The 260,014-nt window shown below is 48.6% G+C and overlaps 17 protein-coding genes and 1 long non-coding RNA gene across 42 annotated transcripts; 10 read left to right on the forward strand and 8 right to left on the reverse strand.

Moving 5' to 3' along the window:
* Positions 1-5,918: 5,918 nt before the first annotated feature.
* Positions 5,919-11,949, reverse strand: SUCNR1 (succinate receptor 1). Of its 2 annotated transcripts, XM_085233346.1 has the most exons (3): positions 9,539-11,949; positions 8,476-9,387; positions 5,919-7,146 (listed from the first exon to the last, which is right to left on the reverse strand). In XM_085233346.1, exons 2-3 carry the CDS (start codon positions 8,476-8,478, stop codon positions 6,196-6,198), a joined length of 954 nt encoding a protein of 317 aa, XP_085089472.1. In that variant the 5' UTR covers positions 8,479-9,387; positions 9,539-11,949; the 3' UTR covers positions 5,919-6,195. The 2 variants fall into 2 exon arrangements, with proteins under 2 accessions (XP_085089472.1, XP_085089474.1); XM_085233348.1 differs by lacking the exon at positions 9,539-11,949 and having other exon boundaries at positions 8,476-9,516.
* A 141-nt stretch (positions 11,950-12,090) lies between these two features.
* Positions 12,091-18,584, reverse strand: LOC100548100 (arylacetamide deacetylase). The gene is made up of 6 exons (XM_003209279.5): positions 18,390-18,584; positions 18,097-18,295; positions 16,271-16,493; positions 15,039-15,108; positions 14,405-14,576; positions 12,091-13,876 (listed from the first exon to the last, which is right to left on the reverse strand). Exons 2-6 carry the CDS (start codon positions 18,232-18,234, stop codon positions 13,268-13,270), a joined length of 1,212 nt encoding a protein of 403 aa, XP_003209327.2. The 5' UTR covers positions 18,235-18,295; positions 18,390-18,584; the 3' UTR covers positions 12,091-13,267.
* A 23,880-nt stretch (positions 18,585-42,464) lies between these two features.
* LOC146543657 (uncharacterized) lies at positions 42,465-47,199 on the reverse strand. Its single transcript, XR_014885656.1, has 2 exons — positions 47,061-47,199; positions 42,465-45,905 (listed from the first exon to the last, which is right to left on the reverse strand). It is a non-coding gene; the product is annotated as an uncharacterized LOC146543657 (long non-coding RNA).
* A 165-nt stretch (positions 47,200-47,364) lies between these two features.
* Positions 47,365-61,703, forward strand: IGSF10 (immunoglobulin superfamily member 10). The gene is given in 7 exon segments (XM_085233323.1): positions 47,365-47,555; positions 49,051-49,180; positions 50,047-50,437; positions 50,944-52,806; positions 52,809-55,115; positions 55,742-56,633; positions 57,325-61,703. Coding segments are annotated over 7 exon segments (7,683 nt in total). The 3' UTR covers positions 59,234-61,703.
* Positions 61,389-166,078, reverse strand: MED12L (mediator complex subunit 12L). Of its 15 annotated transcripts, none has more exons than XM_085233325.1 (46): positions 165,938-166,078; positions 162,577-162,681; positions 161,042-161,233; positions 159,542-159,701; positions 156,241-156,410; positions 155,429-155,539; positions 154,765-155,034; positions 152,870-153,019; positions 152,220-152,319; positions 151,516-151,652; positions 145,392-145,523; positions 144,269-144,395; positions 141,623-141,837; positions 140,494-140,598; positions 139,607-139,783; positions 98,388-98,498; positions 92,326-92,473; positions 91,788-91,906; positions 90,519-90,662; positions 89,825-89,988; positions 89,226-89,357; positions 87,468-87,692; positions 85,381-85,522; positions 84,459-84,579; positions 83,609-83,710; positions 82,163-82,276; positions 80,366-80,565; positions 79,657-79,845; positions 78,644-78,718; positions 78,331-78,521; positions 77,857-78,018; positions 76,276-76,387; positions 74,989-75,078; positions 74,039-74,148; positions 73,443-73,578; positions 72,812-72,979; positions 71,167-71,529; positions 70,094-70,250; positions 68,695-68,903; positions 67,112-67,162; positions 66,304-66,393; positions 65,771-65,982; positions 65,133-65,289; positions 64,665-64,727; positions 62,375-62,459; positions 61,389-62,099 (listed from the first exon to the last, which is right to left on the reverse strand). In XM_085233325.1, exons 1-46 carry the CDS (start codon positions 166,034-166,036, stop codon positions 62,050-62,052), a joined length of 6,642 nt encoding a protein of 2,213 aa, XP_085089451.1. In that variant the 5' UTR covers positions 166,037-166,078; the 3' UTR covers positions 61,389-62,049. The 15 variants fall into 15 exon arrangements, 14 of the variants coding, with proteins under 14 accessions (XP_085089451.1, XP_085089452.1, XP_085089453.1 ...); XM_085233326.1 differs by having other exon boundaries at positions 72,818-72,979; positions 87,468-87,695; XM_085233327.1 differs by having other exon boundaries at positions 64,665-64,721; positions 87,468-87,695.
* Positions 93,166-99,822, forward strand: LOC104912737 (P2Y purinoceptor 12). Its single transcript, XM_010717061.3, has 2 exons — positions 93,166-93,496; positions 94,772-99,822. Exon 2 carries the CDS (start codon positions 94,793-94,795, stop codon positions 95,816-95,818), a length of 1,026 nt encoding a protein of 341 aa, XP_010715363.3. The 5' UTR covers positions 93,166-93,496; positions 94,772-94,792; the 3' UTR covers positions 95,819-99,822.
* On the forward strand, positions 104,503-117,772 carry LOC104912735 (G-protein coupled receptor 87). Its single transcript, XM_010717059.4, has 3 exons — positions 104,503-104,969; positions 113,626-113,750; positions 114,284-117,772. The coding sequence occupies exons 2-3, from the start codon at positions 113,717-113,719 to the stop codon at positions 115,318-115,320; spliced, it is 1,071 nt and encodes a 356-aa protein (XP_010715361.2). The 5' UTR covers positions 104,503-104,969; positions 113,626-113,716; the 3' UTR covers positions 115,321-117,772.
* On the forward strand, positions 125,037-131,312 carry P2RY14 (purinergic receptor P2Y14). The gene is made up of 2 exons (XM_010717055.4): positions 125,037-125,391; positions 129,716-131,312. Exon 2 carries the CDS (start codon positions 129,734-129,736, stop codon positions 130,745-130,747), a length of 1,014 nt encoding a protein of 337 aa, XP_010715357.1. The 5' UTR covers positions 125,037-125,391; positions 129,716-129,733; the 3' UTR covers positions 130,748-131,312.
* GPR171 (G protein-coupled receptor 171) lies at positions 134,945-138,485 on the forward strand. Its single transcript, XM_010717054.4, has 2 exons — positions 134,945-135,630; positions 136,871-138,485. The coding sequence occupies exon 2, from the start codon at positions 136,919-136,921 to the stop codon at positions 137,894-137,896; it is 978 nt and encodes a 325-aa protein (XP_010715356.2). The 5' UTR covers positions 134,945-135,630; positions 136,871-136,918; the 3' UTR covers positions 137,897-138,485.
* CLRN1 (clarin 1) lies at positions 165,743-173,385 on the forward strand. 5 transcript variants are annotated; one of them, XM_085233351.1, is made up of 4 exons: positions 165,743-165,861; positions 168,171-169,186; positions 171,152-171,331; positions 171,607-173,385. In XM_085233351.1, the coding sequence occupies exons 2-4, from the start codon at positions 168,934-168,936 to the stop codon at positions 171,870-171,872; spliced, it is 699 nt and encodes a 232-aa protein (XP_085089477.1). In that variant the 5' UTR covers positions 165,743-165,861; positions 168,171-168,933; the 3' UTR covers positions 171,873-173,385. The 5 variants fall into 5 exon arrangements, with proteins under 5 accessions (XP_085089477.1, XP_085089480.1, XP_085089478.1 ...); XM_085233354.1 differs by having other exon boundaries at positions 165,759-165,861; positions 168,803-169,186; XM_085233352.1 differs by having other exon boundaries at positions 165,764-165,861; positions 168,363-169,186.
* Positions 173,386-174,697: 1,312 nt separating this feature from the next.
* Positions 174,698-182,957, forward strand: MINDY4B (MINDY family member 4B). Its single transcript, XM_085233345.1, has 11 exons — positions 174,698-174,716; positions 175,447-175,560; positions 176,330-176,449; positions 176,960-177,051; positions 177,449-177,614; positions 178,046-178,111; positions 178,442-178,512; positions 181,444-181,516; positions 181,687-181,791; positions 182,349-182,529; positions 182,774-182,957. Exons 2-11 carry the CDS (start codon positions 175,546-175,548, stop codon positions 182,914-182,916), a joined length of 1,032 nt encoding a protein of 343 aa, XP_085089471.1. The 5' UTR covers positions 174,698-174,716; positions 175,447-175,545; the 3' UTR covers positions 182,917-182,957.
* Positions 182,958-186,979: 4,022 nt separating this feature from the next.
* Positions 186,980-206,202, reverse strand: LOC104912738 (glucose-dependent insulinotropic receptor-like). The gene is made up of 2 exons (XM_085233349.1): positions 193,878-206,202; positions 186,980-191,326 (listed from the first exon to the last, which is right to left on the reverse strand). Exon 1 carries the CDS (start codon positions 202,008-202,010, stop codon positions 201,057-201,059), a length of 954 nt encoding a protein of 317 aa, XP_085089475.1. The 5' UTR covers positions 202,011-206,202; the 3' UTR covers positions 186,980-191,326; positions 193,878-201,056.
* Positions 187,713-192,509, forward strand: SIAH2 (siah E3 ubiquitin protein ligase 2). The gene is made up of 2 exons (XM_085233342.1): positions 187,713-188,114; positions 191,048-192,509. Exons 1-2 carry the CDS (start codon positions 187,713-187,715, stop codon positions 191,603-191,605), a joined length of 960 nt encoding a protein of 319 aa, XP_085089468.1. The 3' UTR covers positions 191,606-192,509.
* ERICH6 (glutamate rich 6) lies at positions 194,281-200,265 on the forward strand. Its single transcript, XM_085233343.1, has 12 exons — positions 194,281-194,423; positions 194,497-194,617; positions 195,478-195,524; positions 195,617-195,733; positions 195,920-196,009; positions 196,092-196,249; positions 197,138-197,205; positions 197,732-197,893; positions 198,030-198,111; positions 198,960-199,112; positions 199,633-199,864; positions 199,996-200,265. The coding sequence occupies exons 2-12, from the start codon at positions 194,506-194,508 to the stop codon at positions 200,257-200,259; spliced, it is 1,485 nt and encodes a 494-aa protein (XP_085089469.1). The 5' UTR covers positions 194,281-194,423; positions 194,497-194,505; the 3' UTR covers positions 200,260-200,265.
* A 207-nt stretch (positions 206,203-206,409) lies between the features above and the next one.
* Positions 206,410-211,876, reverse strand: SELENOT (selenoprotein T). Its single transcript, XM_085233355.1, has 6 exons — positions 211,652-211,876; positions 211,375-211,485; positions 210,383-210,509; positions 208,897-208,984; positions 207,712-207,863; positions 206,410-207,139 (listed from the first exon to the last, which is right to left on the reverse strand). The coding sequence occupies exons 1-5, from the start codon at positions 211,798-211,800 to the stop codon at positions 207,739-207,741; spliced, it is 600 nt and encodes a 199-aa protein (XP_085089481.1). The 5' UTR covers positions 211,801-211,876; the 3' UTR covers positions 206,410-207,139; positions 207,712-207,738.
* Positions 211,877-212,151: 275 nt separating this feature from the next.
* On the reverse strand, positions 212,152-224,693 carry EIF2A (eukaryotic translation initiation factor 2A). The gene is made up of 14 exons (XM_085233341.1): positions 224,535-224,693; positions 223,937-224,006; positions 223,416-223,490; positions 222,515-222,633; positions 221,541-221,640; positions 221,116-221,198; positions 219,423-219,496; positions 219,139-219,283; positions 218,183-218,299; positions 216,119-216,690; positions 215,640-215,756; positions 214,693-214,821; positions 213,581-213,646; positions 212,152-212,506 (listed from the first exon to the last, which is right to left on the reverse strand). Exons 1-14 carry the CDS (start codon positions 224,560-224,562, stop codon positions 212,441-212,443), a joined length of 1,761 nt encoding a protein of 586 aa, XP_085089467.1. The 5' UTR covers positions 224,563-224,693; the 3' UTR covers positions 212,152-212,440.
* Positions 224,694-224,772: 79 nt separating this feature from the next.
* SERP1 (stress associated endoplasmic reticulum protein 1) lies at positions 224,773-225,285 on the forward strand. Its single transcript, XM_085233357.1, has 3 exons — positions 224,773-224,915; positions 224,984-225,059; positions 225,124-225,285. Exons 1-3 carry the CDS (start codon positions 224,832-224,834, stop codon positions 225,162-225,164), a joined length of 201 nt encoding a protein of 66 aa, XP_085089483.1. The 5' UTR covers positions 224,773-224,831; the 3' UTR covers positions 225,165-225,285.
* Positions 225,286-228,666: 3,381 nt separating this feature from the next.
* TSC22D2 (TSC22 domain family member 2) lies at positions 228,667-253,427 on the reverse strand. 6 transcript variants are annotated; one of them, XM_085233340.1, is made up of 5 exons: positions 250,869-253,426; positions 236,716-236,787; positions 233,181-233,360; positions 231,180-231,231; positions 228,667-230,132 (listed from the first exon to the last, which is right to left on the reverse strand). In XM_085233340.1, exons 1-5 carry the CDS (start codon positions 252,812-252,814, stop codon positions 229,872-229,874), a joined length of 2,511 nt encoding a protein of 836 aa, XP_085089466.1. In that variant the 5' UTR covers positions 252,815-253,426; the 3' UTR covers positions 228,667-229,871. The 6 variants fall into 6 exon arrangements, with proteins under 6 accessions (XP_085089466.1, XP_003209309.2, XP_010715371.2 ...); XM_003209261.5 differs by lacking the exon at positions 233,181-233,360 and having other exon boundaries at positions 250,869-253,425; XM_010717070.3 differs by lacking the exon at positions 233,181-233,360 and having other exon boundaries at positions 230,061-230,132; positions 236,679-236,787.
* Positions 253,428-260,014: the final 6,587 nt, after the last annotated feature.

Consider the following 260,014-nt stretch of genomic DNA (forward strand, 5'->3'; position numbering starts at 1 on the left):
TTTATGGCTTTCTGCTCTGGCCTGACTGGAACGGGAGCATTTTGGTGATGGTGATGGATCTCTGTTGGACCATCTTTGGAATAGCTGCAGGCAGAGCAGCCGGGGCTGCACACAGCACCTGCACAAACAGCAGCACATGCACACAAATTGTGTGCACACACAGCACCTGCACAAACAGCAGCACATGCACACAAATTGTGTGCACACACAGCACCTGCACAAACAGCAGCATGTGCACACACAGTGCGTGCATGCACAGAGCAGAGCTCCTCATGCACACCACGGGCTCCCAGGGCCCTTCAAAGGCTCTGACTGCCACTGGAGCTGCATTTAGTGAACCTGGAAACAAACAGCCACCCTGGCTGCCTCTGCCTGCACTCATCAGAGCTGTGGGAGGGAGGGAGACAGGAGCACAGCTGCATGGAGCCAGCCAGGGACATGGTGTGGTTGAGCGTAGCCTCATGCAGGGCACTGTGCTCCTTTTCTGTCTGCACTTGTTTAAAAAGCAAATTGCAATCCATGCTATACAAAATGCTATGGTTTGGGGAGCTCTGGTGTCAGAGCATAGCCATAAACATGCCAACAGAAGTGGATGTTAGTTGGTGCTCTGGGTTCGGTGCTTTTCAGGGGAAACACATGAGGGAAGAACAGTGCAGTGTAAGGTCCATAAAAGGTATTTGTCTTATATGTGCATTTGACCAGTGACATAATTTATTACAAGGAAAGGAAAAATGTGGCCAGTTTCCACTTCTGCACATTCCCTCTCAGGGGTTGAGGGGCAGCCCAGCACCTCCAGAAACATGCCTGAGTTCCATCGGTCCCGTATCCCTGTACTGGTGCTGCTGAGGGGTTGCTGCCAAAAACACCCCTGTGCAGGCTGCAGCAGGCAGCACAGAATCACAGAATCATTGAGGATGGAAATGATCTTCAAGATCATCCAGTCCAACCATCCACCTATCACCAACAGTATTCACTAAACCATGTCCCTCAACACAAAATCCAAATCCACGTTCCCACCCTGCGTATAAGGAGCAGAACTCACCCAGCAAAGCTCACACTCACAAGCTTGGGACATAATGAGGCGTAGGGCGATAACTCCACAGCCCCGGGTTAATGATTATCTGACTCCTTAAATTTTATCTAGAACTTCCAATTCCATATTTAAAGTCATGCTCCTTATAGCAGTGCTACAAGAAGTAGTAGCTTCTGTAAGTGCTTAGCACTGAAGAGCGTTATAGGAACCTGACTTTGGGTAAAGTATAACTTGTTATTTTGTGGGGTTTTTGTTTGTTTTATTTTCTTAGGAAAGGGAGCACTCTGCACTGGGGCACAGTGCTGGGGAGGCAGCGGGGAAAGAAGAAGAGAGAAAGGAGAAGCAAAAAAAAGGAAGGTCAAGATCAACCGCTTTCACTGTAACTGAAAGCAGCATGTGGGGAAGGACACGTCTGGGCTCAGTGAGAAGGGTGCTGAGGAGCAGGAGAGAGGTGCACAGCAGAGGTGATGGCAGTGGGAGGGCTGCGGGATGACAGAACGGTGCTGTGCTGCACAACAACACGTTTCCTTCACTGTTCCATACTGTTTGCTTTTGTCCAAGCTACCTCTGCTCCCTGTAGGTCAGAAGCGCCTGCAGAACGCGTTGCAGGAGGCACCAGAGCACACGTACACTTCTGTCTCAGGAGAGAAAAGGATCCAGTGACAGAAAGACAAGGCGCACACCCAGACAGCAGGGCCGTCAAAGCAGATGCAGAGATAGCTGCTGAAACCAAAAACCTGCCTTAAAACACGAGTGAGAGGTGAGCCCAGCACAAGGAATCAAGCGCAGTTATTGCATGCTATGAAGTACTGCTCAGAAAATGATTATTTTCCCTTATAACAGCATATGGTGTGACACGTCGACTCATTGCAATGAGATGCAGCAGCACTCAACCAAAGAAAGCTTTCTCTGAGCATTCCTGAAGGAAGCACACACCGGGCTGCACAGACAGAGCCTGAGGGCACTGCGGTGAGCCAGTGACACAGAATTCCTCAGGACCCCACGTTTCACAGGGAGCAGAGAAACTGCTGTAAGAGCAGAGTAATTACAAATGCAAATGCATTCTCCTCTGTTTATTTCAGCACCAAAGGCAGCTCTGGTGCTCTCTTCCCTCAGCGTGCTGTGACAGTGTGCCCAGGGCTATCACCCTCCATCCAGAGGAACACAGAGGAGATGCTGGCCATGACAGTCCTGCAGAGTTCATTTCTGGCTTCTGAGGAACCCACAGGCCCACACTGGGAAATGATGAAGCAAAATAGAGGCACACAGAGCACCCGCACACACTGGGACCACTGGGGAGCCCGGACACACACACAGCATTCATTCCCTCTGCACGGCTCAGCACAGCCCAGAGGTTTCCACCAAAGCCTTTCATGCACCACAGAGAGGTGCCACACACCCGCGCAGCTCCGCACTAAGAGGCCCTGGGCACACACTAACCCCATACTGTTATTCAGTGTTGGGTTTAAGTTTCACCATTCCCAAACTTAGCTCATCAGGGGTCATGAAAAAAGTTCCCACTTCTGACCTCAGTGTCAGCCAAGCCATCTGACACAGGTCATGGGGTGGGACTGCAAGCACAGCAAGCTGACCAAAGGAGTGTGCAGACCGCACGTCCCCATGGACACCCGCTGACACTGCAAGGCAGCACTGCTGGCAGCCAGCAGAGCGGTGGCTCAGGGGCTCCGTCCCGTTGGGCCTCTGCCCACGGAGCTGAGCAGTGCAGGGCCGGGCTGAGAATCGCCCATACCGAGTGCTCCGGGTGCCCTCGTGCTCCATAGGACAGATTCTTTTTTAAAGAGATTACTCAGAATGAAAGAAAACCCGTGGAAACTGAGGCCCCATCCCCCTCTGCCTCCATTCGTCACAGCATCCTCCCACGGAGCCGTGACACCACGGCCGTCAGAGCTCCAGGGCAGTTCCCCACCATTTCCCAACACCTTTCCATGAGCCCATGCCCACTCAACACAATGTGACTTTCAGCCTCACCGCCTGCAAAGGAGCTCCTCGTGGCTGCACCATCCCCATGTGATAACATCACAACGTGAGTACTGAGACGTACGCCCTGCCATGTGCTGCAGTAAGCAAAACCAGCGTCCTATGGACAAATCAAAGTGGCACCACTGAAAAAGGAAAAACAGTCAATAAACAACAGTGTTCCCATCCAACTCCAGACAAACCATGAGAGGCACTGCGCTGATGGCTCGGTGCTTAGTACTGATTTGTGTGTTTCGATCCCATGTTTGCATTTACAGCCGAAATCCTTCTGAGCTCAGATTTCCTCACTCCCGGATGCATTCCCTTGCACTGACCACACATCGGTACGGCACTGCCGGCCCTCCCAGCACCTCCCACCACTGCCCGTGTTGTCCCAGCAGGTTCAGGGCAGTGGGTGCCGGTGGGGCTGCAGTGGTCGGAGTGCTGGTTCCATCAGGGGGGCAGGGACAGCCCTTCTGACACCTTTCACAAGGAAGAAGCCTCTAAAATCATACCTTTGTTAAACACTACGTTAAACGTCAGAGGAAGAAGCAGCAGCATTCAGCACCGTGTTCTGCATAGGGAAAAAAGCTCCAGCTCTTCAAGTAGTATTCAAGCGATGCATTCTTTCCTTCCCTAAAGGATACACTGAGGGCGACTTGAAACAAAAGCAGAGATAGAAATCCAGCTCTGCTCCCATGGGCAGAACCAGGACCAGCACGGAGAGGTGACGGAGCGGAGCCGGGCAGTGCTGTGCTCACAGCCCACAGCTGCCCCTGGGAAGCACTCGTGGGTGGGCACAGCCCTGAACAGACGCATTCAGTGTGTAAGCCCGTGTGTGCTTTACAGCACACTTCACATGCTGTCTCTGGGCCTTGGGGTACCATGGAGGTGATAAAACACGAAGAGCGCTGGGCTGGCGGTGTACAGGCTTGCAAGGAGCAGAGCTCCTCCTGGACCACAGGAACAGTGCTGAGATGAACCGCTGTTAGAAAGCTGGAACCAAACAGACAGCAGCACCGGTCAGGTGAGGGAATATCCCCACCTCCAACATTAAAGGCTGAGCAGCAGAAAGCTGCCAGCAGTACAGCCCTGTTCCATTCTGTGTGTTATGGGATGTGAGGCAACAGCCCACAGATGTCCTTTCCAAAGCCTGTGCCCAGGTACACACACAGGGAATGCATTTGGCTGCCACAACAAAACTGACTTTTTGTTTTGTTTTGTTTTTTTCCAGATTGTACCAGTAAGGACAGGTGAGATGTCCCTACAGGAGCACATCTCCATGCAGCTGCAATGTCCCCATACTGCTCAGCCACCACCGGCACATCTCCTCCCAGCACAGGAGCAGCCGGGGAGCCGAGCTCTGTTTGTGAATGATCAGTGCGCACCTGCACAGTTCTCAGGAGCAGCCCTGGTGGCGCCTCAGGAGCTGTGCACAAAGCTGGGGTCCCTCACTCAGACCCAACACTTCCCACACTCACCGCCCCGACTCCGCTGTGCCTGACAGATGGGCACAGAGCAGAGTGCTGCTCCCGTCCCAGCGCCGAGCACTGCGCTGCACAGGGCTCCTTGTTGGCACCCACGCTGCTCTCTGCAAGGAACATTTATTTTTAGGCTGCTGACCGCCATTGAGACGTGCTTGGACTGCTTTCAGCCTGACTCACCGCGGAGCCGCTGTGCTCCTGTGGCCAAGTTCTGTCCCCACCCAAAGTGGAGGAAAAAAGGAACAAAATAAAACGCAAAGACCTGGGCTGGGCCCAAGGCCTCGAGAGTGCCCCTGCCCCGCCGCGTCCTGCTCTGCTGTGCGGGGCACTGGGACCTGGCAGCACGGCTCTCACTGCTGGGACGGCAGCTTAGGGCAGGCAACAGCTGCAAGTGGGCACAGCTCTGAGTTATCTGGAAAGAGAGCAATAGTGGAACAGAATTTAAATACTCAAACACTTGGAAGCTAAAGCGGCCTCTTGGCCTCAGTCCCATCAGAGCAGCAGGGCCAAGCCGCTGCCAAGGGACCGCCGGGCTCTGGGCTGGTGCAGGGAGTCAGGATTTGGTGCTTTGCTTTCCCTGAGCTGCTCCCCTCACCGAGAGGCACAGGGCTGTCCGTCCTGCAGCACAGCAGCAGCACAGCACCCAGCTCCTCTCCATGGTCTTTAGCTCTGAGCCTACCGTGGCGTCCACGCTCCTGGCCAGCTCCTCGCCCCGTTCCTGTGGCTCTGTGGGAGCTGCAGAGCGGAGCTGCTGCCTGATGCCTCCCCTCTGTGGTGGTTTGCAGGGGGTCATCAGGCAGAACCAGCTCCCTGTTGCTCTTCTTCTCTTCCAGTGCTGTGAGCACAAGGGCCAGGAGGCCCATAACTGCACGTTCTGCTCTCAGAAATAATCGCCTGAAGTTAAGCAAACCTCTACTTGCATCTTAAAGCTAGATTTGGCAAGGAGCAGCAGGAATAAGGAGATGCATCATTTTTGTTTTTACTTGAAAATTTCCTCAGTGCATCACCGGTGTTCTGCAGCCAGGTCTGAAGGCACAAAGAAAGCTGCCTGCACACAGTGCAGCTCATGCAAGCCCTGCCTGGCCCACTGCCCAGCCCTGCTCCCTCCTCCTGGCCTCGGTCACAGGGGGAAGCAGCCACCCTCCCAGCCTTTCTGCCAGCTGAGTCTGTCCACCTCTTTGCATACCTCCTTTGGTGCACATCCTTGGTGCCAGCCCAAACAGGCAGGAGATGTAAATGGGCGCAGCTATTGATGCCAAAATGTAAACCCCCAGGAGCTGTAGTTCAGGCAAGGAAGTCACATATGCAAAGGCGGCTCTGCATGGAGCCCGCAGCACCCAGCTCCAGTGTGTTTCCCTTGGGCTTGGGTCTGGTCTGGCACCAACTGGCAGATCACTGATCACAAAAGACGTTTGACAACAACATTTCCTACTGAGAAATGTCACAGTGATATTTTATTTGCAATCTCAACAGAGTACAGCATACCCTATGCTGGGTGTGGTGTCGGGCTGCCCACTGCCAGCTGACCCTACCTCTGTCCTGCTGGAAACAAATCGGCAACAGGCACTTTCAGTGACACACTCAGCTCCTGTGTGTTCTGTTGCCTGCACAAAGCTACCTAAAGAATAAAGCAGTGCATGCTGCTGATGCTCTCCCACACAGCTTTCCCCCAGTTCCAGTGCCAGAGCTCTCCCCGGCAGTTCATTTGTCCGTGCTTTTCAGCCTGCCCAAAACCTGCACTACTTTTGCCATCAGCATCTCTCGGAAGTTGTCCCCCATGAGGAAGTAGAACACGGGGTTGATGGCACTGTTGAGGAAGGCGATGGGCCGGGTGACGATGTAGGCAGTGTTGATGGCGCTCTGGGTGCACATGGACACGTTGAGGGCTGGGATGCGGGAGGCGAGGCGGACGTTGCGCATCACATGGTATGGGGTGAAGAGCAGCGAGAAGGTGGTGACAGCCAGCACCACCAGGGTGAGCGGCCTCTCAAGAGCCAGGACAGAGCTGCTCCTCTCCTTCCAGGTCTTCAGGAAAAGCAGCATCTTCACATAGAAGAAGCACATTACGGCAAGGGGGATGAGGAACCCAAAAAGCGTCAGGAGCAGACTGTAGATGAGGCTTTTCCCTGGGTCCCCAGAACTCGCGTAGTCGAGGCATGTGAAGTTATTGGCTGGCGACACTGTCTCCAGGAAGAAGGTCAGCGGCAACAGCTCCAGGATCACCAGGACCCAGACAGCAATGCACACAATGAAGGCTGTCTTCCTCTTCTGCAGCGCATGATCTCTGAAAGGGTATCTCATGAGCATGTACCGGTCGATGCTGATGACGGTAAGGAAGAGGATGCTGGTGTACAGGTTGACGTGCAGCAGGAACCTGTTGCTGTGGCACAGGATGCTCGAACTTATCCATCGGCCTTGGGAGTAGCTGCTCACTAGGACCGGTAAAGTGCACAGGAACAGCAAATCTGACAGTGACAAGTTGAACAGGTAAATATTGCCACTTTTCCACTCCTTCAGGCAGAAGATATAACCAAGCACAACAACGCTGTTCCCAATGGCACCCAAAGCGAACTCCAGGCTATACATGGTGGAGAGGTAACCCTTCTGCAGGGCTCTTCCCACCTCCTGGCAGACGTCTGTGCCATTCACAGCCTGCAAAGGCAGAGTGAAAAAGCAAGTCAGCACAATCCGTCATATTGCTGTTGTAGTATTGTTGCTGTAATAGATCAACATGGCATGCTGCTTCCTTCCAGCCCAGGTAGCAAGTAGGAGCATGAAGATCACACCTTGTTTGCACAAGGTTTCTGCTCTCAGCTGCTGGCAGGGTCAGCGAGGAGCAAACACCCAGGAGAGCACGCAGCCAGGAGCGCCCTGCAGCGCGGCCGGCTGCTGACAGCCCGCAGGCAGCCCTCAGCTCCCTTACACAACTTCCACCCACGCTGCCCTCTCAGCACAGCATCGGTCCCTTCCCCGAAGGATGAGCTCAGCAACACGGCTGCACTGACGGCATTTCTCAGAACTCTTTAAGAACTTATCAGATTGCGCTTACTGAATGGACGGAGCCATTCATGGCGTGTTCAAGTTTCTGCCGGCACCCCAGCAGCAGGGTGGCACAGAAGTGGTGCAGGTGGAGCACATCCCCCCGCTCCTGCACATTCTGAGGTAGGAGTGCTGAGCAGCGTGGTGGGGAGGAGCGAGCACTTTGGGGAGCTGCACCTCACAGGAGGTTGCCTGGGGATAAACCTTGCTTTTGTCCTGGGGGTTCGGATAAGTAAATGCTTTTGTTTCAAAGCAATCAAGCAGAGGCACAGGTGCTCAGCCCTCTTCCTCAGGGAAACATCCACCTGCTGCTGAGCATCCCCAGGGGCACTAAGCGCCAGTGAGAGCAAAGTGGTCAGAGTGCAGGGGAAGATTGAGTGTTAGGGAAGTAGAACGTGGGTTACAACTGATATCAAGTTAAGGTTCAGCTCTGAGAGGACATCAATGTGACTGCCACAAAGTCTGCAACAGAATGGATAAGGACACAATTTCTCAGAGCTGCTCTGGTGCCCGAAGCACGTTACTCTGACAGTGGGGATCTCGGAGCAAAGTGACACCCTATGCTCTGCAGGCAGCTCATGAGACAGAACAGGCACACATAGCTCCCCACAGCCATACACAGCCGTACCCACTCTTCCCTGTGTGCCCCAGAGCTCCTCAGAGCCCTCAGGACCTGGAGCTGTTGGGGTCAGAGCAGCACCAGGCACACCTGGGTCCTGGCTGCTGGGGTCCTGCAGAGCAGCAGTGACACCAACACTTCAAGTACAAATAACAACTAGCAAGCTTCTGCATTGGCAGACACGTTGATACAAGCAGCAGAAGCAGAGGGGCTGCTGGCTCGCAGTGGATGAGGCCATGCAGGAGCTCCCCGCGGAGCAGGAAGGGGCACAACACGCAGCTCTGCACGCAGCTCCCCATGCAGGGGCACAGAGTGCAGCTTACCATGCTGGGGCTGCTCCCTCGACGAGTTCACTCCAACCATCACTCAGTGGAACTCCTCCAATTGCCAGAACTCAGCACACTGCTGATGCTTTATCCTCGTTTGCATGTGATGCAGACGTTGATGAGTCATGCGGAGGCGCGATCTGTGTGGCTGCACAGCACCAGGAAGGTGCCCCAAGTTTGTACAGGACCAGCAAGAGGCAGAGAAGTTCCCCCCTCTGCTGTGGGCTGCCCTGGGTACAGCACAGTGACCCAGCCAGAATAGCTCCAGCACAAGCAGCACCTGCCAAATTCACAGTGCTGCTGTGCAGCCAGCACCACCAACAAGTGATAGGATGGGATGGATGGAGCCAGTTACAAAGTTCATAGGGGTTCCATTTCGCTCAGAATTCCTCTTCCAGGCCTGCTTATCTGCTACACCAGCTAGTGGGGCAGCTCAGGGGCTCTGCCGCAGGCAGCAGTAACAGCCCTGAGCTGTGCAGCAGTGCCACATGCCCGCTCACACAGCCAGCAGCAATGCTCCACATCCACTCCATACCCAGAGTGCCGGCTCCAGCTGTTGGAAGACAGCTGCCAACACCGGAGAAACATCTTTCTCTTTGCATCACTATCATGATATGGGCCATAAAAAATTCAAAACAGAATGGAAGGGGCAGCAAAGAAACCTATCACATGATGGGTCAACCCATCAGTGACGACTCACCAGTCATCACTCATGGCCAATGGAGGCAGCCTGCAGCAGATGAGGTGCTGTGGGATGAACGGAGGTTTACCACAGAAGCTGACCGTAAGGGAGCAGCCAACGTGAGACCCCTGCAGTGGTAATCCAGCAGGCAGATGTGCCCACCCAGCCGCTCGCTGGAGCAGACCTCATAGATTTTGATGACAGGAGAAGACCATTGCTTTTTCAGCCTATAGCAAATAGGAATATGTATAGAATATTGACAGCTCAGAGGAAAGAGGGAAGTGGGGAGCAACACACTTGATAGAGCCTTTCCTTTAGAATCATAGAATTGCTCAGGTTGGAAAAGGCCTTATAGATCAAGTCCAACTACAGCCTTACCTACTACCTTCTGGATCTGTCTCCAACTCCGCTGATATATTGGCCACAAGAGGTTTAGAGCTCTTCAGAACATCGAGGACAACTTCTGTTAAAAAAAAAAAAAAAAAGCATCAGAAAAAATGAACACATTTGGAATGCATAGAATGCCTTCACCTGCAGTGCCACTGCAGCCCCTGAAGGCACTGCTGAATGCCTCCCCCTGTGCTGGGCCACCACCTGAAGAGAGCTGCAGTCTCTAAACACATTGGGAAATGATAGGCCAAAAGTGCTCTTTTTTCCTCAAAGTACTACACACATCCACCTTCTGTGTGAGGTCACAGAACGATTTGTACTGAAAGGGATCTTAGATCTCATCCAGTTCAGGGACACCTTCCAGCAGAGCAGGTTGCTCACAGCCCTCTCCAGCCTGAATGCCTCCAGGGAGGGGGTACCCACAGTGACTAAATCTTGGATGGTTCATTTATTTAGAAACTGATGCCACAAGTCTCTGTTGCTCTTTTCCATCATAGTAGGCCTTATGAAACACAGCCACAGACCTCTTCATTCTGTGCTTTGCTGTAAGTTGTGAGATATTCGTATTTTGTTAAGAAAAAATTGCATGAAACAACCAAGAAGGCATCCAAGGAAAACATCACCAGCATCTCTAGCACCTGGAAACAGCACCAGAGGGGCGGAGTGCCAGGTGTGTAGGGACATGCTTCCATTGCACTCAAACAGACCCACGTTTCTCTGACAGAGCTTCCAACATGGGCAATGAGGAAATTCAGTGACACAACACTGCCACAAGGCTCGTAATCGTGGGGTATCTGGGTAACTGGTAAGCTTTACCTTTCCTCTGCTGAAAGGCAGGAGATTTATTTTCCAAAAACCCTGTGCTTGGGAAAGATGCATTGAAATGAGCAGGCTGATACATGGCAGAGGTCAGACTTTTTTTTTTTAAGGCCAGTTGGTCACCCAGTCGGCTGCCTCAATACAAACCTTGTCATAGAGAAGCCACCACCAGCAATTCAAAGAGCAACCTGCCCCGCTGAGCGCAGCACTGCGCTGTGCGGATGGATGTGTGCGGATGCATGCAGGGTGTGCTGTCCTGCAGGCAAGCTCCTGGAGCGTTGCTTCCAAAAGCTTCACCGTACTGCTCCCCATAATTCAAAGCAAGTCTTCAAAGCCTGACGTGCCTCTGGCTGGAGCAGGCTCAGCCATCAGTCAGGGCTGTGCTTTTAAACTCCTGCGGTTCTTTAGCATCCTGCAGGCTTTGAGGAAGACAGTCAGGCACATTTGTCATCATTAAGGACCCTTTAGTTGGTGTATATTATACTGAGGCCTATCAAATGAGTCATACATAGTGGAGGGCTCATTGTGGATGTGTTTGCATTTGGCTCAGTCACTGGGGTTGGCTGCGAGCAGAGCCCCCAAAGCAGGGGGGTTGGCCCCCACCCAGATGCTCCGTGGGAGCGTGGAGCAGGGCAGAGGCCCCCAGGAAACAAATACCAGGAGAATGATCAGTGGGCACGGGGCTCATAAGAGAGAGCAGCTGGGCACAGCAGCGCACCCACAGAGCACCTGTTGCTGTAAGGCACAGCAGCCCCACCTGCTCCTACCTTTGCTGCAAAAAATGGATTGAACAACACACGTTTACCTTTCCCTTTTCAGCACCAGGTTTACCTGTGTCCCAGGATAAATGTGACTCATTCCTTCTCTGCCCTAATCCCCGGGCCGAGCCGAACAGAAGTGCAGATAAAACCCAAATCCCTCCACTCCCATGTTTCCCTATGTGCAATTCTGCTTTTATGAGAGGAGCACATGAACAAGCCTGAAGTGTTATGACTGCATGTGGAATGCTGTTTGCATAACGGGTTTTGATAATGCACGTCCTGTACAACAGCCCCCCAAGTACTTTGCCATCTGTAATTTGGAATTGCATCAATTATGTCCAGGATGCGAAAAAAAGGGAAGTCGTGAAATTGTTTCAACCATTCAATTTGACTTTGTTCTCTGCAGGAATAGGTCTTAACAATGCACGCTTCAAAAACTCCGTCACAGCCATCCTCCATGCCCCGAGCCGCACAAACCTTTTCCCACTTGCCTATCCAGGAAGGCTGGATCTATGTGCAAAAGCTATTTCCCTGGAGAGACGAGCACTCCTCCCACTGAGCAGCACCCAGCTGCAGGAGCGGGGTGAGAGCCGCTGCCCTCTGCCAGCAGCAGGGCTGGGGATGGATGGATGCTCACTGCCGGCTCCCAGCACTGATGGCTCGGTAGGCACGAAGCACCTCAAGAACTGCCTTTCATTTTGCCTGGCTTCATTCCTCAGTTCAGTGAGCGTGGAGGAAGTGCAGGAAGGCATAAACATCTCAAAGAAAAAGACATTTTAAAATTGTTAAGCAGTTAACATATTCACAATATAAGCTTAATGTTTTCAAACGCTTATCTCAGGTTAACGGGCCAGGAGTACTGCACAGACTCATCCCTTCTCAGCACATTTCTCATGACCCTAAATTTAGTCCTGGTCCTCTGTGGCAGTTACGTGTGTTATGAAGTTCACTTGTCCTCTGTCACCCACATATTCCGTTTATTGAAAAAGAATAACATTGCATTAGAATCAGAAAAGTTTTTCATATTCAATGTAAGACAAAAATACAGCAACCCTGACATAATTCCATCGAAACGCCTGCATACACACATGGAAAAAACAGCATTTGTGCAGTAGCTTTTGTGCAAAAGAAACAGGATGCTGCAAGTTCGTTGGTGGTGTTTTGCAACCCCCTTCAGAGCAACAGCCCACCAACGTACGAGCTCACCACTCAAGTTTAGGGACTCACGTTTAATATAGAGAGCACTTCTAGATAGAACATTCATTCAAAACAGTGCTGAACTCTTTCCTCTTCAAATCTATAATGTTGCCTAGTTTTATTCTTAAAAACTGCGCAGCAGTGATAGGGATAACAAGAACATGACACTTAGTAAGCAGAACATAACTGCAGAGCAGTGCTGTTCTAAGAGCAGGACCTTTGCACCCTTCCCTTATCTGATGGGCACCCAGTGCTGTTCAGTTACACTACTTCCTTCTATTACAGAGCCTAATGGAGGCAATTACTGAGTAAGATGGGTGCACGTTTTTAGTATTTGCACCATCTCGCAGCCATCCCCTTCAGTCTCGTGGTGCTCACCTGGAGTGTGCTCCAGGGCTGGCAGCAGGGATGCAGTGGGCAGATCCCACTGCTGCCACTCACGCTGGGTCTGCCCACTGCTCCTCCGCTGCTTGCGGTGCACCTGATACAAGGGGTAGGAAGTGAGCAGACACAAGCAGCAGCTGTGTGAAACGGTGATGGCACATGCTGACACAAGCCCATTGCTGTGACACAGCAGTGGGATGGGATGAAAAGCTGCCCAGCTGAGCCCTACGCTTTGCCAGGCAGGCTGCAATGGGAGCACTGCCCACCAAGCCCAGGCAGCTGCACAGTGGGGACCAGGCACAGCCTGAGGGGGGTCGGCCAAGAAAGAGGCCCTCAGGCAGTGCCTGGATCCTAAGCTCAGAAGGCAGCACCAAAAAAGCACACGTTGGATCAAGGTGGTTTTCCTGGTGGAGATGACAAGAAACGCTGCTATGCAGACACCTCAAGGCAGCACAGAATACAGCAATCACACCCAAAGCACGCAGACCCCATTCTCCCGCACACAGCTCAGCTGCACCCAGCTACGAGCCAGATGTGTTGCAGCACCCCTCTCTGGCTACAGATGCTCCTCCAGCCACTGCAAGTAGCCGCCCATCAGCCTGTGCCCCACGGCCATGTCAGCCGGGCTGGTGACAAATGTCAGCGCCCCGTGGAAGCCGTCCTCAGCGTGCTCGTGTGTGACGGGAACGCCCGCCGCCCTGAGGCGCGAGGCGTACATGAACCCATCGTCCCGCAGCACGTCGTGCTGGCAGGTGAGGATGTAGGTGGGGGGCAGCCCCCGCAGCCGTGCCTCTGCTGCCAGCAGTGGGGCTGCCCGCGGGTCCAGGAACCCCGGGTACTTCTCTGCCAGCGCGGGGCTCCCAAACGCCGGGCCGGTGTAAACGTGGCCCTTCTTCAGCCTGTCGGGCAGCAAGGTGCTCCAGTTCACAAACTGAAACAAGTGGCCCCATTGGGCCGGGACGTGGCGGTTGGAGGTCATCGCTTCCCTGAGAGATGGATCGGAAGTAAAATATTCGCTCCAGAACCTGATCATGAGCGACTTGGACAGAATGGGCATGTCTGCATTTTGTTGATAAGATGGCAGATTCAGATCAAGAATTTGAAGAGCAGGATAAACCAAAGCTTGGGCCTTCAGCTTGTTTGTGACTTCAGAGTCCTCCAGCAGCTGTAGATAAAGGAAATAAGTGCAAAGTCAGTGAAAAAGTGTTGGTTCTCTCATACCAACAGGAAATCTTAAAAGTAAAGAATTAACTACTTCTTTTCATACTTCTTCCTCACACTCCTCAGTGCCCGTGGCGGATCCATGACCTTCCCAACCAAGCACAGCTTCCTACTGACTTAATTGAATAACCCGCAGTAAGCACAAGAGGCACTTCAAGATTGATCAAAGGGCGCTAACAATTAGTCTTGTTGCTTTTATTTTGCTGTCACTGAGAATGATGGGAGTCAAACTGATGAAATTCCCTTTTCAAACACCTTCCCTACAACAGAAAAAAATTGCTTCAGGATGTTTCGATCCCTTTCAGTTAAAAGGCTGAAGCAAACTTGCTTAATCAGAACATGAAGGACCTCCTGCACGACAGCCTGCTCGCACCAACCACGCAGACATAGGTGTGCTGTTCTCCGTGCAGCCTCTTCTAAACCTCCCTGAAATCACAGGCAGTAGCACTGTGTTGGAAAGCCATCCGTGTACCTTCTGTGCCACAGCCGCTGCCAGGTTGCCGCCGGCGCTGTCCCCTGCGACGCAGACCCGCGTTGGGTCAACACGGTACTGGGAGAGCACCCTGCTCTGCAGGAAGAACTTGGATGCTGAATACACATCCTCAAACTGAACTGGAAAGTGGTATTTGGGTGCCAGCCTGTAACTGTCGGAGAGGAGCAGAGGGACGTTATTCAGTACTGCAGAGCTGAGGAGCGCCTTTCATCCCATCCTCGCTCTTTTCCATGAAAATACACGCATGGATATGCGGCGTTGTGTTTTCTCTGTCTAGAACATCCAAGATGTTCTTATCCCACAGTTGACTCCTTAAAATACCGTATCTGATAAAAACAACAGCAATCTGCCTTTTTGCTTCTACAGATTCTCTGTGCCTGCAGCGGTGGCGGGACTGTCCATCCAGGAGGCTCAGACATGGTGTTACCCACCCAGTGCCACAAAGCAGAGCCTGAAATAACCACCACTCAGCACCCACTGCTGCACCTTGACAGCTTTTTATTATGAATACTTCAAACTAGAAAAAAAGTATAATATAAATACATTGTAAAATTGAACTGAAATCCACTCATTTATTTCAAATGCTCATTAATCTAGAAGGAACATTTCTTACTTGACTGATACCACGACAGCATTTAATTGGCTTGAAGTCCTTCTTGCCAGAAAGTCATAGGCTTTCATGCCTGAAATGAAAGGAGTCACTGAAAATCCATTTCAATACACATTGGAGAACAAATTCATCTACAGCTGCATGTTCCTCATGGCAGAAGCTTTCAGGTGATTGCAGCAGCACCATCAGGCTGTGTGCCCATGGGGTTATCTCAGAGCATAATCTGGGCAAGAGATCCAGCTGTCACTTGAATGCTATCAAATAGAATTAAATACGAAAAAAATTACAGTACTTTCCAAGCACTACAAAATGCAACATCCAGGAGGCTCAGCTCTCATGGCAGAGAGAAATGGAAACAAGAAGCGCAGCAAGGTCAGCTCAAGCTCTCGGCATCACACATGCATTCACACTGAAACGAAAGAGTTTGCCTGAGAAAAAGAGCTTGGCTCACCCTCCCCAGAAACAAGCAGCCAACCAGTGAGCTGAGCTATGGATTGGTTGGGGAGAACTTCAGCCACATCTACAGGACTTTGATGCCAGTCTGGGTGATGGCCAATGATGATCGTTTGCGTCCTTTTATGTAAAGCACTGAAACTGAGCAAAGCGAAGCAAAGGACTTGCTGTAGGGGAGAGCGTGACTGGGCTTGAGAGGAAAATATGAATAGTTCACACAGAATAATAATAGCAAAAGCATAGCAGCAATTAAACCATTTTAGAAAACCCTGCTGAAATCAACAAGGAAGAATACCAAGCGTGAGATGAGCACTGACAGCACAGTAGTAACCAAAATCAAAGAAACACGCTTACCTTCCTAGAAACACATCCATGAGAATGAAGGATGTGGTAATAAATGACTTCTGATATTGCAAAACTCCATAAAATCAACTCCAGGGATTAACAACTATCCCACGCTCTCCCTGGAGCAAGAGGTACGAGGAGCTTCCACAAACCTTCACTCGCCGCATCCCCATTCGGTTTCTGTTTCTTTCTGTCCCCGTGTGGAATTTTTTCCCCCCTTACTGAGCCACTCCTCAGTTTTGCTTCCTTCTGTAAGACCCCCTAACCGTGCCCACAGCTGCAGATAACACACCGTAACAAAGGCTGGCCATTGGAGCAGCCCTTCATGCCACTCCTCACCAAGTCCTGCTGAAATGCAGTCCCTGATCCTCTGCTGTGACTCCCCGTGGGACATTGAGACCTGCAGTGCAAACTCTGGCACTGACAGGAGAGCTCACCTGCATCTCCAACGCAAAATCCTCCGCCATGGAAGTAGAGCACTGCCCTCCGCAGCCCCTCTGTTGGCTTTTTGGGCAGGAAGAGGCGGACGGCAACACCGCTGAACTCCGTGTCCGTCACAGTCACGTTCTCATCTGAGGTCGGTGCCATGTACTCAGTGGCCGAGAGGAGCATCAGGACATCCATGTAGTTCGCCAGCCCCAGCCACTCAGCAGCCTCACCCTAGAGCCCAGGAGCAGCAGAAGTGACATTTTACACACAGCTGCAGTGGCTCCCTGAGCTCACATTCCACAAAGCCGCCCGATGCCACACATGGCTCCAAAGCTGCTGCTGAACACACTGCTGGCTCAGGGGGGTTCCCATCACCAGCACATTTCATTACCAACAGAACTGATGTGCTAAATGCATTAGGCATGGATTTTTCCCTGTTTCTTCTGCTTCTGACAAAAAAACCCAAACCAAACCAAAACAAAAAAAACGCAGATTGTCCCTATATGAGCAGCCTTACAGCAACCAATAGCTTCATATTTGAAAATGATATTGAAAGGGTACAAAATCATACACAAGAAATAGTAGCTTTCATTCTATATACAAATACCTGCTTAAGCCAGCCCACACCCTGGGGAGTAATGAAGAATTCCTGCAATACTAGCAGGAAACGGGGTAAATGCAGAAACTTGGAAGAGGCAGCAGCAGAACAGGACAGAATTTTCTGGCCCAGCTTTGGGCTCACCACCACACTGCCAAGCCCAGCCCAGTGCCCGTGCCAGTAGCATGCAGGCTGCTCGCAAACACTGGCCAAGCAAGACTGGAAGCCTGTCCCACAGCTCCTCAAAGACTCCCTCCTATTTATTTCTACGGCAGCTACAGCCAAGCAGAAAGATGCCCTCAACACACAGATCCCCTCCTCCCCAGGCCTTTCATCTCTGACCTTGTTTTCAAACTGAGCCCATCTGTCTGCAGCCCTGCTGGGTGCCGAGCACAGCCAGGCTCAGACCAGCACCACCTGGTACATGCATTACAGGTGGGAAGTGCAGCACCTCTGTCCGTGTGCTGCATGGGCTCAAGAGTTACTCAGATGAAATAGCTGCATTACATGACTGAAACAAGGCAGAAGCTGAGAACATAGCATGTTAAAACTAGCATGGAACAACACGCTGACTGACAGCACAGTCCTTCTTGCTGTGTAACCATGGACAGGCTGCGATGCCACCTCCTCCCCAGACTGCAGCTCACAGCTCTGTGCTGCTCGGCCTGGTAGCACTTTTCGGTAGGCAAGATTGCAGGTAGTTCAGTATGAAAATATGGTTTGAGTTCATGCCATACCACTGTCATCCCTACAGCCAGCACGGTTTGTTTTAGGCCTATGCTGTCAGCAGACTTCCACAAAACCAGAGAGGTAACAGCACTTCAGCAGTGCAGTTTTCCTCTCGCTGGCATACCCTGGAATGCTGCTCAGTACAGGGGCTCTGTGAGCCAGGAAAAGTTTAAGGAGCAGAGCTTCAGCTGCAAAGGATCAAAGAGCAAAACAAACCTGTTTGTGCTTATGCAAGTTCACACTACATATCAGACTTCACATTAATCTACGTTTTTCCATGAGAGCACAATTAAACCTTTTCTACCAGTTTCTTTATTGTTATGGTTGCACTAAGCTCAGCACTCAATTCCAGATACTACTGCCCTTCACTAAGTGCATTGCCATATATTACCTGCAAGCATCACACACAAATATTGCCATATATCTATCGCCACAGAGCACCACTACCACCCCCTCCCCACAACACTACACCCACCCAGGCCCACAGCATCACAGCACCAAACTCACCATGTGCCCAAGTGTCCTGAGCACTGCCGACGTCAGCATTAGCTTCCAGGGCTGCTCGATGTTCTCGGGGATGGGGCTGTAGATGTAATACGCCATGAGGGTGAAGGCGATGCAGAGGCAGAACAGTTTTGCTCCCATGTTTGCCACCAGTGTTTTGCTCAGGACCGATCACATAAGTGCTCTCACCGACTTTCAGCAGCTAGCAAAACAGATAGGGCAAAGTTAATCCCATGTTGTGTTTGGATCCCGCCCAGGGGGTGAGCTCTCCTCTAATCACTCTGCTCAGAGGTTACCCTGCCACGTCCCTGCTCTGAGCGTTCAGGCACTTGGAGCATGCAGAGTCAGCACTTCAGCTCCCGACTGCACATCGCACACTGCAGTTGCCCACTTCTTGGCATCTGCAATGAGAACCAGCAGGAGGGCTCACGGGGAGAGAGGCAGTTGAAATACAAGGAATGGGATGTGGCCTGGGAACATTTGCAGTGGCTGCTGCAAAGTGACAAACAAAAAAGCAGAGGAGCTCTGAACATTCAGGAACTATCAGCTTCCCCACTGTATGTGTTTGAACAGATCCCAGCTTGCAGCAGAACCAAACATCAGATAAAATTTGCACATGTGCATTGTTGTTTTCAAACTCCACTCCCTGCACCGACAGAAGCACACCCACTATCGTGTACTAACACACCAAATCCATTGTGCAACAGCAGCTGTGCCAGCAAGCAGTTTGACTTCTGGTTAATATTTGAAAGCCTGGATTTTAATTGCTGCTCTAGAAGATTTCTATCCATCTCCAGAGACAGCCACTTCTGCACGGAATGAACCAAGAAATAAAACAGGTCATAATTCAGGCAATTGAGGATTCTGTGGGGCAGAAAGCAAGGGGAGAAAGCCCTGTCCTCATCACATGCCTCACCAGGAGCAGTATGAGCCCTCAGGACAGGAGGCTCAGTGCCCCAAAATTACCAAATAACATGGAGAAAGATGTGGCCAGACTTGGAACCACCACAGAACTGCTCTTAGTGTTCTGTCACATTTCAGGAACACGTCTCCCTTGCAGCTTCCCACAGCTCAGGCAGGATGTATGCTCAGGGCACAAAGGCAGCATGTGCTGCCCTTACCCCAAGTTCACCCCTGCTTACACCAGCGCTCACAGCACTGAGCCTTTAGATGCCCTCATCTCCTACAAGCAGCTCTCCAGCAAATTGTAGCAGCTATCAGCCCCACCTTACAGCACTGAAAGGAACAGCATTGTATTCACTGTTTACCTAAGGCAATCTTGAAGCATCAGTGTCAGCACTGAGTCACCTACATCGCACCCATGTCAGCAGAGCCCTTGTAATGGGACAGAGCAGCTGAGGCAGCACGGGGCCCTCCATGTGGGGACACAGGGCAGGAGGAACACGTGTGAATGCTGGGGGTGCAGCATCCCTGCTGCCAAAGCCTGTGAGAAGTCACCCAGGTGGGGATTTCTGGTCCAAAGCAGCCTGTTTTAGGAATAAACAATGCACAACAGAATTCTCCAAAGCAGAACAGTATTCGCAAGGCAGTGTAACATCAGAGGGAAATAACTAGACGTGACTTGAGCCTAAGCAGTAATGTAGCAGTACACTGCTAAACAAGCGATCAAAGCTGCGGCGTAATCCTCCCATGCACACGCTGCTGTCGGCACAGTCTGTATCAATAGAAGAGGAAGAAAAAAAAGTAAGTTCGGCGAAGCTATTAACCTATAAAGGCATCCTTTTATTGCCTCGTTCGCTCCCGCAGACCCGCGGCGGTGCGCAGCCCGGGCCCGGCAGGGCGGCCCGCTGCAGGATGCGGCCACAGCGCGCGGCGACGCGCCGCTCGGCCCCGAGGCAGCGTTGTGAGACACAGAAAGGCCGCCGGGAGGCAGCGCGGCACCGCGAGAAGATTCTTCCCGCTGCGGCCCGAGCGCTCGAGAGCTCCGAAGCGTGGCGAGAAACACCCGTGCGAGCCCCGAGCATCCTCCCGAGATGCAGAGAATGAACGGCCTCGTACGGGTTGCCCGTGCCGCCTTGGGCGGGACGAGTCACAGAACCGTTGTAAAAATGCAAAGCTTTCCTCTGCTGTCTTTCCCTAATCTGTCTGAGCTCCACTCAGCAGTGAACGTCATGAGAGCAGACTGAACACGAAGGCACCCTTTGAAGGGCAGCAGCTCTGCTCTGAGCGAGCCCTCGTCCAACACACAGACAGGTGGGAGCAGCTACTTACGAACCCGCTCCAGGATGCAAATGTGAAAGCAACCCAGACAACCCCACGCCACAGGCAGACGAGCACTGCTAGCAGCAGCAGCTCAAGCAGGAGATGTCCAGGTTTGTCCAGCCACCCCACCTGGCTGCCGAGATTTTAGTCCTCGAAAAGCCCTGCCGCACTCCGGGCCTTTGGGCAGCTGGAAGCACGTGGCTGCTCCTCCCCCCGAGCACAAGAGCTGCCCGGTACCACGGTATTTCTCACAGCACAAATCGCCTTCTCATCTTCTCTCGGTAAATAAAGCAGCCGAGGCTGTTGTCCTCCGCTGCAGGGGATTAAGACTTCCTAGCAGCAGAAGTCAAATAGGATTTCACTGCCCAAAGGTGAGAACAAATCCCCTGTGTGCCAGAGCTCAGCACGTGTTTGTGGCAAAGCGGTGAGCAGGGGCAGCAGCACGGGCTGCAAATCGGTGCTTCAGGACAAGCAACCCTGCAGGAGAAAGAAAAAATAGAAAAAAAAAAAAAAACAGTAAAAAGAAGCAAGAACAAACTGGCTCACTCATTCCTAATGCATTTTTCCTGCCCAAACAAGGCCCACGTGTGCCTCCACGCACCTCTTACAGAACAGCCTTGAAAAGGGCAGCAGCACTTTTATCTTGTCTTCATTCTCATCATCTCTACTTTTTAGTGCTGCCTATAGAAAGGATTTGGGCCTGTTTTGATAAAAGGAGATGGCACTCACATGATGTTTAATACCAGGCGATTTGGACATTGTTCTTTTGGATATTGTTCTCCCATCTGTTGTTTATTACTGAATTGTAAGTTGTATAAATGGAAACAAATGTTAGTATTGAGCACACATTCACACTCCAAACTAAAAAAAAAAAAAAAACCAACACAAAACCAAACTCACAGAAAGTAAAGCCAACATGCAGTACTCCGGAATGCACAACAAAGCAGCAACTCCAGAAACAGGGTAGGGTCCTGACACTGTTAAAGTGTTGGGATCATTTTCCAAAGCATTCCAAAGAGCTCATTATCATCAGAATTTGAAAGCAGGATTTCAAACAAATCAGTATTTTGTTCTGATATTTTCAAAATGAAAGATTGGACTTAAACATCACTTTTTACTTCTTATGAGTGTGAGGATACACATGCATGGACACATTCTGAAGGGCAATTTCTGACACAAATAAGCCACGGGTGCTGGCGAGCCTACGGGCACACTGGGATGATGAATGGGAGAGACACGGCTCAGAGCGGAGGTCTGTACGTGTTCCTGTTGAGCTGCTGTGGAACATCAGGGGGATTAAAGCAACTGAAGTCGGAGCCATTCCGAACAGTAATTCCAATAGCAGATGAGGCAGAGGCATAATGAAAACCAGAATTTCCTTACTTTTGCTGTTTGTCTTTCAGTTGAACACTTGGAGATGTTTTTAAGCAAGCAGCGCTGAGTTCCTGCAGCCACAATATAAGGGGAAATCTGATGTTCTGTGCAGCACACCAGCAGCTCTTCATCACACCATGTCACCAAAGGCATGTGGGGGGTGGGCTCAGAACAGAGGCACATCGTTAGCCAGCTGCTGTCAGAACCACACAGCACCTGGTGCTGCTCTGCAGCTAGTTTGTTCCAAGGGTACTAGATCCGACACAAGTATGCGATGAGCAGTAAGTGCACTGACAAGAAAACAAGCAATGCCATGAAGCCTGGTGCACTTTGCTTGTACCTGCACAGCCCCATCAATTGATGGCCCTCAAGGATATCCTGAGCAGAAACCATTCCACTTGCTTCTCCCGTGGATTTTCCGCATGCTCAGCCCTCCCAGGAACTGGTCAGCCCTAACAAGGCAGGTTGTCAGACTGCAAGAGATGGACGGCCTCAGATAAACTAACTGCCAAAATATGTTCAAAAAACATAGATGCAAATCTGCTGTTTTGACTCTGCAAATTGAAAGTGGAGCAGCCATGGCTGCAGAAGCAGCAGTCACAGCTTTAACTCACAGCTCCTCAAACATCGTACAGTCAAGCAGAGCTGAGAATATCCTCCACCTGCAGGACAGCACATCAGCACTGCGGGGGCCCTGCGTTGCGTCTCCTTCAGACCAGGGAGATGAGTAGAAACCAAATTCTACACTGACATTCCTGCTAACATAGTGCTGTCTGAAGTCAGCACTGCTCTTTATGATCTGTTCTGAAGGAATCCATACTCAAGTAGAGAAAACTTTTTTCTACTACTTTAAATTCCTGAAAGCTCTGCTTTGGGTAACAGCACTCAGAAGGAAAGCAGGGAAGGAGGACAGGTTGATGTCATCTGAGAGTATCCATGTGTATATACCACTGCAGTTCGTCATCCTAAATTCCCCACAGCACTACCTGAGCAAATTATTGTCCTTATGTTTTCAATATTCTTCCTGCTATGTAAATGCAGCCTCACTACCTGGTGCCAGGACATCCCTCTGCACAGCTGTGCTCAAATCTGACAGCTAAGATTAATCGAGGGAGCTGAACCACACTTGGAGTGGGTGGAAAAAATAGGGCATCCAAACACGAGTACTTTCCAAAGCAAATAGCCTTGCTGTGATAGAGCTAAGACTGTCAACACAGATTAAACTAAGGTATTATTACCCTCCTGGAACTTGTGAAAATAAGGACAGCGTACAGCCATGGAGCCAAAGGAACAAAGACTTCAACTCCTAGACTTGTCTCTCTGTGTGGCAGGAAGCATCTGAAGAAATACAGATATTTTAAAATGCAGTACAACTTCTCTAAGGTAACAATCCAGCCTTTCATAATTGGCAGTATTTTGTTTATTATGCACGAACCCAGAGTGAACATCTCTGGGCAGCTCGTGCATTCCACCACAGCTGTAGGACGCTCCACATCCTTTGGTCCCACTTACAAATCCCACCTCAGGAAGCTGTAGCGTGGCAGAGGCAGACAGCCTAGATTTCATTTTTCCCAAAGTAATACCTCATTCTGGTTTCCCATTTTATCCTTTCAGGAGTGTTTGCAGGCAGCACGTTCTGCCTCAAGCCTCACCTCAGCCTTTGTAGGCTCCATCAGAGCTCTGCCCGTGCCCTGATTGTACCCAGCTGCTTTTGGAATCACTACCACAAATCCATGAACTTAAATTGAAAATGACAACGAGTGAACCGCTTTTAGGATACCTTCCAAAAGATGCTTTGCCAGACAGGATTTTTCAGTCTAAAATACACTGTATTACTCACACTGAATGAGTGCAGAGCCTTCGCAACAATGCTGACCTCACAGGGAATAATTACTCTCCGTGTTTACACCGAGCTAATCAGCTTATTCTGCACACTGGCTTTGGGTTTTTATCTCCTCTCAATCTCGAGTTCCCTAACACCCCACTATCTGACCTGTTGGCTACCAGGCCATTCACCACTCACAGTGCTTCCGTTGTCCTGGCTGCAGATCAATGATACCACACAGACTACTGGAGCTGTTTGAACTCAGCATTGCTTTAACAATGCAGCCAACGGTCTGCTGACACAAAATCTACTCTAACACTTCAGCATCCCACCAGCACAGCACCTGAGAGGGCAAAGTGCAGAGCAGGGTCTGCTGACAGCAGCTCCATTACTGCAACCATCCAAGCAGTGCGAGAAGCAGAACGAGGTAACAGTGCAGGAAGCACCAAGAGGCCTCGGAAACACACCTGTTTTCAATGGGAAACATGTCAGATATTTCTGGTAATAATTAGGGGCATGAATTTACAATATCTGTGTTCGTTACTTGAAAGTTCATTGAACAGAAATGTATGTCTCTAAGCACCTCCACATCCAGCTGGTGCCAGTGCTGCAGCAGAACTCCTGGGAGGTCTTCTGTAAGAGCCTCCAGGTTCTCCAGCCCAGACTGGAGTGACCTCAGTGTGTTTGCAATTGCAGTAATGGCACTGAGTCTGTCAGCCCCATCACCTCTGTGGCTTCGGTTTCTCAGCAGCAGCAAAGCCAGCTCCAATACTTCTCACTGAACATTAGGAAGTGGAAATTCTCTATAACCATAACTCACTGAGACTTTTATAAAAGCACTTCTGACTAATAACAATGCAAGCTAAGCAAATAATTCTCCAACCGCTTCTGTAAATGCTAAGTAGGTTCCAGGAGTCTGCACTTTGCCATGGGAAAATAAGAGCAGAGCAGAGATTTGCCTCCCTGCTCAGCCCAAACACCGCCAGGCAGCTCACATCCCACTGCTCCAGGCTGCTTTCAGCTCAGTCCATTGTAAGAACTTTGCAGAGAGTGCATCCTACATTTTTTTCCTATGTAAAATGAACCAGCTGCAAGAGAACCCGCAGCCAACGCCAGAACTAAATACAGTTGTTCAGACACTCTGATGCACCTAAATTTAAAAGATCTGCCCACAGCTTTGATAACTCTAGTAAAACCTTATTTTACCAGAAAACAGTATTATTCAAATTGTAAAATGAGTTACAGTTTGCTTCTACAAAACAAGAGAAGAGAAGTCAGCCTCAGAAAAGGTCGCCTAGCAAATCTCAAAGAGGTACATATAAAATTATCACAGTCTGCATAAGTGGAAACTCTGAGTTCCTGTGAAACTTCATCCCTCCTATAACCCTACCATAAGCAGGATCTTTTAGTATCATCCCTGCTGTAATCCTGCCTTAACCAGAAACTTTTACTGTTTTTCCATAGACTGCATTCTTTCTGGCTAGAAACATCAATTCTGGCTTCAGCTTCCCAAGCGGATTTATTCTGGAGGCAATCACAGAGCCAACTGTAGAGCAGAGAGCACTGCAGAGTACTTCGCTGGCAGCCACTTCCAGAAACAGCCCAGCCATTACTTCCAGCTGCCTGCAACATGCCACAGCTCTACTTCTCACACTGCACCTGGAAGGTGGCAAAAGCCCTATGCAGGGCTGAGCTGGATTGCAGGACAAAGGCTGTCCCCTTCCTCATTTCTGATGGCTGCTCTGCAACTGCAGCATCACCTCAACCAGACAGATCCCAAGGGGGAGCAGGTAGGATAAGACATTGTCCACTTCTTCTGCTGCTCAACAGACAGGTCCTCAGCATCTCACTCTGACCCACATGTGGCACGGCTCCATCCCGCCCAGACTGCTGGCTGCAGCTCCATGGAGGATCCTGAACCGGTCCTGTCAAGATCTGCTGCACAGCACTGTGCAGAACCAATAACCTTAGGGGAAATTTACTATCCCTAACATTTTTTCTGTGCTGGTTTCCTGTAGATTAGGCATTTTCTACATGTATTTCCTTCCCTACTTCAACACCAAGTAGGAAGGCCTGCCAGTCAGCAGCATTACCAGGTTGGGATGTGCCCAGAGTGCTTCCCCAGCCCCGTGTCCTCCAGCCGGCCTCCTGGCAGTGCTCCCCACTCAGCTGCCCACTGCGGTGCTTCAGCAAGAGCAGCACTTCCCTTGGTCAGGTTTTCAGAAGAAATCACAATGAGAACTAGATCCCAGTCAATCATTGAGGCCAAGAAAGCTACTATCTCTGGGAATGAGCTAACTTGTGAGAAATGTCATTCGGCCTCCTTGGCTTGTCTTGGTCTTGAAATAATTAGAAAAGCTATGTCTGAAAATGTAACACAGCCTCCTGCTGATTCCTCACCAGGCCAGGCTCCTACTGACAATTCAAATGCAGTTCGGTTGTGCGAGTGGAAAGCACTCTCTCCTTTTAGCACTTTTCCACAAAAGAGGAAAACCTCCATAGGAAGTTGTGGCAGCAGTGTCTGCCTGTGAAGGAAGAGGAGGAAGGCATGTGGGGAAGAACCTGTGGGAGCCCCGGCTGGAGAACCCACTGCGCTGCTGCTGTCCCAGCTCAGTGCATGGCTGGTGCTCTCTTGGACACATCAGTGCTGAGTTACCCATGATTTTATAGTCACAGATGAGGGACTTCATATTTTACCTCCACATCATATCCTCTGTCATTTCAGATTTACTTTAAAAGTTTTGAAATCATCCAAAAAGTCAACATTTAAACACAGCGGGACCTTTCTACCCCTCATGGGTCAGAGATCGTTTGATTCCACAAGTGCTATTTGAAGCCAAGAGGAACTCCAGGATCGTGTTCCAGGTAAAGTGCTCCCAGCTCCGAGCTCTGCTACTCCAGCGGCTCAACCACCTCAGTTCCTTCGTATTAACAGAGAAGTTCCCCTGGGCCATACTTTCTCTCTAAAGGCACAATATCTAGGTACCTTCTCGGTATAAACTGGCAACAAAAAACTTTTCAGTCCAGAAAACTTGCTGAAACTCACATTGTTTGAAGCATCTAATAAGGAATAGAGAGAAGCTGTTTTCCAGTATAAGCCATTCATCAGCCCCCAATCTTACCAACGATTCAAGCTCTGCACAGAGCAGATGACTTGGAGTATCCTTGGCAGCAGCACAGAGCAGACTCCATCAGCCTCGCTCAGCATACAGGAGCAAGGCAGCCAGGAGAGGAGGGCACAGCCAGAACGAACATTGTCTTTGGTACTCAGAGCTGTCCTGGTTTCAAAGCTCTGCTGTGAATAGTTCCAGTCTGTTCTACTGGATGTTCTGCAGGAATGTTTTCCTTGAGAAAGTAGAACATTGCTGGCATAGTGCCTTGGATTACAGATCGTGTCTTTTCTTCCATTAGAGACAAACATCTATTCCCTTAAGAATCACCAGCTATGTTTGCTATAGGGACAGTTTCGCTCAAATAGCGTACATTCACAGCCAGAGTGCACAAACACCAAAGCTTTTGTAGTTTCAGCACTGTAGAAATTCTGATGGACCCAGAAATGCTCTGCTGGAAAGTGAACTGAACTGCTGTGACTGAGAGGCAGTCAGGATGAGCCCAGCCAGCAGGGATCTGTGGATCTAAAGCATCTGAGGTCAAGACAGCACACTGGGAAGAGCACGAAGAGGATAGTTCGGTGGTAGTGCTCTTATCTGACACCTCCATGGACTAATGAAAACACAAAGCATCGCACAGGGTGTCAGCTGCAGCCGTGCAGATCTCACTGGCTCAGCCCGGCTGACCGAGATGTGCGGCTGGGAGCCGGGCTGCTGCCTGGAGCCGGCAGCTGCACCCCAGCACTGCTGTGCCTGCTGAGGGCTGCGGGCGCCTGGCTGCCCCTTCCAGCCCTTAGGAACCTTTTGTCCTTCGTGCGATATTTGCAGCTCCGCCAAGGGGTCTGTGCTAAGAACAGAAAGCCACGGGCCTGGCAAGATCCCAATGTCTGTTTTCTTATTAACTTAAGAAGAGAAAATGCCAGCCAAGTCTACAGCCAAAGCAAACATTTTTCTGCATTACTGCTACATTTAGCATCCGAAAGACTGAGACATGAAAGAATGTACAGTGGTGGATAAAGGAGGAGAAAACAAGAGATAGTACATAAAGCACATTCTCAATTAACTTCTTTGAAGTTTCACAGAGCTCTGTGACATTTGCAGCTTAAAAGGGGTTATTTCTTCCACTTCCCCTCTCCCCACATTAAAAAAAAAGAAGAAAATAATAATCCAATCCAAACAAAAACTCACAGAAGCAAGCAGAAGTACTGCTCCCAAGGAGGAGGGAAAGAACCTCACAGCCAAACCACACAACCCCACAACTGCTTATTTCCAGAAAAGACACCTTCCTATGAAGACCAAAAGCATCCCACCTGCTGAAGCTGAGCCCACGTGCCAGGAGCCTTCAGTCCCATTCAGGAGGTTAGTGCACACGAGGGCTCAGCAAGGTTGAACAATGTGCATTCAGCAGAAGAAACACCATTTCAATAGGCAAGGGTTTCCTTGAGCTTAGATATTGATATCAAAAAGCATGACGAGAAATAGAGCCGGTACTTATTAAAGACATATGCAGCATATTTCATGGTATAAAGTGTTATAAAATCAGTAGGACATTAACAGCCAAGCATTCCAGAAATAGGAAATGTGCACAGTAGCTTCTAAGGTGTATACTGCTGTAACGATTCCAGGGCAGAAATGTGAAAGCTGTCAGATTTCATAGCACTGTTCTGTGTTTCCTCACACAGAGCTGTCAGAGGTCGTGCTGACTGATAGCACAAAGGAAGAAGCAGCAAGGAAGGAATTTATCCACATGACCAAATCCACTAAAGCAACGAGGAAAAGAGGCTGGTCCAAGCCATCAGAGCTATGAAAGAGGGTAGAACACTGTTTAGCTGTTCTGCTCTCCTAGCACTCAGTCTGGCACAAAGTGCTGCTTCTGTCAGCAACAACCGGGACATTCACCCGTTGTTATGAGCATCATTAGCCCTGGGTGCACACTTAGTGCACTTTTCCTGCATTCATCCAGAGAGCTGCTTTACACAAGACACCAAGAGTCATTCAGAAAGCACCTGGGAGGGGGTTGGTCCTCAGCAACCCAATAAACATTCACCAACACAGTGAAAAATGTGAGGTACAGAAAAGTACTGTGCATACTCAATCAAATACCCAGAGTGTCACAGAGCTGATGATGAAATCAGGATCTGGTACACAAAGAAAAGTGTTGTTTCTTAGGTACAACTGCTGTTTTATCCAACATCAAGGCTCAGCTGCCACGTGAGCTTTGATTAAAACAGCTGAATCCTGAGGCACAGCGACCTGAACAGCTGCAGGAATTCTGATACATGCTGGTCATTCTCATTGCACTGCTCCTCCCCTCGGACCACCAGAGCTACTTTCAGAGATCAACACATTCAGGAGTCCAGAACCCAGCACGTGGCTGTGACAGGGACGTTTTGAGCTGTGTGCAGTCAGTGCAAGTTTCAACACAAAATCGGATGATGTGATTCACACAGCAGCTCCTGCACGTGAAGTGTGAGCACTGACTGCCACGTGTGTGAGAGAAAGCACGGGAATGGTGGTGAAGGCACGGGAATTGGGACTGGGGAAGATGGCACAGCAGAGCACTGCATGTGGGGGAAGCAGAGGAGGATAGCCAAACGAGAAGAGCCAGCCCTGTTAGAGCTACAGCCTGGGCTTTGCAAGTGTAAAAGGGTGGGAAGTTCAGCATTCTGAATCCCTGCTGGCTGTTGCTTCTGTGTAGTGTTTCAGCCTCAGTACAAAATTGCAGCCCATAAAATGGCTGAATACAAAAGTAACACAGAACAGCAGATACATCCAGAAAGATGGAAATTTCCACCTTCGGTTATCAAGTCAGCTCAGAACAGAAACGAAGGCGAAACATTCGCTCTGCACTGACGTCCCACAGGAGAGTTCAGGGCTGTGGAGCACACACCGTGTGAGGAACTGAGCTGCACACACCCTGTGCAGAGCCCGCTCTGCTTGTGGCTCTGACCTGGGATACCAGGAGGGAGTGCGCCTGAAATGCAGCATTTACACATTCACGCAGCTCCTCCCCAGCCCTCAGCTGTGTGTGAGCTGTGCTTTCCTGCCTGAGCAGCACTAAGTGTGGGATAACACACTTTTGGAAGTAGCATCTGATTCTACTTTATAAACCGCATTTTTGAGTAAACTGTCACATACCCCACAGTCCCAGAGTGCTGGCTGGAGGTCACAAATCTAATGGCAAGAAGGCCAAGATTAATTGGGATAGAAGCCAATGACATTTTGCATTACCAAGTTGGATCTATCCTGCAGTCCAGGAATTCTTACACACGAAAAAAATAAAAATTAAAAAAAAAATAAAAAATCAAAAGTCATTCCTCTTAGGAATGCAAGGAGATTTCCCACTGCCCTTCTGAGAGAGAGTAAAATTGTAGAAAGTGTTGCAACAAAGAATCCTGCCCACCACCCGCCCCACAGGACCCTCAGGGCAGTGCTGCATCCCTGCAACTTCACACTGCCTGTTACAGACACTTCCCACCAAGATTAGGTGCTTTTCCTCCTGCTACAAAAATCATTTGCTCATATTAAATAACACCGGCAGAACATTTCTACTCACCATGAACTTAAGTGCCATGAAAAAGAAATCTAGATGCTGTTCTGGATTCACCCGTGACACCACTTGCACCAAGTTCAACGGCACTGAGCCCTTCCCCGGAGATGGAAAAGATATGGAGACCTCAGCATGAAAGAAGGCGGCTTTGGGAACTGGCACAGCCTGCCTGCATCTGGATGGGGAGCAGAGCTGGCCATGCCGAGGCCAGGAGGCATTGCAAGGCTCCTCCAGCTGACTGGCTGATGGCAGCTCCCAGATACAGTTACATTTGGGTATGCCTCACGTACGTCCAGATATTTTCACTCTCTTAACACAGAGAGCACTTACATAAACATCTTATCTTGGAGGACGAATTTGAGTGCTGGCAGACAGAGCCAGATGTGCATGTGAGAGATGCTGGGATGTGCAGAATTACAGCCCTGGAGGCCAATTCAGAATGCTTGGAAACTGGTGGGAGTTCACCTACTGTCATCACCAGATCAGAATTCAGTGCCTTGCCCTGATGATAGAAATGCAATCCAGCCCACAAAAAACCAACAGGCATTTTCAGTACACACTGCCAAGGGGAAACCCTACAAGTGGAGGAGGCAGTGAGGCATTCTTACTCTGTTTTAGAAAACTTGAACAAAAATTATGGGGGCAAAGGGAAAAGCCAGCAATAGCAAAGCCCATCCATAAAGAACGGATCACAGACCTGGGGCTGAAGGGAAACACAACACAATTCAATAACACAGAAAACTAAGCTCTGTATTTTTACATTACTTTCCGAAGCATCTGAATTTAAAAGATCTGATCTGTCTGGCCTCTCTGCCAGATGTTTCTCGTTCTTTCTGTAGCAGAAGTGGGTGACAACAAGCAGAGCCCATCTCTTAGGTCAGAGCAGCCCACGTAGGGATGATGGTATTCCCCTGCCTGCCTCCAAGGCAGACTGAGCTTCGTAGAGCTCGATGCAGAACAGAGCCAAAGCACTGACTGGTGCAGTTTTGCACAGCTTTCAATCTGTAAGTAAAAAGGTTTTGTGTTACACTGAGCAACTAATTGTGCTCAGCTCCCAATATTTGTTTTAAACAAAGCAAATTTCTAACCATTGTTCGGCGAAGAGTTCAGGAAAAGACTGCTCCAATTTTAGAAACGTTTGCCACAAAATCCAGGTAATCCACAGAATGAAAGTTTTGATAACAAACCGTGCCATGCTGGGCAGTGGAATCCTCACGCCTAAGACGAGCAGGAATCCTGTCTGCCATGCAAGATCACGCTACAAGGAAAGCCAGGTAGAGCTACAGCAGGGAGCCTTGTGGTGGAATGGAACCCTTCATCAGTCACTGAGATTCGAAACCACCAGGCGAGGTAATCCTGTGAGCTCTGAGACTATCAGAGCAAGCAAAACTCAGCCATGAGCTCCAGAAATAGTTTGTGGCTGCACGTAGTTGTGCGTCCCTGCAATCGTGGAGACAAAGAGCGCTCCGTCCTGCACTGAACTCTGCCCAAACCCTTTCCTCCCGCTGCTCCCCAGCCACTCAGCTCCCTGTGAGGTATTTCCATACATTTAACTGATTACCAGCTTCTCTGAGCATTCATTCTCCTCAGCTTTCCATCAGAAACTACCGCCACCGCCCCAGCTCCATCACAATTAACAGTTACACGTAACTCAGTGCTGCAGACAACCACTCAGCCCTGGGGACAGCTGCTGCTGTTGTTGCTCAACTTGCGTTTCCCAAGAGGCATTTTCCTCCTTAAAAAGCAGCGCCAAAATTGCAATATTTCCCTAGCATCTGGCTGGATACCGAAACTTCAGGCTGCCACAAATGAGCGCAGCCACACGAGAACAGGAGGAGGTTTAGAAGGGAATGGCTGCTGCCTCGGGACTGCTGCTCCGAGGGGAAGCTCACCTGTGTTCCTGGGGCGATTTGTATCTGCAGGATGAACCCTCACAAGAGCAAGATGCCCAGCTGCCCACGGCACACAACAGCTGTGCTTTCCATGCCGGCACCCAAACCACAGCCTTCAGTGCTGCTGTTCTGCGTGAAGACAGAGGTTTGTCACCGCTCTGGAGCCAACACAGGAGCCAAATTAGAGCAACGTTCTTTTTTTGACTATTCTTAATGCTCACACTGGATGAGCACGGTACAGAAGTCTCCGGTTCAGTCTAACACGCACAATTCTGCTCACAGAGCTGTCTAATGTTGTTTCCATTAAGTCACTTTGGATTTCACATCACAAACAAAAACAGAGCAAAGCCAGAGGTTATCTGCTAAATACACAGCAGATAAAACATGCTAAAAGCCAAAAACACGTGAATTTACATCTAAGTGCTTCCAGACCATGACTCTGGTCTTGCCTAATCTCCATGTCAGAAAGCGGTTCATTTTCTAGCAAGTTCTATTTTGCAGGATTCAGAAGCACGCTGGGTCTTTTTAAAAGCTGCCCAAAGTTATCGACTTTTTCTTTTGGTGAAAAAAAGACTGAAAAAGTGTTCTTGAGAAAAGGAAGGAGATGTGCCCTTGCCACAAGAAGGCTGATGTTGTCTCAGGCTGCGCTAAGAGCGCTGCCAGCAGCTCAAGGTGATCCTGTCCCTCCGCTCAGCACTTTTGAAGCCGCCCCTGGGGTGCTGGGCCCCAGCGTACAAGGGACGTGGGCACTCTGGGGAGAGCCCAGCAAGGGGCCACGAGGAGCTGCAGGGCCCGGAGCATCGCTGCGGTGAGGAGGGGCTGAGAGCAGGGGCTGCTCGGCCGGGGGGAGCTTAACATCCATAGGCACCCAGTGGGGCACTGCTGGGCCGCAGGGACACGGAGATGCCTCCCGTCCCAGCCAGCCTGGGCTTTTGTGGCGGTGGAAGATCACTTCAGTTCAAATGCAGGACAGCTGATGGTTCTGGCAGGGTGCAGTCTGGTTATCCCACCCGTTCTCAGCTTTCAGCCTTAAATGAGTAACTGATGCTTTCCACAGCAGCACTAAGGGATGTGGCCTCTGCCTGAGGAAGAAAAGGTAAGGACTATCCCAAGGTGCTGTAAGAACACTGTCCTGGGTCACACGGGAGGCAGAGTGCAGAAAAAGAACAAAGGCTACATACTTGCTGTTTTTAATGAGTACCAGGACCTCTGCTCAGTTGAAGTAACAAAAACTGTATAAAGCACTCTCGCATTAAGATGAAAGTCTTCTGTGACTAAATGTAATATTTACTAGAAGTAAAGATGGAATATGCAGATTTTTTTTCCAAGTGCTTTGAACAGAAACAAGACTTTATAAATATACTGGGAAGTGTTTAAACTTCAGCCAGGGATAAACGCCTCATTTCATAAATTAACATTGGGTTGACAGGGGAATAGTTCAGCATGACAAAGGAGCATCATATGGGCCTTTGGATGAAGACCAGTTTACTGCAGTGAGCTTCCAGTTGATAATCTCTGTACAACACCATGTCGTATGTATCATGTCACAGAGAGCTAAGCTTGCTTTGGAAGTAATTTGTTCAATTACATTATCCAAGTAACATCAGCGGTAGGACGGCACTGGGGAGAGGGGAAAAAAAGACATTTTCCCTTTGTATGAAAAATGTTGGAAAGCATGAAAATTAGAGGCAAATGTTGTTGTAGAAATAAGAGAAGTGGTGCTCAGATTTCCAAGCAGAGCTGTCGAGTATGTGGGGTAGGAACTGCTGAAAGAATTAAGGGCACATTCCTTTCCACTTGAGTCAACGATTCTCTTCATACAAAAAATCACAGCTTACTGTTGTGGAAAATGAACATATTTATCAGCTTTTAATGGAGAATTACTAGCTTTTAAGAGAACTGTCAGCCAGCACTCACTGCCCAGTGAAGTTCTCCTAAAAAAATACATTTAAATCATTATTGGCCCAACTATTTACAGTTACTTGTTCCAATTATCCAGAAGAGCTATTGCTGACCTAAGTAAAAGGTTAATCCTGAGTGCCAATGTATTTTACCATGTCTGAAAAGGAAGCTTGTGCCTCTGTAACACTTGCCCCATGTTGGCCCAGCAGTACCAGAAGACGGCCCTGTAGGCTGCTCACACTTCACAACAGCCCTCAGCTCAGCAGCCCACGGCAGACCAAGGTTCCCACCAAGCTGTGCGGTGAGGAACAGAGCCTCCAGCAGAGGGAATGCTGCCAAAGCAGACCACCGCTACACGTCCACGTTAACAAACATCCCAGCCTGCAGGAGGGCCTCGGAACGCACCAGGCTTGGGCAGAGCAGCGCTGAGCACAGCGTGGGGAGCTGAGCTCAGGAACATCCACTTCAGCATTCCTGGGAAAGTGGAATCAGCAGCTGAGCAAGCTGCTATTGCACTTCATTAATTGTTCTTCTTCCAACTCCCATTCCTGAAGAGACAAGTTTGTCTGCTTCTTCCTTTACCCTGTCATCTTCAGAGCTTTTTAATCCAAAATTCAGCAATTCCTCCCCACGTCAGAAAAGCTTCTACGCCCCACTGAAAGACGCAGGTAGGAAGGAGGCTCCCCACCAGTTCCCAGCCCTGCTGGTTCCCAAGGCTGTGCCCACCCCCTGCCCCCCTCACCCTGCCAGCAAGCCAGGCACAGAGCTGCAATGTTCTTAGGTGCATGACAGAAAAAAAATCTGAAAGCGTATCCGCTGGTTTTCAGGCTATATGGTGAGTGAAGACATGCTATATTACTTATCTGAAGTTCCAGCTTAGTAAATAAAATTTAGCTACGCTCTGAATGACAGATGTGTTAATTTTTTTCAGCAAAAAACATTTATGCTGTTCAGACTCACGTGCAATGTGAAGTATAGCCAGCTTTCTAGTTATTATTTCTTTTTAGTGTGATAATGAAGTTTTTCTTTTGTTTTTGAAATATATTTACTTAAGGACTCAATAAGACAAAGCTTTAGATCTTCACGCATCGCCATTTGATTTCTGAATGCCAGCCAAGGAACAAATAGAAAAGCACTTAAGTGGCTGCCAAGCTGCCTCCAAATGCTCTCTGTTCCACATCTCCAGTGGAGAACTAATAAATAACAGCAGATTGTGCTGGACCGAGCACAGGGGGTGCTGAGACACAGAGCCCAGCTGCTGCCTGCAGATCTCTGCCTGCCCCGGCCGGGCTGCAGCACAGCACTGCCCACAGCTGTGCAGCCACTGCCCTGCACACCCAGCACGGGCTGTCGCTGCTCCTTCCTCTTCCCCTTCCCGACAGGACGGGGCAGCGGGGGGTGGAAGAGGCAGCGGGCAAACGAGCCACCTTGTGCTCTGATCTGTACATTCACAGGCCTGAATTTTAGCACGGCTGTGATGTGCTGTAAGCAGCTTCTAATGGAAGAAAACTGCTTTGGAATAATTTGCAGTGTTCATCCTTGGAGATCATTTTGCATTCAGTAATTGAAAGGTCAGCTGAACTGACTTATGGTTCTGACACACACCAACAGAAACATACAGCTCAGTCAGAAATACGCGGCGTGTTTCCAAAACAAACGAAACATAATTGCAGTCACTTGGAAACAGTAAGAAAACTCCATCTTTCACCGGCCTGCTTTTGCCCTTCATACACACAAATACAGAAATCTTTTGTTCTAACTCGCACTGCTCTCGGGCTCCCCAGTTCATTTCTGCAGTAAGCAAAGGGTCAGCAAGACAACCAGGACAGCCTGAGTCCCAGCAGCATGTCCTCCTCTGCTTCCCTCATAAACACCACAGACGTTTGCACTGGAGCCAGTTGTGCATAGGAAGCGCCTCCAGCCAGCAGAACACACTGCTGGAACAAAGCCCAGCTCCAAATGTGTTTTAGAGAAAGCACTGTTTAAAACTACACCAAAAAAAAAAAAAAAAAAGGTTTTCCACAGGTAAATATACACTATTACAAATTAAAGTCCACAAACATTTTTGGATATACCAGATCAGACTTTCAATTCAAGAACTTGAACAAATGTTATTCGGCTAAAAGCAATTTGTGATGGATTTCTGTGCCCCAGAAACCTACAGCTATGGACTTCCCTATAAATTCACAGCTCAGAGCTGAAATAAAGATGAAGTGAAATGCCCTTAGTCATATAATCACCTTTAAAATCCATCTTCCCACTTAGGAAATAAAGCAAAGGTGTAACATGCAGTAAAGGCATTTGTCTGCTACTTGTACTGAGCAGACTGGGAATTACAGCAGTGACTCCATAGCAGCTGTCCTCAAAGTCTCATATCACAGCCCACTGTTGCACCGGCCTCATTTCTTGGGCACACCTCAGACATCTGTGCCAATACAGCTTAGAGAGTCGTTTTCAATTACAGAGTTGCATCTGGGTTATGTAACAGTCTGTACATTTCTCTGCACTGGCTTAGGCACAAGACAAGCAACTCTTGTAAGACAAAAGGCTGCACAATATGACTCAATGCTACAACCCAAGTACGAAACGCAGCCTTGAGAAGCCTCCTGCTCAGATGTTTGCATAGCAATCTTTGGAAGGAGCCTTGGTTTTTCTCCCTGGGGTGATCATTTTAAAACAGAACACAAACTTCTAAAACCTAATAATAAAAGTTGTGGTTGTTTATTATTGTATGTTGGTCTGCAACATTCAAAGCAAAGTTCACAACGGGGCATCGAGGACAGCTATTGCAAGGAGCTCAGGAGCACAGAGCTCACACAGCCTCCTGCCCAGGACAGCGATATGGAGATGGAGTCATGGAATGGAAGCTGCACACGGGACAAGCAGAGATCACTGCTTAGCTACAGCTTCATAAACCTGATACGAAAATTGAAACTGAATAAAAAAAATGTTATTATGTGGGGTCTGAACTGAGATAAGTGTGAAAGTGACAACTTCATTTTCCACTTCTTTAATCCATATTAATTTCACTGCCATCACTTTCCTTTCCCAAATGAAATTCAGATGCCATTCATTCACACAAGTTGATTACTTCAGGCTGAAAGCTTCAAGAACTCACACCAAATGTGTGTACATTTCAATTGGCTCAATGAGGTGAGCTCTCCATAAACATCAACATTTGTTTAACACACTTGGCCCCAGAGTCAGTGCTCACCAGCCATTTGCTGGTGCAGCTGTAGCAGAAAAGCTTTATAATGCATGTTTAAAAGTGTACTTTCATGTGTTGGTCTATTTGATGCAATCCACTACACAAATTCAGTGAGCAAAATAATGAGTGCCAATTAACGACATTCTTACTTTCTGTGTTGTAAACAAAAATATTCCAGTGGTGTTATCTCAGGTTTCCTCCTGCAGAACAGCCCTCTTCCCTCCTTCCCAGATTTCAACACAGAACCCCCCTGACTGCCTGGTGGTGGCCTTGTCTTACAGAGATCTGAGTAAGAGCTCCATTTACCAGACCCCCTACGCTCTGCTACAGCTCATCGTCACTCCTAAGTCCCAAAACGATACGATAGAATGGAGCACAGAACAACGAGGGGCCCTGACCAAGCAAAGGGTCTCAGCCTGTGCTTATCTGAAAGCGGCCCTGGGAGGTTTCTGTGCTCAGGAAGTCTGAGTCATCTGATTCTTCCTTCTAACATCTGAAAATAATGAAGTTCTCTGGCTAATTGGAAATGCTGGCAAATAGCAGAATCTACCAGCTCTGCAGAAGAGAGGTCACAGTTGAGGACAGAAAACACAGCATACATGACCTCAAATTATCCCACTTGTGAAGTTTTAATTTACTTTTAACCATGAAATAATGCAGTTCAGAAATCCTCATCTGCGTGCAACTGTGAAAGAAGCAGGTCTCATTTCTTTTAGCTGAGAGGCACCCAATGCCTGGAGAGGGGGAGGGAGTGGGTTCTTTATCTTAGAGCCATTTAAAAGACAGGATGAGGACAGCCAGCAGGGCCATCTTCACAAGGAGATTACCAATTCCTACCACGTAACAAGCAAAGATAACCCATGGCTTGCATCAGCACTCTGGGATTTTGGCTTGCATGCACATGTAAGAGCCTCATTAATCAACTGCCAGATCATCCCATTAACCATCACTTATGGCAGTAGGTTATGTAGGCCTACAGATTTGTAAGCAATAACACACTGCTCTTTGGACTCGCTCTGTTTTTACTTCAGACAGCAGCTAACCATACCTAGCAACTGGCACGTTGTTAAAGACAGTGTCAGCTATTAAGCAGCTTTGCCATTCCAATTCCCACCAATACTTAACACTTTAATGATAACCTATTTAATCGGGTGTGTGGATGTATTAGCGATGCTTTTGCATTTCAGGAACTGTGATCACATTTCATAAGTCAATCTGTAGAGCCACTCTTACACCACGATCAGGTACAGCCTTACCCAAAACATTATGGCAAATAAAGAAATACTAAAAACATTAAAGGAAGCCGATTAATTACTTTGCTATCTCCAGGAACGAGCATCTACTGCCCAGTAGGTGCTGAATGCCTCCTGGTGGTGAAGCACTCTCAGTTCAGGGCCACATTTACAGGTGATGCTTCCAGTCCACCACACGTGGCAGAGGAAGTCGGGCACTTTCAGCTCCGACCCGCAGTGCGCCTTCAGGTCCGCAGAAGGCAGCAGACACAGCGAACTGTCTCGGCAGGACTTCAGGGTAGGAATCTATTCAGGCAAAGAACTGGAGTGAGGAGGCTCATCTCTGAAAAGGCAGGACTGAATTTGTGTCACGCCCGGCATGCTGTGCTCCCATGGAGCCGCAGAGCCCAGCACTTCGCAGACACATCTGATGCGTTTTTTCTGCAAATGCTTCGGCCTCGGTGAGCCAAAAGACACGGGAGATGTGTGCTGGGAGAACAGAGCTTTGGCAACAGAAAGTCACTGTGCTCCAGGAGCCTGCAGGGACTGCAGAGGGCTGGGGAGGGTCCTGTAAGCTCACCACAGAGCTCCTCAGTCTGCACACACACATCATGAACACGTAGCTCACATTCAGCAACAAAGAAAACCGAGACAAAGCTGTGCACGAGTTGGCATGCTTAGGGGAAAGCAGGTGAACTTCTCCAAATTCAAAGCTCAGTCACACTTCCTGCAAACTACAAAATACTTCTTTGCACCCTATAGGCTAATCGAACAATTGGTAAGCGCAGCAAAGCTGCTGGCAAAGCACAGTAAGAAATACAAAGCTAACCGTAAAACACAGATGGCAAATACCAGAACAAGGGGACTGAAATCCCTTACTTAAAGGCACCTACTTATGGTTTTGCGGCACAAAAGCTCCTGCCTACTCTTAGCATCACTGTTGTGTTTTTTTCTCCTCAATTGCACAGATGGGAGAGTATCAGCACATCTGATTTCATACTCAGCCTGGTGAGCTGTTGATGCCAAAATCCTCCTTCCCAGAGCAAGTGGCCAAAATATCACAAGTGCATTATTAAGTTAAAAATTAAATATTTCTATCACTCCAATGCCTTTAATAAAAATTAAGAAATAAATTGGAAAGAAATCCTGTCTAACCACATGCATGTAAATGGATTAGGTGTCCTCATAGCAGAGAATTACACATACAGGTACTTCAGAAACTGGTTTCAATATTGTTTTTTAAATTAAAATAGTTAAAAACCACTCCTGACCGATATTTGAGATTAGCACCCAGTCTGCACCTGCAGTATTACTTCAGCAGGAGTATCTGCATTTCAGTTCATCTTCTGTTTGAATGCATTTGCAGGTTAACATCTCTGCTCTCAAGGTGGTCTAAAAGGAGATTGAAGATCTCATCACAGCTCACATTTAATTACACAGTTTGAGGATATATTCCAGTAATGAGGATACCAGATTTTCTTAAGGCTTGGGGAGTTCTAAAGAAGCCTTTCCTGCTCAAAAGAAAAGTGATAGATGGTCCCTTTTTTGTGTCCATCTCAAATAACCATGCATGGGAAAGGTGCTACAGCTTCTCACGAGGCAAGACAGACCTTCCTCAGCACGGTCACACAATTCCGTGTGCCTGTACCAGCGGCACCAAGCAGCAGCTTTTGATGCGCCTCCAGCACCGTGGCTGATTGATGGGACTCTGAGTCAGCTGAGATGGTGGGAGTTCAAAAGCTGCAGTCAGTGGGTGCCCCTGGCTGCCCAGACCCAGCACAGATGTCAGTAACAGCCTGCCCTGACCAGAAAAGATTTGTCACCTCTTGACTTCACATGCCATGCTTAACAGGCAGAGGGGTACACGACAAGAAGGAAGAAAGCCCCTGTTTGTGCCAAGCAGATCAGAGGCACAAAGTGATGCTCTGCTGCCTTCCTGGGCCAAAGTCACTTGGAAGCTCGGGGTTGAGGCACAGAGCTGGGAGCTCCAGGCAGCTCCCCGCACCACCATAGCGGGAGATCATCAGGTAATTCATTAAGTCACACCTGAATCAACTGAAGTATTTTTTGAAGGTTTAAGGATTATTCACCACTACTGAAATTCATTTACAACTCTTTTACATTGAAAAAAACAAACTTAACCCCAAATAGGGTCACCCTTCTTTACATAACAAAGAAAACAATAACAATAATCCAAAAAATAACAAATAGCACCTTGCCCTGAGAGGAACAACAACCTTCAACAGAAGCCCTAAAGATTTCAAAACTCACCCATTGGGAGCTGCAGAACCCTTCCTCCCTGGGAGATGCTTTGATCTCCAGAGCCTTTCCTCTCCAGGTCCAGCTCACTGTGCTGCTCATCTCCCCCTGCTTCCCTCTCCTCACACGGGGCAGTGCTGGGCAAACAGGACGGTGAGATTCAGCCACACCTCCAGCTCTCTGTGCACTCAGCCCCGCACGCCTCTCTGGGAACCTGTTTGCTCTGCCTGCTCCATCACCTGTACTGACCAACTGCCTTGAGTTCTGACCAGTTCAAGGTCAGAATGAAGTACTCTGAGGACTGTTAAGCCCTGATTGGCAGTTTCATCTTAATTCTCAAAAGCACACCATGTGCACTCATAAGTTTTCACTCTCTGGTTTTATCATTAAAATACATATATATGTACTTACGCAACAAACAAAACCGAACCACATGATACTTACACTGCTTCTCACACTGTAAATTCCACGGACGTTGCTCAGCTGCTGTCACACAGAGCTCCAGCAGCCCCATCCAGGACTAGAGAGGGCTAAGCCTGCCTGGCTGCAGCCTGTTGGTTTGCTGGTTAGTTGGTTTGTCAGCACCCAGCTGCAGCCTGTTAGCACCCTGGGGCAGGGCAGCAAGCATGGAGTGGCCCTTCTGCTGCAGTTGCATGGAGAAAGAAATGCAAATATAATATTTTATGTTGATTAAGTTTTAATTTTATGGTCATTTTACAGCCAGCACTGTTGGAACAGAAATGGGAATTAAAACAGCTAGATCTGATAGCATCCCCTGAGCCACTGAGATGTCGGTGTTATGCCACAGAGAAGAAGCAGGAGCGGAAAGGGGACCAGTCAACCCGAGGTGCACTGTGAAGTTAACAAGGCTATTAACTTCAACAGGAGTAAAAGTGAACTGTGACAGGATTATTGTCACAGGATTTTGCTCCTGGGAAATGGGAGCGGGATCTGTTTTCCCATGACCAGCTGCTTGCTCTCTCCATATTAATGGAAATATTTATTTAAGCTTTAGCAGCATTCAGCATTCAGACAGCATACCTGAATGCGTTCACTCACATGAATGAGAAAAACCCAGTCCTTGATACATAAATTCCCCAGACACATTGCCTGGTTTCTTGCAGCCCGTATGTAGCTCAGCACTGCACAAAGCAGACGTAACTTACAGCTCCCGTATTATTTGCACAAATACACCAGCAGTTTGAAAACACTGACTGCGTTTGCAGAACCGATGGATGCTTTGCTGGGAGCTTGTCCAGTTCATCACAATAAAACTGAAGTGCCTGAGCATGGCCCCGAGCCACAGAAGAATTGTACCTCTGTGTGTAATTTTGCAGACTCCCACCATGGCACTTTCGGAGCCACGCGATTCATTTCAAGGCTGTCCAACAACCCACTGAGCCAGTCCTTACCAAAGCCTTGTGATGCTTCTGTTAGCTGCTCTGCTTGTAACCTCTGTTTCAGTCTAGAGAAAAAGCTTTAAAGCTTGCTTAAATAAACTGACTTAGGGCACAAGCTTCCATCGGATGCCAGAGTTCTCTGTGGTTCTGACCCTGGAGGTATTGTGGTCAGGTCTCAAATCTGCAGCATTTGCTTTGGAAAATATGGTAGGGCTACCTGAAGTCTTGTGGAGAGCGTGTGCCCCGTGAGCCTCGCTGAACTTTCCCTTCGTGTCTAAGAACTTGAATTCACCAAACATTCCATCCAAAGTTTCTTCACGACCTTTCAAGCACAGCTTACTCTGCTCCTCCCTTACTCAAGGAAGCAGAGTGCTGAAGAAGGAGATCTTCTTTTCCTTCAGGAGCGGAGATCTGCACTTACCTGCACAGCACAGTGCTCCACTGTGCAGAAGAGATGCTGATACCGGAGATCTGATCCAGGTTAGGCTGAGGTAAGCTGAGAAACACCTTACAGAAAGCGCTGCATAATTCTGTGCTTACAGCCCTGTCCTGCGATGCTGACCCAGCTGGTTTCCTTACAAATGGAGGGCTGTGTGTGCACAGCAGCTGCTCCACAGAGCGCGTTGGGCAGGGACTCGCTCAGGCACAGCAGTGCGTATTGCGGCTGTTCTCTTCTCACGGTGTTGTTGTTTCAGCCTTCAAAATCTCTGGCAGATGTGACTGCATCTTCAGGCCTTTCCACACATAAGTTACAGTAGAAGCCATAACCTTTTCAGGGGAAAATCATTCCTGGTACAAGCAGAGGGCTCTGGAGCGGCAGCTCAGCCCATTGCTGGCCGTGTGACAGCTGATGCTCTGGGCAGGTTCCATTCCTCCTGCCTGACTGCCGCAGAAGAATGAGACAGCGGGCAGCCTTGTGCCCTGGGGAGACATTGCTCTGCAACGGACTCAATTCTTGGGTAGATTTGGACTTCATACCTTTCTGTAGGCTTTCCTTTTCCAACATGAGTTTAAAACAATGTATTCCTAAAGCACTGACATGCTGCTTTACCATTTCTTTTGTTTTGCTTGGGATTACTCCCATATTTAAGTAAGACAGTCCAATTCTGGGCAACAAGACACATGATCCGGAACCACACAGTGAACTGGCACTGGAAGAATTTGGCCAGCAACAAGCTGTGAAAAAAACAGAATGTGAAAACATTTTGCAAACAGCCTTCAAGGAGACCTGCACAACGTGGAGAGATGGGACAGCAAAAGGCAGAGAGGAGTGAGGCAGCGTGGGAATGTTGTGGGATGGGAACACGTGGAACAGTGGTCTTCAGAACAGCCCATCAGTGAAGGGAAGATTCATTCATTCCATGCATCATCTCCTTTTTGTGACATCGTTCCCCAAAACCTCAGTCATACTGGATTGGCTCATTCATTCTAACAAAGATGATAATGAGAGTAAAAAAGTCAGAAGAAAAATTGAGAAGCAAAATAAAAGCATCAGGAGATGCACACTGCTGGAGGGTGGGTTCATGTGTGTGTTTGAGAAGTCTGTGCATGTTTGACTCCATAGAACTGGCTTTCCCAAGGACACAGAGCTGTCAGTAACGCTGACACATGTAATAAACTAGCAGTGTTTGGTTCCAGGGCCTTCTGCTTGGCTTGAATGGTATCTTTCCTTGAAGAAGGTCTCAGAACCAGAATTCAGAGCAGAGATTTGACACTGATGCATTGAACTACTGTTCAGGAGAGCTGGCTCATGCCCCACTCTACTGCAGATGTCCACATACCCTGCAGTGCTCGCCCAGCCCCGCACCCTGCAGGCTCAGCTGTGCCTCCCGCCGCCCCCTGCATCAGTCTGCATCCCCAGCACTGCAAAGCACAGCTCCTCGTGGGCATGGCAGGGAGCACAGGGCACGAGGACAGAGCAGACATCACACCGATGGACCTGGCCTGACTGCTGCGTGTTACCCGTGCTTCAAGGAGGAGAAAACCCGTACAAACTGGAGTTATAGAATACTGCCTTTCCTCCTTCCTCGTGCAAATTAAGTCATGACACGTATGGTAGGATATGAACTGGGAAAAAAAACAAAAATACAAAAAAACAACCGAAACTCTATTCTACGTTTGATTTGTGTAATCTGCTTTGAAAGCCCATCTCCAAAGCATTTTCTTCGTTCCTCTCCCCAGTGCTACTGTGTTTACACTCAACCACAATTTCTTGCCAAAATAGAGTTTCAGTTAACAAAAAGCTCCCTTGATTCTCCCCAGTAATGAATTCCATCTAAAGAAACAAATTTGCCAGCAAAACAGAAAGAGCAGCATGGGTTTGTAGAACCATTGTACTTTCTGCAAGGCAGCCCCGTTAAATCACAGCCACATTATAATGGAAACTATTCCACATGTACTTCAGCAGCCTTATGGAAGGAGAACTTTGTGGGTTGTTGTAATCTAATACTGTGCTTCTCAGAAGCAGAGTAAGAGTTGGGCTCTAATTACAAAGCACATAGTGTGTCCATAAATGAATACCCTTTTCTTAAAGCTTTTTAAAGTACATCGTGTATTTTACATATGTGCATTCAATTTTAATGCAGCTTTCAAGTATGTGTTTTTGGATAACGCTCTCAGAAGAAACCTCAGTCCCTCTTCTGCCACAAAACGATGGAGACATACCTATCATTTGTACATGTCTTCACACCATGTTTACACAAAGCATCACAATGCGTTGCTCTGGAAGTCCTCAGTAATCCAGAAGAACAAAACAGCTGATGAAAGGAATTCAGCATTGCCCTGCAGAGTGGAATTCAGTTGTAGTGGGATGTTGATTGTAACCCTGCAACACTTTCCTTATCAGTCAGAGAAGCAGCATTCGGTGGCTGGTGGCTGCCATGAAGGTAGCACCTACCAACATCAGCAGAGAACATAACAGCGGTGCTCAGCGGAGCTGTGCTGCCGCTCTGGAGGTGCCGGGCAGCACACGTAGCTCAGTGCACACTGACCGGTGTTCCCATGCTGAATCACATGAGACCGCCCCTGTGCGCCATGAGGGCCATGACTGCCATGATAACACGGGCTGCCATCACAGCACGGGGACTCTAAAGAGGTTCGTGCCGACTTCGTGAATCGGCTTTATTCACAGAGTGTTGATGCATTTGGCAAAATTAGTATTTACCTGACACAAATACTAATTCCATGGAAAGAGCGGAAAGCTCTGTGGCAAACGTTCTGGCTGAAAATGCTTATTGCATTCTGGTCACCAGGGACAGTCTGTTGGAGGGCCATTTGGAAGCCAGGTGCCCACCCTCGGTTGCTCCTCACAGCCCGGCTGGCAGTGAGCAGCACCCAGCATCGCTCCGCCAATCACCTGGAGGCACTGCTTCCTTCTGCAGTCTCTCCGTGCCTCGAGAGCAGCCCTCGTCTGACCTGCTAAACTGACTGCAGAAAATCCACACAGCAGTGGTGAGGCATGACTTGGAGTCGCTTAGGCAGATCTATTCATGAACTTACACAGAGAATTGAATATTGACCTGCAAGAAAGCAGCAGCTGCCTGTAGTCAGTAGGAACCTACTAGAGCGTTGTGACTTCTGCTGCAGGTAGCACAGATGTTCCTTGGACAAATATTTTGGTAGAAGTTTAGCAACTGTATCAAACACAATCACCAGTAATCCTTTTTCAGGCAGATAACAGCAATACTTCTGCAGGAGGTCTATGTGACGTCGTTAAGGCACTCGTTTTCTGATTCTTCACTGATTTGGACAGAGCAGCAAACGTGTGATGCAGTGTCTGAGAGGTGGCTGAACCATCCACGTCTCACCCGGAGCACCAAAACTCAGCAGCTGTTTGCTCTGCAAAGACAGAAATGATGTCGTGGCGGAGCAGATGAGACACCAGCTGCACTGACAGCCAGCAGCATGCTGCACGTCCCACCCACTGACCTCAGTGTAAAGGGACTCTAAAGCTGAACAGAGCCAAGGCGCCAAGGGGCTTTAGGCTGTAATAGGGCAAACTGAGGGCTGGGAGAGAACCTCTGACCTGGTGGGTCTTGCTGGTAGAAGGGATGGCGTTGGCAGATACCAACATTGAGTAAGACACTGAGAAAGGAGAAAAAGGCCATGGGCCCTGCAGTGCCACTCTGAGATGGGTTTCCTCAAAGGTCCCCGCTCATAACTCTGTGCCAGAAACTTCCTTTGGATCAGAGGGCTCACATTTAACTTCACGTAACACTGACTGCATGAAGACATAATCGTCTACCAATAATTAAGGCACCTTTTAAAATGCAATTGTAAGGTCTCACGGCTCTCGATCCATGCAGCGATGCCCTAACCTCCCCTCACAGCCTTTGCACAGGAGCATGCCGCCGATTAAGTTTACCGCTGTTACAAACATCATTCAGGAAAACACGAGGAGCTGAAGCATCGGTGGAGGAACATCGCTCCTCGAGGCAGCTGGGAATTTGTAGTGTCACCGGCGGCTGCCGGGGGGGAAGTACGGGAGAGCGTTCGCTTCCTGATGCCAAATCTCGGCGGTGCCGTTCCTTCCTCGCGTAGGCGGCTGCCTCGGGGGAACGCTCCAGCCGAGCCGCGGGGGTCCGCGGGTCCCGGAGCGCCCAGCGCTGCGCAGAACCGAGCCCGGAGCCACGACCCCCGCCTGCCAGCAGGAGGAGGAGGCAGCGGGCCGGGTCGGGCTGGGCTGTGCTGACCGCTCCCGGCCCGGCCCCGGGGCAGCGCCCGCCGGGGCTCTGCTGGCGCAGGAAGGGGCGCAGGCCAGGTGCCGGCTCCGCTCCCCAGCGCGGCCGGGCGGGGGGAGGCGGGGAGTGGAGGGAAGGTGCGGCGGTGTCGCGAGGGGCTTTGAAATTAGTGACAGTCGTGTGGAGTAATTACTGGCACGAAAGGAGCTGACGTGTTCCCTCCCGAGGACAAATTGCTAGCAGATTTATAAACGGCCGGACCGCCGTGGGGTATCGGCTCCGACTTTTTCTCCGTCGCGACGTTACACGTTACCTGCAAGCGACGGCGCGGGGTGCGCGTCTGCCTCAAACAAAGGGCGTGCGGGCGCTTCTTCAGAACAACGCGATTTATTTCAGCGATCCGAAACCCGAGCGCAGAACCGAGAGCTTCGGCTCGGCCCGGCGGGCCGGCGTTCCTTTGAAGCCGCGAAGCTTCGTCGCCGGGAGCGGCGCGGCGCGGCACGGCACGGCACGGCACGGCACGGCCAGCGCTCCGAACGCGCGGCTTTGCTTCCCGTGCAGGAGGGTCCCGTCCGCTCCCCGCGCCGTGACGGCCGCCCCGCAGCGGCTCCCGCACGATGGGCGCCCCGCGCCGCTGTTGGCTGCGGCCGCTGATCGCCGCCTGCCTGGCTGCCCGCCTGGCCGCCCTGGCCGCCGCCTGCCCCCGCCTCTGCGCCTGCTACGGCCCCGCCGAGGTGCACTGCACCTTCCGCTACTTCACCGCCGTCCCTCCGCGCATCGCTCCGGACGTGGAGCGCATCAACCTGGGGTACGTTCGGGTCGGCGCCGCACCTCCGAACGCGTATCTTTCAGCGCTTTGCTCCTCCAAGTAATGACTGAGAGTTCCCAGCTGTAGGGCTAGAAACTAACGCGGGCGGGGAAATGAAACTTCGGTGAATGGTTTGCGTTATTCAGAGGTGGCCGCAATGAGACAGTGGGAGCTAGCGAAGTGTAAGACCTCCAACACTGTGCGGAAGTTTGGCGGATGCGAGAACCTTAAAAAGTTTTGGATTTAAATGAGTTCTTTTATGTTATCTGAATATCTTGCATCTGTAACATTGAACTCTGAAGGGGTCTGAAACAGAGATAATTCATTCTGGGAAAAGACAGCTCAGAGATCCAAAGGGGCCAGAAACACAACATGAGTGTTCAAATCTTCAGAGACTTCTGATATGACTTCAGAATGTCATGTAATACTGTTTTCTACACTGTTATTTATCCAGCTTATGGGAAATAGCATTTACCTGAATATTTCAGCCGCCAAAATGATCCAGTTTAGGTGATCAGAAGGAGCAGGGAATAGATTACACACAGGACAGGTCTGTCAAAGGGCTTTCCTGCAAGCATCCTCTGCCATGCAGCCCAATGGCCACGCAGCAGCCATGTCTGGCTGGCCCCAGAAGCACTTTGGATACACGTGGCATTAAATTGTCCAAAGGTGTACGTAAAAAAGCCAAAAGGAGGTTTCCATGGGAGCTTTCCCCTGCCCTGCTGCCAGGCAGCTCCCCTGGTCACAGCTCCCTTTTCCTTCTTTGGTTTGGCAGCATTTCCCAGGAGCACAGTGTATGAAGGCCTGCAGCTCAGCACCAGCACTTCTGGAGGGCTGTGGTTGCCCAAGGACGTGTTTGCAGCACTCATTGCTATGACAGACAGGCCAGCTATCTAACTGGGGAATTAATCTCTGCTCGTTACCACGGGCACGGGAGTTGTGATGGCTGTGTGAGAAGGAGGTCAAGCCGTGTCAGCAAGGTAGGATGTAGAGGAAATGAAGGTCCAGAAGCACACTTGGAAAGAGCAGAGGGTGGCAGGAAGGGCAGCAGAGGACAGTGAGACCCTGCAGGGCTGCAGCTCCACGGTCAGGGGCAGCACTCGGTGTGGGTTGTTCTCACACTGCAAAGGAAGCCTTTCCAGGTCTTCTCCATGACAGTACGATGTAGAAAGGCAATGGTATTGCAGCCCTCTGCCATTACACGCACCCCTTGCCGCGGTACCCTGCAGCCCCAAACTGGCATTCTTGTCTGCATGTTTTTGCAATTATTTCCCATATCCAGTTTGAATACAGCCTTCAGGAAGCTGCCCTGGACAAGTTAACAAATCTGTGCTAAGATGAACGTATGACATACATAAAACTTCATCTTAGCTATCAGAAGTGCTGTCTCCCTTTACACATTTCAGAGAGTTTTCTTTCGTTTTTGGTTAGTTTGCTTTAAAACAAGACGGGTGGCTGTCTGACACAGGCAGGTCTGGAATGCTGTTTGTTCCAGGTACAACAGCTTGCTCACACTGACTGACACGGACTTTGCCGGCCTGGAGAAACTGGAGTTACTGATGCTGCACAGCAATGAGATAAATGCAATCCCTGAGAAGGTGTTCAGAGATTTACGTTCACTACAGGTAAGGACGAAGTGTCAGCGATAACTCAGCCTTAGCTTCCATTATGACCTTTAAGGAATCAGGCAGCAATACCAGTCTGGGGGAGCAGCCCAGCCGCCTTCAGCCTTTTGGTTTCCTGTTCCTAATCGTATCCTTGTGAAAGGTAAGGACATCCAACAGCCACTGCCCTCATGGGAAATGCCTTTCCTTCCCAGGTGGGCATTCAGGTGTAGCAGCAAGAGAGTGAGGAACATACTGGCAGATATCCGACATAGTATCTTAACTGGCAGCTGCAACTGAGACTTTCTTCTAGGTGAGGAAGGCTGCAGAGCTCCAAGTATTGCATCTGCAGTCTTCAATTAATTTGTCACAGCTAGTATAGCATCCATCTACCTAGTATCTGCGTTTGCCATCTGGATAGTCATACACACAGAAGTAATTGAATGATTATTTATGACCAACCATTCCCAACCAATTCCATATCAAGTTAACAGTTACTCTCCAGTTAAATTTCAATCCAGAGCTGTTGTTAATAATTACAGAAAAGTAAAACCATTGTAGCTGTGACCATTTGTGACCATGAAAGGCCTGAGGTGCTCAGAATACGCAGCGATGACTTGATTGCTTTGGAGTACGAGAGTGAGGAGGGAGAGACTGAAAGCAGCTAACGGGTGAGTGTGCACATCTCCAGGTTCCATGAACCCTCGTGAAAGCCACTCTTGTGCCCGAGAGCTCAGCTGTTACCTCCCACAACCACAAATAATTCCTCCTATGCTTCTTTCCCATCCATTTGCCCTGCTGGTCTGTTGCAGTACTTCACAGAGTAACCACCAATCAGAATGGCCTGGGAGCCTAACAGCAATATAATATCGCTTCTTTGCCAACAGGTCTTAAAAATGAGCTACAACAAGGTCAGTGTTCTTCAGCAAGATGCTTTCTATGGTCTGAAGAGCTTGGTCCGGTTGCACATGGACCACAATGAAATTGAATTTGTAAATCCCAACGTTTTCTACGGCCTCACATCACTGAGGTTGGTCCACTTGGAAGGAAATCTCCTGAAGCAGCTCCATCCGGACACTTTTGTCACCTTGAGCTACCTCCAAACATTTAAAGTATCCTCCATAAAGCACATACACCTGTCTGACAATGCGCTGACCTCGCTACCACGAGAAATGTTTTCCTACATGTCTGAGCTGGAGAGCATTTACCTTCATGGGAACCCATGGTCCTGCGACTGCCATCTACAGTGGTTTGCAGAATGGGCAAAACAGAGGCCGGGTGAGCTGAAGGCTTTGCTTTTTCTTTTTAATCACCTTACAGCATCTTCCTGATAGCACTGTCCTTTATTTATTGAAATACACTCCTAGGGAAGACTGGAAATGCAATGGCATCTGATGTATCTCTAATTGTTCAAATGTGATGATCGACCTGCTCACACCACCTACATATCAGTCTTTCAGAGGTGTACTGGATGTGTTATTATTTGTGCCACACCCCTAGAATATCACAGCAAATTAATTGATGTAAAGCAGAAGCAGCTACATGGAACTCGTCACTCTTCTACAGCTGCCAGTGACCCATTTGTGAACAGCAGGCCATTACAGCATGCCTGCGTCAATCTGACATTTCCTTTTGCACTTCTATTATTTCTTATTTTTATCCCCTCTACTTAAAACGTTACTCCCCAGCATCTGTTTTGGATTTGTTTGTTTGTTTAACTCCTAAGAGTCTTGGTCCTAATACTAAAAATTGTACCACAAATGCTGTGTTTTTCTTTCCTTCAGATGTCATAAAGTGCAAAAAAGACCGAAGTTCTGGTGCTCAGCAATGCCCAGTCTGTGCCAGCCCCAGGAACTGCAAAGGGAAGAACTTTGTGGGTATTCCTCCTGCAGCTCTAACCTGCACTAAGCCAGTCATACATCATAGCCTGAAACTCAAAAACCTCACAGTGCCAGAGGATGGGGATTTCAGCTCTGTATCTCCCAAGGACTTCCTAGCTCCCATAGGATCCATGGTTTTGAACATGACTGACCAAGGAGGAAATCGAGGTAACTTGGTTTGCAATGTCCAGAAACCAAAAGAAATGTCTCCCATCTCATTTGACAAAGAGGACAACGTCACAGTCCTCAGAACATCATTCTCATCATTTCTCGTGTGCGACATCGCCTACGGAGACATTCAGCAGCTGTGGAGCATACTGGCCCTGTACAGTAATTCTCCCCTCAAACTCGAAAGAAGTGCCCTCGCAACTGGAACACCTTTCATCACTTACCAATATAAGCAAATCTACTTTGAAAAAGATGAACTTTTCACCAAAGTGGAGGCTGAACTCAGAGCTGAACCATCATGGTTAATGCAAAACAAAGTGGCACTGCAGCTTGACAGGACAGCAACCACGCTTAGCACGCTGCACATCCAGTACTTCACTGATGCTGAGATAGTTTTGCCCACTGTTGACCAAAAGAAAGTGGGAAATAACTGGACAGTGATCTCCAGGGACAACAAAACACAAACAGAGCACACTGTTCCAGTCGGGGGGACTGTACAACTGGACTGCCAAGCAGTCGGGGAGCCAGCTCCTGCAATAGAGTGGATACTGGCTGATGGGAGCAAAGTCAGAGCCCCTTATGTCAGTGAGGATGGCAGAATTGTAGTAGTAAAGTCCGGGACATTCACGTTACGAACAGCTGATACATTTGACACTGGGCTCTATCACTGCATAGGCACAAATCGTAACGATGCAGATGTCCTCACGTTTAGAATCACTGTGGTTGATCCTCATGTGGAACACAGCAGTGTAAATGGGGCCCAATTTTCCACAGCGGTTGGCAGCATTCTGGACCTCCCCTGTACCTCTGCCGCTGTTCCAGATGCTGCCATTAGTTGGGTGTTACCTGAACGAGTGGTTCTTCACCACTCTGTAAGAAACAAACATATTTTTGACAACGGTACCTTAAGAATACAGGGGGTAACAGAGCGAGACAGCGGCTACTTTAGATGCGTTGCAGCCAACCAGTATGGTGTTGATCTTTTGATTTTCCGAGTGCTGGTTAGAGAGGACAAAAGCACCCCACAGAAAGCACCCATGGCTGCAGGAGAGAGGGAAGAGAGCGATGGCTCTGGCGATGCAGTGCTGCCCTCAGTTAGAGGAAGGCAGAACTCCTCAGCTGCCCTGCTGGGCTGGATGGGTCAGGAGCCCAGTGCCCCAGCACGCAGCCAGCAGGGCACACACAGCGCCCATAATGGCAGCGGCCGCAGGAGGATGACGTCCCGTCAGCACAGGAACAAAGCCGGCAGGAGGCTCAGGGGGCACCGACGGCGCTTTGGCTCCTCGGCCAAGAGAGCCAACCCCCAGCGCTGGGCGGCCTTTCTGGAAAAAGCAAAGAGGAACTCACCTGGGACAGAAAAACAAGAAGTGGAGACAAACCCGCCTGTTCAGGTCCGTGAGTTCTCAACGGTGCCTGCGGATGAGGAGGAAACGTCCGGCGCTGCCATCTCTCCAGAACAGGAGTTCATGATAGTGGTAACAGAGAGGGCCGCCATGTCTTCCCTGGGAAGCAGAGATGGAAGCACAACCCCCGCGGGGCCGGGACCCCCCCACCCGCTCCCTTCCCACAGCCCAGCCCATACGTCGGCCCCACACCAGCAGATGTAAACCCTACGACCACAACCTCAGACTCATGGGAAAGACCCAATTTAAGCCAAACATCAGCAAACGGCGGGAAGCAACCGACGGCAACAGAGGGAGCGAGCAGAACATCCGCACTCATCAGTGCTCAGCAAAGATCAGCATCTCCTGGAGAACGTAGCAGTGGGCATTTAAAGGCTGTACCTGCGACCACCACGGGGAATGTTACAGACAGCAGCACACCTGCAACTTCCCAAAATGCAGTAGGTGAGATACATGGTTTTACAGAGTTTACTGATAAGATTTCCACCAAAACAGGTGGTCAGGCATCTGCAGCAATGATCAGCAAGCCAAACTCTGAGTTTGGTCACATTCACTTCCACAGTGCTCAGAAACCTGTAACTCCTGCACTTCCACTGGGCCCAAACGTCGTTACTCATCAGCACACTCAAATCATTCAGGATGTGACAATTCACACACCTCGGGCCCAGCAGCAATATGGGAGAAGGAGGAAAATTTCTGGTAGGAGAAAAATGGTCAGGCCAGGACGTCTGAGTACAAGAGAGCACAGCCGCAATTCAGGGAAGCAAGGCTCTGCCAGGGGGAGAACAGCTACTGCTCCAGCTGTCCTGCTGAGTTCAACACACAGCCCTGACGTGCCTGCCTTGAACAACTCACACAGCAGCATCAACCCGCTCAGCCCAGAAGCGCCTCTGTCCTCCCCCTCTACTACAGATATGTCCTCAGAGCACTCAGCAGGCACAGCTCAGAGCACAGCATTCCTCATGGAAGAGAACAGTGCACCCACTGCAAGGCAAGGAGCCGCTTCCACAGCACTGCCTGTCATTACTCAAAGCACCGGAGATGCTGCCGAGAAGGAAGCAGAGAGCAGAGCTCCATGCCACAGCAGCACTTACAGAGCACGGCCTGTTAGCAGCAGGCTGCCAACATCTGCAACCCGCGCAGCTCACACTGCAGAAATCACACACATGATGAGCACGAGGACTGCTTCTGCTCCCCCATTGGTCTTCTCCAGATCCTCATCCAAAAACTCCCAGGGAGGAAAAATTACAAGAGCACTTCTCTTTGGAAATGACACACAAAAGGAAGTACTGAGGACAGGTGCATTTCCACCAACAGAGATATCAGTCTTGCTTCCTGAAACTACAGCAGTGACATCAAGACCCCACGTCTCTCCTTTGCCCTTCACACCCATCTCAGCGGGCCTCGGTACCATCCCATCTTTAGGCAAACCCACTGACAGCAGCAGTGCGTCAGAGAAGCCCCCTGACTGCAGCCCTGCAACGAGCACAGCTGGAGGAACGGGCAGAGAGAGTCCCAAGCCAGCAACTGCAGCTTCTACAGCTCCTCAAAAAGTGTTCAGAACAGGAAGAAGGAGAGGCCAGAGGAGGAGGCAGCCCCCTAAAACAGCTCCTTCTCAAAGCCCAACCACGGGTGCCCTCACTACAGCAGACACAGCCTCAGCCGCCACAGCCGCAGTCAGCCCGCCGGCTGTGCCCACAAGGCACGCACCTGCAGCAGCGGGGTCCGACAGCCCCCCCGCAGGCTGGGTCACAGCTCTACGGGCTCTCACCTCACCGGGAACAGCACAGCACGGGCCCACCACAGCCCCGCAGACGGCAGCGGCCCCCAGCATGGGGGTGAGCACCCCTCCTGCGTCACTGCTGCCCCGCAGCCCTCGGCCACAAACCCCCACTGCAACGACCCCAACCCCACCGCTGCCCTCAGCGCCTCTCGGTGCCAAGCGAGTGCATCCTGCTGCAGTCAGTGCCGCAGCGCGCTCAGAATCTGCTCAGCACCTCAAAGCTTTCACCCCTGCGCCCGAGCGGCCACACCTGTGGGCAGACAGGGAGGCCACTCGAGGCAGCCCCGTGGCACGGCCCATGGACCCGGGCAGCTCCGAGCTGAGCAGCAGAGCTCTGGGCACCACAGCTCTCCGAGCGCAGCATCCCACCCCAGCACTGCCCGTGGGGGGAATCGGTGCTGGGCTGCCATCTGCAGAATGGGGAGGCAAAACCTTAACAGTTAACACGCCGACCGTGCCAATGCCATGGCAGGTGGCTGCTCCACGTGCGCACCTGTGGGGCAGCTCTGCCGACGGCTGGTCTGACCAGAGACAGCATCACAAAACCACCACCAGCATCCCTCTGTCCTTGTCCTCTTTAAGCAGAAACTATTTCACAAAGCCCAGAATAATTGGAGGAAAATTAGCTGCCTTCACGGTGCTGGCCAACTCAGATGCTTTCATTCCGTGTGAAGCTACAGGCAACCCCCAGCCAACAATAGAGTGGACCAAGATCTCCCCAGGTAAGCTCGGCAGCAGCTCCGGGTGCGCAGTCTGGCAGGTGTTGGCATGCTGCAGTCAGTAGTGCTTGCCTAGAAGTACTGCGAAGGACCAGTTATGGCACAAACTAAGAAATAGTGAGAAAAACGACATCCCAGCACGTTTGCTGGAGTGCCTTAATACTGACTATGAAACAGTTGCTAAGGGAAATGTTAAATATGTGCATATGTAAACAGAAGCTCTGTGCTTACTGTGAGAAGATTAAAGCTCTTCTCGCACGTTACCTGCTGCTTCAGAACAGTCAGACAAATGAACATCTGTCATAATGAACCATGACATCAAGTTATTGCAAGGGCAAAACATTTATGAATTTGCAACACCTGCACACAACTGAACCAAAGTACTTCTGGCTACACAAAACCTTACCTGCTGTAGCCAAGCCTCGTCTCTACCGAGGAACTTAGTTTTGGTTTTCTTTTGAAGCTTTTCCACTGCATATGCAGGATTTATTGTTTCTCCCTTTCTTACCACCACTGTCTTGGGTATTTGGGCGACGTAGACCAGGATAAGGAAAGCGTATATGGGTACAGAGCCAAACAAGGTGGGATGGAGAGGTCTGATGCCGTGCTGTTGTCCCTCCCTCCCGCAGAGACCGATGCCCCCGCGAGCGGCAGCAGGTGGATGGTGCTGCCCAACGGCACGCTCGCCATCGCGCGGGCAGCCCTGCAGGACGGCGGGCAGTACTGCTGCACCGCCACCAATGCTCTGGGCACGGCACGGCTCCTGGCCACGCTGGCCGTGGTGGCCTACCCACCCCGCATCGCCGGCGGCACGCGGCTCCTCACTGCCCATGCCGGGACGCCCGTGGCCATGAGGTGTCCGGCCGAGGGCAGACCTCCTCCCTCCATCTCGTGGGTTCTGGGCAATGAAACGCACATTTCCAGCTCTTCCCAGGGAAATCAGAAAGTTCTCGTGTGGCCGGATGGCACCTTAATGATCAAGAACGTCACGGTTTACGACAGGGGCCTCTACACATGCACGGCCACAAACCCAGCAGGCACCGACACGCTGAATGTGAAGCTGCAGGTCATCGCAGCCCCTCCCGTCATCCTGGAGGAAAAGAGACAGCAGATCACAGCTACGGCGGGGCAAGACCTGAACCTTCCTTGCACCGCAGAAGGGAATCCTCAGCCCCGCGTCCACTGGGTCCTCCCCGAAGGGATGGTGGTGAAGCCCCTGCAGTTTGTGAACACCAGGGTGCTGCTGCTTCCCAACGGCACCCTGCGGCTCGGCGGCCTCGTGCCCACCGACAGCGGAAACTACGAGTGCATCGCCACGAGCTCGACGGGCTCGGAGCGCCGGGTGGTGACCCTCACTGTGCGGCACCGGGACACACTGCCAAGGATCACTGCCGCCTCCCAGGGCATGACCCAGCTCAGTTTTGGGGATAAACTGCTGCTGAACTGCACGGCCACAGGGGAGCCCCAGCCTAGGATAATCTGGAGGCTGCCATCCAAGGCGATCGTAGACCGGTGGCACAGGTAGGAGCCTGTTTTCTTCCCCAGCTCTTGGAAAATTCACACGCTAACATCTCCAGTGCTGGTGTGAGAGAACGATCCATTAAGAGCTAAATGCACCTCTGAACACAGCTCTGTAGTACCAACAGCGGCATTCTCCTGGCTGAAATCACAGCAGAGTGAACGGCAGCACGTTCCAGCACCAGTGATATTCTCAGCCCCTCAAGCTGAATGCAGGCACAGGAGGAAAAGAGGTGCTTGAAGCAGAGGTGCATTGGCAAGGATGTAAAGAAATACCGTGCAAATCAGCTTTGGCTCACTGTAGGCATTTAGCAACACCTGAAGGACCCAGCTCCATTATCTGTTTCTTTCATCCACTGCAGGCACCCAGATTTGATTTACCACCATTTACATCCCAACGTTGTAGGAAAAGAGCCTTGGTATTCTCAGTAAAGGAAAGAAATCTAGGAAAACGGAAGGGCTGAAACATGAGCGTAGTGCCTTTAAAAATGTGCTTAAATTAGTGAGGTATCTGATACAGAATATATAACGTGAGGAATTTTTAATTTATGAAATATAACTTTAAATTAGGAAGTCACGGAGAAAAGCTCACTCCATACTTAATGAGTTAATAGTGTAAGCCACTTCCAGCACTCAGTATCCACCTTCAGAACTTTGTTCCATAATTCTTTTCCTCTTTCTCCCCCCACAACAGAATGGGAAGTCGAATCCACGTGTACCCCAATGGATCCCTGGTTATCGAGGCAGTTACTGAAAAGGATGCGGGGGACTATTTGTGTGTCGCAAGAAACAAAATTGGAGATGATCTGATACTGATGAAAGTCAGCATCGCAATGAAACCAGCCAAGATTGACCAGAAACAGTATTTCAAGAAACTGGTGCCCTATGGAAAAGATTTCCAGGTGGACTGCAAGGCCTCCGGGTCACCTGCACCAGAAATATCCTGGAGTTTGCCGGACGGGACAGTGATCAACAACGAGATGCTGGCAGATGACAGCGGACACAGGTCTGGCAGATACGTCCTCTTTGACAACGGAACGCTGTATCTCAACAGAGCTGGGGTAACAGAGGAGGGAGATTACACCTGCTACGCTCAGAACACTCTGGGGAGAGATGAAATGAAAATACGCATCACAGTCGTCACGGCAGCCCCTCAGATAAAGCACAGTTACAAGACCTACATTAAAGTGACAGCTGGGGATACGGCGCTGTTGGACTGTGAAGCTGCTGGGGAACCTAAGCCAAAAATATTCTGGTTGCTGCCCTCCAGTGACATGATCTCCTCTTCCACAGACAGGCACCTCCTGCACACTAATGGCTCCCTGTCAGTCCGCCGAGCCAAACTGCTGGATGCCGGGGAGTACATGTGTGTTGCTCGTAATGCTGGAGGGGATGATACAAAATTGTATAAACTGGATGTTGTCGCGAAACCACCTATCATAAATGGTTTATACACGAACAAAACTATCATTAAAGTGACTGCAGTGAGGCACTCGAAGAAACAAATTGACTGCAGCGCAGAAGGGACGCCTCCCCCCCAGATCATGTGGATCATGCCCGATAACATTTTCCTGACAGCTCCGTACTACGGCAGCAGGGTTGTCGTACACAAAAATGGAACACTCGAAATCCGGAACCTAAGGCCTTCCGACACTGCAGATTTCATCTGCGTGGCACGGAACGACTGGGGAGAGAGCATGCTGGTGGTGCGGCTGGAGGTACTGGAAATGCTAAGGCGACCTATGTTTAAAAATCCATTCAATGAAAAAATAATAGCAAAACCTGGAAAAACAACCACACTGAACTGCTCTGTGGATGGAAACCCTCCACCTGAAGTAAGCTGGATGCTGCCCAATGGCACGTGGTTCTCCCAGGGGACCAGGATGTCCGAGTTCCTCCCAGGAAGCCATGGAACCCTTACCATCCGCAACCCCAGCAGGGACAAAGCCGGGAAGTATCGCTGTGCAGCTAAGAACCAAGTCGGCTACATCGAAAAGCTGATCGTCCTGGAAGTTGCTCAGAAGCCCACCATCCTCATTTACCCCCAGGGGCCGGTGAGGGGCATCGGCGGGGAATCGTTATCGCTTCACTGCCTGTCTGACGGCAGCCCCAAACCCAGCACGGCGTGGACTCTCCCAGGCGGCCACGTGCTGGACCGCCCTCAGATCAACAGCAGACACATTCTGCTGGAAAACGGCACGCTGGTGATACGAGCAGCTACCATTCACGACAGAGGGAATTACGTGTGCAAGGCCCATAACCCCGCCGGAGATTCGTCTGTAACCGTTCCTGTCACCATTGTAGCCTATCCTCCAAGGATTACAAACAGACCCCCGCAGACCATAAGAGCAATGCCCGGTGCGGCAGTTCAGCTCAGCTGCACGGCGCTGGGAATACCAAAGCCAGAAATTACATGGGAATTACCTGACCACTCCATACTTTCTACAGGCAACCCTGGCCGAGCATCTGGCAGTGAACTGCTGCATCCCCAGGGGACACTGATCATCCAGAACCCCCGGCCATCAGACTCTGGAATGTACAAGTGCACAGCAAAGAACCATCTTGGCAGTGATTTCACAGTAACATACGTTCATGTCATTTGAAATAAGAAATACAGAATGAATGATTGGTAGCAAGTATACAGCTGGACTGAGTTTATTCTTGGAATAAGTTTCATCAAAGGCAGCCAAAGGCACATAAGTGCCTAAATACATTTACAGGATTCAGTCTGCAATGATCACACCAAAAAGAAAAAGGAAATTAGATCTAGCATTACCATCCAGCATTGATTCAGTGATTGAAGGGACTGAACTTGAGGCACTTTTGCCCTGCCAGCAAACTTGGAATATTAAATGATATTTCTTTCTAGAAATGTACCTAGAGAACTTCTGTACAGGATTGATGTTTTCAAACTAGATTAATAATGTTCACCTTGCGTAGCTATCAGAAGCATGGATCAGAAAGCAAGAATGTCCAAGGACCAAAGAGCAGTATTGTGATGCAGATTACCTTCTTAACACGTTAGATTATTTGGTACATTTTTTAAAAATAAACATTCCCTGGTGAAACAAGCAGTGAAGACTGATTCGCAGTCTTTTGTGCAGAAGGTTGGGAGGATGCATTCAGAAGAATTTGGGCTTTAGTCCAGGTTGGCATCATTTTCCAATTGTCACAAAATTTCTTTTAAAGATTTCTCACTTAGAAAACAATTACATCAGTCTGCATGTCAACTGAGAATTTTGCTTTCTCAATGCACTGGGTAGGTCTAAGAAGAGACCTTTTGCCTTCAGAACAGAGGGAAATGGCTGCACATGCATTCTGCACAACTGAACGGTGAACTGGACTGGTCAAATAACTATCAATCAGTAACTACAGCTCTGAGTGTCTCTCTCACGTTCTTCCTAAGAGCGTTAACAAAAGGACAGAAGGGCCAGAAGAGTCCTTCCCCCTAAACTCACCAACTGGGGACACACACGTGCCATGGGGGGGACCACACTGCCCTGCAGCAGCTGTAGAGCAGAGCAGGGACTGCTGTTGGTGAAAGCACTCCCTTATCATTACAGGAAGCCTGACAGGCATCTGGAGAGCTCAGGGTCACCACCCCCCGCTCACCAAGTCTAGCTCTTCACATTCTTTAAAATAACAACAGAGAAGTTCAAGAACTGTAACGTACCTCTTCTGGGATAAAACACCCATCGCTCATAGAACAGTCTGCAATGAAACTCCTCAGTGCTACGCAGCATCCGAACCTCCCGCAGCAACATCCCCCAGCAGTGGCTGATTAACACACAAAGTTCTCATCAGTGACAAAGTACTCAAGTGCCAAGAGCTACATGCAGATTCTGTCATCTCATTTAACCACGTTACGATCGAGCTGGAGATGTATCTTACTTATTTGTTCTTCTAAGAGTTCGTACTCAGCTGGGACAGCCTTTGTGCTGGCATGACCATTTCTGAACATCAGCTGCACGTGGTTTGCTGTGTGCTTCCTTCCACAGAGGAGTGGCCACACAGGCTGGGTTACACCAATCTCACCTGTCAGCATCTGTGACAACTTTATCTACTATGAAGAACAGTACACTTCCACTGGGGATAAGAAAATCCATGTTAAAAAGAAAAAAAAGAAAAAGCACCCTGAAATAATTTTTATTTAGTTAGACTTATCTGATCACTTTAAAAGACAATCAGAATCCACAGAACGTTACCTGTTTTATATGATTAATTCTTATAAATGAGATAACATAAGGCAAATATAACAGCTTACAGCTTGAACAACTCCTGCTATTGCAGACAATACAGAAGTTATGATGAGCACAAAGTTCTTAACTTCCTGGCCAACCCAGAAACATAAAGGAGAGCATCGTGGTATTACTTATAGAGCTTCTGCGCAGAGCTCATTTCTGCAGTTAATCTTGATTCACACAGAACCAACATTACACCACTGAAGCTCGGCCAGAAATGAAGCATCCAACCCAGAGTTTTGAAGTTAACAGTAAAAAGGACACACAGATAAGAGGAACAGCCCGTGCAGGACAGCGCAGTGTGCGGGCAGCAGCTCCAGAAGTGGCAGGAAGGACTTTGTCACCCCCTCTTTGTGAAACCCAGTGTGGGATTTCCTCGCTGAACCACCCAGAGCCAGACAGACCCACCTTCCTGCCGGCCCCACAGCCCTGCCCAGCCCTCCTCAGCGCCCGCTGCACTCCTGCAACAGATCACCAATGGGGGGATGTCACAAAGACCACATGTAAGAAATGCTGCTACTTTCAGTCTCTTTATTAACATTACATTGTGGCTTTTAATATAAATTTAAGAAGTTCTAATACAAGCAATAAACCCACTTCAGCACCTTCTTACCACAATGAGAGCAAGAGAGAATTGGTACTTTAAACAAAGAACTTTATAAAGTGCATATGAAAATTACAGTCAAAGAAACACAATTCAAATCAACGCTTGTTCTACCATCAAACAAAGAGGTGAACATCTTAATGAACAAATCAACTGTTATGCCAAGGTCAGGAGTGCCTTTCAATTCAGCAGTTTGGTCCAGTGCAGTTCTTAAAAAAAAAAAATAAATAACAAAAGAATGTTTCCCACGAATAAACAAACAAACCCAACATTCTTTGTCCTCTTTAAAAGGAACGGGACCTAAAAAAGCACCAAATTCATAAAATCTGCAATAACATTCTTCAGATAGGTCCACAAGTCCTTACATTTAAATCTCATTAAAAGCAAAGAAACTCAAAGCCCCCGAGAACCACCTCGTTACATACTCACATCAACTGCAGCACGAAAAATAATGACCAAAATAATAAGAGAAGGAAATGAAGGTTTCCTTTCTAGCAATAAGTAGTGCATTGGATTTCGAATGTTCTGTTCTTCAGTGCAAACGGAACGGTCCGCCTCCTTCCCGCCTTTGGATTCAGAAGTGTGAAGGATGCCCATACTGGTTCACTCCCTGCGGTTGGTTACCTGGTGCCAAAGCAAAGGGAAGTGCTGGGCAGAAGGCAGCACACCGCCTTAAGGCAGCAAAGCGCCGCCAGTCGCTCCCACAAGCAGCGAGCTGAGCGGTGGGCAGCAGTGCGGGGCAGCCGGCCCTCCTGCCGCGGCCCTCCGTGACACACAGAGCCCGGCGGCTGGGTGCAGGGCCTGCTGCCAGCCACTAACTGCTCCCACGTAGTGGGACACTGCCTGCACATCCCCCCACGGACAGACAGACAGACAGACACACACACAGCTGCACTCACTGGAGAGCTGCTTCTGCAGCTGCCGGACCAGCGCCGCCGTCTGCTGCTGCTGCTGCGTCTGCTGCAGGCCCTGCCTCGGGAACTGCTGCGGAACGGACAGGTGGCAGAAATCACAGCGTGAGTGCACGCCGGGTAACGCAGAAAGCAACGCTCCCATCCCAGCTGAGCCCACCATTGGCTGCTGCGGCACAGATCTCCCAGAGACGGCGCCAGGCCCTGAGCCCAGCAGAAAGCGTGACCGGAGAGCGGCCGGCAGAGCAGGGAAGGATGGCGAGAGGCAGAGCTGCCCAGCAGCAGGTCCTGAGCACGTGTTAACAGCGGCGTGAGGACACACGAAACATGCTCAGAACTCCCAGGACATGTTTTCTTCATGCCCTGACATTTCACGTGTCTCCAATGCTACTACAGGTGTCACAGTGTGTGCTGTTGGTCTCCCCATCCTTTCCACCCCTGCAGAGCCCGGTGTTATCCTGCACTTTCAGCAACTTTGCTCTCTGTCTTGCTCAAAGCCACGGATAACCAGAACTGCTCATCAAAACTAACGTCCTTTTGGCAATTGTAAACACTCTTGTATAACTGAAGAAACTTCTAGAACGATGTTTCTCTCAGGACAATGGCACTTCAAATGACATGAAGGATAAGCACAAAGAAGAGCTGTTCACGTGCTGCGGGGTCGTGGCTGCTGGTTCCACTACAGTGGAACCAGAGAGTGCTCAGCACGTGCCATTAGCAAACCTCGCTCTGATCTGAGTGCAGTCCATGGGAGCAAGGCAACCCTCCCAGAGCACACTGTTATGTGTGACAAAATCAAATACTGAGGGCTTCCAAAGAAATGTGCTGCTAGTGAACTAAATCGTGCCTTCAATCATTTTGAAAGCACCCTTTGGTGTAAATTCATGGACTTCCACAAATTTGCACGCTATCTATACTGCATCAAAGCAGAATTCAGTCTCTAATTGGTACACTTGACAGTATGTGTTATTCTCTAGCTGCCCACGCAATGTATTTCTCTGTGATACCAGGCAGGAGAACAAGCACTGTTCTGTTTTCAGTGCTTCTACTCATCAGCCAGAAGAAAATCACTATTCATAACTTAATAGATCAGCTACCTGGAGGTCAGACTCACAGAATCATTAAGGTTCAAAGACCTCCGAGATCACCAAATCCAACCACCAACCCATCACTGAAGTACACATCTGTCCAGTCAAGCTGCTAAATCACAATAGATAAATTTGGATGGTCAGACCATCTGAAGCAATGGCGCCATTAGGATGGGTCCCTCTGGACTTAGAAGTGGTGCACAGCAGAGGTGTTTCCTCCCTATGGAAGCACAGATATCCCCTGCATGAAGTGAAACCTGTGTGCCAGCTGCTCGGGGCTGCCGAGCACAACAGCTGACGGCACAGCTCTGACACCTCCCTGCTCCCGAGGGACTGCGATGCATGAGGGACTGCTGTGCCGGCTGCTGAAGTCAAAACGCCACCACTTACTGAACTACCTATTTACTGCAGGGCCTCTCAGCTCTCTTGGTCTGTTTTCAAAACTCCATTGCTTTCCTTCTCGTTAGATCTGATGAAAGGACACGTGCTTCTATTTACGTGCTTTTTTTTCTTTTAAATACAGCATCCATAGACTCTGCTTAACAACACACCCACCCAGGCCGACAGCCTGAAGTGCAGCACAGTGACACTCGGTGGCAGCACACACTGCGCAGAGTCCGCTGTGCTTGTTTCACTGAAACCTCGGCTAACCAGAGGGACTTTCAGGGCTTCAGTAAGACTTCAGCTTTTTTTTCTCTTTCTGAAAACCAATCCTTTACTTAAAATATATTGTGTAATCCTCTGACTAGCAGTCTCTAGTAACTGCTGAGGTTAGTGAAACGTATTAACCACACACCAGGGCTTCATGGGGATGTGAAACCCACATGGAGTACTCTGCTGCAGGCTCAGAGGCAGCCTGCTCAAGACAAGAATACTGAGAAAAGCTTAGAAATGGATATAAATGATCTTTCAGTAGTGATCAGATAAAGACCCCTCGTTTATCACTCCTCCCACACCTGCACGCTGCCTTTTGGTTTCTCTGTCGAACTGCATTAATCCCTTTGGACTTGGCAGCTGGCAAATTCAGTGTCCATTTTTCCAGACCAACCTTTTTCTAATTATCCTCAACCAACTTAAATACATCTGGAAAAAATGGCCATGTCTAGGAAACACAGACAACAGCACTGCAAATTCAATGTCAGCTTCACCCATTCTGCCCCTGCCCCGTGCTCACCATCCATCCCACTTACCAGGGGCTGCTGCGGCTGCACGGGCTGGAGATCAAGAGTCTGCTGCTGCTGCCCCTGCTGCACCTGAAAGAAGATAGGCCCTGAGACAGCAGACAGCTGCACACAGACCGCCTCGGGGAGCGTCCCTAAGACAGCACCACAGCTGCTCATGGCCAATGTATGGGCTGGGACCTGGGCTTGCACACAGGAGGTCCCAGGAGGTGTGAGCCTGCTGGTGCTCCAGCTCTGCATCGTCAGCTGCACTGAGCTGAGGATGTTTGTAATAACCAAAATACATTCCAAAGCTGGTATGTTTAATTTATTACTTCAAAACGTCCAGATGAAATGCACCACCATTTGTCAGGAATGGGCACAGATATCCACTGCATTACAATGAAAACATGGTAATAATTCCAAAGGGCCAAGGAAAGATGCATGCATCCCCCACAGAAAAGCACCTCCTGCCTTCAGGGCAGTTGGGTTCCTCACCTGGAAGAGTCTCTGCTGTCGGATCTGCTGCTGCCTCTGTCGCATTTGCTCCTGGGGCAGCTGTGCTGAGCTCAGGCTCGGATGGGTACGTGTGGTTGAAGTGCTGTCCAGGCCTGCTCCTATCAATGGGTTTGGCTGCAAAGGTTGATGGGTCAACCTGGTTGAAAAATAATACAATAAGTAAAAGGTACTCTACTTCACTTAAAGACAGAGCACAGATAGTCTGGGAGCACTACTAAAAGCTGTAACATCAGACTTCAACAGATTTGAAAGACTGCAAGTTTTACAGGATGACTATTGTTCCAAATAGGAATGCTTCAAGAAGTACCCAAACCAGAAGCTGCACCATCCTGCCACCCTGCAGGTGATGCAGGCAGGACACCATTTCACTCTTACTCTGTTAGAAGGAGCAATGAGCCTCTACATTCCAAGCAAGCACTCTACATAAGCATTAAAATGTACTCTGAGAAAAACATCCATAGTTAATTACATTTCCAGAGATTCAAAACCGATTACAAAGACTTCTTACTTCCTGAAATAATGGAAAAAATTACCAAGCGTGAAACACTTTGGACCTCTAGATCAAAGTCATGGTTTAACCTTGCAAGGTTACAGCTCCGAGAAGGGCAGAAGCTCACCGCTGAGCGCCCGCCAGGGGCTGCATGTAGGCAGCTGCCTGCTGCTGAGCCACGCCACCCGGCTGCCCCGGCCGCAGCCGCTCCATCAGCACGGGGCTGGAGTGGGCTGTGTATGCCCGTGGGGTGTAGCCAGGAGAGAGCACCACGCTGCCGGGCTGCTGCTGCTGCAAAGGCATCGGGGTGCTGTACATCGTGTACCCGTGGGGCATGCCCTGCATGGAAAGCAGACAGAGAGGAGCTTCACACTGGAGTTACATAAATCAGCGTCATTGTAAAAGAGGTCACATTACAGACTTGGCACTGACGTATGCTGGTCTTCTACCAGAACGTCACTGGGGAAAACCGGGAAGGTTAAAAGCCATTTACAGCTGTAGCATGCAGAGAGCAGCGAGCTCCCATGGCCGAGCATCACACCACCCCAGGGCTGGAGGCAGGCACGATCCCAGGCAGCCTCCAGCACGGCCGGCAGCCTGGAGGGAAGGGGCTCAGTTTCACTTGTTGCTGTGCACTCGCTCTGCGGAGCAGTGCAGTACCTGTGCTTGCTGAAGCCCTGGGTACTGCGGCAGCTGTGGCGTGGGTCGGACTTGCGGGGTGAAAAGAGCAGCGGGGTCCATCGGCTGACCCTGCAAAACACACGTGGTCAGGCTGGCCCTGCTCCTGACATGACTCACCGCTGTGCACAGCAGGAACAGGGAGAGGATCTCCAGTTCTTCCAGAAGTGCCCGGCCCTGAGCTGCCTGTGGAGCAGGCACTTCTCCACCACTGCAGCACTGCAGCTATCTGCCAACAAGGCTGCTGCTGTTTAAAGGGCAGGTGCCCCTTAAAACTGAGTTTTGCAAAGAATTTCTCCTGCCTTAGGAGGATGAAAGTTCAAGTCACAGAGACTGACATCACCTCTTTTCCCCAGGAATGACTGCGTTTTGTGAAACATTAGCACTGATCTCTAAGCAGCAGAGGGCCCAAGGCAGGGCTGCTCCCATTGCATGCCCTGCCCAGCACAGGGCTGCAATGCCAGGCAAAACAGGAGAGCACAAGCCATGCTTGGATGGATGTGGTGTCAGGCGGTACTGAGACTACTGTGACCTCCCATAGTGAGAAACACAACACCCTCTGAAGAGGAAAAACGCAGTGATGATGCAGTTACTAGGAATGTTTGTAACAAAAATATTTTGTGTGTGCAAGTATATTCACAGCCTTCTCCATGCAGCCACTGCACTGCTGAGCCATGAGGAGTGCCCAAAGCATATCATTCCCACTGAAAGCAGAGTGCAGCCTGCGTGTTGGAAGGAATGACTGTCTGTGCAAAAGAGAAAAGAAAGTTCACAATCCCCGAGCAGTTACCATTATGTTGTCAAAGCCATCCTGAAGGGATACGGCAGAGCTACTGACATCCTGAAGGAAAAGGACAGGCAAGAAAATAGCAAACAATACAGAGAATACACACATTCCTAGGCTCAGAGTGCTGGTGGAGCAGCACAGCACCCTCACAGTGCCCACCTGCCTGCACCCACCGTGTGCTGGAAATGATGGCAGAGACCTTCTGGGTGTTCCACGGCACTAATAAGCCTCAGTATTTTTATAACATTTATGAAACACAAAACATGGAAAGGACTCCCTGCCATCCACAAGAGCCTATTAGTGCTACACATAATATGCAACATTTTTTGGACAAAGCATGCTCTTTGCAAAACCTGCACACAGCCCTTCCTGTAAAAGAGCTCAGCACTGCAGATTGGGTTGGTACAAACTGGTGTCACAGAACCCCCCTCTCCATGGGCTCAGGCTGAGCAGGGAGTTCATTCTCCAGCTGTAGAGATACGAAATACAAAGAAACCTTCCCTACTGAAGCTGGGCCAAACATCCTTCGTCACATAGTAGCAATGCTCACAAGTTGTCTTGTTCCTCTATTTCCAAACACTCCCTACAGGCATGCACTCCTGCGTCGCATTCCCTGCCCTGCCACCTTGCAGTGCACCCCAGGACCCGGCTGTGCATGGTGCAGGGCAGCGAGGCTGGGGTTGGCCCTGGTGCACCTCCAGGTTGGATCTGGGCTTCGTGTGCATCACAAGAGAGAAAGTGAAGAAGGGACAATAATGATGATGAAGGAGCTCTAATGGAACAAAGAGCATGAGAGGAATCACAGGGTACCTGCTGAAAACTGCCTGCCTTGAGCAACCTATGCACATCACAGAGTTTGAAGGCAAGAACTTAGCATAAGGAGAGTGCAATATAGATGACCGCAGAGATGGCAGGAATGGGTACAGAAGGGCTTTAAAAGTGAGCAGTTACTAGTTGTACCACCAACTACTGTACACACACTGTTGTTTGTCTGGGATAGGAAAACCAATTTTCCTCTCCTAACACCATCAATTCAGCAGCAGCCTGGCTGTAACCATGTTCTAAAAACTAGCTCAGGCTCCAAAGGGAGCTGCACAGCAGGCATGTGTGGTTTGGTACATGGCAACATTACTCTGCAAAGCATTAGGAGAAAATATCAGCTGCTTCTAGAAAACATGCACGCCCGTGTGCATGTGCATGGAAACAGCATCTGATGGAATTCTGGAATTCCAGGAATTTTCCCTGGAACTTTTGTATGTAAGGAGTACTTGCTGCTGACTGGTAGTGTGGTGGCACACAGCACCGTGCAATTCCAGGAGAGCCACTGGTGAAACAACAGGAAACTGCTATAACATCAAATACCAGTAGGAAGATCTGATTTTAGGAAACAGAGTGAAAATAGAAGGGGCTATGAGACCCAAGGGCAGGAAGTATGACAACGATGGGCCCACCTAAGCAATACTTAAGAAGTTACTATGACTGAAATGTCATCTGGCTCCCCACTCGGTAAGCCTACGCAGGGCAAGCAGCCTCAGCAGAAGGTAAAAGCACTGTGCAGCTCATCAGCCCTGGGGCTTTGGACAAACCTGCTGGAGAGACCGTGCCTGTGCTTGGTGCCTGAGGAGCCGCTGCTGCTGCTCTTGCTGCAGGAGTTTCATCTGGAGCAACTGCTGCTGAGGTGTGACGGCGTGGAGGGAGGGGGGCTGCAGCACGGAGCGCCGCTGCAGCATGTTGGACAGGGCCTGCTTGGTGTTGGCTGGGACGAAGGAGCTCGTCAGATCCAGCCTGGAGCCACCTGAAAGCCACCCAGAGCACAAACGTTTGGCTGCATTCTGTGCAAAAGCTGTCAGTACAGATCTCTGCTAATTCACTGGCTTCCACCCGGTTGGCTCTATCATAGTGATGGTAAGCTCACCTCCGTAAAGGAAGGCGAGGAACTGGACTAACCCAGGTTTCTGGATGGAAAAATTAAAAGGGCAAAAGAGCTTTGAAAGCTACCACTTGCAAATGAGAATGGAAGGTAAAAAGGCTATGGGCTGCATCCTCTACATCACACAGAATGTTTGACTGCTACCGAAAAGCAAAATTTGCGTGCCAGATCAAAAGCACGATAGGAAAGCTCATCAAGTCAAGCCACATTACCGTGAGATGGCAATAATTAATGCATTCTGTGCTACTTGGTAGAAAAATATGGACCAGTAGGTCAACAGATTTACAGAGGTACATCTTATCCACTTTTTTCTTTCTGCTTTTTTAATGATCTTTTCTTAATTTCCTAGACACTGTCTGGCATTTTCTGAAGACTTTTATGCATCTTAAATACAGATTTAGTTATATTTGGAGCTTTAGCAAAACTATTCAACATTTATAACTGGAAGCAAACGTCTACGCTTCTGTGCGTAATACCCGACGAGAGCAGAACATCTCTTTTTCAAAACATCTGCTACACACACCTCTAAAATACATCGCTTAAATTGCCTACACCCTGCCTGGAAGAAACAAAACAAATGTACAAAAAAAAAATCAGCTCAACACAAATGCTGGAAAAATAAAAAAAAAGCCAGCCCGCTGGTTAGATGGAATATCCATCTAGTAGATGTTCAATCAGCCACCAGGGTTCTTGGTCTGGATCAAATTAGAAATGAAATAGCCCCAAGGTCATTTGTTCCTTCTGATCGTCTCTCCCTTATTTGACTCTTCACTGAACTTCCACAGCTTTCGTAGAAGAAAAATCCGCCAGTGTCACAGAAAATGCACCACAAACCCATCAGCAGGTCATTCTTGCTTCTCTACCAAATGAGTTCAATAGCTTAGCATAGACAGACCTACTAATGGAGAGCTTCTGAAAAATGGCTAGCTGCAGGAATAAAACAAATGGCGTTGCTATCACAGCCTGCCTCAGAGTCAGGAACAAAACCCGGCTGCGCTACGTCAAATTTACCACCCAGCAACAAGAACAGAGGTGAACTCAAAGCTCAGACAAACCTGGAGGGAGGGGCTGGTTCTGCGCGAAGAAGCCAGGCTGCTGCGGCTGCCCCATGATGGTGTAGCCCCACAAGGCAGAGTGAGGATGCTGCATCATTTGAGAGGGAATGGGCGAGTAATTGGGAGGCACTCTGTATAAGCTGTTCGGTGGATATTCCTTAAAATATACAGTAAAAGCGAATGTTACTGACATTCATACCTTACTAACTCATAAATAATGCCGATTTTCCTACTAAATTATTAAAGGATAGAGACAGTTCCCATTGTCGTTTGCAATGATGTAAAAAACAGATTAAGTCTCAGGCTGCCCACAGGTAATTAACACTAACAACTTCACAGAGACACCATCCATTTCTATCTTATTAGCAAGCACCTTCGGCAGGCCACCATTAGGCACAGCACGAGCACGGCGTATCTGTACTGTACTGTATCTGAAAGGAAATAAAGGAGGATCTGAACTATCAACTCAATATAACTGAAATATCAAAAAGGCCAGAAAACTATGGCCAAGTCACATTTATTTAAGATGCCACACAATGACACAGTACACTGTTATGCAGGTGGTGCTGGGCACATCTTCCAAACCCTTGCTCTATTGTGATTTTCACCCACACCTCAAAAAACATGAAAGCCAGCAGGGCCAACAGGGGAAGCGGCTCAGAACAAGCTATACAGTAAAAAGGTGTAGCTGTGTGGAAGAGCTGCTTTCAAATTATTCTCTGTTTGAACGGGACCCGGTTTAAGCCAACATGTTTGCTCTCAGAACATAATTTGAGCAGGAGGAAATTTAGAAAGTGAGAAAGAATGTATTTGCTATAATTTCACGCCAAATGAGAAAGCATGCATAGCACCTGAGCAATATTCACTGAGCTAAGATCCAGCCTAGCGCCGTTTACACAGCATGGAAGGTCCCATGCACGGTACGCTCCTCTACATTGATTGTATTTGATAGAAACCCAGCCTCCTGCTGACCATCTCCATTCACTCCCTCTAATGGAAGCCCTCCAGGTAGGGCACAACTTATGAATGCAGCAAAGACAGCAAGGCGACGGGATGTTCCCAGCTCTGCTTACATCGGCCTTAGAGCTTGACTTTGACTTCCTCTTCCTGCCCTTTGTCTTCTTCTCGTCATCCGTGGCGTGTTTTCCCTGATCAGAGAGCTCTCCTGACTTCCTTTCTGGTTCCTGAGACACAGGGGTGGTGGGCTCTTCCTCCTCCTCCTCTGGAGGCAGAGGCAAGGGCTCGAGGTAGTAGCTCCGCGGCTTGGGTTTGGGGTGCGCGTGATACAGGAGCAGATGCTGCTGCTCCTCGTATTTGATCACCTTCCTGTCCACACGAACTGTACCAAACCATGCCCAGGAGAGAGGAGCGGGATTTTTATGACCTTCGAATAAGTCCCAAGGGGACACCTTTTGTTTTGTTGAGACCTGAAGACCCTGTATTAAAATAAAAGTGAAGTCAGCACTGTAGGGAAGCTGAACACCAGAACAAGCTACGTGCTTTCGTACATCACGATTTGAGTCACAAAATCCAGTGAGGGTCCTTTCCCCCCACGGAACATACCAAGTGCACGCTGATGGGACTTCGGCCTCCACCCAAAGCTGCTGCTGGATAAAAGCTGTTATATTTTTATAGTAGCATTTGCTTGTAGCCATGCTAAAAATCTCAAGTTCCACCAATCACGTTTAGGAGGAAAAGAGATACTGCAGAATTACAAGTTCTAGCTTTCCTCCTTCCATAAATTCACCATAAAAAAAATGCTGGCAAAAACCCCTAACCCTAACCCTAACCCCTATCAGCACACTTTGTATTTTCCCTTTCTTTCCTCCGTGTTTTGTAAGCAGGAGCACCCCCTGCATCGTCCTCCCAGCATGTAACAGGACAAAAGGTTTCCAGGTCAATCAAGCTCTCACATGTAGGATTCTGCTGAAAAAGCAAATACCGTTGTAAGAGCTTCTGCTCTTCAGTTACAAGAAGACATAATTTTCCTTTTCGGTCAGTCAAGATGCTGAATTGCAAAATCAAGCAAGCTTCTGTCAACACTCATTACATGAGGAGTCACAAATCGGCCGTGTCCTGCGGATCATCCGGCTCTTGTTTGTACGGGCTTTGGTGACAGACTTATGGACAAATCAGAAAGTGATTTCTGTCTCAGAAACCCCTGAGCTTCTATGGGTGGCATAAGGCTGTATCCATTCCAGAGGCACACAGACGAAGAGCTCTGACCTATCTATCTGCCAGCTCGGGCGAGTTGTCAGGAGAGCACAGCAGCACTGTCAGTGCTGATGCGGGATGGTGGTACTGCCACACATCGCACCACGATGCTGGAATCTGAAAGCTCCTCTCCAAACCCACTCCTGGCTTCACACACTGCCCAAGAACCTTCATATGGATCATGCAAACAAACACCCCGCATGTGTACTGAAAACAGAATTACGTTTGGTACCAAAAGCCAGTCAGTCATTTACAACTGAAGAGCGGGGTCCTGCAGATCTGGCACTGCACACTTCTGCATCATTGCTCAGTTAGCAGGGATTGCACTGCTGAGGCTGAACTTTAGTAATGACTGAATGCATTAGCAAGCTGTACTACAGCAGAAGCACAATACTTTTTGGAAACTGGACATAAATGTGTGTATTATACAAGCTGCACACGTTTGCTTGAATTTCCCATGCATCAAAACATTACGAAAAAACAGAGATGAAGGTATACATTTACTCTTGCCTGTTTCTTATCAATGGAGTCAAACCCTGCAATTTTGTTGCCCTTGGTGTCGATCAAGGATCCCATTGGCTCACAAGTAATAATATCACATGTCTGCTTTGGCAAAGGGAGCAGCTGGCGAACCTTGTCAATGCTGTCCGACCGCTTGTCTCCCAGCTCCTTCTAAGGGACAAACAAAGCGCTCAGTCAAACAGGAAGGTGGAAAAAAAGGAAGAGAAACATTGCACTGCTTTCACTATTAGAAAATGTCCAGTTTGGGGATGAATCATTTCCCTGTGCTTTTACTAAATTTAAACAAGTGTCTTTGCAGGCCTGTTCAGCTTGGTTTTAAGAAAACGAGTTACCTTGTTGGAGTGATCATACAGCATATATAACACAAAGGAAATGCGAGTTTAGTGCCTCAAACATGAACAAATAGAAGCAATTAAGTCTCTTTCAGGGTTCTGAATGTAATGTAATCGTAAGTATCTCGGTAGTTTGTCTCCCTGCCCTCACATTCCTAATGTTTTATTTCCTCCTTTTCTTCCTTATTACTAATGCCACTTCATTCCCCCTTCTCTTTCCAAGGCACCAAAAATTACGAGATCCAAAAGAAATGCTGTAAATGATGGGACACAACACTTACTTTTAACTTTTTCACCAAATTCATGTAAGCCCTTTTGTTTTCCTCGGGTCCTCCTTGGGAAGCACTGGACAAGTCGGAGGCGAGCGTCCCGTTGATGAGGACGCCCAGCATATCCAGCACGGTTGTGAACAATTCGCTGAGAGTGAAATGACAAATGTCACTTTGAGGAACTGCTGCCTGGCGAGAGACCCAGGGACAGACATTCACAGCAAAGGCCACGCACGCAGCTCTTCACAGAAGCTTTCTGCAGGCGCACATCTCAGCATGCACACATAGCCCCCTGTGTACGTGCTGCTGGCTCGTCCCAGTGTGCACATAAATCTTACAGTGCACCACAGCACAGAGCTGCTGTCAGATGGCCACCAGGAGCCACAGCTCTGCTACGGGAAAGCGCCCAGGTAAGTGCTCACTAAGAAGCAATGGAAACAGTTGTTCCAGTGCTTTCCAGAATAGAAGTGCTCCCTAGCTGAGCCCAGCCCTGAGCACGTAAGGTGCACCCAAGCAGTAACAGAATAATAAGAAGAAAAATACAGCGATAGCATACATGCAATCTGGACTGAACACCACATTAATTAGCTTGCTTAAACAGCACATACTTGTTGGTCTGCATATCAACTGTTCCCGAAGTGATGATCTGGAGGAGCAGAAGTGCCCAGTCCGTGGTCCACTGGGTACTCCTCTGCACAGTATCAAACATGCCACCTACCTGCAAAATAACCAGCAGATAGCAAAGCTCTGCATTTATCTCACACTTCCATTATCGAGTGCATTACTTATGAATAAAATTGTCAACCAGCCCCACGGCTTCCTGTGTGCTGACTGCCATCCTGACGCCTGACCTTAAGTAACTTTTCTCCCCACCCCACGCTCTCAGCAAAGTTTCACTTAAGAAGGAACTGTGGAAAAGCACTGCAGTGCTCTGTCAAACAGCTTCACATCTTCTCCTGCATGGTTGATGCAACAAATTTTGAAGTGTGTGAACAGATTCTCAAAACTGAAAAGGTACTGAAGTAAAACTTTATAGTTATTGTCTTCCCTCTATATGCAAAAACAAAAAACAAACCAGTGCACAGAAAAGGAACAAGACAGCACTGAATGAAAACTGCTAAATGATATGCTTTACCCCATGAACAATTTTCCCTAGTTTCTACCAGTATTGTATGTTAATGCAAAATACGCCTTTCCATCAGAACTGGTCTGAAACAAGAGAGGTGGGAAGGGCACAGACCTCCTTGCTTTGCTGTGTCAGGACATGGGGGCACTGAGGTCCCTGCTGCCACAGCCAGCTCCGCTTGGGGCCACCACGCCTGTCCCCAAGTCCCCAGCCAAGGGCCTCGGCCCACCCTGCAGGGCTGTGTCTGAGCATCCCTCCCCCTCCGGCTCTGACCCTGACCCCCCTCCCATGCGCTGACATCCATCTCCATCCTGAGGGAGGTGACAGACGCCCCTCAGATCCCGATGCTCAGGGAGCGCCAGCCCCCGCACTGCCACACGCAGCACTTCAGAGCAGCTGCTACAACTTCATACCAACAGAAGATTTTCTTACCAAATTTAGACGAAGCTGTAAGGCTTCATGCATCATTTGTCTAGCTTTAACATCGCCCTGGTACCGTTCTTCCCTCCAGTTACTAAGGATCTAAGAGAAACCATTTGATTAAGGCTGTTTTCCACTTGCACAGGAATTTTCTCCCTATAAAATTTATGGTTTTGTGACTATTATCTTTAAGGAAACAGGAAGGAGTATTAACCTTCATATACTCATACCTGTTCCAAGCTTAGAGCAGATTAAACGAACTAAAGAAGTGTAAATATTTATAAGAGCCGATGTTCTGCTATCAATTATATGACTAGATCTTCCTGATGCAACAAAAGGAAAATGAGCAGCTTGGTTATGTGTTTAGAAACACAGTCTCAAACATTCCATTAAACCGGGTATGTAAATGGATGTCTTGTACGGGATGCAGCTTCCCAGCAGAAAATGTTGGGTGCACAGGACAAGAAATGAGCAGAATCTCAGGGAAACTGCACCTGCTGTGTTACAGGGGGAACCACATAGCAGAAGAAGAGTCCCCATGGCAGTACTACCAGGAAAAAAAAACATCAAAAGAAATACCAAGGGAAAGAAAAGGTCAAAGGAATGAATTTAACCAGGATGTGGAAGTCAGAGCCTGGAGCTGCACTGAGAGGCAATATGAGCAAATAATGGCCCTACAAGTATTATTTTCATTGTCATAGTAAGTTAGAGAATCTAGAGACAAAAAAAAAAAGAGACATAATTGCACCACACCATGTATTGCATATGTTCACTTAAAGGACAGTCTGGAGGAGTTAATGAAGTTCATGCAGGCACAGCAGGAACCAGGTGGGAACAGGGAGGCACAGCAGAATCAGCAGGGGGTAATGAGCATTGGGGATTCAAACAAAGAGCAGTAGGGGTGGTTTCTGCAGGCAATTTGCCAGTTAGACACTAGCAGTATTTAAAAACATACACATATATGTATGTTTTATAGCTTCAAGTTTCAAACCTATAAAAACTTCTTAAGACCAAACGAGAGACTGAGAAGCTTCCTCTCAGGACAAGAACTGAGCCAGGAAAGAACTGAACCAGACTCACGTTCATTAAAGTTTGCTGTAACCATTTTAGAAAAAAAAAAAAAAAAAAGATGTATTCTCTCTAATAAATGGAGAAAACTTTTCCCCATTCTTTCTCCCCCTCACTGCTCCTTCCAGCAGACCACGTGTTACGACTCCCCTGGTTTGAGCCCCCCTGTACACGTCAAACCGGTGGCACAAACGTCCACTGAAGGTGCTCATGACTACGTGCTCGTTTTACCTGATTGACTTGATTCTGCAGTGATGTTAGGAGCCCTTCCCGCTGCTCATCCTGTCCCTTAAGGCAAGTAAGTACCAAAGAAAGGAAAGGCTGCTGACTCAAGAGAGACATGCTTTGGGAGAGACAAACACAGAAGTCAATTAGTAATGTTATTTTGATAGTTCCCATCTCCACTCCCATCTTTGTTTTGTCTATTTTTTTTCTTTTCTGGAAGTAGCATTGCCTACATGTATGTCTGTTTCTGTTTTTGTAAATGAAAGCCTCACAAGACAAATTAAAAGAACGTGCACCGAGAAGTAGGAAGAGCAGCAGCCAGTTGCTATACGTGTCAGTGCTGAGAACCCACCTAGCTCAGGGCACTGCATGGCCGAGAATCACATGGACACTTGCAGGTCTGACTCAGAACATGTTATTTTAAGACTGCTTTCATTAACTAGGGATATAATTGTGGTGGAGACCAGACAGCTAAAGCTTCTAATCCATTTAGTGGCCCAAAGTGAATCCCAAGTTTCCCCTCTGAGCACTGATTAAAATGAAAGCCAACTGAATCCCACTAAAATTTTACCATGGGTTTAGCATATGTAAATCCAGAGGCAGCTTTTGCTGGTTGCAGGAAACATGCCATAACAGTGTAAGGGCATTCAGAATCCATATATATATTCTTTAGAGTACTGTGTATCCGTTGTGAACATAAAATTCAGGCAAATTGAGAGAAACATGCAGAGACAAATCTGGGAGTACAATAAGTGAAGTAAAAGAGACACTAAAAACGTGAGCAAAGGGATCTGAGTAACAGTTCATGCAATGATTTTTACAGTTTTAGCTATGTAAACTCCTAGGAAATGACACACATCCTGAACAGAACAAAACATACACCCATGCATACACATTTATTTCGTACAGGCATTCATTTCAACAGCTGTTTTCATTTGGCATTTAACTTGACTTCAGCAATTTCAGTGACAACCAGACTAAAGGGACAGCAAAATCTCTAGGCCCTGTAGGACAAACCAATTAGAAAGCCAACAGTTTCAAAAATCATGTTAAAATGGGGAGTTTTCAGAGCTAAGGAACAACATGGTAGGAGTACCTGTTAGCTTTTGCATTAATTGCCATAAGAAAAAGACGACAACCTGCAAGACAACCACTATTGCAACTGCAATCCCTGCTACACAAAGTGGTATAAATGCTTTTAATTCCGTGCATAGAAGTCAAGACAGAGGAAGGGCTTAACAGCTTCTACAGCCATTTTATTTTGGAAGCGGCTTGTTTTAGGTTTTCTACACAAGAGCTTTCCCATGGGAAAAGAAACAGAAGGCAAAGAGGGGTTCTATACTTCTCTCTACTGATGGAGGCAGGACAGCCTCTGGATGATGCGTTACAGGACTTTCACACTTTGTCTTCTGAGACCAATGGTATTTTTCAGACTAAATTAAACCTGAGCCCTGGCTGGGTTGATAACTTACATGCTGCACAGAAGTGAACCAATGAGGTCTTGTGACGCAACAGCCCAGTGCCCAGTACAGCCCTCCTTCAAAAATACCTGTCAGCTCTGTTTACAGAGATCTCCCAAGGTCATACCTCTTTTGCTTCTGTCTATCTCTTTCCTTCTTAGAAGATGACCCCAAATGCTGACCTTTCTCCAGCTCCTCTCCCGCAGCTTTCAAGACCCTACCTTGAACTGAGGTAGGTAGTTTTGCAATCAAGGGAGCCACGAGCCACACTCCTCGCCACTCAGAGGAACTAGAAATAGAACAAGCTTGCTTCAGCCAAAGTATCCGTGCAGTTTTGCAACCAGTGCTAGCTGCTACAATACCAAACTGCTTTAATAAGGACACAACACACTGCAGTAACTAGCGTGGACAGAGCAATCATAATTTCTGGTTTCCGAAAATTCAAGAATAATTATCAGAAATAATTTATTGTTAAACTAAGGCACACAGCAGTAATCTTCAGGTAAGTCATTCCTGTTTCGAGAGCAAAAAGTCTAGGCAATCTATGCATAATTAAGCATCACGTTGGCTAAAATAATTAAAAAGGTGCTACAGAAAATACCTTAGGAATGTCTTTTTACCATTCTGTCTTGTATTACTTGTGTCAGCATTTCCAACAGAGTTTGGATTGAAGAGGCCTATACCAGAGTTAGAAGAGTTATTGTTTAGATCAGCGGATTGCTGAAACACCTCTATTGTCGCCTTTGCAATATTATCCAACAAGCTGTTCATTTCAGCCACAGACCCAGAACCCTACAGTAAAACATAAGTAAACTAGCACATTCATGGTATGCTTGCTCATGGACTACGTTAAAATTTAACATACTTTTTTGCATTAAATATTTAGATAAGAAAGGCTGAAGACAAATACTCACAGGCTCCTTTGTGCACTGCTTGATCATTAGCTGCAGCTCCAACCAAGACTGCCGGAGAGTCCACTGGTCTAAGTTCTGGGTAGGAATCAGCATTACAGACACACGTGTCAACTCTTCAAAGGTTTGAGGGGGAAAAGGTCTCATACTACACGCAAAAACCTGATCTTATAAGCAGACCATCACCAGCAGCACTCTTTGAAAATCTGATGGCACCTTGAGATACCAGACCTCCCTGAGAATGTATGCCAACTGTCCACTCTCATTACTCAGTGCCCTTAACGTGCAACTTTTCTGAATAGAAACCATGCTCTCTGCAAAATCTGAGTCTAGTAAAATACAAGTACAGAAAATATAATGTGCCCTTTCATTAGCAATTACATTTAACCACGGTATTGCCATGCAAATAGATGCGGTGTATTTGGTACGAGGTCATCCAGACACCACTAAATTAAATCCAGCAGCTGAAGTGACTGTTTTGCAGCACACCAATTCCTTTTACTCTTGTTCTGGACGTCACTGACTTGAACCTTCAAAGTTCTACTCAAAGAAACACAGTTCTGTATTCTGAGAAATGAAATGCTCCTGAGCTAGCTGAATTTGAGCAGATGATCAGTTGAGGACCATGCAGACAGCATCTGAGCCTTTTCCATGGAGCACAAATGTCTTTTAGCCCACTGCCATCACAGAGATCTCCTGCAGAATGCATCCCACCTCAGCACCCCCAGAGCTGCTCCCTTCCAGCAGTGCCCAGTGACTGACACACAGCAGTAACGGTGCACACGCTGCACACTTGTTTCCTCCACAGCAATGGAATCAGAAGCAATGAAACACCAGAAGTCACACTGCAAAATGGCTAGAGCAAAGACTGGGGATCCTGAGCAAGTAGAACTTCTAAAGAATTATGGCCTACTGTTAGACTGCACCAGGAACTGCAAAGCAGTGCTGCTGAGTGACAGCCTAAGAGTTACTACATCAGTGGTAATTCTTCCCCTTCCTTTTGTCCACTGCTTTACCTGAAGAATGCGTTTGATGTGCTGCCTCTGAGGGTTGTCCCCCTCGGAGCATTCTTTCACACCATGAGGATAACAGATAAGCTGAAGAAGTTTCTGCGCTTGCTTGTTTGAAAGAACAGGATCCAAAATTAGATCTTTATCTGTGCACAGTCTCTCAGGTTCCTTTAAGCAGTGCTCTCCAATCCATTCCTGTAAGTAATCAGACAACAGCTTCACAAAATAGCTTCAGTGTAATACTAACGTCTGGTAAACTAAAAAACAGAAAAGGGATTTTCAGCATGCAAAACTTAAAAGGGAAATATTGTTCACGTGAGACTATAAATGTCTTCCATCATTCATACCTGAAAGAGTAAGACCTAACTTTTGGTTCCAAAAGTTTCTTTTATGCTTTGAAAGCAACTTTGCAATAGAACAAATATTACTGCAAAAGCACTTTGAACAGACAGCTGATGGAATGTTCTGCTCAAGAGCCAGGTAGGAAAAATGAATCTGAGCGCACAGGTGGATGCTAGAAACTAACTTATGCTTCTGTGTATTTCTCTTTAGCCTTGATAACATCCGTCTCAGTGTATTAAACCAGTACAGGAAAACCAGTGAGAACTCATATACTGAAATACATCAGCATCCATTCTGCACCAAAATACACATTATCCTTTTCAAACGAAACACCACTCTTTCTCTATGTGAAGAGTGCAGTTTTACACATTACCTGCTGGCAAATGCTTCTTAGCACATATCTAGCATACTCGCTTAAACTGGCAGTTTCTATGGAAACAGCTTTTCCACGTGATTTCAGAGCGTGAGAGGAAGCCCACATTTCATCCTCAGGGATCTCATCCAGCAAGCCTCTCACGGGCAGCTCCTCGTTCTTCACAGGGGTCACACTGCTGCTGCCGATCTCAGCATCACCTGCAGAGCAGGAGCAGAGGGTGAGCACTACCCAAAGCCCAGTGCCTCCAGGCAGGGGCATCTCCCGAGGCATGGGAGCAAGGAAGGAGTGAGGCAGTGGCTTCCAAAAACAAGGCAGCGCTGGGAGTCTGTCAGAAAACCACTACGCCCAACGTATTGTCCACTTCCTTCCTTTTGTGTAACATCTTTCTGATGGATATTTCAGAAGTAGGAAAAGTTTTACAGGAACTCAACACAACTTAAAGCATGGTGTGCTCCACAGGAAAGGGCCCACTAGTGCATGGAATTGCTTTGGCAGATAAGGAGGAGTTGGGTTACTTCTTCTCAGATGACTCTTGTTTTTCCAAGTCTTCTCTCTATTCTGATTTAGAAACACTCCACACATCAAGAGACAAGTTTGGGCTGATGGTTCCCTCAGCCTGTTTCAGCATGGACTCCTTCACCAGAGAGATGGACCTTTGTGGGAATGGAGAAGGGCAGCACATGCTGAGGGAGCTCTGGCAGAGCCCAGGAGCCCCTCCTCTCTGCAAGGCATCAGCTCAGCATGGCCACACCATCTGGCTGAAACAAGCAGGGCTGAGCAGATAGGACAGGATGCAAAAAATCAAACCTGTAAAAGTTTTAACATAACTGATGTAAGGCTTGGACAAGGAAGAAGATGCAGCTCCAGGGTGGAAGAGTGGAGAAATGAGCCCAAACTGCCGCACACAGTAACACCCTGTGAGACCATACAGAAGCGTGCATGACGACAGCCTGCACGTGAAGCAGGCTAACACAGCCAAACATCTCAAGTCAGCAGAAATTTCTGTGGATCATACCTGGTTCACCATTATGACAGTCATCCTCTAGAAAACCCCTCATTTGCTATTAGCATCAACAACCAACATGGCATGACAAGTCTCATCATTAAGGACCACAGGGTTTTGAGACAGTTCTGAGACAGCGGCCAATAGAGAGCAAAACACCAGTACTCTAGCTGGAGGTACATCTCTGTGGGCATGTGCACCTCTGGAACACCTTGCTTCTTTAACTGGATATTTACTTAGCTCCAAAAATACACATCGTCATAGCTCGCATCGTAGCTCACATCACATCATCAAAAGCTCTAACTGAACAGAAGCCAAACCAAAAATCTGAGGCAGTTATCTGTTTGGATAAATAATACCTCCTTGTTCGTGGAGCATAGCAGTGGTTCTTCTTCAAGTTCTTCAAGGACTGGCATACACAAATTGGGATGAAGAAAAGAAAAAGATGGGAAAAGAGATCTGAGACCTTATTTCCTCTATGTACTTGATTGACTCACCAGGGTTAGAAATGCACTGGAATTTGGTATGGGGAGGTCAAAGCACAAAAAGTCAGATCTGCTTGGAGCCATCAGCTGGCACTGACTCACCAGAGAAACTCTGCCTCCTGACCCGAGAGGGAAATGCCACTCGCATGCTTCAGGAGCACAGATGGCATCTACAATTTAATTCTGTCACCAGGGCTTTCCTTTCCCAGAACCATTCCCAGGGATATGAACTAGCACTCTAGCACTACCAGGTTTTGACCCGAGCTCTAGAACAGAAGTGTTACATGTTACTCTGCATAGTCTTACCAAGCATCAGAATAGCTTTTAAGACTGCAAACACAGCTCCCACTTCTATACTGTTGTGAGCAGCAGCCAAGAGGTGACGATCACAAGAAGAACGAATTCCAGGAGGTAGCTTTCCTACGGAGAGAAGGATAAATCTTGTAGAAAATGGTTATGCTTTACATCTACACTAGCTACAGAAGTACAGCAACTGAATGAAGAACTGAACATCCTAATTGAAGCTGAAGACCAATGGGTAAGTCGTGGATACATGGTGCTTTGGTTCTGAATGGCAGCCGAGCAGCGCCCACACAGCCACGGTGATTTTGTCTGCCACTGCCACACCACGAGGATGCTGACGATGCACAGCCAGGGCAGCCAACCCCAGCTGACCAAAGGGATTCTCCATACCATGTGGCACTGTGCTCAGCAACACAGGCTGGCAGGAAAGAAAGGGGAAGCAGGGGATGTTCAGAGTGATGCCATTTGTCTTTCCAAGAAACCATTGTGAGTAGTGCACACTCACTTATTTTGCTTGAGTATGTAAGAGCAGCTCATTCATTTCAGTTCAAAAAAGAAACTACTAATTTTAGACAGAAGAACTTGACATCATTTAATAGTTTAAAATAATAACTGCTTTCAGTTTATTCCTCCCTTAGAAACAGCCTTGTCATCAAGTTTGCTGAAACATTTAGAAGTCAAAACACAGGTGATTTCAATGGTTATTTGCTTTTAACTGCCACCTACTTGTGCCTTGCCCCTTTCCTTCCTCTTTTGTCTGTGGCAAAACACACAGGTTAGACCACAGAGCATTCCAATTAAGAAGGACAGACACGTTAATATAGTCTGAGGTCCAATTTCCTCACATTTCTGCCGTTGGACTATAGGTGTTGCCCTATTTTGCCCTATTTTAAAAGCACATTTAATTTCTAATTACACGCAAAGCTATCACACTGCATTACGTTTATCCCTATCCACTTCTATCTCCCTGCAGAAGGACCCCACTGAGAGCCACCACTGCCCCAGCAAACTCAGCACAACAGAGAGCGTGGCCGTGGTACTGCCAGCACACGGGGACATGGCTGCTGCGATGAAATTCACAAACAGAATGAGAGCTATCAGGACAGAACTTCTAAAGCTCTTTCTCTGCTGAAGTGTACGTGGGTGCTGCTTTAAAACATAATTCTTTTTCTTAAGATATGGAATCAATATGGCGGATCTTGCCAACAGAGTAAATGCCTGAATGGCCAGCTCTTGCCAATGAACAAGTTTCAGTAAACATACAGAGTTTCATAAGCACACAGAGCTTTATTTTACAAATACAGAAGAATACTACATAATAACTTTTCGCTTGTGAGGAATTTTTTTCTTTAAGCAGGCTGTCATTTCTAGTTGTACCACGGATATTTTCACACACCATATCTGAAGCCACTGCTCTGAAACAAAAGGACCACTCAGCAGGCAGCTTACCTGCTCCCTGGGGAAAGAGGCAGACCTGCGGTGTCCTGAAGAGGTGCAGGAGAAGCCGACAAGTCATCCTGGCCCCAGGCTCAGCATCTGGGTCCCCACAGGCTATGGAAGATGGGACACGGACGTAGGGCATCTACCCAGGACCTCACAAGACACGCTGTCAGGCCTAGAAAGGTTCTACTTCACAGCCCCATTTTAAATGCAAGTACAATAATTTCATCAACAAGAATTAGCATTTCTGGCCTTGAGCCATTCAAAACCAGGAAAGAACAGCGTGATTTTTGTTAAGTCAGAGACCTAACTAATGGCAGAAATGAATACATGATTAAACTGGCTTTTGAAAGTCAAAATAGAAATAAGAAACACAAATCTAGGCAGAAAGTGAAAAGAAACATGCAATGTGGCCAACAAAGAGGAACACAGGTTCCAGGCTGGATGCAACATCGGGCACTGACAGCAGAAGGAAATGAGAGACAAATGCTTGCTGTGGGCTGCAGAAGATAAAGGTGAGTTTCCAAGATGTGTCTAAGCACAACTTAAGTAGATCTGGTAGACATTCAAGCATGTAGTGTAGTGCACAAAAGTCCTGAGCAGAAAATGATGCTGCATAACACCAGAAGGCAGGCACTGCCAGCAGCTCTGCTACCACTTGTCAGCCATGGAGCTCTGCCATAGCCCAGCACCCTCCTTTTAGGAACTACATACAATAGTTATAGGGACATACATGCTGTGCGTACAACAGGTGGCTTTTCCTACAGGAGAGCACTTCTCACTTCTTACTCAATCAAAGGAAACTCCCTAAAACGTCTTAAGCTTTTCACTGTAAGTTTTTCTCTCGATGTGTTCTTACCAGCTGCAAGAAGAGAAGGCAGTGCTACGTGCTGAACGACATCTTCCAGAGAAAAGCACTGCCGGGCAATCAGTATGGCAATGAAAGTGGCCAGGGAATCGTGGAATGACAGATCACTCACCTGGGAGGGAAAACATGGCAATGCTTCACATGACAGCACGCACACTGCTGCTATGATTATTAAGGAACTATGAGAATAAACAGTCAAATGTGTACACGTAAGCAACCAGCTATACATCTTAGTGTGCCCGCAAACTTTTTGTGACAATACTGATAGCTCTTAAATCTAAATTACATCTATTTCAGATATCACAAATTAATTCCAAAGTAACAACCGCCAGTCTTATACAAATCTGGGAAAATATAACACCAATAAAAACTGGTAACACCAACAATCATTCATTCCTTCGCTTCAGGACAAGAATATATCCCCAACATTCACAGCTTCAATCAGTTCCTAAACTGAGGATCAGTACATTGGATCAGATATTGAGTACAGTTACTCATTATAATCTTGTTGACTTTGACAAGACTATGGCAACTTGTATCGGGGAGAAAAGAACAGAAAACACCTCTACAATCTAAAAGCCAGAGTCATTAAAATAGAGATGGTTATTTACATATCCACCAGCATTTTAGAGAAAGTACATCTGCTCCTTTCCAAAAGCACCTCCAAATCTTACATACCGTTCCATAACAAAGAGAAAACTCTAAGCACTGCCCTCATTTAACTTCAAACTGAAGATGTAGGAAAGAATAAAAATCAGAAATCTCAGTCCAAAGTCCAACGAAAAGCCTTGAAAACTTCAGCAGACAAATGACTAAACTGTGCCCAGCATTACATACTGAATGGAGACCTTACTGCAGCTCTATGTGTTTCCCAGGTAAATAGGTTCAAGAGCACTTCAGAAGGTGAACTTACATCCACACTGCAGAGCAGATCATTGAAACCCCACACGTGATTGGAAGAGCAGCAAAGAGCTTTGACAACCCCCAGCCACTCTGAGCTCAGCACGGTGCAGCACGCCGTCAGCTCTGCACAAAGGTTTGCTATGTCATTAATCCTAGGAGAGAAGAACAAAACAAATACATATTCAGGTCAAAGCAAATTCCTGCTTGGCAAAAGAAAGGGCGTTTCCCTACTCAAGGTGGAGGTAATGGCCAAATATGATTATGCTGCACATAATCTTATGCTATCCAGCTGTGGACAACTGCAGCACCCAGAAGAAACAATACGTGACTCGCAGCCCATGGCATGCATAGATCTACCATGGGCCCTTTATTCTGTGCAAACCCTGCTGTATACCCCCAACAATCTGGCTTTCCTGCCCACTGGGCACACTGCCTTTCCTCAGCACTGCCCTGCAAACAGCAGCAATGATGTCTTTCATGCAAACATGCCACAAGAAAGCAGTGCGTGCAGTGCTCCTCACCCCACCCCCTGCTCAGCTCGCCCTGTGCCAGGCAGCACTACTGCTTGGGAGCAGGGAGACAGAAAATTAAACGGCATGAATGAGTTCTTCTGAGAGCCTGATGGAGCTGTGGATGTGCCAGTTCATTGCAGGGGAGGAACCACACAGCCCTTAAAGGCCTCTTCCAACTCAGGTGATTCTTGAATTTCTGATTCTATGAATTTCATTCCATGCAGTTTCAGAGCTGCATATTCTGCAATGTGTGATTCAGTGTATGACTCAGTTAAATGACATTTTTAAAAACAGAGCAGAACTGACTCAGCACAAGTTATTTCTCCCCCGTTCCACAGTAAAACTTTTTTGGACACATTTCCTCTTTGCTGTGTACAGAATTGCTTCATCTCAGCTGCTCCTCTCTGCCAAGGATGCCCCAAGTTCCCCAGATGCCTTCAGACCATGAAAGGGGAGAAAGACACATAGCACACACCCTGGGCAGGAGCCAATCCGAAGGAAAAATGTTCCCCATTCCCTCAGGTTTTGTGGTTTGCCAGCAGCCTTTACAATGACGGCTGGCCACTGCTGCAGCGAGGCCTAACTATCAAGACTATCTTCATACATATTGGAGCAGTACTGGAACACCAAAGTCTGGTAATTTTCATTGTTTAATAGGAATGAAGGTGCTGGGGACAGGGATAAAGACTGGATCCCAAACCAGCACCCCTTGCGTCCTATACCAGGGACTGCACGACTGGAAAACAGCAAGGCAGCTTTAGTGCCACAGTGCTGCTTTTGCACAAGAAGACAGAGGTGATGCACAGAGGGAGGAGCAACGTAAAACTCTACACCAGTGTTAGTAATTTTACTGCAGGGGTTCTTCACTACCTTGAGATCACCTAGAAAGCTCTAAGAGCTGTAAGGTCCAGCAGTGACACACAGGATCAGACCAAACTCCGCTGTACTGCGACAAGAGCTGGACCCTGCTGGTGCTACAGGCAGACAGAGCTGGGCAGCCTGCTGGGTGCTGATGCCACCCTAACTGCGATGGCTGGAGCCCTGCTGGAGCCACGCTCTGAGAAGTCTAAGCTACTCTTAACATCCAACTGACAGCTGTTATAAATCTAGTTGCTTCTATCCAATAAAAGTTTTAAATACTTCTTACAAAATAGTTTTTGAAAAGTTACATATTACCTACAAAGACGAATTTCATAAAAAATAAATTAACTTGCACACTTAATGAATTAAGCATAGATTGCATAATAAGGAAATGATCTAATGCAGAATCTTCCCTCGTTTGCAGGCACCTAATGGGCTGCACTGCACTGAGCTGTCCTACCCGGAACAGCACATCTGCTGACGTTGCAGCTTCCAGCTTACCCTACAGTGAGCAGCTCCTACTAGCTACTCCTTCCTGTTAAATTACGCAGGTTGATTTAATTAATGTCACTTAAAGGAAACTTACTAAATACATTTTCAGCAATCAGAAAGAGTAATGAATGAAAACTACTGCAACAGAGACACAAACCAAACAGGTGAAAGGAAATCTCACGTGTGCCATGTAAAAATGCATACGGTTCCAACTCCAGAGGGTTTCCCTTACCTTCCTGCATCTTGGTGCCCCATACACACATTCATTAGAGCGTTGCAGACGAAGCTGTAGCGGTTGGCTGCGTTGTCGCTCAGGATCTTGCCCAGCATTGAGTAGTTAATGCTGTGAGCAGAAGGGTTCTCAATAAAATCTAGCATGAACTCCGGATCCCACAGCAGATTGGAATTTGAAGGCTGAACATTGCTGTATATTGTTTGCTTCACCTTAGAACAGGCACTACTGAGGACCAAAACAGAGAGATTGCCAAAAGTAGAGGTACTCTGCACAATGTTATTGGACACGGTGGGATCATCAAGTCCTAGCTTGATTACCACTGTGCACAGCATCAAAGCCCAGTTTGGTAAGAAGCCTCTATGCCGTCCACTGACACTGTGAGTGGCCAGGTAAAGGAGCACACACGTACTCCTTTTGGCAGTGGCTGACCAAACACCACAGCCTTTCCTTGTAAGTTGTCAAAAAGTGAATAAACTGTTTATTAAGGAAAATTTAGTGAATGTGATTAAACACACTAACAATACCAAACTAAAACATGCAGATCACCAAGTAAAACCCAGCTGAGAAATACTGCAGAGGGAATCGTAAGTCATTGCCAAAGCGCTGCAATGTCAAGAAGGTAAGTCTCAAAATTTGTACATTTATGAACCGTATTTTATTGTCCCTTCAAACTGACGTAGAGAGAGAGAAACAGCAGGACTCACAGCATGCTAAGAAGCTGCTGAAGCAGTTACTGGTGCAGGTTAGAGGGTTTGGTTTTGTTTTAATAGCAGTATGGAAACCAAGAAGAAAAGCAGTGATGCAACACCATCCGATATACAGCTGCTGAAGAAATGTATGCATCAATTTTACTGCATTAAAATAAATTTTAATTCAGTTTTCACAGAATTTCCAGCTTCGCTTATCTGAAAAGGGACCTTTAAACTACATTACTGTAGTTCGTTAGTTTCATTTTCCTACTGTTTCTCAAACTAAATACTACTATTCCCACATGCTCATAAACTCATTGAAAAGTTACTACTGAGAACTCTTTTCTTGCTCACCATGAAACAAAAACCACAAATCTGAAACACACAGCCCAAATCCAGGTGTATAACTTAGGAGGGGAAACAGTGACCGGGATGGTTTGTAACTCTCACGAGACCTATACTTGCATATGAAAGGTTTTCCATCCCCCTTTAAAAAGTAAGAGCCATAAATACAGCATACGGCTATCTGAAATATTATTTTAATTAAAAAATCAAGGAACTGGACAATGGAGCACAAAACTTCCCAAACTCAAACATGTTTGTTTGTGTCTCTCCCCACATCAAAGAAACATTTAATAGAATGGCAGAGCTGTGCCAACTGAGATTTTGTTATTTTCTATCCAGCACTGTAAGTACTACAGCCTATCACTAAAGCACTGCAGATTAGCATTACGCTACAGCAGATCAGCTCCACGGAACCCGGAGAAGTGGAGGCGTGGGAAGACCCAAAGCTGTGCAGCACCGCTGCCTCCACCTTGCCCCACGCCCTCACTGTGCTGCCGAGCAGAGCATGAGCAGATCCCTGCCACTGCTCCTCCAGGGCAGCTACAGCACCTACCCAGCACTGCTCGGGTCCCTGCCCCGCACTGCTGCACTGAGCTCGGGCAGGAGGACTGCGCCCATAACGGTAAAGCTGCAAAGATGGCGGTGCATTTTCCATGGAAAGCAAACTGAACTGAAAGCCAGGAGTCTGCGGCAGGCGAGGAACGATCCCAGGAGAACTCACCTGAAGAGGTCTCCAAACTTGCTTCGCAGGTGGCTGCAGGACACATACAGGTCATAGAGGTAGGCCAAAATACATCTTTCTGGGGAGGAACACTCCGAGGGATTAACAACATGCTTCACCACTCCACACAACCTGCGAAGACAAAACCATTCTGAGTTCATTCCAACACATCTCGTATCGTTACACGTCACAAAACCCTTTATGGCAGGGTGATGGCAAACCTTGCACGCACAGACTGATGGGGCCCACGTGAAGTTTGGTGTCACCTGTGAGCTCACATGGGTGCCAGAGGAGGGGACACAGAAGTACCGGGGAGCCCAGGGCACAACCGAGCAAGAGGGCAGCAAACCAAGACACAGCTCCCACCATCTGCAGCGCTCCCACTATCTGACGAGCTCCCGCTGGCCGGAGCGGGCCGCGGAGGTGAGCCACTACACCAGGCTGAGGATGGCTCTGAGCTGGCTTGCAGCCTGCCAGCAAGGGCTGCTGCTGCAGCTCGCGGCGCCATGCACTGCTCAGTCTCGCCACCTGAACCTGAACACATATTTTATTTAACAATAACAACAGAAATACTTTCAGGAAGACGAGCTGCCACAAACCCTTCAAAGACTTGTGCAGTTTGCTCCGAGTTGAGAATGAGGCAGGCGTGGTAGCGCCGCAGGACAGCAACGATGCACACACACAGCCCCGTGGTGTAGCTCCCTGCCAGGCTGGACGACTTCAGCAGCAGCTCTGCCTCCACCACGCTCAGCTCGTTCAGCAGCTGAGAACATACACCAGAACAAGCAACTGAGAACAACTTCCGACATGTAAAATAGGGGCTAAAAAACAACAATTAAGGAAAAACTAAACGGCACACCAACGTGGAATTCCTTGCTTGACAAAGAATGAGGGAAAGAGGCAGCCAAGTAAACTGTAACGTACAGACGTGCTCCTCAGAACTGTTTTTCAGAAGCAAACAGCATTTCCGCCACCCAAATGCTTTGCTGTGTAACAAGATGCTTGAGCCTAAAACTGTGAAGCCCATATGAAAATATTTTATGCTAAAATAATCCAGATTTTTATTAATTACCAAAAAAAAATACAGCTAGCCTTTATCTGTAACAGTCAAAGACAGGCAGGAGGGGAAGTATCTGGCATGTTGTTTCAGAGGTTAGGAAACTGAAATAGAGAAAAGCACACAGCAGCAAATCAGGAGAATGTGCTGCACAGCACTTTTTTCCTTCTGGTTTCACACTATGTGTATCACAGCTGTGTCCCAGTGTATCCATTCATAAAACAAACTCTTTTTACCTGTATTGCAAAGTCTATCAGTCCGTTGATATTCAGTGCTGGTTCCATGAGATCAAAGATCAGCTGTATGTGGTGAGCCAAGGGGAGGTGATAGGATGTTCCTGAGGCAAAGCTAGTTATCTGTTCGAGAACATTGCTGGAGATCTGTGAAAATAAATGTTGAAAGGCTGTATGACATCCCAGGGCTTCTCAAACATACCAGTGCTCCAAAAATCCTGCTTTGTAACTGCTAATAGCAGGTGACAGCACTTTGTAGATAACAGCATTAACAAATCATGTACAAGCACAGTCTATATGTTACTCTACCATCCTGCAATATAGCAATGCTGCTATATTTTCTACAGTGATCACGCAGAAAATGCTGGTCTGCTGCTTTGCAGCTGAGGGTCAAACTCTTCTTGACAAATACCTACTTTTAAAATGCAATTTTTGTTTCAAAGAGAGCCCAAATCTTTTTTTTCAACCTACGGAATTGTGATTTTTGGACAGTGATAACAACTCACACTTCACCCTGCAAACATAACGTGCAATAAATTCATTCAGAAGAAAAGCACTGAAGATGTGTTATAAATTAAATATCAGTCATTCACTGTTAGTCTTTTCCTAGGCTGCCCTCAGGGTATCAGAAACACTTTGATACAGAAACAACTGGAAGTGAGACATTGGCACGTGAGTCCTGACAGACGCCAGGAGCACCAAGCTTGTCATCCCAAGGAAGTTATTTCTGATCCCCATTCAGCTGCAAAGACAGCTTGTTAACAGCAAAGGCTGAGTACCAGTTTTAACAGCAAGGGACGAACAAACTGTATTATCCAGCTGTTTTCCACATTGTACTCAACACGTTGCACCAACACGCAGATGAGCTCACCATCCTTCACACAAATGCAGGAACAGACCTTACACACATGCAAGAGATTGGCTGATAAGACCTAATTTACCAGTGAGCCCTAAACAAAGCTGAACTGAAACGTAAAATTGAGTTCCAAATTTTCAATTAAAAAAATCAAATCTATAATAACCCCGAAAGCTTCTTGCAAACAAACAGACAAACACAGAAAAAGCAAACAAAAGCATCTTGCAAACAAAACAAAGAAATACCCACAGAAGCAGTATTTTAAAATACCAACACAGCACTTTTTTTCTCTTACCTTAAAAGAACAGTGATATTCCTAGCATATATAAAACACTTCTTAAAAACCCACATTTGTCCCCTAATTGATAACTCAACAGCAGGACACAAGAGGCTACAGTTTCATACAAGGGAAGTACCTGAGACGTCACCTGATGTTGGTCAAAATATGACAGCTGCTGTAGTTTTGTGAACACAGTCTCAAGAGTTGGAAATGCTTCTTGTTTGTTCTTCCTGGCTTTTTGCCCTTCATCCCCAACTTAACAGATAAAAGATTATTTTGGTCATTTTATATTTCATGGAGCCCTAGTAGCTACGCATTATTATCGCTTTTTAAGACATTTAACAGAAAAAACATCACTTATGATTACATAAAATCCTTCTTCCCTCAGTCTTCTACATAACAATGTGAAAGATACTTTAAGGGCATCAGTGCAAAAAAGATGATATTCAATAACAACTGAAAAATGGTCACACTGCTTTGCTAGGAAGGCAACCAAAGCGTATTACTGCCTGGCCAGAGCACCAAACTCCAGGCTTTATCCCCACACTGGTGCAGACAGCCTGGCTGCCATAATGCTGAGCAGGGCAGGGCAGCAGGCTGCACCTCATGCTGGGGCTGCACAGCTCCCAGCATCTCTGCTATGGGCTACCAGGCAGCAGTATGAAAGCATTTACCACCCGTTTCAGTAGTACTCTTCTTATTCAGAATCTTCAGGATGTCTTTGGTAATCTTCCTCAACTGATGTCGTGCCTCATCACGCTCCTTCCCAACGCCATAGAGGAGAATCATGCGCTGGTTACACTCATGACTTGAAGATTCATCCTGAAAAGAGCAGGAGGAGTGAAATCTCTCATCACTGTTCTGACATCGCTTGCAGAAGCCCAGCAGCCCAAACTGCAACAAGCAATAGTGAACATTTCATTGCAAAAAGCATCTCCTGTGATTATCACTGTGGAGGAAACAGCACCAAGCGAAATCGCTGAACAGCCAGGTTCAGAACGCAGAGGGAATACATGTCATCAGGTACTACACGCCCCATAGGGACCTACAAAGACAGGGCCAGGAGATGCACACCGTGCCCATCCCCAGCCCCACGGCAGGCAGCACTGAGCGCGCAGAGCACATGTCCAGCGGCTGCTCCTCACCTCTCTCTATGTACAACTCACTAAGAAGAAGATGCCGTCCAACTCTCAAGACTGTGTTTTGTAAATCCAAAAGAAGCTGACGTGTGTATAGTTTACTGAAACTCTAACTAGTTACATTTAGTCTTCTACTACCATGGATCACAAGAATTTGATGCCAAATTCATAACTTTAGAACTGGAAGAACTGCTCAGCAAATTATAAAAGGTTTAACTATTTTTAAATTATAAAATAAAATCACCTTCTCCAATCACTACTTCTCTTTACCAACGAGACCACTCAGTTTTCAAACGAGGGCTGCGTACAAAAGTGATAACAAACAGCTCCGTGCAAATCACAAGACACAGAGATGGGAGCACAGCTCCACGCTCAGCAAAGTTGTGCCGGCTTACGAAATACATGATACGATCTCCTTTAAAAATAGCAGCTCTATTCGTAGGTCAAAAGCAGGAAGTAAACCTCTAATTATATAGAAAGTTCTATTTCTCCCTCTGTTCTGGAAGAAATAAAAGCAGAAGCACCGATGGTGTCACCCGGGATCAGCAGCTGTCCTCCCGGCTAAGGAGCCAGACCCTGCACGCCAGCAGCCCCAGCACAGCAGCGGCCCCAGGACCGCAGCAGCTGAGGCCCCCCGGCTCCAGGCGCTCTCAGAGCGCTGCTGCTGCACCAGGAACCGCAGCACCCCAGCGCGGCAGCACGCTAGGTAACCCCCTCTCTGATTTCTGCTTGTTTTCTCATCTTGCATGCCTGGGGAATCCTTGCTTTGTTAGGACTGGACGTGGCAGCCGGATCTGCCACGCGCTTCAGGGCAAAAGCAGATTCTAATACTCCTCTCAAACCCTTATCGACAGAAAAGAAACTTGGCAGCTCAGTGAGGGCCGTTCGGGATGCTCAGGTGCTGGCTGACCTTGCTTTCAATGACAGAGCTCACCCCAGCCAACCGCACTCACTCCAGTGGCATCGCTGTGCACCCCAAGGCGGCCCCTTTGAGGGCACGCAGCGCCCAGCGCCTCTCCCCGCAGCACAGCACGGCCTGCCAGCTCCACGTGCTGGTGGCTGCAGCGCCTCAGTGCCACACAGCTCCGCGCCGCGGGCCGTCAGTGCTTTTCGCAGTACCACGTTGCATAGAACAGCTGATGTAGAAAAGTGACAGGAAAAACTAGTTGTGATGCTGTAAATTAATTCCTATACGAGTAAAGCTACAAAAGCCTTCACAGGCCACGCTGGCAAACGTGCGCCCGCCGCAGCAACACCCCGATGTCTGAGTGCTGACATCTCAGCTGCAGGCTGCCCACGGCCCCCTCCCCAGGCAGCCTGCAATGCCCGGCTGCCACAGCTGTCTCCTGCCCCCAAGCCCCCCCAAACCCACACCGGGAACCTGCAGGGCGAGCGGCCATCCCTGCATCTGGGGGATGCGTGGGGGGAATGGTAGAGAGGGCCTTGAAGGCATCCGACAGTGGGGCTGGGCCAAGAGGAACAAGAAGGGAATTACATTTACATCGGTCTCTCCCTACCAAACGCGCACCCAAAAGGAGTTCCTCTGCCGCCTCTTTTCCACATTAAGAAGGACGTGGAAGATGACGTTTGCCCTTTCTCCTGGGGATCAGAGGACACCATTCAGGTAGTCGCTGAGCCCCACAAGGCAGAGCAGGCGCACCCAGATGGAGCTGGCAGCCCCACAGCCCATGACAGCAGCGGGCCTCTGCCCATCCTATCGCACACCTCCTCGCAGCCCCTGCCAGGCAGGGACCCCGCAGACCAGGACAGCAGCTCCCCACCCCCCGGCACGGCCATGCCCAGCACTGCCTGCTCCAACCTGCCAGCCTCAGAGCAAAGCAGTGCAGGTGGCAAAGTCCAAAAGAAATACTCCCTGTATAAAAATGAAAAATAGAATAAGAAGACTGAAATCATAAAAGGCATAATCTCCAGCTTCACTATTTTTTACTTTTCTTCTTCTTTTGTTGTTTTTGTTTTTTAGAAGAAGGGTGGAAAAGACGAAATGCAAACAGAAGCCACAAGCAACTTCAGCTACTCTATCAATGGCAGCAACTGCACCAGTGATAACAGAATCAGACAGGTCATCTTCCCTTTGCTTTACACTCTTCTCTTCCTGGTGGGTCTCACTATGAATGGCCTGGCAACGTGGATCTTCTTCAAAATATCAAGTAAATCAAATTTCATCATCTTCCTCAAGAATACTGTCATTTCTGACATCCTCATGATTCTGACTTTTCCATTTAAAATCCTCAGCGACGCACAGTTGGTACCGTGGGTGCTGAGAGGATTTGTGTGCCAGGTCAGCCAGGTCGTATTTTACTTCACCATGTACATCAGCATCTTGTTTCTCGGGTTGATAACCATTGATCGCTATCAGAAAGCCACCTCGCCATTCAGAACGTCAACCACAAGGAGCCTTCTAGGCGCCAAGATCCTCTCCATGGCTATTTGGATATTGATGTTTACTCTTTCATTACCCAACATGATTCTAACAAACAAGAAAAAAACCCCTAAGAATGTAAAAAAGTGTGCTCTCTTGAAATCTGAGTTTGGCTTAGTCTGGCATGAAACCGTAAACTACATCTGCCAACTTATCTTCTGGGTTAATTTAATGGTCATAGTTGTATGCTACATACTTATAAGCAAAGAACTATATAAGTCCTATCAGAGGACAAGATGCACGGGAAGACCATCCAAAAAATCTGTAAATCTGAAGGTTTTTATCATAATCGCAGTGTTCTTTATTTGTTTTGTGCCATTCCACTTCACCAGAATTCCCTACACTTTGAGCCAAACAAGAAATGTTTTTGACTGTTCCGCAATGAACACCTTGTTTTACTTAAAGGAGAGCACGCTGTGGCTGACATCGCTGAACGCTTGCCTAGATCCATTCATTTACTTCTTCCTTTGCAAGTCGTTTCGAAAGTCCTTGCTAGGCATGCTGCGCAAGGACACCGCGTCGCCAGGACTCGGAGCACAGATAGCGGGGCAGAATGAAAGGGACGACACTGAGGACACCCCACTTTAGCACAAAGGACCACCCAACCCTGCCTGGCCATGTACGTTTCCCTGGGGGCGGGGGGAGCAGAAGAATCCTGCTAAGGCTAACTACAATTTCACCTGCACCTTCACAAACTGCGCTACAGATGAAACACAGATCCGTGGAACCAACAGCAGCAGTTGCAGAAAGGACAAAAATTAGAACAACTGAATACAACAAGTGCACCGTCCACTCATAGGCTCCAGTTTGACAGAATTGCTGGGAAAAAGTTTGAATTTACAGTTGGAGCTGTAAGAAAAAATTAAACCAGAGTCAGACAATGCTACTGAACAGACGAGCTGCAGAGATTCTGCAGAAACAGCTTAATTTGGGCAGAGGAAAGTCCATGACAACACTGGAACGGATGTAAATAAACCCCATAACAAACGTAGCTTTTCAGTATGGGAAGTTGCCACTTAGCACGCAATCATCAGACAAACAGAAATGCAGCACATCTGTAGGTAAGCTATTTGCCTGTGCAGATGTTTGAAACAGCATAACGTTTTGCTTATCTCAGTATATGCTTGCAATTCTTAACCCACTGACCAAAAATCAGTAGTTGTACATCAGAGAAAATTACTCCATAGTCAGGCTTATCTTAATGCCACTTCAATCTTCAAATATTTCACCTTCGTAGATAAAAAATAACTTTTACAGAGAAAGACACATTACATTTAAAAATGCACAAAGGCTTGATTTACAGAATATTTAGATCTTAGGGAAAGAAAGACTCGTGGTAAAATCTTTACTAATCATTAAGGACTGCTTTCTTGCACTAAACAATGATTTTAACCACTTCTCTTCTTTTGAAAAAGCGAGAACAAGCAGGCTGGAACTTTCAGGAACAATCATCACACAAACCCTAAGCTGATGTGATGGATTAGGGCTCATTTATCATCACTGCAAAACAGCTCCCATTCAGAAACGTGTGCCACCACCACCTAAGTGTGCAGACCGGCCACCCAACGCCCTGCCCACCCTTCTCTGACAGCTTCTGCCCCTTGGCAGGGCACAGGGAGTCTTCAGGACTGATATCCAACTTCCCAAAACATTAAAACAGAGTTCACACATGTCAGCGCTCAGCCTTGGAGCTACAACCTGTCAGCACAAATCAAGGACTTCACAAAGCCTCCTGTGCACAGATTACACTGTTGTACATTCCAGCATCAAAAACAGGGTGCCGTTATTTCCCTGGAACCAGCACGCAGCCACGTCACTGCATGCTTTCTGCACCCGTTTGGGGGTCAGGAGGGACGTGCAAGATTCCCAACACATTGCCCACATTTCTTGCACCCACACGTGGAGAGAAAGTAGCAATTATCTGGCAGATGCCTCTCCGGATCAGCTGGAGTGTTCAAACAATAGGTACTGCAGCTCTCAGTGCACCACACGGATGTCACTGACGCTGTACACAGGCACACAGTACCTGCCTCTTCAGTTGGGAGCAGCATCAAGATACAGGAGAAAACATGATGACGCTGCCTTGGAAATCAGCACCATGCAATGAACCACCTCAGCTTTACGTAGTCCTGGTGCACGACCAGAAGTCAGGGCAGGCACCTAGGGACACATCAGGATGATGACAGTGAGAAAGGCCACCTTCACCTCCGCCATTCCGGGGGCTCTGCTCAACATTAATGTTGACATCTGCACGCACAACTACAGCACAGTGTTGCCACTCCACACAAACAAAAATCCAGAAGTCATGCCTGTCTTCACAGATGTGGTCATTTTTCCTTCGTCAATAGAGAAAGTAGTTCTTCCTCACAGAGAACAAAAGGAAGACAGAAAGGCAACAAAAAACATGATTAAGTAACTCGAGTGATACATGAAAATCAGGAAGGAAACGACACCACCGCTGCCAGCAGAAAAAGTCTCCTCTTTCTACACATTTCCTCGCTGTTATAACTTAGCTCCAGGCTCTCATCTGCAGAGGAACCCTCTGATAATCAGTGACCCTCCTTGAACAGCAGCTGCCAGCTGTGCTCAGGTATTTGCACTCCCGCAGCGTCCCCGTGGTGTGGTGGAGCACTCGGGTGCCTCGTCTGCAGATGTGAGGCTGACAGCCAGCAGTGTGCATCTTATTCTCAAAAATGTTAAAACCTGTGCTGATAAAGGAAGAATGTTGCGTGCTGGGTAAGAAATACCAGAATTTGCTTTCCCAGAGGCACCTGGGGGGCTTCTTAACCACAACCACAAAATCTCTACTCCATATTAGAATACATTTCCATGTAAAGACAAATGGTTCTCTGGGCATTCTACTGTTATAACCTTTCAACTCTTCACTACTCTGCAAACAACTTAACCCTTGACAAAGTTTTACATTTAATGTCGGTCAGTTTAATGCACATTTGAGAGATTTTTGTGCATTTGTATAAACCTGCTAATAACAATAATGAGGAATCTGTCATCCTGAATACAAACTGTCATACTTTACATTGTCTCTCCCCTTTTTATCCAAGTCTATTTTGAAAAATGGGAGACTTTGCAAAGCAGCAGTGACTCCAGCAGAGCGCCCTGCTCTTCACCGTGCCGCCGCGACACCGCAGTCACCCACCTGCTCTTCCCTGTGCTCTACATGCTCGTCTTCCTGCTGGGACTCACACTGAACAGCCTGGCTATTTGGGCTTTCTTCCATATTCCAAGTACATCGACTTTCATTGTCTCCCTGAAAAATAACTTAGTATCTGATTTTATAATGACTCTGATGCTTCCCCTGAAAATTCACTGACTCTGGCCTGTGACCATGGCAACTGAAGGCCTTTGTCTGCTGCTTTTCAGCCATAATATTTTATGACACCATGTATATTAGCATAGTGCTCCTCAGTCTCTTTGCTTCTGATAGGTTCTCAAGATCACGAGACCTTTCGGGAAGTTCTGGGTGCAACAAGTGAGTTCAGCAAAGATCCTCATGGGTCTGGTCTGGCTCTTCTTCCTGGATCTCTCTGTGCCAAACATGATCCTATCGAACAAGAAAACAACACCGCAGTCGGTGAAGAAGCGTGCTTCACTGAAGAGCTACCTTGGACTCAAGCTGTCGATTACATCTGCCAGTTTGTCTTCTGTCCTCATTCTTATGCTTCTATTTTATGTAATTATTGCCAAAAAGGTGTACAAGTCTTACTTGAAAACATGGGAGAAAGCAAAAAGAAACAAAGGGTCAAGGGGAAAGTATTCATCATTTTCACCGTGTTCTTCTTCTGCTTTGCCCCCTTCCATTCCCTACACCCTGAGTCAAACGACAAACCCAGATGGACTGCTGCCTGCAGAACCAGCTTTTTGTTGCTAAGGAGAGCACACTTCGGCTGGCTGCCACAAACACTTGCATGGACCCCTTGATATACATGTCCTTGTGCAAACCATTCCTAGCAAAAATGCTATGCGGGAAAGTAAACACACTTCAGAGAACAGTTCATACGAACCCAAGAACTGAACTAAATGCAGGAACCTTGGCCATTGAATCTTGATTCTGTAGCTTTGCACTCTGGAGTCTTTGCATATCCACAGAGAAATTAAGAAATTTGTTATACTGCTGCTGTAGAAAACTGAAGGATGGTGGTGCTGTAATACTTAATAAAAAGGGCAGGCTGGATTTCCATAGTTATGCTCACTCCTTACCCACGGCAGGTGGAAAGCTACCCCTCAAACTGCCAACTGATCTGACACGGGTCTTTCCCCACGCTGCTGCCTTTCTCATTGACACCACATCAGTAACCAAAGCTGGGGAAGCCCAACAGTGCCTGAGATGTGCCTGCCTGGCCACAGTGCCGCTGCACTCATACCGCAGAGATGTGTATCGCTTCAGATCACTAATGACTTCACAGCTGTAACCACATCATTCTGAACTGCCTGCATCAATGATGCGTAACACTGATCAGCTTGTAGCCCTGCACTGCTGCGCTGGTGCTGCGCAGGTAACAAGAGCAGAGGCTTGTCTGATTTGGTCAATAAGTCACATCCACTCCACGTAATACAAATGGTTGTCTATCAACTAGCGTACCTTCATATCACTTAAGAACAAGCTATGGAATAATTTTATCTGCTTTACACAAAACAAACAAAAAAACAACATTTTTATTAACACTTCACAGCTCAGTGGTTACAGCTGCTTCTAACAATTAAGATTATTTGGAGCAAAACCCAGAAGATCTCACCCCGGCGCCAGGCTGGCTGGCAGGGCACGGGGCGGGGAGGAGAAACCGCACTTGGCAGAGGGAAGGAGGCCAGGCTCCCTGTCCCTACCCACCTCTGACACAACTACCTTCCTGCCGCCTACCCGTTTCCTCACTCTTCCTCTCCACCCCCAAAGAGAAGTTAGCAGAGGGCACTGTGGCTGTGCAGCACCTCAGTCCCTGAGCAGCCGCCAAGGCTGGGCAAGCAGAGTCCCCAAGACTGCAAAGGGCAACTGCTCCCTTCCATCGGCCTTGCTGCTCACTGTAACCCCACTGCCACCCCTACTGTTCAGTGTGCCCCTACCGCCCCGCTACTGCTCCCTGTGCCCCCCACCCCTCCTGCCCCACCACATCACAGAGCGCGCTCAGTGCAGCACTCCCACGTGGTTACAGCACAGGGAGCCCAGCACCGTGTCCAGATGCCCCAGAGAGCCCAGTTCACTGCTGAGATACACCAGGCCCTATTGCAAACTACCCTTCTCAGGCTCTCTTACCAGTCTGGTGCTCACCTCGTATGCCAGATGCTATGATTACCACTCAATTGCTGGTTTTAGACTGTCTATTTACAGCAGCATAATGCACTCGCACAGGTTGCTCCACAGAGCTTGATTTTTTCAAAGTTGTCTTTAGATTATTACATATAATTACGTGTGCCTGTAGGACTCCCTGTCTCTACCACACAGCTGGATGCATCGCTCAGCAATTTCAGCTCATTGCATCTCCTCTGCCAGGCACAGTTGTGCTTTCTTTGATGCAACACTCATTTACAACTGGAAACTGAACTAATCCCCAGCCAGCTTCCAATTGGTTCTGCACTGCTCTACAGATCAGTGTTTTCTCGAATAGTGCCTTCTATTCAGGAATTAATTTCTCTCTCCCTCCCCCCCACACACAGTGTTTAAGAGAATTAATTTGGCTACTTTAGTTAAAGTGAATATACCAAATCATTAGCTGTTAAAACACTCCCCACTTTAGCAGCTGCCTAAAGAAACGCATGTTTTTCTGCTCGGAACACAGCACTCCCATTAACGCTGTGTGCACACTGGCAGCACCCAGGCACACACCAGCAGCCCGTGCCTATGGGTGGGCATAGCCACAAAATGGGCAGGGGTGCTCCTAAGCAAGGGCTGTTCTGGGGGTTCCCGAGGAGCCTGAGTCATCTGTTCTGCTGCAGCCCCTCAGGATGGCAGCGAGCAGCCGGGTCCCAAGGTCTGCCATGGGGAAACGGTCGCTGACCGGGAGGACAGGACATCTTGTTGATCTCATTGGTCCACTTTCAGGAGAAGCCCCCTAAATTCTAATAGTCTGACAGTTTTTAGATCCCTGCCTCCAGACAGAAGTAAAAATACCTCAGCATTTCAGTCTCTCCATTTTTGAGGCTCAAAAAAACGGCGCACTGCTACTTTATCTCTCGCTCAAGCAGAGATGAGGCCTGAGCTCAGACCTGCCCCACAGCGAGCAGCACAGCACCGGGGCTGCTGGCGGGGCTCCGCAGGGCTCCTCAGTGCCATCTGGGAACCTGTCTCATTCCCATAACACTTATGGCATGCTCAGAACGACGGCTGCCATTTTTTCAAATCTGAATTTCCCCCAGCTTAACTCAGAAAGGTGCTGACACCCGTGCCCCAGTGCTACCGAGGTATGACAGCAGTCACACAGCACAGAGCAAAGCTGCACCATCCTGACCTGGCACACACAGCCCACCATCGTTGTGATGCAGCACTGAGGCTTTTTCTTTTCCACTTTCCACAGCCAAGTTCGCATTTGCTTGGCTCGTCTACAGTCCAGATGAGAAGCCCCCACAGCCCAGAAGAGGGAAGGCTGGCAGCAGGCCTTGGACTTGTTTGGACAAATGAGCCTACAGCAGGCTCCCAGGCTCTGGTTTCCCATGAAAACTACTAACACTCGATCTAAACATTTCACAGGTTGATGGGTTCCAAAAGGGGAACCACGGGGCACCAGGAAGACAAGTTTTGTAGGAAATGCATCGTATTTGTGTGCACAAAGGCTAGCGTATAGTTCTTTTTATTTATTATTCTACTTGCTTCTATGAAGAAGAGAAAGCCATTGCCAAAGAAACCTACAATTTAGCCCTCCAGATTTTGAATCAGAGGGACAGTAAGCTCATTCCTGAACATCTCACGACAAATTTTGCAGTTCACACGTCCTGACTGCCCGGCACCAATACAAACCCCTCCACCAACACTTCTGTGACCCAGTTTTGAGAAAGCTCTCGTGATACACAGCATACTTCAGTTCACTTGGAATGCAGAAAGAAAATTTGCATTGTGAATAAGAGCTGGGAAGCCAAGCCCAGCAGCCTGGATACTCCCCGTATGACTGTTCATGAGCAAGCAGGGCCAGCAGGTTGCATGTGAAGACTGCAGGCTCTCAAACTGACTTCTGGCCCCAGAAGGGATCATCAGCCAGAGTGTGCAGCTGGAGGGACCTACAACACAGCACAAGGATAAGAAAGAAACAAGCTTTCTGAAAGTGAGTTCTTAGCTCATTTCTTAGCTCCCTGCCTTTCAGTGGCAGCCACCAAGCAGACCTCCATAGGAAAGGAGGTGCTGGAGGCTCCCAAGGCATTTCCAGGACTCAGCACCTCGTGCACACGGAAGCACGGCATGCCAGGTGTCACACCAGTGCTGCAAGCTCTCAGAATTCCACAATTTTTGCTTTTTCAAAAAAGAAAAAGTGATTCCTATTATCTGGGTGGCTAATCTGCTTAAAAAGTAAGCCCACACCTTGTACTGCCAAGGTGATAGTAAGGAGTTTTAGAGTAAAGCAACACAATAATTACTGTAATAAAGTTGTTCAGACTCTTATGTCATCTGAGAATTGCTCAGTAACCATCAGTACACAAGAAGGGACATCCAGCCTTTGAGCTACGACAGAGTTACAGGTCAGCCCTCGGCATCTCAGTACACCACAGCCCCACATCTCCTTAGCGCTGCCTTTACGTGAGCTCCATCCACAGCATCTCCCTTCTGTGTGCAGACCTGCCTAGACCTGCTCCCACCTGAGAAGCACCACGCAGCTTCTCCAATTCAACAGCCTTCTTGGGATGCTGCAGCAGAGCTTATTAACTCATTTGGCTTTACTAATATATCAAAACACAGAGATTTTAAAGAAATGTTGATGTGCAATCACACCACATTCAAAAAACAAAAATACAGGACACCACGTACTGAACACTTGGATCTCTGTAAGAAATTGCTTTTCTTTTCTCTTTTTTTCTCCTCCCTGTTCCCCACAGTACGTCCCACAGCGCTGTTTAAGATCCCAAAGACATTCCCAGTATGGGAGATGCTGAGGTCCCAAAGCAGAGGCGGCAGCACGTGGCTGCCCACTGCTGTGGGCACAGGCGCAGCAATGCTGGGAGCACAACCAACACATCTGGTCAGTGCCTGAGCTCAGCGGTCCGCAGAGCAGCACAGACTCCAGATACTGGAATTCAGGGTTGTTCAAACATCCCGGAGAGTGAGTATCCGTTGTGAAAAAAACTGAACGGAAGAGGTAGATTTCTCCTGCCATATCCAAGCTGCGTGCAAGCAACAAGGATCACCAGTTAATGTCAGAATGCCCAGCTCCTGAGATCAGATCACATACTGCAGAAGTATAACTTGTGTTCCCGCCGGCTTCTTTTGCACTATCTGTTTTGCCTTGCAAAAGCTGGTCTTCAAAGATGAACCTTGTCAAAAGTCTCCTGTGATCAGGGGCTGTATCTGATTAAGGTCCTGAGGCAAATGAGAACCTTACAGATTGCCCAGGAGTCAGCATAGAACAGAAATGCGAAAATGATCACAGGATTCCCCTGCACACGCAGCCAGAGGAAGCAGTGCACCACGGGTATGGCAGCTGGTGGGCCTGGCCCCGGCTCAACAAGGCTCCAGGCAGCTGCCAAAGGAACTTGTGCAGAAGGCTCTGATGTCAGAAAAGTAGGGCTGGGGGTTCCATCACCCACAGCTTGGGGGAAAAGAGAAGTCCAGGCGGAAAAGACACAAAAATCAAGGAAACGTGACGTGGCAGCCGCTGCTCTGGAAGTGCAGTTTGGAAGATGAATTTTTCTCCTGAAGATTTAATGGAGGGAGGGTGCTGTCTGTATTCGTTTTCTATTTAAGAAGGCTGCAAAAATGGGAAATCAATCATTTCATCCTCTACTGACACACAGCAAAATTTTCCCTTCTGTAACTGCATCAGTTATTTCAGTGCTCCCTGGGCACCACGTTCCCCTGCTCGGGACGCACACCAGGACGGGCAGCACCGCAGGAGCCAGCGGGCCCAGGGTCAGCCTCAGAGAGCACAGTGACAGCAGGAAGCAGGGAGCCAACAGGCAGCCCAGCCGTTTTAGCTGAAATACTTAGTTACAGGCTTCACATTTCACTTTCATCCTACTTTTGGATGAGAGAATCTGTTCAAAGCACAACATTAAAGACGTCTAAACGCAGTCAAATTAATAACTGACATGATAATCTTGATTAGCAGGTATTTGCATCTACCCAGCACCAGAGTTTTCAGCCTCGCGTTCAGTCTGCGCTCACCGCACAGACAAGCAGTCCTAGCTGGGAGGCACCGGCACGGCGGCACAGGTGGCAGCGCACAGCGCGCACTGCCCGGGGCAGACAGCAGCCCACCCCTGGGTGAATCACAGCTGCGTCCCAGGCCTGGGCTGCTCCGGAGCCAGGCGCGAGCGGCTGCCTACCCGGCATGTGAGTCATTCCTGGGAATGAGAGAGCCAGTTGCTCCGGTTGCTCCTGGCCAGGTGAATCCTGCCTCTCTGATCAGGTACCACAAAAAAAGGCGATTGGAAGCACAGAAGCTTACTTCCAGATATGGTTTATTTAACCACCTTAGCGCAAGAAATACTCTCGTGACTGTTTTTAGTCTCAAGATGCATTTTGGAGGAGTCTGAGGCACGTCCGCGATGCAGCTCAGAGACAAATGGAGGGCGACAGCGGGGACAGGTAAGTGACTTCTGAACATCGGAAAAGCAGTTGATAGCTTGCTCTGTACGTTTTGCCTTTCTTAAACACCCTTAACTGAAAAGAAAGTGGGGATTAAGACAAAGTTGCTGAAAAATCAGACAGAGAAGCATAAAGTGAGGATCAGATCAACTGAAAGCGGGAGAAAGTCTCAGGTAGTGAAAACTTCCAATCTTTTATTAATTCAGTGGTAAACGTTACTTGTTATTTTTCTCCCAAGAGAAAAATACAGATCTATTTCTACTAATTATTCCTTCTGAGATACTATTAATAGTGCAAGAGGGTTTGTGGTTTTAATGCCTTGCTTCCTGACACAGGTTAGGTCATACCGAGTAAGATCCAGTAACCGTAACATCTGAACCTCTGTCCGAGGTTTGCATTCGATCCTTTTGTCCTTGTTCAGTACAGGAAAGCGTACTTGAATTCTTTTAATTACTCTGTACAGAATAAAGGTTCTCTTCCTTCATGCTTCACTCCGATCATGTTAAAACTTGTCAGGTTCACTGGAAAAACCACATAGCTCTGAGCAGGCAACTCACACTGCGTCGGATCTGTCTCAGCGTTCAGGACAGGCACTTTCACAGATCTCTCTCATTTAACGAGTATTTCAGATTGAAGTGGTGATGCTCAGCGACAAACAGCAACGCAACTGAAGGTTTTATATTCTACAGAAATGGCTTGCCATAGGTGCGCTATAGGGACACAGAAATCTGTCTTCTCATTGGGCACACTCGGTGTTACTCTCATAGAGTTTCACATATCGTCCCATCACTCTAGAGAAGATTTTGCAATCTTCCTTCACAAACAGGGACGCCAGGAGCATTGGCACCGGAGCCAGCAGCCGCTCGGCACAGCCCGGCCCTTCTGAGGGCCCGCTCTGCAGCGAGCAGTGGAGGCAGAGCAGCCGAAGGGTGCGGAGAGGTTTCAGGCAGAGAGCGTCTGTTTGCACTCGGGGTGCGTGGGAAGCAGCCGCTCTCACAGCACTGTGCTGGTTCCTGCCTGCCGCCCGCGGCTTTCCCTCCCATCGCGGCCCGCTGCCGTCTCACCCTCGTGCCTCCCAGGCTGCCGGGGCATCCCCAGGGCAGGGCGGCAGCAGCAGGCAGACCAGCTCACCCGGTGCCTGTGGCGCAGCCTGTGCCGGCACGCAGCCCCGCAGCCTGTTGGGCAGGGCCGGGCTCTCCCAGCCCAGACGGCCGCGGCGGCCCTTCGCTGCTGTGCACGGCAGTGGTGGGACGCCCAGGCCGGCCACGAGGAACTCAAGGCGTGCTGCATTTACGAGACTTCTGGGGCTAGGCGAAGATGTGCCCAACAGGAATTGAGGTCCGCAGCTACCTCACTGCCATCACACCACGTCCCTGCCAGGGGACCAGGCCGGAGCTGCTCAACCAGCACTGCCAAAGCAGCACAGCAGGATTTCAGCACTTCATTCCCACACCTCAGCTGTCTCAGCCCTTCCTGCCATTACATAGCCCAGTATCTTCTTAAAAAACAAAACCATAGGTCCTGCACTACGAGGAGCAGGCTTACATGTCCGATCAACCCTGAACCTGAAAGGACACCATCACAGCAGCACAGCGCTTCTTGCTTTTCCTCGGGAAATGCTTCTGGCACACCCAGGTGAAACAGTGAGCGCAGCCCAGCCCGGCCCACACCGCCCTCACACAGCACCGCCGCCATGGGCACAGGGCCGGCAGCTCCCACAGGACACCAGTGCTGCCATTCCCCACATGTACCTTTTTTGGCTTTGATGCCAAATTTGGTGAGCCCATGTTAGCAATGTGCATTGAAGCACAGAAAAACCCAGCAGCAGATGTGGATTTCGTCCTTTTGTAACGGGAACTAGAATTGCATATAAAAGGAATAGAAATTTTGATGCAAAGAAAAAAAAAAAAGAGCCTGAAATTGAGTCTTGAATGACTTCAAGCCCCAATCGGCATTGTCTACATGTGTGCACCGGCATTTTATTCATACCTTCTTGCAGCATCCCCTGCAGCACCTGGGAGACACGGCCAGCACGCAGTGGCCAGAACTGTGCCACGCAGTCACAAAACCTTCATCTTTTTCTGACCTAGACAACATCTTGATCGCTTTTAAAGTTCCATTGCAAGTTTTTCAATCCTGTTTGCCATCACACAGAACCAACATCCACACTCACAATGCAGTACTATTCAGCAGAGGCTGCCATGCCCACTTGAGCAACCATCCCCTGCTGCAAAGGGCCGTCAGCCTTCGCTCTCTGCCAGGTCAGTGTGTTTCTAACAGCTTCTTAACATGCAGAAGACTGACTCTGGGATAACAGCACACAGGAGGAACAGCTTATGGAACGACAGGAACCCTCTGACAGTCTGACTGTGGGGGTGGTCAGACCTGCAGCTGCTGCTGCTCTGGGCAGGGAGCTGGATCGGACCATCTCCAGATGTTTGTGCCTTCTGACCTCACCTGGTCTACAATTCTGGGAACGGGGGCCCTCCTCTTGAAGGAGAGGAGGGAAGAAGTATATATATTTCTGCAGCTATCAGCACAACAGCAGTGGGCACCCAGGAGGGGCAGCTGAAAGGCAAAGCAGACATACAAACTTCCGGCAAGAAGGGAAAGGCATGGAACTGATCTCCAGCATCATCCTCCTGACATCACGTGGGAGATCAGAAACAACGTGTGGAGAGAGGAAGGAGCCAAGGCCAATGGCACAAGGACGAAGATGGTGAAGATTCAGGAAGGAGGATGCTCTGTTAATTGCCAGATGAGTGAGAGAAAGCAGTGTCAGGAGCAGGAGGAATGAGGGAGAGAGGAAACGGCTCGTGCTGTGCCATGGCGAGGCCGGCAGCAGCCTGACTGTGCTTCGCACGGCAGCCCCTAACAGGAGCTCAGGGACAGCAACCTCAATGGGCTACAGCATGGCTTCTGCTATCGGCTGGTTCTGCACAAGCAGAAACAACCCAGCAGCATCTTCTAGACAGAGACAAAGGAAGCGCTCCAGAGCTAATCCCTTCCTCCTGCCTAATTAGAGGCTGCCATTCCAAGAAAACATTCATTATCCCAACTCTGTCAACCTCTGCGTTGTCCTCCCTTCGTTTTCAGGAAAAAAAAAAAATCAGAATTGCAACACTTCACTCCTCTGCCACCAACAGCCCTTTACCTGCAGCCCAGTGTGGGGCCCTTCTGCTGCCAATTCTCTCCTAAACCTCATGTAAAAGCAACTGCAGCCTATAAGAGAGATGCCTGAGCACTACACTTCATACCACACTGCTTTAGAACTGGCAAAGTGCTGGCCACCAAAGAATCAATGCCGAGGATCCTGTTGCTCTCCCTCCCATTTTCTGAGTTCAGCAGGCTGAAAATCTCACCACAAGAGTTACTGAGCTGGGTGCGCGCAGTCCTTGAGGCACACGGCAGCCCACATTCAGCAGACCTAAAAGTATCTGCTTCAGAAATTTACCACTGAGCAAAACCAAAGAAAACAGAGCAATCAGTATTTGAGATGAGGATCTGCAAGGCCTAGAACCACCGAACTTCAGTTCTGCTTTGCAAGTCCGTCCTGTGCTACAGACAATAGTCTTCACACAGCCAACCCCTATAGCCAGTCTGCCAGCTGCAAAGCACAGCACGATAGACCAGTTGTGACCCTGATTCCAGGTCATATTTAATACATATTTAAGAGGAAAGAGAACTCATGCATCTTTAGGTGCAGCAAATGAGTTGCCAAAATAGACAGCCTTATACCAAAGACTAACAACTTCTGCTAGGGTTTGTAATCTGTGCATGGAAAATCTGATTCAAAGTAAGCAATGTTAATCCATGAACTTTTAATTTTTCTGTCTTTTGAGAGCATTAAGGACAAACTCAATAATTTGGGCAGCAAACAGGCCTCATGTCAGACCCATCCCACATACTGGAAAATTAGGCTTCATAATCATTCACTTGAAATTAATATTAAAAAATCATTTGCACAAAATATTCCAAAACTGATGTTGAGAAAATAAGATATACATAGATATATATATTTTTTAAACTAAAGAAATCACGTTATGCTATAGGTATGGCCCTACCCCCTGCTGAACTTAATACCTGGTGGCAAGAGTGACAAATGGAGAATTTCACATATAAGCAGCATTACTTACTCCCACTGCAGCATCCTGCTGCACCCGCTGCAGGCCCCCAGAAACTGTACAGCAGAACAGTTACAGGCACAAGCTGAATGTGACGTTCAAGGAGTATCTGCAATAAAGCAATGCCAAAGGCTGCTGCAGAAAGCAGAAATGAGCAATGGAGCTGGTTACTCAGATGCACATGCACTGTACTTTTACCTTTACGGCAAAGGATTGAGAAGGACTAACACAAACTTGAGCGACTGACGTGGGAAACTTTAATTTTCCCAGGAACAGCTTACAGAGGGTTCATCCCACAGCCAGCTCCTGGGCCAAGCGCTGTGAGGACAGAAGGCTCTGCTAGCGATGGCAGGGACCTCTCCCCGCAGGTACGGCACGCTGCGTGGTGCAGCCTGCACCAGGGCTGGCACCAGGCTCCGCTGAGGACAAGCGGACAGCAGAGGACAGGCTCTCGGCCAGGAGCTCTCTCGCTGGCAGCAAGCTGTACTGCAGCTAGCCCAGAGACAGGGCTGCTGGTCACAGCTGCTGAAAGAAGCCTGGGATGGAGGGGAACTTCCAGGAGGAACCTAGAAACCAAGAAGTGGGTTTTGTATTAGATACTGAGGCAGACGTGAAGCTCTCTGAGCCGAGGCACTGGTTCCTGTTTCTGGGTATGACTAAGCTGCCAGGCGCTGGAACCCACAGCTGCAGTCATACCTTGCTCCTGTTTTCTTAGCCTCTCGAAGTTCAGTCAGTCAGGGGTGGCAATGTGTCTGCTTTACGCAGAGCTGCCTGCACACCTCCTGAGAAGGCAGGAATGGGGAGCAGCAAGTGCAGAGCCCAGGGAGGGTGCTTTCAGTCTCCTCCCTGCCAGCGCACATGGGAGCAGCTCCAGTCAGAGGCAGCCAACGCGCACAGCTGGCTCGGCCTGAAATACAAGCAGTTGCATGACCTCACCAGCACTCAGCCCACAGCAGCGGGCACCCGTTGCCAGGTGTGCTGAAACGACACAGGGAGGGAATGGATGGAGGTAAAGAAGAGGGCGGGGATGCAGGCCCTGTACTACTGCTTGCCAGCTGGCTGCAGCAGTATGCACAAACACTCTGCAGCCTGCACTAATGCTTGTTTCTTTCCCCCCTCACAAATCTTTACAATTAAGCAAATCAGTGATTTTGTTCTGATGGCAACAGAAAAGAACATAAGTACAGTCAGTCAAGAGCAAATTTAACAAACTGCTTTGCATTTCTTCTGCTTATATTAGTTTTGCTGCTTACCAGACCTTATGCTGACATGCAATGAGTGGTGTACTGAGCAGCTGTGCTCAGGTAACCCAGCATCACTTAAAGCCCAGCAGCTCTATAAACCAGAATCTCACAAAGAAAATTTTCTAACTTTTAAGGCGTTGTAAATAAGAGGTGCAAGAAGATTAATTAGATGTGACAGTATTGAATTTCTTCAAATAGTGAGGCAACCCAAAGCCTTACTCATAAAAAAACCATAGTCATTCTCTACCCAATGGCAGTGAAATCTACCATGCAGACTACTACTGCATTTCTCATCTGAGGCCATCGCAGCCAGGCACGCAAACCAGTCTGTCAACAATGGCAGCAGAACGTTACCTCATCAGTGAAACAGCATGTGCTTACCCTGCATTTGCTGCAACCGACAGCCTTTAGAGGAAAGAGAGAAGAAAACAGCCAGCCAAGTGCATGAGCCACACAGAAGAAGGTACGTACTGGTTTAAAAATGTACGTGAAATGAAGGAGTAGCTTCCAGTGCATCTTCAGAAGCACCCAGACAGAACGCACTTGTGTGGAAGCACGAGGCTGGAGGTTGGAGAAACACGGGATGAAATTGGTCAGAAGAAAAGAGTGTGAAGAACAGGACAAAGAGTTAAAAACCAACCTTGTCCAGCACAGAAATACCACATCCAATGCCACAAGTAAAAAAGTCACTACCAGAGCGCATAGCCAGAGTACAATCACAAAATGTCTTAAAATATTCTTCAACCTTCTTTGTGCTCCTCCAGTCTGAAATGCAGTGGTATTTACCAAAAAAGCCGCAGCTTGCAGAGCCAAGGGATACAAGGAATGTGCTCTGTCTATCCCAGTACTTCTTAGTTTCCTGCTAAAGTCTATTAAGCACCTTCGGATTTCTGAATCTAAGCAGGATCATTTTTGTGTGTCCCAAAATGTGTCATACAACCAATCCCATGCAGCAGGGACTACCGTGCCTGCATCTGCTGCCCTCACCAACCTGTTTGTGATGTTGAAGTTTCAGAATTACAACAGCATAAGGGAAAGTCTGCAACACATAACTGGGGCAGCCTTCAGCAGGTGTCATCTCCATCCTCCACCCCTTGCATGCACGGAGGCTGCTGCTGAGCTCAGCTGCGCCAGCAAAGTAGGACACAAAGCACTGCCAACGTGGTTCAGCTGTCACAGCTCTGTGACAGTATTTGTGAAGTTTGCTGCTTTCTTCTGCCAACCAACACTTTGCTGGGATTTTATTTTATTTTGGAACATGTTCTAGTATTAACAGCATTAGCAATAAGATAACAGAGAGAAATCTGTTCAGGTTCTTGATCTAATTGGCCTGCAGGAAGACAGAGCAGGGTCTGTCTTCCGGGGTGATTTCTATTTCCCTGGGCAGTTTGACTGTGGTCACACCTTCAGAGGCAAGGAAGACAAATGTTGCAGGGATCCCCCACAGCCAGTGCTGTGGGCAAGGATGAGCCAGACCCTATGGGCTCTGCTGGAAAAAGCACTGACTTGAAAAGTGTGAAAGAAGGGATGCTTCTGCTCCCCTGCCCTGCTATACCTGGAAGGGACAGCAGAGCATGGCGAGCAATCAGCTGGGCTTCTTCTGCACACATGGCTTTGCAGGCAGTGGGACAACACGCACCCAAGCACATGCATCACAGAGCAAGCATAGGAGCTGCTGACAGTATTGCACGCAACAGGCACAGCTAAGCTGGAGCTGCAGCCCACTCCCCAGGGCAGTCGGGTAAGTGCCTGTGCAGGGAGAGCCCTCTGTGACAGTGATTTCAGCGTTTCTGGTCCAAGCAGCTGCAGTCCATCCTCTGTAGCAGTTTTCAGCTATAAGGTAACAGCCTAAATCCCAGCACTCAGACCAGCAGCCCTGTGGCTCCAAATAACAGCACCCACCAAAACAAACACCATCTACAGCGAGGAAAGGAACTGCACCCTGATGCACTCTGAGCAGGGGCCTGAAAGTCTCAGCTTGCCTCATCTCTGCTGACAGCAAGCCCCACGATGCCAATGGGAACTGACTGGCACAAGCTGGGAGGAGAGGCCAGTGGCTGAGACCACCGTGCAGCCAGGGACCCTTCTCATTGTGTCAGAAAACATCGGTTCATTTTCTGCTGTGAGTCAAGAGACGGAACCTTCGGAGAGTGCAGGTGCTGCTCCTGTACAAAGATGCGCTCAGCCACTCCATGTTGTCAGATCCATACAGCCCCTCTGTGACTGTACTCACCTGAAGAATGGAGGCAGAGGTGGAAAAGTTCACGAGCTTTTTGTAACACGATTTACAGCAGCTCCCTTCGGAACCTGGAGTAAGTGACAGCACACAAGCAGCACAGACCTGACCCAGTGCCACTGAGCCCCACAGCATTCCCCTGTCACCGAATGGGCACATGGCAGCCACCTGTCCTGCCTCACCCACCGGGCTGTGGGACAGCGGGGAGCCTTCTGGGGACCGGGCAACAGGCAGGAAAGGAGCTCTGAGAAACAAGGAAATAAGCGTCTTATTTGCCTAAGATAGAGATATGCATCTTTCCATAAAATCACTTGTCCTTTTGATCTCGGTGCCTCCTGGGCAAAAAAGAATAGCTGTGAATTATAAACAACAGAACAGAGTGATGGAGATTTTTCTTACTCCCCAGGAAGATGACTACTGCTTCTCAGCACAAGACAAAACAAAACACCTAAATTACTTTTGATGGTCTCATTAGGAGCCAGAATTTGTAAACAATGTCAGACAAAAGGAACCTAAACTGAGAAAAAGCTTAAAAACAGCAGAATTACTTATTTATTTATTTATTTATTACCAGAGCTTTAAGACATGATGATTTGCTTTACTGCCACCTAGGGACAATTTGAAACTTACAGAGCCACAGAGAATCCTTAGAGTTGGAAGGGACCTTGAAAGAAAGAACGACTTGTTCCCTTCCCGTGTCAAGTTTTGGTCTGCACAAGGGCTCAGTAGTTTTGTCCATTGTTCATCCCCATAGGAGAGGCAGCCAGGGCCAGTGGAGCGGCTGGGACCTGAGCCATTTAGCTGCAGTTTTCTTATCAAAACTAACAAACAGAAAAGGAAGCATGGAAAAAACACTGCACTTGCATGATTCAAGAATCAATAATCTGCAGTGCTGCCTTACAAATTGGTATCACCGATTTCTTGGAGCAATGCCAAACCATCATCATGCCTTCATAGCACACACTGGGTTCCACGCTTGCAGCCTCACAGCACCTGGTGCCCGCGCTTCCCTGGCACTGCAGGGCTGCCTCTAACCTCTGTTTTTCCCCCAGAATGTAACAGCGGTGCTGCCCACAGCAAGGCCTGGAGCTGTGGCTGCCAGAGGGACTCCTGAGCACCGCGGCCGACGACACACCACAAATAATGGGGTACAACCTGTCCTATGGACCGCCACCAGGTACAGTCAGGAACAGCAGCTCAGTGTCACCAACACTGCCTCCAACGTTCAGATGTGTCCTTTTGAAAGAGGCCTTCGGTATTCTGCCACATGCAGCCCCGTGGGCTTCAGTCCTGGCTTACCAGCCAAGACAAGGTGCAAACATTTTGGGTAAAAAAAATAAGTGAGATAATGTAGAAGAGCCTGGACTTTGTTCACAAACACTTGTACTCGAAACCTTAAAATCCCCAGAGAATGTGATTTTTAATTACACTCAAGTAAATTAAGTTTCAAATTAGCATCTGAATAGGCTCAAAGATAGCCTCCAGAGCCCTGTTTCTGGGTAACTGGATGGACAGAGCTCTGCTGCCCCTTTCCAGCAGGAAGCAGCACCGCTGCGCTCACACCCTGTGCTGTAATGCACCGAGTTCAGCAGCGCTGCTTTCAGTGGCTGACCAGCAGCCCATGGGGCTGCCCGGGGAGGTGACATTCTAGAGGACAGTTTTTCATCCATCGGACACCACGAACACTCTAACACTGCTCTCACCCCACAGAGGAGCACCTGAGCACAGTCGCCAGCGCCGCCCCCAACCGCTCTGTGGGCCCCCCCGGGAACGCCACACAAGATGGGTTCACCACCATCGTCCTTCCTGTGCTCTACCTGGTCATCTTCCTGGCGAGCATCCTGCTGAACGGCCTGGCGGTGTGGATCTTCTTCCACATCAGAAACAAAACGAGCTTTATATTTTACCTCAAGAACATCGTGGTCGCAGACCTTCTCATGACGCTGACGTTCCCATTCAAGATAATCCAGGACTCCCAGCTGGGACCGTGGCACTTCAACTCGTTCCTGTGCCGATACACAACAGTTCTGTTCTACGCCAACATGTACACCACCATTGTGTTCCTCGGGCTCATCAGCATCGACCGCTACCTGAAGGTTGTGAAGCCCTTTGGGGACTCCAGGATGTACAGCATCACCTTCACCAAGGTGCTCTCCGCCTGTGTCTGGGTGGTGATGGCCTTCCTCGCCCTGCCCAACCTCATCCTCACCAACGGCTACCCCACGAGGAGGAACATCGACGACTGCATCAAGCTGAAGTCTCCCTTGGGAGTCAAGTGGCACACAGCCGTCATTTACATCAACACCTGCACCTTCATGGTGGTGCTAATAGTGCTCATAGGGTGTTACATTGCCATATCCAGGTACATTTATAAATCGAGCAAACAGTTCATTAGCTCGTCGAGCAGAAAGAGAAAGCATAACCAAAGCATCAGGGTTGTAGTGGCTGTGTTCTTCACCTGTTTCCTGCCGTACCACTTGTGCAGGATACCCTTCACTTTCAGCCATCTGGATAAACTGCTGGACGACTCTGCACATAAAATCTTGTATTACTGTAAGGAAATGACACTGTTCCTGTCTGCATGTAATGTTTGTCTAGATCCAATCATTTACTTTTTCATGTGTAGATCGTTCTCACGAAGGCTGTTCAGGAAATCAAATATGAGAACCAGGAGTGAGAGCATCAGGTCTCTGCAGAGTGTCAGGAGGTCCGAAGTGCGCATCTACCACGAATACACCGACGTCTGAGCTCCCCACACACGGACTGGTGCTCATTGCTGAGGGTATTTGTACAGCATGTAAATAAAACCTGTCTTTGGGTATTGGACCACAGAAGTGCATTGAGAATGTGCAGACATGTACAGCTCTGCCATTTCAGCTCACTAACATCTACCTTAACTCAAAATCATAAATACACACACAGACTGGGTTCACTTCAGAGGCATTTGGGTATGTTTTCTTTGTTGTTTTGCTTCTTAAGACCAAGAGAAGCCAAAGAAATCCCATATAAGTATCCTGTAATGTAAAGAACGTTCCCATTAACCAAGAGGAGCTGTTCTCCCCCAGCTCAAGGTCCAGTGACGACTCCAGCTCAATAACGTTCCTTTGTTTCATTTTTAATTCATTTTTTACTCCTATCGATCTTCGATCAGTTCTTCCTACCTTCTTGCAGAGTTTAGACAGTAATGTCGATATTTTCACCTGGATTATTTACTGTGAGCACAAGAACATCAAAACACTGCTTAACAATCAAAAAATGCATGGATTGTACATGGCAGCAGACAGGAGCCAGGTTAAAGGTAGCACCTGGAAGAGGAGGCGGTGGCAACAGAGGCAGAGCAGAGCAGGTGCCTGAGGGCAGTGCCATGGCATCCAGAGCCATCGGCAGGTCTCCTGGTGAGCACAGCGAGGTCAGCAGCAGGAAGCCATGAACACCCACCTGGTGGCACTGCCAGCCAAGCTGCAGGCTGGGAGGGCTGCAGGACGATCCCTAACGCATGTCAGCCCAGCCACAGCACATCCCCACCAGACATCAGCACAAACCAAACGCCCTCCCGGTCTGTCACTTCTCAAAGAAGAACCCCAAACAGCCCCATATTTCTTCACCCTTTGGTACCAAAGCACAGCTCTTCAGCAGCCCTGCACGGGCAGGGCCCAGCACTTCCACCATGCCGACGGCTTGCTTTCACAGCACTACGCCTGCTTAACACAGCATGAATAAGAGAAGGGCTTCTTTCTTTAAGTTATTTTAGTTTTATGCACTATTTTATATATAGTTTAAAACTTCAGTGTGTTGTACATAATACAGATAGTATATGCTATATATAATCACACAGAGCATTTGGATTAAATTGATGAGTTAATGCAAACATTACAAAACTATTGACACTGCTCGGGGGAAGGGGTCACTTCTGGAAAGGAAGAACACTTCCAATATTTACCCCATTTAAAACATGAGTACAGTTGGCCAAAAAAAGACAGAACAAACACTACTTTAGCCCTGTAGAAAAAACTACGCTCACATATACAACACCGAAGGCAAGTTCTGGGGCTGCATCTGCCATCCTGTGCTCTTAAAGTCTGCACATACATGAAGCCACATTAAGAGAACCATTTCTGTGACTGAGCTGCATAGTTCAAAGTCTCTTCAGCTCCACATTAGATGGAACAGCACGCTGCTGGCTTGGCTCTGTGAAATAGCTAGGTCAGTGTGCACACCAACGTCAGTAAGCAAACACCTTCTCATCATGTCCTATATGGTTAAAGTGATGCCCAAACGCTTCTGGTCTCCCCTTTATGACACAAGTAGCAGAAAGGACGGGAGGCTGATAGCTCCTCAGACCACACCATTACTGCATGACATTCTCAGCCCCTCCTGCTCTCCTCTCTCCACCTGTGCTTCCTTCCAGCACGCTGCTCCTGCCCACTGCATGCACACCAGCTGCTGTTTCTCACTACCTCACTTGTTTTCACTTTATGCATTCACATTAGCTTTCCTCCTAGAAGATACAGAACTGCCATTCCCTACGTAGCGATTTCATACCAAAACGACCTGTTACACAAAGCACTGCCATCAGGGGATGCCCTCTGAAGAAAGCTTCACGACACCCTTTCCAGAAGACCAAACAGATGAAGCAGCAGTGCCTGGGGAAGGCAGAGGTCCCAGTCCCACTGGGAAGCGGTGTGGCCGTCCTGCATTTGGAGGAGGCACGGGGCTCTGCTCCAAAGCCCAGCAACAGCAACACAGACAGCACTGCTCCATAAAACTGCCTGTTTACTGTAACTTGACAGGGTGTATCTGTGATAAACATTTCTCACTACAACTTACACTCGTGCTTATACAACAGTTCTTTGAAGATGCTGCTTGGAAAAATCTTTTCCCAGGACTAAAGATGAGTTATAAAAGATACTGATACTTCTCAAGCATCAGATAACTAAATATAATGTCTGCGTTTTGCAGGGAATTTGGTACTTAAAAGCCTTCTCTTCCTGAGAAGAAATAGGCCTGATCACAGCACTGCTTCACCAACGCCCACTGCTCAACAAGCTTTTTCTGGGCTGGTGGTAGGAAGCTGCATCAGTCACCATTTGGTTTGCATGGCCTGAGGACTGACTTTCAGACATATCCTTCTTTTTCACTTCCCTGTTCTGAGCTTTCATTCCTCTTTAGGTCTGTTATCTGCTTAGGTTATTTAAAGTGCTGGATTTTTAACTAAACCTCCACTTCTGACCAAAACAAGTTTCATAAGCAGTAATGAGGTTAGTGGGATCAAACAATAACAACTTAGAAGCTGTTTTTGTTGTTTTTCACCCAAATTGGTCTATTTTTGACACATGGATGTACTTCAACACACGCTACTCCTTGTCCTGTGATGTAACTTTCAATGGCACAGCACTATTTCCCCTCACAGCCCCCACAGTGCTACACATGATTCATTCTCCACTCTTCCAACCATAGCTCTGGTGTTCCTCATTCTCTGTATTGTGCCCAAGTTCTTCCTGAAATGAGCAGTTATAGGAACAGCATCAGATGCTGAGCTTAGCTGTGCCCTCAGGACGCAGGACAGGACAGGACAGGACAGGCACACAGCCGAGTTTGGGTCACGCAGACTGGGACTGCTGTGTTCTGCAGGACACCCCACAGAGAAGAGCTTCCAGGCGGAAGTATGACAGCAATCCAGACCCAAGAAAGCAGGAGGACACTGTTAGTGAACACCAGTGAGAGTTTTCACTGAAGAAGTTCGGCATTGTGCTGTAAGTGACAGTGCTGCCTGACCCATCGGCTGTGGAAGGAATGTTTCTGGAGATGTGCTTCAAGACGGCTCCAGATCACCGTCTGTGCAAGACTCAGGGCACTGCATGCATTGTGTGCTTTGCTTTTGAGATTACTCTGGCAATCACCTTTACCATGACTTCCTACCAGTGCAGCTTCCTAGGCTTCTTAAAAAAGCAAAGTGAAATTCCCAAACGTTCTGAAGACGTCTTTGTACTGACACACACCAGAGCCTCCACAAGCAAGCCCAATGGTGCGAACACTGCAGCCCCTGGGCCTACTGAGCACCCACACCCTGTGCCATGAGCACCAGGACGCTTCACCCCAAGCTACAGCCAGCAGAGCACGGCCATATCCCAGCTGAATTGGAGACACATCCTTGTAAGGCCTCCCAAAGCTATTCTACAGTGATGCTGAGGCATCGAGCAGCCAGCATGGCAATGCCAGGCAGAAAATATTTGCTGGCACGCTTTGATAGCTTAAAACATGCATTCATAAGCCCTGCAGTGCCTTCGTAATCAGCATGAGTTCTAGGGGGATTATTCTAGAAAAATATTTATCTTGTTCATTCCACTTCAGTCTGTTCACAGCAACTGGATGTAAATACACAAGGTCTACGAGGTTTCACGTTTGGTTGGGTTGGAAGGGTTTGATAATGAGGCACAGACCTCTAACAAGATTAGGGTATATTGTGTATGTGTGGCAACGTTTTGGTGCAGTAAAGTACATCTAGAAAAGATCAGATCTCAGCCTGTCAGCCCCACTCCTGTTCCCAAGGTCAGCAAAGCTACCGGCCCAGCTTTAACCTCTGCCAGCAGCCTCCAGCGTGAGGACCGCCTGGCCACCACCACAGGCAGCTCCTCTGTAACCAGCTGAGCTCCAACATCATGTCAGTTTTCTCCTGTTTCTGGCTTTGAAAACACATTCTCTGGTTCTGATGTAGAAGCTGATCAGTAGGACTATAAAAGCAGTCTCCTTTCACAGTCACTGAGCTCACACCAAACCTCCACATTATTTTCTTAATAAAAGAAAAATGACAAGACCGGGAGGTGGGAGTTTGGGAGTTCAGGGGAAGAAAAAGACTTATATGGCTTGAGGGTGAAATACATTATCCGTTGTTCTTAAGCCACCAAAAGCACGTGACATACAGAAGGAGTCTTTCTGGCGATCATGCTCACCACCTTCTGACCCTTGGAAATAACAGCTGTGTCTGCAGATCCTTATATATTAAAATTGGCTGGCATTTTGGAAAAATATCCATGTTTGCATAATGAAGTGACCCTTCGGTCTGCCCTGATGTCTGGAATCATTCCGATGGGGTGAAACTGCACACAGAGCTGAGGCTTCCTGCCCGCCCTCTAAGCTCTTAATCCTCTGCCCCTGAACAAATGATTGCTTCTCTCTGAAGCACGCAAAAAAATTACGCGTGCCCTAACATTTAATCCATCAGAGTGGCAGCCTGCACTTGAAAACACAGCATTTCTCCTTCCTCTGGGACCTCACGCACTCATGCAGAGCTGCACACTTCAGTCTTGTACTGAAGGCAGAACTTCTCTGGTAGCTTTAATGTAAACATTCTGGCAAGCTTTAACCAAGAACGACATTGCAAACCAAGAAGTACAGCCACGCCATTAAGTGATCCCACAACGACATACTTCATAATGCAACATACAACACAAAGAAGTCATCTCCAAAGCCATTTTCTCCCTTGGTTTCTGTTACTGGTCAGCATATGATCATGTTTTAAAAGAATTTCATACTAACGGCTGTGAACTTGAACTGCCCTCTGCATCATGAGCCCTGCACAGCTTCAGGGAAACCAACCCGAATCCACACGTTCCATTTGCCAACTGGTGTCTCTGAGTGCACTCAGCCTACTTAGCACTGCCTTCCTTCTCCAGTATTTGCTGCCTACTTGTGATCTTCAGAGAGGAAGGCCAACGACATTTCACTTCTGCTTCCCTGGCAAGCGGTTCTCTGCTTCCACTGTTCTACTTCTAACAGTAAACAACATGAAAAATAATGCAAGTAAAGCTGAAGAATCACTAACAGGCTGAAAACAGGATGGCTCTTTAAAGCCACTGGAACAGCTCTGAACATTTAGCATTTTTAAGGGCTGCTTTTAAGCTTTTCCTCCTTTATCTCAGTACATTAAACCCACGCACAAGATTGTGTTCTTTACTCATTATGAAAGGCAAGCACTGTCACCAAACATCTCCTTTTGGGTAATAAAGTCATGCTGCCCATCCAAAGATTCCCCCTCACCCTTCTTTAAAATACTTAGGGTTCAAATGCCCAGAAATATTTGGCAAAGCATAGGAAAGAACCCGTGGCTTTGCAAGAACTAAGTGACAACATAGGATTTCAATCTAAAAAATTACAGATCTATATCCTTCTATGAAGAACGAAATTGAGATTCCATTCAAAGGCAGCCTGCATTTAACAACATTTTCTTACTCTTATTCTGAGGATTCAAACCAATGTATGTAAGCAGAGCCAAACAAGAACTGCTACAAATGCATGTTGTTGAGTTTGGGTGGGCAGTACTGGGGAAGCAGCAGGACCAGCCCTCAGGGCTCACCTCTAAGCGTGCCTGCATGCAGAACGAGCACATGGAATTCCTTGGAATTCTGCTCTGCTCCTCACTAAGTCACAAAGAAGCAAATGAGCTTTTCTAAAGCAAACCTGGATCTCCAATATGGCAATCGGTGAAAATCAACTGCAGTATCAGTTTGGTCATTATAGTTGTTATTTTGAAGTCCCGTGTCTAAATCAGCTGTTTAAGATAAATACAGTGCTAGTATTGTTTTCTTCAGAGAAATAGTCCTGACAAAACCACAATTTGTCAAACATTCACTCTCCCAACATCAGTGCTGAAAGCACTCATTTCCAGATATCTCTACTGTACGCAAAGTTGAGAAGTCAGTTCTGGCAGCACTGCTCTGCTGCACATGTGCTGGTCAGCCTATCTTCCCAGCTAGGAAGCAGCAGCCGTGCCTGCCACACCGCACACCAGTGCTTTCCTTACTGCTAGTAGGGCTGACAAGAACAAGAGGCTCCACTTTCTGTTTCAAAGCATTCTTTTTCTTTCCCTTTCAGAGGGTGGGGCAGCAGTGGGAAAAGAGATGGGAAGACACCCAAACCACCATTTCACAGCATCAAAGCCCCACTTCTAGGCTGCAGGAGGGAAACTGGTGTGTTATGTGAGATGCAAAGAACGGAACCAAGTCCTGGAAAGTGCTGAGAACCCCTTTGCACACTTAGGAATTTTTCAAGCCAGACTTCCCGATTCAAATCGAGGTCTTCGAGTGAAGAATAACCTGCAATCAAAACCCAAGTATACAAAAGAATGCTAACAAAACTGTCCTAGAATTCACCTCACACTGGAGATCAGTGCCAGTTGATGCCAGATCAGCATCAATGCCACAGAGGCCTGTGCCTCACATCTTTGTATACTGCAGAACATTTCATCCACATGCTTTCATGAAAAGCCACAAGTCCTGTCCCACTGACAAATGAACCTCCTGACAGGTAACTCCACTCATAATTAGAGACGGCAACTGTGTCATCCTACTGTCCTTACTGCTTCAGGACTGGCATTTCATTCAAGCAATTCCTGCATACAGCTTCATAGTCCCAGAGCCTGTCCTCGATACCGTGCAGTGATTTCATGTATACCTACACTCCTACCTGCACAAAGCGAGGAGTTAAAGTCTACCCAGGTTTCTCCATCAAGGATTCTTCCTTGGAAGAGTAGGACTCACCCCCACTGCAGTGGTTTTCCACTTCTGTGCATACTGAGAAGCTTAGGGCATCAGTTATCAGCATGTTAGGGCAGCTGGCAGGGAGGACGGCTCTGCACTGCTGAGATGATTGCCAGATGTGATGTTTCCAGGAAACCTCTGGTTGGTAAAGAGAATCACAGAATATCAGGAATTGTAAAGAACCTTGAAAGATCTTTGAGTCCAATCCACCTGCCGGAGCAGGAACACCTCAATCAGGTCACACAGGAACATGTCCAGAATGCCTCCAGAGGAGACCCCACAACCTGATTAAATTAAACTTTAAACAAGGCAGACACCAACCCCCTGCAGCAAGATATTTAATGGGCAACAACTTTGAGAGATAAGAAATAACTTCATGGACTGATTAAGACATTGTAGAGCACAGAATCTGAGTTTGTGGCTTTATGACTCTATAAAGGGAATTCTTCAGGCAAAGCATGGAGAAAGTTTACTGTCTTTAATTTATAATAAAAGGACAACAGATTCCCACGACTTAAGGCTTCCAGAGCTCCTTTCATTGAAAGAGAAAAGACAGCATGCAGCTATGTACAGAACTCAACCATGACTATTTCCTAACATTCACTTGCTTATTACCTAAAGGAGTGCATCCCAGAGAAAACTAAGATTTTCCCCCTTTATTCATCAAATTAAAAAGTAAGCATGATGCATTTCTCTCTGTGACCACAGCAGTGACACTCAGACGAGCAGCTCAGGCTGAGGAAAAGGGCCCTGCAGATGCTGCTGTCTGACACTGGTAATGCATACATGGAAAAAGAGACTTCTGTTCTTGCAAACATAAGAGTAACACTGATGAGTGTGTGGACATTCTGCAACGCAAGGGCCATTCCCAAGAAACCAGGTCCTCTGGTAGAGGGAATCCCAATTCCGTGCCACATAACCAAGCTTTTACCCAACACAGTGCACAGTTGCCTGTGCTGCACGTGGAAAACACAGAGGTAGTTTGAGGCCTTTTGTGATTGCCTTTCAAAATCCCTTCTCTTGGCAGACCACACTTTTCTTCCCCCTCTGCAAGGATTTCATCTAGACAGAAATAGAAGATCGCTTACTTCAGTTTTAGGTTTAGATGAGGAAGCTATCGGAAAAAGCTTGCTGTGAGTCACAATGTGAAAGTTGTCCCTGGTCCCAAAAGGGATATTGAGGCTGCTGTTACTGGGAAAGAAGAAAATAAAGTTTAAAAACAAGAAAGAAGAAAAACAAAGAAAAGTCTTTATAGAATTAACTACAAAGTCCGCCTCAGAGGGCCGCAGGCTTGTAAAGCTCTTTATCCCACTCCTCATTTCCCAGCCCAAAAATACATAGGATAGAGGGAAAGAGATGAAAAAGTGATTGCATACCTTCTTGGAAGCATCTGAGAAGCCTGCTGTGCTTGGTCCTTAGCTGGTACAGAATATCCACCAGAGGAGGACAAGCAGGGCAGTACTCACCCCACCGCCCCGCAGCAAAGCCCCTTGCCCCAGCAGTGCAGCTCAGGACGGCTCGGGGCTGCCCAGACCCTGCAGCTCAGAGCAGCCCCACAGCTCAGGCAGTCCTGGCTCCTGGCAGCAGGGCCCTACAGCCCAGCGCACACCAGAGCACAGGCTGGCAGCTGCAGAGCTTCCCAATGCTGCACCTGGGCCGGCCTTCAAAAAACTGGCAGCCTGGTCTACCACCAAGCCTGCGCAACACACAGGACCTGCGTCACAGGACCGCAGATGCAGGTGTAAAGATGGAAGAGTCCGTACTGCCACTAAGCTGACCTGCTTACACAGGAAGCCAGGCTCCAACGCAGGACACATGCAGTGCCTCTCAAGTTCTATTTCTGCTTTCTGAGCAATTGAAGAGAACCTGAACTTTCCTGAAACACGCATTGGTTAAAGCAAGGTAACATCCCACGACTGTCAAAAGAAACTGCTTTCTCCTGGGCCCCACCTGGATGCCTGGCACCCCAACGGCACAGCTTTGCACAGCCCCCAGGGCTGCCAAAGCAGCCGAGCCCCAGGGCTTCCACCCACTGCTCACAGCCCACCGGGCGCCTTCCAGCCTAAGCAGAGGGGAGCCGCTGACCCTGGGGACAACAGAGTCACATCCATCACACAGGCGGCAGGAACAGAGCAAAGGGCCACGCAGCTGCTCTTCCACACACCACAAGGTCACTCAGCACCCATGCAGACAGAAAGCCCTGCTGCAGGGCTGTTCACTCAGATTGCATGAATCAGAGCAGGGCTAAAGCCTGCAACCTCTGACACTCACCACTTCTCCCTCAGCTGCAGGCTGGAGCAAAAATGCAAGGCAATTTTGTTAAGGTCTCTGAAGATGTCACCGTACTTCACTGAGAAAGACTCAGTGACCTTCAGGGACTGTTAGCTCAGGTCAGCACGCCCTGGATGTGTGCAGGATGGGCGCAGCGAAGCAGCAGAACTGCACAACTTCTGCAAGGATAGAAGGAGAGCCTGCCAGGGCAATGCGTATTCAAGGGGGCCCTGGGTGCACTGTAAGACAGAGATTAAGTCATCTGCTGAACGTTTGTTAACACTGCTGTACACCAGCTACAAATTTTACTTTAATATAAACAGCAATATTTTTCCACCTTCCTAATAAAAGATTATACTAGCTTCTTGTTTACCAAACATTTCAATGGATTTTGTGCTTGGTTTCAATGCCTCTCAGTAAATGTATGAGAAGAACAGGAAGGGAGGAAAGCAAACAGGCAGACAGGTGATTAAGGTTAAAAAGAAAAAAAAAAAAAAAAAGCAAAACAAGATAAAACTGCAGAAAGCAGAAAAAATGGCCACAAAGCAGAGATTTATCACCTGTCCCAAGAATACATCTGTGGGTCTCAGAGCATGCCCAGAGCAAACGTGACGCAACCCTGTGAACTCCAGCACAGAACACTCCCACTAACAAAAACAGAAGCCATCGGGGCAGCCAGCCTTACAGAAGAGGTCACGGCCAGGCCTGGGAACTGCTTAAGAAAAGAAAACACCCGCCCTAAACTTCAGCTCACTGCTTTGCTAAATGCACAAATGTGTCTCTTTTGAACCCAGCTCAAAGCTGATCTCTGTGGAAGGACGCCCGAGTGCACTAAAATAGCGCTGCCCAGCTGCAGCACTGACATTTGGAGCACAGCAGGCAGAGCAGCAAGGCACGGGCAGCAGCTCCGAAGCGCGCACTGACAGCCGAGGAGGAGCCCAAGGACCTCACTGCTGGGAGGAACACACCAATGAGCGCGGCAAGGCAGCGCAGGAGGCTTCGCTGCGAGCAGTAAGTAACGACCTGCCGTCATTAATGCTGTACTTAAGGAGCTTTATGTTATGAGCCGATTGCAAAGGCTGTTTTCTGTACTTCTATTTAACTGCTGAAAAATATCCCCAGGTGGAAGATGCTTTTGTGACAGATTTCTGTACTTGATCAATACTCCTCAACTTTTTTGTTAAACTTCCAAACAAATATTACTTCTTTTTTTTTTTAATTGCCAATGGAAAATCATCCAGGTATAATACAAACCAGAAATAAATCAATCCCTTAAAACACAAAGGAGCTGTACATAAATACAAGAGATGGAGGCAGTCCCTGCCAGTGCAGGGCACGGCACCAAGCGGCGCTGCTGTGTGTGGGGAGGGACTGCGGGGCACCACCAAAGGAAGCAGCCACGTATCTCCTCAGCAACTGCTTCTATTTTTATTGAGCTGGTGTCTTTGGCCGTAGTAATAAAGCAATACGTGTGAAATCTGAGGAAAACATCCCTGCACCTGGTGAAATCCAAAGAGATCAGCAGCCCGTGGCAGGGGGTTGAAACTAGATGATCATTATGGTCCTTTTCAACCCAGGCCATTCTGTGATTCTGTCGTGATCCCGGAGCTTCTTGTGGAGCAGAATCATTAAGGCAAACCAGGCTGCTCACACACCAAGCAAAGCTGCAATGGGAAGTTTTAGAACCAGCACTCATCGATTCCTTTGCTAAACTACTCTATTGGTCCTTAAACCAACACACTGAGCCCTGCTGCTAAGCACACCAGCCTCTATCACCAGGCAGTAATGCAGGTGCTGATCTTTCAGTGCTAAAAGGTTGAAGAGACAAAAGCAGAATGAGAATTTCAACTTCTTGTTAGGAAAATGAGGCTGTCAGGTTTCACACAGCACAGCATAGCACAGGGACCCTCAGACAAGAAGAAACGAAGCAGTTCCCGTTTCACCCTCGAGGTGTCCTTGCTCTGGAACCAAAGGAGCTCACGCTGCCCTCCAGAAGGCTTGCTATTGTAACGGCAAAGCAAACGAGCTTATCTACAACTGCTCCTCACACCCACTGGCTCTCCTCACAGGCTTCGTCCTTCAGAACACCAGAAATTAATCACAAACGCCAAGAAAGCATCGCACACAATCCAACTGCCTGTACCAGTTTTGGTCAGGAGAATCTGTTGGTGCTGTATGCACCACTTCCCATGCACAGCAAAGGGCTGCAGGCAGACACAGCACATCCCGGCAGCGCTGCCCATGGCAGGGCAGATCCCTGCGGTGCCCGCACTGCTGTAAGTGATGCTGGGCAGGACAGCGGCAGCAGGGCGGCGGCGCAGGGCCTGGTGTGAGATGCTCACGGGAGGCAGCACCCAGAGCAGACAGGTCCAGGCCTTGGCACATCATCTTAAAAGAACCCCAAAGGGCTTTCTGAGCTGAAGGCGGTCCAGGTCCAGCATTTGGTTTCATTCATCCCATGTTTGGGAAGTAAAGAGCTCGTAAAAAAAATTGAACACCATGAAAAACACCTCCACCAATGACTGACTCTTACCTCCTCACTAGAATATTCCAAATCTTGCTTTTTTGGACCAGAAGGGAGAAGCAGAGCTACAATGAAGAGTTGGATGCCTGCTCTTCCCACACCAGCCTGCAGAGGTCCCAAAAGTGAGGAAGGCACTCAAACCCTCTGAAAGCCACTGCCATGCTCAGGGGAGCCCCTTTCTTTGAGCCAGGTCCAAGAATACCACACAGGCTGCTATCTCTATTAGTTGCCTACTACCTTTTGCTACAGGAGCACCACTGAAGTTTCTCTGCCACCCTGTGCCAAGCGTTGCACTGAGCACATGGCCAGGCTCTGCCTCCAGGGCTGCACACAGACCCTGCTGCAGAGCACACCTCCATCGGGGCTCTTCTATCAGCTCTGTCTCAAAACATCAGAGATAAGCTTGGCATGTACCTCCTCATTGCTAAATGGCATTTAGCAGTTCAGAAAAGAGTTCTGGAGAAAATGACCGCCACCAATCATTTCTGACCCAGAGCTGCATTGCGTATCTATCAAACAGCAGCATTCATTTCCATAAATAGCTGAAAATGTCCACTTAATACTGCAGAATACACTCAAGACAACAAAAACCCACTCCAGTACGAGTGAGGGCCTATCAGAGAGAGCTGGGTGCCCGACCAGGCGAGAAAAAGCACAGGTAACTTTTATCAGGAACACCGTGCAAGGAGCAGCGTGATGCGAGCAGCAGAGCGGCAAGCCTCGAGCTGTATGCATACAGTGATGGTCCAGGACAAACACAGCTGCTCCCACCACGGCTCCGTTCCTGAGCAATGCTGAGGGCCTGCTGACAGACTAGAGGTGGTGCGCTGCCCTCTGCACAGAGCAGCACTGTGATGACAGCTCTAACCGCCGTGCTTCCCTGCCTAGCAGATCGCTCCACTGGGGGACAGGCCCTGTGCTAACGATGCAAGGCTCTCGAGACCCTTAGCACCTTCATTAAAGCACCGCAGCAGTCCAATCAGAAAGGTAAGGGCATGCCACAGGTATGGAAAGGTTTAGTGTCTGTCTTGGACTTCGGCGTCCTTCTCAGGCACAGAGAGCTGATAAATCTGCTGCCATCAGAAGTGATATCTTCCGAGTCTAGAGTTTCCTCCATGCTGCTAGAGACAATACGCAAAGTTATAACGGCCACATCTCTGAGCACTGACCACATATTCCTGAAATAATCCTTTGTAGTATGATATGTTAGCATGAGAACTGCTTTGCAGACTTCCCAAGCCATTTAATACCTGCTGCTGCCAGGCCCAAGCACCAAACCTCCCACATACGTTATTTAGCAAACCCAGCAGGCGAGGAACAACTCTCAAGCACACAACATGAGGAGAGAAGGTCCTGCTCAGACGGCCTTGCAGGACGGCCAGGACACACACACACAGCAGACAGCAGTGGGAAGAGAACAGCTTTCAGACAGTAGGTTACCACTCTAAATAAGAATGCCATTTGTTGGTGGTGCTCTCCCCCCCACTGAGGATACCCGGGAGAAGCAGAGATCCTCCTCCTTCTAGCAGTATCACCCCAAACCTTACCTCTTATTAACCCACAATCCAAGCACACCCACTCACCTGGTGGCTCTATTCTAACAGCCACTCACTACGCCAACTTCAGCCTTGAAAAATTCAGCCAAACAGAAACAAGTGCCTTAACAACTTGAGAAAAGCCTGAAGATAGGAGGGCAGGCCTGCTTGTGGGAGGACAACAGGCAGAGATGAACTGCAGCTCTGGGCACATTACAGACTCATCATTCCACTTATCAAAGCAAGTTCCAAAACAGCCACAAAGTTTGTCAGCCTTTATAACGTCCTCCAGAGAGGCAAAGAAAACAATATACCAAGGGAAACTTTTACCTACGTGAAATAAAGTTTCCATTTCCAGTTACTGCTAGGTTGAATTGGGGTTCTATCTGCTACACAGCAGCACCAGCTATCGGCTCTGAACTGCAGCAGTAAGGAAATTATTCATCTTCCAGCAAACAGGATGTTTCTCTCCCCTTACTCTGCAGCACACGTTTTCCAGTTGCCCAGGTTTTCATGTGCCCACAAAGCAGCAATATATACTTCTATCTGTTCAGGCTTCCCTACAGAGGGAATTTACCCTGACAAACCTGCCAAAGAAAAGCAGACAGCAGATGTGATTTCTTGGAGCCTCTCTGGGGATCCTCTAAAATTTAAGCCTGAATGACTCGGGAGGGCGCTGTACTTCTAATTCATGCTAATATAGACACTACCCTGTATGTTGTGTTACTAAAAGCTTAAAGCAAACTGTGCTAGCTGCACAGAAGGCTCTCCCTCGAGAGAGAATCAGAAAATACTGGCATCTATTAGTTATTCCCAGGCTTAACTAACAGAAGCATTTACAGTGACCATATACAAAACACTTTTACAAGGAACTTTATATCAGTCATGTGTTTCCACGTAAATCAGCACTAAAATACATGTGAGTTGTTCAGGGTTAATGAGGTGCACTTACAGTTACTGAACACTGTGGCTTCCCAGCATGTAGGCTCACACGCACTGAAAATCACAGGACAGGATTTGAGCAAAATAGATGGACCCAAATCTAGAAGAAACGAAGAAGCCCAAACCAGCAGTATGCCCCTGAATACCATCAACACTGAGATGGCACCACCTGGAAAGCATTCACTGTGCTGGAACTTACTGTGCTGGAAACAATAACGTGGTTTCTGAGAAGCACACCAAGCTCACTTTGAAATAAGATTAGAAATCCTACACTAATTAATAGAAAGCACAGTACTGTTTTATCTTACTGAGATAATATTTCTTCTGCTTCTAGGAACAAAGACATTGTAAGATGTTCAACTCCAGCACAAACTCCTCGGGAAGCAGCTGCAGTAACAGCACAGTAATAACGAAGACAGTCATTCCCCTGATCTACTGCCTGATTTTCGTGGTAGGACTGCTGCTGAACGGCGTGGCAGCATGGATCTTCCTGTGCATCTCCAGCGAGAAGAGTTTCGTCGTCTATCTCAAAAACATCGTTGTTGCAGATCTCCTAATGAGTTTGACATTTCCTTTCAAAATTCTTGCTGATTCGGAAATCGCACCTCCACAGCTCAACACATTTGTGTGCAGATACTCTGCTGTTGTTTTTTATGCAAACATGTACATCGGAATAACATTTTTTGGCCTCATAGGTTTTGACAGGTACTACAAAATCGTGAAGCCTTTATTCGCCTCCTTTGTTCACACGGTTCACTACAGTAAGGTTATCTCCGTCATCATATGGCTATTGATTATGTTTATAACGCTTCCAAATATGATTTTAACTAACGAAATCCCTAAAGCAAATTATTCCAGAAAATGCATCGGTCTTAAAAGCGAGCTTGGCAAGCAGTGGCACAAGGTGTCAAGTTATATTTGTACAGGGATTTTCTGGATTGTTTTCCTCCTACTCATCATTTTTTACACTTCAATCTCAAAAAAAATATACAGCTCCTACAAAAAATTCAGACGGAACTCGGACTTCGCTAAGAGAAAAACCAGCCGTAATATATTCACCATCATGTTCGTGTTTGTGCTCTGCTTCGCGCCGTACCACTTCTGCCGAATCCCGTACACCCTGAGCCAGACCAGCTCACGCTTCGACTGCCGCTCACAGAGAGCTCTGTTCCACGCCAAGGAGTTCACTCTGCTATTATCTGCTGCCAACGTGTGCCTCGATCCCATTATTTATTTTTTCCTCTGCCAACCTTTTAGAGAAAGGCTGTACCAAAAACTGCACCTCAAGCTGAAAACGTCAGGTGAGGCTGAAATTACCAAATCGAGGAGATCAAACACGCTTCAGGAAAGCGTGAACATCCTGTAAGGTCAGGTCTGTGGAATAACGCAGTCTTGAAAGTTACCCCAAAACGCAAACACTGACACTGCAGAAAGAAACTGAACAGATGATGACCAGCAATAAACCAAAAAATGTTTCAAGCACAAAATACCAAGCAGTGTTCCTCTTGAAATATAGAAAGTCTATTGCGTGCTGTCAGTGTACTTACTATGTGGTATTTCAGCTGACGCTGTGGTTGCACTGAGGTGCAGTGTGACCTATCTGGATCTCAGAAAACAGTAACTGGAACAAAACATTCTGGAGTGCCAGGCCACAGTTCTGAAAGAATTATCCAATATCCCAGCCACGAACTGCCCTCATTTCTCATGAAGCCAGGCAGGACACATCTGAGGAGCAGCAGGGCAGCCCAAAGGGGAACAACAGATCATCCCAGCTCAACCAGAGCAGACCCCTTGAAGCAACACGATAAGCTCAGCTGGGCCTCCCTGGCTCAGCCTCTGCCCTTGAGAGCTCTCTGTGCATTCACCAACTCAGACAGCAAAGCCTTTAATGAAGTGCTCAAATGCTTTAATGAACTGCCAAAGAAAAGGCAGCTCTGTGTGTGTGTGTTTGTGTATGCGTCTGCATATTATATATATATATATATATATATATATAGGCAGTTGTGTATGTATATATATATATATGTATATATGAGGAGTGATAAAATCCTCAAAGATTTGCATAAAGCCTAAAAACAAAACAAAACAAAAAAAAACTGGTGAAACTTATAAAAATATTTTTACTTTCTTAAGCAAAGTGTTCTACAAGTTTAGAGAATTAAACAACATGACTGTTCGTCATCCTAAGGCATCAAGAAGGCAGAGAACTTCTAAGATGCAATGTTCAATATATGAAAATGTTTAAAGAGGGATCCTTCCACACGCTGGTAAGCACCGGGCCGTTGTATGGGGCTGCTGAATCACAGCCTGAACCTCTGATTGATCACCTGAGGTAAGCAGTGAGTCAGCCAAGGAGCACAGCTGAAGGCAACTCACCTGTGCTGCAGGAAGGGGTGGAGCCTGGCTGCACCTCTCCTAGAGCCATTGAAGAGCTGACTGCCAGTGGGGAAGGATCTCTCTGGAGATCTGCTCCACTGGAGTCCATCTCGCAAGCCCAGGACAGGGTGAGTGACTTTCTCTCATTACTCCAATATAAATTACATTAGCCAAGCTCCCGGATATACATACACCATCTGTGTATCCATTGATTATACAGCCGTATTGTTCAGGGCTTTCTGACAAAACGTGGCGTACACCAAACTCACGCACACCCTCTCTGCTGCTGCAGGAAGTAAGAACAGTCCGGGAGCTGTGTAGGAACTGGGAGGTCATACATTGAAATCCAGAAGGAATGCTCTGATAGTTTTCCTATGCTTTTTTGGCACTATGGTAAAACACTTAACTATGTACAGAAGTAACAGCTGAAACACCAACCTTCCACATGCAACTGTAATCTTCTTTTAGTGATATTTTTCAGTGCAGCCTTTTTTTGTGTTTTTTTTTCCAATCATCATAAAGGGAAACTGTACCAATGCATTCAGTATTCACAAAAGCTTTCCAGAAATGACTATGGAAGCTCTTATTTTGCATAACAAAGAAGTTACAGGAACAGAAATAACATCTATTACCTTTCTGCCACTGTATGTTACTTTAATCCAAACAGGTAATGTCTCAGGGTGAATACTTTGTTTAAATACACTGTCTTTGTAAGTTTTCCAAGGCTGTGGGCAACTTCTCTTGGTCTGACATCACTGATCTACAGTAACAGTATTCCACCGCCGCCCTCGACCAGGAGCTCCCTGACTCACATCAAAGCTTTGCAGGCTCTTCCTTTCAAGCAAGAGAAACAATTTGCAAGGGAAGAGAATCTTTTGATTTGTAGGTGACTTCTTGTAATTGATGGCAAAAACATTTGATTCCTTATACGAGATGGATTTTATTTGCCTACATAAACCTAAGTAATTGCGTATGTCAAAATACAGTGGCACACAGTGATGAAACCCATGTCTGCAATTCACATTTGTACAACTTTTTATTATTACTTTGCAAGCTTTAGGAAAAAAAAAAACAAAACCCTATTGTCTCTGTATCCTACCAGTTTACTGACACTAAAATGACAAAAATCTACATATAGCACCTCAGATGAAAGCATGCTGATGCCATACATAGTTTCCAGAGCAACACTAATTCCAAGCTTCTGATGAGTTTCAATTAAAAAAAATAAAAAACAAAAAACAAAACAACTCCCTCCAGTAACTTCACTACTCAGAAAACATTTTGAGACCACTGACCCTACAGCAATCCGGTACTCAGGGAGCCACAGGTCTCAAGTAACTCCAATATCCAGCCAAGCTTCTGCTCCACGTTGCCAACCTTGCTCTGCTGTATAAACCAAGACTGTTAAGTTAGATCTGTGACACCTTTCCCAGCACACCACGTCTCAGATAACCCTGGCAAGCAATTCAGACACTCAAGTCCTGTAGTCCCACTAGGAACCAGCTCTTGCCTTGCCCATTTACTTCCCTAAAGTTGTTGCAGTGAAATTTATGGGTAACCAAGGCTAAATCAGGTTCCCATTTGAGGGGTTATGCTTAGCAAATGGAAATCCTTCCTCCAAGCACTATTTTAGGAGAAAAAGTTCATTACGCAACCTTCTCAACATACAAAAATCCTGTTTGTGCTGAAACCAGCAATGTGGCTTGTAGAGGTTAACTGTGCAAGAAGCCATCTCTAAAAATGATCGATCTCTATTGCAAACAACAAGAACATCTCACCAAAGAGGAGTCCGATGCCACTCATTAGTACACAGCAGACCTTGTAGTCACAGCCAGCAGATGTAGCAAGGGCTGCACGTTATAGCTGCCAGCTGCAAGCCATGGCACAGCAGGGCAGGCCTACTGTTCCTGACAGAAGGCTCCGAGGGGCCCAGGGAGCTGCTGGCTGTTCCACTGCCTGCACGGTGTGCCTGCACTCTGCCAGCTGAGCTCTGCCACCATGCCCAGGCCCTGCTGGAGCTCACACCACATCACAGCCAACAGCATGGGACGCCTCCGAAGGGCCAGGGATGCACACACTGCTGGGCACATCTCCTCTCCCTGTGTGTGTAAATAGAAATGCCAGCAACTCTCTTCTTCATCACAAATGGCTATTTCTGCACAGATCTCGTAACAACCCTTCTGCCAAGTACACTTGCATTTTTCACTTACCATGCAGGCCTATTATAGTGGGATACAACTTTTTAATCTGTTAATGAAAGCCACAAAAATCTTTAAAAGCACACGGTGGATTCGCTTGTTTGAACGTGTTTGGGCACAGTGACGGGGTACAGGATGGGCCAGACACAGCGCAGATCACTGCCCAAGGATGCGGCCCAGCGCTCACCTCATGGCCGTGCACAGGAAGAGAGGGGAAATCCCTCGGGACCGATTTGCATCACCTGCTCATCACTGTGCCTCGGAACGGCTCCGACTGCTTCTCTGAGTTGAAAAGCTGAAAGAAAACTGACTGTTTGAGAGGGTTTTCTGCCTATCATCACGTAAATAACAGAAAATCACAACAAAACCAGTGCTTCCCCTGTATTGTGCCTGGCTGTAAGTTCTGCAGTCAGCAACATCTGTCTGACATACATCTGCATGCACACAAAGCTCGCTGAAGACATCAGAAGAGAGGTGAACCCAAACCCTCAGCAGCACAGAGCGAGGCCTGGCCCAGCCTCACAAGCATGGAATACCAACACAGGTCCCGCTGGACCCTCCCCTGAGGAGAGCACTGTGAACGAGCCCCGAGACAGCCCGTGGAGGGGCAGAAAGCACAGGCAGCACCTCCCCAGGAGCCAGCCCACAGATGGGCCAAAGGCATCACTCAGCGCAGTGCCCACAGACCCTCAGAGCCAGGAATAGGCTGAGGGCTGTCACAGGGCGCGATGCGTGCAGACCCTCAGCCATGCCTCACCACACAGCACTGCCCTCACACTGTGCCACCGCCACGGAGCCCCACAGCTCCAGAGCACACCAGTCTGCTCCCACCCTCCTCAGCTCACAGCCCTTCCCTCCCTCCAGCCTCTCTCCATCCCAGTCTGCGCAACGGAGCTGGCCTGTGTGGGAGATGCACAGAAAAACAGACCGAATTCTGCATTTCAAGTTGAAAAGTAAAAAGTAAGTGGTACCATGCAGCTTAGCCTTGCATGATGAGCGCAACAGCAAAACATCAGCCCACATCTGCTCCAGGCTGACCAAAGGAGCACTCCAGATTAAGAAACTTTGCAAACATCTCAACAAATATGGTCTGAACTTTCAGCCTATGACTAAATCTAAAACCAGACACTCTTAACTTGGTTTTTCACATGGCTCTGGTGCACAATATGTAAATTCCTGAGGATTCTCAACTACCAGGGCATTAACAAGACAGGCTTCAGTGCCAGTATTTTAGTAGCGCCTGGCAAACCTCTAAAGGTTTTAACTCCTAACAGAAGTACCCCCCCAGGTCACATGGTGCTCCCCCAGCTGTCCCCACTGGGCTCCCCATCCCCGTGCTGTGCTCAGCATCTGCGCAAGGTGCATCCCCTGCCTGCATTGTAGGAAGGGAACAACCACAGCACCAGTGGGCAGCTCCAAGGGCGCTCACATCCTGCTGTCACCTCCTAGGTAACTTTCATGTGCCTATGTGCCTTGGTTGCTTGAATGCTGGTTTTAATTGCGTCAGCCAGAACATTTAAAAACCACAGACATGTTAAAAAAAAAAAAAAAAAAAAGCCAGCAGAGGCAGCAAGGGGAAAACATTAACCTGCTCTTACACTATGAGAAAACATGCTGAGAGACACCGAACGCTAACAGACTGCTGCTCCGGACTCCTCCCAGGGCTCTAAGACAGGTATGTGCTTGTCAGTCTTTGTTTGCTTCCCTCTGCCTACACCCAGGTAAAGCCGGGGCTTGAAGTCCAGTCGTGCAGAGTGCAGGCACAGCAGGGCAGCTGTCAGCAGCACCCAGCACAGTGCGCACATCGGAGCCAGGCAGCACTGCCTGCGCAGGGGGAAACCAGCCCTGAGCCTGGGCTGGGCAGCACTGCCTGTGCCCAAGCCCACTGTGAAAGGGTACATCTTCAAGACAGCAGAGGCCAACTAGAAAGGCAATGCCTTTTGAGGCATTTAAACCACTCCATGAGTATCTGCAGTCAACTGTATTTACTGAAATGCAAATTACGTTCATCTGGATATGTGATTTACAGCAGAAAGCAAATGTGAAAACGCAGCTCTTCACTTGTGCATTGGACAATTAGAATAATATAGTGCTATAAAAACTGATGCAGATTTAGGCTATTTGAGAAATCAAGGTGTCCTTCATCCCAAGGAACTTTAGTGTACCTCCTGCGTAGCTGACACTGTGCTGCAGTCCGTCAGTGTAGCAGACAAAGAAGTGTGGTTGTTGAGTAGCAGATTTAGTTAAAATAGCACAATTTCTACTTTTCTTCCCTCTAATTTCTAGTGAAGCCTAAAAACAAGGCAAACAAAATTATTTGATAGCTGCTTTTTCCAAAACATACCTTTTTTTAAAAAGGCTTGATTTAAATCTGCAGTTCATTTATCCTCTGTTCAAGTAGAAAGAGACAGCAAAAACGCAGAACTGAGAAGAACTGCCCGGCCATCCAGCCAACGTACTGCATACTGGCTTGACAGGGCGTTAACCTCAAAACTTCTAATATACTTTCCTAAAGCGAGATTGCTACAAACATTACCCTTTATTTTTAAATGCAGCTTCACCTGTCCTAAAGGTGCAAAGTTTCAGTGTGACCATCATTAACCAGATGCTTAACCTGAAGCAGCTTCATAGCTTTTCTGGGCTTGTTTTTTTCCTGAGCCTTGCATGTAAGCTGAAAGACTGCTCTTGTGGAAACACTTCTGAGAAGAAGTCTATATGCTTCCAAGAACAAATCCTATGCATTTCCAAACATTTCTGACACGAGAAAAAAGCTCTCTCAAACATTTGTGAAGCAGCATGAGAAAAACGCATATTTTGTCCTGATTGCATCTTTTCATGTAATCACACGAACAAAACTCTCAGAGAACAATGAATATTGCTCACAAAAGTTGATGTCTTCTCGGCTGTTTTTGTAGGTTCTTGATCTCTCCAGCCAGCAAAGCAAAGCGCACAAGAAGTTCACGATGCCAAACAACGCTTCACAATGCTACATCAAAACAGAACTAGAGCCTTTCACCTATTTTTACTACTTGATCTTTCTTACGGGCTTTCTGGGGAGCTGTTTTGCGCTGTGGGCATTCACACAAAAAGGTCAGAAGCAGAAGTGTATGAGCATCTACTTAACCAACCTCCTGACTGCAGACTTCTTGCTGACTTTGGCGTTGCCAGTAAAGATAATAGTTGACCTAGGTGTTGCGCCCTGGAAACTGCAGATATTCCACTGCCAAGTGACAGCTTGTCTCATCTACCTGAACATGTATTTATCAATCATATTCCTGGGATTTGTGAGCATGGATCGCTACCTTCAGCTAATGCACAGCTCTAAGATCTATCGCATTCAAGAGCCTGGATTTGCCAAGATTTTGTCTGCAGTTGTATGGACAATAGTTCTCCTTATAACAGTGCCTAACATGGCTATTCCAATAAAAACCATTGAAGAAAGACCTAATGCAAGGTGCATCGATCTCAAAACAAAATTTGGGAGAGACTGGCATGTGTTTACTAACTTCGTGTGCACAGCAATATTCCTGAATTTTTCAGCTGTGATACTCATTTCCAATTTCCTTGTTGTCAGACAGCTCTACCAAAGCAAATACAGAGAGAGTTACGCAAATGTGAAGAAAGCCCTGGTGAGCATACTGCTGCTAACAGCAGCCTACCTGCTGTGCTTCCTTCCCTACCACGTCGTTCGTATCCCTTACACTCTGAGCCAGAGTGATGCCATAACCAGCTGCTCTCTGAAGCAAGCTCTCTTTCAAGCAAAAGAATCTACCTTGCTCTTTGCAGTATCAAACCTCTGTTTTGACCCAATTCTGTATTATCGTCTTTCCAGTGCATTCAGACTGAAAGTTAATGAGGCTTTCATGGCATCCAAACAGGCAAAGGTTTCCACAGATGAAGAGGCACAGCACCACAGCGAGCAGTGGGTGCAAATGTACTGATTCTAAACTACATGGGAAGGATGTGGAAGTACATAACCTAAACAGCCGCTGTGCAACTGGAAACACAGCGACCACCATCAACAGCATTACCACTGGATGGATGAGAAGGCTCCCATCACCATACAGCTGCAGAAGGTCCAAACAAGCAGAGCGCTCGGTGTTGCTTTTTGGAAATACTGCAGCGTATCAGTGACAACCAGTCAGCAATAATGTATAATAATATATTATGGTAAATACTCTGGGCTCTCCCTAAGTAAAACATTGTATTCTTACTAGATTGAAGAGCTTGGTGGAAGAAGTAAAGATCTGTTTTCAAACAGCAGCTCATCACCTGCAAAAGCTTCTCACACACACAATTAACCCCAAAGCATTTTAAAGGGCATTACTTAACCTAGCATGTTAAGCTGCACCGATTAACAAACTATTGCGTCTGCTTACATCTCACCCGTAACTCCCATAAATAAACCTTCTGTTCTTGTCAACTTCCACTGCCCTCCCGTGATGCTACTGCACTGAACTTAAAAACAGCAACATGTGAGTAGGAAATTCAAGGCAACTGTAAAATGAAAATAAAGAGTAAGCAGAAATACTCACTGTGTGGTCTTTGCTTGTATTTATAAAAATTTGTAAAGCGGTGCATTTGTGTATATTATACATATATAATTACTATTTGTATTTATTTATTTTTTACAAACACTTCCACAAATAATGCATTTATAGAATAGGTGATAATCACAGTGAAAAATTAATTTGCTCAGGCAAAGTCAAACTGCCTGGATAACTCCATCTGACCAAAACTACTGCAGAAACAGAAAGCAACTAACTTACATGGTTCAAAATATAAATCAGACTTCAAGCAAGCATTCAAAACCGGCCTGAAAAGAAACACCTCATTCGACATTTTCATAAAAACAAATCTCCTGTAGCAACTGAAAATTAAAGCAGGGCAGATGGGAGGTATCACATCGCACACTCAGCTGACGCCTCCTGCACCGGTAGGATTCAACACTGCTTAACAATTATCATTGTTGTTTCAAAACAAAACCAAAACAATTTGAGCAGACGCACTCCGCTTCCTGCCCACTGAGCGCTGGGGCCCTCTGCCCAGCACTGCAGCAAATATGTACTATCTTTAAATAAATAAATATCTAAAAATCAACCAGATGAGGGTTTGGGATCTGGAATGCTACTCACAGAGTTCTCTGCAGTTCCTAAGAGGTCCCAGACCAACAGAATAACAGAAGCAGCCCAAAATCCATACTACAAATGAGAGGAAGTGGGAGGAAGGAAATAGCACCACTCCATCCATCACACTTCAGAACTCTTTCTTTCAGATATTTCAGTATTCATCCATCTGTCCAGCTACTAGACCACATTTCCTATTTAGCAAACTTTCATTGAACCCCGGAATATGGCATTTGCAATGTAGTACCACCTCCCTTCTCTGCTAAGTTAGCATAAACCATGACAGCTCAGGCACTTTTCCAGCTAGCACGTTTTCCTTTGGAAAGATGAAGCTGCGTGCACGTAGCACATCCTGCAGCACACAGCGGGCCCCCACAGCAGGAGCAGCCTCATGAGAGCTGACTGGGAGCCCTCGAATAAAGCTGGCCCTGCTCCCTGCACACAGTGAACACTTCTTCCTGTAAGTGCTTTTATTTGCCATCACAGCAGCCAACACTGCTCCGTGCCCAACCAGAATTCACTCACCAGAGGTATTGGGAAATGCGTCGCGTATTGCAGGTGACGAAGGAGGTCATAGTTGGAAGGAAAAATCGCTTCTCTGAGTCTTTCCCTCTTGACTGACTTCTCACTGGCAACTGAAATTCTTCTGTCTAAAGAAGAGTTCATGCTCTCACAGGACTCCCCGGGCATCGGAGAAAAAATCTAAGTCATGTAAAACAAATGTTTGAGATAAGTAACCTCTAACTTTTTAATTCAACAATTCCAAAGACAAGATTACTTTATAAGGATCTGAGTTTTTTTCAGAGATAGACAAAACAAGGGCAATGGTAATCTGTGCTGGAATGTAAGCAGCTACACATACATGTTATATTTCTATGTGAATCTCGTTGTTATTAGACAGGTTTTTAAGCTAGAAGTGTTCTGTGAGGGAAGGAAAAAACTCAAAACATTACAGTTCAGAGCAATTTCCACATAAACAGTTGGGACACAGAAACTGCAGTGAGATAATCCAGAGGGAATACAATGAAAAGAGTGAAGTGGGAGGGGATGGAGGACAAAAGACTCTGCAGCAGGCATGGCACACGTGAAACCATCACTATGGCAGATGCCAAGCACACACACAGTGTGTCCAGTATCCAGCAAGCGGGCAGAGGGAAGGAAGGAGTGTTAGTGTGCATCTGCATGTACATGCACAACAAGGGGCTGCACAGAAAAGCCATGTTGTCACACAGTGCAGATGCACAGAACAGAGGTGATGCACTGGCAGAACACAGCAGGCACTGGGCCAACAGACACTGGCTCTCGGTGGAAGCAGCCAGGCAGCACGAGGGGCACAGAGACATTGCTGGTGACAACAGCAGGCAGCAAACACAGGCACCAAAGGCATGCAGAAAGCCAAAAGTTAAACCTACTGGAAATTCCGAACCAAAATCTGTCTTAAAGTCACCCTTGTCTACATCATCAAAGATACTAGTGGGTCCTGAGTCAGTGCCCATGTGCTCCATAATACTATGATCCTAAGAATTGTCAGAGAAAAACAAGCATCAGTCACATCGTACTGATGACCTATTTAAGTGGTCCCAGGTAAACCCAAGCATTTAACCTACTTAAGAAATAAGAAAAAAGTAGTGATGGTTGGAAGCTTTCACATACTGACTGCTAATGCACAGAAGTACTTCTCAAGCCTAAATCCATAAAACAACAGAAGAGAGAAGGGCTGAAGGGGAAACAAAGGTTCACTGCATATCCCCTCAAGCAGTTCTGCTCCCAGGGACACCTACACAACAGGACTCTCGCACTTGTTGCAGGTTTACTTGGACAGCCCCAACATCCCAGGGCAAGTTTGGCCCTGAGCCCTGTGTAAGAGATGTACAAAAGGAATGAAAAGTAAAGATGAGAGAAGCCACCAGCTCCACAGGCACTGGGAGCAGCACAGAGGGCGGAGTCTCATCATAAAAGTCCAAATGTAGCCCACAGTCTGGAGCTTAAAGGTGCCTTCTTTTTTTACTCATTTTAGCAAAGGTGGGGAAATGCTCATCTGATGGAAGACAGAGGATTGCACACGAACTGTGCGCACTGGAGTCACGAGGATTTGCTTTATGACCCAAGTTTGTACGGACATCTGTGGCTGTTCAGCACACAGGGAGCTCCTGACCCCTGCGAGCAGCTGAGCAGAGCACTGCGGCTTCCTCCAGACTCCTCCTGTGAAAAGCTCTCCTTCCTCCTCATTAGAGTTTACCTGCACATAAGTTTCTTCACTGCTAAATTCAGAAGCCAACATTATGCCTTTTGGTTTGTTCAGAGTTATTTAGCTCAGCAGAGAACTGGCAGCTCAGTATATTTGCACCAAAACAGCAATACTTAAGTTGCACACAAAAACACAGCCAAAGGATCACTTCCAGTCTACTGAGAGATAGAAGGCCAGACAAAGAGAGATTAAAAATAAGTTGAAAACTCATATCTGAAATACTATTACCTTGGTGGAAGCCACATTTTATGAAATCAAGTATTGAACGCGGGGGAAATGACATGAAGCATTACCTCTATTTTAACGTCATTCTCCTTAGAATAGTGCTCATCCACAGTTTCCCCATTCGGTGAACGTGGTCTCGTAGTTGCAGTAATTGACAAGTCTCCACGTGATATTAAAGTGCACATGTATGCATCATGAGAGAAAACATCATGTCGAGTGAATTCAGAGAACAGCAGCACCAAATTCACAAACTCTGTCTTCTCATGGTCGCTATTTGGGTCAGCTATCCAAAACCCAAAAAAAACAGGACTGTAACTCAACATAGAAATATCCGGTTCTTAGCCACCCACCATGCAAATCCCAGCAAGTTCATGTGTTAAAGGTTGAGAGGCCTGATAGAAGTGGCTTGGGTGTCCTGGATGGATTTATCTTTGTCTCCACAGAACAAACCATTTCCCACCTACTGGCACACACGCAGTGTGGTTTTGCTTTGCTGTCAGCTGGAGGCGCGTGCCAGGGCTCCAACAGCAGCAGATGCCAGAGCATCCCACCCCATCCACGCCCATTGCAGCTGGCCATTTGTCAGCAGCTAAGAGCAAGGTGCCAGCAGTTCAAAGACAAATTGAATAAATAAATAGACAGATAAAAAGAGGGGGGGAAAAAGAGGGTAAGGACATTCCTTGTGTGCAGAAAAATAAAGCTTATTGTGAAGCTCTGGATTATAACAGGCAACTCTTCCTTTTACTCCAAAATTCTATTACAAGGGTAAATTTCACTGTCTTTTGACAATGCTGCTGTATTTTTAATAGAAAAGCTTTTAAAGTATTTTCAAGGAATTCATTCTGCATACTTCAATTTATCCAGCGTTACCACAAACATCAGGAAAGAGCGTATTAGAAACTGCCTGTTATTTTGCCCATTAAAAGCAAAATGCTATGTATTTTTTTATTAAGTTCTCATTTGCCCTAGCTATATTTAATGTGACTTGTTCTGCAACAAAGGAAGGTTTGCAATAACAAAGTTAACAGAAAACAGCTGTATACCACAACTTTACCTGGCAACAAAACCTCCAGCTATTAAGCCACCAAATTCAAATCAGAATACACTTAAAAAGTCAGCTATGCAGTACAAGTTCAAACTAATTCAATATATAACACATTTTCTACTTAGAATCTTCATTTGTTGTCAAACTAGAAGGCAATTTACAGATAAGCAGTTAGAACTACTTTAGTGTTTCCCCCACAGAAAACAGAGATGTTCTTTCAATTTTCACCCTAACGCGCTTTCTGCCCCTATTTTTGAAACTCCTATTACCTTGCAGTACAGAAGTTGTACTGCTGAGCCCACAAATACAGCAGTTCTAACCCAAACCTCCCCTGCCCTGAGCTGCACAGCAAGCCGCCGTGTGAACAGGCACAGAGACATCACAAAACCACATCTGCACCCTAAGTGGTGAGCCCTCAGCCAAAAGACAGCAGTCGTGCTTTTCAGGCTTAGAGACATGGAAGCTCAAGCTCCATAAAAACAGTATCCCTCAACAAAATGAGTTCTGTCATCAAAAATCCCAAGGAACGCTTCCAGCAGATAAACCATTCCTCAGCACTTCTCCCCGCCCTGCCTGACAGAGATGCCCAAGTGGAGAAGGATAGGACCACATCTGAAACGAGGAAATCAGAAACTCAAGTCTGAATAACAAAATAGTTTGCATGGTTTAGTAAAACTTGGGTCACCACTGACACGAAAATAGAGCAACACCAACACTCTGAAGTTTGCAACAACTTCTTCAGGTGTTTCTCCTTTCTCAGGTGTTGTGAGTTCTCGTCATCATGTTTCAAACCACTTAAAATCCACTTCAATGTAAGGGCACCAGAAAAAAAAAAAAAGGCACTCATCTCTAGTACTAAAGATATGAGAAACACGGGCTATAACAACATATAGCTTTATTAGACCAGTGCATTTCTTAGAGCAACCTACAACAGACAAAGACCCTTTATTCAGCCCACCTACCCGTCAGCTAACAGCTTACGACTTTGCTGCTTGTGTGCAGTGCTCACTATGAATGTGCAGTACTGTCATGCTATAATGGGATGTTAATAGCAAGGCAGCAAGGTCTTTGGCTACAGCAAATGAGAAAGAGTCCAAAGACAGCAGCCACAGATACAGGAACAAAGGGAAAAAAAGTTCCCTAACTTTGGAAGACCCCGGGTAGGCAGGGATCTCCAGTAAGAGATACTCTGGCCTCCACTGCCAACCCTTAAATGAGGTCTGGGAAGGGGTGGATCCTGGCTCCAGCCCTTCCAGTCACTCAGGTGCTGCACACACCTGAGCTCTCCTGGGCTGACCCTGCCTTCCCACCAGGTGCTCCATCACTGCTTCAGGCTGTGACTCAGCATTTCCACTACAACTTGTCAAAAATGTTAGCATTTGATGTTAGCTACGCATATAGTGCCAGTAATTTCCCCAGATCTTGTAAGGTCTAAACAGAAGTAAGTACTGCTTCTTCCAATTTTCATTTTGTGAAAGAAAAAAGGAAAAAAAAAAAAAAAAAGATTATGAAGAGCTTACAACAAGGCAGGAAGTTTTAAAAAGTAAGTGCAAAAGAGAATGGAGCAGGTCATCACAGAAACCAAAACACCTGCCAGAGCCGAACGGTAACTCAGCAGTCAGGAGCACAGCGGTCGTTTCTGACCTTCTTGGGATGAGTTAATACTCACACAGCGAGGGAGCCTGTGTGTCCAAAAACCTCAGCAGGACATTCTGGAAAACAGGAAGACTGGAACTTGTCAAGGAGGCTGAAGACAGAGATTCCTTTTCATCGAGGACTTCAGATTCACCACATCTCTGCAGAGTTAAATAAATAAAAAAGCGTGCATCTACGCACAGACATGCAGAGTTCCAAAACTTACATGTGAAGCAACTGTAGTGTGATTGTTTCCCATCTTTTCATAAAACCCAGTCTTGATCTAGAATGACTTTTTTCCCATACTCAGTTTAGTTGCTTCTGAAGTTTGCTTTTCTGTTAATCACTTTGGATGGCTTACTGAGGCGTGCCTCTCACACGCACCTTCTGCAGTGATGTGCTCTCACATAAAAGCAAAAAAATTAAGATCCAGAACTTCCAGGACTAAAGCAAAGGCAAAAAGTAACTCCCCCCACTTGTGTACATGACAGCACAGTACCAACCAGGGCCAATACCTCCTCCCAAAGCCCCTCCGGGGCGGCAGCAGCACGGTCATTACTCTGCACACAGCATGGAGCTGAGTGCCATGGGGATGTGGCAGGGGAGGTGTTGGCTCCTGCAGGATGGAGCGTGGTCATCTACCACAACAGAGAGACAGAGGTTTTCATAACGATGTCACTATCCAATTTTTTGCTCTCCAATGCAACATTTTCACTTCTCCTAAAAAAGAAGGCAGTTCTACAGAATGTGAGATACAAGTCACACTGCAGTTAGGCCTAAAAATAAACCCTGAGTCTGGAGCCCTCCAGTGGGAGCACAGATCCACCTTCTGCCCCACACAGCTCCCTCATGGCAGCATCCCAGCGTCTGGGCAAGCAGCTCACGGACACAAGGGGCTCACAAAGGGCTCACAGATGCCATCCAAATAAACAGGTACCAAGGCTGCTCTCAGCTGGGCTGCAAGTAGAAGACTTTTTCATTTTAAGTTTATGTAGGATATAAAAACCGTAAATCGATGAGAAAATCTCCAGTGCTCCAAGTATAATCAAATTTACTTTGTGTTGCAAAGGACAGAGATTAAGGCAATCTTTCCTTAGAAACATCCTTGCTTTCTTAGACATACCGTTCATGCTATTCCAGATAAAGACAGGACTTACTTCTGCTTCAATTTCTGCTTGCCTTTTCTCCAGCAGTTTGGCCACCACCATGGCGCGGTGCTTCCCAGACCGCTTGCAGCTCACAGCCCACTCACACAGCAGCATCACCACGGCCTCATCGCTGGGGGCTGCCTGTGCAGAACAGAGACAGAACGGCATCTCACATATACGGCCAGCAGGCTTAATTCTGAGCAAGGGCTTTCTGATGGATGGAGAAAGAAAACAGGTTTTGTTCTTTACTACTAGTGGATGCACAGGGATGTTTCACTCATAGTATTTTCTAATACGATCTGGAAGCAAAAGAGGAAAATCACTATTTTCTCACTGCTGAGAATCGAATCTAAACTGTCTTGTAACATAATGTCACTTCATAAGAAAAGGGCAAAATAGGAAACCTATATCCACAGAGTCTCTCAACCACAGCTATCACACCGAGTTCCTTGCACTAATTATTCCAGGCCTCCTCCATCGGCTTCCAGGTCATTACTTGTGCCCCACCTACACATACACACACAAAAAACAAACCCCAAAACACCACAACCACTGAAGGTGTGAGGATCAAACAACCAAAGTCAGAAAGCTCCCAACCAAACTGCTCATCTTACCTCCCACCTGTGCTTTCCTGACAGAGGTTTTTAAGAACAGTACATATACACACTTAGACAATCCATATTTTCTAAGGGCTATGCTATACACCAGCTGTGCTTTGCCCTGTTATCACGTTTTTGCATTTTTGAGGGGGAAGACTGGGACAGCTTCAGAGCAGTAACTTTCACACTTGAGAGGTCTGCAATGCCTGCTGGCTCAGACAGAAGCACTTGTTTCCAGGGGAACCCATTGCTGTCAGATGGCTGTAAGTGATCAGTCGCCTTCACAATTACAGTGCGGATTCCCAAATTCCGTATGCACACAGAAAACATCGGGGTATTCGTCCAGCCAAGAGTTGCACCCAGACAACTCATACATGCTTAAAATTGGTGAGTTCGGTACTTGGGAACTGGCACACACAGCAGTAAAGCCAGTTCTCAGCATACAGGTGATCACTGAAACCTTCTCACACAGACCTGTGTTGGGCAAGGCGCCATCACCAGAGCCCCCCATACACCAAGCTCATGGAACGTGGGCCGTGGGCAGCAGCGGAGAGGTTGAGCAAAGTGCAGCTGAAGCAGCTAACCACAGGGACGGCTCTGCGCAGTGCTGGAAGCTCCAGTGCTGGCTGCGTGCTGAGCACAGGCAGCGGTGTGCTGCTCTCAGGGCCGGGGAAGCAGCCGCAGCAATGCTCAGAGCAGCGTGGGAGGGCCGAGGCAGCCGCCCTGCTGCACCGCTTCCTCCTCCCCTGGTGGCTCCCATGGCAGCACCTCATGATTTCCCCCTCTGATGCTGATAGCGTTTACTTAATTAAGCACACCAAGAACGCAAGTCAGCGGCGCTGCTTAAAACAATCAGGTTCTGGATTTATCTAATTTGCAGATGTCCCAGCCCCTCGAGCAGACCTCGTTTCAGAGGGCTCAAACTGCTGCCTGGAAGAGCTGCACTGAGATCAGAGCGTTGCAGGAGGACGTGGGATGGGTCCGAGCTCTGCCCAACATCCACATTCTGCAGGGCAGATGCCAGACAGAGCTCAAGCACAGCTGATCAGGGGAACACAACCCCTTCTTTGCCTCAAAACCTCATGTCCTGGTGAGAGGAAATGCTGCATCAGATAGGGGAGCTCAACACAGCTGGTGGCACCTCGTCCTGCGAGGTTTCACCAGTTCTGGGTACCTCATGCACAACCCTCTGCCCAAGAGAGCTCTGCATGAGGGGGTTTGGAAGTGACTTGTGCTCAACCCTCAGTGGCCATAAACATCAGTGCTTGGGAACCAAAGCCACTGCTTTCAGGCACAGAAGCTGTGTGGTTGAAATCATCCCACTCAAACCTGATGCTCAGCCAATCTAGCTACGACAGAAGGTAGCTGTCACTTTCTGAAAGCCATCAGCCTTTCAGAGAAAACCAGAGGTATCACATCACTGCCTATAAGCAGAGCAAGTCCGTGAAGAACAAGAAAAGAGTTCTTGGGGTTTTTTCAGTTAAAAAAAAAAAAAAAAAGCAGCAGCAGCAGTAGTAATGCTTAATACTTTCAGTATTCTCCTGCGTTACCATTCTGATATACTTGGAGATAGGAAGCCAAAAGTATTATTAACACCGCTTTTTATAACTCAGACCTCTTTTCCCACTGGTCCTCACTTTTATTATTAACTCAATGCTGCTACCAAGGAACAAGTCTGACTTCTGCTCCAGCTAATGCCACTGCTGAACAGCAGGCTGCAGAACCTCTTTTTGGGACAGAGCAGGGACTGCCGGGCGCAGTGCCCACTGACCGGCACAAAGCTCTGCCCCAGGAGGTTCCCCCGCCTGCCTCGCTGCTTTCACACCTCTCAGGGACTGACCTGCCACAGGGCACACAAACGCTGTCCCAGCAGCAGCATTAGCCACTGCTCTGAAGCTGTCTAACGCAAAAGGAAAAAACAAGCCGTGTGTTCTTGCCAACGGCTCTGCCAGTTGTTTAAGTCACTGAATTTATGTTTCTGTCCAGAGAAATTTTGCACTGACTCCCTTAGGAGCCGAGGTGAGCAGGAACGTTGTGCTGAATTTTCTGAAACCATTAAGGGTGACAATACCTGCCCAGTCACGCTTCAGAACACAGAATCATAGAATCACAAAGTTGGAAAGGACCTACAAGATCACCCAGTCCAACCGTCCTCCCGTTACCATTGCTACCACAAGCACTAAACCATATCCCGTAGCTAACAGAGCAGTTCAAGCAGCTGAACTAACGCTAACCACATTATTCAAAATATTGCAAGAATGCTCCACATATTCTCTATTTTCTCAGTGTTTATGGAAATAGACTTTGTTTCCTCAGACAGTTCAGTGTACATCCCATTTCTCCTTCTGTCCTGAGTCCCAGCACACTCAGACTGGGTCCCTCAGGCAGCAGCAGTCTGCCTGCTAAATTCCTGCTGTCCTGAACCCAGCAGCACCACCAGCCCTCTGTTCCCACAGACACAGGGGGTGGATTTTTTGTTTCATTTCCAGCAAAGTGATCTCAGAAAGACAAATATTAACTCCCAGCATCTGTTACAAGCCCTTTCGTGAGAACCAAGTTAAAAAACATAATTTCACTCTAAAATAAAAAACAACTCTCAACATTCTAAGAATTCAGCTGGACTGCAAATATAACATGGGACATAAGCTCTCAACACGTGTTCAGAGACCCGAACTTAGAAAACAATCCAAGTGCACAAATTTCCAGGAAGTTCGAGATTTTCCACAGTGACGTCAAGAAATTCAACATCATTTCTTAAAAATCAAATGCTTTCTCTATTCTTCCAACAGCAGCTAAAATATTCCGCTATGGAGTGTCATTCACCAGTACCCCTCCCCCCCTTATGTGTGCTTAGGCTGTCCCTGCATTGTCCCTCACAGGCTGCTCACACAGCCCAGACAGCCACTGCTGGCCAAGGATGCCCTGAGTGCAGTCACAGGGGGGCTTCACCATCACGGCTTCTCGCAGGACCTCCGTCACACACAGCACAACGCTCACAGCCTGAGCTCTGCTCAGTGCCTGCTGTTTGCTAATCACTCAGTGTCCAGCCACAGCGCAGCCCCTCGCTCCACTCTTTTCTCCATTTCGCTCTCCTGTCATCAGTGCCTCCAGGCCCTGTCCTCCCCGTAACACCTCTGCACTGCCCACGGGAACAAAGCAGCCACGGCCTCACAGCCAGCCTGTCCCCATCACCCTGCCGCCTCCCCCAGGCCCGCTTTGCTGTGACACTCAGAAGTCAGCAGCACAGCTGAGTCAGGAGGCAGGGGTCCAGAGAGGACATCTCACCCACAGAACAGCAGCCTTTGCATGGGTCGCCATCTGAAGGCAGCACGCATGTGACCTCTGAAATTACGACATTGTCTTCCTAGGAAAAACAGCCTAAACTCATGAAGTGGGAAGGGAGTAGTTTAAAAAAGAAAGGAAACACAGCATTTCACGTGGGAATGTGCTCATTTCCAGCCTGCAGCACAGCCTGGCAGGAGGCACTCAGACACGCGGCCGGAGGCCTTGCTCTGCCCCCAGGACCTGACCGCGCCGCGGGGAGGAGGGAGCAGCTGCACCAGGGAGCCTGAACGCAACCTCCCAAGTGCAGGCACCAAAGTAGAGCCTCTGTTCCGTAGGTCAGGCGCTCAGCAACACCAGGCAGCCTCTGGCAGCCAGATGTTAACCTCAGGACAGGCGACTCGAACGCTCCAGAGGGCATCCGAAGCTATAGACAACGTGAGCGCTTCGTCTCATACCTAGGCCCAAACCAGCAAAGTACTACTGAAACATTCAGAGTTTTCTTCTCTCAGAAAAAAAATATATACATGCATACATACATGCATATATATATCAAAAATCTTATCTGCTTTCCTACAGCTCTTCTGCAAACACAGGGACATCACCAATTCTGCATGATCATGTTTTATTACAGCTCAGCATTCTCCACCTCAGAGTAAATGATTATGTCATTAGAAGACTGGCAGTAAATTAACCAGACAGATCTCATAAAGGTGTTTGGTACCAGAGCTTCAAGAGAGCTGCTCAGGGGCCACAGCAGGCGTGTTTTCAAGGCAACCCAACTTCAGGTCATAAAGTAGCAGAAAAAAGGGGTAATAATAGCCAACAACTGACAGCAAGAACAGAACAGAGCAATCGCTGTACTTTCAGAACACACACTACCGATACTGTGCTTTGGAACATGAAGAAACATTCTGGGAATATAATTGCAGTTGAAGTTAGAAAAGCCTTCTCAAAAGCAGAAAGTAAGAAGGAAAGAGACACAAAACAGAACAAATCTGACCACAGCATGAAACGACAAAGGGATTTAAAACTCGATACAGAAACCATACAAGTTATCCTTTCTTCCATGAAAGAGTGAAAAAAGCCAGAATGGACCAGGATTTTATTTCAGCTACACAATAAAAACTGTGATGATGAAATGTGTATTATAAAATCTATCAGAGAAGCTAACATTGCAACATAGACATGCATAATAATTTCAAAACTACATGACATGCAAAACGCTGCTATGTACCATGTAATTCAAAGATTGTTATGGCTTTGAGTGAGACTGCAGGGGATTAAACTTGAAAAAACGTGGAAACTTCATGTCCAAGAAAGGTCTGGCCCAGAACAGATGACTCAAATTACTCACATTGTTGCTGCCATGAGATGGCTGTATTTTCTCTCTCACAATCTAACAGCATGTCTGAAATACAAACACAATCCTGCCTTGTCTTTCACACCTACCTGCCAGTTCTGAGCTGCTTCACAGGTGTATCTGTCCAGAAATATTTCCAAAGAGATCCTATCTCCCTGTCACCAACATTCTTTGTTTATCTCAGCAGTCACTACACCACTGATTAATAATTATTACACAATGTTTCTGAGCAACAGTCTCAAATTATGAATACCAAGAACATACCATCACAAACAAGAAAATGGGTATATTAAATAAAACACTTTGCCAAAAAGCTTTTACAACATTAACATAAGCAACTATGACAGATTCACTGGTATTTTCCACCTTGAAATTTTACTTTATTAATGTGCTGTTAAAGCTGTTTCTTTTCCCCCAAACAATTTCCAAGTTAACTCAGAAATCCAATGTTACACATAGACCCAGTGACACTGCCAGCTGCACTGTGCAGACTGCAGTTAAAAATGTTAAAGACTTCTGATAAAGATTTTTATGATCTGTGAACACAGTCCTGGAAGCACAGGGAAAAATAAAAGTACACAATTTCAAATACACTAAAATATTCTAAAAGCTACTGATATGCAACTTTCTGCAACGGATATAAAAGGTGTGGATATTTTACCTAATTCAGGACAGTATTCAAGAGACCATCCACTTAAGAATTACATTATAATAACAAAGAGCTGCTTACTTCTAATAAATGAAATTTTGAATAGTAAATGAGAAAAACACCCTGTGAAAATACACAGCTGTTGTATCGGTTTCATACATGTGCGCATGCAGTTCTCACAAGTAAGAATAAAATCCACTGTCTACAGATTAGGCAGTGAGAAGAGAATATAGCCATTACCTCTTGGTTATCTTTATTCTGGTTTGCCCAGAAAATCTTATGATAAAGCGTCTCCATTGAATTGCTGGAATCTGATCTGTCAAAACAATGTCGATCCAACACTTCTAAGGTGTGCAGAACTCGGCTGATGGTCACCCCTAGATACAGGAGTCAGAGGGGAAAGAAAAAGTTTAAATAAGATGACACTGTGGGATTTCAGGCATTACTGGACACTACAGTTATCAGCATTAGGGGAGCAGAAGATGGCATTTGATGTTTATTTCACTGTGAGGCAGCTACTCAGACCCTCAATAGCCTGACTGCTACCTACTCACTTATTTTTGTCATGGAAATGAAAGTTCCAGTACTCACACCAAAGAGTAACTGCATATTTTCTAACTTGTATGCTCTATATGCAAATTTCCAGCCAGTCTCTTTCCTACTTATCCCTTATCTGTGCAGAAAACAAACTATTTCTCAAACCTTTCTCACCTAGGTATCCAGCTATTCCAGGAGCCAGAGGTAACCAAGTCCAAACCTGAATTCTTAGCTTCTACTCAACATTTTCATGTTAATGTGATTTCACTAGTCCAAGAACTGAGGTGCAGGTGGAGAAATGCTCTATTACTGCAATGAATCACGGTGCAACAGGTTTATACTCAAAGAAAAAGAACAGATGCTAACCCTAAGACTCCCAACACTTACTTCACTACGTCTTGCCTTACCTGCAGCTGATTCTTGGCACTTGTCAAAAGACCACCGCACCTCCACAGCACGACCTCTTTGTTTTATCTGCTGTTCTACTTCATAGATCTTTGCCCGAACCTGTAAATGAGGTAGTTACTAATTAGCTAGCAGTAGAAAGTCTCAATTTTCATTTCAAGCTTGAGACGGGTTCCTCAGTAGGAGGAAGGTATCTTATGATGTTCTACAGCATTCCCTATACTTGGTAACAACAAACTAAAGCACGTTTGGTTCAAAGGCTTTTATCTGTTAAGTATCTTCTGGTACAATAAAACTTCTTTTACTTAAGTTCAACCCAGCAGAAGTTTATTTCCAATCTGAATTTAACCTCCAATGTGAAAAGTCACAGCTCACGATATGATATGATACACCTCCTCTTATTTGCCACTTCACATCTTAAAGTAATTTCTGTTTGATAACTGAAAACATCTGAACGTAAGTAAAACTACTGATATTTTCACAAAAATCAGTGTCTGACTGACATACAAACTAAGGTCATCAGGAACTTGCACAGTGCTAGTCTTAGAAGTTGAACTACATTAATAACTACACCTCTAGCTGCAGTCATGAACGCAATCACTTCTTGGGATATAGAACAGATCTTATTTATCTCAACATTAAAAAAGTTTACCTGCTGATTAAATGTTGAATTTCCACCTGGCATAGGTAAACTAGATGGAGCAACTTGAAGTAAATCCAGGGGTGAGCCAGGATTAACATTCTTATTTTCATTCGTGGAATAATTCCACACCAAGGCACTTGGGCAACAAAGAGTTATAGTCTGCAAGCAATAGTACAAAACACAAGTAGTGTGTGATAGACAAGACCAACAATACCAACAATAAGAGAGCTAGAATCATTTTGGTCAATTACAGAGAAAGAAACAAAAGACAAGTCCACACACACTGAGGAAATTCAGTTGCTATGTTACTTTCCTCCCTCATTATTAAAAATTGTATTTAAATATATGCACTCTCAATTCTCATTTCTGTTGCCTTTATAATGCCACCAAAGAGCATCAACAAAAGTTAATCCCAGACAGATCCTCTCCATGAAATGTGAATGAGTCTTAGAAAAAAGTAAGTCATTTTGGTATTCAGCTTTCAGAAAGAAGCTACATATGAAAAATTAAAATTTAAGAGACAAGAATGAATACTTCTGCCAAGTTCTAAAACACGAAACACTGAAATACACCAGAAACTTAACATTTACTTCAAAAGAGAGACATTGCATTGACAGGCTTCAAGAGGGTCCTTCTGCAGTGGCTTACCACTGAGTACCTATTAATCTGCAGCATCTAGAGCTGTGCAGAGCAAAAGCAGAAAGCTTTGGTGCTTTTGGGTCAGACCTTAAATATCATCCAAAGTGATAGAAGTTGCCTCATATGATTGATTTTTTTATCTTTGAAGCTGCTGCAAAATTTGTTTGGAAGTTCTCCCGGTCCAAATTTGGCCTTCAAAGCAGCACCTTAGCAAAAAGATTGCCCAGAAAAACACTGTTAAAAAGCTGGAGAGCTTGTCTGCATCAGGGCCATCCTATGGACCTGCTTGGTAGTGCAAAAAAAAAGGGGTGGGGAAAAAACACAAAGATCACACACACACAAGGAGGAAAAAAACAAATAGTACAGGATGAACAGAAAGATTATCCTCTGTGCTGTTATCAGAGGAAAGCTGTAAAGCTGCTAAAGCTAAAGCTGTAAAGCTGTGTGAGACAGAAGCAGCCCTGTGACAGGGAGCTGCCCACCACTGGAGGAAGGTGCCCAGAGACGTGGAGGAGATACTCAAAACCCAACTGGCAACAGTCCTGGACAGTCTGCCCTGGCTGACCTTGCCTAAGCAGGGGGGATAGCCACCTGATCTCAAAAGGTCCCACTGCACTGCCCATCCTGCAGCTCTGTGGTCCCACGATCATCAGCACACTCCTGGTGTGCTCTCTACAAACCTGCCACCACCAATCAATAAGTGCAAGTAAACAGTTTCTTCTGATCCACAGTCCTGAAAACTGAGCAGGTTGTGAAGGCAACAAAACTTTTGTAACCCTGCTGCCCATAGTGGCACCAGGCACCCAGGACAACCTGGAGGAAGCAAGGAAACCGCCGAAGTCCAAGGCTTGCAGGAGTCAGTGAGGCGCTGTCTTCAGCCCAGCTGCTCCCAGCAGGGACAGATGGGGTCTGCCAGGAACGAGCAAGCTCCCCGCTGATGAAAGCACTGCACAGAGCGTTACTGCAGCCACTAACACTGCTCCAGGGGACGGCTGTGCCGCTCCTGTGGCAGAGCTGCTCCCTCGTGAGGCAGCGCTGCAGACACACAAGTGCAGCACCGGCTCCCCCAGACGCCTCCACAAGCACACCTCAGGCAGCGGCTAGGATTCCTCCTGCTACCTCCACGTCCACAGTGCTCTTGTTTACCTGATGCAGCCGCATTTCAAACCACAGCCAGTGCGCCTCGTCAGACCCAGACATACAGTTTTCCAAGAAACTCAACGGTTGCGGCCTCAAAAACAAAGGGCGACAAAGCTTTGGCCTACCTGCAGCATGCAACTCAGCCCGTACACCAGCGGACGGTGCTGTGGGCAGGAGAGGAAATCTGAGCAGGAGAGCTGCACGGGGCTCAGCACAGGGCCAGGCGCAGTCGGACTCGGCGCTGCCAGAGCAGGGTTACTTGGTGCAATAATCACGTGGGGAGAATGTGCAGCTGCAAGGCTGGCGCCGTCGCTCAGCAGCAACGACAGGCGTCTGGCGCAGAAATAAGCAAGGCGGCGGGACAGGTAAGCTGACTGAACAAACTCTTCTGAATACTGAAATTAAAACAAAAGAACATCATTTACCAGACTGCCTCCCTCACATCTTCATTTTAATTAACAATCAATATGCACAAAGTAGAAGGGATCACAAGAGAGTACCCAAAATGCAAATCTATACTCTTGTCCCTTAAAAATTCCATCTGTTTTGCAGGACCAGTTGCGGAACAGGAGTCTTCCTACCAATTTCAGTTAAGAAGGATTATAAGGCATGAAATCTGTAATGATACCTATACATTTCAAACCTAGATCGTGCAAAATGTTTCCCTAAATGTTTCGAGTAAAAACGCTCACATTGATTTTAACACTACAACTACTAGAATCATTTAACACATATGGGTCATGCTTCCATTGATTGTGTAAATTACACAGCTTTAAAACACACACATACCTGCAACACGAGCGGCAGCACCAGCTTAAGAATGTCGTCATCAGCAGGTCTGATTTTTTCCAAAACATCCAGTATCCACGTCAAGTACTCGTGTCTCTCAAGCATTCCTTCCTTAAAGGATTTTAAACAACACATCACTTGTTAGCTGGGAGCACTAGTGTGTAACTACAAGTTTTATTTCATTTCTGGTCTAACTCTCATTGCTCACAGCAGCTACCAGGACCCTCGCACACCGCCCTACCAAACACCGTTATGGCAGCCCCGTGGGCAGACAGCTGTGACCAGGACTCAGCATTACTTCTATACAAGCAGCACTCAGCCCTGGAGGCCTCAAACACCAGCACCACTGCTCGAGCTCAGACAACGCTGAGGCAACAGTATCCCTCGGGACTCCTGCTTTCACAAAGGCACAATCTCTTCAGCTGAAGGCTGTGAGGCTGAGGACCCCAGGTGCAGTCCTGGCAGTCTGCAAAGGTGAGTATGGGCTAAAACGTGGAGCTCAACAGCCAGATCACCACTCTAGCACCCAAGGCTTCGTGCTCCATTGTGACCAGAGCCTGGCTCACAGTCATTAAATGCACCCTTAAAAGATGGGATAATACAGGAAGAAAGGGAATAATTGAGAACATTACTGCAATAACACTCAAGCATGCTAAGCAAATCAAAGTTTTTTCAGCTAGCAAATCATTAAAATGAATTAGCATTTAAAATTTATTCTAGTTTTACAACACAAATTACCAGTAATATCTAAAAAGCAACTTTCTAAAAATGGTGACGTAAAAAAAAAATCCATGCATTTCCTAAAGTATTACCTGAAACATATAAAAGGACAGTTTTTCATTATATTCCCACTGCTTCAAGGCCTGTTCCATCTCTTGAGGCATCACTACAGAGCTGTTGCCTTGGCTGGAAGTCACATGATAAAACTCTGCAACCTTTGCCAGCTGCTCTCGAAGGTATCTGGTTATAACTTGAGTCCATTCTACAAAATAAGTTTACAATGAACACTTCAGATGATAAAATGTTTCTGTCTCAGTGAGAATCATAACAAATTTATGTTGAAAAGTATTTATCCAAAATATTAACACACAGTCGCATAATGCAGCACCCACTGTGAATTAACAGGAGTTTTATGTGCCCCCCCTGTGCACTGCTCTCAAAGCACACATACTGTCAAGTGTTTAGCAGCCTGCTAGCTCAGCGTGATGTACGAGCACACAGACAAGCCATGTCTTTAGGGAATCACCTGTCTCTTTCATCAGAGTTCAGCCTTCAGCCTCTGAATAGCCTTGGAACAGATAAATATACTTCAGTACTTCCTTCCTTCCAGAATTTATTCCCCTCTTCCCCCCTCCTTCAAAACCAGCCAAAAAAAAAAAAGAGCAGGACTTTGCACAAGCACTAGGATATAACACTGCCCTCTCTACACAGAATCATAGAATCACAAGGTTGGAAACGACCTCTAAGATCATCCAGTCCAACCGCCCTCCCATCACCACTGCTCCCACAAGCACCAAACCAGACCTCGCAGCTCCTCACTCAGACGCCTCCTGAACGCTGCCGGGGACGGCGACTGCCCACCTCCCTGGGCAGCCACTGCAGTGCCTGACCACCGAGAGAAAAAGTTCTGCCTTATGTCTAACCTAAACCTCCTCTGGTACAACTTGTGGCCATTTCCTCGGGTCCTGTTTGTTGCCTGGGAGAAGAAAGTGACACTCTGAAAGGGACAACTCCTCTGGATTTTGACTGTGATGAGAACGCACAAATTCAGAGGCAGCCTTTCAGGTCATCCTGATCAAGACAGTGCAGAGGTCTGCAAGTGCAACTCATTAGCTCTGCTTTATGACAGATAACCACTGGGTGCTGTTTGTCAAACATACGAACCCATCAAAAGCTATCAGCTTTTCTCTACACTTCAGAAGTGCTTTTATATTTAGGATAGCAGAGAAATTGGTGAAAAAGGCAAACTTGCTTGAACATATACATAAAGCTTTGGAAAAAACAAAATGGTAAGGAAGGCATTCTCTGAACAGAGTAACTGGAACATCCAGAGATTTCTGTTAATATCTCCCAAACATCTGATGGAGTTGCACATAGCCTGCATGCAGCATATTTCAGATGAGCTCTTTTATGAATGAATAATGCAATTTCTTTGACAACCTGAACTTGCTCACTGTCAGAGTTACAGGAACACAACTCAGACTCGGCTCTGTTCACCGATATCTATCCAGCTCAGATCTCAGCTACTCCCCTCCTTCTATTCCCCTTTGAATTTGTAATTGGCAGTTCTGTCAACATATGTAGAAAAGATATTAAATGCTTTTCTAACCTAATCTGAAATTTGTGCATGAAGTTAGTGGGTTTTAGTGCTTTCATACACCTGTTTAGCTACATTACTTCAAACATTCACTCACTTTTGGAGAAACAATTCTGAATCCACCACATCACACTAGTTTTCATGTCAGAGTATGAAATAAAAATTCTCACAAAACAATTACCAATATCTCTGTACTGCTGAGTTAGAAACATCACAACACAACCACCTTTCTGCTCCCTCCAGCACAGATCTAGAGCTTTATGGGGAATGTCAAGGAACACACAATAACACACATCGAATTACATCCCCAGGGACCCCAAATAACCTAACCTGGCTCACAGGCCATGCTACAGGCTTACACACAGAACAGCCAGGCCAAGTCCTTTACAAAGAGAAGCAGCACCTGCAGCTACTGGCTGCCCGCCCCGCCACGCAGTGCTGCTCAGCTGCAGGCACACAACCTGCAGGAGCACGGAGGCTCACTGACTGCCACTGACTCCCTCCCATCCTACAACAGGGCACGCTCTGAAGCAAGTGCAGGACCAGGGAAGCCGTGCAGATGGATGTGCACGAGAAAGCCTGTCAGTACTGCTGCCACCCCATACATCTGAGGAAGGGACAAACGCATTGTATTCAGCAGAAAACCACACCACAAGGACTCCACCTCTCCCATTTTTAAAGAAAGGAAGGGGAAGGAAAAGTCTGTTTCAGAATCTCTTGGTACAAAGCCCTGTGTGAAGGACAGAAGGTGAAGCTGAGAGTAGGAAAGATGGAGTCCTGCTAAGTTGTTCCAAAATCACTGAGATACAATTCACCCCCTGTCAGCAGGAGCAGCAGCACGAGGGAGCAGGGAGCAATGCCAATCCCCCATCAAACCTCACTGACCTCACTGCAGCACAGCAGCCTGCCATACCCACATGCCATGACATTCTGGGCAGTTGTTCTGGTGCTGCGTGGGGCAAACACAGACTGCCTCCCCCCTTGCTCTCTGTCAACAGACTTTTTTTTTTTTTTTAATTAAAACTATAGCAAAGAATAAACTGAAAGTGCTTGCTAGAAGATGGTTTTGGGGCTTTATTTAGAAACTCAAAGTGAAAATGAATGTTACAAGCCTAAAAACAAAAATAAAAAACAAATCGAAGTGGCAGAAACAACAGATGAGTTGGTAGAAAGATGCAGACATCTCTCACAGCAGTATGGAGATGCTGCAAAACAGCATCTGATCACAGATGCTTTAAGAACAAAAGAGGAAAAAGTTCATTCCAAGCAGTGGAAAAGCTGTAGGTAGTGTACAAGAACTATGGGAGCAGTTTGGTAATATTAGGGTATCTTTTGTCCCTTAGAGGTGCTCATGGTTTGGCCGGCTTCCTGGTGTCAGAGAGCACCATTTACCATCAGTACTTAAAATACACGCATTGCCACTTACGTTTGAAATTAGCATCTTGTTTCAGGCTTTCTAAATCAGCAGCTCAGATTACTCCTGGGTACCACTTAGCACAGCTTTTGCCACACCTGCCCCCCCACCAGAGGCTGGGATCAGTGGTTAAGACACAGCACAGCCAACTCCTAAGACACTGTGCTTGGAGACTGAGGGAGAAATCAGCTGGGAGGAGAATGAGCCAGTGGGGCAGTAGTTGTGCTGCACGGCTCTTTGTACTCTTTGACACACAGTTCTAAGCAAAACCGATTAAAAAGCATTTCTAATTGCACAGGCATTAAGTAGCACTGATGCAGCGAAGAGTAGCAGGTCCTTTCAGCTATCACAACACATTTAGATATCAGAGCTGTTTACTTACCAGTATTTGGATCAGTGGCCTGGCGTTTCTTGATTTTAGCTTCAGAAATGGCAGCATAGTAGGCACATGTCATTTTGACCAGCCATGCTGCTCGCAGCAGTGGTACAGAATATTTTGCTAAGTAAGCAAAAACATCTTCTTTTTTACTGAGAATTGGAACCTGGAATGAAACAAGGAAGCAAGTTATAGCACTGTGCAAACAGCAGTAGCATCTGCAGGTTAGCCCTGGCCTCCCCTGCTAACTGCCAGGACAGCAGCAGATCTCTTCATCAACCAGGGAAGCTCTAGACAAAACCCGCTGTCTAGACACATACAAAGAGACTTGACAATACAAAAGAACTACCCCACGCTTTCCCAAGGTTACACCTAGTAACGTCCTTTCCCAGCTTTGAGATGCCTACAGGGCCACTAGCAAACCTCTCAATTCTGCCAAGGACATCCAAAGTGCAGAAGAGTTCTGCAAGCTGATCCTCAGAACTTCTGGAAAATAAAGATAGATCAAGATTTTGGTTAAGAGTTCAGTTACACAGATGCTGTCTGTATCTTCAACGCCTCTGCTTCAGAGCCTGTAATGATGGAGTGTGCCAGGGAAGCAAGCTGGCCAGCTGTGACACCTGCCCACATGCAGAACAGGGTTGGTCCCACAAGACTTCAGGATGAAAACCCCCCTATGCTGTCACAGCAATCCTCAAGCCCTTCTGCACAAAGGTAGCATAATTTCCAGAAGCATTGTTAAAGCAACACATATGAGAAAAAGACATTTCATAACCAGTGGAGACAGAAGGGATTGGAGGCACAAATGCTGCACTACCAAAATGCCTGGAGAAAAAAGGGGCATCGATGCAGCAAACAAAGCACAGATCCTTTTCAGTAAGACTCCTCTGTGGTCACTCTAGGGACTCTACCCAGTTAGTTTCACAGGGCTTTTAACATGCTTATACACCGTTGTTCAGATGCCCATAACTCCATTTTTGTTTTTGTTTTTTTAAGGCATAAACAATGAAAGAAATCTGTGTAGTGCTTCTATCCATAAAGTTAACACCTAACAAGGTTAAAGGCAAACTCTGGATTAGTAGTATGCTTGCCACAGAAAAGTGTGTTTTGCTGGTGACCCTACTGGTGGCAAAGCAGCTCATGTTCTTCATCAGCCAGTTACTTACACTTCACTGGTGGGATGAACACATGTGTTTGGGACCTCTAGATTCAAATTAAATTGCTCAGTTTATTCTCCTCTTTGTTAAGGAACTGCAGAATGCTAAGACAAGGAATAAAATTTAAAAGCTCAATGTTATTCTTTGCTGGCAAAATCTCATTAGTTGCACATTACTCTTACCTCAGTAAAAAAGGCACAAAGGATAATAAATCATAAAGTTACTTTTTTGAAAGCAGATATATCTTAAACTCTAAACCTTTAAACGTATTTTATGAAAACAGCCTTATCCTTATTAGACCAGTTCAGTACAATTCAACACCCAAGAAATAGGAGCAGTACTCTCATACCTTTTTTGCTAAAATAGTCAGTGGTTTACTTCCTGCTAAATCTGTGAACCAGTTGTGAATTGCACTCTGAGAGCGAGCAGTAACCAGCCAGTAGTTGTCTTTGGCATTTACTTGTGGTTTCTTCTTCCCTGTGTCCTGGAACGTATTAAGTTTTAGCTTTTCTGCTAATATGCTGCTGAAGTAAGCGCCAATCTGGTGGGTAAAAAGAAAAATAAACATACATATGACAAGCAGTTAGCAAGCTTCTACTGCACATTAATGCACAGGGGACTTCCATCTCAGTAGATGCAGCCATCACCCTAGCGCAGGCTATCCATCTAATAAGATTGCACTTTAATTCCTCGCAGACAGAAGATGGTGATTCCTGGCACTAAGTACCCCTGCAACACTTCTACGAGATCAGCAAAGAAGCTGCAGAACACCAAAACCAAGGGAAAGGAGACCAGGCCTCAAAGATACCAGAGACGCAGCTGCCACTTCCAGCGACTGGGCCGCAAAGCCCCTGAGCCACATCACACCAAGAGCTGCGCAGCTCAGCCTTAGGGCCTGGCTCAGCATGTCCTACAAGTGCCTCAGAGCATTCCTCTTTTCAGCATTCTAACACACCATGGGCTACATGCCTGGTTTTCACTTCTATTAGGAACAAGTCTTACTGTCACAAGAAATGCATTCATTGTCTTTCCATCACCTGTTACAGCAGGCAAAAATGCCACGATTTGGATAAGCTGCTGAGTCCTGACTCCTACTAACACTGCCTGCACTACCACTTCATAGCTTCCAAATGCAAAATACAGTAGGATTGCCCTCCCCAGCAGTTTCAATCCCAAAGCAGCATGCAAAAAAAAAAAAAAAAAAAAAAAAAAGCCAAGCAAGGTTTGAATTGCTGTGCAAGGTCATTCGCATATCAAGGTTACTGCAATAGAAATTAATTTTCAGGCTTGCCAGTAAGAATAAGACATTCGATTTTCTAATAAGTATACTTGCAGATTCTGAACTTATTTTGATAATTCTTCCAAACAACTGTAAGCAATTCCTTGAGAATTTTTATTTGACTTCTCAGCTACGCTCAGTAGTCAAAACAAGATTAATTAAAATAGCAGACAGTAAGTACTTGCAGGTGGCAACTCCAGACAAACAAAACCAGAAGAATGTAACACGAAACTCTTTATCATCCCAACAGTAACAATAACAACCTTGTAATTTACTTGTATCACTTCTCATTTCAGATTTACTCTCTGCTAAAATAAAAGAGCACCACTGTGGAAGTAAATTTGCATTTTCCAATAAGCCATGATACGTTACATATTTTAAGAACCAAACAGCAGAAAATTACTTTGTCAGAAAACATTTTTAGACGATTTCAGACAACTTGTGTGCCAGCTTTCCTCTGCAGACTGATAAGAGCAGGTAGCAGAAACGCCGCACAGTGTTCCTATATTCTGTAATTAACTTTAACACAAAGACTTCCAACTAGAAAGCAAAGCAGTCAAGAGCAAGTTAAGTGAACACATTCAGACTGAAAAGCCCTGTCCTACCTTAGAGGCGTTGATGACAACGTTTCTAGCAGAACCATGCTCATCTCCAGAGAAGGCAGGCTGGTTACTGAAGCCTTGCTTTACATTCACCGCAGTGAGTTCGTCCTGCAAAGAGTGTCGAAGGGTGAAAAACGAAATGACGGTTCAGCATGTCAGATCATTCTGAGAAGCGTGTTTTTATAAAGAAGTTTTATGTGATTGCTAGGCCCTCGCACCTGAACGACTCTTGAAACGTATTGCGTGTTCACACGAATTTAGTGAGGAGAAACACCACGTTCCCCTGTTCCCATTAAGTTTCTCCTACCTGCAGACTTCAAGGCCATAATGCGATAAGGACGCAAGCTGTGTTGCTGGAAGAGGACTGCTGCCCAGGGGAAGGCAGCAGAAACCAAGGCCTGATCTCCTCGCTCGGGCTGTCCGTGGCTCATCATGAGGCCCGCTGTCAGGCAGCAGGGTCAGAGAGCAGGGCTGCGGGGAGCTTGGGCAGCTGGGGGCCTGCAGGCAGCACAGCCTGAGCACACGCTGGGGAGCTCACTTTGGCCCTCCCTGAGAGAAGGCAGAACCCCCCATCAGCAAACCTGCCCCAAAGGTGCTTCACCAGCTCCGCAAGGTCAGGATAAAAGCAATCCCCGAGATGATGGTGGGGTAACCTCTGGAAACAGAGTATCTGCCATGCCACCAAGCAAGCAAAACAGGACAAAAGAAAATAAGAAGGTAGCAACTTTATTGGATTTCACTGGAATGAAAACATGCATCCTCCAAAATAGCAAACCAGAAGCTTACATTCGTTTTACTTTCTTGTGCTTCGCAACACGCTTTGCTTTTCGGTACTTTCACAGAGTTTGGGAGTAACATAGAAGACAGCACTGTATTTAGAAGAAATTTCAGCTCTCTAGGGTTTAGGAAGTTAGCGAGCCTCATCTAAATTGTAAATGAAATCAACAAGAAGTGCTGGAACACTCCTCCACCCACACTATCCCCAAGACAGCCTTGAAAACAGATGAATGCAGAGATGAAAACCATCAAAGAGATTATAAGCAAATAAATAAAAGGTAAATGGCAAACAGATGGAGATCTGTGTTACTATTAGAGCCGTATCCATAGATGACCCCAGTTCTGCTATCTTTAAACTCTTCCTTTTCTGAAAAAAGAATTTGTCTAGATATCACCATACTGAAAATAACTGAGAGCCGTATGTCCTACCGCTGTAACTACCATTGCTGTGGGAGCAAGCTGGGATGGGCTGACAGCACAAACACAGCAACGTTTTGTTTTTTTTCTTACATTTGGCTCTGATTATCAGTACAACTTCTCCTGCCTTCAGCAGGGGCTCAGAAATTTTAAACATGGAACACAGGACAGTTACAAACGCAAACACCAGCCAGCAAATAAACAGATAACACCACCTGGGAACACAATGCATAGAGTTCAGCTGAATGCTTACAGGAGCTCTCCTGATGTCTCATGCTCACCCCATTAATGGCACAGGGTCATTATTTTCCAGCGCAGCTGGCCCAGTGGAAGGCAGAACTCCCTACACAGAGCAGCAGCACAGCTAAGTAAGTATCCTTCCCCTGGCTGGATTTGCAAGTCCCTTCACAAGGACAAGCAAGGAATGCCGCACGACGCGGCCGCTCGCTATGCTGTGTGCTCCACACAGTGTGCCAGACCCTCCTGGCTCCTGCAGGGACAGCGAGCTTCTTCACAAACATCAAGAAGGGTCCAACCAAGACCAATCGAGGCTTAAAATGGTTCTGAAATTTAAATAGCCAAATAAACACGCAGACAGATGGTAAAAACCCAACAGACAACGTACAGAGCTCTATTACCACTGTGGGAGAGTCAAAGTGAAGAATTTTTCAAATACATTTTTGTCCCCCCGACCCCAAAACTTTCCTTCAGAGGGAAACCTAAAAGTTCACATTAGACTCGTGAGAGGAGCGCAGCGGATCTGAACGCAGCCGTTCCTTTTAGATCCACTCACTGACCCCATCTCTGCCCCACGCCTCTCCCACATGCAGGCCCCACTTTCAGCCACAGCCACCGCCGAGACCTCAGCCCTGCGAGGAAGGGCCAGGACTGCGCCCCGCACTGCGACCGCGGCCACACAGCCCACCTGGGCTGGGCCCACACTGCTGGATGTCGGGTTTGTTCTGAGCAGTGATCCCCTGGAAGGTATCCCAGCAGTTACAGACTGACGAGCAACCCGTGCTTCAAAAGAGGAGAAGAAATTATCACACACAGAGGAGCGGTACCCCTGGATCCCAGCCGGCGCTGAGGGAAGCCGCACACAGCCCTGCGCTGAGGCTCCGTCCCACACAGCCGCGGCTCAGCTCACAGCAGCCCTGTGCGCCGGGCCAGGATCACACGCAGAGACACGTACTGCAAAAGTACTTCTAACCGCTCTAATCGCCAACTTTATTTCAGCACGACAGGCTCAGCAGCATAAGGACGAAAAGCAGAAAGACGCTGGAGGGCAGAACGGGCAGAGATGCCGCAAGGGTCGGCAGAGGGCTGGAACGCGCACGTTTCTCTGCGTTAGCCCAGGCCGCTGCCAACGCAGCCAGAATAACGCCCGTCAGCCGTCGGCCTCAACCTCCCGCTTTCCGGAGGTCTCAAAAGCAGACGGGCCAAGAAGGCAGCGACGAACCCGCCCGGCCGGACCACAGCGGCCGCTCCTCCGGCCCCATCGGCCCGGCCGGTCGGGGCACGAAGGGAGCGCCGGGAAGCAGCGCGGGATCGCAACCCGGAGCGGGGAGCGGGGAGCGGGCTGCGTGCGGCGGCCACGAAGGCTCCGAGATCCGCGCCGCCGCGCTCACGCGGCCCGACCCGAGGCCTCTCCGGCCCTCCCGGAGGAACGGTGGACGGGAAGCGCCACGCGCCGAGCCCGGAGCTCCGCGAACCCGCGGAGCAGAAGGGCCGTCCGCCCCGCGCTGCGCGCCGCCCGCGGGTCCCCGCGGCCGGGCTGCGGCACCCAGCCGCCCTCGCACCGGGCCGGGCCCCGCGGGCGCCGCGCTGCGTTTGGAAGGGCGGGCGAAGCTCCGCTCGGGGCCGCCGAGCCCTCCGACCGCGGCCGCCTCTCCGCTCCGCCGCGGCCCCGCACGGCGCGGCCCTGCCCCGTCCCACACCCCCGGCTCGCCACAGAAAATGCAAGTCAGCAGCGGCTCCGCAGCGCCTGATGCCGCTCAAAAGTTTCGGGGGAGGCGCCGGGCCGGGAGCCGAGGGCGGCGGCCGGGAGCGGGGCGGGCCGGGCCCGGTGCAGCCGGCACAGCACGGCACTGCATGGTACGGTACGGTACTGCATGGCACGGCGCGGCACTGCACGGCACGGCACCGCACTGCACGGCACGGCACGACTCACCTCCTTCTGGCGCGGGTCCTGCGGATAGACGTCGGGCGGCCCCAAGCGCGGCCGCTTGAGCGGTCTCTGCTCATAGCTGAGGAGCCCGAAGGCGGCCATGATCGCTCATGTTCGCCGCGCAGCGGGCGGGCGCTGGAGCGGGCTCCGAGCGGCAGGGAGCAGCACTCGGCGCTCGCCCCCCGCCTCAGCCCCCGCCGCGCCGGGGGTTGGGCTGCGCGCCGCCGCCGAGGCCGGGCACGGGGCGGGGGCGGCTCCGCTCCGCGCGCCTCGCGCCGGGCACGCCGCCCTGCGGAGCCGGCCGTGACGCCGCCCCGGCCCTCCCGCGGCCCCGGGTGAGCGCTCCCGTGCCCCGGCCCGGCGCGCTCGCTCGCGGTATCGCGTTCCCATTCGCGACACCGTTAATTTTAGCGAGCGAATAATTCGCCGAGGACGACCGATCGATCGATCGCCGCCCCGGGGAAGCGGCCCCGGCCGACTCCCGGCTCCCGGCTCGGCTGCGGCCGGCGACACGCGCCCGGCTCTGCGGCTCCCCGCGCTGCCCCGCGGACCCCGAAGGCGCGCGCGGCCCCGTCGCCTCCCTGGGAGGGGTTCGGGCCCCGCTCCCGGCCGGGCATCGCGGCGGCACCCGGCGTGCGACCCCGCCACGCGCTGCCCCGGCCCGGCCCGGCCCGGCCCTGCCCCGCGGTTCCGGCACGCGCCTGTGCCTCCTGCGGGCGGAGCGGAGCGCGGCTCGGTGCCCCCGGGGCTCCCGCTGCCCCAGGGCCGGGCGGTGCCGCGCCGCCCCGCTGGACGGTGAGAAGGATGCCGGCAGAGCCGTTGGTGCTGGTTAACATCTCCAGAATAAAAGCAGCCACAGCTTCAACCTTAGGCTGAAAACCCTCTTCTTCCTGGCCGGGGTGTTCAGCTTTGTGTGCGCCCTGGGGACCGCAGCTGCCATCGAAACCCAGAGACACTTACCTCCCTTCCTGAAGCAGCACTGGGGCCTCTGTCCCAGCTTGCAGTGTGTCCTGCAGCACAGAGGCATCCTCCTCTCCCAGCTCAGGGCCCATCTCCCAATCCGCTGCGCTGACAGCTGCTTTACTGCATCAGCACTGTAAAAGTAAGCACAGAAACTATTTTTCTATTCACTGCTTTTAACAGATCCTCTGCTCATGCTGCATCCCCAGGACAGCACACACACATACAATGTATTTTAGAAACACATGGTCAAACAACGAGTTGCAAACAGTTCTGAATGCACTTAATAACAGTACTGTACAAGTTAACTATGAGATTACTATTGCTAAAAGCAGGAAATAGAGGCAAACTACATTTCTTTGTCTCTAAGCAGTTCTCTAATCAAACCCAAGATAAATTAAAAGATGAAGCTAAATTAGGTAGTAAATACCTTCAGACTTCCAGCTCTGGTTTGGGACACTTTCTCAACAGCTCTTCTGACCATACTTGGCCCAAAGCTCACATCCTACAGACCAGCACTCCTCAATCCCACCAGCAGATAAATCCAGAACGTCTCCTCAATGATGCTGGCATGCAGAATTGCAATACCAGCGTTGTGCCCCCAAGCTTTGGTAAGGTTCACATCATGCATATTTGAAGATAAGGTGTTTGACAAAGTCTCGGGAATAAAACATCTGGATGTATTTAAACACACGTCTCCATCTTCCAAAGATTTAGGTGAAGCAGAATGTCTGACAGCTGCTAACGAGCACTCCTTGTCCTGTACTGATTCCCCTGTGCTTTACATGCTGTCTACTCCTGTCTTTTGAGCCTACAAACATCCTGGTCTGGAGCTTTAGTTCCTTCCTCCTCAAGAAGCACAGCTGGTGAGCCCAGGTTTGGTGCGGCTGGCTCTGTTCAGAGACCCACCTTCCCCCTCCGGAGGCCTCCTCAGAGTAATGATCCTTGGAAAGACCCCTGCAGTTATTGCTTTGGGGATTTTCTAGCATGTGCCCTGCAACGCTCCTGCTGCAGAATACCTCAGGAGCATTCCCAGTTCATTCATAAGAGCACGGAATTTTCAAAGGCATGAACTACTGCTGTGTTTGAAAACGCCGCCAGAAGGCTGAATCATGACACAAATTCATCAACAATATGACTGCAGTGAGATTACATATTCCCCCCCCATTAAATTCTTCCTACAAACCCCTTAGATATATACACGTAGGCTCGCGTCTTTGCTTTCACTGCTATTTTGTGGCGATAGTCGTGCCTAAATGCTACGGTCCCTCCTCAGGCAACAGTCGGTGCGTTCTGACTGCGTTCCCAACCACCGCCCGCAGCCTCTTCTCAGCGCCGAGCGCAGCGCCACCTCCCGGTTACTCGCAATGATCACAGCAAAAGGCACAGCCTTAAGCTTAGCTTAAATAACCGTCTGCCTGCACGCTGCCTTGCTTCATTTTAATTCTATGGAGTGTTCCTGCTGCAGACAGGCATCCAGGTAACAAACCACTCCTGAACTGAGCTGATCAGAGAACTGAAAGGAAAAAAACCAAAGCCCTACGCTGGCTCCAAACCTGGGGCTGATCAGCTCCTGGAGGGGCAGCAGGGACAGGACAGGCGCCGGGCCCCCGCCAGGTGAGCACGTACGCAGTGCCGCTGGATGCTGTAGGATCACCCGGCCCAGCCCGAGCTCCGTGCTGCCCTCCCCTGCACTGGGTAAGCTGCCATAACGAGCAGAGCTCGGCACTGCTGGCTCTGAGGGATTCCCAGCACACAGAGCCCTCTGAAAGCCTCCTTTCTGCACGGCCAATAACTCAACGGGCGGCCGAGCCCGGCGCTGTCACAGCCTGCCCAATCAGGCAGCCGGGAAGCGGAGCGCCCATCGAATTACACGTTCCCTTGTTACCTTACTCCTCCACTATCAAGTGACACCGAGGACGGACGGCTTCGCTCTGCAGACGATCCCATCGGTTCGAGGAGCTGCAGGAGGATGGGGAGGAGCGCACCGGGGGGCACCGCGGCAGCCCCCCGCTGAGAGCGCGGCCCCCCGCAGCGCCATGCCCGCCCCACAGAAGAAAATTCTCTTCTGCCTGGCTGGGGTGTTCAGCTTCGTGTGCGCCCTGGGGACCGCAGCCGCCATCGGCACCCAGCTGTGGGTGAAGGGAACCATCCTCTGCAAGACGGGCGCGCTGCTGGTCAACGCCACCGGGCCGGAGCTGGAGAAGTTCATCGGGGAGATCCGGTATGGGCTCTTCCATGGCGAGCGAGTGAGGCAGTGCGGGCTCGGGGGGAGGCCCTTCCAGTTCTCATGTGAGTAACAGAGGCACCTCAATGATCGAACGCTGCTCGGGGGCTGGGAGGTACCGACCCTGTACCTCACAGGGCTCAACAGGAGAAAAATGCTCTAAAGCCAAATGCTGCTCTTCATCTTTTAGCTTTCAGCTTTAAATCACTCTTTTTTCCTGACACTAGCAAAGCTTGCTAACATTTTCAGCGATCTGTGTTTCGATTACAGTCGTTCACATTTGAAAAATATATGTGCTATTACTTTAAGTATTTTTGTTTTCCAATTAATCTTTGTCATCCTTCTGTGTGTGCCAATGCCACAACCTCTGTTCTGTTACGAAAGACAAACTAAGCTAGCAGGAATCCCACAAAGAAGCTGAGGCATAGGTGCACACTGCTGCTGAAACAAAGCAGCCAGAAGTTCGCAGTCTGCACTACGGATTGAAAACTGCTCTCCTGTTACTGGCTGACATTCAGTCAACTGATGTGCAAATTGAGCTTGGTATCCAACATACCAAATTTTACCAAAGGCTGTTAAAAATGGTTTTGCTTTACATGTGATACTCGTAACCTCTCATCCCTAAGGATAAGGTCCATGGAATGATGCAGGGAAGACAGTTTGCCTGTAGCAACACAGTCACCTCCTGCAACACACCCTGCATGCTACCTGCGGTTATTACAGAACACATTTTGGGAGCAATCTGCTAAAACAGCTCCAAGAAGTACTCCAGTGAAGTTTACCCTCACTGTAGCTGTACCCTTCTCATCTCTGCTCAGAATTGTCATCTAACCAAAGTTTGTTACACACACATTCACTGCACCAGGCAGAATACACAAGAGAAGCACACCAAAGTTCGTGCTGCACAGCGACGGCGCATTCTCACACGGCTGGTGCCTGCAGGGTGCCTTGTCTGCAGGCTGAGCTGCAGGAGCCCAGCAGGGCAGGCTGTGAGCTCTCACCAACTGGCCATGAAAACGTTGGCATTTTCATTACAATTTGTTCTTTGATCATCTTTTGTTTAGATTAAAGAGCAAATACATCACTGCTGCTCCAGTAGGGCTCAGAGCTCCATGTGCATCCCAGACTGCAGCACAGCCACGCAGCAGAGCCATGCATGGTGATGCTCAGTGTGTCTAAGAGAAATGGCATATAAAATAGGCCAAGTGATTTAGTTCAGTGTTTGTTCCACTAAACGCTCCCCCCTGGCCACTACATCTCTTTTAATTGTGAAAGGAATTTGGTCTGCCAGCAAGCTCTGCTCAGCCAGGGAAGGCCTTCTGCCTCATTTACTCCTGCTGCTTCTCATCAGTTTCTAGGTCAGCAGTTCATTTTCTAAAGGTCGCAGGCTTGCACACTAACACAGTATTTCATTCATTACTGGGTATGTTTTCCTTGCAAGATGGCATTGCTGCTGAAATTAATTTTTCCCTGATATGTCACAAAATTGTAGTGACAAAAACTATAAATGCAGGTGCCAAGGGAAAGATCCAGCACACTGCAGTAACTTCTCCTTAAAGGACAAAATCCCGTATCAATAAATCAAGTTGTTGTTCTTCATCTCCTTTCAGTTCATTACCTTGCTTTTTGAGCCTTCTGCTTCAGATGTGATGCATCCCTTGAGCTTTTTACTCACAGACACAGGACAGGAACCCCACCTTCAGGGTGTCCACATCTCCCCTTGGCAGCAGCTCCTGATGGACACTGCACATAGCAGGGGATTGAAACTAGATGGTCACTGCGGTCCTTTGCAACCCAGGCCATTCTATGATTGATTCTATGACTCACCTTCAGGATGACTTTGGGAGCACAAAGAGAACTTCGGGGCTTCCTGTGCGCCCCTCCAGCGAGATCAGTAGTGGGGGTGGAGGACAGACTGCGCTTGGGAAAGCACAGTTTGAAGCAATAAGCACAGATTAGCAGGAAAGCCTTACATGACTTCCAAATTAACTTTGCTTAGTGTTTATAATATTTTCTAACTTCACTTTTAGTTTTTCCAGACTTGCTCAAGATTATCCCTGCGAGCATCCACGTCAGCGTCATTCTCTTCTGCACAGTGCTGATCATCTTCACGCTGGTGGGAATGGGCTTTTTCCTGTACAATGCCTTCGGCAGCCCCTACGAAACACTGCACGGCCCCGTGGGGCTGTACCTGTGGAGCTTCATCGCCTGTGAGTACCCTCTGCAGGCTGCACATCCATGCGTGCAGCCACGGCACGGGGACCAAACAGAGCATGGGGGGCAGGCAGGAGGGGCTGGTTTTGCTGCAGGGCTTTGTGCACAGCAGAGCAGATCACAGGGCACGGATGCTGCCCGTGGTGTGTTGGCAGCAGGGTGGGTGGGAGCCAACCCCCAGCAGTGGGGCAGTTCCAGCAGCCCAAAGGCCCCGGGGACACCGCGCTGTTCCTGCAGGGACCGCACTGATGGCATCTTGCGCTCCTCCCAGGTTCCTGCGGCTGTCTCATCATGATCCTCTTCTCCTCCGAGGTGAAGATCCACCACCTCTCAGAGAAAATTGCTAACTTTAAGGAGAAAAGTTTCACATTTAAGACCCACAGTGAACGGTTTGCAGACTCCTTCTGGATCATCCTGGCCTGTTCCCTGGTGCACTTCCTCAACACGCTGCTGATACGCCTGGCCGGGTTTGAGTTCCCCTTCTCTAAACCCAAGGACTCGGGGACAGCCACTGGTGCTGCAGACCTGATGTATTAGAGCCACACCGCGTGAGGACAGAGGTGTTCATCATTGCTACCTTTAGCAGCCGCCACCTGCACCAGCTTTTAAAGAAGTTAAAAACAAGAGAAGGTTTCAGATAACTGATGGTGTGACACACGCAGTAAATAAAAGATAACGTCCTAGTTGATAAACCCAGATCAGAATACCCTTTCTCTCTTGGATTAAAGCCTTACTGAGGCATCTGCTTCTCTTTCCTCCAGAGCTGATTTGGAAAGCAGCTGCTATGAACAGAACTGAGAACTCAACAGCACAGGGCTGGAGCAGAGGCACAGCAAGGGGACTGCCATACAGCCACCTCCCATCACCAGCACAGCTTGACCCACCTGCAGCTCTCAGGGAGCCACAGCACAACCCCTGCAGCACCGGGCAGCAGAGAATGGGGCAGGGAGAAGAGCGCCAGCTCTGCTTTTGGCACCAGCCCTGCCACAGACTTGTAGGGGAAGACAGCACGAGGACGATGCAGCCCCCGAGCGCCCTGCTGACACCTCACACAGAGGCATCATTTCTATCCATAAGGAGTTCTGAGCTTTAAAAACCCAATCTTTAACTCCCCAGAGCTCCATTTTGTAGAGCAATCCACGCAGCAAGAACTTTGTGCCTCAGGATAAGGTGTTGCATGCAGAAATATAACACGCGCTCACACTGCTGCACCCCAAGGTGAGGGGTGAACCCAGGGGCAGAGCAATGCGAGCTCAAACCCAGCAGCGCCCACCAGGGCTATGAGGATCTCTGCCAGCAGGCAGCAAGTTGTCACCAAGAAGCGCAAATAAAATGGACAAAATGGGCTGAAACGCCATAGCCAGCACATGCATGCTGCGGCAGACCAGGCACTGACAAGGGAAAGCCTAAGAGTCTCCAGCACAAGGGGTGATGAAACTTTGAGCAAATGGATATATTTGCCCCTCTGCCCTTACCTCCCGCTCAGGCAAGGTGCTCCAGCCGCTCACCAGGTGCGCTATGCTCACCCCAACCACAGGTGCATGGAAGGGCTTCATCCTACCAACACTGCCGCACAGGGACACCGCGCAGAGCACTCGGCACAGGAGGAGCCTGGGGGACCTGCCCAGCTCCCATTTATCTGTGGAGGTCAGCTCCTGCACAGCTGCGTGCCATGAGCAATCCCTCACAGCCACATGCAGCAGCCCTGGCATGCAGGGCCTGGTTCTGGGAGCCCCAAGATGCAGTGGTGTGCAGGCTGGCCTTGCTGATGCAGATACCCATTTTTATACTTCCACAATGAGTGGCAAAACATTCGGTGCTGGCTGCTGGCTCTGTCTGTGCGAGGTTTGGCGCCCACAGCTCTGCTCCTCTGAGCCTCTTACAGAGCAGCTTCGTCCTGGGCTGTGCGATACACGCCTTGCTCCTCACCATGTGCAACGGGGTCTGCAAGGTGCCGTGACCACCTACAATTCATTTATGATTCTCTTCCTAATTAATGTGTGTGCCTTTATTAATTAATACAACGTGTCTTCTGGACACATAATTTCTACCACGTCTCACTGCATGATTTACTAAACCACAACTAACGAGGAGTAATGTTCCACCCTCCCTGCTCCTGGTGTTCCATGGATTGTCCTCCTCTGCAGCACTGCTGCCCGTTGGTGGGGGCATCGGGCTGCTCTCAGTTCTGTGTCCACCTCAGGTGCCCCTGCCTGCTCTGAAGGAGCAGCATTTGTAAAAAAAGAACTGCACAGACCTGCCTCAGTGCTGAAGGGCAACCCACTCCAGTCACGTTTGTTGTGTGGTGGAGAAGGGCCCAGCTGCTGGGGAGCCCTTCACAAAGAGCACTCCCATCCCACTCCATCTTATTCCCATCCCGATCCATCCCACCCTACCCGCAACCATGAGACCAGCTGTTACTGCCATCCTTGCCCAGTTCCCAAGGCAAACAGAGCAGCTGATCAGCAAACCGAGCTGGGGCACTGTGTGTGTCTGAGCACCCAATGCAGCAGCTGCAGCACGCGTGGTGCTCCGCTCGTGCTCCTGGATGAACACCAGCAAGCACCAGCATGCGCTCTGTGCATCGCTGCGAATCCACGAGCATCAACTACAGTTTTTCCCTGTGTCGTTTCTAGAATGGTTTATTTCATGCTTAAAAAAAAAATGAATAGTGAGGAGAAATATCTAAATATGTTTTGAAAGTTTTCCTGAAAATTCAGATCTGTTATTATCGCAATAAAAAATAGTACACAGGTGTGTCTGTCCATCTAAACAGCATTATAAATATGCACGGACTGCCTGGGTGGGAGTCAGGCTCCTCCAGGGGTCAGGTTCTGAGCAGGGAGCACAGAGCATGTCTGATGCTAATTAAAGTTTAATCACGATGTGACAGCAGCAGGCAGACGAGAGGACAAGGGCTGTGCAGTGGGCAACCGGCTCTGCTCCAGGGGCTGAGCAGGCCGAGCATGCAGTGCACACTGCTCACACCTGAGCGAACGATGCGCGCTGCACACACTGAGCACACGGTGCCCCACGCTGCTCTGGAGGAGATCTCCAGCAGAATTTCGGATCTAGACAAATGGAGAAAAATTTTCAGTTTCTGTGGGTAAGTTTTTTAGTCCACTTCATTATCATCACATTCTACATTCCAGAGTTCTAAAATGTTGTTAATTTTAATATGACTGTTTGTGATGTGCTGTTATTATTACTAATGTTATGTTGTATGTTATTATTAAAAGCAGCAGCTTTTACTCGCTTTCTCTCCTGCAGTTCTCTTCCGGCTGCCTCCCATTTCCAAATGCACGACCAACACCTCTATTTGCCTTTAATGTGCGTTTCCTTTCCCTTTGCAGCCGGGAAGGCAGTCAGACCAGCCCCCAGGTGGGTATTTCTCCCTCGGGTTGTGCTGTGCTCTCATCCCCAGGCATTGCAATCCCTCTGCGAGGCCCACACGGACATGTGTGCTTCATGTTTTCTAAAGGGCTGTTTTCCCGATCTGAACCAAAGCAGCAGGACGTAAATTAACCTTTCTGACCCTGCTTAACATTTTTTGTGGACAATTTAAGAACACGGGGAAAAAAAGCTATGAAATGAAGAACTACTCAATGTGTTTGGACCCTGCCCTGCGCTCGGGCTGACAAACACAGACGTTCACATCCTGAAGTCCAAACATTCTTCCACACTGTAATCATTCACTTCTGTGGGAGCTGTTTTTAACAGTGGGAACCAGTTGGAAGTGAGATGCACAAACATGTATTTACCCGACACAGATGTGCCTGAGCTGCACGCCCTCGCGGTTCATACGCAGTGCAGTGACTCAGGACTGTAACTGATATTTGGAAGTGAACGGCTCACACCTCTTAGAGCAACCACTTGTAAACAGAACCTGATTGAATTTGCCCTGTCAGAAGCAGGAATATCCGCAGTTGGTTTGTTAGCACTCCAAAACACTGCAGGAAAGCTCAGCTGCTCAGCTTCGTGCCCACAGCTGGCAGCGGCTGGTGAAGGGCAGTGAGGGCTGAGCACAGCTTGGGAGGGCAGGGAGCGAGCGGGAGCTGGGAGGAGGGAGCCTGGAGCAGGGAACCCCCAGCAGCGCTACGTATCCCTGCAGGGACCTGCGGGCTGCGGGCGCGGAGCGCTGAGCACCAGAGGAGCCCTGGAGCCGCGTGTGACACCCGCAGAGCCACAGCACGCGGGGCGGCCCATCACCATGGACACGGCGATGGTGAGCAGCACGGGCAGCACGGAACCTGACCCGGAGCTGGCAGTGTGTGAGGGCTGCGGGCTGCTGCTGTTGCTTACAGAGTTACCATCATTACTTGTGTATGAGGCTCCCACAGAGCGTGGCTGTAACACACACTCATAATTCCGGTTGCTGCCAGGCATGCCCCTGCCTCCCAGGGCTTTCCTAGGTACCAGCTGTGAGAGGCAGGAGGCCCAGCAGCAGGAGAGCACTTCTCTGCTGCCAAATACCAAATGTCAGTGCTTGGTGCCTGGGCCCCAGAACCTGACCGGCGTTCTGTGGGCGATGGGTCCCCGCACCAACCTCATGTCTGTGACCTCTGACACAACCCCACCACTGTGGTATAAATGTAATAAAAAGCTCAGGGTGTGAAACTGGAGGTGAAACCTGGCAGGAGAGGTGGTGCAGACCACAGCCAGGGAAGTCCCATCCCATAGAGAGGGCAAACACAGCCTTCATTCAGGGTCAGAGTCACAGCTCCCCCAGCCCATGGCCAAGCACAGCCCCACAGCTCCCCCATCCCCACAGCTCCCCAATCCCCACAGCTCCCCAATCCCCACAGCTCCCAATCCCCACAGCTCCCCAATCCCCACAGCTCCCAATCCCCACAGCTCCCCCAGCCCCAGCCTATGGCCGAGCACAGCCCGCAGGACGCAGCGCAGGCAGCATGCAGGCAGGACCATGACATGCACTCTGCAGCACAGTGAGTTGCAGGCGCCCATAGGGGGCTGTAGCTGCTGTTTCCCTGCAGGCACTGCGGACGCTGCTGCTCGGGAAGGCATCGTGCACCTTCAGCCAGGACTGGACACGGGCACACTTCAGGTTCCGTGAGCCGCACTCTGACCTGGCCTATGCTCTGGAGGCCGAGAAGGTAATGCTGCAATGTGACCCACAGCCACGCTCCTTCCTGCAGCGCTCAGCGGGATGGATGGGCTTCGGTGCAGACGCTGGAGCAGCTTTGGGCGGAATGGCAGCAGTGCAGGTGTGAGCTGGAAACACCGTGGCACTGCACGCTTGCAGCAGCCGAGCGGCACAGACCTGCACTGCCCACCTCTCCTCGTGCAGCTCCTGCCTCTCACTGCCCCACCTGGAACCCAAACAGCTGAAGCCACCACTCCGGGTGTTGCGGCTGCCCCACAGAGACCAGCCCCACACAGCACAGCATCGGGCGCTTCTCACACAGAGATTTCTTATTTTTAGGTGCATCAGATCTTTTTCAATTTATTTTCCCATTTACCTTAGGAGAAGTCATCGGCCCTCCTGAATTACTGGGGGAAAGCAGAACAGCTCCCCGTGCGCAGCAGCAGCACGGCTTGGAGCTGCTGTACCACGTGCCAGGTGAGCTCATGGGCACCACCAGCTGCTTTCTTTGTGTTTCCAGGGAGGAACGAGAGCCATTGTGATGGCTGTACAAGCAAACATCATTAAATACCTGCTCTTCATGAGGAACACAGAACACACTCACCTGGAGAGGTAAGCAAAACCATATCTTGCATTGTTTGAACTAACAAAACCAGCACCAGCCTCTAAGTTGTACCAGACGGAACATAACCAGGTTTGCAGCTGCCGATGGAGATCTGCACCTGCAGCAATGAGATGCCTGGCTCCCAGGCAAGGTTTTACCTTCTTTGTTGATGTAGGAGTGAGGCTTGCTCCCTCAGTGCAATCACTGGGTGCAGCCCAGTGTCAGGCCCCACCTGGGGACTCTCAGCATCCTCAAGGATGTACCCACAACTGGTGGCTGCATGGGGCCGGGCGGGTGATGGGGACATGGGCACAGGGACACAGGGACACAGGGACACAGGGACACAGGGCCCTGCTGCCCCTGCCCACACCTGTCAGTTGTGCTCTGCTCTGCCCCGCACTGCAGACTGCACAAAATCAGACAGAAGGAGCAAGGAGAGGCCCTGGCCGCGGCACTGGCGGACAGCCTGTGGGCAGCGGGGGACGGCCGGAGAGCCGCTGTCTGCATCCTCACTGCAGCCACCCACTGCTCCCCTCCTGCAGGCTACAAAGCTGACAGCTTCACTGAGCGGGTGGGTATGGAAATGCTTCCTGCAAATATGGTTCTTAAAAGACATTTGGTCTGAACTGTCTACAGACCAGAAACAGCTCATTAGCCTGCCCCTAACTTACAGTGCATCGCATAACCTAAGAACATTGGAGCCACGTCCAGGCGGAGCTTGGCAGGTGTTCCTGCCTCCTTGTGAAGGCGTGACTTCCTTGTAGAGCTGATTTGTTAAACTCCGGTCTTTCTTCTCCTGTTAGAAGAAGGAATAAGTTGACTTAAAGCCTTTCCTTAACTTCTATCCATTATCTGTCGGCATAAAACTGAACTCTGCTGTTCAGGAAGGGTCAGTGTGGGTTCCTGTGTTTGCCTTTCGTTTGTCCGAAGGAAACACTGAATTTCCACTTCTGGATGTACTGTCTCCTTTGTGGTTCCTCACCTCACACTCCTGCTCTACAGATCAACCTGTTTGAGTTCCCCGAGAAAGCAGCAGCTCAGGAGTTCATCTTTGACCACATTGGCTGTGTATGTATGGAGTATCGTCTCCGTTCTGAGTTGTTTTTTTTGTTTGTTTGGCAAACAGGAAACATTTTGTACTTGATTTAAACAGGTTTCTTGAGCCATTAGCCCAAACCTGGAAAAACGTGCAAAAATAGGCTAGTCAAGAACTGGAAGTTTCTGTTATTTCATCTGATTTTAATCAGCAAAACTGTAGCAAAGCCTTCCCAGAGTGACACCCCGTTCACTCGGCTCAGTGTATTTACCCAGCATTGCAGTTAAGCAGAGGAATTGCTTTAATTAAGCATCACACAGCTACTGTAATTTCCTCTCTAATTACTTCTTTCTTTTTTCCAGTTCAGAGATGAAGGAAGTCACGGACTGATCCTGTTTTTATACAGTTTACTTTTCTCTAGGACACTGAAAAGGTACATTTCCTTCTAAAATTATTTTTGCCATTTTCCTCTGGTTACATCTGATGAAATGGTCCTTTTCTTCTGTTACTTAAATGCTCCGTCCTGGGCTAACGAGGAGCAGCTGGCTGAGTGTTGAGGAGAAAGGCGCTGCTGTCATACAGCATTACTGAGTGCGCTCGTGCTGATACCTCTGGGAGCAGCAGGGAGGGAGCAGCAGAGAGAGGCGGGTGTGCAAAGCTGTGTGCAGCTCTGTGTGCAGCTGTGTGTGCAGCGCTGTGTGCAGCTGTGTGTGCAGCTCTGTGTGCAGCTGTGTGTGCAGCTGTGTGCGCAGCTGTGTGTGCAGCTGTGTGTGCAGCTCTGTGTGCAGCTCTGTGCGCAGCTCTGTGTGTGCAGCTCTGTGTGCAGCTGTGTGTGCAGCTCTGTGTGTGCAGCTGTGTGTGCAGCTGTGTGTGTGCAGCTGTGTGTGCAGCTCTGTGTGTGCAGCTGTGTGTGCAGCTGTGTGTGCAGCTGTGTGTGCAGCTCTGTGCGCAGCTGTGTGTGCAGCTCTGTGTGTGCAGCTGTGTGCGCAGCTCTGTGTGCAGCTGTGTGCGCAGCTCTGTGTGCAGCTGTGTGCAGCTCTGTGTGCAGCTGTGTGTGCAGCTGTGTGTGTGCAGCTGTGTGTGCAGCTCTGTGTGCGCAGCTGTGTGTGCAGCTGTGTGTGCAGCTGTGTGTGCAGCTGTGTGCGCAGCTGTGTGCGCAGCTCTGTGCGCAGCTCTGTGTGCAGCTCTGTGTGCAGCTGTGTGTGCAGCTCTGTGCGCAGCTCTGTGTGCAGCTCTGTGCGCAGCTCTGTGTGCAGCTGTGTGTGCAGCTGTGTGTGCAGCTGTGTGTGCAGCTGTGTGTGCAGCTCTGTGTGTGCAGCTGTGTGTGCAGCTGTGTGTGCAGCTGTGTGCGCAGCTGTGTGTGCAGCTGTGTGCGCAGCTCTGTGTGCAGCTGTGTGTGCAGCTGTGTGCGCAGCTGTGTGTGCAGCTCTGTGTGCAGCTGTGTGCAGCTGTGTGCGCAGCTCTGTGTGCAGCTCTGTGCGCAGCTCTGTGTGCAGCTGTGTGTGCAGCTGTGTGTGCAGCTCTGTGTGCAGCTGTGTGTGCAGCTCTGTGCGCAGCTGTGTGTGCAGCTGTGTGTGCAGCTCTGTGTGTGCAGCTCTGTGTGTGCAGCTCTGTGTGCAGCTCTGTGTGCAGCTCTGTGCGCAGCTGTGTGTGCAGCTCTGTGTGCAGCTGTGTGTGCAGCTCTGTGTGTGCAGCTCTGTGTGCAGCTGTGTGTGCAGCTGTGTGTGCAGCTCTGTGCGCAGCTCTGTGTGCAGCTGTGTGTGCAGCTCTGTGTGTGCAGCTGTGTGTGCAGCTGTGTGTGCAGCTCTGTGTGTGCAGCTGTGTGTGCAGCTGTGTGTGTGCAGCTGTGTGTGCAGCTCTGTGTGTGCAGCTGTGTGTGCAGCTCTGTGTGCAGCTGTGTGTGCAGCTGTGTGTGCAGCTGTGTGTGCAGCTCTGTGTGTGCAGCTGTGTGTGCAGCTCTGTGTGCAGCTGTGTGCGCAGCTGTGTGTGCAGCTGTGTGCAGCTCTGTGTGCAGCTGTGTGCGCAGCTGTGTGTGTGCAGCTGTGTGTGCAGCTCTGTGTGCGCAGCTCTGTGTGCAGCTGTGTGTGCAGCTGTGTGTGCAGCTGTGTGCGCAGCTGTGTGCGCAGCTCTGTGCGCAGCTCTGTGTGCAGCTCTGTGTGCAGCTGTGTGTGCAGCTCTGTGCGCAGCTCTGTGTGCAGCTCTGTGCGCAGCTCTGTGTGCAGCTGTGTGTGCAGCTGTGTGTGCAGCTGTGTGTGCAGCTGTGTGTGCAGCTCTGTGTGTGCAGCTGTGTGTGCAGCTGTGTGTGCAGCTGTGTGCGCAGCTGTGTGTGCAGCTGTGTGCGCAGCTCTGTGTGCAGCTGTGTGTGCAGCTGTGTGCGCAGCTGTGTGTGCAGCTCTGTGTGCAGCTGTGTGCAGCTGTGTGCGCAGCTCTGTGTGCAGCTCTGTGCGCAGCTCTGTGTGCAGCTGTGTGTGCAGCTGTGTGTGCAGCTCTGTGTGCAGCTGTGTGTGCAGCTCTGTGCGCAGCTGTGTGTGCAGCTGTGTGTGCAGCTCTGTGTGTGCAGCTCTGTGTGTGCAGCTCTGTGCGCAGCTGTGTGTGCAGCTCTGTGTGCAGCTGTGTGTGCAGCTCTGTGTGCAGCTGTGTGTGCAGCTCTGTGCGCAGCTGTGTGTGCAGCTGTGTGTGCAGCTCTGTGTGTGCAGCTCTGTGTGTGCAGCTCTGTGTGCAGCTGTGTGTGCAGCTGTGTGCGCAGCTGTGTGTGCAGCTCTGTGTGCAGCTGTGTGTGCAGCTCTGCGTGCAGCTCTGTGCGCAGCTCTGTGTGCAGCTCCACGGGCAGCTGCAACTGCACACACTGGAGGAGCATTGCAGAGTGACAGAACACGAGCTAATCCCACAGATTTCCAAAGTCATAGCCACGCTGATGAACTTACAAAAATCACAAAAGTATCACTGTGTTAGCAGAGGAAACTGATAGAATCTTTCTCAAACTGATGTAAAAGGATTTGTGCAAAGACGCTGCAGATCAGCAGCTGAGCTGTGCCTGTGTCACACCCACTGCTCAGCAAAAATTGCACTGCTTCTGCAAATAGTTGTATTCGGGTCAAACTTGGGTGTAATTGAAGACTTTAACAACATTTGTACTGCAGAAGGTCTGAATCCGACCCTAAATTTGAATTTAATAGAACCAGGCCAGAAATACAAGAGCTCAGCCAGACCACTGCGCTGGGTCACTGCTGCCATGCCAGTGAAAAAAAAGAAAACGAAACAACTCTGTGACATTTCTTCCTGCTTTCCTTATTGCTCACACGCGATGCACGCAGCTCCCTTCACCGCTGATGCGGGACACAGTGCTCTGTGTTTGGCTGCACAGGGTCCGGGAGGAGCTGGGTGCCACAGCACCGCAGCTGTTGGAATGCAGCTCTGGAAAAGTCATCTGCACGCAGGTAGGATCGGCCCAATTTGCCAACGTACCCATCATTGCTATGACCGACGGTAGATTTAGGAAAGCACCCCACTTGTTCGTCAGATAAAGAGGGCGGGCTTTGCACGAGGGCCGCGGGAGAGGCGGTGGGAAGGCGGTGCAGCTCCGTGCTGACAGCGGCTCCTCCCGCAGGCAGCGCTTCTGCTCGTCCTGGCGGGCCGCACGCAGCCCGGGCAGCGCAGCGAGGTGGGCTTCCTGCGCTGGGGCGGTGAGGAGGCCGAGCGCCGCCTGGCCCCGGTGAGCCCCGCCGACCTGGCCCCGCATCCCATTCCCGGCCCCGCATCCCATTCCCGGCCCCGCATCCCATTCCCAGTCCCGCATCCCATTCCCGGCCCCGCATCCCATTCCCGGCCCCGCATCCCATTCCCGGCCCCGCATCCCGCGGCAGGTGACGCAATGGCGATTTCTCGCCTCGTGCTTTGCCTCACCGGGCGTCCGGAGATGTGCCTCGGGCTTTCGGCACCAACGCAGCTCTCGCATCCCTTTAGCCAAGGCTTTCCGCCGGCCCACGCCGTGCAGCTTTGCCTCCGGGCGGGCGGTGAGGGCTGAGCTCCCTCCTCCATCCACCCGTCTCCCTGACCCCATCCTGACAGAGGCACCTGGGGCCACGGCACCCTCGGGGCTGCTGGCCCGGGATCCCTGGCCAGGGCTGCTGTGGCTCACTGTCTGCCACGTGTGACCACCGCACAGATACAATAAGGGCAAATGGCCACGAGGCACACCTGGCACAGCAGAGCCGACGCTCCTGAGAAGCACTGGCAGTGCTGAATGCCCACCGACCGTTCTGCCCCTAGGTTGGCAGCATGCTGAAAACTCCCAAGTTCCCCATCTGGCTGTGCAGCATCAACGGGACTCACAGCGTCCTCTTCAGCACCAACCGGCTGCTCCTGTCCGACTGGAAGATGGAGCACATCTTTCACCTGTATTTCTACACTGGGCAGTGCAGGCAGACGAGAACAGCCCACCTGACCATAGGTGTGTGTCCCAGCTCACCCCCCCACGGATGCTGCGCTGTGGGTGTCATGTACAGATGTGTGCAGGACTGCACGTGTGCACAGCTCTGCATGTCCAGCCCCACACACAGCCCATGCTGCAGGGCACCCGCACACTGATGCATACATACAGCACGTTTGTATTTTCCCACCCAGGAGCAAAGTGCCCCCAGGCACCCGCACTTCCCAGAGCCCCACACACCTTCAGAACCATGTTTCACTTCCAGATACCCACTCGCATCACTGGGAAGAGGGCCGCAGCGAGGCCGCGAGCAGCCCGGGGAGGAGGGCTCCATCGCTGGAGATGGCCATCAGGACCAAGTGGCCGGGGGCGGCCGTCGGATGGAATGGCACGCAGCCCTTCTTCTGAGCTGCCCCTCCCCCCCCCCCCCCACCACCACCAGCACCAGGAGCAGGGCCATCACTGGCACCGCCACAGCCCTCAACCGGAGCTGGCGGGGAAAAGGAAACAGCACGGCAAAGCGGTCATTTCCTCCCAGGCAGAGATGTTCAAGAAATAAAAGTGTGTCGTGAAAGTGCTGACCACAGTGTGAGGTTAAATAATACTAAGCACTGACAATACTGTGGGCGTCACAATCATTTGGCCTGGTGTGAGCACCCAATTCTGCTGCCTGCTACAAGCGAGGTTTGCTCCCAGCCCTCCATACCCAGCCCTCTCCTGCTGCCCATGGCAGGCACAGCCCTGACCCGCAGCATCCCACGGGCAGCCCCGTGCTGCTCCCACCATGCAGGCCGTGCACACCACCACGTTACAAACTGTTCTCTGCTTCCTTTTTTAGACCTCACCTGAAAAAGCTGTTAGTCATACCAAAAATGTGTGCTGTAATGACAGCTGTCTTGAGAATAAACCTTCCTGCGAGCAACCCACAGATTCAGGCCCCTGGATGAAAAAAAGGAAGAAAAAGAGGGCGGTCAGAACCAGCCTGCAATGGTGCCAGATTGGGCACCATTGGGGCTCTGCACTGCTCCCTGCTCCCCTCCTGCAGTTTCTGCTCAGGTCGAAGCTCTGCCACCGCCCCAAGTGTGCCACGTCCCTGCAGCAGAGCAGAGGGCACTGCAGCCCCTGGTGCCCGCAGTCCCCAGGGCCACCACCACCAGGGCGCAGCCTGCCCGGCACAGAGCTGCGGGGCCGGGACCCCGGGGCATCATGCAGAGGCATAAGGCAGGGCAAGCTGCAGCCCAGTGTCCACCAGCAGCCCAGCCCGGTGCCCACCAGCAGGCTGTCCCTGCCAGGCTGTGCAATGGTGGCTGTACCAGGACAGGCAGAGCTGAGGCAGGGCAGGCAGGGCCCCGGTGAGTCACGTCTGGTGCGCAGTGCTGCCATGCGTGGGGAGGAACCACACCACAGCCCAGGGCAGCCAAGGGTGGTTTTTAAGGCAGGTCAGCTTATTCATGCTTGAGAACGCCTTTGACAAGGTAAGGAAGTCAGTGTTCATGCTAAACAGAGCATACTTATTCTACCTGAGGAATACTGGCATGTGCTCACACAAACAATGGATTAATAAAGCACAAACAGAGCCATGAAATAAATGCCAATCAGGCTCGACTAACCAGCACTGAGGGGCGTACTGCACAGCCAGGCATGCTGTGTGGTAGTGCCAACTAAATGGGGTCCCATGAAGGTACAAAGGTGCCAAAGAACAGCATTCAGAGCTGTGCTCCAGGTCAGTGCGGCGGCTGCCCACTGACACACCAGCAGCGGTCAGAGCACAGCTGGCAGCACTGGGCCCCAATGCCACATCTTGCACACACAGCTGCAATGAATGCATGCATGGTTTCAAAAGAAAGAATCAGGAACAGAAATGTGCTGCACCAGACTGCGGAAGCAGCCCCACTGCCTCCCTCGGGGCTTCGCCCTTCCTCCCCCTGCCCCTCCATCTGTTATAACCTCCGCGCAGTGCAAGGCTAAATTTAAGACGCAAGTTCCCCTCAATGAGAAGGAAGCCCTTTCTGCAAGCTAACAGCACACTTACAGATGCTTTAAAAATAACAAGCAATAACAGCAGTCTGGCTGTAGGTTAAACTTAGATGGAAAAAGCAAACAAACAAAACACTCAGCTCCTTGCAGAGCCCTGCATTCATAACAGAGCTCGGCTGCAGATTTTCCTTTCTAGCCCAGGGATCTCTTTGCAGAAGATGCACAGCCCACCGGGGTGCTTCGGACACACAGGGATAGGTGGGGTGGGGGCTGCCTGAAAAACTGCCTGAGCCTCAGTGAGGCTCATGGGAAACAAAGCCAGACATGTGGGTGAAACTCCTAGCACAGCATGGCACCTCGTGTGAGTCAGCCTCAGAGACAGCAAGTACCGGAGCCTCACGGCAAGCTGCAGCACCGCACCTGGAGGGAGAGGGGCACCAAGAAAAGGGATTCCCTGGCAGAAATGGCTTCCAGGCGCCCTGTGGGGCCTCCGGGGAGCTTTGCCCGTACCTCCTGCAGGCAGCAAAGGTATCCCAGCACCGCCTCCCCCTCGCAGCCCACCCTCCTCCTCCCATCCCCAGGAGCTTTGGAGAGTGGTGGGAGCACTGCCCAGCTCAGGGTCCTGCCCACCCTCAGGGCTGTGCCCATACTTTCAGGTGCCGGGTTTGTGGGACTCGGAGATCAGAATACAGCAGACTGTTATCAGATATTTATTGCTGCCCCTCGTAGTCTCAAAATGGCTTTACAAACTGCAACTCTCCCTGATTCCCCAGAGTACAAAACCAAATGTATCAGACAATAGCTGTATGTTTTTCTCCCTTTCTTAGTGTGCTCTGAGCCTGACTGTATATGGAGGGCAGATTTTTTAAACCGAAATTAAAAAGCCAATGTCTGTACACAAAACGAGAACTGCACCACGTGGGCAGTGATGCCCCCACAGCAGCCCCAGCCCCTCCGAGGCTCTTTGCTCCGGTTCTGCAGAGCACCCCTTTGCTGGAAGCACAGCTGCTGGGCAGGGTGCACGTAACCCAGGCACGCACCCGGCAGCTTTGTGTGTGTTACTGCTGTACATTTAACTGCAGGCTCTAGAGTGCTAAAAAGAGTGGAATAGCCACATTCTAGCACATAAGTGTGTGTGTATATATATATATATATAATAAAGTATTTTAAAATTACTCCGTGGAAAGTGCAGGAAAATAAGAAACACCCTTTTTTTTTTTTTTTTTTTTTTTTTTAATAAATCTCCATCCTGCTCCAGTCTGTTTGCCTGTGTTTGCTCTTTCCCATACCGCAGAATGCACAGCAGATCACAAAACAAGCAGGATGATTCTTCGGTGGGTAAAAACGAGAAACTTTCAGGAAGTCAGAGACTGGGGGAAGCTTAATGAACGGTGATCAGAACATCACAGTCGAAACACCAGTGTGTGCATGAGATCTTCTGCTTTGAAGCAAAAGGACACACACACACAGAGCCGTGCCAGGGACCCCACAGCCCCACGTTGGTTCCTCCCAGGCCGTCAGGACAAGCACACATCGCCACGTTCAGAAACTACTGATTTCTGTCTGCCCCACTCCGCTGTTACGCTCCGTTTGTTTGGGGCAGGGGTCAGAAAAGGCCTCGGCACCCCGGGATGAAGAGAGAACCTTGGGGCCCCTTCATTCTCAAAGCTCCAAAGAAGCACTTCCACACCTATGGCAAAGACTCTCGAGAGAGAACGATGCACCGAAACCCTCTGAAGTCTGAATGGCTCTGCAGCCCTTGTCAGCCATGTCATCTAAAGGATGGAGCAGGACTGGAGCCGTGCCTGGTGCTGCTCACCCCACACTACAGCTCACTTTGGCTTCACCACGGACACGACCTTCACTGTGTCTGAATGCACTGCGCGTTGCTGAATGGTTTCTCCAAATACCAAAGGAAAAATAAAAACAGAACTGCAGACAAAGGATTGTTCTCTGGTACCTAGGGCGGCGTCATCTCGCAAGGCTCAGTGGTGTTTAGCAAGGAAGAAAAAAGGGGAATTCCGCTAACATCGCACCTTTCAACGAGAGCGCGGGCAGCGCCTTAATGAACTTCTCACAGGGCCCGCAGCCACCAGTGAGTCACACACGGCGCGCCGAGGAGCGATAACAGCACCATTCTGGGAAGTGCTGTCACACCTCGGAGAGCATTGCTCATTTAAGGACAAGAAGAGTCAAGTCACAAGCAGAACTCTCGGGAAAATGCTGTATGTCATCTGCCCAATTCGCTGACGGGAAATAATCTCGAACCACAGCCTTGTTCACGGCCGCCCCGTCCGCTGAGCTGCTCCGCGGCACCACGCAGCGCTTCGTGCGCCCGGAACCGCGTCCAACCCCTGCAAGGACAGCGTGCAAGCGGAGCAGCCGGCACGGCAGCACGCAGCTACAGCCCCGGCTCTGCCTTCTTCAGCCCTGCTGGCAAATGAAAGGGACGCGGGGACATTCCCATCCTCGGGCGGTCCTCACTTCTCCACCGTTACCAAAACAGAATTAAAGCGGTGTTTTATTGTCAACGTTCTTTAACGCGGGGGATGAAAACGGCCCCACTTCTTTTACCCGACCTCCACACCAAAGCAGCGCCGCAGCGCCGAGCGTTTCTCTCTCGCGTTCTCGCACAAACCCGTCGCTCATCGCTCCGTCTCGGTTCGGCGCTCCCCGCACCGCCCTCACGCACGCGTACGTCTGCGCGGGGAACCGCACCGCTCCGCCGTCGCTCGCGCTCAGCACGGCGGCTCAGCGCTCCGCACGAGGGCCGTGGCGGGCAGGCCGGGTTCGGGCCCGCGGCCAGGCGGATAACGGCGCCCGCGGGCTTCCTCGGCCCCGCGGGGCGTCGGCGCTACCGGCGCCCGCTCCTCCCGGCGCGGCCGGACCCGGAGCGCACCGCGTTCGGTTACCGCAGCCCCCGGCCGGTGCCCCCGCGCCGCGTTCCCGCCCGGCAGCGCGGGGTAACGGGCGGGGGGCGCGGCGCGGAGCCCCTGCGCGGGGCTCCTTCCCGGCACCGCGACCGCGGCCGTCCGCGGCCCCCGCCGCCCCGCACCGCTCCCCGCCCGCGGAGCCGCCCCGCCCGCCGCCCGCCGCCCGGAGCATGCTCGCTGCGGCGGGGCCGGGGCGGAGGCTGCGCGCGGCCGCCTCTTGCGTCAGCGGCGCGTTCCGGGCGGGCGCGTCGGGTCCCGAGGGCTGCGGCCCGATGGTGGCGGCCGCGCGGCGCCATGAGCCGCCCGTCATCCGCCGGGCCCGGCGCTAGCAAACCCTGCGGCAAGCAGCCGCCGCCGCACGCCCCCGCCCCGGCCGCCGCCGCGCCCGCTCCCGCCGCCGCCGCCATCGCCGCGTCCGGCGCCGGTTCCTCCGCGGTGCCCGCCGCCGCCGCCGTCCTCTCGGGGCCGGGCGGGCCGGTGTCCCCGCAGCACCACGAGCTGACCTCGCTGTTCGAGTGCCCCGTGTGCTTCGACTATGTGCTGCCGCCCATCCTGCAGTGCCAGGCCGGGCACCTGGTCTGCAAGCAATGCCGGCAGAAGCTGAGCCTCTGCCCCACCTGCCGGGGCTCGCTGACCCCCAGCATCAGGAACCTGGCCATGGAGAAGGTGGCCTCGGCCGTGCTCTTCCCCTGCAAGGTGAGCGCGTGGGGTGTCGGGACGGGGGCCCCCTTTTTTCCTGCTCGCAGCCCCGCTCCTCATCAAGACGTATCAAAAACAACTCGTCGTTTTCTCTCGTCTTTTAAATAAGTGCAAGTGGTAAATGTGCTCTGCAGTTATGAAGCTGACTTAATGCGGATGTAGGGTGGGAGGACATGGGGCTTCATCTCTGGGGAAAACAACCTCACTCTTCCCAGCTTCTGTGGGAGCAGCGATGCTCTGCATCCCGAGAGCTGGGACAGGGTTAGGGATACCTCCCCTAAGGAGGGTCCTTCTTCTGAGATCCTTTAATGGAGTCACCTCTGCCTGGACTGAATCTTCATGCAGTTCTGATCCTTCTGAAGAAAAGGAAATCCAGTGAGAGTTCATTTCATTGTACTCTTTATGTTTTGCTCTGAGGGCAAAATGTGAAAGTCTTTCTGCACCCCACAGCCAGTGGTAACATTTTGCTTTCCTAAACCAGTAGGCATAGAGAGACTGTGTACCCACTGAAAAGTCTCCAGTAGCGTCAGACCAGCGCGGCCCCCTTCAGACAGGCGGCAGGGTGTAGGGAGAGGCACTCGAGGCCTTGGACCACTGCTGCAGCTCGGTGCTGGCTGGGAGGGGAGAGCCTGCTGCCCACAGCAGGGCAGGGATTCGGACTCGGAGCTCCATTCCCAGCTCTGCTGCCGATTTCCCTTGCAGCTTCAGACGAGTTGCTGTAATCCTACATACAGCCTGCCTTCATTCACTGACCAAACGCCTTCAAGCTTAGCCAGTGTTTTCAGAACGCTTTCAGGCACTCAGATAACCTGTAAAGGGAAGTCCAGGGCAACGTGAGTGAAGTGACATACATAGCAACAACACGGAATGCTAAGTCATTATGTGGTGATGGCTTCAGGGCTGCCTGCTTCCTCCTAGGACGGTGAATGTAGCGCAAAATAGTACTGTGAAAAAAAAAGTACTTTTAAAAGTGGAACGCCAGGAGTGGGAGAAAGGCAATAAAAAAGCACAAGGCAGTCACATCAGCTCAGGCATTAGCAGTGAGCCAGCACCGCCTGTCCCACGCACAGCCCTGCTCCCCTGCTTCAGGAAGGACACAGTAGGAGTGGAAAAGGTAGAGCTGTCAATGAGATGGGCAGTATCATATAACCTGCAGGGACAGACCAACAGACTCTTCGGTTTGAATGAGGGCATGGTAAATAGCAGTGACATGTGCCATGCAGCATGAGGCAGCAAGTTTTCTCTGTTCCCAGAAGATCCGTAAGAGCCCCTTACAAACCCAAAGCACTCAGTGAATCTGTTCACAATCTCCTGCTGGCGGTGGGGCTCACCAAACAAAACTAGCTGCCATGTGTTCAGGAACAAACAAAAGGGGGTAGGTCACAGCGAAGGAAAAAACACAGCTATTTCCTCAGCACTCCTCCTTGTGTGTTCACCACCGGTCACTTTCTGATGTGGGCTGACACTCCATGCGGACGTTTGGTTTTGCCCATCCGGTAGCTTACATGTTCTTACTGCTTTTCTAGCAGGGTTAGACTGAGAACTGTTCTTCAGCACAGTGCAAAGTGATTGAAGTGCCAGCAGGGGTATGAAAGTGGGGCGAAAACAGCTGAACAGTGAGAGTGGAAGCGATGAATCCAGCGGCAGGGAGCCGTGCTGTGCAGGGTGGGTTTCTGCCTGCAGCAGGAGGAGCCCTTGTTGCAGCACAGCACACCTCTGCACTCCTGCTCACACGTGGATAAATCCTGTAGCAGAGGATTAAGCAGCAACGCACACGTTGTGGCTTATAAAGCAAGCTCCCGTAGAAGCACAAGGCCTCATTTCTGTCCCAGCGGTTGTAGCGCTGTGTTGCAGTGTGGGTGATTTGCCTGCAGTAAAGAGGACTGTGGCATTTTGCACCTCGGGCATCTCACTCTTCGGGCTGAAACTTCCTGTGCTTGCATTTAACCCCAAAATATGCCTTTAAACTTTGGTGAATTCGGACTTTGTTTAGTTGAACTTTAAAAAAAAAGTCTATCCATTGCATTTTGTTTTTTCCCCAGATATTGTTTTGTTACTTCAGACATTCTATCTAGGGCAGCAAGCACATAGGCTTCACCTTCAGTCTCAGAGCAGAATGCCTGACCCAAAGCGGTGTCCTGCCTCCTGTAGGCAGCCACACTCGGGTTGTGACGGTGAGACTGCATTAGCAGAGTTGCAGAAATCTCTACGGCTGCCTGCAGATGGGGGGAGCTGTGCTCTTGGCAACAGCAAAAGACGTGTTTCTCCTTAAGAGGTAGTGAGGAAGCAATGTGGTCAGTGCAGACAGCAACTCAGCGTAGAAAAGGAAAAGCATCCCTGTTTGTTTAAAGCAGGTTAACCTTTGGAGGTGCCCGATGACATTAAGAGCAGCCATTGGTGCTCACTTGTGATTAACTGTGTGCTCAGTGAAAAATCACCACATCTCTTTCTGCTCTTCACAACCGCAGTGCTAAAACTTGGGATTGTGGGTTTGAGTTTAATGGAAGTACATCTGCTCTGTGATGATAATTACACATATTTATTAAAAGCATGCTGCTGTAGTAGCTGTTTGCTGAAACTGGCATCCCGTGTTCTTTTTAAAGAAAAGAAAAATCCATACCAGGACCACTTCAGCTGATGTGGGCTGATCAGGTCTAACTACAACAGCAGATGATCTACAACTCAGCCTCGTGGTCCATTTCATCTAAGTGCTCGCATTTAAAAAGCAAACAGAAACCAACAGCTGCAAAGTACAGGAAGAACCTGTTTTTAGTAGGAAACAAAACGAATCACAGCTCTGAATCCAGCACTAACTAGAGGCGTCCCACATAAGATTTGCGGCGAAATGAGAGCTCTGGTTGGTCACAGGTGGGAGCAGTGAGCACTTATGCTGGGTGCTTCCTGACGGATTGTGTTTGCTCTTTTCCCAGTACGCCACGACGGGCTGCTCGCTGACGCTCCACCACACAGAAAAGCCAGAACACGAAGACATCTGTGAGTATCGGCCCTACTCCTGCCCGTGCCCTGGTGCCTCCTGCAAGTGGCAGGGATCCCTGGAAGCCGTCATGTCCCACCTCATGCACGCCCACAAAAGCATCACCACCCTTCAGGGAGAAGACATTGTTTTTCTCGCCACGGACATTAACCTGCCGGGTGCTGTTGACTGGGTGATGATGCAGTCGTGCTTTGGTCATCACTTCATGCTGGTGCTGGAGAAACAAGAGAAGTACGAAGGTCACCAGCAGTTTTTTGCTATCGTGCTGCTCATCGGCACCCGTAAGCAAGCAGAGAACTTTGCATACAGACTGGAGCTGAACGGCAACCGGCGCAGACTGACCTGGGAGGCCACCCCGCGCTCCATCCACGACGGGGTGAATGCTGCCATAGTCAACAGTGACTGCCTCGTTTTTGATACCGCTATAGCACACCTTTTTGCTGACAATGGGAACCTTGGAATTAATGTGACCATTTCCACATGTTGTCCGTGATAGATTTGTGTAGTTAGCGAAACGTCGGCTGTCTGGGCACAGTGCTTTATGTTACTGAGAGCTTTCTTTCTGTTCTGGGTTTTTAGATGCTATTCTGCTGTCTTTGTGTAAGTTAAAGTTCCTGACTAGCCAACGTTTATAAGTTTGGAGAGAAGAGGAACAAGTGTGTCCTGTAAGTAATATAAGCAAGGAGAGTTTTTTTAAATTCTTGGGTGCCTTAGGAAGATTTTCCCCATACACAGACACCTTTTTAAATGTAATTAATTTTTAAAAAAAAGAGTGCTTCCATTGGACACGTGGCTTGAGAGGTGTGAAAGACTGCATTCCTGTTCAGAGCACACCTAGAAACCCTTTCAAGCAGGAAAACAGACTTGCTCTCACCAGTGAACTTCAGGAGTCTTTAGTAGGTGGGAAAAGAATAAAATCCAAGCAGCTTATCACAAGAGAAGAGGCTCGAAGCATATCAAGAGGTACTTCAGCGTTGCTATTCCACTTCCTGCTGCCTTATTTAAAAGGATGGGCACTGGATCATTTGCTGCCTTTAAAAAAGAAGAGGGGGAAGGGAGGACTGGGGCGAAGCCCAGCAGGTCTCAGAGCATGGGAATTGCTGGCTGTGGTCTGTGTGAGGGACGTAAGGGAACCCTGCACACAGCACGGCTGGTCACAGCCAGGTCCTGGTGATGGCAGAGGGCACACAGCATAATATTCCCAGATAGCTAGAGCCAATAATACAGAAATATATTCAGGCTGTCCACATGCAGCTTCCCTTGGAGACATACTTGGTCATTGTAAAAGATTAGAATAATACAGCAAGAGCTTTATGGCCAGTGTCATGTCGTTTGCTATTTAACTTTTGTTGCCATATTTACTTTTATTTTGTAATAAATATTTTGCAAAAACACCACCATGCTGCATGCTGCCCTGCTGCGCCAGGCCCCACTGCCAGCCCTGCTGCTGTGGAGCACATGGGGCTGCTGCTGGGAGATGCACACTGAAACCAGTGTGCCACGGGAGCTGGAGCTGCCTGCATGTCACGCTCTGCTAACAGGAGCCTTCTCTCGGAGTCACTCACAAAAACCACGAGCTCTGCATGTCTTGGCCGAGCAGCGAGGTGCCATTTAGAGCTGCTGTGCTGTGAGGTGACGCACAGCCGAGCTACCTGGAGGCAGTAAGCCTCACAGTAGTGGAAAACTACATGTAAAAGGGCAGACGGAGCTTGGTGTGAATAAACGTAAAGTAATACCCAGGGAGGAACGCTGCTCCCGGCCAGGTGGTTCAGGGAAGAGATCTCTGGAGTTACAGCACAAAGCCCCATGCAAATGCCAGGCAGTGCTGTGCAGCCGTCCACAGAAAAGCACAAGAGAAATACAAGGAAAGCATCAGAGAGGGGAGGCTTGTGAATCCTTGAGAATTTGGAAGTGGTTGCGGAAAAAGCCTCCCAAGGAATTACTCTAATCTTTTTGTATCCAGTTCCTACAAGATGCTACGTTGGATCTCATTTGCACTGTGCTGGCAGAACTCCAGCGTTGGCTGGGTGAACTCATTTACTCCTGCTTAAGCAGGATCAAAGTCAGGCCCCGGCTCTGACGGGAGCTAACACCTGTGCTTTTAGCAGGATGCATTAAGCACAAATTCCCAGGAGTTTAATTCATTTTCCCATATCAGCAGCAGTTATAGTGGAAAACAATTTTTCTTACCAAAAATTTGTGCTGAGTCTTAACAGCTTTTTGTGTAGAACAACACTCTGAAGCAAGTCATTATTATAGCAGGATTCATGACATGGAATTAATTACCCAACGCTGCCTGCCCACATTAGATAATTCAACATTATTTCACTGTGGTTTCCTCTATCGTTCAGTTCCTCTGATGGAACAGAAACTTGTACTGTATTTTACAAAAAACAAAACCAACCAAAAAACAAAAAACAAACAAAAAAAAAACCACCAAACCCTGCAACATGCAGTATCTTTTCCTATAACTGATAAAACTGAATTTAGGAGAAGGCATACCTCAGGTGGTACAGCCCCATTAGCTCAGCAGATGTGCCGGCAGCACTGGTTCTGACACCCAGCCCAGGCGCTGCAGGCTCCCCTGCTGGCACCATCCAAGGCCCTGGGAGGCAGGCAGGCGCTGGCACGGAGCAGCCGCACAGCTGTGGGGTTGTGGAACTTTCTCACCATACGCAAATACATCACTGGGGCTGCCTCCAGTTCGTTTACGAAACTCCTGACGACAAACAAAGCTTCTGACTTTGGAACAGACTGAAACATACCCACGTAAAAATCTACCCGTGGTGACCGGCAACAGCAGTGCTGGTGGAGTTGCCCCAGGCCGGCCGCGCCAGCAGGGAGACAGTTCTGCGTCACCAGCCATCCCCACGTCACGGCAGCACCGGCAGGCCATCCCGGTGAGACTCCGGGCTGTACCCGCAGCAGGAGCGGTGCCCGGCAAGGGTTTTTCCATCGACGCGACGCACCGCTGGCCGTTCTTCCCAAAAGCATCCTGCGCTCTGAGCACCAACGCAGAAGCCGCGGGTGTCTCCGCCCCGCGCGTCCCCGCGGCCTCCCCGCACCGCGCCACCGCCCCGCGTCGCCACGGAGACCGCACGCGGCGCCGCAACGGCCGAGACCGAGCGGGACCGAGCGGCAGCTGCTCGGACGGCCGCCGGGCGGAGGAGGCGGGGAGCGGCGCGGGGCCGGGCGGCCGTCTGCCCGGAGAGCTCCCCGCGCCTCAACCCGCTCGGCAGCGAGCCGGGGCCGAGCCGCGCCTCCGCGTGCGCGCCGCCCGTTTCTGATCGCATACGTCGGAAAAGTTTCGCGTAATGCGATGTTCTTCTAAGGCGGTTGCTTTGAAGTCGTTGCACGGGACTAACACGCGGGTTTCTGTCTCAGAGAGCGGAGATGGAAGTGCCTGACGGTGTCGGTGCCAGCGCCACACAACAGCCACCGGGAAGGTCGCCGCCGGAGCAGCCAGAAGCGAGCCGGCTCCAGGACGGCGCGTGCAGAGAACCACGTAAGAACAGCCGGCGGGCCGTGCCGGGCGCTCCGCCCGCAGCTCCCTCCCGCACACCGGCAGCCCCGCTACGGCTGCGGGACAGCGCGCGGGGCGGGGGGAAACGCCTCGCAATACAGCAGCCCTTCCCCTCCTCCTGCCCAGCTGCGGTGCACGGCCTGGGATCAGCAGCCGGCCCCACTCGCTGGCCAACGCGGCGGGAACACAGCAGTGCCAGCCTCTGTCTGGTCCCTGATCCTCTGGGCATTCCCTTCAGTGCCAGGCAGGCCTCTGTGGGGACAGGCAGCTCCTCACGCTCCGTGGCGCGGAGTGACTGCAAAGGATGGGAACTGCATCTCCTTAAAGTGCAGTTTCACCAGGTTCACACAAACCAGCAGCCAAGCCCATCAGCCCTCTGACTGCCTACACAGCTCCACAGCACTGCATTCCACTCCCTGCCCCGGCACATTCCCCGCAGCCCCGACAGCTCAGGCAGGCAGGAACTCCATCCCATCCAAATACACATCCTATTTTTTTCCTATTTTCTGAAAAGAAGGATTTAGAAGGGCGGTGGCAGATGCCTGATCACAAGACATTCCCTGCTGCCTCACAGACTGAAGCCCCTCCTTGCACACACGCAGCACAGGCTGCATCTAGAGATGCAGAAACTGGTGCCCTGCCTACTCCTTCCCCTCAGCACCACAGGGCCGGGGAACGTTCCCCCAGGTGTAGTGATGCCAGACAGGCACTGCGGCCCTGGCCCCAAGCAGCAGGTCGCCCCTGAACTGCTGGGGCCCAGCACAGTCCCCGGGCAGCCCCCGAAGGCCTCAAGGAACATGGCTGTGCTGTGCAGCTGCTCTCAGCACTGCTCTTGCCTGCAGCTCCACCAGGAGAGCCCAGCAGACTGGACATCACGTGTGCCACGGAGGTAAAGACTATTCAGTCCCTACAGCAATGCATTTATGCATAATGGTTTTTCCTTGAACAAAGCTATGACTCCACACTCTTTCCCTCTCCCAGTTCCTAGAGGACTTTGTGGAGCTGCTGGCACAGCCGCTGCGCACGCTGCCCTCCGTCGGCCCGCCGGCCGTGCTGGCCTACAGACCTGAGGCGCTGCGGGGCCGCCTGCGGGCCGAGGTGGGTCCTGCTGGGTGCTCTTTGGTTACTTCCTGGGCACCGGTATCGTTCCAAGACATCACAGACACGCGTCTAAGCACTATTACACACTTCACAACATTGTGTTTTGAGCAGCATTACTTCCCCAAGATAAAACAAGGATTTGTGCGCTGATACATTCCTTCTGTCATCCTGCCTCCACTTTAGGCAGAGGAGGACTGCGCTCCCAAGTGCGAGTACTGCGGAAGCCTGCTGAGGCCGTTCCCTTCCTTCGAGGACATTTGCCCTCCACCACAGGTTATGGAGCAGTGAGCAGGAGGAAGATGAGGGGCCGGCCCTGGGGAGCCCTGCTGCAGTGACACTGCTCTCTGCCTTCCAGAAGTTCTGCTGCAAACGCAATCAAGACCTCTACGAGTTCATCGTAAATGAGAGGAAGAAACACGAAAGTGCTTGGAACAGCCCTATTTCTATAGACTCTCACGAGCCCCATGGCAGTGAGGCTGAAAGACACGTGGCAAAGGAGAGAGCGTACCAGAGGTACCACGCTGGCTGCGGGGATAGCTGGGGGTAGTTTGGATAGGGAACAGGCTACTCTGGAGGGAAAAGAAGTGCTAAGAAAATGAAACTACAGCAAGAGGTAATGAAGGAACTTTTTAAAAGCTAGGCAATACGTGCTCATATTCCAACTGGGCCCCCTCAGCTTTTCTCTTACCAACATAGACACAGGTAGGGCCCAAAATGTAATTGCAGCTATGGCAGGGACAATATTTTGATCTTGGTTTTGCCCCAGGTGCCAAAGCAATTTGTATTTCTCTATTTTGCTGCTCAAACCGTGGCACATTTGAATTCAAATCCACAGAAGTCAAACACACAGTTCCCAAGACTTGTGCTGAGCTCTCTAGCAGGAGGCACAAAGTTCATACAGGCATTCTACTCCATGGCATAATGATACAACACACCTGGGAGTAAACTGTTAGCTTCTCTGTAGGCAGCCCGGTGGTGTGAGTACCTTGTTTTACATGCAGAGCATCAACCAAAGCCATTGTTGGACATTTTTTTCATGTTTATAATGCAGGAAGAACAGCGAAAACATCCTGGCTGGTACCTCTCATTCAGCTAGTGGGCAGCACCGCTTTCACATAAAATCTCCATATAAAGTCCATCACATTGTTTAGTTCTGCTATCAGTGTAAGTGATACCACTGCAATCACAGGGTGTTCTCACTGAAATCTCTGTGTGGGAGCAATTCGTTTCTCCTGAGATAGTATTATACTGCTGATATGCCATTGCTTCTAACAGTTATTTGCAATTATAGGAGAGAAAAAACAGGTTCAGAAACTTGGGTTTCCATTGCAAGTCTACCCAGTACCCACCCGTTTCTGAAAAGGGATATGAAATGCCTCTCATGAACACTTCTATTTCCAGGCAGCAGGAGAGACAAATGGCCAGACAGTTAGCCTTCCTGGCAACTGAGCCGAAAACTGTAGCTGAATGTGAGTTTGCATTTCTTTTAAGTTTTTGTCTGTTTGTTACAGCAGTGAATTTTATGCAGTTGCTTGCCTCCAACATTCTCTAACTGAATGGAAGTATGCAATGTGTTAGTTTATTGTCCAATCCCATTAAATTAGATGTTACTACATTAAATAATCTCACACATGAAAAAATCAAAAGCAGTTCCAGTGACTTTCATTACTGACATTCAAACATTTCAGCTGAAACGTGTAGAAATTGAACTTACACAGTAATAAGTTGCTAAAGCCAAGGCTTGAGAGGTAGACACTGCCAGAATAGGGGTGATCTGTTTTAACCAACAAAGTGAACATTCTACAAATTCCAATCTCAGGCTGTGAGTAACTGAGCAGTTTTTCAGATCTAGTGAATAAAACCAAAATCATTTTGATTAAGAATAGACAAATTAGATTTCAGTTAAAGGTATTTGCTCACTAACAATGTCAAGGCAATAAGGGGGCAGAGCTGCCAGCCCTACTCAAACACACAAAGCCTCCCTTTGCTCCCCAGGTAGAGCACAGCCTGGCACCATTTCCTACCTGCTTTCTCAGGAGCCACCATCTCTGACGGGCTGGACACTGATGCCTGAAGAGAGAGCAGCAGAGCTTGAGGAGGAGCCCATTTCCTACAGCATCACCTGCTGCGACTTCACTGTTATGGGTGGAAGGGCAAGTGGCTGCTGCCAGAGGAGACGGGCTACACCTGGCTCATGTCATGCTGCAGGGCCCTTTGCTGCTGCCCTTAAAGGGGAGGCTGGGTGCAGGGCTGCAGTTACTCATTTCATCACTTCTTTTCCAATCTTAGGTAGCGAAGAATGAATTGTTGGAGAAATACTACAATCATGGAGGGAAGTTTCTTACCATGCTACCAGATGGAACAGCACAGTTATTGTATCCTTTATGGGGCTGGTTTGACCACAACAGTCCAGGGCTGTAGACACAATAGACACAACAGCTTTCAGTACGTTCTATAATGCTGCATAATGGGGTAGCTTGGCTTACCACTTCCAAAAAAAGCATCAGGGAAAGGGTTACAGAGCCCTTGGAATCACATTCCTTCAGATCAGCCTGTAACTTCGAGGCAGGAAGGGCATCTGTGTGCTCAGTGCTCAGCTGAAGGAACACACCAGCCTGGCTGGGGACAGCTCTGCTCTGCCCCCCAGCTGCCTGCATCCCAGGGCTACTACCATTCGTGGCTGTGGCAAATGACAAAGTGCCTCAAATGCATGCACTCCCAGCAGTGAGCCATGTTGGAGATGCAAGTTGTGAGGTGCAAAAGAACCACTGTTTGGATATGTTCATGCTAGTTCCAGGAACTAAAGCCATTTTTTCCCTCTGGTAGTTCCTTTTTTTTTTTTTCTTTGAGAGAATGGGACCCGCCCCTGTTTTCTCTATCCTCATTCATATTAAGCTCAATTCTTCCCTTTCCCAGGCTTTTGCTTTCAATCCTAAGATTCCATAAATGTGTCTTTAAGGCTTCTAAGCAATTCTGCTTGGATTGTTGCTTAAAAAAACAACAAAGTACATTTTTTGTCAGTGTACAGAGAACATTTATGTAGGAAAGGACTTTGGTCCTTCCCCAGGTAGGACTGCAGCACACCACCGTTCTGCCTGCAGCACCATAACCCAGGCAATGAGTCAGTCTATGCACTCCAAAACAGCACTGTGAGGTAAGTTGTTATGCAGTAACCAATGAACCAAGCACACAAAGGAGTTGTGAACACCTTATCTGATGGTAGCTATCCATCCGGAAACCTGGCAGTCATCGTTGTACGAGAGAAAAAGCGGTTTGTTTGCATAGTGCAGGAAGACAAGGAAAGTAACACTGAGATACGGGCAGTATTTGCATCCAACGGCAGGAGCACCTGCTACCACCCGCACGGCACTGTGTGGTACGTTGGTGTCAGACAGCAGCTTTGTTCCCACTGCATGTTTTCAAAGATCATAAAGGGTATTTTTATCAGCACTCCAAAATTAAAAGGCAAACACACGATAGGAGAGATGTGATCTATAGGGACAGGACGCGTGTTTTATAGACTCACCAATGCCATTGGGAAAAAGCAGAGACGCAGCAGCGCTGAGCTGATGCAGCACGCCCTTGTTGGTGGAAATTCTGTGAAGGCAGGACACCTTGGCTAGGAGGTGCTCAGGACAAAATGAAGATTAGTATTTCCTCTTTCCCTATTTCCTCTTCCCATACTCAAAGGGCTGTGCCCCACTGTGTGCTGGGGTGTCAGGCCCAAACTGTGCCACAGCTTGGTGAACACTTATGTGAGGTCCTGTATGTGCTGAGCCCTGAGCGAGGTCCTGTCCCTGCTGAGCGCTGGCACCGGGTCCTGTCCCCCGGGGTGTTGGGGACAGCAGAGCCGCAGGGTGCACCCGTCGCTTGGAGTGTTGGTTTTTCTCTTTCAGGATAACGATGAACACTGAAGGAGGGCAGTGCCTGGACCGGGCAGGCAACAGGGTGAGGAGGTGGATGTGGCCAAGCTGCACAGCGTCATCTGGACCTTGTGCCCCACTGAGCCCCATCTTCCTCTCCCTGAACCTGCACGTGGGGGTCAGGATCATGGGCCAGGATAAGATCACAGTTTCCTTCCTTGCCATGGGACAACAAGCAAAATTCAACGTGGGAACAAAAGTGCAGGTATTTCTTACATGCACAGCCAGCTGCAAGCAGGGCAGCCAGGGAATCTTCCTTACCCATGGGGGTGCCCCTGCATTGCCCCAGCCTTGGTCCTGCTTCCAAAGCAGCTCTGATGCCCTCTACTCTCTCAGGGCAGCCAGGCTGGCCAGCTGCATGCCCTCCCCAAGCTGAATGAGGATGAGCTCCTGCTGCTAGCCTTGCGGGTGAGGATCCTGCGGCTCATCGATAAGCTGCGTAGCTGCCTGAACTTCCCTTCCAATGAGCAATGGGACAAAATGAAGCCACCAGTGTACCTTGTCACACAGACTTTAAAGATCTTGTACCTTTGCACAACTTCTGACATAAGCGAAGAGCTGTGCAGCTCAGTCAGGGCAATAGTAAATGCTCCAGTCTGAGCAGCATGTGTGGTGTGAAGGCAAAGTGAGTTGAGCCGGCCAAGACAGAGAATTCCGATGCCACAGTGCTGGCAGGCACCGATCCCGGTGCCCCACAGCCCTGCCTGCTGTGGGCCAAGGGCACTGCAATCCTGGGGCCATCCTGCTGATGGAACAGCTCAGGGTGGGGTGCGGCCAGCAACGGGTCACGTTGTGTCAGCTTGTGGTGAGGAGCGCCTTGGCTGGGAGGTTTTGTGCAGGGCACATTGACTGTGTGCCTGATGTCAGAGCACTGCTTGTCAGCGTGCTTCCTTCTGTCTCCCAGCAGCAGCCAGCCTGGGCTGAGCACTCATTTCAGTCCATAAATTTGGCACAAAGATAAAAGCAAACAGCTGAGGCACAGCCTGTGACAAGGGGGGAGGAAGAGGGGTTTTGAGGCCACAGCATGGCACTGCTGCACTCAGCAGCACTCACAAAGGGCACAGTGCTGGCAGTGTCCACGTTCCTGTGCTGGGAGCACTGCGGGGTGTCTGGCCAGCTGCAGGCACAGCACAGCACACAGCAGTTCAGTTCAGCCCGCTGCAGGCACAGCACAGCAAAGCACAGCACGCAGTAGTTCACCCATTCACAGGGGATAAGAGGCCACAGTTGAACCAAAGCAACCAACAGCCCCAGCAGCATTTGCTCAGGTGCAGGGGCAGCAGGCGGTGAGCAGCCCCTGGCATAACGAGAGGCTGCTGTGCGGGGATCTGCTTGCAGCCACATCGAGCACCACTGTCCCACTGCAGACCCTGCAGCCGTAGGAGTGATGGGACCCCTCACAGCCCAGATGACCTGGGCCAGCTCCCAGCACTCACAGTGTGGATGCTGGAGGCCACGGGCTGCACTAGGCCCCTCCGCCTGCAGCCGAGCAGTTTGGCGAGGTGGCTGCGGATGTCTCTGCTGTGCAGGGCATAGATGAGAGGGTTGAGGAGGGAGTTGGTCTCACCCAGGATGAACAGCGCGTCCTTGAGTGTGTCAGACAGGTCGCAGGAGCGGCAGGCGGCCTGCACGGTGCCCCCCACCAGGTATGGGCCCCAGGAGAGCCCGAAGCCGACGAGGACAAAGAGCACAGTGCGCAGCGCCTTGAAGTGGCGCAGGCGGGCGCGGAGGGGCCTGGGCTGGGCGCAGGAGTGAGGCGACCGCGTGTGCTGCGCATAGGCGATGCTGCACACTGAGACGTGTAGGCACAGCAGCACTAGCAGGGATGGAGCAAAGACACCGAAGCAGAGGGTGTAGAGGTACTCACTCCTGGCCACAGAGAGCAGCCCACAGTAGCCCGTGTAGTTGCTTTGCTGAAGAGAGGGAAAAATGAGAGGCAAGTGCCCAAGGAGGAAGGCGAGCATCCAGAGGAACATGAGGGACAGGGCCACGGGTGCTTTCTTTGGAAGCGTGCGGTAGGAGAGTGGCAGCCTCACTGCCAGGTACCTGTCCAGGGAGATGAGCAGCAAGGTCAGGATGGAGCCAATGCACGGCGTCATGCTCAGGGAGATGCGCAGGAGGCAGAAGGACTTGCTACGGTCAAAGTCCCCATCCAGAACATCATCCAGGGCCTCAGTGATGCACATTACGCCCACCAGCAGGTCGGCGGTGGCCAGGTTGAGCACGTAGATGTAGCCAGAGCCCGGATGCTTCCTCAGCAGCTGGCAGACAGCCACGATCACCAGCAGGTTGGCAGGGGCGATGAGGCAGCTGAGCAGCGCATGCAGCACAGCGCACAGCACGCTGACCATGCTCCCTGCTGCAGCCCCAGCAGAGGAGCCCTGCAGCAAGATGTGTGGCTGTGCTGGTGAGAGGGGACAGAAGTGCCAGCCCCCCCACAGTTGCACACTGGCCACAAACGCCTACATCAGTCCTCTAAAAGGCACTCTATCCATTCCAGAAGACCTCTGCAACCATCCCAGATGCTGCCTGTTGCCGGTGGCATTTTCAGCACTCCCAGCCTCACCACTTCCCATCGGATTTCGCTCCACGCCCAGGGGGATGCACCCAGAGGTGCCAGATGGCTGACGCTCCCACCCATGGTGGGCAGGGAGGAGCGCTGTGGGCCGGGCTCCCAGCACTGTGACACAGGGCGAGGAGCGGCTTCACCAAACAAAGCGGAGGCAGGCAGATGGCTGCTGTACAGGCACCTGTGGTCAGCGTGGTCAGGAGTGTGGCACAGAGCAGGCAGAGCCGGGGCAACAGAAACACTGTTCTTGTAGGCTGCACCAGCACCGCAAGGCCACCAACTGCATGCAGTTTCTGGCATGGGGACAGTGCACAGCCTCCAGACCGCGGCCATGGGCGGGAGCACGTGGGAATGGGGCAACGGCAAAAAGCCAAGGACCTCTGGTGCCTCATCCAACGCAATTGCTTCCTGACGGCCCCAAACCAGGCCTGCCATTTTGCAGAGTAGGCTGTTAGACCCTAAGTATATGCTTCTGCTGAGGCATCTGCAAAAGAGAGAACAGAAGAGGCAGCTTTCTCGGGCTGCTGTGCTGCAGCAGTTCCTGTGCCCGTGCTCCCGGGTGATGCAGTCTTTCCTGTACCATGATTGAGCAGCGGCCACGGCCCCAGGGCAGCTCTGAGGCCATAGGAATGATGGGAACACCACAGACACTGAGAGCACGGCAATACACGGACGGTCCTTCACTGACCCACAGTTCATCAGGTTCTCCTGACTACGGTCAGAAAACACGTTGTATCAGATCAATTTTTACTATATATAGCTGTAAATGGAGCACCAGTAAGTTGCACAGCAGATGAGTTCAAAAAAAAGTAAATCCAATCTATATCAAATTAGGCTCTGGATGAACATACTATACTCATTAAGTCAGTGCTTATAACAGGTTTGGAAATGAAGACCACCAGTCCAAGGCAGACATTGCCTGCAAGCTCCTGCTAATGAGCAGCACAATGGCTCTGCTAACAGCTCTGCACTCAGGGGCCGCAGCCAGGCAGTCACACGCCGCACCCTGAGCCTCATCCCAGGGCAATGTAAGCTGCTCCTATTCTCCGTGTTTCCATAACTGTACTCAGCAGTGCAAAGGGTACTTCTGTCTTCCCTGACCCACACACAGGCCACAGCAGCTCCGCCACCTGTATGCCACTCTCCTTTGTGCTTAACAAGCCGAGCTCAACAAGCTTGAATCTGCCTATCAGAATCATTATTTCATATCCATTTTGGACATGGTGAAATTGATCTCAAGGGGTCAAATACGGCTTATTTACATAAATGGGTCTTTACACCTTCATTTTAAAATCAATAAGTAGCACTATCCAGGAGAGGAGAGCTTAAAGCTGTGAATTTAACACCAGGACATCCTGTTACCAGCCCACAGTGCTGCTCATGGACCTTTCCCACAAAACAAAGACACACTTGGCATGGCGATCCAAGGAAGAGAAATCCTTTCAGGAATACAGAGCACACAGAAAAGGATACAGAATCACAGAATCACAGAATCACAGAATTGTAGGGGTTGGAAGGGACCTCTAGAGATCATCGAGACCAACCCCCCTGCCAAAGCAGGTTCCCTACACCAGGTCGCACAGGTAGGCGTCCAGGCGAGACTTGAATATCTCCAGAGAAGGAGACTCCACAACCTCCCTGGGCAGCCTGTTCCAGTGCTCCGTCACCTCACCGTGAAGAAGTTCTTACGCACATTCGTGCAAAACTTCCTATGCTGCAGCTGATGGCCGTTTCCCCTCGTCCTGTCTCCACGTACCACTGAAAAGAGACTGGCCTCACCGCTATGGCCGCACACCTCAGATATTTATAAACCTGGATCAGGTCCCCTCTCAGTCTTCTTTTCTCAAGGCTGAACAGACCCAGTTCACTCAGCCTTTCTCCATAGGGGAGATGCTCCAGGCCCTTCACCATCTTTGTGGCCCTCCGCTGGACTCTTTCCAAGAGATCCCTGTCTTTTTTGTACTGGGGAGCCCAGAACTGGACACAGTACTCCAGATGAGGCCTTACCAGGGCAGAGTAGAGGGGGAGGATCACCTCCCTCGACCTGCTGGACACGCTCTTCTTAATGCACCCCAAAATGCCATTGGCCTTTTTGGCCACGAGGGCACACTGCTGGCTCATGGCCAACCTGTCGTCCACCAGGACGCCCAGGTCCCTCTCTGCAGAGCTCCTCTCCAGCAGCTCATCCCCCAGCCTGTATTGGTGCATGCAATTATTCCTCCCTAGGTGTAAGACCCTACACTTGCTTTTGTTGAACCTCATCCGGTTTCTTACTGCCTAAAAAGAAAAGCCCTGTGCTGGGTGTTTTTCAGAGTCTGGGATCCTGGAGGGGGTGAATGGGAAACAGTGCTTGCTCACACTGGGTATGGATGCACACACCCCTTGGATGCTGCTGGAGGCTGTTAGCAGACTTGGGATGCCCGCTGCCAGAAGCCAGGCAGAAGGAAGCACTGAGTTCAGCCTGAACCAGCCCTCCTGGTTAAAGCACCCCAATATTACCCTGTCAGCTGGTGTCTGGTCCTCAGAACGTATTGCTCCCTTTAGTGACTATCAAGGCTCTTTTCTTCCATTTCACTGTTCAGTTTTTCAGGAGGCAGTGATCAATGAATAGCATTCACAGACCTGGTCCCTCCATTAAACCAAATCTACTCAGTGGACCCTGCAGCCCAGAGCAACTGCAGCAGGACTGGAACACAGGTCAGCCTGTGCCCCCCAAGTGAGAAGCCAAGGCTGAGCTTCTGGCACATTTAACAAACATCAGCGAAGGTTCTCACATTCCTAACCCCAGCACTTCATTATGTGACTTTGCTCAGACGAAAGGAGGAATACTGCGGGCAGTGAACAGACCGTGGGCATCACCACGGTGACAGGCAAACAGCTCATGGAAAATCACAGCCTAGCAACACATCTGTCCATGTATTTGCTTTGTCTGATCTGTCTTAGGACTGTAACCAATGAGAAACTAAAAACTCTATCCACACTAGAAATCTTGGCTTATTTATTTCAGAAGAGCTAAAAAACCAATTTCATCATAGAATCAAACAGGTTCTGAGGCCACTGCATGTTTAATGATTTAATGTTTGATTAGCAACACCTTTATAGCAACTGACATAGCGTATTCTGTCAGTGTGTTGAGGTTACTCAAAACTTTACTTAAACTCCATAAGTCCTGAGGTGGGTTAGACAGTACTTACAGTGACTGCTGTCCTCGTTGCAGCTCTTGTCTGATTCACTGCCCCAGCACACAGAAGCTCTTCCCCCTCCCCATCAAAAGGCAGTATATGATAAGGAGGACCCAGAAGCACAGAAGTAGCTTTACAAGGGGTGTGAAACTGTAGTTTGGAGCAAGGACAAAAAGCAGGATGAGACATCTGTACCTCCACAAGGTGAGACAGTGAACATCCTGGGAGCTCATAGCTTGACTGCCAGCAGCTCTGCAGCTTTCATAGAACCTTTACAATCCCCAAGCCCAACCCACCCCACCATGCCACCAACCGCGTCCCTCAGTGCCACATCTCCACAGTTCCTGAACAACTCCAGGGACATGGCAGCAATGCCAGTTCCTGGCAGCTCTCACGGGGCAAGATGGCCATAACAGGGGTCACGGGAGCAGCCAGAGCAGGACCTGCAGTTCCAGCAGCTCAGCCCTGGCAGGGAACCAAGTGCACCTTGCCCAGGAGAGCTCAGCTCCATCCCGGGGGGTCTGGGCTAGAGTTGCAGCGACTACGGTTTAGTGGACATGGTGGCAATGGGTTGATGATTGCACCGATGATCTTAGTGGTCTTTCCCAACCTTAATGATTCTATGACTACAGCCCCAGAGTGGCACCTGACACTGATGGGCTTGCCTTGGCCCCTCAGGAACCGCTGCAGTCACCCAACATCCACTGCACCCCTTCAGAGCTGCATCGTGCAAACCACCCCACCCAGTGCAGCTCCTCGCACCGAGCGGCCGTCAGGCACTGGGCCTGCAGGCTGCACGCAGCCCCCATGGCCACCTGGGCACCTGCTGCATTTCAATGGAAAAACAGCTGGGCACCAAATCCTAGCAGAGCAAGGCTGCGGAAAGGGGCTGATACGAGACAACCAACACAACACACCATTAACGGCTTGGGAGTGGACTTTTTATGCATTTTTCAGTTACAGTTCTAAGAATATCATCACCATCAGTGACTCACAAGGTACTTCGCACAGTCAATGAGAACTCTTTATTTCGATTCCATTTCCTATTTCTGCTTTGGACAGTAGAAAGTCCCAGCTTTTAAACTCTTCAGAATGGCCACGGGAAAACCTCTCAAGCTGGCCAACACCACTTGAAAAGCAGCTGACTAATTTGTACTGAATTCACAAAACGATGCAATTACTCTGAATATAATTTCGTTCACATAATTTAGTATATAAAGCACTGTTCAACTCTGCCATATATTCTGAAAAATATACAAACCTGCTTTTACCACATCAGAGATATTTGACAGGCGGCTGTTGATTACTTAACAGTTTAGGACAACATCAGACGTTCCTGTAACTTCATTTTAAACTACAAAAAGAACATAAATCCATATAAAATACAACAGATTAAACAAACTTTTTCCAAGGGAAAATCAGGTATCAACTCAATCTGCCACCGCGTGAAACATGAATATAAAATAAGTTACAATTAGTAATGCCTGCATTGTTGAGCTATGAACTGGTCGAATGAAATCTTAAAAAAACTATACAGTATTATTGCACTCCATGAATGTGCAGTATCTGGAAACACGCCAGCACTGAAATCGGTTCTTTCATTAAGGTTTTTTCAGGGGGCACAACGTGACTGCGAGAGAATCATCCAGTCTGTACCAACAGCAAGCTGTCTTCAGTACAGGCCTTCATTGGTCCGAGACACGCGGCCCTGGAAATCACCGCTTAATGCCTGGAAACAGAGACACAGCAGCACCATCAGAGCAACGCCGGGGTGAGGTCAGCCAGACCTAACAAAGGGCACCTCTGCAGAAGTCAGAAATCAGTGACTTCTCTTATTTCCTGCACTGGCACTGCCGAAGAACGTCCTCTCTGAACCCTCTCCCCATTCCACAGAGCTGCAGGATTATCAGTGGAGGGAGAGATCCATCGAGCAGGAATGTGGGCTTAGTGCTCAGCAGTCTGAGCTCTGAGCAAAGAGGAACAGCACAGCAAGCCCTGGTTACAGAGCATGGTTTCCTACAAAGAGTGAGGCTGCCTGAAGTTCCCGGGCAGTGCTCAGACCTCCAAAGCACACCTCCACGTGCCAGGTAACCGCCCTTCTGCAGAAGGTGGATCGTTAAACAGAGCTCCAAAGGAAGCCTGTGAAGATGTCTGAACACAGCCGGGTCATTCACTACTGCAGGTGGGACCAGCTGAAAATTCCCAGCACTTTTTTTTTCCTTTTAACACTTTTAAATGAACAAATATCAAAACCAATTCACATCTGAGTCAAGGGCCACCGGTGACCGGCGCAAGACTTACAAGAAGTTTCAGTGCTGATAGATGAGGCTATGATCGATGGTGAGGCATTGACTCCATGTGCACATTGAGCTTCATTTCATTATCAAGAATTTGTACAAGCTGCTGCATGGAAGGAAGGTGGCCAGACTCTAGCTTAGACCACACTGGAACATCTATCACAAAACACAGGAAGGGAGAAAGCACAATTACACTGAGAAAGTCAGAAACATGTCAGGCTACATTAAACACAACATTTACAAGACCGAGGAAGCTACGCAGGCTGGTACTACTTTATGTTGGAATATCTGCCTCGACAGTGCTTCAGGTCTTTGGATATACTACAATTCAAACCAAGAGTCTAGCGCTTCCATTTAGAAGTCTACCATATGATTTAGCAATTGAAAATATCCATTCCTGTGAACAGAATGTCTAAAAAATAAAAACGTAACAGTGAGTGGTAGGATAGCATTGCAAATCTCTAAACCACAGCCCCGGGAAGGCTCTGCTACCAATTCAAATCTGAGATTTAGGAGCAAGTTCATCTACTCTGACACAGCGTGGTCAGTCTTTACAAAGGTTCTGCAGTATATAGCTTGACTTAGAAACTACTACACTGAAATGCAGCCTGCACATTATAAACTGAGAAACAAAACACTGAGCTAGACAGACTCATAGCTACAGCCTGAAAAGTTCTGTACTCCAACAAGTTTACATAATCTCTAAAACCCCAGAATTACTTGAAGGCAGAAGATCCACAGACTCTCAACCTGAGAAATCATACTGCTGTCCCCTGGTAATGGAAATTCTGGGAATACCAGTAGCTTCACTGTGACTGAAAGTCCAAGCCTTATTATAAAACAGGATAGGGAAAACATCTAATGAACTGCTTCCCCAGTTGCTGACTTTTCTCTTAATGAACATTACAAGCAAAGAAAACATAATATATTTACTCCACCTGGCCAAACATTCCCTTAAATATGTTTTTTTCATTTTTAAATAGATGTAATTAACGTAAGTATAAATTGCATTATAGGACATACACGATTTTCATCAGTCATTATAACATCTGAAGCTTCAACATGGAAGGCACTGCCACACACATCGCATTTCACAGCACCGCCCCCCGCTCCTCCTGACAGCAGCTCTCACAGATCTGAGTGTACACATGCAGCACAGTGACCCCAGAGCAGGAACTTCTCATCTCACCATTCAAAGTTATTTCAAATGCACCCGTTGACATACACTGGTTCTCAATCATGTTGCTCAGGAAGAAAACCATCATACAAGCATAAACCTGGAAGAGAACAGAGAGAATCCCAGACACTTTGGCCATGTAAGTCACAGCTTATTTTCTTCACTTGTACCAAGTCTGCAAATGTACATACACATTTTATCGTGTAGTTTTAGGGTGGCACAGCAATCTTCTTTTCATCATCTTTTTTTGCAAAGATTCTGCACACGATCTTCCCAAGACAGACATCAAAATAGCTCTGAAATCACCCAGCTCATAATTCAAAGAGGCAAAGTTCCACCCTCCTGCCTCCTTCCTCCTCAAATCTTTGCCCACCTTAGCAGCCAGTCTGCAGAAGCACACGGCTAAGGCAGCACTTGCAGCACTCCAAGGGAACACTGCAGGAGCTGTCCCTGAAGTTGCTTGTCATTTTCAGAGTAGCACTCAGCTTTAACACTGATCGTAGGGACGAGACAAGGCTAAATTTCTTCTGTTTGTGCCAACTGTCAACCCTGGAGCATTTCTTTAAAGTGATCATTTAGAACTGTCTCTGTCGTCGTGTCTCAGGATGATATGATGCAATCCTCAGAAACACATCACCCCTAATCCCCTTTCCATGCACATTCACGCTGCTTGCTGCAATGCCAATGGGGTTAGCATGGGGGACATTCATTGCTCAGACCATCACAGGAGTACTGCAACCAGCCCAGCTCAGCACTGCTCTTAGTCTGTGTAATCAAGCAGGATACATTACAACTTCTATATGTTCCAACTGGCTCAAGACAGCTCCACTACACTGGGTAGCTGCTTCAGTGTCTGCACCAGCAGAACCAGCAGAACATGTAAAGGTTATCAAATTTAATATTGCTTTTGCTTAGTAAAATAAATCTGGAATAAGGTTATTCTAAATCAGAGCACGATGACATGAATCCGTTAGCATCATCAGCACTGACTCACAGGGATATTCATCCCACAAGGAACTGTCTGTCATGCCCAAGTATGTTCTGCAAAAAAACCCATAGAATTTCAGTTTGATTTTTCTAACCATGAAATTGCACACCTAATTCATTTAAAAATCTGGTGAAAGTAACAACTGCAAAACAGCCGTAAGACAACAGAGAAAGGAAGTGGCAGTTTTAGCAATACCAGCATGACACTCTACCTGAGCCATTAAAAAATTAATTAATTAATTAATAAAACCACAGTGCTCTTAGTAACTGCAGCCCTCAATCAGCAACCCATGCTGCATCTTTACTAGCAATGCTGACAGCAGATACCCCTCTACAGCATCACCAGCTTGGAAAAATGCTAGGAATCAAACCAAAAGCCACAGAAGCCCGAGGGCTCCGTTAAGATCAGCGTATGAAAGTTAGGTCAGTGACAGCACTCAGTGCCCCACAGCATTCTCGCAAATCCATTCTGACATTGCTTTTCAAGAACAGAAGACAGTCTGCAGTTTACCTTGTTTTCTTGGCCCCACTGCCAGATGCTTGGAGCTTGCATGCCAAAGAAAGCAAATGGATCCTTGCCGACAATTATTAAGCCTATTAATACTAGCTTGAAGACAGACAGGAAGGATGCTATGTGCCTATTAAAAGACAACAAACAAAAGCGACTTAGAAGGTTCCCAGTTATGCTTCACCACACACTGCTACGATTTGCCTCATCAGAATGGTTTTCATAATGTGCCCCTGTGTTTCAGAGGAAATATAAAACTTTTCAAGTAGGCTTACATGTCCGTAAATAATTTATGTAGCGCAAGCAAGCAGCACGATTAGCAGGAACACACGTGCTCAGGATACCGCCAGCGCGCGTCCCAGAGGCAGATGTGCTCTTTTCTTCTAACCAGACCTCAAACAGAAGCCTGCTTTCAGTTCACACGCGTCTAAAGCGAACGATACGTTTTGCACCTAGAAGCTGTTCCGCGTTACAGACACGCAGCTGAAATGCACACTTAGGACAGTTTTACGGTTTCCAGAACTCTGCAGTTCTGCACAGGAGTGAGATCTACGGCCAGAAAGCAAATTAACGGTTTTCAACCTGGTTCCCTTCCAAATATCGCCATCATTACGGCAATTAGGTCAGGAAACGTTCACGAGCCGCCGCACGACCCGCGGCCCGCCTCCATCCTGCACAGCCGCGGCAGCAGCGGCACACGCGCATTTTCCGCGCTGCGCTTCAGAGCCCGGCGCCGCAGGAGCAGCCGGCGGGCGCGGCGGGGCACGGCGCGGACCGGGCAAAGCGGCAACGACGGGAATTTACGTGCAGATCCACCGCGAGGAAGCGCCGCAAAGCGCTGGATGCAGGCGGCACGGCGGAAGGCGCGCAGTCGCACGGTGCAGCCGCACGGCTCGGAGGCCGCCCCGCGCTTCCGGATCGCCGCGAACGGACACGCCGGCAGCCGGCCAGACGGGCGCGCGCAGCCGGAAAGCGACGGGATCAGCGGCGCTTACCTATAGATGGGCTGCGGCAGGTAGTTCTCCCCCTCGATGCGGATGTCGGGGTACCGCTGGCTGATGACCCGCATGTACTCCTCAAACACCCGCCGGTATCCTCAGGACACGCTGTGTGCGGAGAGGCGCCGTCACGGGGCGGCCCGCAGCGCTCCGTCCCGCCGCCCGCACCCCCCCGGCACCGCCGCCGCCCCGCGCTGGAGCCGCCGCCCGCCCCCGCGGCCCGGCCGAGCAGACGCCGAGCCCGCCCGGCGCCGCCATCTTGCGGCGCGCTCACCAGATCTGGAACTTGAGCAGCGGCCCGGTGGCGTAGGCCATGCGCAGCTTCTTGGCCGGCAGGCCGCCCTGCTCCGCCGAGCCGCCCGGCCCCGCCAGCGCCGCCAGCAGCAGCAGCAGCAGCCCGAGCCCCAGCCCGGCCGCCCGCATCGCGCCCGCCGCACACCAAGGTCACGCGAGCGCCGCGCACTCCGCGCATGCGCCGCCCGGCCCCGCCCGCGAAGCGCGGCCCTCACACGGCGGGGGAAGGGAAGGGAGGAGGGAGAAAAGGCAGGAAAAGCCGGGGAGCCCGCTCTGCTCCTCAGACCGAACCCCCGTTTCGCACCAAATTCGGCGTTTAAACCTCTCCCCGTCGTGAAAGCACGTGGTCACCGTCAGCCGTTACCAGACGTGACTGCGAGCTGCGCCATGAAGTAGCGCTGAGGAGAAGGCGACGGGATCGCCGCGTTACTGCTGACGGCTATTGTATAAATTCTGCCCCGGCACAGAAGACAGAACGGCTTTTTCTATTAAATGCTCTTTATTTTTATCTACATCCAACGACAAAGAACGCCTCTCCTTAAACAAAACAGCTGTGCGCCAGGCAGACTCTGCTCCCAGGGCAGAGAGGGGCAGCAGCACTGCTGGCACAGCACACCTCACACAGCGCCTTCAGAAAGCTTTCAGAAGGCAGACGTGCAGCAAATCCGTCAACTTCAGCATCTTCAGTCATCGTTGAAGCTTTTCACGGTGTTCAAATTAATACGCATTGCATTTGGGGTGAATTTTTGCTAACAGCACACATGAAGTTTCACAGACCCAGCTCCAAGTCCTCCAATTCCTGCAGCAGAGCACTTTCCTTCTGAATCTTCTCCAGCTAGAACAAGCACAATGCCAACAGCTGTAGCTCATACAGGAAACCAAAACAGCAGTAGCTGTAAAGGTCCTGCACTCCTCCCCGCCCAGCAGCACCCCTGCACGGCCACAGCTCGGGTGCCCGCTTTGAAAGCTCCCCATGAAACAGCCGCTGCATCACTACCTAACTGCTCTGAAAAGCCTGATACAGATTCTGCATGATTATTTGATAATAGGCAGAACAGTACGACAGTACGTGAAGAGGAATCTTCCAGTCCTGCAGGCCCTGGCAGAGTATGCCCTAATTTAGCTGACTTGGTTATCGCAGCAAGTCATAGCAGAATACACCTACTGGCTTTCTCTGTAGCTGAAGCCACGTTGGGAACCCAAAGCTGACTTTCTAATGCATTGCACTGCCATCAGATTGTCCAACACAGCTGTACAGATTAACTCGCAAAGAACGGGAGGAAACATGGCAAATGAGACTTACAATATACCCAGGAGCAAACAGCTTGCCACAAACAGAGCAGTGTGTGCTCTACACACAAAACTGTATGTATTTTCTTTCTGAAGATGCAGGATTTCACTTTACATGTTCTTCCTGTGGACCAACTCCTTTTCCAATTGTTTAAAGGACCAGAAGTCAGATACCACAAGCTCAAGCAACTCCATGTTTTTTCCAGACAAGGTCATTGTAAGGCCAAGATACAGCCTAGTAATGAAACACTTGTTTTGCCATTCCATTAGCACTCTTTGTCAGTACTTGCATTGTATTTTACATAACACACAGAAGTTGTGGTTACAGCACAGGTGGCCACACGATGAATGCAGGGTATCACCTCAGTGGGGCCAAGGGGGTGGTCAGAAACAGAAGTAAGGATCCCAAGTAAATGAACAGCAGGTATGCTCTGTGCAATCTTTTGAATGCTTGCTGCTAGGAACTCCTTGTCTCTGATTTTGAATTTGAAAGGATGCAACAGGTCAAAATCTTTCAAAATTTAAGCAGTACCATCACAAAGAACTATGTAGAAAATGCAGGGGCAAAAAACCAAACCAAAACAAGTGAACTAGTCAACTGTACAAATCTTAACAGTACCTGATTTTTCTCTAGTTGTTTGCCAGCAGCTGCCTGCTCTTTCAGCTGCTCAATTGCCTTTAGTTTCTGTAAAAAAAAAAAAAAAAAAAAAAGTATATAAAGTTAGCCAAAACCAGAAAAAGAGACACAGACGTTCCTGCACTTGCAATTGCTAGATTTACCAGGAGGCTGATCTCAGTATGGAAGGCACTTTTCCTTTAAGCATCTCCAGATGCTCATTCCAGAATACCCCTAATAAGTGATTTTTTTTTTCCCCAAGAACAAGACATCTTCAAGAACAGGAATACTCGTTTCTGAAAAACACCACACACCATCTGACTGAAGGGCCAAATCCATTTACAGAAACAACTCCTCCATCACTATTCCTCTTTACCACACATTCTCTTTAGAAGGCCTGAAACATCCATCAGCGCACAAAATGCAGGAGGCAGCCAAGAGGAAAAAAACCTCTAATGGATTTCACAGGAACAGAGAAGATTCTCTAGCCTGAACAGAGCAACTTCCAATCTGAAACTATTTAAATTTGAGAATTTCCAAGACTGGCAGTAAACTTTGCACTCATACCACTCAGAAGTTAGGGAAGAAATTCAAAACCACACAGCATAGTTTCCTTCTCAAATTCAAGATTCAACAACACTTAGAAGTGTGCTCCCTTTTTCTCAAAGACAAAACAAAAAACCCTTAGAGATTAAAGGAAGAAGAGGATCTGTCTTGCTTAGAATCAAAGCAGGTTCCATTTGGGGTTGGTGAAAGCAGACCAAGAACAGGAACCTCATGCAGGTGCTTTTTAAGAACAAACACAGTTAAGCTCTTTCCTCTCATTTATGAGGATTCTGTTGCACATGCAACAATATTTGTAACAGCATACTGGAATGCTCTTCCATGCACTTTTGAGCAGCTTCCTTACTGTCTAGGCTGACGGGAGCTTTAGGAGACATAGTAAATGATGACTTCTATTTTACAGCACAGAAAAGCAAAGAAAGTTGGTTGACAAATTCAGTAAATTACCACCTATGTAAACTGAGCTCAAGTCACATTACAATCAGACTAAATCTTAAAGACCATCTCTTAGAGAAGTATGTTGTTCTTAAAATAAAATAAAATCCCCTTACCTTTTTTAAATTCTTTATTTTCTTGTCAATTTCAGGATCTCCTGATGTCACGACAGGCACAGCACTTCGTGGTGTATTCTGTGATGCTGAAGACTTTGTGGAGTCCTGACCGCAATCAGTTTTGGCCTCCTGTAAGCAAGTAAGTTAAAACAGATAAATAAATAAATATCACACTATCTGCAGATTACAATGGAGCTGACAAATTTTTTCAATCATCTGAATTAATCTATTTAATATTTCTTCCTTCTCTGATTTGCTAGTGTTCTCCAAAATTTGTAAATGACTTGCTGTGATGCTTTGTGCTAAGTATTATAGAGGTAATGGCTCTTCTTGGAATGTAATTCACATTGTTTCCTGTTTAAATTCTACTTCCTGTAGACAACAAACACAAATAGCATGGGAAAACATCAGTAAGGGTGATGTGACAAACACAATTTACAGTCTGATGGGTCATTAACTCTGAAGATAAAGAAGGAGTTCTAAAGTGGTGTAAGAAATGTAAAAACCTAACCTTTTATGTTAATTCAGAACTCTGTATAAAAATTGCAGGTGATTTTTATCTGCTTAGCTGAAGAACAGCAAGCAGAGGGGTAAAACAGAAGAGCAGAGCTCTCTGGTCTGCCCTGGTAACCCACCATAGTCCAGACCCGCAGAGAAAGGCCGTTCTCACCTTCCCAGTCTGGACAGAACCTTGTGGATTGCCAGAAGGTGAAAAGGCACAATTATGTAATCTTAACATTTGTTTCAGTTAACTGAAACAGCTGTCATTAAGTCATCCTTTTACATCTGCCTTAGTCTGACTGAAACAGACCACCCACCCCAGAAGACCACTCATGCAAAATCAGCAGATGGCTTTCAGGGCAGCTAATATCACTACTCTGAGACTGGTCAGTGTCATTGTGAAAACTGATTTAACATTATCCTTGAAAGAACAGCTTTTGCTGTACCTGTTTAGCAGCTTTCTTTGCTTCGTGTTTCTTTTGATTTTTCAGAGCTGTTTTAGACAGTGGCTTTTCACTGCTTCCTGACTGTGGTTTCATATTCTGAGGTGGCTCGTCCTCATGCTGCACAGAAAATCACATGGTAAGAAAAGAAAACTGGGTTGCTGGGTGAGTTTTGTTGTTGTTGCTATTTAGGTAGGTTTTTCTGAGGGGTGAGGGAAGGGTGACTGTTTCATCTTTTGTTTTTTCTCCTTCCTCTCCCAAGAAATTTATTTTTCTAGAATAAATTCTTTCAAACAGGGAGCAAAGTATCAGTCAAAGAGGATTATCAAGGAAACCTCTAAAAAAGCCCCATAGCATCCCTCGCCTAGTTACTCTTCTAATGTCTCTCATTAAAAATAAATGCGTGTTTGAGGCCAAGCTTCCAAAGACGGGCAAAACAATGAACACAACAATTTAGAGCATACATGAAACAATCTACTTACAAGCTTGGAACTTGTTACAGGTTTGTTTCTCAAGGCCGGAGGTCTATAAGCTTGAGCAGGTTTGGGCTCAGCACTCGGCAATTCACTCGGGACTGCCTGGTATTTCACTGCTTTCACTGGGAACACTCCATCCAAAAATGGCTGCCAGGAAACTTGCCACATTTCCTCATTTGATGGAACTTCATAGTTGTGTAAAACAGAGCCAGTGTAGTGCCATATCTTATACCCGTTACTGACTCGCAGCCGGGGAGCGCATGTAGCTGTTACAATATGCTCCCCATCAGGGCACCAGGCAAAATAGGTGGAATCGGAGGCTACTGGCTTGGAAATGAGTTTGTAGTTTTTAACGTCCCATACTTCCATCTGTCCCCTGAGATTTCCAAATCCTGCTAGTACCAGGATGTGTCCATGGGGGCTGTAGTAGGCAGCATTGCGAGGACCGGTTCCAAAATCAAACACAGGGTCACATTTCAGATTAAAAACTGTTGCTTTGGCAGGCATAAAACCATACACAGCACAAAACTCGACAGAATTGGGGTTCCAAACAACATCATAAATAGGACCATTTTTTGCTAAAGGAAAAGGAAAACATGCAGCCATTGTTATGAGATTATATTATTTTCACTTGTACTGAAAAGCTATCAATGATTCTGATCTTCATGCTCTGCTAAAATCCTATAATTTAATTACCGACTGAAAACGAGTTACACTAACAGTAGTGGTGGAAACAAACAACATTACATTCTCATAAGGTTTGCAACAATAACTGCAAACATTCCAAATTACCTCCGTAGGGTCAGCATCAGCACTTTAACAGTAAGCACACTTTTTCAAGTACAACAAATTCCTTTTATTTTTCCTTGTTACTCAAGTATGTTATCTCAGGACCTTCTCAAACTGTCCCACTGGAATCCTGCAAAAACAGGAGTTTTATACCAGCTGGATACAAGTTTCTCTTCCTTTACTTCAAGAAATATTGCACAGCTCGGCTTTTAGAGCTTGAAGTATTGATTTAGGTCATCTCTGCACCATGGTCACGTGCAATATTTCATAAGACAGATTTTAAAGTGGGGGAGGACAAAAAAAACCCCATGGTTTTACACATATTCATGAAAACATGATACTGCTGGAAGCCATTCTGGGAGTTAGGACAATAGGAGATTTACAAAACAATGGATTAATGATTGGGATTCATATGAGGTGTGCAGGGTCCACTATAATAACGTTTTGTAACGTGGATACATTTACCTACGTTTCAGGTAAGTGCCAAGTGCACCAAAAGTAATCCTTAACTCGGAACATTGACTCAAAATATCAAACTGGTTCATTCTCGTTATTCTGAAGCCTCATTATCTTTAAGAACCTCATTATCTTTCAGCCATGCAACTGCACTCCCTGTGTGCTTTCCCTTTTAAAAACTTTTTAGGTGACATTATCCCAATGCAACTGCAGAAATGGAAGTCTGGAAGAAAATCATCTCTGCAAGTTTCATGACAGTAAGCAGCTGGAGGGGATTAAGGCAGCTTTAGATGGGCTTCAACAGCTAAGGCAAAGGCTGCAGCATGAGCACATACTGTTCAAAAATGAAAAACCCTCTGACAATGATAGCATGGAAAAAACTTCCAAACTGGACCTCAGAAGCAGCTAGATGATGAGAAAATACCACACAGGAGATTAACGAACGTACTTTCAATTCAAACAAAACACTGAAATTAAGAATGTCTTCTTGCTTCTCCCACTGTATCATTTTTATATCATAAAACTACTTCTGTTTTACTACACAAGATGCAGAGCCTCCGTTTTCCAATATACTTTAAAAAATTGCTCTCGCTCTGTACCCTACTTTTTGAGTAACAATCGATTGCATGTCTCAAACCCTACCTAGAACTACTCAATTTTGTAACATTTCAGATTTCTCAAACATTAAGCCGGCTCCATTCTCTAGGTCTTTCCTTGGCAAACAAAACCAGTTCTGCTCTTGTGCAGCCTCACAAAGGAATTACTTGCATATTTTAATTAGTAAGGCTGGTGAAACAGCATTTCCCACAATTGAGAGCTACTCACGTAGTTGCACGATGGCACTTTCCCCGTTTGTTGCAATGTAGTGCAGGGTTTGCTCTCCATAGTACGACGCACCTGTTTTGTCCACGTCAGTGCTAGCTATGACCAGCACAGCAGTGGCTGCAGAACACACAGTTATTTCAGTACAATTGCTGAATATTACATAAGCTTTTTCACAAGCTACCATGCACAAAGAGAAATTAGTTTGACACTGAGTTTTACAATTAGTTGCCTGCATGTCAGCGCTGTTATCATTCTCTCCTCAAACTCCTCCTGAACATGAACCCAAATCAAACTAATATCCTTCCCATCTCAGGAGGGCGTAAGCTGAATCACTGCTGAGTTACAAGAAAATGAACGTGCTTTCACAGACATTAAAAAAAAAGATGTTCAATAGCAGCAACAGTGTCCTAGGCTTTTCATCTAAGACAGAAAGAAGGCATTCTGGTCATTAAAATGAAATGCTTCATCAACAGCTTTTGTCTGCTACCTGAGACAGACGCAGAGAGGCCAGGTGATACCTTCCCTGTATCCCAACCACGGGCTGAAGTAAAACAGGTGCATGTGGTGGGAGCAGTATTACTCTGCATCTGCTCATTGCTCACAAACAGCAGAGCAAGCAGAGGACTGTGCTACTCATCCCAGTCGTGGCATGTCTGTGTATCTACATCAACGCATAAGCTTACGTTTACAGCTTTAATGCATTACTGCAGAATGCAAAATTCAATTTGAATTTGCAATTCAATTCCTGAACTTTCTAGAGCATAGAATACTCTGAATTATGATACAGTAAGGGGAAAAAATAAAAAAATCACATGTCAGAAGTCAGCGTGGAAAAGTTCTGAGCACTGCATGGTGTTCAGAATTGCACCCTTAACACTGCATCGGCAGCAATGACCGTCCTCAGTACTTATCTACACATGAAAATTAAATGTAAAACTCACAAAGTGATTAAATACCTTTTTTGTTCCATAGCATTGTCACCTTGTCAGCTTTAAAGAAACTCTTATTGGCCAGCGCAGATTGAGGTCCACCAAAATTGGGATACTGATAGAGCCTAACAAATGATGGTGCACCTTTACTGCCTGGAACGTACACAGCAACCTAAAACAAAGCAATGAGATTTTATTGCAGATTAAATTCTTGGTAACACGAGGTCTATCCACTACCAGTACACCACACCAAAATAACAGTAATGTTTGATGAAAAACATGAAAAAATTGGAAACAAACTGCAGCAGTACCTTGGTTGGCTGTGCTCCTGGCGATAACACAAAGTCATTAACCTTTTGCAAATGAAGCTTATTTGCAATAGTATCTGCAAAAAAAAAAAAAAAAGAAGTTACAGATGTGATGACACCAAAGAGCAGCCCGGAATACTCAGCAGAACTTTCTCTTGAGTCTCTATCATGGATAACAAAGGTTTGATATAAAGACAAACAACCATTACCTTCCCATTCCACCAAACAGGAGGTCTGACTAGTTTTATTTACAAAAATACAACTCAGATCAAGCCTAGCTTTGAAATCTAGTATTTAGAAGTTCAAACAGCAAGAAAGCTTCTGAAGCCTAATTGCATACAGCCTGTGTTTTAAGCAAACAGTATCCTTCATCTTATCTGTGCTGCCTTCATAGGAGGCAGCACCACATCCACGTAACACACACCGTTGCACAGTCAGGGGTTCTCCACTCATAACTTTACTGGCTGACTCCTCCTGATAGGAGGCTTTCACAAAGGCTGTTCTGCACTGAACGTTGCTCCTTTACGTAACAACTCACAGGAATTACACCTTGCCAACTCTTAAAAAGTAAAGAAGCAACACCAATTCACAACTGATTGTAGCAAGGAAGCTGGGGCTGAACAGCAGGGCTCACGCACAGCAGAGAACGCACACTTCCCTGGTGCAGAGTGAGAAGGGAGCTGAGGGGACGTGGGTGCCTTCAGACACCAGAGGAAATAAAAATAAATCACTGTTTTAATGCGGGATGAAGGGAGAAAGAACAACACTGCTCCTGCACTGGAGAGGACTGAAGCAGAATACAGCGTTTGTCAGAATGGCAAACATCAGTGCTACGGGGTGCGTCTTGCAAGGAGCTGGAGGGAGATGAATTCCTAGCACCACTTCCAAATCCCACAGATGGGGCACAGAAATGGGAGTTTAATACCGATTTTGTAACTAAATTACAAAGAAAGAATTGCACAGATGGAATAATAATTTATTGTAAACAGACTGCACTGGGAAAACAGCATTCTTAACAGTTTCATTTCTGCGCCAGAAGTGAAGACAGGAGGGGAAAAAGGAATTATGTGCAAGTTCAGCATATGAAATTCTCTAGGAGCATGAAAGTAGTTCATTGTGCATAATGACTACCAGGCTCTGTGGTATTTTTTCCTGTTGAGAAAAAGATGGAAAGAATCTTTGTACAGGAATAGTTATGCTGAATAAACCAGTCGTGGTAAAGAAACAAAGCACTTGTGACTGCTTCCTGAAATCCCTCTCCTCTGACAAATCACAGCAGAAAGCTTAGTGTCATTAACAACGGTAGGACTAATGCTCAAGAAACTCTTACAAGGCTGTATGTACACACACACACAAACACACTTTTTTTTTTAAATAGTAATTCTGTTCTAAAAAAAACCAACCAATTACAGGAGCCCCACAGCCCATCCTGCTCCTCAGCAGTTTCCCTTCATTCCTGTAAATCAGGCTTTCTTATTTGAAAATGCATTTGAAGTAGATAAATTAATGAAAAGAAAAACAAACAATAAAGAAAATATACTTAATTAAAATACAGTGATTTTGAATTTCCAGAACTAAAATGGAATACGTGAGATAAAAAGCAAGCAATGTAAGAAATGAGAAAAAAGTAGGGGGGGAAAAAAAAAAAAAAAGGCCTATGTAGAACACAGTGACACTCATAGAAATACTTGCTTACTGAAGTTGTTGTTTTCAAAGAAGTGCACTTCATTGTTCACATTCCGGGCACAAATACTTTCGTCATCTGCCCAGCAGGGACACCTACATTTAAATAATAATAATTAAAAAAAAAAAAAAAAAGAGCAATAATCTCAGATATTTTTCTCCTCCATTTTTAAAGCCAAACAAGTTCAAGCACAATGCACAATACACTTCAGACAGATAAACAACACTGTCTCACCGTCCTTCTCTCTGGTGCAAAAAGACAGTGGATTTACACTAAGGAATGAACAACAGGAGCTGAGCAAGAGGTACTTATAAGCACAGTTACTTGCTTTCAGCTAGCAGCAGACAACATTCTGAAAGCCAACACAACACTAGAAGTTGTATTTATTCGCCTGTATCAGATTTTGCAAGCAGTTAACACCTAGAAATGTTACTTACCAGTTCTGCATCTTTTTCTGGATGAAAGACTTCAAACACTTTCCAGTTTTCACATCATGAAGTTGTAGGTTGGGTGCCCCTGCTGAGCCATCTTTGGCAGCTGCAACAAAAACACTGCACTGAAGCAGTGGTCTCCTGGGAATAAACCTGCTTGAATCATGATGTTTCCAACTCGTGACTCTACAAGCAACCAAACTTCTTTCAAGAAACATTCCTCCTCCTGTCATGCTAAGCTCTGGGATGTTAATTGCTTAACCCATAGTATCTCCAGACTTTCAGCCTGCAGAAGGAACTAGCATTCAGAGGTGCAGGGACTCCATCACAAGTCTGTCACCACTGACCCCAAGACATCTTTTTAAACATCTCCTAGCATGCCTCCATGAGCCCACAGCCAGCATCTGGTAATGGTGCAGGACAGCCAGCATCACACCAGTCGTCCCACGCCACAGCACACCCCACAGCCTTACCTTACAGCCAACCCTTTCACTTAGGGACAGCGTTTACACCATGCACGTCAGACATGCAGCTTCAATAAATCTGTGGCTTATCTGAATTAGGAACAAACTCCACACAGAGGTAGAGGAGAGAATAAATGTTTATGTTATCTGCGTCCAGAGGCGGATGTAACCACTCTGAGACAACTCCTGATTTGTCTACACGTTATAAGCTGCTTGAGCAGCATTTTATCGAAACGCCCCGTTGGCACAAAATCAGGCGGCATTTGTTGGGAACATTCACTTAACAGAGCGATAGTTGGTACTGCTTTGTGAGAATGGGCAACACCAGGTGCTTTCAGAAGCTCCTACCCCTCGCCTCCTTTCCTATATATTTCAATAACCAAGTCACTTTCTGAACGTTTTCTATGTTGCTCCTTCAAGCAGTGAAAGTGCCACAACGGCAAATCAAGTAATGGAATTAAATGAAATTAAAATACACATTTACCCTGCGTACCTTTGTAGTAGGTAAATACTCACCTGAATAGGCCTGCCACGTTGCCAGAATGTTATTCTTTGGTGAGAATTCAAGACAAACTGTCTTCGGAAGATCAAAGGAACGCAGCAGTCCTGCACTGGTGACGTTAACAATATTTACTCTGGAACCAAAAGATGGTATTTCAATGAAACATGCTTAGATGACATAATTGCCAAGGTAACTTTTCATGTATTTGGTTCTGTTCCAGATGTGCCCAGTGGTACAAAACGAGAAGACCTGTTTTCTCCTCCCGCTTTTACTACATTTTTGAAGGCACATACTTTAAAACCAGACACCCGAGCATAACAGAAACTGACAGTGTGAAAGCACTGGTCGAAGTGTATCCTGTACTTCAATATGTAACATTTTGACTCCGAGTCAGAGGCAAGGTATGCTCCACCTGCAGAGATTCCATCCATGCTTCCACAGAGGAGGCTAAAGATCTTCTAACTGAATAAAAATATGTGGGATGAACGTCTATGAACTTCGTTAACAGTTCAGGTGTGACATAGCAGATTTTCAAATTTCTTTGTAACATGTTGAAAAATATTCCACCTCCACAGCTAAACAGCAGCCCAGCACTCACTGCATCTCAGAACATACCGTCATGGAGGAAAAAGAACAACCAGCAGCAAGGTTGTGCTACTTGGACTAATCGCAGAAAACCAAATACTGCTGTATTGGAAACAGGAAAAAAAAAGTCCACAAGCAAAACAACTAAAGCATATCCAGGTTACAGGGGAACGTGTGCATTATAAATATGAAAAAAACAGCAAGTATTTCATTTAACATTTAGAAAATAAAGCCACTACTTCAACAGCCTTCACATAAACAGGGTAAATATCGCAAAAATTGACCCAGTTTACTTTATATAAATTGACTAGCATCATAAAATGCACCAACTTTTCTCCACTGCACCAGGCAAAGAGGGAACCGTCCTTGCTAAAAGCAACAGCTTTGCAGTTTTTTCCAAAGTCCCTAAAGAAATAAGAGACGCACATTAGAATTCAAATGTGTTGCATAAATTAAAGTATTTTTAAAAATTAAAACACCACAACAATTTTTGTCTCGTATTCCAGAATCACGCTTTGTAACAGAAAGAACGCAGCTGGACTGTAGCACCATGGATGGTCCCTCCCAATGGAGCTATTCTATTCTAATTGCTCAGCCATTTTCACATTCGGAGTCAGGCCAAGGTAAAGCCTTCAGAAGCAGATTTCTGAACAACTATCAGTACGGAAAAGTTCACTTATGCACACATTTTTCAGTTCTGAACTTTAGATCTACTTTTCAGCAAAAAATCTGAAAGCCAGAGATCAGCCCAAGAGCGGGACGTGATGGCCTTTGGGGTCCCTTCCACCCCACGATGCCCAGTGACGCCTGCCCAGCGGTGCCGAAGGCCCCACGCCGTTACAGCACAGTACCTCTGGAACACCGGACTCTCCGTGAAGCTGGGCGGCCCGTTCACCATGAAGAGCCCTTCGGAGCCCCGCACTGAAAGAGGAAACAAACACACAGACGCTGCAGGTTCACAGAACTGTCCAAAGCCAAACTTTGACCTCATTGACTTACGAACGCTGAAATCTCGCCCCTTTCTCGCATTTAGAGTTAACGAGACAACTAAGTTTGTAAGGAACGCCCCGCACGCTGACCGCCGGACTGAAGCAGGGCAGCGCGGCACGAGGCGCCCGCAGCCCATCCGCGCGTTACCGCCGCGCAGCGCAGCCGAGCTCCGCCCGGGCTTTTCGCGGACGGCGGCGACCGCTTCGGCGGGCGGAGCACAGCGGAACGCTGCCGCCGGCCCTCGGCCGCCGCCGGGAGAACGACGTGAGCCCGGGCCCTTGGCCGAACCCCCACCCGGGTCCCGCCGGGCTCCGGACCCCTCCGCCACAGCCGCCTCCGCCGCGGGACGGGAGGGCCAGGCCGGAGCGGCGGCGTTGCCGGCGGGACTCGAGCTCGGCGGGAGGGAGGGCGGAGCCCGGCGCCGTCCTCGCAGCCCCCCGCGCCCGGCGCGGCGCCCACCTGCCAGCAGCGGCGCGGGCGGCGCCATCTTGGCGGCGTTTCTCCTTCCGGGTGAGCGGCGGCGCGGCCGCACCTGGGAGCTCCACGTCGCGCGGCGCGAGAGGCGCCGCCGGTCACGTGACGCGGAGAGGCCGCTTCCGCCCGCCGCCCCGGAAGCGCTGCCGGCAGGCGGCACGGGTTGGCGGCGGGCGGCGCCCGGCGTGACGGCTTCCGGCGGGCGGCGCCGCGCGGTGCTGACGCGGCGCAGAGAGCAGAGAGGAGCGGAGCGGTCCCGGCCCGGCCCGGCGCGGCCGCACCATGGTGGCCAAGCAGCGCATCCGCATGGCCAACGAGAAGCACAGCAAGAACATCACGCAGCGCGGGAACGTCGCCAAGACCTCGGTGCGTGGGGCTGGGGCCGGGGCCGGGGGCGGCGCGGGGCGGCGCGTGACGCGATGCTGTGCCCGCAGAGGACGGCCCCGGAGGAGAAGGCGTCGGTCGGGCCCTGGCTGCTGGCGCTGTTCATCTTCGTGGTCTGCGGATCAGGTGAGCCCCGCGCCCCGCGCCCCGCCCCGTCCCGCGGCCCCGCTGAGCGCCCGCTCTCTTGCAGCCATCTTCCAGATCATCCAGAGCATCCGCATGGGCATGTGAGCCCCCGCCCCGCCGCGCATTCCAGGCCCTTCGCCGCCATTCCGAGCGTCCCAGTCCGTGCCACAGTGCCTTGAGCAGCACCACATGTACACAGCAATAAAGTTCTGTTGTTGAGCCCCAATCGTGGACCTGCTTATTCAGCAACGTATCCTCCGTGCTCACGTAAGGTGTCAGACTGCGCAGTGCGGGTTCCCGGGGACCGACGCCTGCTGTGAGCACCGCTCCCACATCCGTACGAGCCGCCGTGCTGCCAGAAACGGCTCTGTTTGAAGCCGGCAGCGGGATTTCTGTGGCAGTCAGAGCACCGATGCAGAGCGCGCTGCTGGCGAGCGGCTGGCGCCGTGCAGCTCAGAGCGGTTTGCGGGGCAGAGCTGCAGCGTGCGGCACCGCGTTGGCCCTCGGGCTCGTGTTGCATTAGATAACTTTACCCTGTGCTTCTCGCCCCAACCCATACGAATGCCTGTTTGTATAGAGCTGGGGCGCGTTCCCTGCCCGCGAGCCGCCATGGCCGGGCAGCAGCCCTTCCCGACATCACCCGATGCGGGGCTGCCACAAACTGTTTGTCCCCGAGGGCGCGCGCTCCCAGGCTGCTCCTGGCGTTGGGCTGCAGCGGCACCGAGCGCACGTCTTGGAAACCTCCCACCGAGTCGCGGGCTTCGGTTCTAAAATGCTGCGTGGGGATAGGGATGCCTTGTGCAGGTACCGGGGACCCTGCCCCTCCAACCCGCAGTTCTGCTTTTGTGTGCAGCATCGGCACAGTATAGTATGTCTCGCAATATATATTCTAATTGTATTTAAGGTAAATCCTGCTTTCACCTTGGTGTGTCATCCAGCGATGGATCCAGTGCTAAGCTGCCTCCCTCTGGATGATTGCAGTTCCTTATTAGTAGTGCTGAAAAACAGAAACCAAACCCTCCTTACCTGTATAGAAGAATGTAACTTAAATCACGATGGAAAGTGCTGCTATTGATCATTCCTTATTGCTGATGGCCTCGCTCTGTGAGGCTCTCCCTACTGTCTGTTGTGGTAAACAAAGCGGTCTGAAATAGGTCTGCTGTTGCATGCAGTTGCTAAAGCAAGATTTCTTTTTTTCAGGTTTCTTAGAAGACATTTAAAATCTGGTTTCATTAGTAGTAATAGATACAACTTTCTATAGAGTTGAATTTCATGTCTTTTAGCTGTGAAGGAGCAGACTTTTTGCTGGTTGTCGTATTTCCATCTGCAATCATTGGAAGTGGTGTAAACTTGCGTGGCCCAGGCCATGCCCCAGAACCAGGCTGTGCAACGCAACGACATTCCTTATTCCTGGAAGCTCATATTTTGTAATCAATGGGGGAGGGGAAGTCTGTATAATCTCTGATTTTAAATAAAGTTCTTCTCAAATGTGAGTTAATTTTGAGGATGGCGAAGTGTTGTCTTCTGGGTGTTATGTGGGCCACTTCACCCTGAGTGTTGTGGGGGGACCCTGAGTGGTGGTGAAGGGATCTCTGGGGGCTGCCCTCAGTGCTGGGGTGCCCATTTCTGCCCAGCATCGCTCGGACGCTGCAGTCGGGTCAGAACAGCAGGGTGTCAGGATGGGCTGCGCTGACCTCTGACCTCCACGGGCCCAGTTTCGCTGAAGGCCATCTTTGTAGAAGACTCGCTTGGGTACAAATACAGAATGCATCACCAGTTCTGCGGCTTTGCTCGTGCAGGAGGTCAGTGTGCTCTCGCACCCGCCAGTATCACTGGGTTTGGAAAAACAGGACCATGTTGTTAAGTCGTGTATAAAAGAGAAAGACATGCAGTAGCTGCTTTGTTGCAATTGCAGCACAAGCAGCAATCCTTGTCTGAGAGAGACGGTGCCAACGGTGCCTCTGTCAGTAATGGCAGTTTGGTATTTTGCCCCTTGATGAGGGCTGTTGGATTTAAATGGAAGCGTGCTGGGGGTGCTCTGTGCTAAAAACGATAGCACCGAGAATAGGGCTGGTGTACGCTAGGGGTGGGAAAGCTCCGTAGCTAACGGTGCCTTCAGCGATCAGCTGTGAGAGGTCGCTTTGCAGTGATGCGGTATTAAATACCGGGAAAATACGGCTGAAGAGAGCAGGAGGAGCTGCGCTGCGAGGACGTGACGCCCTGCCGCCGACGCCCCGGGCAATGCCTGCTGCACAGCCTCGTCCCGGGGGCTGCTGCAGCGCACGGTGCTGCTCGGGAGCGGCAGCCGCTGATTGGGGCGGCCTCCGATGGGGCCCCGAGGTTGGAGCAGCTCATCTTTAGGGACATTCGGTGCTGGCAGCTTCCGAACAGGATACAGAAGCCGATACTGTTACTGCGCCCAGCGAACGACTTCACAACAAATTTGCATCGCAATGAGAAAGCGGCGCGATTCCAGCTTACGAAGCTGCAATAAAATCTCCTGGAGCGGGGGATGACGCGCGTGGGAGCACCCGGCAGCGCCGACGGCCATTTAAGCGGCGCAGCCCCCGCTCCCGTCTGCAGCTCCGTGCGAAGCCGCGGTCAGCGGGGCGCAAACCGACGGGACCCGACGGCCGGAATCCCCGGGCCTGGAAGCGATCGCGCGGCTTCGCGCCCGCCCGCAGCGCCACGCGGTGAGCGGGGCCGCCTCCGTCCCACGTGCACGGCGCGCGCTCAGAGCCGGGCGGCGGCGCCGGCCGCGTGCTGCTGGGCGGGGCTGTGCGGCTGCAGCTCCGCGCGGCGCCGCGGTCATCGGCTGCGGCAATACGGGTACGGCACGGGCGCTCCGTCGCCGACGCGGAAAGTAATACGTAACGGCGACTCCGATGCGACGGCAGCTGTTGGCACACGGGGCGCACGGCGGCTGCAGGACGCTGCCTTACGCGCGGGAATCGCCGCGCGGGAGGGGAAGAACGCCGCCGCCTTCAGTAGGGATCCCGACCGCGCGGCACGGCGCCCGTCACGGGGGCGGCCCGAGCGGGCGGCCGCGACCTCCCCGCCGCACGGTGGCGCCGCAGTGCCGCGCCCGACGGAGGCCCCGCCCCGCCCCGGGCCCGCGGCTCCGCTCCGCCGTGCGGCGCCGCCCCGCGGTCGGCGGAACCGACGGCAGCGCACGGCGCCGCTCGGCGGGGAACGCGGCGTCGGCCCGAGGCTGCTTCTCCCGTGTGAAACGGCCGCCCGCCGAGCGCGCGCTGCCCGCCCCTCACGGCCCCGCCCGCTCCCGCAGCGCCCCGCGCTCCCCGTCCGTCGTAGCGAGGGCGGAGCCGCCGGCATCCCGGCGCCGACCCCGCGGGCGGCCGCCGTCCCTCCGGCCCGGAGAGCCGAGCCCGGCGCGAAGCGAGGCGGGTCCCGGGGGCCGCGCCGGCTGCAGCCGCGCCGCTCGGTTGCCTCTCGCCTCCGTTCCAAACGCTTGATTCAGGAACTCCGCTCAAATTGCGACTCGTGCGTCCGTCCGCACGCTGCGCCGGCTGACACAAATGATGGCGTCTCTTGAAACCGCATTTATGAAACGTACATTTTAATTTAAATACTCAGTATGCACCGCACGGAATCTGCATGTTGCATTTATTAAATACATTAAAATCTGCAATGTAACAAAACGTTTCCTGCATACGAAATTCAAAACACCATTTTAAATGAACAAAAGATGGCTCACTTCACCGCCACCACCGAGCGCAGCGCACGCGGCCCCGCGCGGCTCTTCTCTCTTTATTTGACGTTGTTCACAGACTGATACGCGTTACAATAAGAGTGCTGGATAAAAACATGAGGTACGAAAGTGGTTCGGAGATTATAGGTCATGCAGATCATGCTAGACAGCAAAGAAAGGTGTGAATGAGGAAACACTAAATAAAAATACATAAAGAATGTGCATTATAAAATAAAAAAAAAACTCAATTACACAGCTTTGCTTCTTTGGTTACAAAGGAGGTTGAACAATTTCACAGCTTTTTATTCCCACCCAAAAAAAAAAAATTATACGAAATGTCAAAAAGCGGAGGAATCGTGGCAATTTCTCTCTATCAGAAAGTAGAAACAGAAATGAGCAAAGTTTTCTTCATCAAAATAGCCCATCCATTATTTATTATATCACAAGGACTGGTGACTACCTGTACAGATGCACTATGCTCTTCATACTTACACTCTATACAAAATTTACATTCCAGCTGGATCTTCACTACCGTAAATAAATACCCAAGGTGAATTGCCATTAGTGTTAGAAATATGCCAGGATCCTTTTGTTCAATTATTGCCTAAACATTTTACCTATTAAACGCAATCCCATCTATCGTTTTACCGATACATACATTTATCAAAAAATTAAAAAAAGTTCTGTGACATTGTTCATGAACATTATGAAAATAGCAGCCCTGTAATAAATAAAACAACATAAATGAAACTAATGTAGGCAAATGTTACTTATATGGAAAGGACAGTGGCTCTCGGGGCGAATCGATGCTTCTCACGACAGCGACGGAGCCCTGCGGAGCCGCCGGGCCGCCACAGCAGCCCCAGCCGTGCAGAGCAGCTCCGCCATCACCTCCCTGCGCCCGACGGCGGAACGGAGCCCAACCGCACTTTGCCACGCATCGGGCAGGGAAAGCTCTTGTGGGATGATTGTCTAATACTGAGAAGGCCAAACACGCGACAGAAGCATGGCTACTCGCTTTCATATAAAGTGGAAAGAACATCAGTGGCACACGAGGACAGACTGCTCTCAGGTTTTCTGCTTTGAAACGAGGCAGGAAAGCTTTATGCTGAGGAGACATTCGGCTGCTGCGGAGGCTGTGCTGGCTGTGCAGGCTGCGCTGTCACCGCCTGCGCCTGCAAAGTGCTACTGGGATTGGCCTGTTGGGCTGAAAGTTGGGATAACTGATCGTTGTTTGAAAGAGATTTCAACAGTGCGTTCTCTCGTTCAAGTAAAGAGTTTCTTTCAACTAATTCTTTTATTTGTTCCTTCAGAACTTCCACTTCTTCTCTTACTGCGTACATCAAATGGCTTTTCACCAAATCCTGCAGAGAACAAACCAACAGTTACACCGCCTGGAAGAGCGCTTCCATCCCACCCCAAGCCCACAATTCTTCCACTGCAGCAAGCGGTAAGGCCAGAAAGCTGAAGCACTTCTCCCTGAAAATACAGAAAAACTTGAGCTCCGAGGACGATTAACCCAGCTCCTCCATTCAGGATAAAGCGGCCCTTACACCAAAATCTTTGCTTCCGGCACTCAGCAGTAAGCTGTGGCACCCAGCAACAGCCCTACAGTCACTGCAACCCAGTCCTCCTCCCAAGCACAGAGAACGCCCATAGCGTGCGAGCAACGCGAGCAGATGCAAACTTCTGGAAAGGCTTTGTTACATTACACATATTTACCGTCCGAACTAATGGTCAGACAGCAGTGACCTTTAGGCACGATCCCTTCTGAGGGCCTCGCACATCGGCCTGTATTAAATGCTCACACCGATCTCTCTGCAGTGAGCGCCGCAGCTGGGCGGCACTACAGCACGTGCAGACATCGCTGCTGAACTGCGGGGCTCTGTCTGCAGCCCAACGGAGCTGACAGAGCCCACAGCTGGAGACGGCCAGCCTGAAGGAAAGCATCAGCTCTGCTCTGAGCAGGTGAGGTGGGAGCCTGGTGTCACACAATGCCAACCACGGAGGTGTATGAGAACCAAGAAATAATAAATTAAAATCAAACTGGATATAACTGACACTGAATGGAATGCAAAGCATGGCACAGAGAAGAAACAAGATAAACTATTAATGAACCTCACTAAGAGGTGTGCTATTTTCAGCGCCCCCTGAAGTTCAGTCAGCTTGTTTGTAGCAATTTACACAAAAATTCATTTTAAATTGCTTTAGGACAAACAATGTAGGTGAGAAGCTCTTAACACTAGAAGTTAAAACAATCCAGGTTTGTGGTTGTCCCATGCTTCATACTGAGAATTCTTTTTTTCAAGCAAAGCTCTCTGCCTGACCCAACTGAAGGGGTATTACAGATACACGGAAAGACAGCACAGCTGGGAGCGTGCACTCAGCCATGAGCCTGGGGCTTTACTTACCATTGCCTGTTCTATTTTGTTGTCAATGGCAACAACACTTGCACCAGACGCGCTGTAAATATAAGCAGAAAACTTTGTTAGAGCATTACTGCATCATTTGTTTCAAACTATGCACCTGTTGGCACCCACAGGATTCCTGGAGCATTATTTCCGAGGCCAAAGCTGCAGTGTCACACATCCAGCACAAAGCTGTGTGCCATCCCCCTCCCCACACAGCACAGTTTGAGCTCCTATGAGACACTGCACCTTCAGTTTATCATTCCTCAGAAGAGACGTATGACACCCACAAGCACAACAGTGCACTGGAACAAACAATAAATTAGTTGCTTTCATTCCCTGCTTCGTTTTCCAGCTACCTTCGCTGGGGAGAAAACAGATTCAGGGGATACTCGTGGGGTCCTCACCTCTAGTTTAATTTCTGCTATATTATTTTTTAAAAGCACTGAAGAAAAAAGTTTGATAGTGTTTGTCCTCCCGCTCCATTTAAAGATTACCATTTAAAGATTTCTTCCTATAAAAAATAATCCCATCAGCACTGCCTTTACAGCACTGCAACTGAGCAGCAACAGCTGAGAGCGGAGACTTGCCCGTGTGCGGGGCTCTGTGACAGCACTGCGCAGAGAGGTTTCAGTGAATCCTCATCAGACTGCATCTCGCCATCTGAACGCAGGGCGGGCAGCCTGAGCAGCCTCACTGCACAGCCGCAGCACTGCAGAGCAGTCTGACAGAACAGCTCCATCACTGGGACAGGAGAGCAGTATTCACTGCAGACACACGGCCTTCAAGTGCACCTTTCAATTCCACATTAGGGCAATTCAAGCCTTCCTGTGTTTGGACTGTTTTCAAGCCACCCTTCTGAAACACAAAATAATCACTTTTGATTCCCCAGAGTCAGACCTGTGGGGCCAGAGAGGCGCTCCCCGCTCTGCAGACCGACTCCCGATTCGGAGCAGAGCTGCAGCCCATCCCAGGGCACACGGAGGCATCGGCTCCCCCAGCAGCATGCTGCCCTCCCGCCTCACCTCCAGCGACCCCACTGCAGCCCACAGCCCCACGCCTGGCACAGGGCTGCACGCGAAAGCTGCCGCCGCGCTGCCCACAGAGCGAGCTGCTATCAGCACGGCGCAGCCACGGCGCAGCAAGCTGCGTGCAGGAGAAGGCAAGGTTTGCAGCCAGGCTTGGAAACTTACCTCTTTACACATATGTTACACACACCGAAATCACACTGTAAGGAAAACCTGCTTGTTGCTTTTTACAGTGAGTAGCAGCAGCATGCTCAGAAACATTAGTTACACACAGGAAACCAAGCCCAGCTGCTGGAAGAATGCACTGCTCTTTGGACAAGTCCATTTTATCCAGGCTCACAGGAACACCACCGCTGATCACTATACAAAGAGGGAATCAGCTTTTGAGACTGAGAAAGTAACAGCCTTCTTTGCTAAACCAACAAAGCCTGCATTCCATAAATAAAATGCCGAGTGTTTAACAAGAAAATTGCTCCAGGTGACACGGGCCCAACTTCAACACCCCTACACAAATGCATCTAGTATGGGAAACAGGCAGGGACAAATGGAACCCCTGGCCTCATCTCAGCACTCTGGTACGACACGCTCAGCAAGACGCGGGGTGTTGGGATGGATGGCTCAGGTACTCATCAGAGCTGGGCAGGAAAGGAGAGGAGGTGAGGCAGCCCTCTACATCAGGAAGGTCTGAACTGCACCGAGCTTCATCATGGTGATGAAAGGGTTGAATGCCTCTGGGTAAGAAGCAGGGGAAAGATTTTGTTTGGAGTTCGTTATGGACAATCCAACCAGGACAAAGAAGCAAACAAATACTCTATAAGCAGCTAGCAGAAGTGTGACAATCAATATGGCAGAAGGAGGGAACTCAACACCAGAGAAGGTGAGGCAGCAGATCATCCTGAGTGCCATCACACCACACACACAGGACAAGCAGGTGATCAGAGCCTGTCAGCGTGGATTTGTGAGAGGCAAGTCCTACCTGACTAACTCCGTCTCCTTCTGTGACAACGTGACCCACTTCATGGACGAGGAAAGGCTGCTGAAGTTGTTTTCTTGGACTTCAGCACAGCACTGATACTGTTTCCCACAGAACTTCTCCAAGAGAAACTGCCTTTTGGACAGACCCCTGCTCACCGGCTGCATGGCTGGGCCCAGGTCGCTGTGAATGGAGTTAAACCCAGGCAGCAGTACAGGCTGGGGCACTGCAGCTAGGGGTGCTGCCTGAACACAAAGCCAGCAGCACGCCTGTGGGCCAGGAACATCCAGGCCTGTGCCAGAAATAGCATGGCCAGCAGGACCATCCCTGTTCTCAGCCCTGCTGGGACTGCATCTCAAATACTACACCCAGTCTGGAGGTCCCTCACTGCAGGAAGGATGCTGGGCTGCTGAAGCACATACAGAGGAGAGCAGCACAGCTGTGAGGGAGCTGGAAAACACAGCTCATGGGCAGAGACCGAGTTTGGGTTGGAGGCGGCTTGAGGGCCCCCCATGCCCACTACAGAAGGCTGTAGCCATGTGGTACCCACCTCTTTCCTCAGTGACAAGGTACAGGATGTGAGGGAATGGCCTCAAGATCCACCAGGGCAGTTCTGGTGGGGTGTGGGGTAGGATTCCTTCCTAGGATGCGGTCAGGCACTGGGATGGGCTGCCCAGGGCATCCCTGGGGGGGTCGGGCTGTGTGGCCTGAATTCCCTGCCCCAGGGGTACATCAGGTGCCTGCCTTCTACTGCAGCTCTATTTAAGCCACACTGTTGTTGGCTATCAAACAAGTACCTATTTCCACAGGACAAGCAAACTTTCTACAGTTTTACATGAAGCTCTGAAGATCAATTATTCAATACAACATAAGAATCGATCTCAGAGGCAACGCGTGAGGTTTTTATGAAATATCTGAACTCTTTAGGGGAAAAACAAGACCTGGGTCAGTTGAATCGGTTTGAGGTTTGGACAGGGACGTACAGCGTGGCTCCTTCGTAGTCTTGATAAGATCAAGCTGTGCTAACAAAATAAACCATTTTTCCCCCTGTGTATGAGGGTAGTCACATTGCCCATGCCTACCATGAGAAGCAAACGTCAGAAACGTAGTCCTGATATTTTTGTTATTTTTAAAAAATTTCAGATGGAGATTAAAGACTTAATTTCAAATCAGGAAAGTTCCACCTGAAAACAACCACCAATAAGGCTGCAATCAAAGCACAAGATGTTATACTGGCCTTCCTCCTCAAAGAGGAGCACCCCATCTGACAGACAGCTGCAGCATGGGGAAGAGGAAGTTCAGCACAGCCTGCCATGGGGAGACCTCATCCAACTCACTGCTTTCACATGAGAAGGATGTTTAACAGCAACAAAGTACACATCTCTGACTGTCACATGATGAGAAAAATCCACATCCTTTGAACTTACGCTGTGAAAGTTTAATCTTTCATACAAATACACAATGGAAACTTAATCGTACTGCCTGGAATTCAAGTCTACCAAAAATAATGGCTATATTTTAGGAAAACCCACCTAAAGATCCTATGCTACCAGTGCTGCCCTGAGAAAATTCACAGAAGAGTCATCATCCAGATTCATGAGAAAATGACAAAAAAGCCTCTATGCCTCTTCTCAGCCTTCTCTGTGCTGGCACCAGAGATGGGCATTACACTGAGCTCTGAGCAACACCATGTCAGAATTAAGCAGGGAAAGCACCTGCACACTTCTCATGAGCATCTCAGTACCAGCGAGTATTTCACTGACATTCAATGGCTGAATGCCCTCAGCCCCCTTCTTCCCTGCCACAGTGTGTCAATGAAAAATACCCACGTCTGTTTCACTTGATATTTAGCAATATTTTACTGTCTATTCTGACAGCACGTGGTTAGCTTTGCGGGGCTCAAACAGCCCAAGAGATGGCTGCTCACACGAGGAGAACCTCTATTTGTGCAGAGCAGAACAACTTACCTTACATAGGAACATCATCTCTTACCAAATTCCTGGGGTTCACAAACTAGTTCTGAATGCAATTAAAAAGCCTGCTGGGACTTACGTTGTGCAGCACGGGAACCCCTACATTTTAGGATGGGGAAACAAAGGCATTCCGAGGAATTCAGAAGAATGCTTACTTTTATCAGGAAATGGTCAACTGCAAAGATGGGAGGATGATACCTCCACAAGAAAGCACTTACATCACTGCACTTCCTTTTTGTAAACACCCCTATATTCCACATTTCCAGTCCTTGTTTTGGACATTATACACAAACCTAGGATTTGTGAAGCCTGCATCTTAATTGCAAACAATTTTTGTTGGTTTCGTTTCTTTTTTGTTTGTTTTTCAATCTGCTTCCACATCTTAAGAATTAACGGTTTCAAGTAAAGAGACACCAAAACAGAGAAACAAGCAAAGGATAAACCTCTAAGTGTATTTCTGGCTGCAGTGCCAAATCTTTGTGCAAGTCCCTACAGTTTGTTTCACTGCTACAAAGGCCGCCCTGAACCCCAGCGCCGACACAGCCCCGCACAGGGCAGCAGCAGCACCTCGTGCTTGACACACAGCAGTGCTCTGTACAGCTCCATCCAACAAGGGAATGTGCTTTTCAAACCCTGCCCAATGGCAGAACTTCAACAAAACCCAGCAGGATGCATTAGTACTGCGTTCAGCCAGAACTGTGCCGTACACAACTTACTGCCAAGCAAACTGGGAAGGATTCGGTTAAGTTTTGGTGAGGAAAAGAGCCTTCAAGTCAAACGCAGCTGTTACAATGATGATATCGTTATCATGCTCAAATAACTGAACAAAATCCACACTCCACGTAGCTTGCTAAGCAGAAATGTTGTGACAGGCCAGGGCACCACAAGACATGGAGTCACAATCACTAGGACTTAACACTAACAAAAAATAAACCTTAAAAAAATCACTGAAGTGTGGGGAAGGACCAGCTCGCAGCTACTGATGAATTAGTAATGCATCTCTGACAAGCCATATCTACAGCAAATATGACTTTGTTGCACCTCATTGCAGTTTCTCGCCATGAGTTCAATGCCAACACAGTGGCTTTAATTCCTCCTCACCTCTTGTGATGGGTGCAAGCCACAAAGCCTCCTTCCCTTGCCCCAAGCCCAAAAGATTTCAGCTTCATCAAAATTGTGTTTAAATACACCATTTCCACACCTTGTTTTCTGAGAGAGCACTTAAGAGCCACAGTGACAGTTTCCTTCCTCTGGGGAAAAGGAAGCTGCAAACATTTTAGTGAATGCCAGCTAACAGCTGACTAGCATTAAACTCTTTCAGTTACACGTTATGTTTGATGCATGCATAATGGAAGGAGGAAAAAAAGTCAGTATTTCAGACTTGTTCAGTTTCAAGCTTATGTACAAATATTTCGATTCCATGACTGCTTTCGGACTTCAAAGCTGCAAAAGTCCGATACGAAGCTCTGAAAACAAGCACAAATGAAATGACGAGAAACTTGCATAGAGCAAAGCTGTTCATGCATACCTCAGCATGTACGCATCCCATACTGAAGCATTCATACCTATCCCAGAAGGTCTTTGACTCACGTAACTTGTTGAAATGGAACGCTTGGTAGAATGCAGTTGACGGATTCCTATGAGATCCAAGAATCAAACAGAGATATTGAAAATGGGTATGTAATAAAAATGCCAACTCTTATTCTACCTGCATTAAAGGAAGTTAGCTATCCAGACAAATTACACTGATGTCCGAAAGTTAGAAGAGCTCACTGACTGAAATCCTTACTGTTTCCATGGGTTTCTATTAGAGACACGCTGATTAAAAAAAATCATCCCCAAGCCCTATGGGTATTCACACTATTTCAAGTTGCTTCTGTAAAGCAAGGTTTGTGCTGTAAAAGCTATTACTGAAACACCTCCTAGCATGCTGACTGCCTCCTGCAGGTAAGCTGTGTAACTAGTGCTACATATTCCTAAATTCAAGGATACCTTTCACGTTTTCCGTACTATTTCACAGAATGTCTGCAAACATTACCCAGTATTTCTGTTCCACTTCACAGCTCTCTTTATATTAGAAACACAAGAGTTCTCTAGCTGGGCCTCTGAATCAGAGCGTATGTCACCTCCAAACTATGGGAGATTAAGTTACTTACAACTGCAGAACAGATTAAGTTCAAAGTGGAAGAGAACCCAAGGTAGTGCTATGTCTGTAAGCACTTCCCTCTGCCTTGCAGCCTGCCCACTGCTCCCCAGCACAGCTGGGGCACCGCCAGCCCTCACAGCACAGACAGAAACTGCTCTGAGACCCAAACACTGCAGCACAGACTCTGCCCCTCAATTCTGACAGCCCGACCCTCCTCAGAAATATGGCTCAGAAATATTTGCCCCACAGACAGCAACGTACCAACAGTGCAATCTGAAGACTACAGTTATCCGAGGACTCATCTGCAGGCTTGCTGCTTACAGAATACGAAACGAAGCACAAAGTCAGAATGCTTCCCAGCTAGCAGCTGTCAGAGCATTACACTTAAAACTCTTCTTCCAGCACTGCCGTTTATCCTCACACCAATATAGCTACAGCACAACTGCAGAACACGACTCAGCAACCTGTAGAAATGCCACTAATAGTTCATGCTTTCTCATCACGGGCTTTAAAACAGAAGATTACAACCACCATTAGAAGCACAGGTACGCAACAAGAGCACTTCTTAAATAACTTGAGCTGTTTTAAAGTCTTTCGATTTAAGAACATCAAAGCAGCAGCACCATAACAGAACTTTGTCTGAAGCTATTTGCTTCCCAGCAACCTTCCAAGGTCAGTAACACCACCTATCAGCGACGATCAGGAATCCTTTGTTAGCAGGTTTTGTCACTCCATCTCCCCTTCCACCCCTCCACACACATCCAAATTCAGCCTGAAGGCTGCTACAGAAGTGGCCTGGTCAAGCTGACAAATGCCATGCTCTCCAGTTAGAGATTCTAGGTTTTCGGAAGACACGTGACATGTGTGACAGTCAACTAATGACAGGAGAGCAGTATGCAGTAACACAAAAGATAAAGGGAATCTGAGTGATACGCAGACAGCATGAGAAAGCAATTGGCATCTGCAAATAAAACAGCCTTCCTCTGCTCACAGGGAAGATGGGGCCCACGCTCTTCTAATTCACTCGCCTGAGACATGTGAAAATTCTCTTCCTCAAAGAGCAGCTGTAAACAGAAAGTCATTTATCTGCCGAGATACATTTACTTGCAGTATACAAAACCCCGTTGCTATTGCTAGGTATGAAAAGCCGTGGCTTCCAAGCACAGGGCCTGTCTTTCATCTGAGCTTTTTTACACCGATACCCAACTCGCACTGTACTTCTACTGTACTTAAGGAAGCATCCAGAAAGGTATGAAGGTTTCTCGTTAAGCTCTCAGCTGTACATCTTGCTCTTGAGATTTTTTGGTATTGCCCAGATAATTAAGAGAACTGTTTCCACTCTATAGCTAGATCTTAAAGTAAACCCACAGCGGTAACACACAGGCCTGAGCTGACATGGCTGAACTTCGCCCATTTTTAGCCACGCTAAAAGTAAAGGGTTAGAGAATTACTAAAAGCTCTTCAGTTTGATGAATTAATTGAGCAAACTGCATACAGAAGTAGTGTAATCTACAGCCACATAACAGCCAAAATGCCAGAAGCCATTCTGACACCCTGCACCTGGCCCAGGACACAAAGGCAGAGCCCTCGGCCCCAAGCACACCGCAGGTGCGGGCGCCTCCCAGCAGAGCCTGCAGCCTGAGGGCCGCACCACCAGCACGGCACAGAGGGAGCAGCACACCTCGGCCACAGCAGAGCACCTCCGGTTCCTTCTCCAGCCCTGCAGAGGACAGCAGGCTGCCCAGGGCACATGGTCCCAGTCCCAGAGACTGCCACAGGCAACCAGCATAGGAAGACTAAACATTCAGACTGTATCCTATTTTTTAAAACGTCTCAGCTTCTCCATGAAGTCCTACAAGAGATACCACATTGGTTTCCTTTGCACACTCCACTGTTAGCATTTCTAACTGTCTAAGGTGACAAATGTGACCTAAAATTAAAGAACAACAATTTTCTCAGTTCTGATTACTCACAGCAGCAAGCTTCCCTTCAAAGGGAAGTCTAAACCATACCCAAACTCTCCCCTCGTGTTTGGGAGCACATCCTCCTATTGCTGCTAATCAGGACCAGTACACACCGAATTCAGACTCTGCTCCATAGAACTCCGCCTGGAAAGCTGGCAGAATTTCAAGCACCCAGCCAGATACCTTCCACTGAAATAAGGGCACTGAGGCACAGCCCCCACTGACACAAGGCCTTTCTGCTGCTGCACCTTTGGAGGAGGGCCGAGAGCATCAGAGCTCCCACACAACCAAAGGCACGTTTAGGTGACCAGCCAAGGGCAGCAGCTGAGAGCCACAACCAGAGGAACTGAGCGGTACCACATCTCCTTTGAGGTGGCAAAGCACAGAGTTCCCACTACGCCACTTCAGACGGTTCTGTCTCAATATCACTGACTGTAACGTGAACAGGGATGACGGAGAAGACAAAAAAGGCCAAAGTACCACCTTTGAGCGTGAAGAACACAAGGCTAACATGTCAGACAACCACGTTCAATATCTCTGACAAAAAAACAAAGCAAAGTAGGATCATCCATTATTGAGCAAAGCAGACAGGGCACCTTTTCAGAAATTTAGGTCAAACAAATTCCTTATGAGAAAAAAAAAACAAACCAGGCCTCATATAGACAGAATACAAGATATAAGCATAGTATTACAAAATTAGCAGAGCTTTTAATGCCACCTTGCATGACATTTCTGTAATTAAGATGGTGATTTACACAAAGAAGGAGGTCCAACTGATCAACTACTCTCACACGTGGCTCTCCAGTGGATCAGCGGGAGGGAAGGATGCATCAAACAGAGCTCTCCAGGGCCTCCTCTGAGTCTGGTTTGGGATACTTTAATCCACGACTTGGATAGTGGAGTACAGACTATCTTTTCAACTGCAGATGATCTGCAAGCACTCAGGACAGAACGAATAGAATTCAGGAAGGTCTTGCCCCTTTGGAGCAATGGTCTGAAATAAAAAGGATGCAATTCAGTAAGGATAAGCATGAAGTAACAACAATCAGCTGCACAAGTATAAACCATGAGTAGCTGAATGCAATTCCACAGAAGAGAATCTAAGTCAAAAAAATAAAAATCTTGCAGAAGTATTAAACTCGCAATACCTCTGTCCTACATGGAGGTATACACACGCTAGCTGAAATCCTGTTTTACTTGGCCCTCCTGAGCCCTTACCTTTGATTTCATGGACAGTTTTGGATACAAACTGTATCCAAAGGACACAAGCCTACCAAAGCTCAGTAAGACCACAAGAAGATGTGTTACATTCTTTTACTTCCACTAATCAGAATTGTGAGAAATTTAAACACTGAAGATAGATGGAAGACAACTACAGTCTCAATGTAGTTTAAAGTAGCAGACATGAGAAATTTTTCTCCCTGTCAGGTAAGTATAATCAGAGTACAGACGTTATGGGTTTTAACTGCAGAAAAAGTTTAAGACTAAAGATCAGATTTGGTTTCCAAATAAACCAAATAAAGAACAAAGACAACCTCTTACAAGAATGGTAGAACTCCTCACTGATTCTAGAAGAGATCAAGCAGCATTTGCTCCAAAAGGTTTTTGGCCCGTGAGCCCCCAGATCAGCCCACATACCCATCCTGCAGTTTCTTGAGACACACAATATCACTGGTAAGAGCTTTAAAGTTCTTCCTTTGAATTAGATCAATTCCTGCAGGAATCAAATTTAACTGTGGAATAGGATAGAAAGCAGTAGAGAGCTTAGTTTATACTCTGAAATCAAGATGCCTTTCAGTTCCATTGTTTTATTTTGGTAAGGTTTTTTTGGCATTAAGCAAAGGTAAGCATCCTAAAGCAAAGTTGTTAGTTGCACACAGAGTTCAGACAGCAGCATTAAGCTTAAGAATAGAACGTATTCGTAAAACACCCCTTACTCTTATGCTCCTACTCTTAGAAGCAAGGCCATTAATCATACAGTGATGCTCTTGCATCAGAAGGATGGAAAATTCAGCAAACTTCTAGCCTCTTTATTCTTTGCACAAAAGTTTATAGGAACCTGCCAACGTGCCTGTAAATACAGGTGTTTAGCCACATTTATCAAAGCACAGAAAAGATGCTAGTATATTTTGTACATCAACATTGTTTACACAACAGCAAAAACCACTTTGAGAAAAAAGCAACTCAGCTCAAAGATCAAGTCAGCAAGTAAACACATTCAGTCCCTAGGCAATGGCAGGTAGTAAGGTAGTATTTAACAGTCAAGAGACATTACCTTGATTTTGCTTAAGAAAACAACCATCTTATATGAACATGACTTTACTGTGGCCATCAGTAAGGAATTCATGTAACAAGGAAAAGTAAGGTACAGCCACCAATTGCCCAAGCAGATGCATGCTGCTGGACAGTAAGTGATTGCCTCCTTGGTTTCTGAAGGTTACACAGATGAGATACAGTGGTGCCCCGCAGTATTTGGAACAGAAGTTGGTTTATAGCTCTGACCACCAGAAGGCTGCCTTTAACTTGGTTACCAGCTACAACTCGTGATACAGACTGATCGTCGCTCCTCTTCAGATGAAAACACACAGGGTGGTTTATTCAGGAGCCCAACCCAGGGGGCACAGAGGGGTTGCCATTCCTTAACAGTAGCTTATCAGGGAACTCTGTGTGAAGTTTACGGTATTTCAAGATTATGTTTAACCCAACAACAGAATTCCTTCTCCACTCCTCTTTTAACAGACGTTTCATTTATACCTCCTCCTGCAACCTTGGTCCAATGGTATTTCCTACAAAACACAATAACCAGAGTACAAAGCTCACACGAGGGACTTTGCAAAGAAGTGTGGCAAAATCAATGTGGAATTAAAAAAGGAAAGGAAAAAAAAATATCAAGATTAAAACTCTATTCTTTTGTGCTTAGTCACACAGCTCAATTGACATACTTCTTTAAAGCCACTGTATTCAAAATACATACCCTGAAAAAGCACCAGAGAAGGCGGCACCAGAGAGGTGCACATAGTTTCAGGAGCACTGTGACTCAGCCAGCAGCCTGCACAGCCATCGCTGGTACTCATGGCTGCCAAATGCTGCAGCTGCAGGGAGAGCAATCTGCACAGGTCTGACCTGTGGCAGAGGCAACATTAGGAAATCAGTCTCAATTTCTTAACTGGTTACAGAAATACATTTAATATAAAAAAAATCTGTTGTTAATACAAAATTCCTAACTGCAAAATCAGGACAGATTCCTTATTACTCTAGTTAGTACAAGTTGTTCTTTAGCTCAGGCATTCTATAAATACTTGCTTTACAGAAGCTAACCAGACCAGATGCCTCAGGTGCAACTACACCTAGCTATTCTCTTACATCTACCAATTGCTGCTTGTAATTCCAGGCTTTCTCTGATGAGCACCACTGTCTAACTCCTGTCTGACACATCTCTGGTAGATACACAATCAGCACAGCACAACAGTATGAGAAATGGGACACTTCCCTTGATTTTATTACAACCACTGAAAGCATGGATGAAAACATCTATGAAGGAAGAGTTAGTTTAATTATACTGGCAAAAATTAATGGGGACAGTGGGACACCACACTTTCCATGCCCTGGGCCTTGCGTCATAGCAGGGAAACACCCTGCCATAGGACAGAAGTAATGGCATTCTGTAACTGTGCTAGGTTAACAGTCAGTATTTGAGCCAGCTTTTCTGAAGAGTTCAGATAGTATATTCTAATGTGAGTACTTGATACTTATCATGAAAAAGAAGCACGTGCTCATCTCTTAAATTTCTATTTAAGATAAAAGTAGTTTGAAATTCAATGAAATTCCACTATTCCTTTTACACTAATTCAGTTCTCAATATGTAAGATAATTATACTGGTTTCTACTAAGTTACCCTAACAAGCAGATAGAGTCTGTGTCTGTGATGACATTTATTAGCAATATTCAAGGAAGTTCAACACGAAGTCTGTCTCTTCTCACCCAAAAAGATGAAAGACGACTGCTGGGCAGCTTGAGGTCTCCTGCAGTTGTCCAGAACTAAGTGAAGTAGGCGGATGTGAAGTTGGTAGAAGGTGGATGGCTGGACTAGATGACATTAGAGGTCTTTCCCAACCTTAATGATTCTACAATAAATGCAGGAGTATCTTCTGCAACAAAACATTTACTGATCACCTGCATTAGATGACTTAGCTGAACAAATCAGCCATTAGTTGCTATGTCATATATGTACATAAACACTGCGTCATTTTATTTAGATATGAACACATGCTCTCTGAACTAATTTTAATAATTATTCAAAGAGAGCTTCATTAATGTAACCCTCTCCCACCCCTCCCCAAAAAACCCAAAGCTCTACGTAGTGGAGGCGTTTTTCTGTTGTTTTTACAGGATGCCTACAACACAAATGTAGGTCACAGCCCACCTCAAGTGGCCAGTGCATGGCTCAAGGAAAGGGGTTTCCAAGAGTCAGGATCGTACTGTTTCTGACAGTGTTGAGATAGAAACCTCATCTCCCAGAACTTCCTCCCTCAGAGAAAGACCAGCAACAAACCTACAGAACTTGACCTAGCCTTGTTGATATTTCAATCAGAGCAAAACACCCTACTTGGAAATCAAGGCAGACTAGGTCCAATTACACCTCCCAACAACTCGCTAGTTAGAAATCATCCCAAGAATTGCTTCAAAACAACAAAATCCACCACTCTCAAGCTTAAGAAAACATTTTATTCAGTGTGCAGTGAAGTCCCTAGGCAGGGGCCAAAGGCAATCTGAAGCACACTGCCAGCACCAGGCCCACCTGATCGCTCTCCTGGCCCAGCCAGCACCCACGCAGCGCCGAGGCTGGGCACGCTGCTCCTACAGCAAGGCGGTTTTGAGGGCTGCTGCATCATCAGCCAGAGTGAGTTTTCATTACATAAACTCACAGCTGCGTAACGAGTAACTGGACTAAGCCCGTTTTTAAGCTTAAACACGAAACAACTGCAAGATTTCTCAAACTAATCACTTGCCTTCTCACTAACTAAAGCTAATCTTAATTGTTGTAGGGAGGGTACTGCACAATGTAGTTCAAGAATCTTTGAAACAGCTTTGCAGGCAGCTTCACGAAACAAAGAGTAGAAAACATCTTCCCAAAGAGGCAAATAAAGATTAGAAGCTGCCAGAGTCAACGGCAACACCAACCATCTTCCTGTGTCCCAGCAGGGAGCTCCTGCTGTGATCAGGGGCAGCCACAGAAGAGGCTGATGTGCCCCTGCTTGGGCAGACCACAACAAGCTCAACATAAAGAACACCTGGGAACACTTTTCTGTGCTGTGAACAAACACCTCGAACCTCACCTCACAAGGATGCAGCATCTACTATCTGCTGGCAATCCATCATCTTCAGCAACTATTATAGCTTGCTGGTTAACATCACTGAGACATATTACTCTTTGCAAAATATCTCATCTAACACAGCAAGCTTGGAGCACATTTTAAAAGTAGATGTGAACACCCCAGATGAAAGCAATAATAATAAAATAATAGTAAGTAATAAAAGTAATAAAAGCAAAGCCAATCATTCTGAATTAAAAAGATCTACGTTCACTACTACTGCATTAAGTAAAAGACTAGAAAGTAAGCTTTTAAAAGAATTTTGACACCAACTCTTTCTTCTCCTTAGCTTGGTCAGTAAAGAAGACGGCACTTATTAATACATGTGAACTTATTGTAGAGGATTAGGCTCCTACTGCCTCCTCTGCCCAGAAAGCAAAATTCCACTGAACCCACAGAGGAAAGGGAAAACCTCGTGATTAATGATGAGAGGAGAGTGGCATTGAAGCAACTAAGTTACACACAAGTTTCTGCACAGCAGTTTCAGATGTTTTCCTGACTAACAAATATTTATCTCAAGATCTGTGAGGAAAAAACAAGTAAAAGAAAACAGATAAATCTGGACTCAGCAATATCCTCCCTGCCCATACTCACATGACATCAATGGGTAAAGCATCTCTTAGCAAAGGTTTTTTAAAAAAGTACTTTGTTTTTTAAAAAGAGATCAGAACCCAGACTGCACATGGCATACTTCAGTAAGCAGAATACTGCATGTTTATTTCTTTGCCTTTTACATCATTTACAAATTCCTTATACCTTGTTTCATGCAAATCTGCACTTGGATTAAGTCATAACTGAAGCGCTTTCAGTATGAAAGCCAGCCCCTGGCTCATACAGACATCTTGGGGAAAGCACTCGTAAGGACAGCCAAGGTGTTTGTGGGCCTTGCACCGGCCCAGCCCCCAGGCCCAGCCCCCAGGCCCAGCCCCCAGGCCCAGCCCCCAGGCCCAGCCCCCAGGCCCAGCCCCCAGGCCCAGCCCCCCGGCCCAGCCCCCAGGCCCAGCCCCCAGTGAGAGTCCAGCAGCTCTGGGGCTGGGCCTTTAAACTTCATAACTTTCCAGAAGAAAGGAGAGAACCTCACACTGCACTTGAAGTGATCATGCACGTCTGGAGAACCTGTTCAGAAGACCGCAGCTCCAGCTAACACTGAAGATAACTCTATACAACAGATACAGGAATAAAAGTGAACACGAGGCCAACAGCCTTCCAGAACTAAAACAGACTTCAGCAGAAGACCCTCATAGAATCCTTGGAATCTTTATCAGTTCTGCATGATAGCAAAGTTAGCATTTTTCAAGAGCAACAGATGCTACCAATCACCAGCTTCATAAACAAAGAAACACAGCTGCCTCAAAATGCAATGGGCCAACATTCAAACACCCCATACCATAACAGGGAGCAATTGCTTTTTGCTGCATGATCACCTTGGGCCAAAAGAGATTAACAACAGCAAGAAACCCAGCCCCAGTAGTTCAGCCATTCTGCTAAATATTGGACAGTTCAGCTTTTAACAAGAACTTCCAATATGCTCCTATGAAGCTATGGCATTATTCCTGCCATACAAAACAGCATTCAGAGAAAAGCTATGAACACTTGCACTCTTCTGTAGGGGACAGAAGAAAAAACTACAGCAGTGGAGTCGCTTGAACTTGGGTGTACAAGGTATAGAGAATCATTTATTTCAGAGCTGGTATACTACAACACACCAAAAATCAACTGCTTCCATCTGCGAGTTTCTTTCAAGTATCTCTCCCTTCTTCCTTCTAATAACTATCTCATTATACCTCATTAGTCCTAAGGCTGCGTTGACTTGCCATTAACAGAGGCACTGACATGTTTAAACTGGGGAACATCATTGCCAGGTGAGCAACCATGTTCTTCTGTTCAGCTGTCTTCTAACAGTCAAGAACAGAAAGCAGTACAGGTGCCACAGCCCAGAAAGCAGCATGCTGTCAGAGTGATCTTACAGAAGGTTTCTTACATGAATTACAGCAAGAACCAAATACAACCAACAGCAGTGCTGTTTGCATGGTCATTTGGTACCAACTGAAACATTCACCTCTGATGTCCCATCCCCACCATCTCTCAAATACTCCTGATTCCAGCTCAGATCTGTCCATGTTACACCATCACCCCCTGTACCAACGCTCAAACAGAAGCCCCTAGGATAGCAGAAAACTGTTCACCTCTGCAGCTGCAGTACGGTGCAAAGCTTTGATAAGCTTATGAACAAAGTGAAGATAGGGAAAGCCAATAATCAACAGCAATGCAACTCAAGTACTGCTTACTGGTATGCATTTTCAGAACACTTCCATTTTTCTTCACAAATACACACCCAGGGCAACACAAAACAAGTTGGTAGCAAAGCTGTATTAGTGCCTGTTCCCCAGTTTTGCCCTTGTATTACAAACAAGGTCTTGGGAGCTCAGTTCCCCCAGTTATGTTTATCAGCACACTATACAAATAAGTGACTTAACTGAGCAGAGAAGTGCGTTGTGCGGGTCTGCATAACCAGCAGCTCCGCTGCTGCAGCAGACATTCACAATTGCAGCCATTCATTAGCATTCCTGGAATACAGCCTGCCCAGCTCGAGCTGGTCAGATATCTCTGGAAAGCGATCGACACCCCGCTCCTTTTCCAGCACTCCTGTAATATCTTACCCCCAAAGTCTGCCAAGCATGTAGGAGGTTTGCACAAGCTTTCTCAGTAACATTCTTTCAACACACACAACATATTTCTTTTCCCCCAAGGGCAAAAAAAAAAACAAAACCAACCCACAAAGCCAACTGAAATGTGACGCTTGTCGACTATGAATTTGGGCATATGGACATGAAGGTGAAAGAAGAACTGACGTACACTGACCCTGAAACACAGCTACTAGAGGCCTGCCTACCTTGAGTCCCACTTCTCCCTGCTTTCACAGTATTTGCCAGATAACAAATTCAAAGTGCACTGCAAGGCTCACAGCTGCCTCAGTGAGAGCAGTATTTCCCAGATTCTTGAATACTGCTGCTTACTCTGCTTATAGCCGCACTTAGAGAGGAAAATCAAGTCACTCTGTAGATCTTTCATAATTAGGACGAGATGTATTTCTTCTTAATATCTTAGTTTATGCAACTAATTTGCTAAATAGCACAGCTTTGCTTCTTAGAAGACTGAGATGTGCCAAAGGTATTTGTTTTTTTCCCCCTTCAGACTCCACTTCCCTTCCACCCACCTTGATAAGATTTCACCATTACCCAATTCTGCATCACTCAGTGGGTAATGGACTACTCAAAGCAGGAAATCAAAGGATTTTAGGCAAAATGCATTGCAAAAAATTCAGTTCTACATCTTCAGATTGATAAGACAGAACAATTTATCAGTCCTGCTATATACACCTCCTCACACCTCCACTTCTACCTTAGACACAGAGCCATTTTTAAAACAGTAGGTGATCAGGCAGGAATAACACAAAGAACTTTTCTCAGATGAGAAGCTGCTTCTCCTAACAGACCTCTGCCCCTCACTGCAGTTCTCAGTTTGCTTCAAATAAAGCCCCTTCTCGAACTAGCTTTCCTTTAATGGAGTTCCTCTTCATATTCCAAATGGTGAGCGATTTACTACATGAACTCAAGATACTTAGAGCTATATGGTATTCTTTTGTGAGTTTCAGAAGATGACCATAAGATTAATCCACGCAAACTCAGTTCCACGTATGTAATGAATGCTTGAATACAGGAGAAGGTGTGAGAAGAACTGCAGACACCTGCCTACACACCAATCCACCCTCCTGGCATATACACATTAGGGCTGAAAGGAAAAACACTTTCCACAAAATTTCTAGCTCTCACAACCACAAAGTAAATCCTCTAAACAAAGCCAAGTGCTCACTTCCTGAACCTGCAGGCAGAGCAGTGACTCACGGTGAGCAAACTCCCATTGTGCCTTATTAGTGTTATCAGTGTCAACCCTCAGCCTATTAATGACACTTGAAGGTCTTCATTAACTATCTCACCACTGATTTCAGTTCATAAAGCAACTGGGAATATTGCTGCCCATAGGAGCAATGGTATGATTTAAACATCAGGAAAGAAAAAAGACAAAAAGAGCAGACAAGCAGTGGTTTTGCAATAAAGCCTTTTCAGCAAGTAAAGCAAATAAAGACAAAGCAGTAAAGCAGCACCCAAAAAGCTGCTGGGTTTTCCTTTTCTCCTTGCTCTGAAACTAGTGGAAGACGGGCTGCTTCCTGAGGAGGGTAAGAAATAAGCTTGGAACTACATCTGCTACCTTGTGTGATATGTAGGCATGTTTAGAGTGAGCTCTCCTTGCCTACCAGCATCCCTAAAGAAAACGATTCCAGGCCGGCAGAGCTCCCTGCCACACAGCTCCACTCCGTACCACTCCAGCGAATGGCGAGCCTTTATCTCCTGGCACAGAAGCACGGAACAGAGAAGTCTGCATTTCTCCAACGATAACCACAAGTTGATTTCTCTACTGCACATCACAGCATGGCATGTACAGCAAACAGCACACAGCAGCTGTTCCTGTTCCTTACTGCTGGCTCTTGTGGCCACACTTCCAGAAGCGCTTCCTTAGAAACTAACACTGTATGAAAGAAGTTCTGCAATTCTTCAAAACAAAAATACAAAAAAAATTTTAAAAACACCACTGCTCAGGATATGCTGCCTAAAGCCTGTTTCACCAGTGCCCACCAAAGGTGTCCCACCTCCTGCTAAGTTCTCCTTATTGTGACGTGAAGGGATCCATTTGGCACAGTCACATCTGTTACTATGAATTATAAAAACATTTGGGATTACAGGCTATGCAAAACGAACATATGCCATTAAAATGACTAGAATTATTTCTCTTCATATATTAGGACATTAAAAAGCGACCAGTTTGAAATCAAACCTTCTCAGCCCAAAGAAAAGTTTGTCAGCAATCTCCCTAAGGTAGGCACAATCAGCTGCAGTCCTAGGCCTAACTAAAGCTGTACTGCTTTAACTGGACCACAGCTGCCCACAGCACTGCTTCTGCTTGTATGAATGCCTTAGCAGAGCTGCTGCCCCAAGGGTGCCGTCAGAGCTGCAGCGAGCACGAGGCTGCTCACCACAGATACAATTCTTAAGACTGATTTGCTGAAGTGCCTTCTCCATCCTATGCCTCACCCCCACATACACAGCAGCTTTACTAAAAGCACTCCAAGAAACACTGACGACATTATCTTACAGTCTGACATTCTTCCCAGGTGAGGGAAAGCCTATAGGACAATTTAGCACATCAGAACTTCCCGTCATGCTGCCATTCCTATCTCTAAAAATAGGAACAGGAATACCCCCACTCATATTTTACTCCTCCAAATTGCAGTAAATCCAGCAATAAATGGTAATGATATTAATTCAGTGCTCAAATACTGCTTTCCCTGGAAGTTCTTCCTGAAAGGAGCAGTCAGCTCAGAGCAGTTTCAGCCACTGTGCCACACTCAAGAGCAGTCTGCAAGGCCTGTGAGAACCAAAGAACTGGGTGCTCCCTCTCTCAGGCCCTCGGCAAGTTTGTTCATATTATGTATTCTATTGTAAAAATCTGTTCCTACTTTCCAGCTAAGAAAGTGTTTGAGGTTGTACTTTTCCACTTGTCGACATCCTCACCCAGAGGAGCAGAGTTAAGTGGTAGTCATTTAATTCAGAGAACTATTATCTCTAGACCTTCCACTATGTTAGCACATCACATATATCCAGGTGCAAGTACTCTCCTTACTGACATGATACAAAATGAAAGTTTACCAGCAGGGTAAGAAAACAGGACAGTGCTAGCAGCATGCCATGTTCTCCAAGGCTCCTCACCTGACAGCCCTAGGACAGCAACACACCATCTTTAACAGCAGGGCAATGCAGCAGTGAAGTGCTACTTTAAACTTGCTGTCATTTGCCTGTTTCACAGTAAGCTCAGAGGAAAGGAGTGAACAGACTTCCTCACACTGTGAAGAAGGAGATGTAGGAGGGGCGACTGTTCTCAGTCTGTCTTTGATTCAGAGATTACATTACTTGTGCACTAAGCAGCTTTACAGCCACTTTCTGCCTGCTTTGAGAACAAGAAGTACAAAACAGTTTTTAGGCAAGCAGTAAACTGTACTTCAAAGAAAACTCTACGATTTAAGACTTATTGAAAATAAGAACTCTAAAAGCACTGACAATAACTTGAAGACTGTTTCCTTAAGAAAAGGTATTTTTATAGTATTTTAAAATAATTCGTACCTGTCTTCATCACCATCAACAGGAATAGATATGCTAAACACAGAGCTGGCAAGACTGTTCATAGGAGTACTTGCAGGTAACTGAAGAGGATTTGCTAGAGTGTCTGGAATGGGAGGCTTCACGAGAGGTTTAATTTCAGCTGTAAGAGAAAGTGGTGGCTGAGGTAGGGGTTCCGATTTTCTTCTAGTATCATCAATCTGGCCTACTACAGATTGAGCAGGAGCCTGAAACTGTCCGAGGTTCGACTGTGACAGATTGGTAGGTACATTAGGTGCACCTTGTATCAAGGAGTGCCCGACGTGCTGCTGCTGCTGGACAACACCGGTACTTCTGCTGACAGAAGTGTGGCTAGGCAGCTGTGACTGAACCAGAGTAACAGGGACATTTGGCATAGTAACAGAAGTGGTAGACACACTAGGCACACTTGTACCGGGCACAACTGCAGGCACGTTCTGAACTCCAGAAGCCACGGCATGGGGAGCACCAGGCATTCCAGACACTTGACTGCTTCCACTCATTTGATGCTGAGCCACAGACTTCTGTTGCACAAGCCCTGCATGTCCAATTCCTTGCTGCACCACACCTCCTGGCTGCTGGACAGCAGTCTGACCGGCTTGTGTCTGGCCACTTTGCATAATTCCTGATCCCTGTGCAACTGCTTCACCTGGCTGCGCTGGCACCCCCATCACGGGTGCTCCCCCAGGTGAAGGGCTCAGGCCAACCACCTGTCCCACAGGCAGGTTGGAGGCCGCAGTACTTGAAACAGAGCCTGCAGGAGCCTGCTGAATACCTCCTTGCGGCTGCATAATTGTCATGTGTTGCATGTATTCAGACTGACCAGAAGGTTGCGTTGGCAGTAGGTGCACCGGTGGAATCTGGGACTGAGAATAAGTAAATTGTTGAGGCTGAGTCACTGGTACGCTTGCTTGCTGCACCTGCTGCTGTGCCACAGGAATGCTTGGTTGGCCCATCGTTACATTTGGAGGTGCTATGCCTTTTCCATTGGGTCCAGCCTGTGCAACACTCTGCGTATTTACCTGTGGCTGTGATTGCTGTGGCACCATTATCTGCTGATTTGCTACTGAAGCTCCAGAAAACATAGACTGAGCAGTACTTTGAGGCATGGCCCCACCTATGGGTTGTTGCGACTGCTGTTGTTGCCCGATGACAAAATTAGGTTGCTGTAGAGAGGCCTGGTTCATCTTCTCTGTCTGGAGCAGCTGTGACACAGCAGGAAGGGAACTGTCAGCTATGGAATCAGGGCCATGTGCCGACGCTGGCACAGCTGAGACGATGACAGAACCTCCTGTGGCACCGAGCCCACTGTCCCTCTCTTGAGCAGCCTGCTCAAAGGTGCTGCTGTGCCTAATGCAATCTCCAGTCCTGCCCAAGACAGCACTGCCATCAGAGTCCCGGTCATAATACTCCACACAAGTCCATCGTCCTCGCCTGTAGGGTTCCCCAGTACCGTGATCCAGCTTGATCACTCTGAAACGTGAGCTGCATGCAGCAGCCACTGTCTGAGCCATTGCCCCAGGCGCAGCAGGCGCAGAGGAGGGCAAGGCAGGTTGAGCTGGCAGGGGCACGGCAGAGCTCTTGGGCACAGCCCCCCCATTGGGGACCACTGCTGGTGGCACGGCAGCTCCCCCACCAGCAGCCGCAGCCAGCTGCCCGTCCAGGAGGAGATTGGGAGAGACGCTGCTGGGAGTTTCTGCCTCACCCACGTTGTTGAGAGTTTCTTCGGAAGAGCTCCGCTCACAGACATCCTCGGGGCCGTAGTCGGTGGCTCGGGAAACATCGAAGATTTCAGAAGACACATCCTCGGTGCGGGACTCATCCGGGTCGTCCAGGCTCTCCGTGTCCTCGGTAATGCTGCTGGCCACCTGCGCCGTGGTCACGCTGGTGATCTGGAAGCAGCTCTTCTTCTTGGCCGGCATCTTGGACATGCTTCCCCCGCTCGGAGAGGGCGGGCCGGCCAGGTCGGGGGAGCGCGGCCCACCGCGGGCTGTCAGGGCGTGCGGGCCGACTCCCGGCCGCTACCGTACATCCTCCGGCGGCTTCCTGCGGCGGGCGGCGGGCCGCGGCGCTCCTCCCCTTCCTCCCGGCCCGCAGCCCTCCTCCCGCCGCCGGGACGCGGCTCTCCTCCCCGCCGCGGCCCCGCTCCGAGCGCGCCGCGTGGCTTCCTGCCGGCCGAAGGGGGGAGGGGACGGCCGCAGACGCGGAGCCGCGGCCCGCCCCGCGCGAGGGGCCCCGCGGCGGCCGGGCGAGGCCCAGGCGGCCCCGCGTCCCCCCGCCCTGCTCCGCGCTCTACCTGGAGACCAGCGCCAGACGCATCTCGCTCGGAACCGGCCCGCAGGCGAGCCCCGGGCGGAGGGCCGGCTCGGCGGAGGCGAAGGAGGAAGGACGAGCGAGGTCGGCCCCTCCGCGACGGGCGGACGCCGGCCGTCCCGTCGCTCCGCAGCGGCACCGGCAGCGCGGGCTCCGTCTGCGCCCCGCTCGCCCAAGATGGGGCTCAAGTTCTGCCGCGCTGCATGCCGGGAGGGCACCCCGCCCCCCCACGCTCGCCGCGATGACGTCACGCGCAGCCCGGGCATTCGTTCCGGGGGGGAGGGCGGAGGGGCCGCGGGCGGGGCGGGCGGCGCCCCCTAACGGCGTGGAGGTCCATCTGTCCCTTCCGTGCTATTTTCCAGCGTGTTGCCGTACCAAGTGTTTCTCCAGCTTCAGCGGAGGTTACTGCCGCTGCACCAGCAATGTAAAAACTCACTGGTGTTAGAAGAGTTCGCACGTGCCTGGCTGAGCACGGTGCGTTTGTTAGGTTCAGGTGTGCAGATGGCCTCAGCCCGGGGCAGACACGTTCCCTTTGTTCATTTTGAGGTCCTCATCACCTGTGAGCTAGGAAACGCAGGGAAGGGTGTTCAGATTGCTGTCCACGTGCACTGTTGGCGTGCTCTGATCACACACACAGCATCACAGGACTTTGTGAAGGCACCTCTGAAACCTCCCAGCAGTTTCCTACAGCAGCTGCACAGCAATGCGTCCCGGTGGGTTTGGACATGTCCACAGAACGAGACTCCACACCTCCCTGGTCAGCTTGTGCCACGGCTCTGCCACCCAACGGCCCTGTATTTCAGGCCCTCACAACCTCCGCCCACAAACATTCTGTTGGCCTTTTTCATCCCATCGCACCTCCTCACTCCTGTGGGAGGAGTTCTGCCCATGACCACCCAGGTCTCCATTTCTTTGCACGTTGCCATTGCTTTCACCACCTGGTGAGGCGGCCCTGGTACCACTGCAGGCAGCTGGCGGCGTCCCTTGGCCAAATGGAGGAGATGGCCAGAGGTTTTCCTCCATTAGCCTCAGACCCACGTTTCACAGTCTGTGTCCTTGCAGATAATGAACCCCACATTTTCAGCGTCCTCTGTGCAGAGGACCCTGCCTGCACCACAGACTCTTACAAGCCTCAGGGTCTGCCCTTCTGCAAAGCACTCTGTGTGGCACTGCCTCACAGCTGCTGTGCAGCATCCCGGGTTCCCTGCCTGTGTGCATACAATGTGCCAGGACTGTTTTCTTCTCTGCTTAGCACTTTGTCTCCTGCATAGCTTTCTATGTGTTACTACAAACCTCATTCTGCATTCCATTTCTCTTTGTACTTGATAATCCCTCATTATTTCCTGCCTTCATATCCTTCCAAACCCACCTTCTAGATTTTCTTTGGTCTGCATATGTTAGAAGATGATGGGCTGACAGTGCTGTATCCTTTTTCCTCCTTTCTGATTTTGAATTCCTGTCTGAGCTCCATTTCTAATTCTTGGCTCTCCTTCTGATAGAAAGGAGCTTTCACTCCTGGTGATGCCAGGCAACACCTTCTGGAACAGTTTTCCACCAGGTACCCACTGGAGAATAAAGCATATTCTTTGTCTTCTGCTTGCTGCCATCTGTTTCACTTCCTCTAGCCCTCCGATTAAGCCTACATTCTTAGGATTCATCTTTCCTACTAAACCCTGGCTTTGAAGAGGAAAAAGACAATTCCCCAAACTTCCCCAAACAATTCCTCCCAACCAAGTTCCCTCCAACATACATTCCTTTGTTTTCTGCACCTTCTTCACAATATGATTTCATATACACCAACATTAGAAAGGAAGGTAATGCACAAAGTACAATATATTTAAAAATTTGGGATATCATCTCAATACCAAATCACAATGTTTAAATGTTAATTTTCAGCATAAGAAATGCGTTATGTCCATGAGAGTGTATTTTTAACATGGGATGTCATGACCTTAACCCAGCTGTTAGTGCAGGAACTGTTACTCCTTGCTCTGCAAGCCAACCAGGTATCATTTGACACAGGAAAGGAACACAGGAGATGAGTCCACTCTGTGAACAGTGTATATATGAATGTTGTAATGTAACCTGAAGTGTAACGAGGAATGGCCAGTTTGGATGACATTTTGCGTGGTCTGGCAAAGGAGAAAGAGAGATTAATAAGGGGTAAAATAGGCAAGGGATGAGGAACAAAATGAGCAAGATAAACTGATTGACTAACAAAACAGAGAGGTTTCTGAAAAGTCAAACATAAAAATTGCTACAGCCCACGTCCAGGTTGGCCAAGATACACACAACGGCCTTGGCAGCATTACACTGATAATATTTTTGCAAGGTGGAATTATTGCTGAACAGTATTTTAGTATATTGGGCACAAACATACTGATATTTTTATTAAGTGTCAAGCATGTATTTGTTCCTCTTTTGCCTGCAAGAAAAACATCTGTTGCTGTTCATTAAAAGAAATTCCCACATGATTTCTATTTGCGTTTGTGTGAGTGTCAACTGTACACAACTGTAATATTTTCTGCATGTGTGTGTGATGTTCCTCTGTGCTGAGATCTGCCAGGGGTGGCTTTAGCAGGCGATGGGGAGGGCAGCACAGCCAGGGTCAGTGTCCCTGTGCTGGGTTACAGGTTTGTGTAGTTCTTCAGTCTGCATCCACTTCTACCATGAAACATCTCAGTGAGACCATCACTTCAGCAATGAGAAGGCTAATGGTATATAATGTAATGTAATGTAATGTAATGTAATGTAATGTAATATAATATAATATACTTGGGGGCTGCAGGTGAATTTACATATGCTGCCATTTAAGGATCATGTAGCTGTCATGCAAAAGGCACGCATCTTTCACACAACTCAGCAGTGCCATCGTAGACAACAGAAGACCAAAAATCAAGTTCCTCTGCCAGAGAGTCACACACTGACCACCGGTATGCGCTCAACAAAAATTGCACTGAAATGTTCTGTTTGTTCCTATGATTCTAAATGGGAAAAAGGCAGCCCGTCTCCCTGATCATAGCGGGAGGCTGTGTATCATCCAGGCAGTTACACAAGTTGTATGTTGGAAACCCTAAGAACTTACAGAGGCCACACAGACACTCACACTCTCAGATCTGCGCATGAGTGTATGACAACAAATAAATATGTTCATAGGTGTACACGTAAACTTAGAATTTTGAAGATCCCCAATAACATTAAAATACAGTACTCTTAGAAGAAAGCTATAGGAATTACCAAAGGGACTCAGACAATTTATTGGTATACAGAGTTCATGGATTAAAATTTCTTAGCCTTTAATAACACTGGGCGATTACTGTTGAAGATTACTGGGGAAGCAGTGTGACCTAACAAATAGGGCATCTGCACAAGTAATGAAGTACTGGTTTTGTTGTAGTCAGTAGGAAAGGTTCAGGGGGGCCATTTTTGAACCTCAGCCTTACACCTGGGGTGGTGTTTTCCTGCAGTACGACTTTTACTATTTTAAGGGTGCCCTCCATTTCACACAGTTCCTTATCCAGATCCTAGGTTAGCTTCTTAAACTTAAAAACATCAGAAAATCCTTTATTTCACTGTAAACTGTTTCACAATTCATTAATCCAGTAGCGTTAGACTGTGAGACACACTTCCAAATTCTTCCTTTTAAAACTCACCTTACTTACCACATACAATCTCAAACTGTGCTGACATGCAATCGTAATTTGGATTTCAACTCCTTTTGAATTTCACCTGCAATACATTGACTGCAAGACCTGGAAGACAAATTCCAGGTTACGGCCTGCCGGAGGGAAGAAGGGCGTAGGAAAGGGCAAATGAATTACATGAATGTCTAAGTAGGATTTTTGCATTTATAAAGGCCACTAACTATCAAGAGAACCAGTGAACAGTAGTTGCAGTATTTAGCTTCGGGCTCTTTTTAATGTCTCGTGTGACAAAAATCATGGAAATTTCCTTTTTCCTGACCCTTACAATTTTATTTTTTTTTTGTCCTTGCAGTGTTAATTGAAAATAGTAGGCACTAAATACAACAACCAATAAAACAAAAAAGAGTCTGACCAACTACAGAGAGCAGATAGAAGCCTTTACACGCATGGAAACACATTTCAATTGCAAATGGAAATGAATAAATGTTATGAAATCTCATCGGTTGCTGGCGCGATCCTGACTCCTTTCAAGTCAATCACAAAACCAGTGAATGTCAATGAGAGCTGTGTTTTACTTAAATAAATCATGTCAGAAACTGACATGAATATTTGCACAGATTAGCAGCCAGGTACACGTACTTTTTCCATCCTGCCTGGTGCTGCACGTGATGTGCTGGCTGGCTGGGAGCAGTCTGGGGAAGGACTTTTCCTCTGTTCAGTTCACTGTGCCAAAGAGCACTGCATACACCTAAAGCATTGTGTAAATAATTTAGGCAAATTACAGCGTAATCTGGAACAGTTGCCCGAAAAGTGCTGTTTCATGGGAGAGTCAGGGGTTTTTTGTTAATAGGAAGCTATTTTCAATTACTCCTAGGCTGCGAAAGCCCCTGTGAGGTTTTCCTCTGCTTGATTTGGCTGCTCTCATTTAATTGTTGTTCTCAACCCTGCTTTTTGCTGTGTTTTGAAACATTTGTGGTTTTGAGGTAGAAAGTCGAAGTCAGATCCGATCAGTAAACTGAGTTTGGAACTGCAGTGTGCCGTTGATGCTAAAAAACATCTATTTTGAAGTGATTAGGAGGCAATTCCCATGCGCTGGGACGCTTTCAGGGAAGGCAACATCTGTTTCTCGGTTGTTTCTGCTGTATTCCTGGTTTTACTGACTCCTAAGACAGAACTTCCCTCAGGATCTTTGGTAATAAGCAACTATAAATATACGGCCAAGCAACCACGTATTTCAGAACATCTCTGTCATACACAACACGCTCAAAATCCAGAATTAAAATAAAATTGCTCTCTATTCCACAGTTTCATGGGAAGGGGATTATGGTACTACACCTGTTCAGTGTGCAGAGGTGAGCATCCCATCATCCCACACCTCCTCCTGCTGTAACTTACAAAATCTATGGAGGTATTCTTATGCAGCTGAGACTGCAATCATTTTCTCTTTTGGTCTTCATTATCTGACTTGATAATGGCAGAAACTTTCTTCTCCACTTTTCAAGACCGGTGTTGATGGTTGTATGTAGAGCAGATCTGGTTTTGGCATTTAGTTTAAAAGACAATAACTAAATCCTGGCTTTGTGATAAATACACTGGGTTGGTATGTCTTCTATTTCTCCGTCAGTTTGTAAATCATGGTTATTTACTTAACACACTGCAATGCAGTGAAATTTAAAGAAACAGAAAACTTCTTCAATATGATGTATAAGTAGATTACAGCATTTTCAGCATTCCAGTCTAACGACCAAGTGGAATCTGGATCAGGTTTCATTTAACCCAATTAAAAGTGGATGGTTTTCTGGAGTTCAGCAGCATATTCCCTCATACGTTTCAAATTCATTTTGAGCAAAGATGTCCATTTTTACCACTACTCAAGTGGTGTCAAGTGGTGGAGTAGAAAGTTTGTCTTCCTAAGGTGAGAGAGATGTTACACAGTGGACATTAAAGCAGTTGCAACTCTACAATAAATGCAGACAGCCTATTTAAACGAACTCCCCAGGAAGTCCTGGTTGCTTGGTGTGCTGGTATCTGTGCTCTGGATCTCAAGCTGAGACAACACTCGGGGCTGAAATACGGAGATAGGCAGGTTCAAAGGTGGGTCTGTATGCGTGCCCCTCACGTCTCGCTTAAACACACACAATGCCTTTTCTTCCCCTTTTTCTTTGGTAAGCACACATTCAAGAGCAAAGATTACAGCTAGATAAATAAAGGTGTGTGGGAACTTCTACATATTTAGGTTCTGAGTAATTTTTGACAGATGTATTGCTGCTATGTCATATGGGACGCTGATTAGCAACAATTGGTTCCCTGGCCCTTTTGTTTTGTTTTGTTTTGTTTTGCATAAACATGCTACACCAAACTTTCACTCTGCACCAGCTTAAACTTTTTATGAAAGTCAGAGTACCTTTTTTGTACTGTAGTGAATTGATGGATTATCTGACTCTGACTCTGGATGGAAGCTGTATCCAAAACACAAGGCTTCTGTAATCATAGAATCATTTGAGTTGGAAGAGACACTTAAAGATCATCTAGTTCAACTCCCCTGCAGTGAAAGGGGACACTGACAGCTCCATCAGGTGCTCAGAGCCCCATCCAGGCTGTCTCGGCTGTTAGCAGGGATGGGACAACCACTCCCCTCTGAGCAACCTGTGCCAGTGCCCCACCACCCATTTTGTAAAAAACTTCTTCCTTATATCCAACCTAAATCTGCCCTTCTTCAGTCTGAGATCATTTCCCCTTGTCCTGTCACAACAGATCCTGTTCGTGAGTTTTTCCCTTTGTCTTACAGCCCCTTTAGGTACTGACAGGCTGCTCTCAGGTCTCCCCAGAGCCTCTCCTCTCCGTTCTGCACAGCCCCAGCTCTCAGCCTGTCCCCAGGGTAGGAAAGGTGCTCCATCCCTGAGATCATTTTTGTGGCCCTCCTCCAGACACACTCTAACAGCTCTGTGTCTCTCTTGTGCTGAGGACTCCACATCTGGATGAAGTGCTCCAGGTGAGGCCTCACAGCACAGAGCAGAGGGCAGGATCACCTCCTTGACCTGCTGGCCATGCTTCCTGTGATGCAGTCCAATACTTCTGCGCCTAGCTCCCGCTTTTCTCATCAAACAGTAGAGATGCCACAGAAACCTATGAGTTCACACTTCCTGCAAGCTAATCTAAACACACTTTTTGAAA

The sequence above is a fragment of the Meleagris gallopavo genome, chromosome 11 (genome assembly GCF_905368555.1).
Source record: "Meleagris gallopavo chromosome 11, MGAL_WU_HG_1.1, whole genome shotgun sequence".
NCBI classification, from domain to species: Eukaryota; Metazoa; Chordata; class Aves; order Galliformes; family Phasianidae; genus Meleagris; species Meleagris gallopavo.

Excerpts from the sequence above, each read along its gene's own strand:
- LOC100548100 (XM_003209279.5), bottom strand. The coding sequence starts at position 18,234 with ATGGGAGCAAAACTGTTCTGCCTCTGCATCGCCTTCACCCTCATGGCG. Across the intron at positions 16,494-18,096 it reads TCAGGACACTTGGGCACATG|GGTGAGGCTGCTGAGTGGCT; the intron begins GTGAGTTTGGTG and ends CCTGGGCTCTAG. Across the intron at positions 15,109-16,270 it reads ATTTTGCGTTGGAGATGCAG|GCATGAAAGCCTATGACTTT; the intron begins GTGAGCTCTCCT and ends CTTTCATTTCAG.
- LOC104912737 (XM_010717061.3), top strand. The coding sequence starts at position 94,793 with ATGCAAACAGAAGCCACAAGCAACTTCAGCTACTCTATCAATGGCAGC.
- LOC104912735 (XM_010717059.4), top strand. The coding sequence starts at position 113,717 with ATGGGGTACAACCTGTCCTATGGACCGCCACCAG. Across the intron at positions 113,751-114,283 it reads GTCCTATGGACCGCCACCAG|AGGAGCACCTGAGCACAGTC; the intron begins GTACAGTCAGGA and ends CTCACCCCACAG.
- P2RY14 (XM_010717055.4), top strand. The coding sequence starts at position 129,734 with ATGTTCAACTCCAGCACAAACTCCTCGGGAAGCAGCTGCAGTAACAGC.
- GPR171 (XM_010717054.4), top strand. The coding sequence starts at position 136,919 with ATGCCAAACAACGCTTCACAATGCTACATCAAAACAGAACTAGAGCCT.
- MED12L (XM_085233324.1), bottom strand. The coding sequence starts at position 166,036 with ATGGCCGCCTTCGGGCTCCTCAGCTATGAGCAGAGACCGCTCAAGCGG. Across the intron at positions 78,019-78,330 it reads GGTAAAAAGACATTCCTAAG|TTCCTCTGAGTGGCGAGGAG; the intron begins GTATTTTCTGTA and ends TTCTATTTCTAG. Across the intron at positions 64,728-65,132 it reads GACAGCAGAGACTCTTCCAG|GTGCAGCAGGGGCAGCAGCA; the intron begins GTGAGGAACCCA and ends ATCTTCTTTCAG.
- CLRN1 (XM_085233351.1), top strand. The coding sequence starts at position 168,934 with ATGCCCGCCCCACAGAAGAAAATTCTCTTCTGCCTGGCTGGGGTGTTC. Across the intron at positions 169,187-171,151 it reads GAGGCCCTTCCAGTTCTCAT|TTTTTCCAGACTTGCTCAAG; the intron begins GTGAGTAACAGA and ends CTTCACTTTTAG. Across the intron at positions 171,332-171,606 it reads CCTGTGGAGCTTCATCGCCT|GTTCCTGCGGCTGTCTCATC; the intron begins GTGAGTACCCTC and ends CGCTCCTCCCAG.
- MINDY4B (XM_085233345.1), top strand. Across the intron at positions 177,615-178,045 it reads CTGACAGCTTCACTGAGCGG|ATCAACCTGTTTGAGTTCCC; the intron begins GTGGGTATGGAA and ends CCTGCTCTACAG. Across the intron at positions 181,792-182,348 it reads CCGAGCGCCGCCTGGCCCCG|GTTGGCAGCATGCTGAAAAC; the intron begins GTGAGCCCCGCC and ends TTCTGCCCCTAG.
- SIAH2 (XM_085233342.1), top strand. The coding sequence starts at position 187,713 with ATGAGCCGCCCGTCATCCGCCGGGCCCGGCGCTAGCAAACCCTGCGGC. Across the intron at positions 188,115-191,047 it reads CCGTGCTCTTCCCCTGCAAG|TACGCCACGACGGGCTGCTC; the intron begins GTGAGCGCGTGG and ends CTCTTTTCCCAG.
- ERICH6 (XM_085233343.1), top strand. The coding sequence starts at position 194,506 with ATGGAAGTGCCTGACGGTGTCGGTGCCAGCGCCACACAACAGCCACCG. Across the intron at positions 195,525-195,616 it reads ACATCACGTGTGCCACGGAG|TTCCTAGAGGACTTTGTGGA; the intron begins GTAAAGACTATT and ends TCCCTCTCCCAG. Across the intron at positions 195,734-195,919 it reads GGGGCCGCCTGCGGGCCGAG|GCAGAGGAGGACTGCGCTCC; the intron begins GTGGGTCCTGCT and ends CCTCCACTTTAG.
- LOC104912738 (XM_085233349.1), bottom strand. The coding sequence starts at position 202,010 with ATGGTCAGCGTGCTGTGCGCTGTGCTGCATGCGCTGCTCAGCTGCCTC.
- EIF2A (XM_085233341.1), bottom strand. The coding sequence starts at position 224,562 with ATGGCGCCGCCCGCGCCGCTGCTGGCAG. Across the intron at positions 222,634-223,415 it reads GCCTGGTGCAGTGGAGAAAA|AGTAAATATTGTTAACGTCA; the intron begins GTTGGTGCATTT and ends TTTTGGTTCCAG. Across the intron at positions 216,691-218,182 it reads AAGTGCCATCGTGCAACTAC|CAAAAAATGGTCCTATTTAT; the intron begins GTGAGTAGCTCT and ends CTTTTCCTTTAG.
- SERP1 (XM_085233357.1), top strand. The coding sequence starts at position 224,832 with ATGGTGGCCAAGCAGCGCATCCGCATGGCCAACGAGAAGCACAGCAAG. Across the intron at positions 224,916-224,983 it reads GGAACGTCGCCAAGACCTCG|AGGACGGCCCCGGAGGAGAA; the intron begins GTGCGTGGGGCT and ends CTGTGCCCGCAG. Across the intron at positions 225,060-225,123 it reads CTTCGTGGTCTGCGGATCAG|CCATCTTCCAGATCATCCAG; the intron begins GTGAGCCCCGCG and ends GCTCTCTTGCAG.
- TSC22D2 (XM_085233340.1), bottom strand. The coding sequence starts at position 252,814 with ATGTCCAAGATGCCGGCCAAGAAGAAGAGCTGCTTCCAGATCACCAGC. Across the intron at positions 233,361-236,715 it reads TCAAAGACCTTCTGGGATAG|CGACCTGGGCCCAGCCATGC; the intron begins GTATGAATGCTT and ends CTCCATTCACAG. Across the intron at positions 231,232-233,180 it reads AAGGAGACGGAGTTAGTCAG|CGCGTCTGGTGCAAGTGTTG; the intron begins GTAGGACTTGCC and ends TTATATTTACAG.